Genomic DNA, 227,444 nt, shown 5'->3' with positions numbered 1-227,444 from the left:
TTTAAGCAGTTAATGAGTATGTGCTAAGTAATAGCTGGTAAACTTTCTCAGGCTAATATTAAAGTACATTTCACTAACCTTTGCAACTGGAAATACCTCAGGTCTGTTGAGTCCCTCATGTCTAGTTGTCAAACAATGCATTTTCTCAGCACTAGCTATAGCCTGATGTACCTGTTGGCACTAATAAACAGCAGTAAAATGCCGTAACTAAATTCCTGTTGAACAAACAAACCACCTTAATTTATGGAACATAAAGTAAATGCAATGATATCCTCAGTAGTTTGAGGTCAACATTTACTGAGATACCAACTTAAACCTAAGGGTGCATTTTGAATTATATGATGCCTAACCTTTTCCTGCTGAAAGAGTCAGCTTTGGATCCCAGTCTGGCCCAGATTCAGATTTCTCTTAATTTACAGTTGATCAGTGAATATTCATTTTCTAAGTGGAACCTAATCTCTAGCTAGGCATCTTGATAGATGTGTTCTTACTTTTTTAAGTGCAGCTGGACCAGTTAGGCTCAGGAAGGATAGATTCTATTTAAATGAATACCAACTGCTTAAAAAGCAAGTCTCAAGGTCAGGCCACAGCTATTTTTATTCTTATGTGTGCTAATCTGCAGCTATCTTCTCTGGAACTCTATCCCTGAAGACCAAAATGAGCAGAAAATGAAACAAATTAGGTGGCTGAGCAGGCTACTGAAGCAACAATCTTACTTATCTTTTATAAGCTAGTGTAAGGGTTAGCAATCCATAACAGGTTTTGGGAGGCATGGCCACTTCAGCACACATGAGGTGGTATCCTGCTACTGTGTTACAGCAATTTTGAAAACTGCTCTCAGCAGCAACTGCGGGGAAAGTTGTGCTTGCCTCTAGGCTGTCACATACATAACCACCACAGAAGAAATTTTGGGGAAATATAATTGCCAAAACAACAGAAATGTGTGAAACAGTTTTTCCCAGTGACTTATTACTGTTTAGTCAAGCTTTTATACAAGCAACAGAAGTTTTCTGCTACCATCTAAAACAATCCTTAAAGCTTTTGTTTGGTAAGTTGCCCATCTTAATATGATTCAAGTGACAATCTTCCTTAGCTGCCTCCAGGAAGTCAAGAGAACTCTTCTGCCTGAAGTCTCCTGGAACAGCTGGACCGAAAGCAGATATCAAGCATACATGAGTTAGTCCAAATTTTTAAACTTTGACAATGTTATAGCAAGTGACAACATGTCTTAGAAGTGGAAGCAGTTAGCATCTCCATGAAGAGGCAGTGTATAGTAACTTGGTTAATTTTTCTTTTGAACAAATGACACATGAAGTTTTTAGTGCGTTCTCAGCCTGTGCTGCTTTATTGCTAAAAAAAAATTGTATACAGGTGCAGAGTTTCCAAGTTCATTTTTAAACAGTTCCTCTTTACAGTGTCAAAAGAATAAAATCTTATCTTGAAATCCCCAAAGATGCATAGATATAAAAGCAAGCTGCCTTTTGGAAAAACTTCAGAATTCACAGGGAGACATTCTTTTACTGTTACCATGTAAAATGTGTGTGCAATGGGAGTACATAGTTCATAATGATACCAATAATTTCTTCCACTAACCCATGTGAGCATGCCATCAGAACCTCCGTATAAGAAGTGTTCTCTAACCTGGTTTTTAAGTATTAATATAACTTTTAAGAATCTGCTACAACTGTCTAATACTTCTCCTCTGCTGCTACATCATACTTTTCAAAAGAAGGATAGCTTCACTGAAGTCCTAAAGTATCTTATTTCCCCTGGTTTTGTATTAAAGGGAATAAGCATAAAGAGTGGATACAACTACTTACTGTTCACATCAAAGAAAATGTATTTAACAGGGTTTAAGACCATGTGAAACATTCTGCAGAATATCGAGTAGGTTTTAGATGGCCATGGTTAACCACTGGGCTAAACTGGTTTTACAAATTCCCTTTTTGCTTGAAGTTGGCTCAAAGGATTTCATTTAATCTAGTTTCTGATACCACAAAATAGTTATCATCTTCTCATATTCCTATCTTCATTTGGCAATTCTTGTGTATCGATAGAAAGAGCATTCATGAGGAAAACATGGTCCCCATTCTAAACCCAAATCATGGTGCTTTGTGGATGGTTGGCTAAGAAGTGTGAATGGGAGTTAACTTGACAAACAATTTCTTCCTCTAAGACCCTTACTCTTTCTATTTAAGAAAGAAGGCTGAGCCTCAAGTACATGGAGTAATGTTTGCACAAGTTAAGCCCACCTGTAAAATTAAGCTAAGCTGTAAGTATGGAATCCTGCAGTAAACAAACTAGTATTTTACTTGTTTGAATACTTCAGACTAGGAAAAGCATTAGTGGTATAGGCTATGCCACAGGTTTTATGTTATTTTCATACTGCCAGCAGAAATTCACTGCATCACCCACTAAAAGACTTGGGAAATAATACAGAGAACACACTAAAAGTTTACAGAAAAATGGCACCCAATTTCCCTTTTATTTAATAAGTGAAATAAAGAAAAAAATACTATATTGCAACCTGTGTTGCAGAAGATAAAGACCTCCAGTGATCAAATCTCATTTTCTGTTTTTAAAAATCTCTTTGTCAAAGAACTTAAAAAATATACAAGATAACCAGTATTTTCAGGTTCATTCCTGCAGATGCCATTATTGCTGGCTGATACCAGTATGCTTCAGTACAGCTGCCTATGTGGCTAGAGAGTTACCTGAAAATACTGTCTATTAAAAAGCTATTCAACACCTGAAATATATGTACTGTGCTTATTGATTTCAGTCTTCTCCAAGTAATTTCTCTCACCACACCCAAGCCTTTTACCTACTGTCTGGCAAATAACCACTCAATTTGAATCTGTTGTTTCTGTTACTGTGTTTTTTTTGTTTTGTTTTGTTTTTTCCACAAGTTGCTTCCCCCCTGCACCTTGTGAGAAACTCTGCACCCTTTTCCTTGCTACAGCTGCAGCAGGTGAGAAACCTCATCTTGCCCCTAAACATGCTTAGTTCATGCCCTGCTTTTTACATGCCCAGGGCACTAATATGAACCAGACAAGAGGTTATAAAGGCAAGTTCTGCTGATCCTGGTTCCTGATTTGCTGTTTTGGTGCCATGCTTCTGTCCCTATCTGTACATTCTGCCCCTTTCTCTACAGGGGCAGCACATTCTCTAAAACAAAATTTGAGAATCAAAGCAGGAAGTTCAAGCTATTGGTATATTAATTCCTATTGCTTCATTATGTATAAATGCATATCTCAGTTTACTGGTAATAACTACATTACACTAGACATTTTGAATCATGCATAATTAGAATACTAGCTCTAAGATTTGGTTTGTGGGCCTGTGCTACTTTCCTTCAATTTTTCCATGCAGTTCTTCCTTCCAAGGCATCACAAAGTAGCCTTCTTTTACTGGACTTGCAAACATGCTCATTTGGAAGGGAAGAGAAGCAACCAGGATTTACACAGGACACACTAGATAGATAGTAAGTTACCTTTTATCTTTAATAGTAAATGCTGTAAAGTCTTAGGGAGTCCGTATTATAACCTGGTACATAGGCTCAGTGACAGAAACACATTCTTTCTCTAAAACTATTGCTCAGTAGAAAGTGCAGAGCAGACTGAAAGAGTTCAGAAATCCATGGTTAGTGTTCTGCACTAATAAATGAGACACCCTGGTTCCTTTGCTGGCTTTTGTGTGCTAGTTCAAGTGCTGTAGGGGCAATATGCTGGATCATTCACTAGAAGAAATCCAAAGGTATCTAACTTGAGCTGCCATTATGCAGCTCTATACCTGAACAGCAAGTAGGATTATTAAGTTTTGAAGGAAGACCAGACAGTTTCTTAGAGAAGTGGGGAAGCAGATATTTCAAAGATTGGTTGTTCATCAAAAACTGTTCTGCTCTTCCATAATTTTCTCTGCCCAGAAACACACTGCTAGCTCTTGTCAATGTACTCCTTGTGTAAAGTGTTAGTGTCCCGGAGCTTGATATAATTTCTTCTCTCAATATTTAGGAGTCTTTGCAAGACTTTTTTGTTTTAAGTCCTGAATTAACAGTTATCTTCAGAAGAAGTTGCAGTTCCCAACATAACTACTGACTAGGCCTTCTGCAGCAGCACCACTGGGTAAGGAAACAGTATATACATGCATCATCTAAGTTTAGTACTGCTAAAGGAGTGATGTCTTTAGTGGGCACTACATGTTTGATATCCCACAGTGAAATGTGGTAGCATCTGACACTTCTGCTTAGTTTTAGAAGCAGTGAAATTAAGGGCTTGGGGGCCAAGTCACACAATAGTTCAGCAGCTGTAAGGCAATGGGATTTCTGTTGCTGCTGTGACGAGTAATTTCTAGTCCAGTAGCCAATGGAGTACAGATCATTATAAAGTCTGAACTGGGATGAATACATGGACAGCTTGCCTGGCTACTGCAGTGTTATTTATTTCCCCCTTCTCTAAATGAATAAAGCTTTGAAGAATTCTATTCAGTCACAAAATTTATACTTCTGAAGTGTGAACATGACCATGTTTTCATTATTATGCAAGTGTACTTGATAACCACTGACCAGAATAAATTTATAATTTATCTAATACTATCTAATAATCAAATTAAGGTTTCCTATGGCCAGCTTCCAGTTTTATCAATAATCCAGTAGCTGAAATTTAAGCTGATTACAACCTTCCAGATAAATTAGCTTTTCATATGCATATTACATATTAGCTAACACCTAATTTAGTCATCCTCATGTTTATCTTGGTTACTTTAGACTGCAAAAATGCTCACAGCCCTCACTGTCTCATTATCAACTTATGAAGAGCCAAAGGATTTCACTTAAGTAATTTTAGAACTAATAGTAGCCTCCCTTCAGCTATAAGTTATGGTTCAAATTGCTTCACCTTTCTAGAAGAAATCCAACCAGATAGAGCTACATCTCTGATGAAATAGTTCTGTTCACAAGAGTATTATATATTGGGCCCTACTGTCTCTACAGACTACATATCTACACTGAAAACAAAGTGTCAAATATAGACTACTTTTTTTTTTTTTTTTTTAAACAGAGGCTACAGCTGTAGATCAATACCCCCTTGTGTTACTAGAGGCTTCACAGCGCTTGCCTCTCCAAAACTTCAGACAGCAACAGAAATCAACCATGGTCTAAAACAGACTGTTTAGAAAGTCCAAAATTATTTTTGCTGTAAAGTAATATTTTTAGAATCCTACAATTCTGTTTGGGAAGTACAAATGTTTCGAGTGTCAAGTGTTCTCCAATAAACTTTTTTTTTTTTTTTTTAAAGACCTGTCACCATCTCAAACTAGTCTTTTTAAACAAAACAAAAAACAAAAAAAAGCACTTCCTGCAATAAAATGCCTTCTAACAACAGAACCAGGTTCTCTTCACAGTTCAGTACTTGGAAAGGTTCAGTTTTACCTCAGAGAAACAGAGCAAGTACTAGACTACAAAAAAAGAAAAACAAAATAGGGTAACTTCACCCATACTTTCAGAAAGAACTGCCTGCCCTTCCCCAGCACACATTGATTCAGACATGTAACAAAACTAATCAATGTTTTTCATACCAGGTTCATTAACAAAGTATTCAAGTGCCAAGTTCCCTCCAGCGAGAGGAACATTAAGAGGAATTCACCCATCTTCTTAGGAAGAGACTTATCGTGCAGCTCCCTGCAGCACAGAACACCACAAACTTATTTGGTTATTACCCACTTATTCTACTGTACAGTCTTGCTAATGCAAGTTATTTACTATCACATGCAAAACAGTTATTGCTACTAAAGTTCTATTTTTTCTTATTAAATCATCGTATGGCTTTGTTTGCATCAGGGATTCTTCCCCCTACATACTGTGCTATTTTGCATTCCAGTTTCAGAGGTATTTTTCAATTGATTCTCCCAAGCACTAAACTACTTTATTCAATGGAACAGCTACACAGCTACTTTTGTTCAGAACTGAACCTAACTCCAACGACAGGTCCCCCAGAGCTCTGCTGTAAATGGCCCACTTGCCCAATATTCTTGGGGATGTAGTAAATGCAGAAGGGTTTTTTGTTTGGTTTGTTTTTTGTTACATACATTAACTCTGCAAGTATTACTGGCTTTGCACCCAAGTATATGCTGCTTAATTACTTTATACTTATATTAAAATTACAAAACCAAGCTACTCATTCCCTCCCTCCCCCTAATGGCCATTTACAGGCAGGTCTCAGGAAAAAAAGATGCAGTATCCTCTCTAAGCTGACAGAGAATTCTTATAAGTTCTTATAAGAGAGAGAAATGGGCGAAAAGAAACACTGGCACCGAATAAAACACTTTTTCCTAGGAAATCAAGAGGATGCCATCCACAGAGCATTGCAAATCTTAAGGATCATAACAGTTTCTTATTTGACCAGTCCAAGCTGCCATTTGAGTGCTAAATCATTTGGACTTCCTGTAGTCTAAAATTTCCTTCTCAAAAAGCAGAGGGAGAGACAGAAACTATTAAAATTGAGATTAGGGATGGAAAGCAATACTGGAAGTTATCCAAAATACAGGATATTGATTTCTCAATAATACAGGGATGGGGAATCTATGATCCATAGGCTAGATACAGCCTACTGAACAGCTACAGTCTGCAACACTGACTTTTAACAGCCCTTGACCTTATTATATTCTCCCATGTTATTACTAAGATGCGTGTAAATGCAGGATCCACCAAAGGTGTTAAGAGATTCAATAGGACTTCAGCAAAAAAGGTTCCCGATTCCTGCAATAATGGATAAAAGTTTTCTATGTAAAATTAGCAGATAGCATTTTGCAACCATTAATTTATAAGATTATGAGGCTAACGTTTAACTTGTTATAACAATTATATAGTCAGATCTGAAAAATTGTTTTGAACTAATTAACAGAGTTTGTAAATGATAATCTTAAGGTAGCAGAGATGTGTACAAAATGCACACTAGCTCTTTAGCATATTCATATTTTCTGAGTATATTATAGGATGGGTAATAATAAAACTGAAAATGCTGCTCATGGAAGAAATCACCTTCACTAAAGACTAAAAAAACCCACCACTGGTAAAGAGATGAGAATTCTGGACGCTTACGTACAATAGTTTACTATTGCAGTTGGACAGATTTACTAAAAACAAAAGTCAACTATGATTCTATGAAGCCCATTAAGTGAATACATTCCATTTCTAAAGATAGCATTACCATTGCCAAAGGGAGGATACTGCATATTTAGACCATGTTTGTGACATTTTTACTGTATCCTTTCTATTGTTAATTACATTATCACTGTTTATTAATAAATTTGTCACTCTGAAATTGTAAAAATACTACTAGGCTCATGCACTGATCCTAACATGGCACTACAGTTTGCTACAAAGCACTAATGCTTATGGAACTATACACATCTCAAAATGGAAGACATTGGTGATTTTGTTGTTTTCAAACAACTTGTAACGTCATTTTGTCCACAAGTATTAAAATATATATATGTATATATATATGATCTATTGCACATGCCCCTTATTTTTGTAATCTTTCACATGGGAAGATTTCCAACCAATGCAGAGAAACAAAGTGGAGCAAGAAAAAGTAAGAATGCTGAGGCAGCATTTCCTAACACAGAAGTTTTATATAGAAGCTGGCTGGAAAGATATGTTAGTGGGGGTCTCTTGGGCATGCACTATTGGAGTACTATTTCTGTGAAAGCCACAGACCTGTAGCTTTGCTAAAAAATGTTATGTTCTAAAATTAAATTTAAAAACTAACATTGTCACATCATCATGGATAGGAGAAGTCAGGAAAAATCAATGGTTCTATTTCTTTGTTAGAATGCAGGGTTACAAAATGTTGAGTTATTCCTATGGACATGGCATCAAAGAGCTTAAGGTGTGTCTACTCTCTAATTAGAGTTTTGTACATACCCACAGAAAACAAAAACACATTCCTGTCCCCCATGTATTTTGTCACCAAGCTGTGCTAGAAACAGCTGCTAGCTCTAATGTCTGAAGGATAATGAGTATAGGTAGAAGGAAGAAAAAGAAATTCCCAGATTTAGGAACAGATGTTTCTTATGCCAGATACCTTCCAACCTCATATAATCCTATGATATTGACAGTATTTTCCATCACTTAGAGATGGATCCTGCTTCTACAGACATCTACATTAAATCCCATTGATTTCAACATAAGGAGGACCTAAAAGGAATTGCGTTTCTAATTGCTTCTAAAAACAGTAAAATTCAGACTGTATTCAGCAAAGAAATCCTACATTCTTAAAAGAAGTCAGGCCAAGTTTGTGGCTGCCTTGCCACAATTAACGTGACTCTTACACAGCTCATCAGAATGTTACCCACAATGTTAGTGTACCTCTACTCATTACAATTGGCTTTGTTTTGACATGCAGTGTCTTGTCCACCACTCCTTAACTTATGAGCCTGACCTTTTCTTCATGGAAACAAAACATGGGTAAAGCTGTCATTAAATCTTGTTGTTACAATGCACATCTAAATGTGGATCTAACTGAACTCTATTATAAAGACCAAAATCAAAATCAATATTTGTCCTCATTCTACTATGGAACTTGTTCCCCATTAAGTTTCACTACATTTTAAATATCAGAATGCCGCCCTTGCAATCTATCATTAAGATTTATGAAGAATTTCAGCTGTTGCTTTTTTTTCCAGCCATTTGCAGGCTGTTTGGCTCTCTCCAGCAGTTTTCTAAAAGAAAAAATAAAATGACCCCCCTCCCCAAAATGTCCCCCAGCCCTGCTACTATCCCCCCAAACCCTATTAACAGAACCTATATACCTTTATTTGATCTAGATTTGAAAATATTATTTTAAGCTAGTAAGTCACATTTTCTAAATCACAAGCTTGGAATAAGGTGCACTAAGAAGAGCTCCAGGTTAAAGTGGAATAGAATACATTTCCTATTTCTGTTCTGGCTCTTTTGCCAAGAAATCATACTTGTCATATACAATACCACAGCAGGGAGCATGTGAGCATTATAGGCTTGCATCTCAGAATGACAGAAAACATCCCAAATAATCACAAATGATGGAGACAAAGAATGCTATGTAAACATAAAAACAACAGATTGCTCCTTAGTTTGTGAACGAAATTCAGGAGGAAACAGAAAAAAAGCCCATCCTATGTATTTCTGCTCTCTCTCAACACATCACTCTTAAGTGGCTAAGAGTTCATTCTATTGGGCCTATTTCTATCTATATGATGGAAACATGTAGGTCATCTCAGTTCTCCATCAGCCACAGAAGAATCAAAAAGCCAATTCCATCAGCAGTATAAAAAGCTGAAACTGTGCCAAGGAAGTTGAGTGGATAAACTGGAGCTTTACACCTCTGGGCTCTTCCATCACACCAGAAAAGAATTCCTTTAATAAATAAAAAAGTTCCGCCCCATCTATTTGATGGCAGAATGTTTTTGTTCTTGTTGCTGTTTAGGATTCTTAAAAAGCCACGGAGAGGGAATGATTTAACATAAACCCAACCATCATCCTGTAACTCTAGAGGTCTTTAAAGCTTCTTTTTTTTTTTTGCAAAAAATGAAATGTGCAGAGTAATTTCTCCTTCTGGTCAAAGCTCATCATATCCAGCACTTACGTGGATTTACACATGCAAATATATATTTTGATCACAAATTGGGATGATGCATTTACACACTATAGACAAGATGACTCTGCATTTGTTCCTTTGCATTAGCTGCTTTATGCGAGCTGACATCAAGACATCTATCTACAGAGTCAAGCCTGGGTCCTGGACTAGAAAATATGTGCTATGGGGCTTCCCCAATTGTTTGGTAAGCTTCTTCCTCATTTCAGAGTGGAAAGTATATTCTGGTCTTCCTGTTGTAACCTCTCATACACATCAAGACAGCCTGGGATAGCAAAGCACACAGACACTTTATCTGATAGGAGCTCCAGTATGATACAGTGAAGAATTTATCCCTCCTAAAATGAAGGAGGAGGTATCAGTGAAGAACACCAGCTTCTCCATACATCTGATTACAAAGTATTTCTCATTTTAAAACAGAATGCAGAAAGCTGAATGAAAAGCTGGCATAGGAGACACTTCTTCGGGGAAGCAAATGCTCACTTCTGTTACTCTGCTTTTGAGTTTTGGTAAGATGGTGTGGTGCTTCTGTGGGAGAAGCCATCTGGTGACTCAACTGTTGGGTGAAATGGTGGTAACAGGAAGTGGAGAGGTCTTTGTTCCTTCAGCTCCATGGAAATAAAGGCCAGGCTTTCTCTTGCTAGAAGAGGAAGATCTGCATCTCACAGCCTATGAGCAGTCACCAAGAAAAAGCAACAGGATCACCTTCTCAAATGTCAAGAGAAGATCTGGAATCCCAAAACAAAAAACAGGAAAGGTAGTTTAGGAAACAGAATAAAATATATTCAACACCAAAATAACCACAAGTTAATTTATTTAAAAGTTTGATTCTAATGAGTAAAATTAGCTGGCTTCACAAACTGCAAGAATCCCTTGTTCTGTAAAATTTTAAATCGCAGATGTTTGTAGGCTGACTAAGAAAATACTATGGAAATGTTGAGTTAACTTATATGCTTACTCAGAAGCAATGCATTCAAAAATATACAGGTGTTAATTAGCTATGAGGCTTCTTAACTGTGACTCTAAAAATAACATGACAGTGTTGAGGTAGCACCAGAATACATACTGCAAATAGAGTGTGTATTCTGCTTTAAGGTCACAATTCAAAGAGATGCTGTAAATTATCACCTGATTAACTACAAAGTTGTCAATGCTGTATGAAAATAAAAAGCACTTATGACAGTTGTAAGATCACAGAGATTAGACATTTTCTTTTACTCATTTCTCCCCACTTGTCCACAATGTAGATATACTTTAACAACTGTCATCATGTCACTGATCTCCTGGCATTTCATCAGTGATACTCACCTAGTATGACTTAGTCCTGTACTGCAAAGAGAGAAGTGTTTTTTCTTTTCTCTCTTTTGCTCTCTCTCTCTCTCACGCATACAAGAACACGGGCATACACAGTATTTTCTACCCCTTTCCTCTCTTCTCCCTGACCTTTCTTTGCCTGTATTTCTCAACTTATTCCAATTACCTTAACCCTTTCGTTGATCAAGTTCTGAAATAATCTTCCAGTGATAATTTTCAGCTCCAATATTAGGAGTAGTTTAGTAGATGATGAAAATGGATATACAGCACACATCACCACTTTCTCTCGGAGGCACTCAAATACTTCAGCTGATCCGTGCCCACACTGTTGGGAAAGTCTTGTTCTTGTTATGAAGCTGGGGAAAACCAGAGGCTTGGAGAGCTGCAACAAAACATGCCAAAGATTTGTGGCAAAGCTGAGAACAGAATCTAGCATTTCCTAATTCTATTAGGAATCTTAACTACCAGAATACCTTTACTTATTCACTGGACAAAAACTAAATCAAAGCTCCAGAAGCTGACTGTCATCCTTTGAAATTTTGAATTTACTTTTTGCTACTTGATAACTCATATTTTGACTGTTACTGTTCTTCCTATGCTACTGTTTAACAAATATAAAATTTAAGATGACTGTTCTAAGCTAAATTTATACAATAAGTGTCTTTTAGCAGACTAAAATGACAGCATGAGACAAGTATTTCATAACTTTAAAAGCAATAATTCTTTTTTAGAATACACAGTTAAATCAGTCTTTCTTTCACAAGAAGCCCAACCCAAAAGCTGCCAGTGTGGTAAAACTCCAGTGCTCTGAAAGTACCCTAAGAAAAATTAAAATCTCAATGACCGATTTAAGTGGTCAGAAAAAAAGGGGTGTGGGGGGAAACAAACCAAATATCTGAGAACTTTAGCACTTATCAATATCCTGATGGTTTTACTCACCATTATTTGTCACCAACCAACATTCTCTTCAGTGAACCTAGACAGAAAGAGATGAACAAATAAGATTAAATTTGCAGCTAACAAGCTATTCAGATGATAGAATACCTGCATAAGACACAGTAGATTAGTCATACTTTCCAGAAATTAGTTAAGATTTTTTAGACATTCTATATAAACCATGCTGATCTTACTTTCAAATTATCATAGATGCCCTCTTCCTTGAGTTTAAGGGAAAAGATGGTCAAGCATGTCAGGCCTAACTCTGGAAGACTCAGGACAGACAGCTTTCTCTAACTAAGAACAGGGTGGGGAAGGGGAGCACATGCCCAAAACATGCTCGAAAGGCCTTTGTTCGAAAGCCATTCTGTTTCCTAGAGTAAAACCATGCATGTCATTCCACAGAATATAGCCTACAAAGTAATGAATTCCCTTCTTTCCTAGAATTCGTTAATTCTTACTTCACTGAGAGCAGCCAGTAGTCCATGCTCAACTGACTACACCTGCAGACTTAAGTATACATTGCTACCCAAACTACTTTTTAATTGAGCATATTTTGAAAATAAACAGTCCTTTTTATGGTAAGCTATCATCAACAGACACATGTTGCAATTCCATAGGAACAGAGATGGACAAAACAACTGCAGGCTCCAATTAGGCAAGGAACTGTTTCATGCTTGCACAGACCCGCTACAGCAAGGAGGTGTAATACCTGTTTCTCAAGGACACTGAGCCAACAACCTAACTGCAATATGGGATTGTTATAAGCAGGACTATCTCATTATACAAGACTTACACGATCAAAAGCTCCCAATATCCTCTTTGCAGTATTCCTAATTTCCATTTTCCTGCACCACCGAGCATTTTTGCAAACAGTAGAGGACCCCCACTTTCACAAAATTGCGGTCAGCAGGCAATCCTTAACCCGGTGTTTCAGGCTAGTTGTTCCATTCTTATGTTGTCAGGTTCTGACCCCTCCAACTCAAATCCTCCCCAAGAACCTGACAAGCGCTATGTGACCTTGAGAGGCTGGCGAATCAATGGCAAGTCATTCACAAAACAATTAATTTGATAAAGAAAAGTTATCAGGAACTCTCACATGCTTACTTATCATGATAGTGGAAACAAGAGACAATCCCCAATGTCAGTCTTTGAAACGCTGGGTTTTCTTTTACTCATTCAAAACCTATGAATTACTCAACTATTACATTAACGCTCATTATAAAAAGGCAGCAAGTGGCACTTAAAGCAACTCATGCAAAGGAAATGCTTCAACCAATACTGAAATTCAGTTTGCTTTAATCCATTTTTTGACAAGTTATTTGATTTTGGATGCTCCAGTTTTTATCTACTCTGCTTGATACACTTTCTAGCCAACTTTCATAGATGATGTGCGAGCAGAGTTCACGCTAGTATCAACAGAACTTGAAAATGCAACCAAGGCTCTTTAAAATTAGCAGGGACTGAAACTGACAGTGACAGTATCCACTCCATAATTAAAATCTAGTGGAAGCCTTGGCTTATAAAAAAAAAAAAGACTATTTTTTTTCATAACTGACTGCATACATAATCAACTCATCTGGGACAAGAAATTGGTTGTGAAAATTCTACATTATATTTATTAACCTTTTTGTTAAAATACTTTAAAATATATTTTTATGAAGTTTTTACTATCTTCCACTCATATTTCTTTTGCTCTGCTACATGAACTTTAAATCTCACATTCATATAGACATTTTTTTGAATACAGACAACTTCAGGAACTTCAAAGCCAAAAAGACATGAAGAAACATCTCATTAAAAAAAATTGTAGCATTTGTCCTCTCATTTAGATCAATTTATCCTATTACCAGTGGATCAACTGGGGGAAAAAAAAAAAGGCAGTCTTCTAACATAATCAGCACGCTGGAAATGGAAGCTATACTGAAGTGAATAGTGGTATAACCATGCTACTAAGCTTCACCACATTCCTCACCTTCAAATTTAAGGTATCCTGAGTTTTAAATAGATTAATCAGCAAGAACTCTGATCCATCAGATGCGACTTTCCAAAATAACACTTGTAAGTTGTACTTACAGATATAATACACACACGCTCAAGGAGATAAGCAGAAGAATTAGAACAGGAACATAGAAGATAGATAGGTTCTAGGAACAAGAAGATGAATAAGAAGCATATGAGGAAAGAGAGAGCTAGAAATAGGTTTATGGAGAAAGGCCAAGATATGAACGTTTGAAGGTTATGTGATGGAGGTATGTGAGGATACAGAAAGCAAAATGAGTGCTATAGGTTGCAAGTCCACTGAGATCTTTTTAATGGCTTTACAAGGTATGCCTTGGAAAAGCAATTGACACACACAACAGTTCTTTTTTAAATAAGCAAACTAGAAGAATAGTTACTTTAAAATGTAGTTAAACACAGTTCAAGTTACTATACATAATTACACTAAACACTAACTGCTTTGTAACTCGAAGTCCTCAATTTTTGTCTTCCCTGTAGGTCTGTCCTTCTCAATCACTAGTATTTTTTAAAATACAGATATGGCCAGAACAGTGAGCATATGTGGGAGCCTGTAACTTGATTCTTTTTTTCTATTTAACTTCTAGTAATTTCTTCTAGCTTCCTGAATTAAAAGAAAATGCACTTTTTCTCTAGCAGATTCAGTTAGATTCCATTCTGCCTTCTATATGATAGATTTTTCAATGATATGTCAATGGAAGATTTTTTTCTGGAAGCTGGTATTTACATAAAGTCAAAACTGAAATAATGTGTTCATTAAGACCAGTAGGAAATTTACAGAACTTGTAGGTAAGAAATAGTTTTGATGGGTACAATAAGGAAGCTAATGCATGTGGAACTGGTTTATCATTTTATAGCCCCTCACTATCTTAACCAAGTTCCAAATTTACACTGTAAAGCTGATGACAAAAGCTTAAATCATAGACACAGTGTATAATAGAATAGCTTAGTCTTGCAAAAATTGACATCCTTTCATGCTCTTTTCACTTTCGAGGCAACTTTTTAAAAAAGTATCTAAACCCAACCAATCTATGCAGCAGTGTAGAGAATTGTAACAGAAAGGCTAAGATTGCTGTGAATGGAGAATGAATGGGAACGCCTTGGTGTGGAGTCACCAAAAGGGGGACACAGTAGGGAGCATGGCCTCTGTTGATGGCACCCAGGTTAGCAAGTCATCAAGATCCTAGCACATTCCCTGCACTTCAGGCCTGCAGACAAAGAACAGCGATGACTTCTAGAAGGTGGGGCAGGATTGAGACACTGGTCACTGTCAGTTCCAAAAGCGTACACAAAAGCTTAACTGAAACCTACACATGGTTGCCAACCTAAGAAGAACCCAGGAGATACAAGGAGAACTTGAGAGCTGATGTCCCTTGTCCTCCGTGTCATTGCAAAGGAACCATGGACCTAAGATCTGGTCACAAGCAACACAGTGCCAACTGCTGGGCAGACAGCATGAACACCCCTGTTGTGATGTTCAGCTGCTGCATAGACTTCTTGGACACTGCACATATTCTGGTGCTTGTAGGAGACTCAGAGTGCAAGTGCCAAGTCTTTGTTTCACTTTCTATTTTAAATAAAAACATCCTCCCCTTCTATGAGGTTTCCAAATGGATATGGGCTACATTGTTGATACAATGTTGCAATAGTATTTCCCAGAACAACTGAGAAAATAGAGTAGACTATTTTACAGTTGAGTTTTCTATTTCATGATACATATATATCGAAGCAAAGTGTTACTCGAGTACTGTCTAAGGAACAAAACATCCCTTCCTTCCCATTTCGGGAAAAAACTTTTTTCTTTTAAACCTTCAAGGACTGCATGGACTTTACATCTTGCGTTCATGTAACCTCCAGCATGCCTCAGGGCTGGTCTCAAACACCGTTCCTTTCCTGCTTTTAACAACAGAGGTGGAAATTGTTCAAGAGGTACTCTAGACTCTTCGCAAATTCAGTCAGAGTTTTTAGCTTTAGTTGGCCCAGGATGTTTGAAATACCTGAATGGCAGGTCACCACTGTAAGGTGCCTGGCTCAGTCATGCAAATCTCCATATTGCACATAGGCACAGCATTGTGTGCAAGACTGTAAAGCAGTGCACAAAGTTAATTTGACATATATTGGTGTATCAGAAAACTCTTGGATTTTTTTTTTTAAAAGATATTACTTCTCATAGTTCTTGAGCATTCAGTGTAATTAAGAATAAATGCTAATCCAAGTGACATTTACATACTGCTAAAGTAGTGTACTACTTTATGTGAAAGAAAATTGATTGCTTATTATTCTTTTAATTCTACTATAAAGCAGAATTCTCTTTATATGTAATATGCCAGCAGTAAATCCACTTCTTTCAAAGATCAGTTTAAATCCTCCCTAAAGGAAGTTCTTACATTCTGTTTCTTAAAAAAAAAAAGTCTTCTCACTATCAACTGCGTGTCAAACTGAGCGCATTCTTCCTGCACGTTCAGACAAATTAAAAATCATGCTTCTCAAAAAGATGGTCAGACGAGCCTATTATGACAAATTTTTGGAGACATGTATAAGTAGATATTCATCAGTAGCAGCATATTGTGCCTTGGTGTTATGTTGCTCATAAACTGCTATTACTGTTATTAAGTGAATAATACACAAGTGGAATGCTTAAAACATTCCCAAGCAAATTTTTCACATAAGCAGATACTGCTTTCTGAAGTAGTTGCTGCAAACACACTTATCATATTTCTTTTGAGTTACTTCAGTTATATGCAACTTCTTCGTTATCAGATCATGTAAGATAACATGCCATGTCTTCACAGGATCTAAAGCTAGGCTTCTCACTTAGCCGCCGCAACTTTTAAATTTCACCTGACAAGAATGTTGACAATGCAGTCACTTATAATAAACCAAAGATTTAAGACAGTGTTATAAAATAGACAACATAGAGAATTTCCTGCTAGTGACAATAATCATTTTGGGTGTAGTAAGTGACAATTTTTTTAAACATAGTACCTTTCTATAGTACAAAAAAAATTCAAAGAATCTTTGCTGAAAAGTTTAATGCAAAACCGATCTGCACGTTGCTAACCTGGAAAGGAAAGAAAGTGGTTTTACTAATACTCTTTCACATGTTTCATTATACATAAGGTCCTTTTCACCTTGTTTTTGCCAATAATCACATGAACTCGTAAGCCTACAACCAATTGCACTATCAACATCTCCTCTTCACTCTCTGTAAAACTTACTTTCCACTGGGAGATTACTCATACACTGTGATGCTGTTTGTCAGATGGCTCGGAAGTCATCCCCTGTGCGCACTCCAAAGTCAGGATGACACACAGGCGTCAAAAAAGGACACAGCTATTCAGACCATCAAATTAATGAGTGCCTTCTAAGACACAGGCTCCATGAGTAAGGGAGAGAGAAGAGTAACTAAGAAGTGGGCTATTTCGGTAGCCCGAGATGAGAAGCCCAGCTTCCGATTGCACGCTTTGATCTCTCCCCGACGCGTCGGCGGCCAGCTGCAGCTCCTCGCCGCAAACGCGCTCCCGGCCGCGGGCGCTCGAGGCGCGCTGTGTCGCTACGCAGGAAACCCGCTCCCGCAGCCATCTGCGGCGGCCGCGCCAGCCGCCCGCCGCCGCACTCCCTCGCCGCCCGCTCCGAAGTTGTTCCGACTTGCCCGGGGCGGCCCGGAGCGCTGCCCGGCGCGGCTCCCGCCTCGCCACCCGCGGCCCGGCCGCGGTCCGGGGCAACGGCCGCCGCCCCCCGGCGCTGCGGCTCCCGCCCCTCGGGGCCGCCGCGGCGGGGAGGCCGCGCTGCCCCGGCGCCGCGGCACGCGCAGCCCGGCCCGGGCGGGAAGGAAGGAGGGAGGGAGCGCCGGGCCGGGCCGGGCCGGGGGGCGGCGGCGCCCGCGGAGCGCGCCTCAGGCAGCCGGGGAGGGTGAACGTGCCCGGGCCCAGCCCAATCAGGGAGCGGCTAGAGGAGGCGGTGCGCGGCGCCCGGGCCCAGCCCAATCAGGGAGCGGGGCAGCTGGCGCCAGCCTGGGTGCGGCCTCGCGCCGGGGCCGTTGTTCCCGCCGCACTCACCTGCGCGCGGCCGAGGCCGCCGGGCCGCGGCCGGCCCCGGCCCCGGCCCCGGCCCCTCCGCCTCTTCCTCTCACTCCGCCATCTTCCCCTCCTTACCTCGGCCACCCGGCGGGGGGCCCGCAGCGCCCGGCGACGCCGGGCCCGCCCACTCGAGCGCAAGCGCAAGCCTATTGGGTGCCGCTCCTATGCATCTGCCATCCGCCCTCGGCGGTGACTGGTCGTCGTCGGCATCCATCAGAGGGGCCTGACTCCCGCCTCCGAGGTTCTCCTTCCTGATTGGCCCCTTGGAGGACACACGCCTGAGAAAGGATTGGCTAAAGCCGCGCGAGCAGGGCTGGCCTGGGGCTAATCCTCCGGTGACCTCGACGAGAATTTAAAGGGGCCGCCAGCGCCAGCACCGCAAGCACGGGGGGGGGGGGCGCACCAGGGGGTGAGGCAGCCCTAGGCGCCACTGGTCTGCCGGCTCCGGCCCGGCTTGGTGGCCTTCGAACTCTGCCCGTCCCAGGCTCCGCCGGCGCCGGAGCGAGGAGAGCAAAGCCCGGTCGCGCGTGCCCGTTCCGGGGCTCCCTGCCACCCCTCCCCCTCCCGTGCCCTCACGGCGCCACCCCGCCGGCTGGGGGCTAGTTAACGGCCGACGGGACCGTTAGTGGCCGTTAGCGACCAGAGCCTTCGCGGCCAGGTCCTGCTCCCCGTCCTCCATCTCACTGCGCAGCACCGCAGCCTCCTCCGCGGGGGGCGGCGAGGTGGTGGCCGAAGCCGCAGCCCCTGCGCGAGCGGACCGCGCTGTCAAGCGATCCTGACTGCGCTGTCAGGTTTCCTGTCATCTGCAAAAACATTTTTTTAGCAGCAGTAATTTTACACTTCAAGATGACTGATGAATACGTTGAATAGTGTGAAGAGGAGTACTTACCCATTCAGAAAACTCTCGAGAAACACCCCCATTTAACAGTGATTCACCACAGACAACTACTACAAGCCATTTCAGTTGGAAACTTAATCCATTTAATGCACGCTTTTCTACTATGCAGTGCTTTTTAATTCAGACTGTCACATTAAATGAAGCACTTTAGCTAACTTAAATATTACATCCACACATTATTTACAACCAAAGTTGTAATTTCAAAGAATTGAAAGCAGACCTTTAAAGTAATTTTTCATTCAGAAGCTATAGAAACTAAAATTTTTATTCCTATTCTTTACGATTCAAAACCTGTATTCAGATTCTGTTATTTTACCCAGACCTGACGCCAAGTTAACAAGCCTACAGCTCTTCAAGTCATCTGCCCCCTTTCAGCACTGATTAGCTATTAATCTTCTTCCGGCTTTCTGTAGTCTTTATAGTATTCCAACAGTTAATGAAAACTATTTGTAACCACAAATTTTTGCAGCCAATCATTTCAGAGATACTTAGTGCAAGAAATGGGGGTCTGCTGATTTGAAAATAGATTTTAATTTCCATATACCATTAGACTGGAAAATAGTTCAGCCCTTTTTTAATACCTATCCCTCGTACTGCTTTTTCAAAAGACAGAGCAGAAACATTCAATAGTTTTGCCTTTAAGCTGATATTCTTACCTCCCTTCCAGATTTTAACCTTCACAGATCACCTTCATTGCCAAGAACAAAGATAACTTCTACAAGTAAGCAGGTACACTATAAATATGGCTTTTGTGGAGATCTGCTTACATCTGTAGGGATTAGTTTTGTATGATCTTCAATCTAACATAAACGTAAGATCTCAGCTCTTTAAAACATCTCTTACTGTCATACATGCCTAATACGTAAATTTCAGGTAATCAAATGTGATACTCAGTTGCAGACAGCAGGAGCTGTGAAACTAGAGCACTATGCTTTTCTTTGTATTTTCATCTCACTTTATCCTTAGATGGCTAGTAATGGGCAAATTCTTGTTAAAGCTTTTTCCTCAGAAAGGGGAATAACAATATTTCTTAATCAGATCCTTTTCATAAAGCAAGGTAAGCACTTAGCATCTTGAATACTTACCTATCTTTGAAACTGGTGTGTAGATTTAAAAAACAAACAAACAAAAAAAACCTGTGAACAGGCATAAACACATACGGTTTTCTACAAGCTTATATTTGTCCTTCTATAGCTTTTCATCCCATGTGTCTTCCAGGCAATTACACAGCTAACAGTAAAGTTAAATTCTGCTGGTTTAGTGTCTTTTGTTGTTGTTGCTGTGCACATACTAATAGTATTTGGGTTCACCTTAAAGTATGTTAGCCAGAGTATCTGTCCTTATAAACCCCTAGCTTAGAAATCAGACTTCTTCTCAAAGTAGCACTGGTATTGCACACTTCAAATAGAACAGCACTGTGAAGGGGGAAAAGAATTTAGTTTGGAACCACGGAGAAGTGTAAAGCTCATGTTGTTATAGGCTCCATATTGCAGTACTAGGACTGCACTGTCCTCTTCCAGATCTTATGTTTTGCACTAGCTTCCTCCACTCCTCCAGTGGAATGACGGATTTTTGTTAGCTTGTTTTCAGAGTATTAAGTGATAAAAATCAAACTATAAGGCCTACTAGTAGTAGTATCCCGGTATTTAACTTCTCCAGTCATTAGAAGATAGTCAATTACCAGACAGGAATAGTTTTTACAGTGGAGGGTTTATTTATAGATTAATACAATATCCAGTCTCACCATGACAATAAGGCACAACTGTGGGTTACAACTATATAGCCGGAAAGGAAAAGACCACCTACTTTTAATAAGCAGATCACAATGCCTACAAAAACTTGTGTATTTTTAAATTTAACATTGTTACATTCCTATTTTACATGACACGGTCATAAAACCAGAATGTTTCTTTCTCATACACAGTAAAAGTTTTTAATTTACATTTTGTTCTGGACTTGTTATGCTGCAGTCTGCAAAACAAAGTGCAATATTTCACTTTGCAATTCCTTAATTTGAAACAAAACAAAAATCCTCCAGAGACTTGCACATTATTCTTTATCACAGGTGAGGATTAAAGGAACTGAGAAGAAAGGAAATGCACATTTGAGAGTACAGTTTGAGACTGGTAAGTATTTATAGAAATGTTAACATGTGACATAGAGAAGCAATTATAACACTGATTCTTCAGTAAAGAATCTCCCAGTGTTTTTTGGTTTGGACTTCCCAGAAAATAGGACGCTCCAGTTGATCTGGATGAGATCATCTGTCAATCTAACTACAGAAAGTTTTGTCACTGTTGAACCTGAAGGTTCACAGTCAGTTATATTCAATACTTTTGCTGTCTTTAATTTATCAGCAAGATATATCAATTGTATTTACCTTATACTTGCAAAGATATTTGTGTACAAATATTCTGAAATACCACTATTAGTTTAAGTTGGGATAACATGTATGTCCCCAAAAAGTATTTTTGTGTCTGAGCTTTCATAAATACAGCTATCGCCCTCAACACAACTCTAACAGTCCAGGACTTCCATACCTGATAATACAAATTTATGTCCAGATCACTACCAAAGGGAAAAAAAAAAAAAAAAAGTACAATGTTTCATGACACTATTACTGCGGGCAGTGACAGAACTACAAATCCAGATTTTGACATGACTAGTGTTCTTGCATTAAGTATGCTGGTAAACAAGTTTACACCTTCAGAGGCAAAACCACCCCGATGGGAGGAGGGATCCTGGAGTAAAGCAACCTGGAGCGGGCACTTTGTGGTCCACTGGCTGTCAAACCTGCATCTGCTACTGAACACTTAATGCAGCATTCATCTTTCCTTTCAGGACACCACAGCTTGTCTCCACCACAGATTCCTATTGTCCCTGTGGATTAATCCCACAAAGAATAAAATCTATTCACAGTACTTTAAATTACTCTGGACTATCATCATGCATTCAATCCTAGTCTTACAGTGAAGACACAGAAACCGAGAAGTCCTCAAGTAAAAGGCAGATTTAGAAGTAGGGAAGAAAAATCTGCATGTAAAGAGCCAACTGGGGAAGAAAAAAAAAATAGGCAGCTGCACCTAGTATTTGAGCAGATGCTTGTCTCCAGAAAGCATTTTGGAGGGTGCTCCCCTTTTTCCATTCAGATTCAGAGCTCAGAAGAATCAGCTTGTAGATTAAACAACAGTACATAGAAAGAAGAGGCTTTTTTACTCACACAGTAATACAGAAGGAGAGAGGGGAGAAAGGGTAGAAATTGAAAACGGAAGGAAAAGATTTTTTTTTTTAAATGCTCCTTTCCAAGTTGCACTGCAGCTATTTCCCTTTGTTCCTGATGCATGGGGAATGTTCACATTGGTAGAACAAACCAGGGAGGGTTTGGAGATGTATTTTACATGCACCAGTAGCAATGGTCTGGGGAAAGGTGGTAGGGAGAAAATGAAGTTCTATTCCTTATATATTAGGGGTAGAAAGGAATAGGTTCTTCATCCATCAGTGAAGAAATCGAATACTCATTTTCTGCTCTACATCCACCTTCTCCAAAACCTGCAATAAAATCCAGAAACAGGTATTTAAGTTAACGTACACGAGGTATTTCTGTCCCAAAAGATTTTTTACCCTGGTAAAGAAAGGAAATGGGCAGGAACATGGATGGTTTCAGTTTGGCATGCCATTCTTTCATCTAGACACTGCTATTTTTTTGCCGTAGACTAAGATCTCCTTTCCAAGGAAGCAATCCTCAGCCATTATAGCATGAAGAAAGCTGTCAACCAAAATGAAACCAACATGGTTTCAGCCTGCCAACAGCCCACATAGGTTTGGACTATTCCCAGGAAGTTATTCCACAAGAGCAAAAATTTGTGCTCGTGTGAATTGGTTTGTGTAAGAACATATGGCCAGGAGACAGAAGGGAGAATGGAGGAGAGGAAGGGGCATGAACAGTCAGTGAAGACCTAAGAGCAAGACCACAGCATCACTAACTTAGATCATTTTTAAACTCGGGTGGCAGCCTCATTCACTGAATTGCTGTTAACACTGAGGTAAGATGGTAACAGTCTGCTTCAAGCGGTTTTAGGCACTAAATTTTGGTATTCCAAGCTCAGAGTAATTTAGGTTTGAAGAGACCTCTGGAGATCTTTTAATCCAACTTCCCACAGCCATTCAAAGCAGGGCCTTGTCCAGCTGAGTTTTAAATATCTCAAGGGAAGGAGGTTCTACAACATCTTCAGCAACCTGTTCCTGTGTTTGACCATCCTTGTGGTCAAAGATTTTTCCTTACATCTAATCAGAATTTCTCATGTTGTAACTCGTGTCTCTTGCCTCTTGTCCTATCTCTGTCCACCTGGAAGAGTCTGATTCCAGCCCGCACATTAAGTAGTTAAAGTTGTCCGGCTACAGGACAACTTTCTCTACTGGCTATATAAGGACTGCTTACTGCTATTTCTCTAGTCCTGACAACTAACAAAAGATGCAATTCAAAGAACTAGAGCTACGAACTTGCACACTGGTATTAGCTGTGTCACTAGTGGATAAAATCTACAAGCAAAAACCAATTGGCAGAATTATAGCATAGGAGTTACTGTGTCACTATGCTAGTTGGGTTACTTATGTAGAAAGAAGTGGCTGCAAAAGAAAAGTAGCAGTGTTTACTGCAATACAAATCTCACTCCATCATCTCATTGCAAGAAGGCTTTGGAAGAGTACCACGATCTCCCTATAACTCTCTTAAGCTCATGTCACTGTTCATTTAACAATCTCCTCTATTAGAAGGTACCTTTCAGGATCTGATGTCTGAAGTCTTCCTACCATGGTGTGAAAAGTCTGCAATATATTCAGCAGCGTAGCTTAACAAGAGTATGAAAGAAACATAAGAACTAATTATTAATATCCTGACAGTATAGCCTTTTTTAAAAAAAGCTGTCCTGATATAGAAGGGATGGAGAAGAACTAGCGGAAGGCTTGCTTTGCCAAATGCAGGCAGACAGGAGTGTTTGAACAACTTCCTTTCCCTATTTCCACCTGCATTTTCAAGTCTGAATGACCTGCCCATTACTGAGCAATTTCATTTCCTCTTGTTAAAAATTCATTTTACCAACCTTTACAAACTCTGCAAAGGAGATGGCACTGTCCCCATCTTGATCAGCTTCTTGGATTGTCCTGTCAGCAATGCTGCCCAGCTGCTCATCTGAAATGTTTACACCAACCATCATCCGTAACACCTATAACATACAGAAGTCCCCAGATGCCTTTTATTTATTTTTTTAAGAAAGCAAAATAACCATTATTGACATAGGAACAGAAGTGTTCTTAGTGTTGTTTTTTTCATGGATTCTGTTCAGGTAACCACTCTATACAAGAACAACTCAGAAGGATTTCCATGGAAGTCACTTCTAGAGAGACTTCCATTTGTTCTTGTGCATCAGCTCTTTCAGACAGAACAACTTCCTTCTGTACCTGTCTTTGAGGAAAAAAAACACTCTTCTGCTTCTTCACTAGGCAATGGAAGAGGTAGGAGAATTTAGAAAGCATTTGGAACTGCAAATGAATCATATGTTTTGTTCTGATGCTTTTGTCTCTCTCACAGAACTTACTGACATTTGAATATCTACCGTTCGAGATTGCTGCCTATAGGAATCTTGTAAGCATATAGTCAAATGATAACTGTCATCACTCTCTACATTTAGTAAAGTATTTTTTGTGCAGCAGATAGAAGAGGGCATTTGCAGCTGAAAGCAAATCCTTGTCCTACATCAGAAACCACAAACTGCTGTGCCTACTTCCCAGGATTAGTAGTATGTAATTACTCCTAGCTCAAGCCTAGTTTCATACATATGCAGCACTGATGAACTTTGATTACCTTTGCTGCAGTTTCAAGAAGTTTTAATCTACTAAGAGGACAAAGAGAGAACCGGTCAAATGACCTCATCCACCTCAAGCAGTGGTCCCTCTGAAGTCTTGTTAGAAGAAGCTCGAAAAGTTATAGAAGGTACTTCTTAAGGGGCTTGGTATATTTGCTGGATATTTATGCATCATTTGGAAAAGTTCTGTTTAGCCCAATGCTCTGGCTTAAGTCTGAATCTAGCACCCAGTCTGATAAAGCAATCTGAGCTACCAAACGTTAAGGTCTCATAGCATATCTAAAGCTTTAAATCAGAGATGAGCAATTAGCCACCAATTTCTTTCAGGAATTCTTTTGAGAAGATGACTGCAACTTCCCTCTTCCTTCTACATGGGTGTGAAGTGACAAAGAAGGTCATGATAGAGTTGTTCAAAGCAGGCCCATGCTATTTACCTGAAGAAGCTCATCCCTGGAAATCTTGTCATCTTTGTCTAGATCATATAATCGAAAAGCAACTACAGGGAAGAAAAGAATGAGCAGTTGAATTCGAATGACATTATTTTTCTTCATAACCACATATTTATATATTAAAAAAATAACAGCAGCTATTCAAACCATTTTAAAAGAATTACCTTAGAAATGACTCAAAATAAAATTCACGTTCAGTTCCATAAAGTGAGATTACCATATACAGAAATAACATTATTGTCAAGGTGTGAAAATCTTACTTGAGTACTCACTATGAGTACTTACAGAAGCAAACTGCTTGTGGAAGAATTTCTTCAAAGCCCTGAGCTATGGAAGTGTAGTTACCACTAAGATATATTCAATCCTTTAACTTCAGATCCAGACATTTTTATATTATTGTTTATTCTCCCTTGATTATATTCTGGATGAGATATAGGATAGACAATTTCAGTGCTCAGAGGACTCTTACCAACTCAGTTTAGCGTGCAAGAGCATTCTGCTCTTACACTGTAGGCAGAGCACAGAATTGTCAAAGAGAGCACTCAGCTGAAGGTGAGAAAATCAGCAATACTGTATTACATGAAAGACAGGGGAAAGAAACCGAAAAGCCCATTCACATCAGGAACATGACTTTTTAATCTGAAATAGCTCTTAGAATACAAATTATTTTCAAACACTTGTGTCAGGAGACATTCAGAGAAGGATTCAAGATTCAATCAACTCTATAGTTTTAAACAATTCCACCAATTTCCAATACAAGTATGAGATGATTCATATGTTTTGCATTGTTGACATTCTGAACAGGTCAGCTTGTAAGTTCATAAAAAAATATATAAAATTACAGTATATCACTCCACAGGGAAAGACTGCGCAGAAAACCTTCACTTCCAAGCTCTTTCATTCCCTTCCCAGAAAGGAAACAAAAATGTGAAAAATCTACAAACAAACAGAAAAAAGAAAGTGCTTATATAGGAAGGTTCACAGTTCTTACAGTGGAGCTTGTTACTTCGGCTGTTCAGTGGTTCTGGTCCATTCTGGTCTTTGCTCTTTTCATTATCTTCTATGGGTCGGAAGTGGGCCAGAGTCCTCATGAATCCACGGAAATTCACTTGGTCCTCTCTGCATAAGCATTTCAACAGGTCAGTTAGTTTCAGCTTAGCTTATACGGGTTCTTTACTTCAATAACGAACAATGAATGCCTAGTCTCAATGCCGGACAAATTCTTTGTGTGCCATCAGTCAATAATGACAAATGTGTCCAAGAGCAGTAGCAGGCTCCATAGAGCAATCTAGATTAGCAGTAAATATAAGGAAGAAAGACAGTAACTCCAATTTTGATTGTCTCTTTGTATTTGTGTTAGAAGTGTCATAGGACACAGGCTGTGAATAATTTGAAGTTTAAGTATGATCCAAACTAAAAAACAAAAACTGATCTAATAACGAAGGTACGCTTAGAGGCCAAAAGGCCTCTAATCAAGAATTGATTGAAAATCAAGATTGAATTAGTTAATTGTAATGTTAGTTAGCAAAAGATAGCATTGCTACAAGTTTACTCGAAGAATGAAAGTCCATAGACGGATGCACTGGACTTTCCTCAAAGATGTTTTAGCACCCTGGCAAGAAAGCTGGGAAACAAAGCGATACACAGCCAGAGCTTGTCACTGAATAAAGCTCACAAAACTCTCAACAACTCAGGTTGGCAAATATCTCTTACTACAGAAGGAAAACACGCAGAGAAAACAAATGACCTACAAAGCTCATGACAAGGCGAGCGAAATTCAAGTTCTGTGGATTAATTACGAGCATTTCACTCTTATTAGAGCTTCTCATGAACTACAAATTTTGTGACTGTTCGCTAATTCAGTCAGCGGGAACTCACCCCTCTGGAAAAAAGGCATTGATAATCCTGTCTCCCAGTGGATTGATGGCAAGCTCTGGAATCCGTTGGAAGTCTTCGCGGCTAAAAAAAGCAAGAACATAAGAAGTTTGCATGAAGTTAAAGTCAAAGGAGATAACATTGCTTAAAAAGAAGCCACAGTAAAACATCTCTGTTTGGTTTTATTTCTGCAGCAAGACAACTGGTGGTTTTCAAAACATAACTCCTTAAATGATGTTTTCTCTATTACTAATGGCATAAAGCTAACTAGAAGGTGATACCAAGCCTGAATTACATTGCAGACTAGCAGTGTTCATTTATCATGTTAACAGCACTGTTCAGTTGCAAAAATTATTTGTCTGTGCTAGTAACCTTCCTAAAATGATGCTGATAGTTTGCAAATTAAGGAAAGGAAACTTCTGAAATGGCTTTGAAACAAAGATAAATGAATTATTTTTGATAGGTATTTTGGAGGCAAATCATTTGAATTAGAATGATTTTTCCAGACTAGCTCATTCCAGATTCTGTGACAATGTCACATGCCTCCAAACATACTGCAGTTGACTTGCATATTTCAATTTAGATTTTTGGTCTATGTAAGAACTTTATATATTATTATGAATGCTAAATTTCAGATTACTTTAGCTTCAGTCAAGAAATGCTGTTACTTTTAAACAGTAAGTTTAGTCTTTTCTTTGACAGGGGCCTGTATGCTAGATGCAACTTCACCAGTTCACTGCAAACACTGCTCTCGCTAGCCATTCTCTTTTCCTGTCCACTCATGGTTATATGTGCACAGCTAGTATAAGCATAACTATGTTTACATAATTATAGTCTTTCCTAATCTGGAAGACATCGTGGGTTGTACTGACGTAAACACATTTCAGATCAGCGTGATCACAGGGTTTCTTCTATTATTACAGTTACACTAATAGTTTTTCTTTTCTTTCAACTTAACAGAATCTCACTGACAGAAGTGGCATAGTCTTGGTGTCCCCAGGGCAGAGCTATAGGGTAGGTGATAGATTATTCTTAGTGAAGGCTTCAGGAAACAGGGCTTTTTTTGTAGTACAGAGCATAGCAATTTACCAGTTATTATAAGACTCACTCCGTACTCATGAGCAAAGATAACAGTGACAGAGTAAGGCTGTAGAAGTCTATACTGTCTATATGCATTATTTGACATTTCCTGTCTGATTTTCAGAAATATCTGCAATTCCCTTCAAGTCAAATGCAGTCCTGCTGTTTCTGAAATTTGGGTCACAAAGTCTCAAGCTTGGTTGCTAAAGGCTCACTACTTTTGACACCTGTGCTCACTAAATGAATCAGCAACAAGGTTGATATGTTGTCCTTAAGCAGAAAAAAAAAAATGGCGGAGAAAAATAAACAGGAACACACTTTGAGATTATTTAAGTATACTGGCCTTTTACAGTACCGAGACCTTGAAGACAGAAAAAGCCTTAAGGAATCAGCTAACCCCCTTCTTACTACTAGTCTAGCCTGAGAAAGACAGAAGCGATATGTTCAAACTTTAGATGCATTCTAAAGCACTCCTTGCACCCTGTTACACCACAGCACTGTTAAGAGTCCCAATTATAGTGTATCTGTTGCAAAATGGTTGAAAATATATGGTCTTCTAATATAGAGGGACCTGACCATACTTTTAAGCTATCTCAGAGACAGAATCACTGCTCTAACCATGACTGAATCATTTTTAATAGGCAAAGTTACCATCTGTATAACACGATCAGCTTGTTACCAGACCCTTCAGGACTGCTGCGTTTTAAGCCACAGCTGAAGGGCACAGCATACGTTAGAGATTTAGGCAGGAGATGCAGTGATGTGGAAACCTATGTCCTGGTAACAATATTTTAACAACAGGACCTCTGTGTCAATGCTAACATTTACAGGCTAAAAGCAGCAACTGCTCTCGGATTCCATTTAGAACAAAATCCTAATGCTTAAACATTTTCTACTTATATATCACTATTTCTTAATATTGAGTCTCAAACAATTTACATTTAGCATTTCAGCCTCTAGTTGTTCTGTTTCATAGCAGGAGATTAACAATTAACCACAAATAACTCCCCAGGTCTCAAATCTATTTGTCCTGTCATTATCAGGATTGCAGTAGGCCATTCTTGCTTGTTAAGAGCACATTACTGAGTGAGTGTTATAATTGAAATAGCTGAAACAGCCATAAAAGCAAATGAATGCAGGATGTAAGTTATTCTCCACTTTATAAACCAAGGCTTCCGAGAGTCATTAGGGACCAACTTCACCTGGCTGAGGCTGGAGCTTACAGGAAATCTGATGCCCTCTACTTCTTCCTTGTTCGTGTGCCATAGCAACATGGCTCTTCTAATGAGATCCTTCCTGGAGGCTGGCTTCCATTAAATCCTTGCTTAAAGATAACATGCAAAGCAGTCTTTAACTGCGTGTTTCATATCTATGCCAGAGCATTCATACTTAGACTTCCTTTTGCAGCAAGGAATTCATAGATTCTAAGACAAGTATTTCTAAGCATGAGGATATCCTCTGAGGCACACAGCAGACCACTAAATGGGACTCTGCCTTATCCCAAATGCTTCAAGGGACTTATTGGCCCCTCTTTTTATTCCATTATTTCTGGTTGTGTATGCTGCTTCTTCTAGAAAGTAATAGAGGAACACTGTTCACTAAACAGGGATGAAGAGAGTAGGGCTATGTAGAACTGAAGGAAAGCAGAACAATGGAGAGAAAATAAAAAACATGCATAACAAAAAGTGCAGGAAGGGAAGACTTGAAGTAGTTCAAAAATTGATCTGACAGCACCACAGCTGACAAAAATAAAAAAAAAAAAAATGCTGGGACTCTGGAAAAATTACAGTGAAAGAGGATGGTCATCCTCCTTTTTCACAGCTGTGTCCACCATCTCATCTAACTTCACCCTCACACATGGTCTATACAAATTCAAAAGTTTGTCTTAATAAACAGGAGACTAACTGTTTAATAAACATTAGGAAAGGAAGGAGTATGCCAGAAGTAAAAAGTGATAATTAGAAGAAAAGCAATAGAAAAAAAAATCAGTATGAATAAAGGAAAGCATGGTCAAGGAAGGAAGTGTAGACTGATATACTACTCTATCATTCACTGATCCAAACCCATATCCTGCCTGTCTAGTCTATTTTAGGTAAAGCTTAAAATAAAAAAAATCACTTTTTTAAGCAAAGAAAGAATTCCACATTCAGAGAAAGCTAGCTTGTATGCTTTACTTGGAAAGCCTGCAGTGCTGTTTGAACTATTAAGAACAAGCTTAATACTTGTTCAAACTGAAATAAATCAGCGCACTGACAAAGATTAACAGCTAGCTCAGCTAGCTCTCTTGTTACCGTCTCTCAGGAGCAGGGGCTTTCAGAAGTTCTCCAGAAGACATTGTCCTGTGAACAGCTTTCCTAAGTGTGAGATAGCCAGAAACAGCTCAGTCTGCCTATTGTCCTTATGTATCATCTTTCAGAATATTTGCCTGCCTTCTTCCACACTCAATCTAAACCAACTGCTGTACAGTACAAAAAAAAAAAAAAAAAAGACCTTTTGAATTGCTTAACATTTCATTTCTTCAGTGTGGAAGAAGCCATCGTAAGTGGGAGGCTCTATGCAGAAGTTGCACAGTAGCAGTTTAAGCAAGTATCTCCTTTTTATAGCTCAATCCATGACTGTCTAGCACTACATCCTTACAGGAAGTGTCTAAATTTTGGAGCAGATGCATTATGTGGTGTACATTACAGTACTGGTCTTCCAACAAGCCAGACAAGAGGACTCCTTGGGGCATGCATATACTTATCCTGCTTACATGCTCCAATTTCCTCATATTGGAAATCAGAATGCAAAGGAGAAAAGGTGCACACTGCTCTCCTCCTGATGAAAAGTTAGGATTTAGTCTAACTGATGTCTCAGATTCCACAATTTAGCTGTATCCATGGACATTCAAGAGCATCAACATTGGTTTGGCAGTTCAGCATGGCACAATATTGAAATCTAAAGCGTTGAGAAAATTTTCAATGCAACAGTTTCATCCTGGCTTTTACAACCTGGTTTCAGTCAGATGGTGCAAGTCTAAGGTTCATTTAGGAAAGCTGAAGAAAAATATAAAGTTTTTCTACCCCTTTAAAGAATTGGTAGCAGTTCCGTAGCAGTTCCTACTGCAGGACAGGAGAGGGGAAGAAAATAAATAAATAAATAAATAAAGCGCCCAAACAAGGCACACGAAGTTCCGCCTCCATCAATACCCTTCTCTTACATCTCATTTATGTAGCTCTATAGTATTGCACAGGCTATCATGCAGGCACAAAAAGCTGTAAAGATGGTACCCTGGAATTACATACAGGTAAACTGAATACAAACCTCTGACTAGGAAAGATTTCAACTTTGGATTATATTTCCAGAATAAATTACCTGACCTCTCTAACCCCCAGGATCTTCTGTACTAGGTGCTCTTCACTTTGCCCTTTTTTAATACAGAGGTAAGAACAGCACAGCCTTTCCTCTTCTTTGAAGCAGTGGTCCATATTTAAAGATGTACTTCATGCCATAAGGAATTGCATAACAGACACTTTAAATCATGGTCACATGAGTGATTTTTGTCATTTATAAGTCAATCATGTAACCACCCTTATGGAAACAATCATTCTTGCTCACAAGAAACAAAGAGAAGACATTCCTTCTAAATTGTTTGATGATAAAAAGCAGGTGGTAATTGAGAACAGGAAGAATCCCTCCCTCCCTCCCCATCTCTCCATCTTGCTTATCTCAAACCAGCAAGTTTTCTTTGATCAGCATTTCAGAAACCACCATTTACCAGCTTCCGATCTGTAATTCTCCCTCCTCTCCCCTGCATTGTTTTATCAGGAAGGAGTTTTCCATTACTTAGAAACGTAATGATTGTTTCCACATCTTGTGGGAGCCAGGACAGGTTTCAGAATCTGAATACCACTCTTAAGTCAGCCACATTTGGGAGCAGGCTATGCTTACAATGCTGCAAGTTAATGGATCACAGGTTGCTGGGATTTTCCACACAAAGTTTGTTTCCTTTCCAAGGTACCAAGCGATTATCAACAATGAAAGTCAAACTCCTCCTGATACGTAACACTATGAAACTAAATATTGTGCAACAGACATTCATATCATATTTAACTAATTATTCCCCTTCTTAAGTAAATTGAGCACAATCAGTTCAAACTTTAAATTCACCCATTGGATCCATAAAAGTTGTGTAAAGTTGGAGGGAGGAGGTGAGGAACAGCATGTACCTGAGAAATAAGGTTCAAATGGAACTAGTCTAGTCTGGCAGTCATCATCTTTATTCATCAGCAAACACTAAACCCACATGCAAAGTTTCAAGAGGCTGTTAGTGTTCTTCTGTCAAGTAATTTAATGTTGAGACATAAGTAGTAGTAAAAAAGTTACTAGCCATTCTAGCACCATTGTTGGCTTGAAATAAAACTAGTCAGCTACCTTCGTATTACTTGGCTATAAAAGTAAGTTTTCCTAAAGAAAACTCACTTTCGTTAACAACTTTCTTTGACAAAGCAAGGACTAACTTTTAGTGCAATTTTCACTGAACAGACTGCCTTTAAAAAAAAAAAAAAAAAAGGCTTTAATCATTTGTTTGAAATCAAGCCAGCTGTCCTACCACATTCATTTTCATTTCATTTATTAACTGAACATGCCTTTACGAATTACACTACACTCTTCCTCAAACCTCAAGCATGCTTCAACACTCCAGCTGGATGCAAATTGAATCCTGTCACAGATATATCTAATCTTTGGAAGACCCTCCCAGGAAAACTCCAACTATTTTCTTTAATGTCAGATAAGTGGTCTAAAATTGAACTGGTCAACAGAACATTATGTAGAATCAGTGACTAGATTTTGCCAAATCTAATCCAGCTTTTAATTTCCAGGCAATAGCCCCTTGCCTATATATCATCAAGTGACCTGTATGTCACAATAGCCAATGCTATAATTTAAATGATACATTGGCTTCCGTGGCAGAGCTGGCTTAAGAAGTTCCTGCCCATCCCATCTGAAGTCACTTGTTTCCACACCCACAATCCAGTTTGTCATCCATTCAGCTATGCCAGGCCAGACATTTACAGTACAGCCACGCAGTCTGAATCAATGGAGTCAATCAGTTAAAAAAATACCTACACACACAAAGCGGGGTGGGGAGCAGGGATTTTGTTTTTTTAGGTTAAAAGAAAAAAAAAAAAAGAAAAATCACTCTGCAGTCCAGTACAATTCCACAACCAATTAGTTAAATATAACTGAGAAGTCAGCAATCTGTGGCACCACGAGGATCTGCACACAAGTCAGAGAAGGAAGCTGCAGTAAGCCAGCTGTACTGTCAAAGATAGTGCATCTTACAACTGCACCTTCATCTTCTAAGCAGTGATTCTAGCTGTTTGGGTTATAATGCATTCTGGGATCACATTTTACAAGGTCTGATTATACAAAACTCAAGCCATTCCTGAATCTATGTTATAACAAGATCCCTTTTCCCTCCCCACTGTGTTCTACATTCTTCCAGCTTCCCTATACACTGGTGCTGGCATATGTGGCCATATAGTGAATGTGAAAAAAAATGGCTCAAAACTAATCAGGTTCCTTTTTGCTTGCTTTGCTGGGCAAATTTTCAACCAGGTTAGTTTTCAAAGATGAGCCTTGATCACTAGCATCAACACAAGGAAGCAACAGACTTTCAGTGGCAAAATGGTCTTAGATCAGCTTATATTGGTCATAAAATTGTACCCTAAACTAATCATGGGTAACTCTTATTTGCCATGTTTCCATATTATTAATTCATTTACTGTAATCTGTAGGCTCTAACAAAAGAGAGGATTAATACACAACTGAATACAATCAGAATTCATAATAAATTCAGTAAATAAAGAGCAAACCAATACCAACATGCAATACAATAACCAGAGTGGGGAAGGCTAGAGAAGAGAGAGCAAGGGTACATATTTTAACAGGCAATCATCCCACTACAGTTTCCATTTCACTTGAGAATACCTTCCAGCAGGCTCAGTGTATCAAAGGGAAAAATCTTTTGCAGATGAAGAGTTTAAGCCTCATTTTTATTTACCTCACTGTTTAAGCTGTAACTAACCAGTTCATTTTTGCAGTTTTCAAACTGTTGTTAGAAGACAAACAGATTAAGGGACTCAATGTCAAATTGTAAATTCAAATTGCAGATAGAAGACAAACACATTAAGGGACTTGGAATATCCTGCACCTTTTCAATGTGAACGACTACTTTAAAGAATAGAATGTGCGTTTGTTTAGTCACAGTGACTTGGTTCCAGCTCTTTTTTTTTTTGAGCATATTAATAGACATATTAATGGATGTTCACCAAGAGGTACAAAGTTGGACTAGGAAAGGATCTGTAGATCAAAGTAGTGTTAAAAGACACCGAGCCTCAGAAACAATTAAAAGCCTATGACCCCAACAGGATGAATGACCTTTTTGTTAGGAAAGTCAGGATGAAGAAGACATAGTGGAGCAGTGTCCAGTACGGAGTGGAGCAATGAAGAGTATTAGTGGAGAACTAATATGCATTTATAAATTAGAAGTAACATAGAAGAAGTATGAGATAAAAATCTAAAAAATATGGTTTAAAATTTCTGAATGTTTGTTTTAAAACCTTGAATAACAACTCTGACCTTTCTTGTATTAACTGCTACAAACCTTTAGCACTACAGTAAAGATAATTGGTATTTAGGGCACCTTTATTCAGTTCAACAATCAGATTTCTCCTTCATAAAAGGGAACAAATTTGAATTTCCGTGTAGACAACAGGTATGAGAGAACCTGTTATAACAGCCTCACTGATTCACCATGTGAGGAAAACATCTGCAGGCACACTACAACAGCAAGTCACTGTTACAGATATGGGTCAGTGCAAGGACAGCCAAATTAACAATGGTACCTACCTAAGAGTGCCATTTTCTCCTTTGTCTAGGCTGGTGAAGCGACTGTACAAACGAGTGATTTGACTGTGGGAGACTGGAGGAGGAAAAAACACAAAACAAAAAACACAAATTAGCATGTCCATAATCCTTCCTAGGACTGGATCTCATTACACTGAACTACTCAGTTGCAAGTAGACATGTTATAAGACTGCCAGATTTCAAGTTGTCAGGAGTGTAGGAAGCAATTCTCCTCTCCTTCACAAAAGAGAAAAACTGATGTTCTCTTGATAAAGAAGCAGAAGCAAACAGTACTGGGACAGAATAGCTTCTCTTGGAGAGATCTTGTGATGAACTTTCAATTTTGATAGTCATCTTAACCTGAAGAAGGTAAAAATAAGTTACAGTAGCTTATGTGAAAGCCAGGGTCACCTTTAGCCTCTAGCATGCATCTTCCCAAAATCTTCAACTACCTGTTTACTGCATGATTTCTGTTAAGATTAAAATTGTTCACACGCAAAAGTTCTCTGCAAAGCACTCATAGAGAGTGCATCTGTTAGTTCCACATTCTGTATTATAAATAACCATCTCTCTTCTACATTTCTAATTATCAAAGCAAATTTGAAGTTCAGATTGTTACTAAGTTACTTTTCCCTTTAAAAGCCTAGTCATAGCAGGAAGGGAAGCAAAACCAAAGGTCCATCTAGTCTAGTATCAAACATATTCAAAAAAGATTACACAAGACAAATTACATTAGACGCACATAGCAATGAGCAGTTTAGGGACTTTGACACATAAATTGCCTCTAAATGTTCAAGAATCCATTAATGAGCCTGTTCTTCATGAATTTGTCTAACCATGTTTTCCATCCTTTTATATTTTTAGTCCCTAACATTCTTTAGTGATCTGATCCACAATTTAATAAAAGGCAATTAAAAAAAAAAGAGTTTGATTCACTATTTCACCGAGTTTTCCTTAATTCTTTCATGGTGAGAAATAATCTGGATGCAACCTCCATTGACCTTCTGCACATCATTTATGACACTGCAGACCTCTGCTGAATTATCCTTCCGTTTTGCCTGTCTCCACTCCTATTGTCTTTCTCCAGAAGTCAAAGTGCACTCTGCATCTGGAAAGTGGTCACAGAGCCTTTATGCCTGATCATGTTTCTTTCCCTAAAGGACTGTCAGAATCTAAACGTGGTTTGTTCATTTCAGGGTTCACTAATTTGCAGGCTTCTAGGACCTTCAAGTTAAAAAGCCCCTGTCTAAAGAGGCTTAGGAGGGATTTTGGACACCACATAAGATGAGAAAAGAAAATTATTGCAGACTTCATAAGTATGCAATTTGCAACAGAAATTCCAAAGCCAGCTGTTAACTTTAGTATAATGGTGTCAATTTTACCAAGATATTAGATACCCAAGATACTAGACATCTAGATCTTTAGAAGAGTCCATGGTGGGAGTGGATGAATCTATCTAGAATCACAATCCCTTTAACACTGAAAGTATGTCTTACAGAAAATCTTGGCTTTTCTGAGCCTCTTCAGATAGCATTAAGTTAATAAATACATTAAATAAGGCCAAATTGAATCTTAATGTTTATTCAGTAAAGGTGTGATTTTTGAAAGTGACACTAAGTACTAATTCAACACTGTACAAATTCAATTGTTTCAACAGCAAGGGTTTTTGTTAGTTCCTAAAACTTGGGAACAGGTTGCACAGCAGTTGTCTGATCTGTGACAACCAAGGCAAAATTATTTTATCAGGTTTGTTCTTTCTCCAGCCTATTTGTTTAGGTTCAACTGTTCCCTCCTTCAGGATGACCTGCCAGCAACTGTTTTTTCATGTCTCCTTGGCAACCTTCATTCTTTGCATTGGGTTGGGCAATTTGCTCAGTTCCACATAAGGCAGCTTCTCTATGATCAGATTGGGCAGCTTGCTCAATTTCAAGTTAAGCAATATAGATAGAAAGCAGGCAGCAGTATTTTGAAGACTTCTTCTGTCTGCACTTCTGATTTAGTGTTTTAAATATGATATGCAAATACAAGTGATGGTGAAAGAGGAATAGCTGAGTGTCACAACTCAGATAAGAAGCCTTGCACACCCACCCCTCTCTGGAAATACAGTCATAATATTTCTACTCATCTACCATTTCTAAACTACCAGCAACTCCATTTTTGGAACAGCTCCATAATAGTACATGATAAATATGAAGCCACTGACAGGAGAAGAGATGTTTTTGGTAACACCATACTAGACTTAGAAATGACTTAGAAAATATCCTTAGAGAAAGGATATACGATTCAGGTCCACCAATATATTCTTTCACAATTTCCTTTTTGTCTCTCATCCTGCATGAAAGCTGCGGCATTGAACTCCACTTTTCAGAGCCCTCATGCAACATAGAGTCTTGATCTTCCCTGCTAATGAAAGGAGAACCAGAAACAAGATCTGCAACTTATTACTGCTCCTTAAAGCCAAAAGCTGAGGCTTAAATCTAACTGAAACATGATTTTTATCTACTTTGTCATCCCTACCCATGAAGGCCCTTCTAAAAATTTAAATCAAGCTCCTCTGTTTTGCATGAAACCATACTTCTGCAAAATATTTAGCAAGTTCATTGTAATCACTTTGAAACTTTTGTCCAAGTTAAACCTACAAAATACAATCATACGTTCATAAATCTGCACTTCAGAAAATCCATTACCCGTTACCACTAAAATGATATTTTGTGATGAATGACTTTATCGTAAGTTCTGATATGAGCAGATAGTTTATTATTCATCCTGAGGTAAATTGCTTCAAGCACAGGAATAAGAGGTGTGAACCAAATAGTTTAAATACTGTTACATTCTTATGCTTTTCCAAAAGCTTCCAGCAGAATGCTGACAAGCAACATCTAGGAACTCTCATCTATTTCTTTTAGTGGTTACTAAAATTTAGGACTACTTGAATGTTTTTCCAAATCCTAATCTCAAAATGTTGATATGCAAAGCAAACAAATTCTGCAAAACATCATATAAGATTTAGGTCTGTCAACTTCATGCTTAACTCCCGTTAGTGAGAACCTACTGGAGATTATCTGCCACTAAGCAGAGGTTTTATGGGGAAATACATTACTTTTCAGTTCTTGGAAACATCAGCTTTATAGATGTCTCTAAACTTACTATGCTAAAAAGTGTCAGTTTTTCACCACAATTAAGAAGATAAGCAATTTAGAACCTGAATCAAAATTCAGATTTCATCCAAGGTATTTCTAAGTGTCATTGTATGGTTTGTGAAAGATTGTGCCAAATTCCCTCAAAGATCTTTTTTATCTGCTCAGCTAAAGAACATTAACATATGATTTATCACTCCTATTAGTGTCATTAGCTGTTCAGTTTTGTGCTATTCAAAAATGAAGGAAGAGAGGAGTTATATACTTCCATAGTTGAACACCTTCCAATAGGTTAAACGTTCTGTTCATGCCTTTGCACTTATCCCATATGAACTGGAAGAGTTGTTTCACAGTAAGGAGCCTCCCAAAAAGAAAGAATCCTTAGGAGTGCTTATCAGAACATCAGTTCAAGATGGACATTCAGTCCTGCCAAATAGTTTTGCTTTTACTAAGTCCCTTTCTCAAACTCTTTAGTAGGTGAAGTATCACCAGCATCAAGTTTCTAACAAATTGTAGGATACTCTATTCAGTGATACTAGCTTAGCATTCGTCCAGTGAACTTCATTCCAAATAATCCAGAGTCTTGTTTTTCCCCTGTCTTGCACCTTGCATAGATATTTGCACCTATGCAAAGTGTATGACAGTACTAAGAACTTGGTGGAATTTTCCATCTACCTAGAGAACTACAAAAGGTAGAGGAGAATCACATTCCTAGACTGCGGTTACAGGCTGGGAAAAAAAAAAGAAAGATTGATAAAGCTAGAAAAGAGACATTCTATAACCACTTACAAACAGCCATGAGAAGATTAGCAGTGCTTGATTAATAAAATTGTATTTTACAACCCCACACATAAATGTGAACAGTAAAAACACAGGCAGATTAATCAGATTCAGGTCACAAAGCTTAAACCTGCTGGCCGCAGTCAAGTTTCACATTTTAAAGATATAAATAAAGCATTTAGAGGCTAACTAGAGCAGGATCTCTACTGGCTCCAGGTGGGTTTATCACTTAGATCATCTACATAGCCACCCTACAGGTATTTATTTAACCTCCAATCATCTAAAATTCTAGGAATGAAACACCACTGATAAATCAAACACTGGAGCAGAGGATACAAAAAAGTGAAGTCTTTTGGAGAAGTATTCAAGATTTGGGGGTTGTTTTTTAAAACATCTTTAACAGGAGGTTACCTTCACTTTTATTTTTATTTTTTTAAAAGATCACAAAGATCACAGAGTAAGTTCTTGCTGGATAAGCAGACTCTTAAACTCCTGCTTGTTTATCATGACACTCCTGTAGAAAGTTCCCTTGACAGATGGAAAAAGGATCATGGAAAGTATGCCACCTCAGCTGCCTGTCATGCTGGCCAATACTGTCTTAATTTTCTCATACTCCCTCTCTGTATCCACTTGTTTCGCTGGCACAAATAAACTATCATCTAAAGTGAATACATGACAACATTTCCACTGAAGATGTAAAAGTATTTTCAGATAACAAGGGCAGATCAGCAAGGGCAAGTAGGAAATAAGTGTAATCTGGGAAGACCCTGTTTCCCTAGAGGAAGAAAAAAACAACAACAAAAAAACAAGAAAAAAAACAGCAAGGTGATACCTAGGATGTCATGACCTCTTCTCTCCTGCTAAGCGTGTCCTACATTTGCCATCATTCACCATTTACCAGAATGCTCAGATTGGCAACCCTTCTATTCAGCCAAATTAACAAAAAAAATGAATAAGTTTTACCTTGTCTTTCTATTTATAGAAAACAACTCAATATAATACTACAGGGTAAAGTAGCTATATACCCTAGTCCAGGCAGGACAATGCTCTCCCGTTTCTTGACTAATACAGGAATTTTCATGCTTTTCTTAGGTTAACCATACCCAGCTCCCACAGGTTACATTACTTCCTATATGCTTTAAACGTCGCTCAGCATTCATTCAGAATAACCTTACGGCAGCTTTAGCGATAGCTATACAGTAAACGACGCTCGGAAAAAACGCACTATACAAGGAGAGCTTTTCCAGAGCGGCTTACCGGCCTGAAACAGCTCCTCGAGAGAAACTCTAGAGCCAGAAGCACAGACAGACAACTCTCCGAGACCCACCCGAGCAACAGAGCAGAGATCAAGGCAGGCACCGAGCGCACTGCCTTCCCTCCTTTCGCCCGCCCGCAGCCCCTCTTGGTCCTGCGCGGCCCCGGGGCCCGCAGCCCCGCGCGGCCGGGGCCGGGAGGGGGGGGGGGCGCAGCCCCGCGGATTTTGCCTTCCTGTGCGCCAAGCGAAGCGCGGCTCCCGCCGCCTGCCCCGAGCGCGCCTAGGCCGCCCGCGGAGCGCCCCGGCCAGCGGCGGCCGGCCGGCGGCCGCCGCCAGCCCGCGGGGCCCCGGCAGGGCGCTGCGCACGGCAGGACAAGGCGCCGCCGAGGGCGCCGCTGCGAGGCGACCGCCGCTGCGAGGCGACCGCGGCGGGACCGGACCGAGAGGCATCTCCCCGCGGCCCGGGGCCTGGTGGGACGGGGCACGGCCCCGCCGGCAGCGCAGGGGCCGCGCTCGCCGCCCCCCACGGGCAGCGCTGCGCCTGCCCGGGCACGGCGCAGACCGCGCGGCGGCCGGCCGAGGCACCCTCGCCCCCGGCCGGGGCGACGGGGCGCTGCGCTGCTGCGCTGCCCCGCTCCGCCCGCCCGCCCGCCCCGCCGCGCCCCGCGCTCACAGCCCGTCTCCTTCTTGATCTCTTCGATCTCCTCGTCCCGCAGCAGCGTGGACGCCCGGGAGCCCATGGCCGCCGCGCCGCACTCCGCTCGCTCCGCTCCGCGCCGGGCTGAGCCGGGCAGAGGCGCGCACCCGTCCGCGGCGGCGGCGCAGAGAACGACGAGCCCGCCCCCCGCTCCGCTCCGCCCCCGAGAGCCAACGGCCGCCCCCCGCGAGCGCACGCGCGTAGCAGCGCCACGCCAACGAGCAGGCACGCGCCGGCCTCTGACGTCATCGAGGGCGGCTGCTAAAAGTGAGCGGCCGGCAGCCTACCACTCCTAGTATGCACTGCGTGGGGCAGCTTTAGCTTCCCCCTTCCCCGTAACGTCATGGCGGTAGGTTGCGCGCGGTCGGTGCTTCCCGGTGAATGGGTAGGGGCTATGCTGGCCCTGCCCCGCGGGGCGGGGCCCTCGTTCGGCTCTGCGCGGCCGCGGCTGTGGTTGACTCAGCCCGTCCGCTGTTCCGTGCCGCAGGTGCCCCGCGAGGAGCCCGGCTGGCCGCGCCGGGGGACCTCGTCCGAGCCGCCGCCTGTCTCCGCCCCGGGCTGCCGCATGGCCCTCAGCAGCGAGCACTTCGGTGCCATCCTGGGCAGAAACGTCAAAATCACCTTAAAATGCGGCGTCTTCCAAGGGGTGCTGCAGCACGTGAACCCCGACCGGAGTCTCCTCCTGCGGACAGGTCGGGGCCGGGCCCGCAGGCAGCCCCGCAGCGCCGTCCGCGCGCCCCGAGCGGGTGGCGGGGGCGCCCTGCGGCCGTTGGGGGCGTTGCGGCCGTTGGGCCGTTAGCCGGCCCCCTGCTTCTTGTGGGGTTTGCTGAGGCCGAGAGTTGCTTGTCCCTTTTCAGAGTGTCATGCGTTAAAGTCTCAGCTCCCGCTTATTTAGAAGCACTGCGACCTCCCCTCACTCCCTCCCCCCGCGCCTTGCGAGGCAGCTTTATGGGGGAAGGGCACTGGTGTATTGGCGTCTTGCTCAGCCATTAAAAAAATGTCTTAACTAGAATCTGCGCCACTCCAGTTACTGTGTGGCTGAACTCTCACAGTCTTAAAAATAACCATGCTAAAGCCATGCAGGAACCATTTAGAGCCGGCATGTGCAGTCTCCCATGCAGAGTGTGCCCACTGCTAGCTGAACACGGCATGGTATCAGTATGTGCTTTCTGAGAGCCAAGCACAGTCATTGGGTTAAATAAAGCATCTGCTGAAAATGAAGGTAAAACTAGGTGCATCTGATTAAGCTCTCAGCTGTTTAGATCATGTGGGTGTAACAGATCAGAACTTTGTTCTACTAGGTGTATACAGCCACTTTATGGAAGTGCTCTTCTGCAGCACAAAAAAACTGTCATCATTGAAATAACCTGATTTGTTCCTTTTTTTTCAGGTGACATTAGTAGAGCTAATCAGTCTTAAGGTCTTGCTTTGTTTTGCAAAGGATAAGTTCTTACCCCTAACAGTGAAACATGATGGATTGTTTTTCTTTTTCATTTCAGTGAAGAACTTGGAAACTGGTAGAAGTGCCCCTGGAGCAAAGATGTTTTTTGGCCATGAAATAGTCAATGGTGAAGCCTTTCTTACTGCATATTAAGGCATGGGGATCATGGCTGATCTTAGTAGCACTTTTCAATCTAATTGTGGACACTCTGCTGAATTCTTCAGTTGCACAGCTTTCCCCCAAAATCAATAGGAATCAGAACATTGTATAAGTCACAGAACTTCTCTATGTCCCAGTTATCTTCTATAAAATAATAGTAATTCCCTGCTTTGTGATGGTCTTGTGACTGTACTGTGTTAAAGCTTGTTAGCTGATGAATAAAGTCCAGTAAGGCCAGTTGAAATAAGCATGCATCCTGTGTAGTACTTAAAGGCAGGTTACATTTGATGTAGATGTTCTTATATGTGGAAGACTCTCAGTAAAGGACTCTGCTAGGAGGTTAAATCCCTGAAAACAGATTCTGGTTAACTTTTTTTTGCATTCACTTGCACAGATAAAAAGAATCTCTGTTAAGCGTTCTGTTTTTATCTGAGCCTCTTTGTGATTCACTAGTGCTAAAAATATAGAATTAATTAAGAAAAATGTTTCTAGTATATGATGGTCCTGTGCATTTCTACTGCAGATACGAGCTTTGCTTTGGGGACAAAGAGCAAAGTGGTATGGTGGGAAACAGCTAGCAGGCAGCTATCAGATTTAACAAGTGCTTAACTCTGTCAATTCTGCCTTTTCCCATGTAGCTGTTTTGTTGTATCTGTAATAGTCTGTAAAGTAATAAGTTGGAGTTTGATATTGACTTTGTGTTTTTGAAAGGATGCTAAACCAAGAATTAGTTTTGTTTAAACACTACAGTTCAGAAATATGTCTAATCTAGGCTAGTGATATAAGTTAACTTACATAGAATTGTACATCAGAGAGAATTCTTTTTACTTAAGCTATGTTTTGAGTCCTTTTTCTTTCCTGCATGTCTGTGCTGATTAGTATCAGTTTTTACTCTTTGTTTTGGGGGGAAATAGCAAGTGTCCAGAAGTTGCTTGTCAGTGCTAAACTGTTTTTGTATTACAGTGGAATTGCTGGATGAACCAGGTTCAGGGAAGGGAACAGCAACACTCTCGGAGTATGTTGAAATTTTTTATTTGTTTATTTCCTTCATGGTAGGAGAAAGGGTGAGAATGTGCTTGCTAGGCCAGCCAGCACTTGCATTTCATATCTTATCAATGTTCTGACTCAACTATGCCAAGATTGTGTTTCTGTGCTCTAAAGAAGGTGATGAATGGAAGGCCTCCACTGTTCAAAAGATTCTTTCAAGCTATTACTTACTATTCCTCATCCTTTCCCCTGCTCCCATTAATTTTCTAGGTAGAATAATTTGCTTAGTTTGTGTGGGTTTTTTTTTTGTTGTCAGCTTGTGGTTTCAAGGGGGGTTTCCCATGAGCATTTCTTTGTGGCTGAACAGTTCCTGGACAATTGCACAGGGAGTTTAGGTTTATGCAAAAGCTTTCAAATGTATAGAAATGTGACTTTGGGAAGCTGGTAAAAGTATGTTTCTCTGCTTTGAACTCCTGCAGACCCCTGCTGTTAGATGGCTTTGCTTTGAGTCTTTTCACAAGACCTCATTTCATTAGTTTATTTTTTCTGTTAAGAGAAGCAGGAATGAAGTGGTGTCTACTGAACATTCTTTAAAATACAGTTAGACAGCACATATAATTGTTAAAAGCAGCAGTCTTCTCCCTGGCTGCTGTCTTGACTCCTTACTCCATGAATATATACACTTCAATATGCTCATTTTGGTAGCAGATTTATTTCTGTATTAATCTATTAAATAGAAAATTTTAGATACAAGATTCTTCAACTATATCTAAGGGCTGGTTGGGAAGTTATTTATGTTTTGCTATATTGGCATAGGGACATACATGATTAGATCTGTATAATAATAGGATGTTTTTATGTCAGCATAAAGGAATTTATACTAATGGGGCATCCTTCCCTGTAAAGTATGCATGAGTCACTGTCCTATTGTAAAAATGAAGCATCTTATATGTGGCATGTTTCAGTAAGGTGAATGTTTGTTACTAACTCAATTTTATCTTTTTTAGTTGTGATATGCTGCTGTTTCTGTACTTATTAAATAGCTTCCATTTGATAATAGAAAAGTTTCAATGGATATGACTGTTTTATGCATTTATGAACTTGTTGTAAAATCAGCCACCTAATCATAAGATTTAAATAGTTGATTTAATATTTTTGATTCAGCATGAAGATTTAAAAATATTTAAATTGTGTGGTGCCCGGGCTCGAATCAGATACTTCATTCTTTAAGTTGTTTGTACTTTGTGCTCTTTCTTCTCTTGAAAACTTTACTGCTGACCTCTGCAGCAAACATCTTTTCAGGTTCTGCTCTCACCTTCTGCCTTTTTCAGAAATAAATCTGAAGTTTTATCTGAAATAAATGCCCAATTAGCAAAATAAACTTTTATTGTTGGGTAGCTTCAAGATCTCCCTTAAACATGTACATTGGACCAGGAAGTTGCTTCATATGCAGCAGTTCATTGTCTGGCAGCAGGTAGACAGTGCTGGGTGAAAAATATATCTTTATTGGAATATTCATGCTGGCAAAATGATGTGTAATGTGTGGCTTTCTGTACTATGTATGGTCTTCTCCTTGCCTCTGCAGGTGCACTTCAGCTGTTGAAGGGAACACAGAAGCAGACACAGATGGATGGGCCGATTGTGGCTCAAGGAGTTCTCCTTGCATTTCCCTAGAGAGCCAGCTGAGAGCCTGGAATAGCTTAAAAAAACATCTTTCAGGTAATGTGGCTGTTAGTCAAGCAATGTATTTTGTCTTTGTCAGACAACACCTTTCCGAGAGGCAGTCATCCCTTCATCCTTCTGGGGCTTGCCTGTATCCGGGCAGGCGTTGTTCTGAAAGAACAATGGTCACAGGTTGGCCCAGAGCTCACTGGGCTGCAGACACACTGCTCTTTGCCTGCAAATATGTCCACAATGTCAGAAGAAAACTCACCTGCTCTCCAGAATGTTTATCCTGTAGCCCTCATCAACTATAAAAGTGACTGAGCAGTGTAACTTATCTTTTGAAGAAGTCAGAGTACTTCAGTCAGTGTTCTTCTGTGGTGATTTAGTCTTGTATTTGTTGCTCGCATGTATGTAGTGTGACAGATAACCCGAAGTTCATTTAGACTATGGCTCTTTGGTCTTGTGTTAGCTGTTACGCTTTGAAGGTGCTTGCACTGATTTGGTTCTCTGGCTCCTGCTGTATGTACTTATGTAGTTTCAGATCCAAAGTCTGGTTGGATCCCTTGGTGTTTACACAGAGCCATGACAAGAATGCAAGACCTGTGTAGGCTAAAGGGAAGATTAGCAGCATTTACCTGGAAAGTAGGGGAGAAAATGGGCAAAGGTTGATGTGATCTGGGAGAGCCTTATAAAATTATTCTTATGATTTTTTGATTTGATACTATTTTAGAGTTTAAAAGGCTGTTGCTCTTTGTGTTTTTATGGAGTATATGATTAACATTGGCATCTTACCTGAAAGAAAAGGAAGGAAAAGGAAAATCTTTAACAGCTATTCCTTCTCTAGCTGTTAATTAGATGTTGTTAAACAGGTGTTCAAAAAATATTATTAAAATAGCCTGCCTTAAATTCCCTTTCCCTTTTTGATCACTTAGCTGTCAGGTTTTTGTAGTGTCATTGTCTGTTAGTTCTGCCTTCATTATCTTTTTCTTGGGCAAGCTAGGGAATCGTGTCTTTTTTTTTTTTAAATCAGATTTTTTTTTTTTGCCATAACCTTACTGTTTCCTTTATGTATCATAAAGACTAAAAAAAAGCACTGTAACTCACTCTTAAGTGGTCAGTTTCTCTGAAAAATCAGAATTTTGGCTCATGCTCAATGCTTGCTGTGCATGCTTAAAGCAGGCAGTTCAGTTCTTCCCTTTCTACTTCCTGAACACACAGATTACTGAATAGCTAAACCAGAAAAGTAGAGTGATGAACTGTATAATATGTAGTTTATGCAGAGTTTATCTATGCAGAGGAGGTTTCTAATAGTGTGGGGATTTTTTTCTTTACTCTAGGGAAGGAGGAAGAAGAGAATGTGGAGTACACAGTGGTTGATTGTTTCCAGCAGAAATTTGGCTCAGCAGTAAGTATAAACTAAAGTTCTATGCAGCATGTTGACTTCTAACCCTCTTCAGTCTGTCACTAGATCCATTCGGTGCAAGATTGTGAACTCTGCTTGTCTTGGAAAATGAAAACACTTTTGCAGACCGCAATGAAACTTGTATTTTATATATGTGTGTGTGTGTATGTGTGTATATATATATACACACGCTTTTTTTTTTGTCAAGTAGAAATGGTATCCCTGGTGGTGTCAAAACATATTCAAAGTGGCCATCCATGCAGGGGAAGAGAATGCAGTGCACAAGTCTGCCGTGGTTGTTAGTCTGCACCAGCGTGTGTTGGTTGCTCTTTTGGAAATTTGTGTCAACTATAAACTGGGGTGAAGGGTTTATATTACTAGTTAATGAATAATTTATTCATTGAAGAAAGCAGGAACATCAGGGTTTGTTGATGTTTAGAAAGGGAGTTGATTGCACTGTTTTTGTAGGTGTTTTGAACTCCAGAAATGCCCAGACCTTAGCTTTTCTCTTAAATCATGTACAGTAACATCAGCAGACTTGGTAGGGGAAGGCTTTGTTTCAGAACTCAGAACCAATGGTAGATTTATTAAACCTAATAGCATTATTAGGTCCTGAATTAAACCAGCAATCCTGTGCATCCTCTGTGCCACTTTGACTTGCTGTAGCATCTATTGGGTTTGGACTCCTATAATGGTAAATCTAGTGCAATATAGGGGGAAAAAGAATCTCCTCCCAAAGGAGGAGGTTTCCTTGCTTTCGGAAGAATCTAACTATATTGCTCGAAAAAGAAGCTTTTTTTTTAATTTCTAATTATGCCTTCTGCTCTTGTGTTGCGTGTGCTCTATGATTTGCTATATCTTAATTGTCCGAAAACAATTGATCTTTCTGCTGAATCTACCATCAATGTTTCTAGTTGTGGAGTGTCCAGCTGTCATATCTGTAGCTGTCTTGTCTGTTTCTGTCAGATCGCTATATATCTGTGAGATTCATTGTGTTGCTGATCCATATTTACCTTTCTTAAATATGGATCATGACCAGAAAAAAGTTTACTCTTAGTCTTCATCCCCCCCACCTATCAATCTCTGGCAGTATTTTTGTCTCTATTGTTTGGTTAGGTGCTGCACCTAAAACAGCAGTGTGTTGTCAGTGTAGCAGCAGAAGGGGTTAATTTGTGTCGTCATGGAAAACTTTCTTGGCTTCAGGTAAGAGGCAAATATTTCCCAAGATGTGCCACTAAACAGAGGCATAATTGGAAAATATTTGGGGATTAGCCTGAGTTTAAGATTTGCTGGCATAACTTTTTTGGTAAGAGATGTGATTTTCTTAATGTCAAATCAGGTATTTCATAAATGGCCTATTATAGAAAGAATGATACCAGTATAGGGTGTCTAAGTAAACTCATTCATCCATTTTTAGTTCATTTAACTTATGCAATATATTTATATATATAACAATATAACTTACTTTGCTTTGCCTTCTTTATATACTTTTATACCGTTAGAGGTCTTTTGCTAGTACAGCTGGTATCTATTAAAAACTGCAAGACCTGATCATGGTATTAGTTTAATTAAAGGAGTAAAATCCATCTAAAGATGCAATATCTTGTCTAGCTGTGAAATTATCAATATCTGAAAAGGAAGAGAGAGAATGAAGAAAAGCTTCATGTATTGGTTCAAAGTGGTCTTGATTTATTTTTAAATAGGTTGAAAAGCAAGTGTGTTAATCTCGAGCAAAAACTCATGTGAATGTTCATAGTTCAAACTTGAAACTCCTTATACAGAAGCAAGTGTCTGTAGAATGTTTGCTTTGGTATGGCTAAATTCTTTATTAATAACAGCTTTAGTTAATCTATTATGCATTAGAACATAGGCAAAGCCTAAATTTTATATCCTGTCCTGCATGCTAGGATAGAAAACAATGTTCTGTAGTTCTTCTGTAGTAGGTTTTGACAATGATAGGAATGTCAGTGACAAGAGAATTTTCTTGAATGGGGTTCTTTGTAAAAATGTCCCTATAATAGAGGTAAGAATTTATTTTAACGATTGTGGATAGGATTTGCTCTTTATATGTCTCAAAATGTCTTATTTAACTGTATACTGTAGATACGAGCTGTGATTCTTTTTAATTATTGTGACCTTCTCTGAGCATCTTTCTGAAAAAAGCAAGATTTGTTTATGGGTTATTAAGAAAACTAAAGTGCACTCCTCAATATAAGTCTATACATGGAAGATTAGGCTTGTGAGAAACGGTGCACTCTCCCAATTTCAAATCCTTTGTTTTTCTCTCCCTCACTCATCTCTGCAACTGAATTTGTTTTAGATAGCGACAAAGAGACGAATTTTCCTATTTGATATTTTCCTTCTGGGACCTCAGGCTTTCAAAAATGGATTACAAATGGTGCTAGAAGATAGAAGCATCTTGAAGGTAAGGATAGAGGGTGTGTGAGCAAAGGATGCCTATGTGTGCAATGATCCAGCTGCACCAAAAAAGTTTCAGTCGGGCAAAGGCTTGTCTGACAGCTCTTTCCTGCTTCAGGTCATGCACGACTGCCGTTGGATCTCAGACTGTCTGTCTCACCAGTACGGAGTCCTTCTCTCCAATGTCTTTGATACACAGGTACTCTCCAGATATTGTGGTTGGGTGGAAAAAAATTTCAACAAGAGAAACTTCAGCCTTGTCCAGGGCATCTTCTCAGGAAAGATTTACCAGTGCTAGAATGTGATGGTTACTGAGCATTCTAAATGTAGCACTTCTATTTTAGCTAAAAAGAATTGTTAGGCAAAGCTGATAGCATTAATTAGAGCTTGTCTTGTGTAGACTAGAAAACATTAAATATGATGGTTACTCTTAGAAGGAGTTCTTTTATCTTAGTCAAGAGAAACGGCCATGAGAAATAGTTGGGTGTCTTCAAGTCCCCATGTTAAAGATCATTAATAATCTAATATTAACAGGAAGTTTAGTATTTTTTAAAATGTGATAACAGGTGTTGGTCAAACTTGGCACAACCTGAAGCTATTGTGACTTACAGAAAGCACAAGCCTACCTGGCTCCTGTGTTCCTTGTAACCCTTTCTGGCCCTCTAACAAGTGTAGAAGCAGTAGGCTACAGGTATTCAGCACTGGTGAGTATCTGCTAATGCATGCAATGGTGGAAGTGGAAGTGAAAGAACAGAACAGGTAACCATGATAATTTTCTCTTCTGCTGGTGTTGGCCTTGGTAGCTGTGCTACTCAAGATGCATGATTAGTAGGAGCATTAGAGCCTTTCAGAGAGAAGAAAATAACATGATGACTATGACCTTTGAGAGTGGGCATGGATACTTTATGCTTAGTCACACATGACTTGTTCTTGCCTATTCTCTGACTTTTCATAGTATAGACATGACTGTCTGTAGTCATAGCATGACTGACTCTTCAAAGTCCTAGTCTGGGTTATGTGGTAAGCTTTCTACAGCAAAGGTTTCTCTTTGTCCTTCCCTGATCTTAGTTTGGCCTTCTGCCCATAAGTTATAATATTGTTATTCCATAACAGGTCAAATAGCAATCAATGTTAAGTCTTTACTGCTTGCAGGAGAGTTGAGAGAAAATTCCTACCAGTGTTGCCAACTGTATTGACTAGCCTGAGGGAAGAGCTCCAGATTGTGTAACTGATACAGTGGAAATAACTACCAGAACTGTCCACACTAGAGCCTGAGGTGCACACAATTGCACTAGTTGCTCTGTTGTCTTGTTATGAGCCGGCATATACTCTTCTCTTTCATTGATAGGCCTCTAGGCTTAGATTCAATTACTCTGATTCATGATTCACCTGAATCTTCCTGAATAATTGGCCTGAATCCTACTGCTAATATACCTTAATTTGTGGAACAGTCTGGTTTTGGGTGCCCTACAGTATACCTGATATTGCAGAATTAACCTGTCTCTCTTCTGCTCTGTACTGCTCTAGAGTCAATAACTGGGAGACACCACTGAGCAAACTTGTAGATCCTCTTTGTGAAACACTCCTGTTGCAATTTGTTAGCACTTCTTAGAGACAGCTTCTCAGACTTGTTAAAATTGGAGTAGGCCATGTGCACTTATACGAGGATTTGTACAAGTGAGACTTGGTGAGTTTAAAAAGAGCAATGAAATGAAGAACTCTGGTTTAGACAGGATCTTTTGAGAAAAGTGTTATTTATCCCTGTTTTGGGGCAGTTGCTGCAACTGTCTGTTGCTTGCAGTAAGTAACCTAATATACTTACTGCAACATGCAGCGTACGGCAGTGAGAGGCTTTTGATGTTCATTGACTGTCTTGACTTCTGTACCTTTGATGCTTTTATACTACTTGAGTATCAACTGTTAATGGAAGTCTGATATTGCATTTCACATTTGGCTGCCTTGGTGTGTGTGTGTGTGTGTTCCCATTGCAATTCTGGGCTGTAGGAGCATAAGCAGCTCCACAACGAGTAAGCAACCAAACATTGTCAGTGCTTATATCCATCATGAAATTAAAGCATTTTCATGCTGTGGAATCCCTGCCTATTGTAAAATGCTGTTGGTTGTGTGTTTGTTTACTACCACACAAAATAATAGAATTTTTCCTAGAGATGTGTGTTGAAAGAATAAAAGAAAACTTGTCTGAAACTTAGCTTGAGGCTGTCCATAAGACAGCGATCCAGGCTAGGTTTTATCACAAAATGCACAAGTGAAGAAGTCTCTGTTGCTGTCTGGTTCTGCAGATCAATACACATCCACTCCTCTTGAGCCTGTAGCAGTCTTTCTGCTCTTGAGTCCAAGCTATTAGCATGCAATGACTTTTAGTCTAAGACTTTCAGAATGAAAACCAAAACATCATGTTTTCATTGTTGGTAAGTTTATTTATAACTTTGTTCATTCAAATTACTTTTTTATGAATATTAATTGCAGGTATTCTTTCATTTTGTTTGAATATTTGTCTTTTCTCTGTTTGGAAAACATTGAATTCTTTTATTAGAAAGTATGTGTGACCTTCTAGGTCCTTCCTGGGTAGGGACAAGAGTTGGGGCCTGCCCCTGCTCTTCCTGCAAGTGTAGGAGCGATGAAACCAGGACAGAGTTGGAGGGAAACTCCCTAAAGTTTGTGACTTTGCTTTTTATGGGGGTGGAGGCAACAGCTGCTGCTGGAAGGCTTCTCTTACCAACACACCACTTCTTCCAGCTCTAAAGGGGCTGGATAAATACAACTCGAGGATCAGCTATTCAGACTGGAATACACTATCTGTGTTGTCTCAGACACAGATAAGAAGCAAATGCCATGCAGTCACTGCTGGAGGTGGTTGTCTGCATCTCTGCTGGCTCTGTATGCTGTCATAGGACAAGTCTGGCGGGCAAAATCAATTCCTAGGCAAAAGGTTTTACACAACTTACATATTCTTTACATCATGTTCTCCTTACTCTTTCGTCACTATTTCATGTAACAAATGACAAAAACATAAGTATTCTGGGGAAGTATCATTACATATTTACCCTCTTCTGATACTGTTCCTAACTGCCTGCTGTCTGGATACAAGAGTACTGGGCTAGATGGAGCCTTAGGCTGATACAATATGGTCATTCTTATAACTTAATTTACACCTCTGTGTATATTAGCAATATATTTTACTTTTAACTTCCCCACTATCAAATCTCCACATTCTCTTCCTTGGCTTAGTGGACAGCAGTCATGGCATACCAATCCCTTCCATCACAGGTTGCTGATGTTCTGCAGTTCTCAATGACAACAGGTGGCTTTCTTCCACACCGCATCTGTACCTTACAGGAGTGTTTGATGCAGCACTTGAAGATATCTTCCAGATCAGTTGCCCTCATGAAGTGCAGGCAGCAGATGGCTTGGGTGAGTGATTCAATGAGACACCTTCTGAAGATTCAACTGACTTGTGCTTTGCCCCCTTCAGATGTGTTTTTACAGACACACAGGTATGTAAAAGAGCTTGATGCTGTTCAGTGGTCAGACTGTTGTAGATAAGGACATCTTGTTATATTAACATGGGAGACAGATGGAAGCTTTAGCTGGCATCAGTTCTTATGCTAGTATTTCCTAATAGTTCATTGGAAATTGAGGTATTAAGAACCACAAAGCTCTTACAACAGAGGACATGTCTAACTAGGGTAAAAAGTGTTCTGGATATCTCCAATATATTTGACTGATTCTGAAACCTAGTGCTAACAAAACAAGTTGGTTAAAACCAACCCTGAGTCAAGTAGGGAAAGGGGAAACTTCGGATTGTGGGGGTTTTTTGTTTTTTTTGTTGTGTGTGGTTTTTGTGTTTGTTCTTTGTGCAGATCAGCAGTATTTGGCATGTCATTAGTCTCTACTGTCCTTGTTCTTGTTAATCTTTCATATGAAGAGAAGCAAGGGAAAACCTAATGGGCCAAAGGCTCCCAAGATCTGGGGAATGTAAGCTTGCATATAAAAAAATCATATTAAACATGATAAAGTAAATAGTATATAAATATGCTAAGCATGGCATCTTTTTGTGGCATTTTTAATCACCTGTCCTCTTTTTTATGGTGAGGAGGACTTCCAAAGAAGCTGGTAAATGTGGGATCTAGATACAGTGAGACCCCACCATATAGGCAGGATTTCTTTACCTAGTGAGAAAACATTCCTTCCTATCGGAGTGTTTTTTTTAGTTCCTTCATACTAGTCTTTCCTGTAACTTCCAGAATAAATTTGAATATTTTGTACTGTCTATTCATTGACTTTAAAATCTTTCTTGATAGCCTGGGTTAAATGTTATTTGATAGTGCTATAATTTCTTGGGGGCAGTTGTTCTTATCTGATAGTTACCTCAGTGAAGTCCATAATGTGGATGCAGCTTCACTTTATGTAAGTTTCTGAATCCTAGTAGTGTGTCCCAAACTTTCAATTTAGAGAATCCTGTATAGCAAATCTAAGACAAATGACAACACACTTGCCTTCCATAGTTAACTTTCTCAAACTATCCTATTGGTTTGCCAACTAAAAATTGAAAATAACTGTTATGTATATAGCAAGCATGCCAGTATAAGCCACTTCATATTGACAGTTTTGCCCACAGTATCATGGTCATGCTGCTTAACTGGGACTTATTTACATGTTCTGCTGGTTGCAGTTGTGCTGGCTGAAGATGTTACTATCCTCAGCTGCTTCCACTGCTTCTGTGATGGGAGATTTTTTTCCTCCTAGATCTTTCAGTTCACGTCTTCTAAAGAATCCAACCAAGATTCAGACAAAATGAGATGGATGAGAGAGAATCTAACATTAAATACAGGAATAATTAAAAAAAAAAAAAAAACACAGAAGCAATCTACCCTCTAAGCTTTCCTTTCCTAACATCCACAGACTTGTACACAGATGGCCTTAGAAGCTGCAAACTTCAGTAGCACTGAAAATAGAGACCAGCATCTGTAAATACTGTGAGAATAGAGGAAAAGTGTGATCAAAAGTTTTTTGTTGTTGTTGTTTTTAATCATTCTGGTTACTTAAATAACTTTTCATTTGCATTGGGATACACAGGAGAATCCTGATATATGGTTCTTGAGACCCTTTCCACCTTCTCTGCTTAAAACACTTGCTCTGAAGGCCATGTACCTTCTGCCACTCCGCTCATCTCTAATGGATAAGTTGATGTCTGACCTAACAGCCCTGGTGGACAATTACGTAAATGCTTTTCGGGACAGGTCAGGAGATCGCCTTGGGAGCACAAAGGTAGGCATGTCTCTGCTGGTTTCTCCGAGTAGTGATATGATCTAATGCTCTGATGGATGAACTCTGGAGAACCTAGCTATAGTAGCTTCCTCCTTTGCAACTGTCCACCCTACTTTATGCCACATACTCCTGATGCCTGTGCACAGCAGCAGAGGCAATCATGTCTATCTACATAGCTGCAGTTCAGATTGGTCTATTTGCACAAACCTACCCCGGGTTAATATTGTGGATGATGAGCTGCAGCTTTTGAGGCATAGGCACATGTGCCTTCTGTTGACTCTGACTTGAGACTAAGAACTTCTGGGCTCAGCAGGGGCTGTGTGAGAGGGTATGGAGAGGGGCAGGCAGCTGTGAAATGTTAGTATCTGAAGCTGCTGGAGTTGCTTTGTTTTGGTATGAGCCCCTAGTCTCCAAATGTTGTATAACTTTGTCTTACCATGTCATCTTTAGTGATGTTTTGCATATATTGGCTGTTTGAGAAATACATTGTCTTTTGCTGGCCAATTTTTGTTTGGGGGGGGGGGTAAAAGCATCTCTAGAGTTATCTTGTCTTCCTAATTTGTTCTCTCCTGAGTTGTCATTAAAAAAAAAAAAAAATCCTTGCTTACATAGAACCAATAGTCCTATCTCACAAATGCATATCCAGATGTCTTGGAGTAGCTGTTGTATGGTGAATACTGCTATACTTCCCTGTTCCCTTTTTAAAAGGGGGATGGGATTTTTGGTAAAGGAACTTGACTTCCTGCCCTGATGGAAAGAACAGTTCCATGCCAACCAGAACAGGCAGTGGTATTGGTGTGGTCTTTCTGTCTCTTGTTCAGTGAAGAAACTTAGCAAGGGCTTGTAATAACTTTAAAGTATTGCTGGTACTAAAGTTGAGTGGAAGGTGGATGATCAGACATCCTCATTCACTGTAAGACTGAACAAATTTTGCTTGGATCATGTCACTGCTTCATGTTTATGCAATTGTAAATATCCTGAAATATATTAGAAAAGTGAACACAAGTCTATCTTCAAGAAAAACTATTTCCTTGCCCCAGTTTAACAAAGTACTCAAGCACAGACTGAATCCTTTGGGAATTACAGGCAGTAAATCACAGCATTGAGAATTTAAGAGGAGATTAATTTAGATAGCCACAAGAGGTCATTGTTGCTTCACAGATGGAAGAGATGGTATCTGAAAACCTTTTCATTTAATAGGAGAGCTGCCAAGAAGGAAGACTAGCAATTCAGATGTCAGGCTCATTTTTTCCACAAACTATGAATAACAATGTAAAATGTATGCAAAAGTAGGAGGACACAATGGAAAAGGACAGTCTGTTAAAGAAGTAGAAAGAGTATAAAATAATTCTCTGCTTTGCATTAAACTGTTTGTTTGTAGAAGACTTTTTTAAGTAATCTCAGGCTAATAGTTGCTGAAGCCAATCCTTGTGCAAATCCATTTACTCTGTAAGATTAGCCAAGGAATTAATCTGACCCTGAGCATTGTCAAACTGACTGACTTCCACTACTCCAGGTAAGGAGAAGCCTCTTTAGGGCCCTTCTCTGTTCGGTTTTTGTTTTTGGATTGTGCTCTCTGATCAGAGCAGCAGGTTTCAACCCTTTGCCAAAGGGAAGTTTAGTTATGTAGACATGTCTTGTGCTGTGCTGCTGGCCTGCAGAGGTGTTTGAGCTCATGATACCAGATTAGAACAACGAGCAGAATGAGACCTCCCAGGCCTGCCCTGGTTCTGCCTCCTGTGACCCCTGCTGATCTTACTGAGTGACATCATGTCACACAGCAATGTGCTCTTTTCCTTTTCCCCTTCTCCCAAACTTATGACACTCCTACAGAAACCATTCTTGCAAGATAAGTATACAGATGCAGTTTCAATCATGCGACTTCATTAAAATGAAGTACAGAGGCTAGGTGGAATACACATCCATACACCTCATCTCCAACTATCACGTGTTGAACCTCAGCTGCTGGGTCAGGGGTTACAACATTGATCTTCGGCTTGGAATAGCACAGTAGCATCCCCCTGTTCTTTCCTGGGTCACTGTCCCATCCAAAGTTCATCATGTCAACAGCTGTTGTGTGTAGCAATTGTATCAGGATATACTTGGTGGAAAAAAGATGCTTTGGCTGGCCTGCTGTGGTGAAACAGTGTCATCTTTTCCAGTCTGAGGTTGCCTGTGAATTGCATAATGTTAGGTAATGACTGCTAATGACCAGTAATGTAGAATAATGACTACTGGGGCAGCTACCTACTCCCTTTTCCTGTCTAACTGTGGGTTTCTGCCTCCAGGAGAAGATCTGGCCAGTCCCACTGTTATTCCTATTTTCAGAAATAGCAGCAAGGAAAAGTGAATGTGCATAATTGTGGAAGAGCCAGGTGTGCTCAGTTGCCCTTATAGACCTCATGGGCACCTGCATCCAGTAAGAGTTGCAGGAAGACAGGTGTGAATGAAGTTGATGAATGTAATTGTCACCACCATTCCTTGGGCTCTGTATGCCCAGTCTCTACAGTTTGTTTTCCACATGCATCTCTTGTTCCCCAGCCAGAAGCTGCTGTATGCTCCAGCAGCCTTCTGTAAGTGGCAGAATGCAAGTAGCACTTTCTGGCTCAACGCAGAGCTCTTGCTGGGGTTCATTGCAGTGGCCTTAGGTTGTATTCTGGAGCACTTGATTTCAGACTTCTACCTAGTTTTAGGTACCTATGTCTAGTTCTGTCTCCCTTCTTGAAAAGGCATAAGTAGTGAATGGGGGGGGGGGCAGTATTTTGTTTTAGCTTATTTCACCAAAGGACCTGCATTGCTCTTATCAAAAACGCTCAGTTTCCTTCTGCATCTTTCTGAAACTAATAATCTTCCTCATGACTGGGGAAGGGAACTCAGCAGAGCCTCAGGGTGGGAAGTCTGTGCTGTCTCCTGCATTTTCAGCATGACACTCTGCCAGGAATAGTTGCTGCTCTTGTGGATGCAGACATGAAGTAAAACAGGCTTTTGTGCCTCTGCATCTCTGTCAGTAGAAAAGAGCTAGCAAAGGAGCTGTATATACTAAACTTCCAATTCTTCTTGTAGATTCATGTTGTGTATGGCTTGTGGTTAGGTGCTTGAAAATGCAGCTGCGTTCTAATGTGTACGACTTAGATTCAAAGATGCAAAAATGGCCTGGGAATCTCTCAGTGTAAAGGAGCAAATAATCTCCTAGAAATGCAGTGTTTTCTTGTTAAAGTGGTAACAGTTCACAAGCAGACCCCTGGTACCATAGGGGAGCTGCTCATAGGCATTACCCTGTGCAGCAGAGCGGACCTACCAACACGCTTCAGGTAGGGTTGCAATGGACAAGCTGCAGTGCAGTCTAGGATACCAGTAACACGTTCATGGCATGTGATGGCATAAATTCCATTTTCTGGCTAAATATGCTTGCATGCCTGAGACAGATTATTCTAATTGACAAGTGATTTGGCACAGCACATAATGCCTATTAATTGATATGAATGAACATAAATGAAACTTAGCTTTAAATGCTTTAGGGCACGGCTTACCTCTCACTGTAGGATATACTATGACAATTAGGAAGCTAAATGTAAATTCTCCTGGTTAAACAGAAGCGAAGGTGAGACATTTTCAAGTAAGTTCTTCCTTGTGTGTGGTTCCCCCTCCCCACCCTGGTAATCCTCTGAACTATTTAGCCTTCCTCTGGATCTGTGCAAACTTCCAGACGTAGGTTTTGTGAGGCATGGCTTGCTTTTGAGACCCATGATAACTTTTTCAGGGCATCATGTCTGTATTTTCACTAATTCTGTTCTTAGTGTTTCTACCACTATACCCATACACACGTCTGACTTACCAGCTTGTAGCTTCCTGTATCTTCCCCGAGCCTTCTTTAAATGCTTAACATCTTCCAATCCTTGCCTATCAAGGCAGGCTCTAAGCAAGAAGCTGCACAGTTATTCACCTCTTCTGTTCCTTTGGGGAATTTGAGGCGGAATCCACCTTGTTTGTGTTTGAAGTATCAGTATAAGTATTTATGGGATAATCTGAGACATATTCTGCATATGTAATGTTTTTGGTATGTGAATCTCCAGATTTTTTCATGGTGAATGCAGAATAGAATTTTGTGCCCCTTTTATATTCTGATCATCAGTTGGCCCTGCAGGCTGGCTGACATCTTCTATTTCCATTGTGTTTGAAGAAAATGTTTTTTATTTTCTCATATTTTGTTAAATATTGATAAAATTCTGATATATTTTGTTAGATGTTAATAAAATTCTTCTGGCCTGCCTTTTGTTCTGCAACTTCATCCTTACTATTTACTGTATATGAATGTGGCTTTACTTTTCTGAATGATACTTAATAGTCTCCCTTCCCCTACTCTGTAGGCCTGCAAGTTTCCTTTTGTCCTCTCTGGTATCCTTTGCTATTAAGTAGTGATTACTCTGTGCTGCGAAGGTATTGTCTTGAAGCTGTCTCCATGCTACCTGCTTAGGGTTTAATTTGCCTGACTGACTCTTGCTACTTTTTGCAAGCTTCCTCATTTATAAGTAATTCCCCTTTCTACCATTGAATGCAACTGTGGATTTTTTTATTGTTCCTACAAAGGTGATGAACAAAGCAGTCCTTTTTACAAAGTAGATTCTTGAATGTAAAGTTTTGAACAGTGTCCCATGCACTGCTCAGGAGCATTTCTCCTTTCATGAACTTCCTAAGCAGCTGTTCCATTGATTTAGGCAGTTAACTGTGGTGGCTTTTTCCACATGAGGGTTTTTTTTACCCATAGCATAGAAATAACATGGCTTAAAAGAAAAATCAGGAAAGCTTTGTCTTTGCAGTGGCTCCTACAAGGAAATATGAACTGGTCATGGCTCTTGTGGGGATTACAACAAATTCATAGTGCAAAAGGTCTCTCCGGAGAAAGCTAAACCCTATATGCAAAGTATTAGGTAACTCTTATAGATCTTCATTATAAAGTAGCAAACAATAAATGCAAGTTTGATTATTTTTCACTTTGGATTGCCTTTAAGATAAAGGGGGGGGAGGGGCAGCTCTTTCCTCCTCAAGACAGTGTTTGTATAAACAGGTAGTTGCTATATTCCACAGATCGAGCGGAATCACAGGTCGTTATTCTGTTCCACGGGCTAATTAGAGGGAGCTCTTATCTGGTACCAACAAAAGTAGAATATGTGTAAGTATTGTTTGGATTTCTTTTCTTTCTCCTTATTAGCCCACTTGCATGGAACTACCAGAGGAGCTGCATCAGCTGGCAGACTTTCAGAAGCTACGAAGGAAGAAAGCAGTGGAAGACTACAAGATGAATGAGAATGGTCTTTTGATCAGACCAGCCGTGGAATTAAAAGAGAAAAAAGATGGAAACCAGAGATGATAGGGACTACCTTCCCACAAATAGTCATCTCAAATTACATCCTTCTACAATCAGGATCAACTTTGTCAAGAAAAGCATGAAAATCAAAATCAAGAGGTAAATCTGTGGGAGAACCTCAACCAACCTCAAACTGGCTGTAAAAATCTTTCTGATACAGTGACATGGTGAGCTCAGATTGTACATCTTTGGACATCCAAATGAATGAAAAGAGACTGTGGCCCATGCAGAAGCCTCAGACCAAAGCTTCTGTCCTTACAAGGACAGGTAAACCTATTGTTGAAGGGAAATAATTATGGTCTCTCTAATTCTAAGCCAATTTCTGCTGTGTCTGGCTGTTCTTTTCAAGATCTATTTCTGGTTCAGAGGCTACCCTTTTGTTCTCTCTTGCCACCTTGCCAAGGCTTGGAGACCACTAGCTTGCAGCAGAAGCAGTCATTGAAGGTGTCTTGGAGTTGGACTTCCCAATTCCCCAAAAAACATGAGCAAAGATGCTTCAGCATTTAGCTCCATTTCTGCTTCCATCTTCTATCAGGTGCCTGCAACAGTTCTTCCAAGCAAATTAGAGCTATTTTTGCTATTAAAACAGGGACTTTTGTTTTCCTTACTGTTGTTATCAGACCAACATCTTAAGTGCATTGGTTCTTTTGTTGTCACCTGTTGCAGGTATATAAAGCTCTCACCCAGTCCAAATACGCAGATGGGGAGCTTGCAAGAGGCCTGTTCATTGAGATTAGAAAGGGTTTACTTGGAAAAATTAAGTGTCTGGTCAGCCCCTGTGGGCTTGGTTTATACACAGATACATTTCTCTGCAAGACCCTTGGATAGCTATGACATAAGAGAGCAAAAAAAGATCGCACTGTATTGAAGAGCTATGCTTGCAAAAAGAAAGACATACTAATAAAAAGGACCCATCTGCTGAGTCAGAGTTATCTTAGGCCATACTGAAGAAAGTTTTCTGCTCAAAGTTGCACCTCCATCATTGTTTGCCAGGACTGCTGTATCAACCTAATGTAGATAAGGCTGTAACATTAGTGTGGTGTGTACATATACATATCCATTTACCTCCTCTAACTGATAGTACTATACTGCAATGGCAAATTCAGGCAGGCCATGCCTGAGTCTTGGAACCTTTTTAACATGTTACTGCATCTTGACTTAGGAGTACAGGACTGGTGAAGAATCTTGGTCTTTGAAATTCTGAATCTATATACATATGTTTAAATAAGTTTTAAAAACTGGGTGTTTTGCAGTTCAAATGCTTCAGAAAGAGTGGAGAACACCTTATTCATGTGTAAGGAAGGTTCTCAGGGTTATGGTTAAGAGTATCAGTGAGCACTAATGAAGTATGTGAAATAGGGAAGAATAGAACAGGTAATGGTCAGATTACCTGTTAACAGATTGCAGGCTAAGAACAATTTGGACATCAGGCTGCAAGTGTAAACTAATGATAATGAAGCCAGGTTGCAAGTGGAATGTGAGGTCTGTGTATCTGAGTATGTGCCAATACCTGTCTGAGCTGTTATTTGAATGCAGACTGGTGTGCCTAGAAGCTCCTGATGTATCTGTGTATTTTGTCTTTTTAGTATTGCTAGGGGAAGAGTAACTTTTTTCCAGAGTATTAAACCAGCAGTATTTAAGTAGATTTCTTTCTTTGAAACTATAGGTAAAACTTGCTCACTTCTGGGAGTGGCAGAAAAAATTTCCAAGGCTGTTCTTTGTCCATGCACTTTTTTTGAAACCCTCACAGTATTCTGTAATTAAACTGTAGAGTTTTTGTCTCATTTTACTTTAGAAAAATAAAATAGGTTTGAAACAAGTTCGTCTTGCAACTTTTTACTTAGCAGACCAATGAAACACAGACTAGGAGATGCTGGAAGTGGATTGGGCCTTTTCTTAGTGCTAATACTCATGTTCATCTGGAGCAGGATTTCTGTAACCAGTGATGTGTTATCATGAACCAGTGAGGTACAATATAGAAATTTCAGGCCCTTCTGAAGCAGAGCCAGCTCAGGAGTTCTGCATTGTATTTCCACAACTAAAATATGAGTCCAGCCAGTCTTACAGTAGAAGAAGGGGGAAAATGGCAGTGCATCAGATACTTCCTCTTTCCCTCTCCTTCCAGTAAGATGTCAAGACATCACATGTGGGATGTAAAACAGTCATCCGGAGTGTCTGTGTGCAGGCCACAAACCGAACACCAGAGGCATCTTTCTGGATGAGAAATGGAGTTGGGGATTCTCAGCCTCTTTCAAGAGAGGAAGTGGAACCATATTATAATGGAATAAGGATTGCCAGATAGGAACCTGAGGGTATAGCTGCATTTGTGCCACTGTATTGCTTGAAGTAGTAAAACCTTCCTGTGTAAACAGCACTGCAGTTTTCCCCTATTCTTTTGAGAATGGCATAAAGAAAAAGGAAGTAGATTAGAACTGAGTCGTCATTCATTGATATATGTAAGCAAAAGTGGAAATGACAAACTGTTACAGGAAGAAATTGTCTTTTAAAATATATCTCAAAGGATCCCTAAAACCTTGTAATGCTGCCCAGTGCTAGTATTCATCACTACTAAGCTTAGAAAGTGATCTGTACTATGCTGCCAAATGTTGTATTTCATAGGTGTTTTTATTAACATAATTACTGGTTATAGTTAAGTGTATAGGGACACTGCTGTAGTGAAGCTTCTCTGGGGAGGCAGAAACGGCCTTATTTATATTTTCTAGACATTGCAGTGCCCCCTGTGCGATGAAGTGAAGTAGAGCCTCTTGATGAAGAACAAATTCTTAGACGACAGCAAGTCATCACTGTAAGGGTTAAGGCCCCTCCATGGAGCCTGGAAGCCAGTGGTGGGCTCGGCCCGGTCGAGCCCTTCGCTGTTGACGCCGCACAACGCCCCCGCCGCGGGCTCCCAGGCCTCCGGCGCCGCGTGTGGGGTCACCGCCTCCGAGGACAACGCTTGTGGCCGGGTCACGGCTGGCTCCCGGCAGCGCCCGTGCCTCAACGCCGGGGCTGGGCCCGGGCCTGGGGGCCGCTGCTGCGTCGCTTGTTCTGAGGGCGGCCGGGCCCGGGGCACCGGCGCGGGGGGGGGGGGGGCGTCCCTGCGGCCGCCCTTCGCCGCGGGCCCAGGCCTCTTCTCACCGCCCTTCCGGCGGGCCAAGGCCGACCGTGCGTCACTTCCGGCACGCACGCGCCTGCACTGGCACCCGCCATCGCGAGAGTTTCCTCCTACCTCACGCGAGACTTGCTGGCTCACCCGGCCACTTCGGCCGAGTCCCTTCGGCAATTTCCGTCACTGCCAGACTCTACCAATCGGCCGCAGGAGCGCATCGATGGGCGCGGGCCACGCGCGGGCTGCGTGTGGGGATGGCACCCGCGGTGCGGGCGCGGGGGCCGTGCGGCGGCGGCGGCGGCGCGAGCAGGGCGGCGGCGGTGAGGTGCGGTACCGGGGCGGCGGGAGGGTATGCGGGGCTCGATTGTTCAGGCCTGGCCATGGCGCCTCTCCTCCCCCCCGCCATGGCTCCCCGTGTCCCTGCTCCTCTCCTCTCAGTGAGCGAAAGTGGCCGCCGCCGCCGTCCCAGCGCCCGCAGCCGCCGCCTCCTCCTCAGCAGCAGCGCGGGCGCCATCTTGGCGAGGCAGGAGTCGAGAGGGCCCCGCGGCAGGAGACAGGCAGCGCCGGCCCCGGCAGCGCCGGGCGAGAGGCCGGGCGGAGCGAGCGGGGGAGCGAGCCCCGGAGACACCCCCAGCCCCCCGCCGCCGCCGCCGCCGCGCCGCGGCCGGGCCCGCCACCCAGGTGAGCCCCCGCGGCGACCGGGCAAGGGCACGCCGGGCCGGGGCGAAGCGAGGCGGCGGCGGGCCCCGCCGGGGCAGGCCGCGGCTTCGCCCCCCCGCCGAGCAGCGGCCGCAGCAGCCGGGCCTCTTCTTAAAGGGACAGGCCCCTTCCCCGCCCTGCCCGCCGGAGGCGCCCCGATACTGGCGCAGAGGCGCCCCTCCCCCACGGCCCCCTCCCCCGCCGGCGCGGCGCGGAGCGGAGCGGAGCGGGCTCCGGGGCCTGGGGGGCGCGCAGCGCGCGGGCGGCGCCAGGCGGCGGCGCGCGGGCGGGGGGGGGAGGAAGGGGGCGCCGCGGCGGGCGCGCGCGGGCGGGGCCGCCGCCGGCGCTGGCGCCGACGCGGGGGGGGCGGCGGGGGCGCCCGGGCCCCGGCGGCGGGGGCGCCCGGCGGCTGCACGGCCCCGCGCCGTCACATGGCGGCGCGGCCCCGCGGAGCCACCGGGGCGGCGCGCAGCCGTTGGTAACTTTCCGCGTCGTGGCGCCTGGCGGCGCGGGGGGCGGCGGCGCCCGGCCCGGCGTGGCGCGTGGTGGGGCGCGGCCGCGGGCGGCGGCGGCCGCGGGGAGGGGCGCGGCGCGGCCGCCCCCGGTAGCGCCGCGAGGTCCGCCCGGCTCCTGCCGCGGAGCCGGTGCTGAGGGCTGCGGTGGTTGCGCCTGTCGCTGGGGAGCGGCGCGGGAGGGTCCGCGCGGCGCGGCGGCGCCCCGGGGACGGGTTTTGCCGTCGGCAGGTCCGGAGGTGTCGGGCTCGAACTTGCGAGTAATTCCGGCGTGCCCAGGGAGGCCGGGCCCTGGCGCCCCGTTCCGGCCTCGGCAGCGGACTTTGCTTGCTCGCTGTGTGGTGCAACGCGGCTGTTAAACCCCGACCCTCTTCCTGTCCGTCCCCCGGGCTGTCAAGTCACGGTCTTGCAGCGAGCTCTGTCCGAACGGTCACGGGCGTCCGCCAGCAAGGCGTGGAGTTGCTGTCGTTGGTTCACAAGTACCGTGCTAGGTATACATAAAACACAGCTCAGTGTCATTTTCGCACTGGTAAATACTTACATTAGGAAAAGCCACGTTAATGCTGTGGTATAAAGTCTAAACCTGTTTCGCTGCAAACACAGTATCAGTGCAATTTCTGTTTTAATTACTATGTTATTTAACATTATACGTTCTTTTTTTACCCTATTGCTGATCCCGTTTGGAAAATTTCAATCTCAGCAGTGTTGTGGTATATGATAATAATCAACTTTTTTAGATTATGTTGTTGTATATGGTAGCAATCAATTTCTTTAGACTGTTTTTTCCTTTGTACATACAAGACAGTGCAAGTAAAGTTCTTTCATCCTGTAGTGAAACATCTTTATATGCATTATTAGATTTTTATTCTTCCATCATACAAATAATTGTATTATTGGGATTTACACAGCACACCTAATATGCCTGTACATCACCAAAACTCAATTTGATGTTATTCAGAAATGATGTATTTGTGTTGTCATTCCTTTAATATGTAAGTATAAGAGTATGTTGTGATACCCTGGGATTGATGAGGTAGTGAGCAGACAGGGAAGAGAACAAGAAGTAGAGCTATAAGTTGAATCTTTCCCCAACTTTTATGAATGATTGCTTTAATTCTGGACTTCTAGTCCATCTCTTGCATTTATATCTTGAGGTTGCTTAAAATACTGCCTTGCGTTTCATGACTATTTAAATTAGCAAGTTTTGTTCCATTTGAGTATAATGTAATAAGCTGTAAATTCTGCAACAAGCATGTTACTTGACAAGCTAAATTATGTGCTAGGGATTGGTCTAGACGGCAAGAACAAAAATGGTCCTCGTAGGGTTCCCTTGGACATGGTTCCCTTTTTGTGAACTGGGGTAGAGGAAGGGAAAAAACTAAAAACAAATCACCTGTGCAGTTTGTATTCCACACATACAGAGAGAGAAGGAGGAGCAAAGGCAGTGGCAGTATATCAGGGTAACTGTTGATGCTCTTGTATGACTTGTAATGCAGAAAGTATGGATGCATCGTCAGAGATCTCCAAAAACGCTCTTCACAGCTCTTCTGGGACAAGACTTACCCTAACTGAACAGTTAGACTGGTTGGTTCTTCCTGGTCATTTTTGTATTAGTTTAAACATGGCAACAGAGCTGTGACTTGCCAACTTTTGTGTTTGGTAGCTTTCTACATATCTTCTAAGGTATTCTGTGATTCATTTACATATATGCTTCTAATAAAATTTATGTAGAGCTGTGTAGCTTTTTTTATAATAAATTGGGCCCCATCTGTGACTGCTATTTCTGCAATTAGAGAATCCAAAGCTGGTGTCTACTGGCTCTGCATCTCTGTATTTAAAAGCTATTAAAAGGTGGAACTGAGATCAGTGAAATGCTATCTCATTCCTTGGAAAACAATATGAAACATTGCCACAAAAGTAAAATAGCAAAATAGAATAGTATCTAATTTTAACTGGATTTCATTAGAATTACAATTGTAATGTAGTTTTCATTACATACAATTAAAATAACTTCTTTTTTCATTTCAAATTGAAAAGGTGGAAACTCGCTCTTCAGTTTATATACACATCTTTTATTCATTCGACTTGAATTTAATGGAAACCGAGAGCTTTAAGTTCATATGAAATATCTTCCTGTCTTTTTTTTTCCTTTTTTTAAACAGTATCTCTTGTATATCAAAGTTTTGTTTAAAAGACTTCCTGCCGTAAAAAAAAGACGATATGGCAATTACACTTGGATTTAAGACCTGGCATATAGTGCACTCTAGAAGAGAGTTGTCAGTGTAACTATATGTTTATCAAGACAAGCTACAAGGCAGGTGAGAGAGGGAAGACGAGCATATAGTTCTCCAAGCGAAATGCCAGTTCAAACTCTTCAGTGCCCCCACGGTTGTCTGTTAGAGACTTTGCCTGTAAAGAAATTGACAAAAGCTGTACCCCGGGACCGGTGCGGCTGCGCTGCGCTAACCTAAGCTTTCCGTATAAATCTTGACTTAGGCTGCTGTGTAGGTGTGTATGTCGGTATGTCAGGGGTTATCTTGGAAATGTTACTACTGCTGAGGCAAATTCTTGCACTATTCTACTATTCTGATGAGAGTTGTGTGTCTCAGTTTTGAATTTCTTCAACAGAGAAAAGCATCTTGGGTGTTCGTATTAGTTTGGAAAATCTCTCTTTATAAGCTGGTGTCAAAATATAAAGCATGAAAAGACCAGGGGAAAAAAAACCAGAAAACTGCTAAAATAGAGAGGGAACTTAAAAGTGTGGAGAAGGTTATGTTCTCACTCTCCTGGCTTCAGTTTTTAATTCTGCTGTATGTATAAGACTTTCAGTGATGGAAATAGGCATATGAGAGATACATATTTTCCTGGTGTACACTGGATTTCAACTTTTTGTCCACTTAAATGTTTTGTCAGGTCTTTACAAGAGTTAAAAGGAGGAGACATGAGAAATTGTGCTTTTGTTTGCTGAAATACTTGGACAAGTAACTGTGCTCCCCTGCTAGCTGATAACACTGGGTATATATGCTGCTAGCATGTAGTGAGTGAAACCATTTGAATTAGTTTTACCTTGTTGATTTGTCTTGCATTTGCCGTAGCCTAAGAGCAGGTACTGTGGATTAGCTGATATGTTGCACCTTATACCTCCCTGGTAGCTTGCTTTTTTTGTATGTGCGCTTGGTTAGTAATGTGGTTATTATTATTTACTGTAATGTTTGTTGTCATTGTTAGGTGTAAAGAGGAGAAAAAGTAATCCTCTGGGCCTTGCCTGAGACGTGGTAACGCCACTGAGTGAAGAGGGAGTGGGGCAGCAAAAGAATCTTGGAGAAAAAGTAGTGGTTAAACTGGCCGTACCAAGCTCACAGCTAGGCCGAAAGTCTGACTTGTGTGCCTGCTGCTGGGGGCTGCTGTTTCAGATTGATACTGGTTGCAAAAGCTTGTTGGACTTCCATTCAGAAGTAGACAGTAGATATTTGTTTAAACTAGGAAAGTCTACTTTTAAAGCTCAATTGCCTCATGAAAGCAGTATATTTACTGTTTGGTTGCTGCAGGTCAGTGGGCATAAAACTTGGAAACCTTGTTAGAAAACATAACTCTGCTTTCTGAAGATGTCCTTGGAGGATTCTTCCCCAAAGCTGAGTGTTTATTTACTGGCTAGACATTGTAATGGACTGGCTTGAAAAACTAACAAAAACCCCCTCACACCTACATTAACGTTGAACTAAGCAGTGTGATTTAAAACAGAATGAGGAAGACTTCATTAAAAATGAGCCTAGAGCTTTAAAAAACATATCATTTTGAAGGTCTGAAGGTCATTTACATGAAGCTGATAGCTGATTTCAAAACCCACTGGCAGTATTTTACTTGTTCCTTTAATAATTTAAAGGGCCACATGATGCAATTAGTTTCTGTGTGAGCTTACGGTTAAGTAAGAATGTTAAAGCATTCAAGGTGCCAGCCTGCCAGCTAGTACCCCAGCTATTTAGATCCTAATGCTAATTTCCTAAACTGTTACTATTTTGGGGAGAGGAAAGGAGGAGAGAGAAGGCAAACAACTCTACTAAATTTGATGCTGAAACTTAATATAATATTGAAGTATGTTAGTAAGGAAATCATGATAGCAGAACCATTACTCAGCAGTATCCAACCATTTTACCACCTGTAACACAGTTATCTAAACATTACAACCAGTAATTAAAAACATTTTGAAAATCAGTATTTCTGTAGTCCTCCTTAAACTGAGTAGGCAAGACGGTAGGTTTGTATCAAAAATGGCAAAGAAAAGTGGAACGAATGTCATCCCCATTGAAATCCACTGAAACAACGTCTTTGGTTTCCTGGACCCTTTTACCTACTTTAGTGGATAAGGCTGTTGCGTGCGTCTCGTTTGTTTTTTCCCGTCGTCTTTCACTTCAGTGTTCAAGCAATTTTAGCCATTGGAAATCTTTGTTTCTTAAAACTTATAATGGGAAGAAAAGAGTAGAGAATAAAGAGGTAGCTGTCAGTTAGCTTCCTTTATTATTACTTTGATCAGCAGAGAAGCACTGTGCGTATAAATAAACGAAAGGCTGAATTAAGGGGCTGAACTATTTTCTATGGCTATATAACACTTGTTTTGGTCATTGTTATTACATTTAAGACTATCATTAAGCTCTCTTGTTTTTCTTTGGTTATTCAGTAGGTGAGAGACAGGTGAGTAACTTTTTTGAGGAGAATACTAATTAACATTGTATATACAGGAGCCTCTTGGGAAAATTAAAGTGGAAAACAGACAGAAGTTTCCATCTTTTTCTTTGGGTAGAATACAGATTACTTTTACTATGCAAGCATAAGGAGGACTTTGTTAAATGTGGAAATGTGAGGTTTCCTGATCTGAGAAGTAATACTTAAGAACGCAATTATTTGCCAAAAGTATGGATGAGTCAGGTATTTAGCACATCTTATAGTACACCAAAAAGGGAAGTTTAATGTATTAGAATACTGAATGAAAACTCATTTTTTGCCATTACCACAGTCATTGCAGATAGAGGATATTATTGCTGGCTTTCACAGATGTCTGGGACCTCTGTGCAGTATGAATGAGATGCTCTGGAGGAAATGCCTCATAGGTTTCTAATTAGCAAACACATCTGATATTGTCATCTTTTCATAGGTTCATTTTATCTTGCAAATAAGGAAATAGTATTCTCTGGGTTATCTCCCTAAGCTGTCTGCCTGTAGAGCCAGACGAGCACCGGTGCCTGTGCAGAGGAGCAGCAATGATGCAGGCTGGTGGCAGCACTGACTTAGAGCAGCTCGTAGGCAAGCACATCTGAGCAGCTAGAAAAGCACCCAGTTAATCAGTTTAGACCAGGAATATGACTGTGTTTGTTCTGCCTCTAACCTGTTTGCTGTCTTGTAATTAAAAACTTGATGTTAAATTGATTTTTTTTTTTTTTTCTGTTAGCTTGTACAGTTTTGCAGGCAAGTATGGTCTGGGTGAAAAAGAGCCTGGCAAACCGGTTAGTTTTCCTGGCAGCAGTGAAGCCAAATAAGGCCCTGTGTGCTTAGTGCCCCTTCCGGCAGGTTTCTTTCCTGCCATGCCTCAAGGACAAGCAGTGTTACCAAATGTTGACTTTTAGGAAGGAGGTTTTCTGCAAAGGGCAGACAGCTGAAAGATGCCTTATGGTTCTGAGCAAAACCATAAAGCATCATACTTACACATGACATTTCGGTTGGGAGACTAATATGATAGTCATGTAACGCATGCTAGTTCTTGTTTACAGATATTCTTGGAAATGCAGTAATAAAAGGGGTCACCGTATTTTGTTTCTGGTGTGATATGAGGGATTGTATGAGGCCTCTTTATCATTTTTATTGGTGATCTGAAAGAAAACCACTTTCACCTTCTTGGTGTCCTTTACTATCCGCTCCTATAATGATTTCTTCTGTCAGAGGCACAAGGTTAATCCTTCTTCTCTTTTCCTAACCTCTTTACTTTCCTCATGGTCCTGTGTGTTGGAAGGCAGTCTTTGGGTTTATTTTTTTTTCAGATGGGTGTTAAGGAATAAGACACACACAAGGTGAAAGCTTCAGAAATAAATAAAGGCTTGGAAAACATGAATCTTAATCCCCTTTTCACAGGGAAGGCTTTCAGGTGCTTTGTTCTGGCTGTTAACCTCTGCTGGAAACAGATATTTCATGACAGAGGTCATTCATTCTATTTTTGTCAGGTGTAAGAAGATCTAGCATATAGAAAATTGAACCTAGATAGCTCAGTCTGAAATTCGTTTTCAAATGATGGTTGCTATCCTGTCTAAAATTTCAGGGCTGCTGTTGCTTCTTCTGTATGCCTAAAGACTTCAAACTGAGGCTAGGTATTTTTTCTATTAAAAAAAAGAATGTGCTCCCATTCAACCACAGCTGTTAGGCTCAAGGCAGTAATCAGTTAATCATGGCTTTTTGTAACTTCAGGAATTCTGAAACTGATTTGTAGTTTTCAAGGATAAGAGACTTGGAAAAAGTTAGTCACTGATTTTTGGACTGTATACATAGAGAGAGCAATTTGAAGACTTTAAAGCTTAGTTTATGTTTTCACATGTATAAGCTTAAAACAGTTTAATAATTGAACATATATAAAATGTTTTGGAGTAAATGAGAGTGTGAAGTTTGTTTCAGGCTTTGTAGTATTTTAAAAATGAGATACAAACCAGAAGAATACTTTAGAAGAAGAGGTAATCTAATAAATCTTTCAAAAGCTGATGGTTTTTATTTTTGTCCTCCACCAGAGACAAAAGCTTAAGCTAAAGGCCTTCATTTATTAGTAAATATTATCCTACTTAGGGCATTGACAGCACTTTCATTTTTACAGTAACAGTTTTGAATTTGGAAATAAATGTGTTTTAAATTTATCTTTCTCACTATTACTGTAACAATCATTAAGACATCTTTTGTAATCGAAGAAAAAGAAAAGTGCAGTTGACAGAGCAATAAAATGTTTTGGTAACTTTGTCCAAATGTGATGCAAATGTGGTGGGTTATTTTTTCTTTTTTTGAGAATCAAATCCCAAGGCAAGTGAAAGTAAAAACCAGGAAGGCGATTTTTATCAGTTAAAAAACAGAAAGCTAGAGTCATGTGTTTTAAATTTGTAATTAGAAAAAACATAAAATAAATTGCAAAATATGTATTACTTTTTTCTTTAATATTGATAGTTGAATTTTAGATTGGAAGCTTTTTTGGTCAAGTATTCGTAGCTTGTTTGTGCAACAGGTAGCTGTTCCTGAGTGCCTTGAGAGAAGCACTGCTTTTGAATAAAGGAAGGGTCTTAGAAGTATTCTGTAGACTAAGCTGTGGATTGAATTGTAAAAACATAAGATATTTTCAGTGTTCTTATTTGGAGTAACTTTATATATATGATTCAACTTAGAAATAATCACTTACATGCATTTGTTTTATACGATACATGGCTGCCCTCACTATTCAAAATGTTATCTTTAACAGTGATAAAAGTTTACTTTAGATGTCCAAGGACTGGATTCATTGTACTTTGTGTTTCTATGTCATTGTTTGCTAAAGCATTTTGACTGTCATACTAGATCAGTGCAATGCTCATTCCAATCAAAATCCATCTCAAATTCATAACAGAGAAGACTAAGAATCTGATTTTTGGCTATGTTAATATTGTGGTGGAAATCTTAGTGTGAATTTCCGTTTGTTTAATACACCTGTTAACTGCAAACCAAAGCTTGTTAACAGAAACTTCTTTGGTTATGTGTTCTGTGAAGTACTTGGCACTTGAACCGTTTAAAATAATAGGCAGTAGGTACTGTCTGCTCATCTAGTCCTTTCTTTTCAAAGGTGCTGATGATAATGATATTTCTTCTCAACAGTTGTGTGTTTGGAGGCATCTGTGCATGAGGAGAAGTTTGTTCTATGGCCTCAGAGCTGGGTGCCAGGGAGGATGGCAGCTGCTCAGAGCTGGCAAAACCCCTTTATCTACAATATCTGGAGAAAGCTCTGCAGTTGGATCAGTTTCTACGACAGACTTCTGCCATCTTTAACAGGAATATATCCAGGTGCCAAAAGCTTTTCTGTTTTCATTTGGGAATAACGAGGAAAGACAAGCATATTTTTAGCATTGATCAAAGGCAACACCATAGTAAGGGTTTAGTAGTGACTTGTTCAGTATAAACTGTATTCCTGTAAAGATTTTGCACTGTTCCTTCTCTTACCTCACATTGATAACTCTGCATGTTGCCAGCCTGGATGCGAATTAGCATGATCTTCTAAAGCTGTTTTTCATAGCTGAGCGGCCAAAAATTTCTTCATCTGCAGAATGGAGGCTGAACAAGCACTGAGTTGATATTTCAGGGAACTGGCCTGTAACCATAAGTGAAATGCAAACACTGTTGTCAGATGCAGAATTTATGTGGAAGAAAGTAAGTTCTGCCATTGAGAAATGAGTCATCAAGATGAAGTTTCTATCCCAAAACAATTTACTTTCAGTTTCATTAGTGTTTTGAAATGGTAGAGTTGTGGAACTGAAAACTGGGTGGTAATAGATAATGGGTATATTACAGGCACATAATAAGATAAATATAAGGAGCAGAAAAAGTAGCTGCTGTATATTTTGTATATACAGTAGTGTTGAGCCTGGCAATACTGTGCTTTGGTTTGACTCAACACTGCAGTTTATTGCTTAGTTCAGACTTCTCAAATTAAGTACCTAGTTAGAGACCAAGGGTGCAGATTGATAGCATAGCCAGGCTGGCCTGATGATTAACTGCTACTGAAAGGACTTAACAGGAAATTATTAACAGCAGTATTTCTAATGCATGTAATTATGTCTGAGACCTTCTTAATTCTCAAACCTTAGAAAAATGGCCATATATAAGAAAATGTCATAGGGATCTTCTCTTTTGAATAATTTCCTCTCATTTTGACCATATTATGTATCTTATTGCAGTGATGAAAGTGAAGATGGATTGGATGACAATCCTTTGCTGCCTCAGTCTGGGGATCCCCTGATGCAAGTCAAGGAAGAGCCTCCAAACTCTTTGCTTGGGGAATCTTCTGGAACAGGAAATTCCGGGATGTTGAACACACATTCCCTGAATGGAGTACTGCAGCCAGGTAGGCATGCACCAGGTTGAATCTCTGCTTACTTTGGGATAAGGTGGGAAAAGCATTATTTCTTAAGAAATTTGGTTTTATTTTTTTTCTCTGAACAGAACCAAAGTCTGAAAAGGGGAGCTTTTATAACTTCTCCAAACTGAAGAAAAGCAGAAAGTGGCTGAAGGTAAGAATATTGGGAGGAAATGTAGCTGTTATTAAATATGTGAGTAGAGCCCCAGTAACACCCTGCAGACAGTGGTAAATGAGTAGTTCCATGTTGTCATCCCCTGTGGATTGTGAAGATTCAAACGTTTAAGCAAGCAGACAGCAACAAGAAAATGCATTGAGCTCTGGTCAGAGTATTATCACAAATGTAATTTCCAAACACAAGTAAGTTTTTGTGGTCATCTCAATAGTCCTTTAATTTTACTTTACATTTACCACTGAGAGCTTAGGAAACTAGACTTATGTGTTTAAGAGCTGCTTTAAGATTATGTGGTGTCATCTTAACTGATGCAAAATCTCACGTTGAAAAAATGTATGAGCAGCTATAGAGATGTGGTAGTATTTTGTAGGTCACTGAAAAGAGGGCTCCAAAGGACTTCTTTTCTCCTGCGCTGTGTTGGACTCTATACTGCACTAATTTTTGCTGTAAATGGAGCTAGTGTCCCTTGCTAAGAAGAAAGGAATGCTTTTATATACATTAAAAACACCTACCAAAAAAAGCATTCTACAGAGGCCTTCTCATCTTGGAAAGGGAAAGAAAGAGTACTTGACAGTGGATTATAAATATTGTATTAGGTCTTGTGTAGAACAAGATAAAATTATAGTCTCTGTAGATTTGAGGCTTTCATTTCCGTTGTGTAACAAAATGGACAGTAGTCTTTTCTGTTTTGGTGAGCAGCTGCATTCTAGTTAAATTTCACAATGAATATACATTCAGAAATTTGAAGTAGTTTTAGTACACTGTACAAATTAAAATGAGCTATTATGAAATATATTAAATGGACATATGGGATTCAATTGAATATTTGTTTCTAAGCTGAACTCAGTACAAGGTCCAATGAGGACGGAAGGACAGGATGGAATGGTGGCTTTATGCCATCTTTGCATCTTCATTGTAATGTAGCATCCTCTAGTGAAAATTAAGTCATTTTAAGAAACCATTTTGGCTGCTTGTGGTCCCCCAAGGCTCTTTGCAGCAATGAAAAAAGCCAGGGTACAAAGAAGGGAATTTTGTGATGTATGCGCTTTCCTACCCCCTTTGTATTATTTGTCCAGTTATTCTCCCACTTCCAGCTGCAGGCCTTGCATCAGGTCTGGCTCTTGTCTGACCTCTTGGCAATCTGATTTAGCACACTAAACTGACAGAAAAGTACGTCCCGAACCATCAGAAAATACCTATATTAGATTAGCTGCTATACAGTACTGTACCTCAGAAAGCTGCTTGCTATTTGAGGCGTTTCAGATGGGAGATACTTTGTAAATGCCAAGGCCTGCGGCCCTTAATTAGGTAAAGGCTCAAGAGTATTCTGCTTAAATAAACAATTTGGTATAGAGACTTGTGATTGTTAAATTAGTCTCTGTTTATTCTTTTCAGAGCATCCTTCTGAGTGATGACTCCAGTGATACAGATTCACCAAGTGATGAGGATGGAGAGGAGGAAGAAGAATTTTCTCTTTCAAGGGAGGAGCTTCACAATATGCTGCGATTACACAAATATAAGAAACTTCATCAAAGTAAATATAGCAAAGACAAAGAGGTAAATATCCAGATTTTTTGTATTTCCTTGATTTCCTTTATAAGTGCTTTTTTTTGACTGCTCTTGCATTTTTTCTGAAAAAGTTATAATATTTTGTGGACTGGACAATATCCTGGTTTTTGGTAGTCTAGAAGAATCTAGCATCAGTTTAAGGCAAGGGTAATGTAATTAATTACACACAGATTAGAAAGTTGCTGATCCCTTACACCAAGAATCTCTCAAGTTATGTAGACAGTACTGATACATGTGTGTATATAGCTTTCACAGTGCTCTGCCCATTCACTGGAGCAAGAATGCAAGAAATGGGTAATATATATGAAAACTGAGGTGCTGTGGGATAAATGTTAATACAGATAGTAGCTGCACTATTCAAGACTAAAATTGTGTATTTAAACCTAAAGCAATACACTTGCATAATCATTGGGGGGAGCAGTAAGGTGATGTTTACCTTATTGAAAGGGAGTTCCTAGTTTTCTTCCTACTATTTTCTCTGAATCTTTTGGGTTTTCCATGCCTTTCTATTTTTCTTTCTTACCTCTCTTTTCTGTTTTAGATTTTCTTCTCGTATTCTCATTTTTTTCCTCTTCCTTACAAGAAAACTTCTGCTGATGCAATTCTGCATTTTTCTTAATATCAGGCCACGTTTCTGTGACTGTTCTAATAATATATTCCTTCCTATTGTAAGGGATTTTGCAAACATTTTTGTTGCTATTTTGAATTTCACCAGAAATTGAGACTCAGATGAAGGAAGTCATCATCCTATTTGGCTATCAGAGGATGTGTCTGAAATAAATATTTGTGTTCTTATCTCATATTCCTTGGAAATTTCACCAGAAGAGTGAAGAAATAGAGATTTCCCACCCAAGCTGTTGCTTCTGTCCACATCATTTTCTTGTTTACTCATTAAGTTGTAAACCCAGATTGTGTTAGCTTCTTGAAATATTACATAATTACAAAAATATTCATATACCCAATTTTCACACAGGTTACAGCTTTTGTTAGATTTTACATCATTATTTATTTCCAGACTTCTGAGAAATAATATCTAGTGGAAATAACCAGAGTATTTTCAGATTAGCAGTACACATTTAAAAGAGAAGGGGTGGAAAAAATCCACATCTATCTAAAAATTTTTTTTATTAATAATTTACTTTCTGTGCTGATCTTTTCACTTTTCAGTAATCTTTGATTAACTTGGTAGTATGCTCAGGTGTAAAAAGTTAATTAAAGAGACTACAGTTCAAAATTTTTCCTGTTATATGTAACTTGTATATGGTTCTTTAATATTTTAGTTGAATAACACCTTTTTTTTTTTTTAACAATTGCAAAAAAATATTGGGGTGACTATACTTTTGCTTGATAATCTGAATGTTAAAGTTGTTTGTTCCCCTGGAAATGCTTTAAATGCCTTTCATTTAACCCAATCCTCTGACATCCTCTGATATAATAAATAGAGCAGATAGGTAATAGGGGAATGCAAGCAAAACAAATAGGAAGCTCTCAGTTGGACCACTACATGTACTGTGCTTCTTGCTGGGCAGCACCCACATGTGAAAGGATAGAGCAGTATGATTTGAAACTGTAAGACTCACTGCCCGCTCTTCCCGTTCTATGCAACTAGGTGGGTTTGGTTCCCTCTGGAGAACTTTTGGGGGGTACCTCTGGATCAGTGGGTTCACTTTGGGCACTTCATGATCCTTGATAACAATGCTAAGTACAGAGAAGTACATGGTTTTTGATTTCTTATTTATGATCAAGATCTGAACTTGTTTACTTGCTGTCTCTGTTATCTGCTATATCTGTTTTCCATTATCATGCTTATTTATATCCACCTCAGTTGCAGCAGTATCAATACTACAGTGCAGGACTGCTCTCCACACATGATCCTTACTATGAGCAGCAGCGCCACCTGCTAGGGCCCAAGAAAAAGAAGTTTAAAGAAGAGAAAAAAATAAAAGGTAAAGTCACTAATCTTGTGTTTTTAACTGTTTTTACCTGATTCTTTCTACAGGATTTCCTTCCAATAAACATAAGTATTCAAAATCTTTGGGTGACAGATGGAAAGCTAATGTCCAGCCTGTCAAAAGAAAAATCATCAGAAAACACTGTGCTTTATCTTCTGGCTTCCAGAAAGCTAGGGTGAAAAAAAGAGTGTGACTTGAGAGTTCATGACTTTAGATTTTATTTGTGGACCTCTGGATCTAGAATGAAAACATGATAACATTATCATTTTATAGCCTGCTTCATTGCTTGGCAATGTTTTGGAATCCACAGATGCTGTTGCATATCATGATCCATTTACTCAGAGTTTTTAAAACATGATAGCTTCTTGAAAAGCATAAGAAATTACCCAGTACCTGATACACTTGTTCTTGGATGCATGATTCTAGTGAACAAGAAATGATAGGGAGTAAGACTGTTTTCTGGAAATGAGAGGGAACTGGAAATTGATGTCCAATGTGAATTAAAATAGAATTACTTCTGTAACCTCTCAGCTGGAGTTTCTCAGATGCATGTTTGCCAGGAAGTAGAATTTCCTTTCTTGATCAAGCTGGCAGCAGCTGTAAATCTGTAAGGAAGGAGGAAGAGAAGGCTGTGAACTGTCAATATAAAGTGAATTCTCTCTAGTGTAACTACTTAAAGTTTGAGCTGTGTTTTAAGGAGGCTATTTTGAGTTTCCTTCCTTCCTTCCTATCTTCCTGCAACTTCCTTTAACCGTGTATGTTTTTCTCCACTAATCTTGTAGCATCCGTGGTTTTGCATACTCTCAAAGAGTATTTTTAATATCTGATATCAGTATCTGGTAGTTCCTTCTGAAAGTGGGTATCTGTAGTAAGTGATAACATGGAGCACTCTCTCAACTGATGATGAGTTTGGTTTCAGACTTACCTACTGAATGCTGATCTTGTAGTAGAATGTTACCACAGAACAAGAAACATTATACCAGATTACAGATGTTTTAACTTTTAAGGCATGTTTCCTTGCGTGAAAGATTTGCATTTCACCACTCTATTTATTAAACAGGAAAATCATTCAATTACAAAGTAATGAGGAAATATCTGGTGTGATGAATGAATGGTGCCAGAATTGGTGGACATGGATAAGTTTGGGTTTTTTTGTTGGTTCCACATGTAAGTTAGCTAGGATAGCTTAATCAGGAAGGATAGCTGACTAAATGTGGAAAAAATTTAGAAAAGAAAGCTTCCAAAAGTTGGAAAAGAAACTAATTTTGTGGTCATTGTTCCCATGCAGGCAAATTGAAAAAAGTAAAGAAAAAGAGGAGACGAGATGAAGAGCTCTCTTCAGAGGAATCACCACGCCGCCATCATCACCAGACCAAAGTTTTTGCCAAGTTTTCTCATGATACACCACCACCAGGGTCCAAGAAAAAACATTTGACCATTGAGCAACTTAATGCCCGTCGACGGAAAGTGTGGCTTAGCATAGTTAAAAAGGAGTTGCCGAAGGTGAGCTTGGCTAGTGGCACTGGATCAGTGATGTTGAAAAGAAAGTGAAATAGAAGATTAACTTAGTGGGGTATTAACATGTGGAGAAACACAGTAAAGTGAGACATGATTTTCTGTTGGACATCAGTAGCCAAACTGATGCTCTGTAATCAATAAGCAAAGTGTGGTTCTGATTACTTGTCACCAATGATGTGTAAGTGGGTCATGCAGTGCTTCGCCACTGCTTTCATTTGGTTGTCCAAACATTTTCTCTGAACAGAGCAGTAAACTCCATTAGATACTTGTACTAACCTTGCAGCATAGCAATGTAGAGCAACCCAATATCTAGGTCTTGCCTCAAGTTCGGGAGAGGAGTGTTTCAGTCACTACAGTATGAGTATTTTTGAAACTTCCCATTTCAGAAGCAGTCTAGGGAAAACAGTATTTGGATCATTTACAGAAGGACCTTCAGGCACATTTGAAATAGGAAGCTGTTTTCACTGTCATTAGTTCTCTGAGAGGTGATCAGAGTGGATCTTATAACCTGCTTTTTGAAGTCTGCAGTAACAGACTTTGAATTTTAGGAAGCTGAATATGAGTGATGGCTTTACCATCCTTATAAACTTGTAAACCAGGTAAAGGGTATGCCCAGTGTGATAGACCTTCCTTTTTCAAAGACTAATTTCGATCACATGAGGAACGTAAGATCTACATTTACTCTTAACTTCTTTGGAATACATCAGAAATACCTTTTCTTTTTTTCTTTTTTTTCTTTTTCATTGATAACAGCAGAATAGGAGAACCCTGCTTTGCAAAAGTAGTAATTAAAGAAATCATCCTGAAAAAGGAAGCGTTTAACATACTTCCTTTAGAAGTTGAAATACATTTAGGTCTGTCTTCAGTAATGAAAGATGAAAGCTGTTTCAGTTGAGATCGAAAATACAGTACATGTACCCAGTTATACAGTGGTGTATATGGCTGAGGTTGGCACATATAGCTGCTGAAGACTGGATAATCTTTTAAAATATTTTGAAGCCATTATTCTTTGAGTGATTTTAAGGTGGTATTCTTTTATAGGCATACAAGCAAAAAGCCTCAGCACGCAACCTTTTCCTAACCAACAGCAAAAAGGTAAGCACTGTTTAGCTTTATGCTGTTATTTGTATGGGATATAATAAGTCAACTGTAACCTCTTCATGTTTCTTTTGTTTCTTACTGTACTGATTACACTGGCAGGGCAATATGGGAGAAAGCACTATATAGAACTAATTTGTCATTTAGTTAAGGTTTTTCATTTTTTAGATGCATCATTGCAGCATGTTTCATAAGCAGTAGATGAAATGGGAAACATGAGCTTCTTTCATGAGATCTTTTGGGCTTTCAGAAGATTTAGTTCGTATGTTTTTAATTTACTGATCTTTGATACAGTAAATCAATGAGTACAAGCTTCAGTGCACTAGCTTTTGACACTTTTTGGCCACTTCTAGTGGCATCTGTCCACTAGCTAGAATTTGCTGTTTTGAGCACTCTTGTTTAAAGCAAAGGGGCTCTTGAAAGTATTAAATGTATTAATTTACGTAACTATATATAGGAGCAGAGATTAAAAATAGAACAATTTTCTGCTTAAGTTATTGTAAAGAAATTTATCTCCTCATTGAAGTCTTCTCTGAGATGTGTCATTGTTTATACCTAGAAGGCTTTACTTTAGGAACATTCAGTAATGGCTTTCTGAGCATTTTTGAAGTGTTACACTCAAGTGTCTGACTCATTTATATGGCTAATGAAAAAGTAATGAAGTATATGGGTGAGAATCATCAGAGACAAGAAGATGTAGGAAACTTTCATTCTGTATATACATTATTAAGAAAGGGAGCATTTTCTGTGAAAGGGATGCAGAAAATAGGACATGCATGAACATATCAGAAACTTTGCTCTGCGTAGGTTCTCTCCTACAGTCCTCCATAGCTAGCTGAGACGAGATTTCTTTGTGATGTCTGGGCAAATAGTCTGTGATTATTGTATTTGTAGGTATCATAAATTGCACTTTAGCAAGTGAGTGAAGCAGCAGACTTAGAAGCTGTGAAATTCCTCTGTTTTTTCCTTAATTTCATTATGTTTGATGATTTGAAATTTTTGTGTGACAGAATTATTGATGTGCAAATTTTACTGGTGAAAAAAGACTGTCAAAAACAGATATTTATTGGACCATTATGACAATGGCATTAATTTATTTATCCTAGAATGAAAAATTACACTGTATTATGCTTTGTTAAGAGATAGTAGGAAAATTACGGGATACTCCCACGTTTTTCAGTGTATTAGCATGTGAATAGGATTGTGTTCCACCAATATTGCCACTGCTGCAGCCTTATTAAAACAGTGAGAAAGTATAGTTGCTACAGAAAAATATCTAAAATAGATGAGTCAAGAGCTGGAGGCAGGGCTTGAACTCTGGTCTCCTGAGTACTTTCAAGGACCTACCCACCAATGAATACTTGGAGTACCACGCCACTGAAACTGTTTTTAGTTTTTGTCTTCTGCATGCATTTCAGGAGGGTTTTGGAAGTTCATGTTCTCTCACCTCATTTCAAAGGCATTAGAGCTGAGGAAAGTATTGCAGGTTTTATCTTTTGAAGGATCAGATTTGGCTATTATTAAATGATGGCTTTAAATGGTGGATTTCTTTAAATCTTCCCATTTTTCCTCTGTATCTGAACCTTATTTCTCCCTAGCTTGCCCATCAGTGCATGAGGGAGGTACGTCGAGCTGCTATCCAGGCCCAGAAAAATTGTAAGGAAACTCTACCACGGGCACGTCGTCTGACCAAGGAGATGCTTCTCTATTGGAAAAAGTATGAAAAGGTCGAAAAAGAACATCGCAAACGAGCTGAGAAAGAGGCTCTGGAGCAACGCAAGCTGGATGAGGAGATGAGAGAGGTACAGCAAAAGTACAAATTATGGATAATTGATCTATTGAGAAGACACATGATTGACCAAATAATTTCTAAATTTGGTTTATGAGCTTTGGATTTTTGTTTTGTTTCAGTGGTTTTCCAGCTTTATTTTCTGCTATCTTAAAATTCTTTACATAATTCTTTTAATGTAAGCTAGATGTAATAAAAAGCCTTCAAGCTGCGTAAGTTCTTTATAAATGAATGGAAATGGAAGAACAAGTTAGCCAAACAGCACGTGTCTCGCTGACATACATAACTCAATGTTAGCGAGGGCCAGCCTTTTGCGATGATTTGTACATCCTTCTGGATTCAGAAGGCAAGCCACATTTTAAATCACACTGATTTTATATACAGCATTGAAAAGATAAACATGACTTAATAATTTGTATATACCTTCTGTATGAAAGTTACAGAGAACGTTAGAAAAAGTGTTGGGGAATAGAGAGTTGAATATTTTTCTGTAATCACTTTTGTGTTGGCCATTTAAAGGGCAAACTGACTGCTTTGTGGACTCTCTTTAAGGATTAATAAGTGTTGAATTTAAGAAAAAAACCTGTTTCTTGCCAGAGTTCTCTGGTGGATTTATGGTTGTTACCTTACGTTTGCAGTGATGAGCTGAGATTGAGCTTCAGAATACCTTCTGTTTAGTTCTGTGATTAAATCAGGCCTTTGTTTACTGTGTCCTCTCATTCTTACCAGCTCATAAGCATTTTCTGAAGATTTTAACTGGCTTAAATTAATGCACAGCTTTTACTGTAGCATTTTCAGACAGTTTCTACAACATCTTGCTGAACACTGAACCTTCTACTCTGTTCATAATATCTGAACTGAGTGCTGTTTTACTTGGTCTCACATTTCACGTGTTCTATCAAAATTCTCTTTCCTAAGTAAATAATAGAATGTTGGAGTTAGCTACTGTGAGTGTCATGGGAGGTTTGGGTTTTTTAACTGTTCAGGTCTTTAACCACAGACATCTGTACTCCTGTATTTTTTTGTCTATTTTTTATTTTTTCATTGTAAGCAAAACTTAAACTTCCTTTTAGTAGATGACAGTGTTCTTTGCCATAATTACAGAGTTAAAAAGAAAAACTTTTAGTGTACTACAACTTTATATTTCAATGTAGGTGATACAGGTGGTTTTGGTGGTAGTTGATGTTTTATGAGCAACCAATAATTTAGCATTCTGATATCATAGTAACATGCATAATACAATCTACACAGATTAGTTTTTAGTACATTTTCTTTAATTATAGTTTATTAAACCTTTATCTTGTTTTTTTCCCCTTCATGTGTTTTTTTAAATGCTGCTCTTTTAGGCTAAGAGGCAGCAGCGAAAACTTAACTTCCTGATCACACAGACTGAATTATATGCTCATTTTATGAGTCGTAAACGCGATATTGGACATGATGGAATACAGGAGGAAATCCTACGCAAACTGGAAGACAGCTCTACTCAAAGGCAGATTGATATTGGTGGAGGAGTAGTGGTCAATATCACCCAGGAAGATTACGGTAAGCAATTTATCTATGATGCTTCTGTGCCCTCTTCTGAAGTTTGCTGTACTCTACATATTATTATGCAAGCTTACAATTTCAAGCACAAAAATCCTTCTGTGTAAGAAGCCCTACTGTTATTACTGGCATTTATCTGTGTGTTAATTTTCGTGGTTACTACTGCGGAGCTCTAACATGGACCTACTGTTTTCAGATAGTAACTACTACAAGGCCCAAGCTCTGAAGAATGCTGAAGATGCTTACCAGATTCACCAGGCCAGGGTATGTGTTTTTTGGATCTGTGAAACAAAAGGGAAGGCAGAGTAATTAGTAGGGGCCTAAACCCAGGATTTTTCATAGTAGCCAATTCAAGTCACTATATATTATATTGGGAGCCAGACTTGTATTCGATTGCATTGCCCCTTTGTGACAAACAGCTAGAAAAACAGAAGATAAAGATTTGGGCTGTGGGAATAGGCTTATTTTGCATTGGTTTATCCTGTGTTTTAATGTGAAGTGGTCATGTGAATGTGTAAGACCTTTTGTTACAGAGTTTCTTGATAAGTTAGTATGTTCATCATCTTATGCATACTTTTTTCTCCTTGTTTAGACCAGATCATTTGATGAAGATGCAAAGGAGAGTCGGGCAGCTGCTTTACGGGCTGCTAACAAGTCTGGTACTGGTTTTGGAGAGAGCTACAGTTTAGCAAATCCATCTATCCGGGCAGGAGAAGACATTCCCCAGCCTACCATTTTCAATGGTAAACTGAAAGGTTACCAACTAAAAGGCATGAATTGGCTGGCCAACCTATATGAACAGGTATCTTAGTACATCTTGCAAATATTTAAAACTTCTAGGATAATTTAAGTCATCAGAATAATCTTGGTCAAAAATAATTTGCTAGTTTTAAAATTAGACCACATACACTTCATTTATAATGTCTTTCTATAGAAGAGAAAATATGCAAACCAGCTATCAGTATTCTTGACTTATTTGGGAAATAACTTTGAATGGTGCAGTAATCACAGAATTCTTTATGTGAAGTTTATGCAACCATTTACTAGTTAGATGATACACTGAGGAGACTTTGGCTGCTCAGAGTCGCATGCTATTTCAGGCTTTGGTCAGCCTCTAACTGCAGGCAGCCTTGCCCTTAAGCAGTTTGCAGTGTGATTGCAAAGTGCAGACAGGCCAAGGGGAAAAAATCAGGCCTAGAAATGAAAGTGCAGTTTGGGAAAATTACCTCTTAATAGAACACCTATAAGGTGTTTCAGACTTGTTATGGTGGGGCCACTTCCCCTAAATTTGGTGGCAACTGTTCTGCTAGTCCTGTATGGACGAAAAAGTAGCAGGGTAAAGGTATTCATTTGTGGATCTTTTGCAGGGCATCAATGGAATCCTGGCAGATGAAATGGGTCTGGGTAAAACAGTACAAAGTATTGCTCTCCTTGCACATCTGGCTGAGGTAAGTGGTTTATGGCTTTGTCTTGGTCAGCATGCTTGATAGAACATGCATATTTTTTATGTGTTTGAATGAATTACAGATTATAAAGCTTGACTATCTTAAGATGGTTTTTATTTGTGGTATTTCCTTTTGTTTTAAAGCTGCGTCTCTAAAAGGATGTGTTTGTGTATCTGTATATATCTATATATATCTCTATATATGTAGCTATATATAAATATAAAATTATTTATTCAGAGCAGCACCTTTTCATTCACACTGAATGCGAAAGCCTGATGAGAGAACAGATTGCAGACTTTATGGTTCAGAGTTTTATAGCTCAGAGATGCTTGTAGAAGTGAACCCAATTTCTGAACTTCATGGCAATCTGTGTGGACTTCCACATTTCAGTAGGTTTTTCTTAGATAGCATAGTGATTCTTCTGTGCCAGGGTAGACAGACAAAGCAAAAGAAGTAAGGTGAGCTTCTTTATGCAGATATATTTAAAAAAAAAAAAAAAAAAAGCAAGTCTTGGCATCCAGTCGCTTGCCTTGAATAAAGGACATTGCTCAGTTGGACTGAGAAGAGAACTATATGTAGTAGTGACTGAATGACAGTTATCTGCATCTGTTTATGTTATTTTTGATACCAGTTCAATGCCACTATCAACCAGAATATGAAAAGGGTGTGCAGAGCCCAAGGTTGTTGAGCTCACCTGTGTGGAAGAGAGAACTGATAGGCTTGTCTCCTTGTTGCACTGCAATTTGAGATTTTGGAAGCCTACACAGGGCTTTTACTTTAGCTTGCTCTCTTTTATGCAGGATCAGCTCATGACCACCAATATGCTAATGACTCAATTTTGTTATTCCTATCTAATGTGATGTGATGGAGCTAAGGTTTCCAGTGCTACCTGAAGTCTTTTCCTTCCCATAGTGACAGGGGCTGTTAGTAATGTGAAAGTAGCAACTTCCAGAAACAAAGGGGTGAGCCAGTTTGAAACAGTGATTGTTCTGGGAACAACTTTGCTCCTGTGAAAGAAGTCTTAGTTAAACATTAAATCTACTCCAAGTGATTCTGTATCACCCTGTTGGTAGAAGTTTTCGTATGTTGTGCATATGCAGCCATTTAGTAAATTGTCATTTAGTAGTTGTAATGCTGTATACACCAGTCTCTTTGTCCTTTGCCCCAATTAATTTGTGTGTGTGTGTTCTAATCTATACATTTCAGAGAGAGAACATCTGGGGACCTTTTTTAATAATTTCACCTGCCTCTACTCTTAACAACTGGCATCAGGAGTTTGCCAGATTTGTTCCTAAATTTAAGGTAATGAGCACGTACAGGAAAGTTATTTCTATTGTCTCAAAAGCAAACTGTTTTGTTCTCTTGACCTCTTTGCCACATCTTAGTGAACTAATTAGCTTGAAATTTGAAGCTCTATAGCTTCATGCTCTGATTCTGCAATTTCTTCTGTGATTCTGTTTTTCTGGAGCATTCAGTTATCCAAGGCTCAAAAATGTTCTTACTTATGTCACATGGTGTCATTTTAGAACAGCTTAAAGACACCTTCTTAGTGAGGAATTGAAGTTGGTCAGGGAGTAGGTGTTCAGTTCTAATGTGAGGGCCTGGAAGCAGACACAAGAATAGTATTTCAGTTTTACATGCTTCAGGGTTAGAGCAGTGTTTTTAGTTTTTCATAGCAATCTGAGTTTATCTGAGGATGTTTTATGGAAACAAAAACAGAACTCCAAAAAGATTAGAGAAGATATAGTTGTTATTAAGGAAAGATAGAAGAACCATAAGCATACAACCAGTAATCAAGAAAAAGTGAGGCACAAAGAGATAAGGACAAAAAGATAGGAGGAGGAGGGAAAAAAAAAAAGAAGAGATCTTCAGGTACATTGTGAATGGGGAAAAATAGTAAGGTTAAAGCAAGGAATGATCAGTTACTGAAAAAAGAACTGCTTACATATTCTCCAGTGGATAATATTGGATTGTTGCAAAGGATGATTTGAAAGAAATGTGTATTACCAAAACAGTGCCAAAACTTTTGAATTAAAGATAGACAAAAGTGTCAGATGCTTTCAGTTAAACATCTGCAAATGATAAGAGATTGTAGTTACTATGTCAACAACTCAAATATTTAAACCTTTGATACAAAGAGGTTTTGGTCAGTTGTTAAACAAATTGAATTTTAATTAGAACATACATGAAAAAAAAATAAAAGACGTCTAGTTATATCTGTAAGTACCAGTTACATCTAGGCTAATTTTTTGAATGTCTTGGTTAGTTAATGAGATGGAGAAAAAGACTTGGAAATATTACAATAAGTAATATTTAATTTCTTAATCTGGAGTAGAGCAGTATTAAGGGATTTAACTTCTATCAAATAACTTGTACAAATCAATGATGAGACCACATGTTGGTTATGGTGTATAGTTGAGGTATCTATTTGAGGAAGGTTTGTGCTAGAATGTAGTTCAGTAATGGGCAACTTGAGTGGTTTGTGTTTTGGATTAAATTGGGATTACTGAGATTTAAGGAAACTGATTGGGAAATAGAAATATTTAAATTAGTGTGGATTTACCTTAAAAACAAAACAAAACACTGATATATTTGTATAGCCAAAAACAATGGGGACCTGTGTTTAAACCCCGGAGGAGAAAACATTAGAGCAGTTGGCCATTCTGCCTGTTTACTTTCTGTAACTTCATCTAACCAGTTCATGATGTAGAATAGATGAGCATTATTTTGTGCTTTCTTCTTTTCATGAATGAAGTATGGAAGACATTTCAAAGTATGCAGTCAGGATGCTTTTGAAAAGAGGATTTTTCACTTTTTTTGATTTAAAAAATAATTGTCTTTGTTTCTCTTATTATGTAGCTGTTTTGGGGCTAGGGGGTTGTTTTCATTATGTTTGTTTAATTCCTAGAACCGAATTTTGTATAAAAAAAAAAAAAAAAAAGATAAATTCTATATCTGTAAACATATAAAAAATTAATCATATGTTTTATTGTATTTTTTTGGAACCAGTTTTGTTCCTTCTTCCATTCATACAGAGTTACGTGTATATTATGCTTATAGTAAATCACAGTGAATTCATTTCTTCCAGTCCGTGGCAAAATATGTAAAATAAAAGGCAAATTACATTTTGATTAATTTGGTATTTCTTTACTAGCATCTTTCTGTCAGAATGGTTGAAAGAACATTCAACCAAAGGCACTTAATAATGTGTGGCCTGTATAGAGCTCATCAGTTGCAGGATGGAAGCATTTAGACCTTTCATGGCTTCAGAAACCAGCATTCAGTACTTTCAGTCCTGCTTCCATGTAGTTCTTTCATTAGACAAAAGATGGCGATACAATGTTACTAACTAGTAACTGACCTATTTTAGTTCACCGCATCCCTGTTCTGAGTAACAGGACCCATAAAATTCTAAGCTATAAATTGATTAATGAAATTCTCTGGCAGTAGTGCTTTTATTTTTATTCTTTTATAAAATATGTCCAGAGCAGATGCTTTATCTCAGACTTTAGGGACAATTTTGATGTATAAAACCAACTGAGTCAGTATGATTGGGAACAACACAGAAGGTTAAACAACAGGAGAACAAGTCCTGGGTGAACTTTTTTCTGTGATAAACAAAGTATCAGTTGTAATTTCTAGAAAAGCCTGACTGGAAAGGGTAATGGATGCTTCTGGACATTTTGAGATTCTTAGTATAGAATGATCTACTTTTTATACTAGGCATAAGTTGCTTGACACTTTTGTTTGGAACGCTCTGTTTCTAAGTGTTTTTAAGTCCTTTCTGATTTTTCTCTATGTTAAAGAAGATCATTCATTTCCCTTTTGGTTCATTTGGAGAAAGCTGTCTTGTTCATTTTGTTGAATATAAAATTCTGGTAGAGGTATGTATTTATTTGAATATAATGTCTTTGTACTTTTGGGCTGTTCCAGGTGCTACCTTACTGGGGAAATCCCCATGATAGAAAGGTGATCAGGAAATTCTGGAGTCAGGTAATATTGACATCCACATGTGCTTTGACCATCTTTGTGATTTGTGCAGAGTAGAGCAGAAACTGCTGATATACCCTACCAAACTAAAGAATAGAGCTAAAGTAGAGTTCTCTTTCTTTGTCCATGTAGTAGTGTTTTCATTAAGATAAGCGGAAGGATTCTCCTGTACAGGGCAATTTAGGACAGTACAGAATTCGGCTGAAGAAACGACAGCACTGCAAATAAAGCAGGCAATTTCAATGTCTAGAACTGTTTATTTTATCTGAGTAACCTAACTAGGGATGCACAAGTCTTGTATCCATGTAGGCCTGTCAGAATGTTCCTGATTTATGTGGCTAAAAAGCATTTTATAGGGTTCAATGCCTGGCTCTGGTCAGGCACGTTAAGAAGCATCTGAAATTGTTCAGGGGCAGGTGGGCTGAAGTTCAGATCCACTAGTTGAACAGTCTTTTGTAATTAGTTAAAAAGCCAGGTAGAGAAAAAATGCAGTAGGAATGAGAAAAGATTATGAAATAGAATCTGAAATCACATTATACACAAGTGAACTGTTCACAATGTGTTTACATCATGTGTACATTTGTCTCTTATTTTGTGGTTATAGAAGACGTTGTATACTCAGGATGCTCCTTTCCACGTGGTGATTACCAGTTATCAGCTAGTAGTGCAGGATGTGAAATATTTCCAGCGAGTGAAGTGGCAATATATGGTGCTGGATGAAGCGCAAGCACTCAAAAGTAGCTCCAGGTAATAAATGAACTGGAAACAATATCTTACCTCATCCATCAACCTTTCAAAGAAATACTAAGAAAACGTCAAGATTGCGCAAGTAGCTAGAAGTTAAAATTAACACGCATGAGAGCCTTTAAGGATCAAACCTAGTTAAATACCTATACGACTCCAACTCCATGATGGTAGAATGATCCAGTAGTTTTTGTGTTTAGGCTTTCCTCCTCCAAGTATGTGAAGCGTAATTAAAAAATAGTTTGTGACAGAAATATGCATAGAGTGGAGGACAGTGGAAAAAAAAAAAGGTGTGAAATGCTGTTTACCTTCTTCTTTCCTAATCACTCTCAGAATTCTCCTAGTGAACAACCTGTAGCCTTTAACAGATGTGTAAAATCTGTTGCCTCCATTAAATACATTATTTTGATTCCTTCTTCAGTGGCATCTACAGATACCAATATAGGGCAGAACCCTGTGAATACTGTAAGCTGCAGTAAAGCCCCATCTTTGTCTTAGAACTTTGTGCCAGGAAGTTTTCAGTTTTTTTCCAAGTAACAGATTTGTCCATCTTTACTTCTCTGGTGCTTTGTCATACCCTTTCCTACAATTGCCACTGTACACATCAAATCTCCATTTTCATGAGAACTGTTTTAGAGGGAGATTAATTCAGACCTAAGTCTGCCTCCTCAGCATTCTTTGGAAGCTGCCGCGTACAGCTCGGCACTCCTCCTGCAGCGGCCTATGCACTTAGTGTCTTAAAGTCTGAAAAAAAACCCACCATGAAATGATTGATTCATAACAATGGTTTCATTTGGAAAGCTAAGTATTCTGCTGATGACATTTTATTAGTATCTAAGCATTTGTGTTAAAAAAGTGAATAAAAAAGATACTTAGAAAAAATAAAATAAATGATTTCTTTGTGATTTGTAAACAGCAACCTTTTCCTGTAATGGTCTTTTGGAAGATGGGGGAGCAATTATACTCATGGTAGTTTTATCCAGTGACCTCAAAAGTCACTTGGGAAGATCACTGGAAGTGCTTGCTCTCAAAATTACTTTTGTTTCGCATTCCTTGTACAAATTCAGTTTTAATGATTTTCTTGATTTTTATTTATCAGTGTCCGTTGGAAGATCCTACTACAGTTCCAGTGTCGAAATAGACTGTTATTGACTGGGACCCCAATCCAGAACACGATGGCTGAGGTATTCAGGAGCTCACAAGAGCTACCTTTTCAATAATATATCCCATATGTTAGTGAGCAGTTGAGAAATCCACTTTATTTGCATGGTTGTGGGATCGTGTTTGTAGCAGACCATTGGCAAATATATATCGGATCAGCTTTGGGAGGGAAAATTTGGGTATGTGCCATGCATTTGAATAACAATAAGAAGATACCTGATGGTTAGTCTTACCTAGATTATAGAATAAAATATAACCCTGGTGGCTGCTTCTTCTGTTGGCCAAAATCATTGCCCTGTATACATCATTGCTTTCTGATGGTGTTTTGATAAGTTGATATATCTGGCATTTGTCCAGCATAAAATGGAAAAAAAAACTTTTTTGTTTGCCATGCCTTATGATCTTTTAAAGTGACTTTGCACATAAAGAGCTGCAAAAAGATTGGGATCCCCAATTACTTTGTCCGCGGTAGGATGACTTTTGCTGAGTCGCTGTCTTTTTCCTCTCCTTTTTAGCTCTGGGCCCTGCTGCACTTTATCATGCCGACGTTGTTTGATTCCCATGAAGAGTTCAATGAGTGGTTTTCTAAGGACATAGAGAGCCATGCGGAGAACAAATCCGCCATTGATGAGAGTGAGTGCCATGTGTAATAGCAACAGATTTTTAATATAAAAATTACTGTCTTTTTAGACAATCAATGGATAAACCTCATCTATCATTTTATATATGAAGAATGTCATGTAAAGCAAAGAGTGCATTGGGTTGGAACATTATGGACTATGTAGTTTATTTGGAATTTTGTGTTTCTGACTATAATGCAGCATGCTTTATGAGTGGAAAAATATACAGTGAAGACGTGTTGGAAAAATACATGTATATATTATAAATATATGTTTCATATATGTAAATATATGTAAAACATGCATGTATTATAAATGTGTATATTATATATAAAAATATATACATATATATTTTTTTCAATTTTCAATTCAGTTTTTTCAATACAGAAACACCGACCCTGTGCTGTAAGTATTCATATGAGCAGAAATGGCTGAGCAGTAAGAGGCTTAATTTGTAGAACACAATATACTTTTCCTGAAGTAATTGTTCCTCTTCCCCTTATTCTACATTTCAGACCAGCTGTCCCGCTTGCACATGATCCTGAAGCCTTTCATGTTGAGAAGAATCAAGAAAGATGTGGAAAATGAGTTGTCAGATAAGGTGAGGAAAAAGTATTTATTTGAAATGAGTATTTCATATAAGTTCATTGTCATAGTTTAGTGCTGTTTTCTACAAATTAATTTGTTAGTCTGCATACCTGAAGTTTGATCGTAGACCTTTCACAGACCTTCTATTTTTGGCACCAAATTTCATCAGTCTCTTCAGATGTGAATGCAATTGAAGAACCTCTAATTAACAAACTCTTATTCTAGGGAAAAACATTTTATTAAGAGCTATAAATAAATAATAAAAAAAACAACCTTAAGCCTGAACAGGATGACAGAAATATTACTAAGTAAAGTGAAGGACAAGTGATTGGGTTATAAAGGTCTCCAGTGGATGTTGAGAAGGGTTCAGCACGGATTTAGTGTTGGTTTTGCTTGCTTGTACTGTGCACGAAGCGCATAGTGGGCAACATTATACTCATTTCTTGTGGATGTTAGCAATACTGAATGATCTTGTGGTCAGCATGTCCCCTGGCTTTGGGACCACTGGTTAAGAAGCTTCCTCCTTCTTTGTTCTGACATGCTTCTAAATTCCAAAACTGGAACTCTTCCCACAAACTCTGTTGTTATGTGATACATCTGTGATTATCATGGGCTCCTGACAACTTTTTAAGAAGACTCCAAGTTGGTAGCATGTTAATAGTAGAATTTGGGCCAGATTTTTAAAGCTGTTCAGCTGTAGATGTGAAGTTTTCAGAGCTTCTTAAGAATCTATCTGTTTACTTAGCTGTGCTTAATGTTCAAAGGTCTGTCTCCTACATCATCACCTAAGCCTTCCAAAACACATTGGTTAGGAAGTCCCTCCGAGGTTGGATCCTGAATTACATATATGATTGCAGCTGCCTATGTGTATTCTTTGAGAAAATTATATATGTTTTCCTGAAGATACATTTGTCTCTGGCTTATGTGTACTGATGTGGTCTTGCTCCCTTTCAAAGCAGAAAAAGGCTAAAACTTCATTACTGTTTTGCAGATTGAAATTCTTATGTACTGCCAGCAGACAAGTCGACAGAAGCTGTTGTACCAAGCTCTGAAGAACAAAATCTCTATTGATGACCTGTTGCAGTCCTCAATGGGCACTACTCAGCAAGCACAGAACACCACTAGTAGTCTCATGAATCTAGTCATGCAGTTCAGGAAGGTAAGACTATTTTGTGTTTGGGTTTTTTTTTTTTTTTTTTCGCAAGTATAATCAGTCATTAGCTCAGAGCTAAAATATGACTTCTGGAAAACACCGTATGAAAAAAATTTCTGACATAGGCAAGCAAACGTGCATGCGGTTTAGCTGTGTTTCTGATGCAGTATAATGTGATGTTTGAGTAGAAGAGCTTCTGCCAAATGCTTCTGCTAACGGGGTTAGTTCCAAATTGATTGCTGAAGAAAACATTCACCTCTGAATAAGAGCACAATAGAGGTGATGTGAATAGGAAAAGATAACGATGTGGTATTCAAATTTGAATAGATATACTAAAATAGCTGTGAAATGCTAATCAATATTAGAGTTTGAGTGATCAATAGTCTTAGCTGATTTGGGATGTAAATGCAGCATTGGGCTAGATTTGTTCCTCCCTTGTGTTTTACATGCTCTCTTTCTTATAGGTGTGTAATCACCCAGAGCTGTTTGAACGACAAGAAACTTGGTCTCCATTTCACATCTCCCTAAAGCCATATCAGATTTCAAAGTTCATCTACCGTCATGGACTGATCAGGGTCTTTAACCACTCACGGGACAGGCAAGCCAACTCAACTTCCTCTCCAGCTTAGCATTTTTAGTAGTATTACTTAGACTTATTTTAGCTTTGTAAGTGCTAATTAACCTCCTTACTTGATGTTCTTAAATAGCATGGGTCTAGCAATGCATTCCTAGTTTCCTTTCATTTATTCAGCTGTTAAACATCTGATATCTGATGCTCTTTCTTAGTGGAATCATGGTCATCAAATATCCCTTTTGTTGAAAGGGAAAGTCAGGAAGAGGAAAAGGAATTTAGATTTGTTGCTGATGATGTGTAATAGGATTAAGCTTTAGTAGAATTCTTTAAAAAAAAAAAAAAAAAAAAAAAAGTTTCCCTTGAGTGGTTTTTCATGTTTAAGGAAGCTATCAGTATGTCTTCGTTGTGACATGAATGCTGTGAGCATCTACTGGTGCCCTGGCAGCTCGTAATGCTTACCTTGGATGAGTAAAAGCAGCCTGAGTGCAGTCTGCTGTTTCCCTTGTCTCTGGCAGTTCCTGATTAATCTTTTTTGCCCTCAGTTATGAGAAATTCTATTGGCAGAGATGAGAAAACCATTTTTGAAGATAAGACTAACTGTTTTACAACATAAAATGCAATTCTAGAACAATGGTGTGTTCCAGTGTCAAATTAATAATAGTGCATCTGGACTGGTGCTTTTCATTAACTATTATCCAGATACCTGGAAAGTTGAGTTGCTTATCATGAAGAACTGGACTGTTGTTCTGCTTTGGGGACATCACATTGTTTTTTCTGTCTATGTGATTGAACGTTGTCTTCATTAGTGTTTTCTTAATGGTTTTGTTTGTTCTGTTGTTTTCATTTTCAGGTGGTTACGGGTTTTACTTTCGCCATTTGCACCAGACCACATCCAGCAGTCTCTCTTCCATAGGAAGGGTAGGTTTACAGTCCTGGGAAACCACTTGGGTTGCACACTTGCATATAATACTGTCCCGTGTTGATGGGAAGTCAGCACATACATTTCATCTGCCCAGTGTGGAAAGGATGGAAGAAGATAGAAGAATAGTCTACAGAAGACTTGTTTAGTCACTGCTTAATTCTATTTCAGTCTCCTGTTCCATTCCTCCTACCTTGTTTTAACTTGCTTCAAAGAATTAATGCTGCTTTTATATTCTAATGTGAATTTTTCACAGATTTAATTTATGGAAATCTTGGATTCGTTTTAGTACAATCTGTATTGCATGCTAAACTCCTGGTTTCTCTTTCAAGTAAGTAGTTGGGGAATGAAAATGACCCTGGATCTAATTAATGAGGAAAAAAAACAAATAATCTGCTTATATTGATAAGTACAATTTAACATTATAGATGATAGAATTTGTTTGCTAAAAGAGAGAATCAGATTGCTCAGCTGCTAGGGTAGGGAAAATTTGGGGAGAAAAAGCACGAGCATATAATGGCTGCATTGTTATGCTGAAATCTGTTAGCCTGGACTTGTTCACCTACACAAAACTCTTGTCAAGAAGAACCAGCGTGCAGCAGCAGGAGTCTGCACTTGGCTGTAATGCTCTTGGGTGTGTCTTGTTGATTACTGTGGTCTTCATTTGGTTCGGTATTTGTAATGGGCTTTTTCTAGGGGAACTCGTTCTGACATACCATAAAGGGAAAATATTTGGGGAAGTCATTAATTTGGGGTGTTGTAATTTTTCTGTACAGATGTTAAACATAAAAAGACATGAATGGTATTGGGGATGCACAGTGCATGTGGGTGGGCTTGAAAGGCTCTCTTGATTAACAGTGAAACATATCTTTGCTGCTCCCCTACTTCACTGCAGTGTTTCCATAACCCTTGCCATGTTTCTTGTATCTTTATCCCCTCTTGCAATGTTCCCATTCCCCTCCCAATCCCAGTATCTCCTAGACCATTTGACTCACTGGCTGGGTGAGAGGGAGCCTGGTCGGCAGGCCGTTCTGATGTATGGGTGTCCTACCCGGCTGTCTGGGAGATGCATGTTCTGATTGCCAAACAGGCACGCTGCCTGTTGGTTCCTAGCAGGCCAAATAAACTGCGTGTTTTTTCTGGCCTAGAGCACGTCCATTTCTCTTTGTAAATGTCCTTCTCTTGCCCGGACTGGAAATTGAACTGAAACTTGGAGTCAGGGAACAGCAATTAAGATGAAATTTTCAGTATTTCTAAAAAGTCTAGGTTAAATTAGGATCTCCAGTTTATTCCCTTAGATTTGTTTTATGTTAGAGGATGTGTGCATTTTGAATAGAATTTACCACAGTTGGTGAAGTACACTCATTGTTTTCAGGTATGAGTGTCTGAAATGTGTCAGCCTTAACTTTAGTATTTCTGTGACATAGGCATCAATGAAGAAAGCTGTTTTTCTTTCCTCCGGTTTATTGATGTCTCTCCAGCAGAAATGGCAAACCTCATGCATCAGGGACATTTAGCCAGGTGAGGACCTTTCTTTTTTTTTTTTTTTCCTCTCTCCCCCCGCTCCTTTTTTAGTAATTAAAAGAAAAGTACTAGTGATATTAGATTAGAAGTATCTCTGTAAACCTGCATTTTCTGTCTCTCTTAATATTTATTACTTATCTATCATTATTTAATGTTATAGTAATTTCTAGAGTGTTCTTCCAGGTATAGGACTGGGTTACACAAGGTAGTTTTTATGCCTCTGTCAAGAGCAAAACTCTATTACAAAGATTTTACATCATTATAAATACACAGGATGATCAAAAGGTGAGAGAAGAGTTTACTCTGGAACACATTGTAGGTTGCTGGTATTGTCAAACGCAAAATCCCGACTTTGGGCTGCCGGTTTATTGTAATGCTTACCAGTTGTACTTGGGTGCATGTTTTGATACACATGGCCTTCACACCTTGCGCTGTGATAGCTGCTGTTCAGCTCCAAGCCATATTGTCTCATTTCCACCTGTGCCATTTGCAATGTGGAATGGAATTCCAAGGCATGGGCTTAGGATGGTGGAAGATTTAATGCTGTAAACTGCCTTATCTTGGAAAGGGAAGTGATCTATTTAAGTAAAGTACTCTGCAACTGATGTTACATAGTAACTGTAAGAAACTTAAGATTAAAAGGAAGCCTTATTAATAAATAAGTGTGTTCTGCTTAGGGCTTTTTAAGTGTCATATTCTTTCATGATTACAGTTACTTTTGGTGCAGGACTGTTTGTTTCTCTTTGTTTCACTAACATAATACAATTTTTTTTTCTTGATCTCTCTGAATGATACTTGTGATATATTCTGCATTCATACTGCAGGTTATAGTGAATAATTTATATATGGAGCAACTGACAGAGAAGTCAGAGTACAGTGTTAAGTAGTAGTGGCTAACTCAGGCTTGATCCTGAAGTGCTTCACCCTTGAAGTGAAGTGAATCCTGCACCTCTGAAGTGCTTCGAAGTGTATTCTTATTTCATCATTAAGATTCAATTAAGCCACCTTAGAAAAAATAAAAATAAGAACAATATAATTGGAAAATGTCTGGCAAAAATGACTTCCCTCAAGTCAGGGCACTGTAAGCTAGAAATTCTGAAAAAAAATTGTGTCAAATGGAACTGTGTTGTTAAATATATTAAAGCCTTTTTTTCACAAAACAGTGAAAAAATATGTCTAATATGCTTTGTTTCAGATGGTTAGCTCTTTTCCTGTCTCTGAAAGCATCCTACAGGCTCCATCACTTGCGCTCCTGGGTGGAGACAGAAGGGGAGAACCAGCAGGGGTCACATTGTTTGAGAAACAAAGATTTCTTGCTTGATGTAAATTTTCCGCTCTCTTTCCCCAACTTGCACAGCTGCACTTTGCTGCAGGTAAGCAAAATTTCAGTGATGTGCAGACATTAGCAAATCCTCACGAGGGAGAAAACAGAAGAAAACATAAACTTGGAAACAGGGTGGCTCTATCAGTGTGCTCTCTTGCCTGCTATATTAGAAACACAAAGTTCAGATTACTAAGCAGAAAAATAGGCCTACTATATAATGGTTCATTCAAAAACTTGCTGTACAACAAATAAGTTAGTTGGATTAGAAATCTTAAAAATATTTCTGGTACAACAGAACTAGACTTATGATTTGTCAGGGATGGGTTCTGCATATTAGCTTAAGATATGTAGAAAAAATTAGGAGAACTATGGTGCTGGTTTTCTGATTGTTTGAAACCACCTCTTATTTCTAACTTCAATATTGTTGCAGCAACTGGGATAAGCAGACTTCAGCTTGGCAGTATTTCAGGGTTGGTAGATGAGCATTGTCAGTGGTGTCTTTCTACTCTGAAATTTGCTTCTGCTGCTGGCAGATAGATTCCAAATATGTTCATCTTACTGTGTAATGCAAGGTCATTTTCTCTAAGCTTTTCTGTGTGTGTATGTGAGTGAGAATGTTTTGTCTTTTCATGACTAAATTGCTGTTAATTTCCTGTGCTGCACCATAGCTCCTTCAGTTTGTTCCATTGGAAGGTAAAAGTTCACAAAATTGCAAGCACAGAATGAGGAAAGCATCTAGAGTACAGCTGAAACTGTTCTTTAAGTGATGGTTAACATATATGCAGTGAAAAAAACTTTTCTGAAGCAGTGAGATCTTGCTTGGGTAAGCCAAATTTCTCTAGAGATCATTGCTTCTGTTCATGACTCTGGAATGGGAAAGGAGATAGCCAGAATTCAATTGAGTAGCGTGTAGAGGAAGTTGAAATTGAAGATGCATAAGCAGTAGGAAACCAACCTTGGGCTTGGTGTCATGTTTTGCAGCGTCAACAGTAAAGCCAACAAAGTGAGTCCTCTTAGTTATCAAACAAAGAGCAAGCCAACTGAGAGTGTTAACTCTGTTAGGCCGGTTAACTCTGGCTGTGCTGGTGTAAGTACTGCGTGACTCCATATGTAGCTTGGTAAAATGTCTACCATACATTGATTTGCTTGCAGTAATTTTTCTGAGATTATGTTCAGCCATTTGTGTACTGACTGTGTAATGCTTATCCCTGAAACTATGTTGTAGCTCTGTCCTCTCATTTGTATGGCCAAGGAAAACTTTTGTGTTCTCATAAATGTTGCAGCCTAGCAGTAAAGGAATAGAAGACAGTGTAATTGTGAGCACAGTTGTATGTATTTAGAAGGTAGAATTCATGTTTGCATATGTAGAAAGGAAATCTACATATGCAAATCTTCTGGATTAGTCTGTATAAATAATGAAATGAAAATTGATATTTTTTCTTAAAGAACAGAAGACGAATTTGCCTTATAGATGCTACATGTGAGATGTAGAATATGCATGTCTAGCTTTTAATAGTATTAGTGGAATGAAAAGTTTATGGAAAGACTATAATCCCACCTATACCACAACCTGGGAAGACTTGAATATATAATTTGGTTTCTCCAAATTATCTCTGTTTTTCAGGAAGCCATTACTTGACTCTCAGGGGGCCCCAGTGCTGTGACTGTTTTAACTTGTGTAACTAGTGACTCTTGCATAGAAAACAGCCAGCTAAGGAGCAGAGTTCAACAGTGTATGCAATACAGCATGCTTGTGATAACCCTAGTAAGTCTAAAAGAAGTTTAGGATTATGAAGGATTCTTAAGAACTTTTTTCTAACCTCCATGATAGACAAAGTTACCACTTGAAGTCACTTCAAAATAAGTTATGTTTGCAGAATTTTGTCTACGTATAGAACATCTTAACAAAAATGCAAAACAAAAAGAACAGTTGAAAATGAGATGCCCTTCAAATGTCTTACTTTTAACAGCACCTATCATCCTGAGTTAAAATAAGGTCACTTTCTTATAAAGGCCCAAATTTGAGAATTTTTTCATGTAAAATTCCCTGAGGCTTCATCTAGAGTTTTGTAAGATAGTAACATATAGGGATTGGGGAGGGGAAAAAACAGAGGAAAAAGGAAATGGTATAAATCTGGAAAGGTTTTTCTTAACTGTTCAGACCAGCATTTCCGATGTGAGACACAAACTATAAAAATAGGTCAGTAAACAAAAAAAAAGATTTATTTTTAATGCATCTTTCAAAATTAAGGTAACATCTGTCTGAAGGTACCATGAGTTTTTTCATGTCAACACAGAAATTTCTTGCAGTGTGAATTCCCTTCCTCTCCCTTATTCAGCACCTCCACAGCATGTGTGTTAATTTGTATGCATCCATTTAATATAAAATCTGATCTGTTAAGATCAGATTTCACCTGTTCTCTCCTTCGCTTTCCGCATTTTCTATTTATAAAAAATAAGGGGTGTTAATGAACTTCAGACAGTGCTGGTAGCCATTACCTGTATGTATTTGCAGCCCTGTTTGCAATATGGCAGTCTCTTTCAATGCTTATTTTGATTGCATCTTTGCAATAAATGTGTACATTATTATTTTTTAACAGTCCTCTTCTTGTGTTCTTGTCTTTGTTGTACTAAAGTATATGATCCATTTTAGAGCTGTGGCTGTGTTCTGTTCTGTAACCTTACCCAGTCTTTTCCGTGTAGGTGACTGATGGGCAGCCAGTCTCTGCTGTCCCTGTTATATCTATTGTCTGCTCCATTCATGAATTTTTAATGGTTGTATATTTCGTGGATTTCAGAGAGGGATGTTTCTCATGTGACTTGCTCATGATTTGTGCACAGGAAGCCTGGAGCTGAGAACTAGACTAACGTCCATGTACAAGAACTGCTTCTAATACTGTGTGTATACAAAAATAATATATTTTCTCTTATTTTGAATGCCTTCTTAGAAGTTTTCTCTGTGTGTCTTCTATTTGGGCTGAAGCCATCTTTGATGACTCTTTGATATTGGCTTCCAAAAGAGAGTTAAATAGCAAAATTACATTCCTTTGATAGATTTGGAAATACAGTTTGTTAGCTAATTGTTTCTGAATAATAGTCTATGAGAAAGTGGAATTCCTTTCCTATCTATCTCCTATGGCCTCACTTTCTAGGAAATAAAGTTAACAAACCTCTCTAACAACCAGGGCCACAATCAGTATGCCAGCACTTGCTGTCATAAGACTTAACTGGAAACCTCATGTCACTGCACACAACACTGATTGCTCACCATAAAATCAACTATATCCTCAGGTTACAGGCCTTGGGGAGGTCCTTTAAGCTAAAACAGTTGTTCTGGGTCAGTCTAACAGCTTGCTGTTGCTGAGAGAAGTCACAATTCCTCTCTGGTCCTCACTTTCCCTTCTTTCCTCCCAGCCACTGAATCCTTCCCCCTCTGATGTGGGTTTTTATGTTCTCAGATCCCTCCATGAGAAACTGCAGAATATCTTCTATTCTGGTGTCTATTGAATGTGTTCTCTGGTTATATGTTAGCTAAATTTGCTTGTGGAGGGATATGAGGGTGATAAAGCTAGCACAAGAAATGGCACAGAAATGTGGTGGGGAAGGGACTACTCATCCTTTTTGGCAGCAGTGAGCTATTAATTCAGCTCCTAGTGTTTTGTGGAACCATACTCTATGAGAGACTTTAGGATTCCTTAGCTAATTTAAGAATGTCTTGCTGGTGCTGGAAGAGTTGGTCCACCTTTCAGTTGCATGTTCCTGGTGCTTCACTGCCATCATTTCTGGTACTCAGGTGAGTAAGCCAGTGTTAGCATCCCAGCCCTGCATTGCCCACTGTGCTGTTTCCACACAGCTAGTCTGTTCTGCCAAGTGGTGAAGATCCTAGAACTAACCTGGGGTGGAGGGGCAAGGGTTTGTTTTCATCTTGATCAGCTTTTTAATATGTGCAGATGGCTATGGCAACAATAAAAAGGGGCTCTGCAGGGACAGCAATGAACAAGTGGAAGCAGTTGTTGCTTAAGCCAGCGTTACTGATGAAGTAGTGGCCAAGTAAGCATCAATTTTGAGATCACTTCGCGTTGCCCAGCGTAGCCCAAGCTTTGACCTGTGCTTTAGCCTTGCTAGGAAACAGAGAAAACCTTTTGTCAGCTTCTTTCTGCCCACTGAAGAGCAGACGTTCAGTCAGAGAGTATGATTTTTTTTTTGCCAGCTCCAGACCACAAGTCCTACTGGTAGTGGCTGGAGGACCCACTTACCTGCTGGACTGACTGAATGTATTGCATAGGTGGTGCCAGCACTTATGTACAGTAGGTCTATTTAGTTCTGTCTGTAGGTTCCAAATTATTGGACCATGAGTACTTGTCTCTCTTGCATATAATGTAATTCTCATTATATTGTTCTCCTTTTGTGATTGGGGTGGGGGGCAGACAGGAGAACTGTGAACTAACCGTATCAGTTAGAGGTCTGTTGATGGCATGTGAATTTCAGCTGGTGGCCTCATCTATGTGTTAGCCATCTGCATCTTGCCCAGTGCATCTACATCTGGAAGCAGAAGTGACCAAGGATGCATGATCCATCTTAGCAGCCTACTGCTGTGGATGTTTTCTAGCATTTTCCTATCACACATGCATGAATGTGTGCATCCAGTGTGTGACATCTACAGCTTGTCTGCTTCTGTCTTGTGGCCTGATGTTTAGAACCTCAAACGCTGGGATTTTAAAAAATTGGGAGGCTGTGTAAATCAGCAATAGCATGCAGTTAATTTGGATGCATTAGGAACTGGGACAGAACTAAGCTGAAGTTTTGGATTCTGTTTACTTTGTACTTAGCTAAATGAACTGCTAGAAATGCCAGTAGGGCATGTCCTGTGACCCTATGGCAGCAAGAGGTATATCTCTTAGCATTTCTTTCCTTGTGGCTTGTTTCCTATACTATTCAGAATAATGGTCTCATGTTCCTGTTATCGTAATTATATTCATAGCAACAGATTGCTATGTTCTATGTAGAAGAGGCAGTCAGAATAAAAAATAACAAGAATGGCTTAATCTATAAGCAGTTTACTTCATTATTTGCAGATATTTACAATGAAAAAGAAAATATAGTAACTGATGTAATTGAAGAAAACAATTTTCTGTTATTTTTCTGCATGGAGCTGAGCACCTTCAAAGAGCTCTTATTTATTTGAACTGAAGTGTCATCTTAATATCCCTGATTTTGAGTCAGTATATATATATATTTTTTTAATGTCAGAAGGACATTGACATATATGTGGCAAATTCCAGATTTTGTACATGTGTGTGTTCGTGAATGTCAGTCATCATGCCAGCACCTTGAGAGCCTTTAGGATAAAATTCAGAGCCCTTTTGCATGGGAAGGGAAGAAAAGGTTGAAAAAGATGAAAATACAAAGATACCAATAAAGTTTTCTTTAGTGTCTTGCTCTTTTCCCTTCCAGATTTCTTTTTACCCATGCAGACTAGATGAAGGAGTATCTTGAAAACAGTGTGAGAGTAGACCTACTACCCACACTACAGTGTGAGTAGACCTACTAGAATATTCCTGTATTTCCTTCATCATAAAAGCTAAGGTCAAAAGGTTTGAAGAAGGAAAAACTTGTTTCCAACTGAACATAAAGGCTAAAGATGACTGGTGGCTGTTCTGTTTTCAACCATTTCAAGACTTAAATATTCTGATAATAAGATGAAGATCCTGTACACTGTCACTGCAGGAGATGTATAGAGTTTCCTCTTTTCAGGGGAAATATTTGGTGAATGTTCATTGTCATTTTTTCTTGTGAATGGTTGTATGATTTCAGAGGATTTTCTCTTTATAGGCATAGTAATTTCTTAATTTTAATTTTGTTTTTAGAACCTCGTGTTCAGTAGCTACTGTAAAGCAGTTACTGGCTATTCAGATCATGTCATACATCGAAGGAGATCAGCTACCTCATGTACACGGTGCTGCCAGGTGACTGAGCTGCCATCCTTCCTGTGCATAGCCAGTCCGCGGGTAAGTCCAAGTTAAGTTGTAAATTATGTATTTTCTATTGTGTTCTAAATCTTCTGTTAGAATTGTGTCTAAGGAACAGAATGTTCTATTACTTTCTTTTGGTTGGGTAAAACTCTTGTAAGGATATCCTTTTGCCTACTGTATTCTATAGAGCTTTTTTCATAGGGGAAATAACTGTGATGTGTACTGATGGGAAAAGGGCAGTTGTAATAAGATGCTACAAACAGGAGTAATTCAGAGATATCTAGATTTCACTTTCTCTCCTAATACCAAAAGCTGTAAAATTATAGAACAGATTGCCAAACAGATTATTCCCATGTAATCTGAAGAGGATGTAGGTATGGTATATAAATAGGATGGGAGATTTTTTGGCAGCTGTGTTGACAAAAAGGGGCTGAGGAGGAATGCTTTTTTGAAGAGTGTTCAGTCTCTGTCATTGTGTCAGCTTATGCTCCAAAAAGGAAACATCAGGTTCCAGTATGTGAGGATTACTTGAGCTGGCATTTTCTAAATCTTCTTGGTATTAAGTGGCACTGCTTTGGGTTGTCTATTCACTAGTAACTGAATTTTGAAATTACTAGCTGAAGTTTGCTGGACTGACTCAAGGCACCTTCATAAGTGTATGGCTGTTGTTTTCATTCTGTTTTACTGTATCTTGGTGAAGTTGGGCAAAATGTACTCATGGTTCAAATCTGGGCTTGAATCTGCCATTTCTGACCTTGTAATAGATAAGCATGTCTATGGAGAGTTTCCATCTGCAGAATAACCTTTTGTAAAGAGGAGGTTCTGACCCAGGCTTTTGGCAAAAGGTGAACTATAGAATATTGTTTCTCCTAGTTGCCTGGATGAACTTCAGTTTTGAGGAAACAGCTAAAAATTAAGATAAACATGCAGTTTCTGTAGGATGCTGGGTGAAATACAGAGGTAAGGTTTGCAAAAATATCTCTGACTGCTAGGCACATCCTTGTTCCTGTTAAGTATGAGAAAGCTGAAGCTGTGCATCACCAAGTAGGCAGTGCATAGTCAATTTGAGAGACAGTCGTCTTGAATTATTTTCTGTTTTTTTTTCTTTGCTGTGTAGTTCTTTGTTGTTCTCAGCTTAGTAAATGGGAGATGAAGGAATCTAAATGAGAAACTGCAAATCTACAAACAATAACTAATACAATAGACTTGTCTTGCATTGCTTTATGGTCCAATAAAATATGAAAAGCTTTCACTCTCTTGCAAGGAATAATTAATTTTATAGTTATGAAAATTTCCATATATTATCACATACCCAGGAGTCTCAGTTGGTCACCTGCTCTTGGGGAAAAATCCTACCTGAGATATAGTGAAAACTTGGCGTCAGTGGGCTAAGAATGAGGACATCTGCTTCCAATTACTTTGAAGCATTAGCAGGCCAATAAAATCCCCATTATTTAAAGAGGAATCTTAATAGTAATAATGATACAAAAATAGGCTAATAGTAGACTTTTATTATCAGGCCACCCAGATGTTCTATTCTTTAATCAGTGTTGATGTTACTTCTGTAGGCTTGATCAGATGTGGCTGTGTAGGTGATGATACATTGGCCTCTGGAGAAGGGAGGCTGGCAGATAGTACTTAGCACCTGTCTGCCGCTCCTTGCATGGAATTCGTCCCTGCCTTCGGCTCCGGGGGCAGGAATCCAGCCCAGCTTCATCACCTCCCAGGCTCGACATACTACCTGCTCAGGAGCAAGCAGTAATTCTGAAAGTAAATGTGAAGCCCGTGCTCCTTCAGATTCCTTCAAGCTGTGGCGCTCTCTACCTGGAGTAGTATTACTTACGAAGAGACATCAGCTACTTCCTGTAGATTAGAAAGACAGAAGGGGGGTTGAGCTAAAAGACTAGGGTGGTAGTGAGGGGGAGGGAAAGGAGAAGAGAGGTCATATCTGACTTATTCTAGTAAATGAAAGTTATTTGTTTTGGCTTGACTGATGTATAAAAATGATTAAGTGGAGGCATGGCTTTTTGTTTCTAGGAATACAAATACTTAATTTTATGCTTGTTAGAAACTTTTGGCAGGAAGGTATAAGACCTGAAGCAGCAGAAAGAGCACATAAGTTTCCAGTGTTCCCAGAAAATATAACTTTCTGTTGTTGTTTGACCTGTGATGAAGTTTGGGAAGTTAATGGAGCGAATGATGGCAATAGGAGTACGTTTCTATGTGTCAGCTCTTGGAAAATGGAGGGGGGGGGATTGGGGGGTGAGGAGGGTTTTCAGTGCTGCGGTTTTCTTTGTATCTGTTTGCAGGCAATTTTTCTGAATAGAGATAGGTTCAGTCACAAACAAGTAACTTGGAAGATGGATCTTGTATTTCCATTAGAAAGCTGATTAATTCAGTCCAGTGTATTATTGTTCATTTTAGTTTAGCAGTTTAATAGATCGCAGTGTCATGGGTACTGCAGTGCAAAGTGCCTCTGGACATCTTAGAATGTCTAGAGGGTTAATGTTGCATGGACCTAAATGCAGGGAACGTTTTTAAATTACCCTAAACTAAGTCATTGAATTTAGGGAGAGAGGGATATGTGAATGTATTACCACCTTAATATTTTTTTAATGTATTTCTGAACTGTGAGTCTTACATTCAGTCTATTTGAAAAGAATACATTGATATACACGAGGGTCCAGCACTCAGGACTATATTACCTTTTGTTATGAGTAAAACCACATAAAAAAGCCTGACAAAAACAACTGCTCCATGTGAAAAAGAGAGTAAAAGCATAAACAAGCTTGAATGGGAAATTTTTGTCTGTTACGGTTATGTTGGTTTTTCCTGTAAGATGGTATAAAAGATGTAGAGCTTTACCTTAAAAGTGTGTGTATGCATTTAAAAAAAAAAAAAAAAAAAAAAAGCTGACAATAAAGATAGTCTAATGTTCTCAGATGTTAGTCGCTGTTACACAGGCATACTTCCTATGTGGGAAGATTTGTTCCTGTTAATATAGAGGCTACTCTGAAGCACACACACAGTTCATCTCAAGCTTGTCTCCTGATAGCTCCTCCTTTAGGTAAAGCATTACTGAAACATAGCTTGTAGAATTTTACAATGTGATTTTATTTTTCTTATAAAAATCTTGGTATACAAATCTCGGTGTTTATTTGCTTAGATGGGCCACATTTCTGTATTAGATATTAGCTTGCTCTGTTTTGTGTGTAGTGGCTATCACTCCTAGGTGTCCCGGAAGTAAATATGACAGATTTGCCCATGTTTGAAAATGTATTTGTTCCAGTCTGTCCAGTATAGAAATGTGAACAGAAGTCTGAGAGTTAATAGTGTCCCTTAAAAGAAACAATGTAAGTCTCTACCATGGTTTGCATTGGACATCAGTCCTTCAGGCAACAAGATTTGAATTTTGAATTGTGAGAAGCTTTATCTGCTTGCACAAAAGAGAGTCCTATGCTTTGACTGCAGGTGGCAGTACAAGATAGCATTAACTCTAACATGGAGTAAGTTAGTGTAAGTAGTGGAAATGTATACAAAATCTTATTTAACCCAGTCCCTTTCACTTTGCAGTATTCCACGTGACACTGCATGTAAACCTATAAGCCAGTCTGGCTTAAAAATAACTCTTTGCATCTTGCAAAACAAATAATTTCTCATAACTGCTAAGATTTTTCATGCTTTTTTGTTTTTGCTTCAATATGTACTATAATTATGCTCAAGAATTGGTTTAAACAAGAGATTGGACCTTGCAAAGATAGCTAACTGTGAGATGAATTCATTCCTATAAGGAGAAGAGCTCCTTTAGAAAAGGGATAGGCTACAGTCTTTTCCATTAAGATGATCTTGGTTAATACCTTTTACTTTGAGTTAACTGGTAAAAGTTGAGAGGAGTAACCAGCATCTAAGATGTCAGGCAGTCTGTTCTGAGGTATGAGTTGTTACCTTCATCTTACATTTCTAAAGTACAATAAGAATCTTCAAAATTGTTGACATTTAAATTATATTACTGCTTATCATTTAGCTAAGCTATTAAAATCCTGTCTTTTCATTTGCTTGATATAACATTATACACACACACACACACACACACATATGTGTGTGTGTATATATATAGATAGATATATAAATAAAAATATATATATATATATAAAAATTCTCAGTATGTAGGAGTCAATTATGTCATACCAGAGTAAGCTAGAACAAGAAATTTGTCCCCCTTCAAAAACATAAAAACTTTTCAGCTGCAATACAAAGATAATGTTTTCACTGTCTTTAATGTTTCAACTATCCCATTATCAAACGAATTCCCACACCTTTCTAATTCTCCAGAAACTCAGCTGTTTACTGTTCACCATCAAAGCCTACAGACTTCCCTAGTATTTCTTGCTGTGCAGCTCTGCATCCTTTTTTAAAATGTGAAAACTTTAACAAGTTGTTTTCATTTGTGTTCCTATTTTATTCATTGCATTATTTCTCATAGTCCTTTAGTTAATGTGTTTGTTCGTTCTCCAGACTGTTAGGATTCATGATAATGCTCTAACATACATGAATCTACATGGATAATAATCTTTTTAATTCTACTTCTGAAATACAGAAACTGTGGCTTCTAAAGTAGTGATATATTTGCTTCCTATATTAGTGAATAAACCTATAAACAAAGCATTGCAAATTCCTAACTTTTCTCTGTTTTAAGTACATACTGTAAAGTTAATTATCTAATACTAAATTTTAGTTTTGATTTTTAATTTAAGGGAGTTTACAACACATTTCTAGGTCTCTTGATAGTATGTGAAAGTTTCTACTATCTTTCTTTTGCAAACTGGGTTATAAATAGCTTATGTAAACGCCTACCCAGAACTCTGGCCCCAAGCAGACCTATATTCAGAAAAGATAGGAAGAAGTTGGCAGTCTGCCTTTTATTGTAAAGAATTTTGTGTTAGATGGTGAATTGTGTATTTGCGTGTGAGTGAAAGTGTTGTAATTGTTCCATTGCTTTGAATTGTATGGTTTAACTCCTGGTGAAGGATCTTAAGAAGAACCCAGGAGAATAGACTGTCCTGATAGGTGTCAGAGCTTTTGTCTGTTACTCTTTTTGGTTTTCATTACGCCAGTGGGTTGGAGAGAATGGAAGAAATTCACAATTCATTGTGTCTACAGATCTGTTATTAAAGCTCCAATCCTCTGCTCCATCTAGTAAAAGAAGAGCACACATCAGATTATGTAGTGCAGCATTCCTTGCCTCTCTTGAGGAGATGCATCCTTGATGAGAGACTTCCTACATTCATCTTGATTCTTTGCTCTTCATTGGCCAGTAGTCAAAATCTGTGTGCTCATTGCAGTTATCTGTAGCCCAGGATGGCATCTCGAGGTTGTCCATTACCCTGGTAAGGGAGAGATAAGAGAAAACTATATAGTGTGCAAAGGGCAGCCTTGTCGGCTGGAACAGACTCTTTACTCAGGGACTTTACAGCTATCTGGGCATACAGCAGTTTGGCTAACATGTGCCTTCTACTCTCTGTCCAGGTTTGGGAGGGGTGGGGGGTGGGAGTGATGGAAATGTTCCAAGATAACTCATATAGCATAAAATCAGAGTTCCTGTGTTTGCAACACTAGCCTGTGTAGTTGGGTTGTATATGATGAAGTAGGTAATGGGGTGAGGAATTTGTAGGATGGTTGTAAGAAACAGAAGATCATCCTGTGCTCACTGGCTCTGTTCCTGTGGCCCACTTCTGTTCAGGTCAGCTGTCAGTCCTGAGAAGTGTGCTCCTCCAGAATGTGGCTGTTTCTCCATCTTTTTTTCCCTTCCTAACTTATGTGTCTTCCTAATTTTAAATTTATACCATGAGTTTCTGCTGAGGACAATTTGTAAATCTCATTTCTGCTAGGTAAAGACTTGATTGTGAAGGGCAAAAATTAAAAAACAAATCTAGACAAAATGACATGTGCAGCAAAGATAGCATTCTTTACTCTCAGCTTTGCCATCAGTTGCATAGCAGTTGACACAAGGCGCTGTTTATCAAAACGAAAGTAGTCTACAACTGGTCATTCATAGGGCTTTTTTGTGGGGTGTTACAGCTTTTCTTATTTTAAGTCAGTCTATGATTGTTTTCCATTTGTACATGTCAGTAATGATTTAGCTTTTAAAATTTGAACCTTTGGGAAGGTAACTGAACTGGGAATTTGGGGAATAAGGATGAAGGAGAATTTGTGAACAAGAATATTATTATTTTACTTGTAGGTAACTGCTGTGCCGCTGGAATTCTATTGCAATGATCAAAGTGCAGAATATGAGCGCAGGGCACTAAAGGAAGGAGGCAGTCTAGAAGCCAAGCAGTGTGTCCTCAATGGAGCCCCCGAACTAGCAGCTGACTGGCTGAAGCAGTGCTCCCAGTTCTTCCCAGAATATCCAGGAGGGCTGTTGGGAATCAGACCTCAGAATGGCTGGTCTTTTATCAGGATACCAGGTAAGCTTCTAGTTTGTCATGGAATAGCTTAGAGATGAGATAAATAAGGACATCCGTTCTTTGGTGATCATGGTGTTTGTGGGGGTTTTCTTCTTCCTCATGAGTGAAAATTAACCCTGTCATCTTAAAATACACTCTGACTTCATATCCTTTGTTGCCTGGGGTAAAGCTGTCAATGAAGACTGAACAAGTCTGATAAAAACTTTTCTAATGCTTACCACCTTCTCTTTGTAGCTGTCATTCCTCAAAATGACTGTAAAGAGATGGTCTTGCTTACTAAAGCACAGACTAATCTCACAACTGGATACTACTATGAGGCTGGAGATGGGAGGATTGCAGGAAAAATAGCAATCTTCTCTTTCCTGCTAGTGTGCTGAAAGACCTTGGTAGTGACCTAAGAGATCTTTTGTTGCCCTTCCTAGTGGAAGGGTAAACACTACTTGTGGCAGTCTGTCCTGAGAAAGAAGGGTTTGGGGACCAAGATCAGAGGAAATTGGCCTGGAAAACAAGGCATAAGGGATTTACTGAATTTCAGCTGGAATAAAGAAGACTTGTCCATATTTCTTGGTAAAGTAGTAAAAGATACCAGTGTAATAATAAAGAAAACACCCTTCATTTTTTTTCTTTGGAGTTAGACAAAAGTAATCCAAGATCAGTTAGAATTTGATTACCAATACCGCAGTGACTTTTGTGGGCCGAACACGCTCTAGTTTTGTCGGAAGATGGTCCTAAATAGGGAACAGAGTTCGGCATAAAGCACTAGAGATCTGAGAGATAGCCAAGAGGAAAAACCGCTTACACTGCCAAATATTAAGTTATTCCCAGACCCTTTTGGGTCAAGGATGTTTGGCGGGGGAAGTGAACACAGTAAAAGGAAAATGGCCTTTTGCTTGCTACAGTCCAGTTTAAGAAGATACTTCATAAGTATTTGGAGTCATTTGAAGAGAAACTGTTTTTGCTGAGTTTGTGCTAGATTAATGTTTAATGATATTTGATGATTTTATATAGTTTCCTTTCTTCAGGAATGCATTGGATCATTTATCAATTATTTGGAAACAGAAGACAAATCACTACAGGGAAATAGTGAAGGGATAAAATAAGGTAGAAGGCATGGATGGAGAAATGAGGAAAAGTGGAAGTATTTATGGCTGACGCAGAATAGAGAGAGGGCTGAATTCTCCTCAAACACATTTCAGTTTTAGGCTGATGACTGTTATCAGCAAAAATTTATAAAGGAATAAAGATGGGTTACAAGAAACTTACAGGAATGAGTGAATAGGTGCAAGGTAAGACAAATTGTTAGAGCTCAATACAGAAGTTGATTGAAAACATGGCTGGGCTGAGTGCTGTATGTAAAGCTGGTGGAATTTGGGGTGTATTGGAATTAAAAGCAGATGCAAAAGTAGATTGATGCAGCTGTGTTTTAATTAGGTGGGAAATAGCATTCAAACCTAAACCTGTTCTAAGGGGAGAGGACAGATACCACAACAGCACAGCTGTGTTTGTACACGTAGAAGCAGGCACAGTGCATTATAGAAAGTGACTGATACGCCGAAGAAGCCATTGACAAGGCTGAAGTCTAGCAAGCGTAAGATGAAGCTGTAGGTGTGAAGGTGTGTGGTGAATAGGTGACAAGGACAAAGGGGAAACCTCTCTCTCTTAACCCCGATCTATCCTTTCTCAGACTCGGCATTCCCAGTACCCTGGCAGTAGGCTTGGTTGCGATCACTGTGGGAATCTCTTGAGGCTTTTCCTGTTCTTTGAAAGAAAAATGGTCCTGGATTAAATGGCAGGAAGTGTCTGAGTCCTTTTAGCATCGATAAAAAGCACTGGCCTCACTGGCTGTTTACTGTGAGAGCCAGTTAGCTCCTCACTGACCCCATTGTGCTGTGCAGCCTGCCGGGAGGGGAACCAGGGCTGTCAGCTGCAACCCAGACTTTATCTCTCTTCCCTCTGCGTTTTGCATGTCCAGAGGCACTTTTCTGCATTCTCCAGAGAACTGTGAGCCCAGCCACAGTCATCAGCCAGAGCTCCTGGCTGGGGTTATTTTGAGTCATAATCATTTGTGACTATTCTTCCCAGGCCATAGTATCCCGTAGTATCCCCTTGTAGGTAATTTATGTCTGTATCCCTGCGTGCCTGGAGGCAGGACTGTTCTGTTTTTTTCCCTCCAGACTGAAGCAATACAATGTGATTCTACAGTTACTGGCTCTTTGCTCTGGTTGTCTCACCTTCATTGCATGCTGTGCTGAAGAAGAACCCGAAGACTGCATCCTAGGGAGATTGTTTGCTGCAGTCCAGGATCTGTATCTCATGGCTGGTTGAAAATTTTTGATTAAAAACGGCATTCCTTTGATGATGCTATTAAAATAAGATCAAAAGACATTGTCATTGGAATTGTTCAGTGGTAATTAAAAACCAAAAATGTAGAATTGCAAATTTTGGAAGTCCCATTTAAAAATCAAGTAAACAGCTCTTTTTTCTCCCAGGGTAAAAGGGGATGAGAAATAGCAGTGAGAGAAACTGGAGATGGAAGACACTTCTCTCTCTCTCTCTCTCTCTCTCTCTCTCTCTCTCTCTCTCTCTCTCTCTCCTAATTGTCATGTTTTCTGAAGACAGCATAAATAAAGAGGTATATTTTCTGTAAGGGTTTTACCAAATTTGTCATTTTTAAGCACTAGGTGGCAGGCTTTAAGCATACAAAAGCTTTTGAGCTTGGAAAACACAATGGTATCAAGAGCATGCTTAAAGATGCCAAGCTAAAGTCAAATGTTTTTCTCTTCCAGGAATGATAAATCTTTTTTGTTAGTTCTGTTTTGTTTTCCTCAAAAATTTTGTCAGCAGTGCTCTGATGCCAAGATACTCAACAAACTGAATTGTTAACAAGCTGCTAACTTTCAGGACTGTAAGACTGCAAAGTTGTCCTTTGGTTGTAATTTGCGTTATACTGCTATTTAAAAATAGTTACTTATACAATGGAGACCAGCAGCAAAGGACACATCATTTCCAGTTACCAAACTTTCATTTTACCTATTCATGCTTATAAAAAGAGTATGTGAGAAAAGCGGAAGGATTTTGCTTTTGGAAACTTACTAGTATGTTTATCTGAGTCAGTCTAGATTGACTTTTGAACAGACCCTGCTTGTTGTCTCTGTTTCCTTCCATTCAGATGGCTTTTGGTTAATAACCATGTTAGATTGTTATTTATATCTAGACTTTTCATGTTGCATTGCTCCTTTTATTTAATTCATTCTGAAATAGCAAGCTCACAAATTAGAATAAAAGAAAAATGTGATGGCTTATCATTTAAAGAAAAAAAATCACATTTAATGAAGAAAATAAAATTCCTGTTGTGCAGACTTTTTGATGTAACATAAATGTATTTTAAAACCAAATAACCCTATGCCATTTCTGTTGTCATTTAACTGTGTAAGTTCAAAGTTCTGTTTTCCGTAGAAGAATGCTTGAAATTGTTAAAAATGTCTGTGTAATTGAGACTGTATTCCGTTTTAGAGGTTAGTGTGCCATTATACATTATGTTGCATCTAAAACAAATGCCCGCCTGAACTGTGATCCTGAGTTTGCCTTACAGAATGTACTTGGCTTGGCTCTGTGCTTGATGGATTCCCTGAGGTAGTTGCTAATGATTCAAGTAATGATGTGGTGCTCACTCCTGGCAAGGCAGCAACGTTACCATCAGATGAGATCTGTGTGGAAAAGGGAGAGCAAAACACTGAATGTCTAGATAGGCTGACCAGCAAAAAAGAGCAGAGCTCTTTTGTCTGGGTTTTTTAATTGATGAATTCCAGGAACATTGCTCTAAATTTACCAAAGGAGAAAACATTCACAACATTAGCTTATAGTGCAAATATAATCTCTAATAATTTCAAGCAGTACTGACAGCTCACAGTTTTGAAGTTCAGAAAGCAGTACTGTGGCTGCATCTTCTGATGTCCTAACACAGATCCCAATAATTTCAGAATTAAGGCCATATTTTATATGTAAGCTAAAGAATATAATTTTGAGAGCGATCTTAATTGAAATACTCAATGGATGAAGAATTCACCACATTTTGGGGTAAAAGTTTTGTGGGGCTAGTTTTTTTGCACAATTGGAAGGATAAGGGGGATGTGTGCCTTGTTTTTACAGATCTAGTTTTAACTAAGTCGCTGGATGCTATGCCTTTTTCTGTTAGTATAAAGATATTTTCTATTGTTAGAAACCTTTGTCCCATGGGGGAACCTTGACTGTTGGAAATTGCTGTTTGAAAAATTGAAATGGATTGAGTTTCTTAAATCCCTCACTGCAGGAAATTTTTTTATGACACTGAGATCTTGGAACCTTTTTCCTGAACACCTCACCTTTTTTTACAACCTTTCTGAAAGCAGGTACTAAATCTAGACATGTTATTTTAAAATGATCTGTTGAAAGAAGTATAGAAGAAGAGCTACCTTGCTGCTTTTTCTCAGTAAACCCCTGCTTGTACATGCAAGAATCAAACTTACCCTCTGTGCCACATCACTGCACTTGGACACTCACGGACTTGGTTGCCTGCCCTGTTCATAGGTCCTTCTTAGAAGCACTGTTTTTCAAGTGTGATCTGTAGATCTCTTTTCCACTAGTATGATCTTGTTTTTAGCTATATTAAAATACATGCTGCTCAGATCAACTAAGTAATTTTGATATATACCATTTTTTTAAATCAGAATATGGTACAATACTGTGTTAAGTGCCCTACAGAAAACTGGATTTTCTTTAGCCCATCAGTTAGTTCATTCTGTGCAATAAAAAGTGTGCAGCAATGTTACCTCCTAGACGTTAGAGAATGGTACCTGCTAGACATGTTGAAAATGTTTGGATTCTGTACTAGCCTACACCATCTGCAGTTGTCAACTTTCCGTTTTGGCTGTAAACCTAAATTCAGGCATCCCAAAGAATAAAGAATCATCAGAGGCCTTTCCAACAGATAATTTTTTGGAAGAAAATTTCTCTTCATCCTCTTTCAACAGTATTGTATTGTTTACTGAAGTTTATGTACAGAACGTACAAACAGGAAGCTTTCCTTCCTGAAAAATACTTCATGAGCAGTGCTGAAATAGAGAGGACATGAAATACAAGATCTGAAATGACTTAAAAAGTTGCCATTGGGAAACATTTCTTAAAACAAATAGAAAACCAAAAATGGAGGACAGGAAAGAAAAAGAAGAGTTAAGGCAGCACTGTCAAGGGGCTGTTACCTTACAGTGACCTAGAAAATTGTTTTCACTCTCTGTGTTGGTGGCAGGTTTGTTCTTGAAAATAAATCTGTGAAGAATAGGTCTAAAGCTCAGCAACATGTAACAGGAAACATCTAAAAGACAAAATTCCATGTTTAAAGTGGGGGAAAAAAAAAAACCTTTAACTGCCAAATTATAATATGAAGGCATGTTGTGGTTGTTGACGTGGTCAGGATGAACCCTTAAAAGGAGGAAATAGCTGAAAAATGGACTAAGCTCATACACATGACAAGATCAACCTGTGATGAGATTTTGCCAAGCAGGTATATTCATATGTTCCCATTCCAGCTAACAAAAGTTACTGTCAGCAGCGTGATTATAAATGTCAGTGAGAAGGGATCTTTTAGCTTCTTTTGTCACAGCTCATCACCTTAGGGATTATGATGCAGTGAAATGCTACTAAACTTAGAAGTTAATTTGTTATATGCTGCTGTTTGGGCTTTTTTAGTTACATGCCTTTTTTCCATTTCTTCATAGACAAAGAGAGTTTGATCACTGATAGTGGGAAACTTCATGCTCTTGATCTTCTGTTGACACGTCTGAAATCTCAAGGACATAGAGTTCTTATCTACTCTCAGATGACGCGGATGATTGACTTACTGGAGGTAGGAGAGCTGTAGCCTATGGGATGCAAATTCTGAAGCTGGAGATTTAGCAACAATGTTTTGGAGAAAATGCTGTACAAAAGCAGATGGTTAAGGGAAGATGTGTAAGAATAGTGATACTTCCTGATTATTCCCTCAGCCTCCAGCAATTTGCAGCTCAAGGACTTTGTGAGCCAGCTGTGGTTTCTGTATAGTCAGTAATCCTAAATGGATTCCTCTTCTATGAAAGTGTCCAGTTGCCTCTTGAATTTTTGTAAATTTTTGTAATTTGTGCTACCCTGTGGCAAGGGGTCTCACAGCTTAATCACACCCCTTTTCGCTGGTTTTGAACTGCTTCCTTCTAGTTTTGTTCGATATGAAACTAGATACGATATGTGTTCTTGTATTGGAAGGAAGGTGGAGAACAGTGATTAATTTTACACTGTTCATGCTGCTTGTAATTTTACAGACTTCTGCTGTTTCCTTGTGTCATTTTATTCCCATGCAAAAGATTGGTAGACATTAGTAAAGAGGTTCTCTGGCATATTAAATAGGAAAATAATTAAGAATTAAGTTACTACTCATTGTTTATATATACTGAGTGTGCCTCAGAAGAAAAAAGTCTCTATTTGGTTAGCAACCATGCCACTGAAGAGCTAGTCTGAAAAGAAGTTAGTGGGAGGATTATTAATTTGGTTTTCTGCTGGTAATACTTACAATGCTTTGAAAGAAATAAATTTCTTTCTGAGGCTTTCTGTTGAATATAGCAAAGTTTGAGGTTTCTGCTGGTTCTGAAAACAGGAATCCCTTGTGTCACAATGCCTCCATCCCTTGTCAGTGAAGGATTAGTAGTAGTAACTTCTGTGACTGTGTAATTCTGAGTAAGAGAACAGGAGACTTGATGGACGTTAGTTTCAAAGAGGCAGTCGTGATAAAGTTTTCTGACTGTGGATTCCTAGCAGGTAGGGAAATACTTGCATTTGGCAGTGTAGTTTCAGTACTGCTGGAACATCAAGATCCTGTGATCCTTCAGCGGATAGTTGTAGGTGGGCTCACTAAGTAGTGTTTTGCATGGGATACTCTCTTCTCCACAATAAAATGAAGAGAGAAGGGGAAAAGCCTGAATCAATAGCTACCTAAATCACAAGCCCTGGATGAGCATTTTGAGGCCAGCAGTTTATATGAGCTCAGTAACAAATTGGAAACTGCTTTTTTTTTTTTTTTTTTTCCTGCCATGAGGAAAAGCAGAGAACTTGCATGGCTGCCATTCTGTATCTTGGTTCTTTCCCTAGCATTGCTTCCTATGCCTCTTTTTTGGCAAATGCTGGACATGTTGCAGTTTGTTGACACCCTGCATTACACGATGAAGCTCATAAGGCTGAGTGTTTAGTGCTTCTGTCTTTTCTGTTAGCATTCCATTTTAAAAGCTTGGGAGCAAACATTTTTCCTATAGTATCTCCTAAATGCTCAACTTTACTTGCTGAGTTTTATTACCCAAATAAGTCACCTACCAAGTTCTCTGTGTTTACTTCCTCCCCCCACCATGTCCCAGATGCTTGAACCAAGCCAGCTAAAAGTCAAGTAAGGACTCGGGTTGTAAGAAAATCTTTGCAAAAGTTGTATAGCAACAGATTTCTTTTCCTGTCCAAAGGTATCAAAATTCATCCCCTCAACCTACTTAAATATGAAAGAATATAAGATGTCCTATTTCTTTTAACTATATTTTGACTGTGTCAGTGTAACAGCTACTATATCATATTAGCCTAATCCATGCAGGGCAGAGAGCACAAAACACGTTGCTTACAAAGTCATAAAACTATGTTTGTTTGATTTAGCTTTAGCTGAAGAACAGCTTCTTAATTCAGCCATTATAGCATGGCAGATATATATACAAAGAGGAAAATGATTTTGTTTCAACAAAGTATAATTTCAGTATTATTATTTCATGCAGCCCTGTATTTCATACTTTTTAGGTTAATGTCACATTTATTTTTCAGGATCTGATTGTTTTCTCCTATATGTAAGAGTAATTGTCAGTGATTTCAGCAGGGTTAACATTGCATTCGTCTGATGAGGAGTCAAATTATATTCTACATTCAGTAAAAGGTCTTAGTTATATGCTACCAAAATACGTGGAATTTTGTTTGTGTTAAAATACACAGAACTTGATTTGGACTGTGAAATAAGGGAGAAAGGAAGGGGGAAAAGACATTTTATGGTTTTTGAGAAAATATCAGTGTCTAAGCCCAGAAGAGCACTTACTTTAATGGCGCTGCATTCTTCACCACCATGGAGTCATTCTTCCACGTTAGGTTCCTCTGCTGGTGCTCTGCAGCCAGGGTCGAGTTCATTATTTTTCCTATATTAATACTTCTGGTGTCTTGCTGACCCCTCTGACTAATTAAGATGAGCAGGTGGATTTTCAAGCAAGTCTAGTGTAAGTGTCCCCATAAGATTAATCATTGGCTTTTTTTAAACTATTAAAATAATTACAATGGTTGCCTGATTTTGGCTATGGGCTAGGAGGTTTTTATCAGCTTGTACCTCTTGATGTGGTTACTGTCAGTTCTTCGTTTTGTCTCAACTGTGAAATCTGCATGATCTGGTTCAGTAGTGGCGTGACCTCAATCCTTCCAGATGGTCAAGGATTAGATGGTGCTTTACCTCATCTTGTTCTGTGTTTTCTTGATTCTCCACAGTTTGGGGAGACTAGAAAGTTAAGCAGTCATCAAGTACCTCCCACAACTAAAGTTAGGGAGCAAGTATGTTAGTTCTTGAATAGTTTCTTTGTTCTCAGAGTGCGCTCACTTTTTTTTAAAACTGAAAGCATGTCATTTCTGGGAGTGATCAAAACACCAAACTACTGAGACGTGTAGTATAAGTTGTAATGTTTCTTTTTCAGAACTGAAAGTGTACTGTTAATATTTGAAAAAATTAAAGTTATTGAATAAACATATTTTGCAAAAAAAAGTGTTTCATAGGAGCACTGTTAAAATACTGTGAGGCTTTCTTTTTGATCATAGGAAGGTGGATAGAGTCAGAGTCTAGAACCTGTCTAGAACCTACTAAGCTAGTTTTATGGAAAAAACGTGCATTCCAGTATTGAAGGTATAGAATAGTTAATTCCTTTGTAAATTGCGTCTTAGTGAATTATATAAGGTCTGGGGTAAGGATACAAGCACTTGACAGAATGAAAGAAATTGTTTTCTGTTTATGCTGAAGTTTGGTTAGGAGACTTGCTAATGAAGAGATGGTTAGTAGTGAAATGAGGGAAGACTGAATCAAGATGTTAAAAAATTGAATCAAAATAAAGGCAGATAGAGACCATAGGAAAGAAATGGAAAGAAAAGGCCCTCCTGATATTGTAAAGAGGATCAATCAAATCTGGGGAAAAGGTCACATAGTGCCTAATTGACAACTATATCCTTGTGCAGAAATGGAATAAATGAATAGTAAATGAGGGCCTAAGTGTCTGGTTAAGCAGCTCTTCTCTGCTTTAAAATTCTATCACTCTGTGCTAATGTCCTATCAGCCATGAGCTGTATTTCACAGAGGTAGACCAAGTGTGACTTTTGACCTTTTCCACATTGTTAATTTTATTTATCTATCTTTCCCTCCTTCATCTGTCTTATACTGAAGCTTCTTTTCAGTTAAGCAGTCTTTTTCCCCAGGTTCCTTATAGTGTGGCAGCACTTTTTACCTCTCCTGCAGTAGTGAAGCAGAACAAAAAGGAACAAGAACGCTGAGGGGTAACTGAAAAGGATAACTGAGCATAGTATTGTCAGAAGGTTCATCAGAGTGCAAACACCACCATGTCTTCTCACAGCACCTCAGTTCTTGATCTGCCGAACATTGAAGCTTGGAGCAAGATGAATCTAATAGTTCTTACTGCTAAAGCACCATCTGTTCCCTTTCTGTCTTTCATGTGCAGTCACAGCTTCTCAAAAAGAGACACATATACCAATAGGATTTACATCTAGCTAATGTAACCAATCGAAGTTATAGCAGCAAAGGATCTCAGTGAAAATACGTTAGAAGGTATTGTTTCAAAGAAACTCTAAGGATATTGACGTAGCCTGGAGATCCTTCTCTGTATTTCAGAATTTGTTGATCTGTTGCACAGTTACCAGAAAGTGCTAGGCACTTCAGAGCATGAAAAACGTCTCTCACTGAAGAAAGCCTTTGCCTACAGCATTCCTGTTTGGTGCCATTTGATTTGCGTCCCAGGCAATGGTTTCAGTTCTGCTGCTTGGCATGAGCTGTGCATTAACACACCAATGTTTCAAAGTGTTCTTGTACACAGTGAGATTCACAGGCTCTTTACTAGTGAGATAAAGCCTGGGCAGACATTAGTGTGCAGTGCAGGTGTTTTAAAGTCACTAATCAAGTTGTTTAAAGTCAGAAGAGAGCAGACACAATGGGTATCTTGTTTTGTGAGAAAGTGGCCGTTTTGGATTTGGTCAGAATTTTGATTTTTGAAAGCAAACCTTTAAAGAAGTAAGTTACTGGTTTTATTTACCTATTTATTTACTTATATAAAAAAGGCATGTACCTTAACACTGTCTCCAGCCCAACACATACATCCCCAACTCTGAAACCCTGAAAGGAAAATTGTAAATGAATAAAGGCTGAACTGACATCATTATTTATTCCTTAGCTTATGTGAAATGCAAAAAGTAATTGACAGATGATTAAAAGTAGCTTTAATTTCTAAACTTTTATTATTACAAAGTATTGCTTACATATACTTATAGCGTATTTAGTGATGACATTTCAAGTTTTTTTTTCCCCTCAGGGTCAATTCCATTTTATAGCTTTTTCCTGGAGAATCAAGACTGAACAATTTCAAGAGCAAATATATTTTTCTGACTTGTATTTTTTGCAGGAGTACATGGTTTATAGGAAACACACTTACATGAGGTTGGATGGTTCTTCAAAGATTTCTGAGCGAAGGGATATGGTAGCAGATTTTCAGAACAGGTAATGCATTTAATAAGGCATTTCTGTGCTAAATTATATATACATACAGATTTCGTATAAAATGTAATGGAAATCAACTAAATGATGTTTGCGCTTAAGTTATGATATCGAATGGACTTTGCTTATCTCAAATGTTCAAGGTGCTGGTGGTTTGCTGACCAGGATTTGCTTCTGTTGAATCCAGTTGCATTTAGAAATTTGTCATCTGTGGAAGAGTATCAGAAGCAAATTTCAGTGAACTCGGAATTCTGTTTCTTTACCATTCCAGATACACTATTGCTTGTAGACACTTTAGTAGAAAGGGAGCAGATGTTCATTGGTTACTATGTGCTCTGAGAACTGACACTCTGAAGATAAAATAGAAAACTGTGGCTATGCTAGAGCTTTTGAAACTGACCTAGATTCCAGTTAAACAAGCCATATCATTTAAGCATGATTTCATGGAATGGCAGTATAATTAATTAATTTTATCTTTAATGCAGCAAGATTTATTAAGAAATCTAAAACTAATATACTAATGATAAAATGGATTTTTTATTAAATAGTAAGATACACTGAGTAGTTCAATTTAGTAGAACAAAATGGTTTCTTGCAACTTTTACTAGCATATCAGGAAAGGAAGAGTTATGTATTCATTATAAATTCATATATTTTAGTATAACTTTGCTTCCACTGAGATACATTATTTATAATGATTGAATTTATGGCTATTAAGTTTCCTTTTGATCGTTAGATATGGCTCGATAGGATGTTGTTTTGGTGTAGTAGTTCAGTCAGAGATGGTATGACAGTTTAGTAAGGTTACCCTTCCTGAATGATGATGTGACCTTTAAAAACACGGACACTTTGTTTTCAGACAAGTAAGGATCATAGATTGTTACTTACTGCAGGATGAAAGCACGTATTCTAGAACAGAGAATAGTCCTTGCCTTAACAGTCCCAAGGTATCATAGTTGAAGATTGGAGGGGAAGTAATATCTAGTCTTTCAGGCCACTAGTTCATATGAGGCTTAAAGACCTGAGGGACTGTGTGCAATGAAGAGCCTTTTATTAAGCTCCTCTGAGCAATAAAACTTGAAAAGAATGTGTGCCAGATACCTGAACCGAGAGTACTGTGCAGAACCTTTCTGCCTGTTTCCAGTTGTCAGAAATAGGTTCCTGGCTGGTTAGGATGTCCTCCTGAAATCCTGATGCTTCTTCCTGTAAGACCCTTTAACCAGAAGAAGTCAAAAATTTGTTTTTACTCATGAACAGAATTTATTTTTATTAATGAATGGAACAGCTAAAGAAAAATAATCATTTCAACAGGAAATCCCTTTGAGATATAGGTCAGCCAGTCTAAACAAGAATTCCTATTAAAATGTTATTTGAGTTCCTCTTATACATGATTTACTTAGGAGAAATGTTTCCAGGAAAAAAAAGCATGACTGAGACTGAACTATCCTGCAGGATGCCCTAGCAGGATGCTGAAAATATATAACCATGGAATATATAGTCTGTGGCACTATCCTATTTCTTTCCTTTCCATATGGCATTTCCAGAAGCATTTCAAAGCTGGATGTTCAGGTGACTGTCTATATGCATGTTCCACTACTGTTGCAACAGTGAAAAGACTTCCTGGCCAGGGGTTGCCTTCCTTGTGAACGTGTCCTTACACTCCTTTGGCTTTGTACCTGGTAGACAAAGTCTAGAGTTTGACAGCTCTGCTTCAGTTCCTCCTAACTATCCATAGCTCAAGATGGATTTTCATATTATTAGATTTCAGACTGCCAGAACATTTCTGTTCTAGTTTCAGACTTCCTGGCTTTTTTGTGTTAATTCCTAGTTCTAATAATTATTTTTGTTGTCTATTGGCAGTTTCTTGGGGGTGCGGTGAGGGAAGTGTAACTTGGACCAGAATGAGTTCTTTGAGAGTCCATTTTTTATGATACAACTTTGCCAGATAAAGATTGATACTTGTAATGTCTTGAATCTTGAGTCATGAGAAAATAAGCAGTTCTGCTTGGTCTGCAGGTATATGGATTCCAAAACCCTTAGTTTTTTTATGTTTGAGTTATACTAACACAGGCCTGATAGTATGCAGTATACCTGCAGGAAGGACAAGAAAGATGCTCTGGATTAAATGGTTGGACTTTCAGGGATGAACTACCTGCAGATAGTTACTCCAGACGGAGATGTCCCATGCTGCTCATTCAGCAAGAGTTTCTGGTCCCTGGTTACTAATCTTACATGCGTTAGAGTGCTGACAGTATGGTACTGAAGAGATGTGGCATTGTGGTGTCTTCTCTGAAGCAGAGGACCTGGCTCTGTCACTGTCAAAGTACACTACATCAACCTCTCTGGTGTTCTTAGTACTGCTGTGTGCTTTGTACCAGCCTGTGCCCAGACCCATAGGGTGTTAAATGCAGTTACATACTGCTGACTGAGCAGTGGCGTCAGTGAGGTTCACAACCTCAGCAGAAACCCTGACTTCGCTGTTGTCACTAGAGTTTCCATCAGTACTTGGGCATCCAATATGTATAGACCTGTCTCCTTTGTTTTTGTCTTCTGTGTGCTAAGTTTTAAAACTGCCATTGAATCTCAACAGTAGTTGTCCATTTTGTCAGACTCCTCAGACTGTAGCTAGGCCCAGAAGGACTTTTAGAGGCACTTGTCTGGTGTCCCTCACCTTCCTCAGTTACCTAAAGGATTTACTAGGTGTAGAGGATTATTAAAAATTAGGTATTGGGATGCCTCATGTCTATATCAATGGCCAACATCCCTAACACTCGGGCCAGCAAGTGTAACCATCAGGGCTGGTATGACTGTTAGGATGTGTGGGTCTCCCAAGGAGGTACTCAGAGATGGCTTTCCCAAACTGTGTTTTGGAATGATGTTCTATACTCACTCCACTGTGACATTTTGTCTAGGGAGCCTTATTCACCTCAGGTAACTGAGCTGTAATTGACTTTAATGCCCTCTGAGGAAGCCCAAGAAATGCAGATGTCATACAGCTAGTGCAAACTGAAAGGGCTCCAAGGTGGGACAGGGCATGTGCACTAACAGTAGAATTCACTTCCAGGCAACAAATCTCCAAGAGCTTGGGTTAGAGCAACATGAGTGACTTTTCCTTTTGTGCAGTGTCTGATTGTTAGTACCGTCTACATAATTCATCCTTGAAACAATTCACAGTCAATCGCAACTGAATCCTTACATTACCGTCTTGCGATGAATCATTTTATCTTCTTTTTACAAATAAGGAAACTGAACAAAAGAGATCAGAATTATTAATTTAAATCAGCAACAGAATTAGAACTACAGTTCAGAAATTTTCATGTCTGTGGGCCCTGGCCCTTTTCTAATGTACCTCTATATTTGACAGTTTGTTTTTATTACTAATAAGATTTTTTTTCCTCAAGGAGTTTTGTTCTGTGCAAAGCACAGAATTTAGAACAAAACTTGCATCCACATAGTTTCAACATTTATTTTTCTTTATCAATTGAGCATTGTTAGGGCAAGATTTTTTTTAACGTTGATTGGTTCTGTGAAACTATAAATTGTTCTTTGTCCAAATGAAATCTTAATTTCCAATGTAGGCAAAATAAGCAAACCCTGGTTTGTTTTGATAGAGAATAAGGAGCTGCTGTTGCAAACTGAATGTTTGTGTTTACAGATCAGGGCTGCTGTAATATTAACTTCTCTCACTCCTTTTCATGTTTTGGTTTTTTTTTCTTGTCCGTGATTGGCACAAAACGTTCTGAAGTGTTCAAGAGAGAGAAATAACTATGATCACTTTATACGGGTCAAAAAATTAACTTCTGTGGTTACTTCTTGTTTTTCTATTCTCCTTCCTTTTCAGGAATGATATTTTTGTGTTTCTGTTGAGCACAAGAGCTGGAGGCTTGGGCATTAACCTTACAGCTGCAGATACGGTAGGTGAAGCTTGGCAGAGCTTACAAAGCTTTATACAGAATAGAACTGGCTTATTAATGTTTAATTTTCAGTTTAAGTCTTTCCTTTCTTCTTCTGCCTCATATGCCCCCTACAACCAATTTTCCCAAGGTGCTCATCTCCTGCTTCCCATCCCCACGATTTATGTAGCAAAATTGGTATTTCTATGTGAAAGTCTTTCAGCTGTGTTGATTGATTTTTTTTTTCCTTAGTACTGCCATTCACATCATGAAATTGCATAACCTTGTTTACTTTGCTCATATTTGTAATACAGTATTATATCGGTAATAAAGTTGTAGAATGTCGCACACTGGGTACACAGTTTTCAGTTGCATTTGGAGACACCTTCCTTCTCCCCACGTACTTCAGTAAGATAATCTAGAAAGAAGTTGGATGGCTGAAGGGGTCTACAGATGCAGATGACACTTTCATGCAATGAGTGGCATTTCATGAATGAACTTTTTGCTCTTAAGGTCTGGTAACAAAGGAATAATGGCACAGGTATCAACAAGCCTTTTTTTCTGTACAGTAAAGCAATGTCGTTAAAAATACAGAGTCAGTTGTGGTTGAATGTGCTTGTGCTTCAAAGCACTAAATGAATATCAGGTATTCAGGAAGGATAAATTTTTACCCTCCCACTCATTTTCATGATATAAATGCATACTGATTTAGGTGAACTGCTCAAATTTGCACTCTAGAGCATCTGGCACTAATCACTAGGGGAAGTGATACTGAACTACATGAGCCATTCATCTTCTGAGTAACAGCTATTCTGGTGCTGCCAACCTTGTGTGCCTGCAGATTTGACCCCAAGACAAACTGTTGTCCTTAGCCACACAAAACCAAAGATCTCTGAATCAAAAATATTACTACATAATTCTTTTTAATATCCCATCATATCTTGCTATCACCTAAAGAAATTGGAAGAAAGCAAGTATCTGTAGGATCATCAGAACTGGAAAGCTCTCATGACTGAAGTTGTTTCAACAGAGGAAATAGATGGAAATACATGTATACTCCTGCAGGCTCCTGGCATGACCAGTCTTAGTTCTCAGCTGTGGTGACTTTCTGAATGCTTCACTTTGCTGCCTTAAATTTCTTTTAACATCTGTGCTTTGTATGGTTACTGTACATGCTGTTAGAATGACTGGGCAGTATAAATTTAATTTGGTATTTCGGTTGTTTGTAGTAAGAACACTAGAAGATGAGATTTTAATCAGGCTTGAAAGAAAACATTATACTTGGACTGTTGCTGTTCACATGAAATTCCAATTTGGTGGAGTTTTCTTTTTAATGTAAATAACACTCTAAAATGGATTCATGATGGAATTAGTCATAGGCCATTTGCATGACAGTGATTTAATACGGTGATTAACTTCAGAATTTTGTGCCTCCAAAGCAGACCTCTTAGAAGAGGTAAGATTCGAAAACATTCTATAGAAATTGAAACATTCATAGTGTTGAGGAGTTTGAATGCATCTGAAATTCAATGAAAAATACTTTAAAGTGCTGTGCAAGGCTAAGTGAATTCAGCTTGCAGTGAGCAGGTAGTTCTATGGGTTATATAGAGGAACTTTCATTTTTCTCAGTATGGTTTTTTTTTTTTTTTTTTTTTTTTAATCGCCATGCTCTTTAAATGTGTGGTTTTATTTAATCCCTTCTGTTCTGGTGTACTTTTCCAGGTAATTTTCTATGACAGTGATTGGAACCCAACAGTTGACCAGCAAGCCATGGACCGGGCCCACAGGCTGGGTCAAACAAAACAAGTCACTGTGTATCGGTTGATATGTAAAGGCACCATTGAGGAGCGCATCTTACAAAGGGCCAAGGAAAAGAGTGAGGTAGGAACAAAGAAATCATCTGGAGTAAGTACGTGTAGAAATGGTATCAGGAAACGTGTATCAAAATGAATGAAGAAACAAGAAAAGTCTCTGCCAGGAGCTGGAAGGGAACCCAAAAGTGAATATCTTTGTTCAAAAGAAAAAAAAATCTGTGTCCGTACCACGGCAGCACTACAGCTGCATTATATAAAGTAGGAAGAAGCTAATTGTTTACACCATGATGTCATGAAAACTATTTCTTATGACACACTGAAACTACTCAGGCCTCTTTAAGACTAGAGCTTCCACCTTTGCAGTGTTAGGGCTACTGGTTCCTTTAATATTATACTGTTATATGACAGCTAAACTTTTTTAAGGAAATCTGGAAGGTATCAAGTGATATTTATTTAAGGTGCAAAGGTTCCCAGGAACGCTCAGTGTCTTGCAGCATTAAGCAGTAAACGTATTAGAAACTTTAATCCTCACAACACCTTATTGCTCAGAAAAAATAAAGCAATTTCTCTTTCTTTGGCGGCAGTACCTATAATGTATACAAGATTCAGATGTTGTGGGTGTTCAGGGATTCTTTTAGCTTTCTTCTTACTTAGGCACTGCTTGGCCTTTCTTTACTTAGCATTTACGTTGCTTTGTAGCAACTGAAGCACCTCCAGTTGAATGCATTCACATTTCTCCTGCTGAATCTCATCCATTTTGCTCCAGGATACTGCACTAGAGTCACCTGGCATTAACCTGAAAACAGAGTGTAGTCTTTGCTGCTGATGCAAATCATTGAAACTGACTTACACTAAAGCTTCCAGTCTTGAATTGTATATTCTCTTTTCATACTTTGCACCTATCTTTCTTTTTTTTTATTTTGGGGATTTTTTTCTTTAGTATGGTTGAAGCTGTAGAAATTGAGTGAATTGCTTAAATTGAGACATAGATTCAATATGGAGATTTAAGTTTTCAGTCAAGGAGACTGAAAATTTTGTGCCCTTTAAGAATGTGATTTACATGAACCTCTGTGCAAATTACTTGAAAAAATAGGACTGGTAATATTTATCTTGCAGGAGGTACTGCTTTATCTTTACTTAATGTTCAACAATATATTAATACTGTTAATTATTTTTGTTGTTTATTACATGTTGCTTTAGAAGAAGTGTGGAGCATTGCACAAGGGATGGCAATTTTTTGCTTTCTAGATCAGTTGCTGCCTTTTAATAATTATACTGTCAATAAAATCTCTTAAGTTTTGCTACTCACTTTAGTATGATAAAGAAGTTGAGACTATTCTGACTTTCACACGCTTGCACTTGCATCTTTTTCTGGTTGGTTTTCAGTGAAGAAAAGCTTATTGCTTCTTTGTGTGATGTCTTTCTTTTCTTTTCTTCTTTTTTCTTTTCTTCTTTTTTCTTTTCTTCTTTTTTCTTTTCTTCTTTTTTCTTTTCTTCTTTTTTCTTTTCTTCTTTTTTCTTTTCTTCTTTTTTCTTTTCTTCTTTTTTCTTTTCTTCTTTTTTCTTTTCTTCTTTTTTCTTTTCTTCTTTTTTCTTTTCTTCTTTTTTCTTTTCTTCTTTTTTCTTTTCTTCTTTTTTCTTTTCTTCTTTTTTCTTTTCTTCTTTTTTCTTTTCTTCTTTTTTCTTTTCTTCTTTTTTCTTTTCTTCTTTTTTCTTTTCTTCTTTCCTTCCTTCCTCTCTTTCCTTCCTTCCTCTCTTTCCTTCCTTCCTCTCTTTCCTTCCTTCCTCTCTTTCCTTCCTTCCTCTCTCTCCTTCCTTCCTCTCTTTCCTTCCTTCCTCTCTCTCCTTCCTTCCTCTCTCTCCTTCCTTCCTCTCTCTCCTTCCTTCCTCTCTCTCCTTCCTTCCCCTCTCTCCTTCCTTCCCCTCTCTCCTTCCTTCCCCTCTCTCCTTCCTTCCTCTCTCTCCTTCCTTCCTCTCTCTCCTTCCTTCCTCTCTCTCCTTCCTTCCTCTCTCTCCTTCCTTCCCCTCTCTCCTTCCTTCCCCTCTCTCCTTCCTTCCCCTCTCTCCTTCCTTCCCCTCTCTCCTTCCTTCCCCTCTCTCCTTCCTTCCCCTCTCTCCTTCCTTCCCCTCTCTCCTTCCTTCCCCTCTCTCCTTCCTTCCCCTCTCTCCTTCCTTCCCCTCTTTTTTTTTTCTTCTAGATCCAGCGAATGGTGATTTCGGGTGGCAATTTCAAACCTGACACCTTGAAACCAAAAGAGGTGGTTAGCCTTCTACTGGATGATGAAGAACTAGAAAAGAAATGTATGTGAAATTCATGTTGCAGCATTCACCCCATCTTCTAGTTCATTAGCTCATGAAATTTGTTTTTTATCTCTACAAACACATGTATTGCTGATAACCACTTCTGTTTCCTGGCTTGTTTTGTACTGCCAGCTCTTGTTAGTACAAGCTGGTTTCATATCACTGCAGAGTTGAGAGGATACGTTGTGTAAAAGAGACATAATGATGTGATAGTTTTTATTGGCACTTGTTCAGGATCATTACATTGTTCCTGAATGGCAAAATTTTGACAAGAATTATGTAGATTGTAACAAACAAGTATTAATAAAGAACGCTGTTTTTCATTATAGTTTTGAAGTTAGGCATACATTTTTATATTGCTTCAAAGAAGAATTTCCCAGGAAGACTTTTTAGTAATTTGGATACAAAGAGTTTTAATATAATAGCTCTCCTTTGAGCCTTTCAGTGTGTTTTAGTAATATGGCTGGCTTTTCTTCACAGCTCTATTAGAACTAAAGTTTCTCATAATATTCACAAAGAGATATGAAATAACTTTCCAGTGATGACAGCTTTGTATTTCTGTTCTGACAGTGCGTCAGCGTCAAGAAGAGAAGCGACAGCAGGAAGAGACAAATCGTGTGAAGGAGCGTAAACGTAAAAGGGAAAAATATGCTGAAAAGGTACTTTGATACAGAGAGGGTGCCTGTTTCAGTGATAGAGAGAGACTGAAAAGCTTCAGGCACACTGTCATGTACTGTGGAAACATCTTGTGCAAAGGCAATCTGATGAATAAGTCCTACTTCCCTTCACCATTAAGCATCAATCGGTGACAGTTCCTTACACAGAAGAGGGATATTACAAAATATGTACTGCATTTTTATTTGTCTTTTAATATGATTTGGAAAATAAGCTTGGAAAATAAGGAGGTACTGCATACCAAAACAACTTTGTAGATTCATCAGTAGTCTACAGACAACAGCTTGGAGACTTGAAAAAATTAAACAGTCAAATGATCATTTTGTGGCATATAAAATGAAGACTTAATTACGATTTCTGGGATTATTGACAAGGGAATGTAAATGTAGCTATTTGGGTTTTATCTGTGTTTTGTGGTTCATGGCTTGTGTGGAATGAGGAAAAGTTAGTGTCACTCTATGAAGGTTTGATAGTAACAACTGAGCTCATCAGTTAGTTTGTTTAAAAAATGATCATTAAAACTAGTTCAGGAAAATTCTGGATTTTTGGAATGGGGAGCTTTGCATTAATTAATTGGAATTCAATATAATGGTAAAGAATTTCAAGCTCACTTAAAAAGGTAATGGAAATCAAAGTAATTCTATAAGAGTGATTCTACAGCATTCCAGCTCTTTTGGGGGGGGGGGGGGGGACAAAAAACTTTGATCTAAAGAGCAGCCCCTAAGGGATCTGTTACTCTGTCCTTCAGAAGCTTATTCTGGTTAATTCTGGACAGGATGATCCTTGAGTTGTATTGCATTAGTTGTTGAGATTTCAGTTAGCTTGTTCCCTTTCTTCCTGTTTTATAGTATTTTTTATTCCCTGTATTGTTTTATTTATTTCAGAAGAAGAAGGAAGATGAGATGGATGGGAAGAGAAAGAAAGAGGGCATGAACCTGGTGATCCCATTTGTTCCCTCAGCTGATAACTCCAACCTGTCTGCTGATGGCGACGACTCCTTCATTAGTGTAGACTCTGCTATGCCCAGCCCTTTCAGTGAGGTGAGACTTGCTGCTTCTTTGAACTATACCCTATTTCAACGGTGGTTTTCAAGTCTGTAGGATTCTTCCTTTCTGTGTCTTTTTAGCTAGTATGGAACTTCAAGTATGCAGGGAAGTGAGATGTCCTAAAGGTGAACCATGAAAATGAAAACAGTTTATTGAAAATATAACAACAGAAATAATCCGCTACTGCAGCTCCTCTGTGTTATTTGTCATGCCATCATCCCTCTCTTCACTTGCTGCCTGCCTGCCTCTTTTTACAGCAGGTGTGTGCCCTGACTCCCCCTCCCTTTCAGCCTCCAGAATTATTCCATTCCTGCCTGCAATCCCGCTTACTTTCTTCTTGCTTTCCTCTCCCTTTTTCTTGCCTTTATGTTCTGCTCACATCTATAACTACATGCCTTTCTCCATACAAATACCTTCCAGGAATGGTCTCTTTCTATTCACAAACCAAACAGTATTCCTCAAATAACTCCTCAAAGTTCAGTTCATTTGTAAGTACTCCTCACTAGTCTCTTCTGCATTTCCTTCTCTGCTTCATTCCTTGCTTCTGATTCTGAACTAGTGCGGTTTTTTTGCCTCTGGAATTTAGATTGTAAATTCCCACTGTCATGCATCTTATTTTCCTTCATCTTCTTATGAAGAGCTGCAGACTGTTTTTGTCAGCAAATACATTTTATTCTATGCCATGCTGATTAAAACTCCTATATTGTGTCATTCTCTTATTGATAAAGGTTTTCATTAGCAGTATTGTTAGTTTAAGAATCCTGTTGTTTTCTGTCTTAGTGGAGGCGGTGTTCTCATGGGAGCAGTCTGAGAAAGATACATAGCTGAACAGAAGCTTTCTTAAATCTCTGTTGAGCCCACTAATCTCCTACTTCTTAACATATATTTTAATCAATTGAAATTAAAGAGTACCTAGAGGTCTTTACTGCTGCTCAACTTGTAAATAGGTGTGATATGATTAGGCAGGATGTGAAACTGGGCAGTGTGATACACAGAGAAAGACAGATCAGAACAATTACCAATTAATTACTTGTAAGCGTACGTCTTTTAAAGGTCCTGTTATGTTTGTACCCTTCATTCCCCTTTCCTAACCTGAGAAGCTGACATCTTTGTTCTCTGTCATGTTTAGATATCCATCAGCAGTGAATTACATATGGGCTCTATCCCTCCTGATGAAAGCAGTAGTGATATGCTTGTGATTGTGGATGATCCAGCTTCTTCAGCACCTCAGTCAAGGGCAACAAACTCTCCTGCTTCCATTACTGGTTCAGTTTCAGATACCATGAATGGTCAGTACTGCTGCCTTGACTTACTACTAACGTATAGTTAAACCTTGATTTTTGTATGCCTAGGTGATACACTTTCTGCATTTTAATCACAGTGTGGGTGATTGGCAAGATTTGGGAAGAGGTGAAAAGTTTAGAAAAATGTGCCTTTTCACTGTGATATTACTTCAGATTTGATAGGAAATCTGCCTTTTTGTAGTCTGTCATCCATCACACTTCTCTGTTCCCCATGTTACTTGCTCTTTGTAAGAATTTTCTTCTTTCTTCTTATGTTATAGAGGGCTCTCCTTGTAGTACATGCATATCACCAAATTATAGACATCCACAGAAATATTCATCTTGGAGCTTTTCCTTGAATTTGCCATAGAGCTGATAATCAGCTCTCTTTTTCTACTGGATGATTGAAGCAGCTGTAATTTTATATAATGGGAAATGTTTTTAACAACCATAGTTTTAGACACTGAAATAAATAGAGCCGTAATTCTTGATGAATTTCTTTACAGATAGCAACTGAAAAAAAATGGTATCTTCAAGTATGAAAGTACTTCATCCTGAACTAATTAAAACCTGGAATCCTTCATTTATCTGTGGATTGGATTCATAATAATAACAACTAGTTGTAGTTAATGAGATGTGATTAATGAAGGGAGAAGAGTTTTGTATGCATAATTTCTTTCCATGGGATCAATGCTTGCTAACAGCTTAATGTAAATGGCAGGTGGTTATGACACTGTGTTCAGTTGTGAGTCATCTTACGTACTACTTACAAGTTATTGTTTTAACGTTCTCTTTTTGTTAAGGTGTTTCAGTGCAAGATACACCTCTCACTGGGAGAGGCCAGTCAGGTAGAAGCCGGGGTCGTCCTAAAGGTTCAGGCAGCGGATCAAAAGGCACTGGGAAAGGCAGAAGCCGGAAATCAACAGTAGGAAGCGCGGCTGCAATGGCAGGTGCCAAAGCAGGGGCAGCAGCAGCCTCTGCAGCGGCATATGCAGCTTATGGGTACAATGTCTCTAAAGGTATGTGGGGAAGGGGAGGCAGCAGACTACCTGGAGCAGAGCCAGCCACATGAATTTGGGTGGATTATTTGTTTACAGCCTGTCAAAAACAGATTAAAGCGTTGTATTGCTGGTAGTCCTTGCTCAGTCTCTTCTGAGGTCCAGGCAATTGACAGTGCGACATGGTAACAATGTGACAGGGTAGCCAATTTCACTGCAGCTGACCATGAGAGGCTGGTCCAGTGAAAGTCTCATCTGCCCTTTGAATTATCTCCTACAATTTTTCTTCTGGTGTCCAGGCAAACTGGATAGTGTTGTTTGTCCCAGGGGTATGGCTATGGCTTTTCTATATTGCTGTCATGTTGATGTTACAACACCAGGTCCCAAAATGTTCTAAACTGGCAGTGATGGAGTTTCAGCTTTATACCATCTGAAGGTTGCCCAGGGTATAAACACAAGATGAGTTGTACAGTAAGGACATCCGTCTTTGTTAAACTGTCAGAATTCATGAACACAGGGTGGTGTTAGAAGTAATTGTTAGTATATTGACACTATTAAAGTTGGTTTTATTTGCTGCTGAAGAGCAACAAGTGGAATAATATGCTCACATGGAATTTGATTCTCTTTTCCATTGCTAGGCATGTCTGCAAGTAGCCCTCTACAAACAGCAATTATCCGGCCTTCTGGACTTGCAGATTTTGGACCTTCAAGCGCCTCTTCTCCCTTGAGCTCCCCTTTGAGCAAAGGAAACAGTGTTTGTGGGACCCCCAAAAGCTTAAACCTGACCAGCAGTCTCATATCAGAAACTCCAATTCGGAAGCAAAGCAAAGGTGCCCACACCTCAGGCGGTCGGTAGTAATTTTGAACCCCCAAAGCTTCTCTGAACTGTTGGCTTTCAAAGTAGACCACCCTGCCAGCTGAAGGCATGCAGATGAATGCCTTGTTGCTGTCCAGCGTGTGTGTGAAAAGAAAATCAAAGCACAATGGGAATGGGTGGTTTATGTGAGCACTTTGATTATGTGTATCCCAAAAAATTATCTTTGCAGACACTGCGAGAAGGAGGGAAGGTGGTTTGGGGTGACTGAGAGTGTGTCAGATTCATTTTTTTTGTGTTTTATTCACGTCTGACAAAGATTGCTGAGAAGGCATCCAGCTACTCTATGCATGTGTGCTTGAGGTCACACCAGTGTGCTTTCTCTCTTGTAGCCTGAGGTGGAACCCAGCTTTCGTTTTATTCTATGAAAGCAGCATCTGAACCCCAGGGGTATCCTGCAGAGTCGGAAGACATTTCTGTACTGGGAACTGGATAGTGTGCATGTGGGGTAAATTGTGTGCTAAGCTGAGGATGTTGGGTGATCAGAGAATCTCAGATTCTTCTAGAGTGGTCCTCTGGGTTCTTTGAAGGTCTGAAATTCAAAGGAATGTGTCTCAGATGGTTTCCAGGGAGTGGACTCTCTTCAGCATCACTTGCCAAGAACAGGTTCAGAGACACAGAGTAATGAGAACTCGAGCAGGCTTAGTGAGAATAGTAGTACAGCCTCCGCTTCATAGAATGGCAGGAGCTACAAGCCAGCGGTTTACATTTCAAAGTTTGTCTGTCAGCATGAATATCCACTGTGTTAAGAATGATTTATCTCATTTTTTGAGGTGTGCTGAACTCTTAAAGGCTTAGAAACAAAATCAGGCTCTACTTCTACAAATCTCAAGAAGAGGGAAAGCTGAAGTGCTGAGGAAGAGTTTGCTGCTGTTCCTCTCACTGTGCCATAACAGAGTGTGGTCCTGCAGCTTGCAGTGCTGTGAGGGGAGCAATGAAAAACAGTACTGAGAAATAGGATTGTGCCGTTCCCCTTTCCAGGCAGATCGTGGGAAAAATTTAAGTCTCATCCCAACCATCCATTGACTGTTCTTACAGTGTGTTTTCCCTTCATCTTTGTGATTGTCACACACACTAAGCTTTGAGTTCACTGCAGTGTGCAAGTACTGATAGCCAAGTCCCGTAGGACTGACCGGAGGCAGTGCTGCCAGTGCCTGTCTGCGTTCTCATTCTCTGGTTGCTCCTTCCCCATTCTCAATGTGCAAGACCCCTCTGTAGCCCCTTGCTTTGCTGTAAGCGTTGTCTGCATTGCACTGAGATTTAGATGTGGGGCAGTTCTTCTGTCTGACACATTGAATTAAATGGCTGTTCTGCCGGGGCACTTTCATCCCTCAAGAGAGAAGCAAGTTATGAGTTACAGGTCTGGGCTGTGACAGCAGAAGATGACTTTTTTATTATTATAATTTTTTTCCAACCCCAAATCCTTTGCCTGGCGTCCTACAGTGTGGAGCGAGTGCTTCCTGTTGGCTCTGCCTCTAATTTGCACACCTGAAAATAGCAGAACTGAGCTTAGTTAGATTGATTTTTAAACAGATTTGCAGGGGATAATTGAGGGGGAGGTGGTGTTTAATTAACTCATGAAGACTTCCCCCTTCCCCTCATATTCACATGTATATATGATATTTAGAGGGAATCAGACAAATGCCAAGCCTTTTTTTCTCTTTGAATGTGCTGTCTATTTTTATAACTGAACTTGTACATATGTATAAAGAGAGACACATCTTTCTTTTACTAACTGGAGAAGAAAATCTTAAATAAAAATGGAGTGAGATAATTTTATGTAAATCAGTGTCTTTGTGTTTTTTATGCATATAACTGTATGAATGAGAGGATTAGTGCTGAGAGCATGGAGGGTGTGCATCTGGAAATGCATCTATGGACATATGTTCCTCAAAGCAATGCTCTCGAGTATTTACCCTCTTTGGAATATCACGTTCTGTAACTTTTTCAGTTGCAACTGTGCAGTTATCATATGTCTGTATTCATTAGTTATCTGGTGTTCTACTTTGGAGTACATATGCAGTAGATCACAAGGAAATATATGCAAGTAAAATATGGATGATTACATAAGTGTCTGAACTATGGTAGTTGAATTCAAAACAGTTGATTTCTTTTGGGGACATCGTTCCCCATAGTTTCTTTTTTTGTGTGTGTGTGTTTTTTTTTCAGTAGAATTTGAAAGGACTCTCTTCTATGCAGTCTTGATTTTCAGACTGCTAGAAAGTTACATCAGAATTTGGTATAATGCAAAGTGGAGAGAAAAAATGGTTTGTAATCTGAAAAGACTGGAAAAATACAATATGTACTGTTGCCTGCTGCAGTTTTGGAAGATTAAGTGAATTCAATGATATTGTAAAAACTTTAATAACAATTTTTTTAATATTAAAAATCATTTAATCTTCAAAAGAAATACAGAGTGACATGATAAGTTGTGACAAAAGTAGTGATAGCCTAACTGCTTGTGAAACTTAAGGCAGACTAGCAAGTTCTGGAAGACCTAATGTAGCAGTGAAATAAAGAAATGGGCTGCTAGAACGTATCCATCTCCATTTCTGTAAATAGTTAAACTGATCTATTTTTTGTATTATGTATGATAGAAGAACTGAGATTCCTTGATATTAATCAAGGAATCGGGAAGAATTGGTCTGAAGGCTGTTCTATTCTCATTTCTTGATTTGTGGAATTCACTGGTGCTGGAAAGGCAAACATGGTTGTGGGACTTTTTAAGGAGGTGGAGGGAAGTTTTGTGATTGACAATACGGAAACACTGCTATTTAAGTGAGTAAAATGGACATGCACACTGAAACTTTCTTCTTTGAAGTTTTACTCTGGGCATCTTTTTGCTCAGACTGCACTGCGCAATTCTCTCATGCATTAATTAACTGAGCTATTTGTTAGTGCCAGAAACAAAATATTGGATTAACTGAGGTTGTGAGGTAAGCTGGGATGGTGAAATAGATGTTAATGTTTTGTGGGATGTTGGGAGTTTTGTGTTTATAGTATTTATATCTTTACTCACCACTTACCGTAAAACTATTAAATACAGACCACTGATTAATATTACTATTGAAGCTATTTAAATGTGATAATTTTCTTAGGTCATCTGGGAAGTTAGGTCTAAAAGGGGTTCCGTGTGCCATCGTGTCCCCCCCCCCCCCATTTCTCAGTTTACCCTATAAGGGATGTGTAGTTTGGGAGAATCCCCAGAACACCCCTTCTTCCCATTGCCACACATCATGATCAGCAAAATCTTCCTAACCAGTGACAAAATTAAGTTCTAAAGACCAAACAGTGCAACTGTAATGTGCCTTTAGAAGAAAGGAAGAATGATTGAAATTGCCTTTTCTCAAAAAATAGGTGGGGTAGCTGTTGAGAGGAGGAAGTCTAATGATGACTTAAACCTTCTGAATGTGGGCAGAACATACCAGCCAGGCCCCTGATAAAATGCAGCATTACGAGTACCAATGCAGTCTGCCCTACATCTTGTCTCTGGCTGTGGTTAATCTTCAGCATTACAGAAGATGGTAAAAACAAGCAAGCAACCCAGAAAAAAAAAACCCTACAAAAGCCAAGAAGCCAAATTATGCATCAAGGGAGTGAGAGAAGAATTTCTCGTTGCTCACCACAGACAAGCTGTGAAAGCCAACATGTAGAATTAATACATTATAAAAATAGAGCACTCTAGTCTCCTTTCAACTCCTCTTCAAAACCACATGTCAGATAGCCAGGCACTTGTATCATGTTGTCTTCAGAAATTCTCCTGTTTAGCTATACAGTCCCTTCCACACAACCTTGTGCTTTTCTTTAAAAGTGGTGTGGTTCCTTGATTGCATATCTTCAGAATTCTAGTTTCTGATTTTAATTATTTTGTAATTAACTGAGGTTCATTTAATCTAAATTAATGGTAGATTAATTAGCCTGCAAGGCATTTTCTCTCTTTATCCTAGATCGAGTCTGTTCTCATCATCTAGTCGGCCAGTAGGTCTCCTCTTTCTATTTGTAAAGGGTTAAACAGGTTACTGTAGGAGGGTTTTCACCTAGAACTGCTATAATTCTTAACTTCAGAGTATGTATACTGCATTGCCCAAATGGCTTCTGGTGTTATTTCCATGCCTTCTTCCCTTTCTGTTGCATGCTTTCCCCACCACAGTGTAACTGCTGTTGTTGTCTCATGTTTTGTTTGTGGAATGCCTTATGCCTGCCTAGGGCTATGTTTTGCTTCACGCCCGTTTTCCTGAAATATTTCCATTAGCAGCATTTTCCAGTGGAGGCGGCACGCAAAGCACTCAGTGGGAAAAGATCTGGGCAGAGGGAGTAGGAACATTACTTCCATTGTAACTGAGGAACAGGCAGCTGAGCTGCAGCTGGGAGGAGGAAGAGCCCAAATGATACAATCACTTGGGGGCAGGATGTGGATCAACATAATTTGGGAAATGCTGCTCTGTGACCACGGCACTGCCAATCCTGATCTCCCGCTGTCCACAGAGCCAGCTGGCCTGCTTCTGCTCTCAGATATACTTACAGGCTCTTCCTCTCACTTCTGCCTCTATCATTCATTTTGTTGAATTCAATCTGAAATGCACATTCTACCTATGAAGGAGCTTTATAGAGATGTCTTGTGCTCCCGCCCCTGCTCAGCAAGTGGTGGTTACGCACTACATGCTGTCCTTTTGAAATTTTTGCTTGATTGGATTGAAAACAATTCATAGCTCTGTACCCAAAGAGATGCTGCTTGTATGCTGGGCATAACTGAGACATACACATTAAAATAAAGGCAATCACATCTTTGCTGCTAGGCATAAGCACCCACTGGAAGGAATTTTTTGATTTGCGGCATGAACCAGGTGCATAGTGGTGAATGAGGGAGAAGAAGGGGAGATTCATTATTTCTTACAGGAGCATCGTTATTAGGATGATACAGGTGGCCCAGCTCTCAGATTCAACCAGCGGGTCTATATTGTAAACAACAGTTTTTCTTGTAGCATTCAGATTAGCATTTGCTGCTCTGAAAAGCCTGCAATAAATACCTTATGAAATAGAGAAATGTGTGATAAGTAAGCTGGGTTTCCTCCAGCTTTACACTTCTTTTAGGTCCTGCCTCTTCCATAAGGAAGGTAAAGTTACTCCAAAACTAATGGATCTTCCAGACATTTTATACCAAACTCTATTTACACAATGCTCTTCTGGTGGCATATGAGGCTATTAGTTTGCATCCAGGCATGAGGAAGTGTTTCAATGCTCAGGTATGAAATGACAACTCCTTCCTGCCTTAGCTGATGAGCATCATTGATAGAATGAGGTAGGGGAGGAAAATATTTAAACAACACTTTCATGCCCTCTTGAGTTTCCCTGTGGACTCTCCCTTCCTTCTTCTAGAGCATCACTGATTGTGTTAAATCCTCTGTACTATAGTACGAGAGTAGCAAAGTGTGATGGGAGCTTCAAAGCATCCAGGGAGCACAATATCCCTTGTCTTTATGACATTTGTTTGTAAGCACCTGTTTTTTCCTCCTTAGCCTTATCTAACTCATTTCAAGACCCTTGTGTTGTCTTCAGGACTTTTTGTTGACAGGAGAAGTGCTTCTGTTTAAAGGTATTAACTTTTAAACAAAAGACCTTCATAGCCTTGCATCTCAAGGTTATGGAAACTGAATTCAAATAAAGCTAAGTGTATATATAGCTTGCAGCATTGTTATCTTGAATATCTTCACCAACCTTTACAAAAATGGGAAGTTTTGTTGTTGCTCTGAAATTAGCAGAATCTATTTGAAAGTTTAATCCTGTTTTGGACTGTCACACAAAACTGATGTTAAATTAATTCAAATTTCCTTATTCACAGCTAGAAATAGTGACTTTTGTATTTAGCAAAATCACATCTTCCTTTAATTCAAGTCACTTTTCTCAGCAGATAAACCTAAGCTCATATCAAAGGAGCCCTAAAAGCCATCTAACCTTATCACAGAGATGCAGATGGAGCAAGTGCGGTTTGCATTGGTTCACAGTGATCTGACTTCTTCAAACTAGTACCACCTTTTGTAATCCTGATCCTTCCTGTGTTGGTCTTAAATTGCAATGCACAGATTGCATTTCTGTATTTCATTGAGCCTATAAACAGTTGTGTCTGTTTTTTTTAAGAATGGATGGTCAGCAAATTTCAGGCTTGGTTCGCTGAATATTGCTTTCTATTATGTTCTTTTTAAAAAACACACTAAGCTTTTGCTGTGTGATTGCACTTATCTACTTGCCGATTGGTGGAGTGTGTTGCTAACTAGTAAATAAAATGGAATGCAGCTGGACACACCCTTGAGTGCCACTTCATTGCCTGTGACAAAGCTCCATGGTTTTCCTTTGCAAGCAGGGGAAACACAAGAGATCTTCAGCCTTAGAAAACTCTCTAGCTAGAATACATGAAATCATGCAGAATCTTGAAAACTAATGTCCCAAAAAACCCTTTTTTGGTCACCCCATGCGTTTTGCAGGTGCTGGTGTTGGTGTGAAGGTTCTTCTGTGTCTTGTTTCTTCTTGTTACTCTTGCCTCCTTCCGTAGAGTTCGAATGAATACTTCCTTAGACAACCTCTGCATCCCTACAGACCTCTTTTCTTGACATTTAATCTAGATTTTGCTTTGATTTCATCTCATTTATAGCCACAGTACTATGGTATTTCTTTGAAAAGATAATATTTTATATAGATATAGAGATAGAGAATGGTACCATTTCAATATCTGGATTTCAAGTGCTTCTGAAACAGCAATTCAGTTTCATAATATCTGTTTGTCCCAGGTGATTGCTATCTTTCATCATTCTCTTTGATACTTAGAGGCTGGAGAAAGTTACTGTGTCTACTCATAGTCATAATTTTACCATGATATATACTGAATTTGTTTAACCTGGAAAAGTAACTGCTGTCTATTTTTTTTAATTATTTGATGCTCAGTTCATATCAACAAGTTGAAAACTTACAGATATTGTGATGCTGGATCTGTAAAATACAAGTAGGTGTTTAAATGCGGTGTTGACTTGGGACTAGAAGGCATGATGATTTCTTGTACGGGCTGTTATAACCCCAAGTGACTTATGTGTTTTTGAAAAATATCGTCATGAACTTTTCAGAAGGAGACTTGCTTACCTGGCCTTGATAGCTTGCTGTTGGCATATATGATCAGAAGTATATATTGTATAATTAATGTAATTCAGTTACAGTGCAGTTTGATGTCCTTAGCTATATATGATTGTGTCTATCTGGAATCAAATAGCTAAATGTTAGCAGTGAGAGTTAGTTTAGTAGAATATTCACAGACAGATTAGAGAAGCCCAGCTCTTCCTTGCAGTGATATAACTGATAACAAATGAGAGAAGTAATGTTTAAATTTTAAATTTAAAACAGAGCTAATGTCTGAGATGGTGCAGGAATAAACACATGTGAGCAGTTTGGAACTGCCAGCAACTGTGCGCCTAAGCCATTAGCTAATGAAGCTTGAGGGCTTACAACTAATTTGAAGGATATGTAAAAAAAACAAAATAAAAACAAAACACAACTATTTAAAAATGTTTCTTTGCCAAAGTTAATTTTATGTTGGCAAATAAATATTTTGTAAAGTTAATTATATGAAGTTTTAAGAATACTAAGAGCAAATTACTGAAATTGCGAAAACATGGATTCTAATTAGACAGTGGCAAACATAAGGGTATCCATGAAAACTTGAAATGATTCTTGTACATATGCATCATGATACAGTCCTGATTACATGAACACACAGTAATTTTTTTCTGCAGGCGTATCTGAATACCTGCTATAACATATGGTTCCAAATGCTTTGAAAAACATCATCTCTTAATGTTTCACACTGTGCAAAGTCGGTGTACACTTTTGAACTTACACTCTTGATCCGACACTTCTCCATCTGTAAAATCAAAATTATACTTCTTCACAAAGGTGCTGCGAAGGTGAATTAAAGTTTGCAAAGGGCTTGGTTGCTACAGTGATTTGCCAGAGAAAAGTCAATATGGGAAACCCCATATGGGGACCCCCTTGCACTCAGAGCAAGGTACATAAATGAATGTGGGACCACATATTAAACAAGGAGGCAACAAGGAATGAACTGCTGCTTGTTTATTAACATCCTTCATGAAGTGAAATGAGACAAGAATCCTCTGGAAAAAATAGTGGATATTTATTCTGACTGAGAGTGGTCCCACTGTCATTTATTATCTTCAGTCCAGGATTGATCTGTCCTCAAGTTATCAAATGTATTTCCAGGAATAGATGCAATATATATGTGGTTTAGAGATGCAAATACTTCCAAAAGTGACTGTGCTATGCAGCAACAAGAGAGACAATTTCATCTGGCTCCTGCCCTAACAGATCCAGAGGTAATGGAGTGTCTGAGATTGAATGTCAAAGGGAAAATAAAAAGCAGTAACCATCATAGCTGCAGGGAGCTGGGTATTCCTGCTCTTTTCCCTCTCTAAAAATGAGATCGTGTGTTGGAGGAAGATTAAAGTCTTGGAGAAAAACATACTGTTATAAAGCAGACGGAAGAATGAATAAATGTATAGTCTAAAAACTAGCTAGCTGTTTGAAATGTACTTTGGGATCAATTTTCTGAAGGAAATGGGCACCTCACTGAAAAAAAAACAAAGGGAGAGCTTCCAGCTCATGATGTCTGTCGGAGTGGCCTGCGGACAAGGCTGTTGACCCCGGCTCTCTGTAACAGTATCTGCCGCCGGCGAGCGCCAGCAGCCTCTCACAACATTTCGGTTGCAGTCCCCAGAGGTCAATTACTTACAGCACTAGCTGCTCGGATGGACTTGGAAAGCGTATATATCAACAGTGCCCTGGCACACGGTGTGTGCAGGGTGAGGGGAGGTAACGTAAGCACATCCATGAGCAGCCTCTGTGTTTCTATTAACAATGGAGCTGCCTCGCTACTCCCTGGAAGCAGGACAGCGCATGCTCCCTCCCTCACCATCACATGCCACATTTCTGCTGACCTGGAATTTGCAGCCACTGGTGTCTCGTCTAGACAAGGAGGAAAAGAGGCTCCTTTTTTGCTTGTTCTCCTGAATGTTTTCAAATGTCACATTTGCTTTGTGTAGATGGAGTTTAATATCAGTGAGTTGGTTATGGTTGCCCCCGAGGCTGTTTGTAGGCTGTTCCTAATTGCTGTAAGAGGGTTGGATGTGAGTCTGTGAAGTTATTTCAATATTGTCTGTACTGATGGTGTTGCTAGGTCCATGACTTCAGTTCAAGGCAGAGTAGCAAAACAGATTACTGAGGCCATAAGCTAATGAATTCCAGTGCTGGTGTTTGCTTGGACCATTCTTTAGCCTCTCCCTTTACCTGTGAATGAAGATATTTGGGGCAGGTGCATTGCTGTGCAAGTCTGAGAGGGGAACATACCTGGCCTCAAGCATGCTGCCTCGTGTGTGTGTGTGTGCTTATGAACACCCTGGTCTGCAGAAACCCTCAGCCAGAAATACGAGCAAAGGCTTCATGCAGAACGCGTGGTGAGTCTGGTAGGTCAGAGGCCATCTGTGGCTGCTCTGCGCAGTATCTGATTTGCACGGTACAGCTGACCTGCATGTACCCACCATGTGAGCTCAGGCGTGCATTAGTCATGTTTCTGCAGGACAAACTTTCTCAGCAGCAAGGTTTTACAGGCTGAATGAAACCTCGTCTGTATAAAATTCATCCTGAGACTTCTCTTTCTGTGAGTGAAGCACTTACCGATTTCTGGGTGCTGCTAAGTGCTGCAATACCTGCTATCCCCTTGTGGACAAAGCAGGGATCTGGCATTCACTTTTGCTACCTGAGCTACCACGGCTTGAATGGTTTGGATAAAAACTTCCCCTTTCCCGATTCTCTTGGTGATAGGAGCTTTTAAGACCATTAGCTATCAGGTGTCTCCTAAATTGTGAGACTTGGGCCAAACTGATGCTTGGTGATTTTAATTTAAGATTCATGGAAATGCATCCCATGAAAATAATGAGGAGAGGCAAAAAGCAGCATAAACAGGAGGACAGAAGAGAGAAGTCTTTGTTCTTGTGTCCCCAGAAAAGCTCAGTGTGGTCTGGGAACTGTTTGGTGTCCCCAGCTAGGAAAACAGCACCTCTCTGTCTTTGAACTTGCCTGACCTTTTACATTATTTCAGTCTCATTCTCTAGAGTTCAAGGTACTGGCTGTGCTTCAGGAATGCAAAAGCATAAACACTCATCAGTTTGGCTGGCACTACACATGAGATGAAAAGGGAGCTGGGAAAGAATAAAACACATCCAAAAGCCAAACAAAAAGTGTACAGGGTTTGTAAACAACGAATGTAGCGCTTCCACAGCATTGTCCCGTATGCCCACTTCCTTCCTGCCTCCCTTTCCTCCCTGCTGCCTCCTGGTCCTAACACCACTACGAAACCATACAGGGATTCTCTAATAACTTCAATACTGCAGAGTTAAACTGGAGAGTCTTTTGCTTAAGCCAAGGCAACTAGTTAGTAGGAAATCCCCAAATCTGCTGCATGGTTGCTACTTTTGCTGCAAGTGTAGTTTTTCCATAACCTGGCGGCAAATCTATTTTTTATTCCCTTCCTGTGGCCAGGAAACCATGCAGTGCTGAGCTGGGCTGTGTGTTAGTGGTACATCACTGCCCTCTCACATGCTGGGATTGCGCTGTCTTATGCTGTATCTGTCTGTGAATTACAGTAAAAAACTTCAAATTTGATGCTACTAAAGTATATGGCATTTCATGAGAACTGACAGCACCAAAGTGAGAAGTCCAGCTCAGGAGAAACCTCCCATCCAAACTCTGCTTGTTCATTTTTCCCTCTGCCATTGGGACTAGGCTGGAGAACTGAAAGCGATATAAACCGATTCAAAGTTCCACTAAGGACTTTCAGGCCTAGACTGACTCATGGTACTAGGTTTTGGCATCTGCTGGCCACAGGCAGTACTACTATTCTGGTACTGAACTAGATGAAAAGTGTTATATGGAGAAGCTCCAAAGTATGCAGGTGACCACATCTCCCTGTTTTGTGCTGAATGGTTCAAGCCATATTGTGCAAAGTCAATTATCTCATTTGTTTCGTTGCAGCCACACATCCATTAGACCCTTGTTCTTTTCCCTTCTTCACTCTTCTGTCCTTTTAGGTGGCAGGAGCAGAAAAACAGGTTGTTACAAAACCAGATGTTGTTTCTTGACAGATCAGCTCTGTAGTGTGTATGAAGTGCTGTTCAGCCTCTACTGCAGATGGAAGAGCTTGATAGAGTGCAGCCTTTGCAGATGCTATAACAAAGAAGAAAAAAAAAAAAGACAGGCTGCTTTCTGCATGTGCCAGCCAGACTGTATCACTGCAGAGATTGTGTCTGACCAGTGCAAAAGCCAGTAGCTGTGATAAGCGTTCTTTGCTTTTGGCTTTTACTTTTCCTCTGCTTGTGAAGCATCTGTAAGTGATAAAATTCACATTTCAGTCTGTCTCTTGTGTGGCAAACAGACACATACAGAATAACACATGTGCTACAAACAACCAGCTGCAGCTCCTGTAACAGCTGCTAAATTCAGTGTGTGCCATTTTCTCTAACTTGCATGCTCACTGTGAGTTCGCCTCTCCCAGCTGTGCACGGCAGACCCGTGGGGCCCCTCGGATGCCGTGGGCGAGTCCCCGTAGCGGCGTCCCTCCCCTTCAGCGCCTCGCTCCTCCTGGGACTGACAGCCTGCTCTGGCTCTTCCATAGGCTTAAGAGTCTGTGCTGGCCCCACTTTCTGGAGGCTCAAATGTATGTTCTCCTCAAGGAGACCTGACCAAACTGTTTGCTGCTTGTGTACCCCAACAAGGAATACTGGTGTGCTCCCTACCCCTCTCCCAGGTCACTGTCCTCTCCTATGTCCTCCCTCCTTCTCTGAACTGTGTCCCTGTACTGTAACCAACTACAACTAAGAGTGCGGGCCTTCTTCATGTTTTCCTCCATCCCAGTGAGAGGCAATCTATCATCTCATTGATTTTTGAATCCCGAGTCTCATCTAGGAAAGGGCATGGAGCACAGGTTAGGTAAGATCACAGTTTGGTGATACTATATTTAAACTACAGTAGCTATATTTGCATGACAGAATCTCATTTTTACCAAAGGTGGAATCATCCTAATGGTGATATACTGTGTGAGGTCTCCTTGATTTTCAACACTACACCTTGGAAATAACATGATAGGGTAGCATCTAAAAACCAGAGCCACCTTCCATTTTTATCTTCTCCGAATCTTTTTAACGTTCCCAAGTATCTTTTTCCTTTCTGCTGTCCTACTAAGGACCACATGCACTTGGGAGTGCTTTATACACATGAAGGCCAGGGTTTGATTAACTGTTGCCATCTACTTTATTTAGCTGGGTGAGCCATCACAAAGTAGCTGGGTAGGCCCTTACCTAATATACTGTAGGAAATGGTGAGTCAGGCCTACATTCCCAGGGGTACATGGGAACTGTTGGGTGGGGAAATGGGAAAGGGTGAAGAAGGGAGGGACTGAAATCATTTGAATTGTGCTGTTTTAAAACTTGGGAAGTATGTGAGAGCTTGTAAACATGTTTATACTAGAAGCTGGAAAGCTGGTTTCTATTGTGAGGTGACCCAATAGGAGTGAGCTTGTCACAGGGAGCTCAGAGGAAAAGAGAAAGTTGCAAATGAAAGAGGAAGTCACTAGATACGAAAGCATCCCCAGAGATATCTAGCAGTATTTTGCACATTAACTCCCAAAGTACCAATTTAGTAATAAAAATGCCCATCAACTATGGGTACTGCTTTCTCTCATAGGAGGCTTGTAACAACAGGACATTTCTAAGTATCTCCAGAATTGCCTATGAGTTACCCTGAAGATGTTTTATGATCCCATATAGAGGACAAGTTCCTGCTCAGAGCAGCATCAGCAGAACTGTATATAGAAGCAGCACTACTGTCAGCAGAAGAGGGTGAAAAGAAGCTTTCTGCTGAGTACTCTCCCTTAGAAGGGCTGAGTCTTTGATTTCCTGTAACTGAACCCCAGACTGACAGCCCCTATGGGGAAATGCAGCTACTCAGTTGAAGCAAGAGTCTCCAAGCAACAGAAAGAGTTCAGTTTTCTCTAACATTCACCACCTTTCATTAGCACTAAATTAATTGTTTCAATTAGTTGTCACTCCTTTATCACTCAGGAGTCCCAAGACAAGTAATACTGGTAAGTAACATGATTTACCAGTACTGAGGCAACTGGTGACTAGAGTCCAGTAGAGGGGCAGCCACATATTACCCCTGAACACACCATATTGTGCACAAGACAAGGGAAAGGGAAATAATCTGTGACTAGAGCAGAGGAGAAAGTTGAGCTGCAGGTGGTACTTTCTTGTCCTTTTGCCATTACTTCTTGGAAACAGTGATGGTAAATTACACTTAAATAGAAAGCCTTTGACCTGCCAAGGGAGAACTACACTTCTGTGCCTGACCAGCGCTAGGAGGGCTGGTTTATATTTATTGTCAGCACTTGTACTCCAGGATCAACAAGAGCTTAAAGCTGGAAAAACAAAGTCATTTAACTCCTTTTTCAAAAGGAAAAGGTCAGTTGGTCTCTTCTAATAGATCTGGCAGAAGGAAGCTGCTCAGCAGTGAGATATTTATATATAGGAATTACAGTAGCATTGCTTTATTTTTTAAACCTATTAAAAAAGGGTCAGTTTGAACATGAAATCACTAACAAGAGACCAAAATACAGAAGACTTAAAACTCTGTCATTTTGTTTTATTACTGGGCACAGTACAGTATAGCTTTATATACACACAAGCCACAGTAATACAAACACTTCCTAACCCCCCCCTTTTTATTAAAAAAACCCACCACATTTGGGAGGAGTCAATATGTCACAGGAGTCTGCTCCCAAAAGCTGTTTTGCCACAGTTGCAGTAGCAGCAGTTTTATTAATAAGTCCTATGAATTTTGTTGCTATTAATATGTGAAGCTGAAGAGCCTGAGCTTGCAGCATTGCCTCTGCTCAACATGATGAAAGCAGGCTTCTTGATAACTCAAAAGCTTGCCAATATGCTCAGTCATGGCCCTTTGCAGTCAAGGAAACTGTACTAGACAGGTGGGATTGCTCAGACACTGAGTATGAAACTAGAACCCTCAAATGCTTTCTAGAGAAACTCTCATTATCCTGAAGCATAATAGGTGTATCCAGTACAGGATTAAAGTGTTGCTGCATCCAGACAGCTTTCCTGCAGACAGTACAGACTTTCCACACAGGTAGGACCACTTCTTACCAAATCAGTTAGATCTGTAGCAGCACTGGGTCAGAGAAACTTGGAGAAAAGCTTGTCTTTAAAGCAGGCTTAGCTCCTCAGAAAACTTATCTAAAACTAGAAGGCACAAATGCAAGATTGAGTATGAACCACATGCCAGTGTGGTATGCAAGTAAACAGTTCAGATACCCCTCCTAAGGGTACATACAATACATAATAAATACAACATGACATTTTAGAAAATAAGTGCATTCATCTGATCCTTTGCAAGGTAAGGAAGTAGGACCCACAGGAGCCTACAGAGGCAAGTTCACTTAATATTGCACAGAAGTTCTGACATTTACTGTCAGGTCATTGTAGTAGAGATGGGACAGGGGAAAATAGGAAATCTTGTTTGGCAGAGCCTGCCCAAGCCTCCACCACCACACAAGCAGCTTTGCCAGTCCGAGGTAGAATTACATATATACTGCTTAAGCCCAGTCAAGTCCTGCTCAACTGGTCTTCAGAGGGAGAAGAGAAAGAAAAGAGGAGAAAAAAAGAAAGGAAGTACACAGAAGAGACAAGCCTGTTTTCCTCTAAAGAGTGAATGCTTCAGGTTTGACCCCCATAAGCAGCTCTTACAGAGCAAAATTGTCTACCAGCCAAGATCCCTGCTCCCCACCAGGAAAGCAGCAATAGCTGTCTTAGTGTTACAGGTAAGGAGTGTAACAGACATACAAATTGCAAGTCCCATAGCAAGCATGCTTTACAGCTCCTCCTCTTCCTCCTCCCCTACTATTTGCTAAGGTTCCCTTTATTCACCCAGTCCAGTATATTTTGTTGGAATTAAGGCTGTCCTATTTTCTTTCTCCCTTATGTCCATTTTACTGGTCCCCTGCAAGTTTTCTGCTTCAGCCCTTAGACTTCTGAGGGACACTGGCAGTTTCTCCTAGGGATTCCTCTGTGTGGTACAGGCTGGGAAGAATAGAAATAAGAGCCTCTTCAATGGAGAAGAGATGTTCATCCTCTGCTTGAGGACAGAAGTAGCGCATAAAGTCTGCCAGTCTCAGCAAGTACTCTATGTTATGGCCAGCACAACCACTTGAGACAATGATTTGAGCTGCAATGTCTTCTTCAGAGGCTGGGCCAAGGTAAGAAGGGTTCTGTGGTGTGGCAATGTAAACAAGAGCCAGGATGGGTTCACCTGCATCCTTATCCTGAGGGTGGAACTTCACCAGCTTGGAGTCATAGCCTCCCAGGACAGCTTCTCGCACATTCAGATACTGCAGTGATGCAGCAATTTGTTCTCCACAGACTTCATAGGCTACACCCCAGGTGCATGCCTGAAGTAAGAGCAAGGTAGTTATGTGATGCTGTAACTTCAGCAAACAAGTCCATTTACATCTCTAAGCAAACCCATCTAGTTTTTTCCAGGTATTCCTTTCTGCACCAGCTAGCTAACAGAAATCTGCTCGGACTGAGCTGCACAACTGATGACAGAGAGGAGCAGCAGGAGACAACCCTCCCCTCACCCCTGGGAGGGGGGGACAAGCACTCGGCCGCCGACACCAACAAGGTCCAGCTGCAGGCACCGCCACCCGGGGAGACCCGGCCCCCCCCGGGCCCCAGAAGAGCCGCGCCGTGACAGCGCCCCGCCGCCCGCCCAGCCGCACTCACCCCGCAGTCCTCCAGCAGCGTCACCACCCGGCCGGGCTGTGGGGAGAGACAGAGCCGTTAGAAGCGGGGCCGCCGCCGCCCCCCCGCCCAACGGCCGCCAGCGGCGCCCCGCCCTTACCGCCTTCGCGCTGCCGCGGTGGAAGGTGTCGCCCTGCCAGAAGCGGCGGCTGTAGCCGCGGATGAAGCCCACCTTGCGCGACGTGAACTCGAAGCCCGGCCGCCACACCAGCGAGCCGTACCCGAAGATCCACACCGGCGGCTCCGGCTCCGCGCCGTCCGCCTCGCCCGGGGGCGGCGGCGGCTCCTGCCGGCCCAGGGGCTCCTGGTCGCGCTTCATGACGGGAGGTGCGAGGAGAACCCGCACAAGACGCTCGTGGCACAGCGTGTCCCGCCGCCGCCGCCCTTTAAAGGCCGGGCCGCCGCGGGCCCCGCCCCCTCCGGGGCACAGCCCAGGGGCGGGCGCCGCCGGCCCGCGCCCGGCCCTCATTGGCGGCGGAGGCCACCGCCGCTCGCTGATTGGCAGCGGCGCGGGGTGATGCAACGCGGCCGCGGTGTTTCGCGGAGCCGCGCATGGGGCAAAGAGGGGCGCGGGTTGCGTCAGGCGCGGGGAGGCGGCGGCGGCGGCTGGTCTCCCCCCGCCCGGTGCCCGGTGCCGCGCCGCCCGTGGGAGGGAGCGGTCGGCTGCTCCCCACGGAGCCTGACGCCGGCGGCGGGGCTTGGCTTGCGTCTCTGCCCGCGGCGCGGCGGGCGAGGGGGCTGCGCGTGCGGGTGCGCGAGGCGCCGGGGCCGTTGGCGCCGGGGGAGGGGCCGCCCCTCCTCCCCCCTCATGGCCGAGGAGGAGCCGGGGGCTTCCAGGCCGCGGCGCCCGGAGCCTCGCGCTGGCTGGGTGCCTGGCTGTCCCGGCTGCAGGTCGCCCTGCTGCCCGGGCCCAGCCGGGCCCAGGCACAGCTTGCTCCCAGGTGGTCCCTGATCGGTCACCCCTCAGGTCTCATTAAGAAATGAAGTTGCTCTCTCAGGCTGGGGAAGGAAAAAACCTCATTTTACAGTTAGCCATCTGAATGTTTGTACCGATGCTTTTCCATTGGGTTTCTGAAGACTGCAGGGCATGCATAGTCTGCCTGAGGTCAAGGGCTGCCTTGCGTGTGTCATACTGGTATTTCCATGCCACCGTGCCAAACATCTCCCATGTGTCTTAAGCCAGGGTGGACTCCCCAGGGTCTGGATGGGGCGTATCCAAAATACTTCTGGCTCCACAGCAGGCCTGGGTGCTGACCCAGCCCAAAGCATGGCAGTGGTCTTGGAGGAGAAGTTGCATTTCTCACAATCCACAGCTGTGAGGTCCAGAGTGGGATTTCGCTGATGAGGTTCTTGTCCTGTAGTCAAATATTCTGCAATCTAATAATGTTGGAAATATCACTTGGCAGAATTCAGAAGGATCCTAATTCTGGTGGACGTTAAAGAAATCAGCCTTTTCTGTGATGTCTCAGTAAAAAAGCCTTCAGGTGGAGACGTGGTGGTTTTAGTGACATTCCAATCTGGTGATCACAGTGGATCATCAGCTACCAGACCCTTACTCACAGTGATGACCAACTATTCATTTCTAGTGAAGATATTCATGTAGGTACTGCTCATCACTTGATGGGGTTTTCTATTTTCTCTTTGTACGGTCTTAGCGCTTGTCCGAGGGCTGACAAAGTATATTGTCTTCAGAAGGAACTTAAAATACGTATAAGGAAAAACTAGACATTGGATGATGGAAGCGGGAATTATCATGTGTTTCCTCATTCTCTAGCCTGGCCACGCACATACACACTCACTGGACTGCAAAACCCAACAGTGGTTTTTGCAGCGGAGGCTACGTATTCAAGTAGGTAGGTCACAGGCCAAGGAACATATTGGTTCTGCAGGAAAGCTTTCCGTTCAGAGAGGCTCTGACACTGTAGCCAGCCCTCTTTGCTGCCCTCCTTGCAAATGGCTGTGCAGAGGACCACCATGCTGGGGCAATGGGAAAATGAGAGAAATTCAGGTTGAATTAACTGACAAGTCCTCCTCAGGATTCTGCATCCCACAGTTAGTCTGACTTCATCTGAGGCTGTTAACTGGCCATATTAGAAGACCAAGCAGTTAATATTAAACTGAGTGAAGCAAAAGCTCCTGATGTCAGCAGAGCTGAGAAGTAAGGTGTATAAGTGAGACTAAGAGAGTAATAAAATCCACATGAATGCAAGGAAATGGTGCTGAATCAAGCAAATTGAGTGCTCTTTTCCTTGTGCTGTATCCAAGCTGAAGGGTGGGCTTGTAATACATCACATTTGTTATGTAGATGGGTCTGAGAACTGTTGGTGTTTGAGATCTCTGTTTGGATTGTATCCTGGAGACCTGCCTGTAAATCAGCTTTAACCAGGCTGTGATGACTAAGGTACCCCAGCTAAAGAGGTGGGTGAAAATTAGCTGGCTATTGGCTATTCGGGGGAGCGAGGGGGGGGAGAGAATGAGAAGCAAAACCGCTGAACTATTTTTATATAAATATTTCTCATTGCTGTTCTTTTGCATCTAATCACTCTGAACAGGCTAATTTTCTTGAGTTTCATGTTGGATCCCCTGCAACCAACACCCACCTTTCCATTCCACTTAACAGGGGTTTCTAGTTATATATTTCTTGGCAGATCTAGGCCTTTACTCTGCCCTTGTCCTCTTTGAGCTTCCCCAGTCTTCAGTCTCTCCCACCTGATCCCTTGCTCTCTCTGGCCTTTCATGGCAAGTGCTGTGAGGGCTTTCTTTCTTCCTCAGTCTGTTCCCTTTCTCAGCTTATCACCCAAGGGTTTCTACAAATATGTGTACATACTATGGTGGGTGTTCCCTGTACCTTGGCACACTCATCATGGGTGACATCAACAGTCTGCATGGCCGTCATGTCTGTCCTGTGGTGCTGTATACAGGATGCCCTCTCCTACTCTGTGATTTACTCTCAGGTTGTCACCTTGGATGATCCATCACCAGCTGAGTCTTAAGAGAGCCCACAGTAAGCTGCTTAATTTTCTTCTCCCACTCTCTCCACTTCTGCTTTTCTCAGTTACCTTCTCTGTCTTACTCAGGCTCATGGGCACAGGGTCAACTGAGTCCTCCCAGCCCTTTGCACCACGCACACATGCTGTTGCAGGCTTGCAGCTTCTTCCTCTGTGGCACTCTTATTCCTTCCCCACCTGTTTCTTTCCATAGCCAGAATGTGAGTCCATCATCTATTTGTACAACTGCAGTACTCAGAGGCCCTAGTCACAGACAGGAAAGTGATCTTCTTAGCAGCTCTCTCTGCTATTAAGGCTTTGGCAAGACAAGAAAAAATCTCTAATCTCACTTTTTTTCATCTAGCAGATACTGGCTCCTAAAATACATAACTCCTGCCTTGACCATACAGTTTGTCAAGGCTAAAATAATGTGACCTTTCAATCAAACAAAGCCAGGTTCATCTGGAAAATCACTGCTTCCTCTGTGCCCCATTGCAACTAGTCTATATTTTTCATATTCTGCTCTGGAATTTTTTCCTGCTAAGATCAAGGACATTTGAGCAAAACCCAAAAATGTAGTTAATAAAAGCATTAAAACATTTGACTGTAACTGCATTATCCTCATCAAGCAAGGGCACAAACAGTGACAGATAAATCAGCATCTAAAAGAAAACTGAAGAAACTTTTGTTAGGTTCTGGTCTTAGTGACACTAGTAAAAAACATCCAGCCTCTTTCCACTGAATGTGAGTTTGATCTGAGTGGATTGTGCATCAGTCTCGCAAATGAAGCAATAGATATCTGTTACGGCAAGCTAAGGAAAATAGGATAAAGAAATAAAAAATACACTACTGGGAAGCAACCACATGCTCAATGACGGAGGGAGAAAAATAGCTCCTTTCCATTGCAGAGCTTTCTTAGCTGTATGTTTTATATTGCCAGGAGACTCTGCAATATAGCTAGGCCAGATTTGCAGTCAAGAGCCAATGCCTAAGGCAAAACCCTTAGGGGACTGGATTCAGATCTCACACCAGTATAACAATAGAGGTCTCTGGTCCCTGCAGTGCTATTACACCCAGGTCAATTAGGTGTGAGGTTAGAAACTCCTTTTGAAGTCAAGTTCCTGATTTTCTTGTGTAAAAACATTGGGATATTGCTCTATCATTAGGAGCACAGCCTGGGGAAAGACTATTATAGAAGTTGTGGCATATACAGCAAGGGTTTAAAAATTTTTCTTTGTTTGTTTCAAGCTTTCATTAATCCATTTCTTGTTGCAGACTATGCCTTCATTTCACTTTGGTTAAATAAATCAAAGGGTGTGGGGGGAAGAGGGGTGAAGAAGGTGAGTGGAGGAGGTACCTTGCAGCAGATGTGACCATGCAAGTAAAGCACATAGGTACTAAGGAGAGGAGCATGTGCAGAAACAGAGCAGGTGGGTACTAAGGGGCCCCAGGAGAGGATTTAATGTCTGTTAGCGCTGTTGGTGCTTGCATCCATAAGGCAAGGAGAACAGCCTGCCAAACTAAACCACAGGAATGCTCAAATAGGTGTGAGGGAGGATGTGGAGCAGCAATGGTGTTAACTGTTAAGGAACTAGGTGTAGATTCAAGGACACAACAAAAGCAGATGGGAAAAAAACCATAGCACTTCACAGTTTACAACTGGCTAAGAGAAAAATGAACAGAAGATGATGGCCGTAATCTGTTACCATAAAAACATGCAACCTTCCCCTTTTGTGTGTTTTGCTTTTTATTTCAGCCTGGTGACCTTTAGGAAGGAAAAAAAGCCAATTGTAGCTTTACACGTTGCAGCCTGAATGTGGTTTTCCTGGGTTTCAGGAAAAGGAAGACCTAATTTCTACTTAGCAGTAAATCTTCTGCTTGCCCAGAGTGAGCATTCTCCATGTTAGTGCCAGGTGACTAACAAAGTGCCAGTGTTGCCTGTTCTACAGGATAGTGGTAAATCACCACAGAGCCAGAGGAACCAGCAACAGGGCTGGCATGACACATAGTGGTGGATCAAACCATCATTAACTTCATCTTGTATTCCAGGTCTCTTATTTGTTTCAATAAGCTGAAGGCACACACTGGGTTTTACCAAAACTTGTTCTATTCAGAAAATACTGACTGGGAACAGGAGGATTGCTGGCTCATTTCGAGGCACCATATCTTCCTCCATCAGATTTCTGCTTGGCACTGTATTCCTCTCTCTGTAGAGGACAGGCAAAAATCTTTAGAAAACAAACTTGCCCCTTTTCCCTAAGGCTTTGGCAAAGATCAGAGATACTGAGATTGGAGGTGAGGTTCAAACAATGCCACAAACATTTTCAAGTGGTGTAAATCAGCACTGTTCCCTTGATATCCATGGTGTTGTATTCATGTGCACCACCAAAGGTCTTATGCACTTCTGTTTGTTGAATCCAAGTCTTATGGCATTTACAGATCTCCTCCAGATCTGAACACACACCAGATAAATACACAGTCCTCCTTGTTTCAAACACATGCAAATGCAGAAGTGGCATTGTCAAAGCTTCCAGGTAAAAGCTTGGTGATCTGGTATGATGTATGGAAGAGTAGGCAGTGGTTTATTTGGATTTGTTTGCTACATCCAAAGGGAATGCACTTTTATTGTTGGATGCTTTAACTCACGGGGGTAAATAGTCCTGAGCAGAGAGAAGAAAAAGATGGCCAAGTCCATACCAGTAGTTTAAAGAGAACATCCCTAAACTCTAACAAATACAGCACTAAGCTGAAAAATAAAAGTCCATGTATCTACGACAACAAAGAAAACTCGTGTACAAGGCACCTACTCAAGTGGAAATACAAGGTGGTGAAACAAACCTCCACATTTAGGTGGCTTGTATATCAGCAATAATAATAGGACTAGTTGGAGGATTCTTCTACATGACAAGACTTAGGCTGTTGATCCACTCCATGTTCAGTCTGTTCACCCCTGTGGCTGCTACAGCTCTGGCAGTTGCCAGTTGTGTTGGTAGCTTTTGCAGTGTGCCCAACTCATATCCCAAAGACTACTGAATGCTCACAGGCAGGACTGGGTTTTAAGTCATGACAAACTTGATTTGTATTTGAACTAGCAATGTGGAAAAGAGAAACTCCATAGATCCAAACAGCATTCTTACCTGCCATCAGTTCCCAGTGGCCTGGTAGTTTACTAAGTAGTCCTTTGAAGAAAACCCAGCATTATCTTTTTGGCTTTTGAGTCTTGTACACAAAAGTGTTCTGATGCCTTATGCTTTTTTACTGACTTCCCCTCCCATTCTCACATCAAGCATGGGGGCAGTTTTGGCCGTGCTGGTGGGAGCTGGCCTCCGTTGCTATGATCACCTTGCCTCTCAGTCAGACTCCACATTGCTGACTGTTTACTGAGGTCCCCCTAGCACTGATCCATAAAGAATTTCTTCATAAAGAATCAGAAATTTAATTTCAGGCTAGCTTTTATCTTGGTTAAAAGCATACATACAGACTAGAGGTTAACAAGACAGAGTGGAGGATCGTATCAGGAGTTTGGGGAATTTTGTCTTTTCTTCCTTTAGGCTAGGAAAGAAACTCAAGTACTGGCTAACAGTGCAGTTTGAAGGATGAACAAAGAGGAGACTGAACATAAAAGCTGAGTCCAGACCTGCTGGAAACCCTTTTACCTGAGCCTTTAGCATCCCAAGCCTAGGAGCCTGAGTGCCAGCTGTGAGCCATACACTAGACTGGCTCACCCTCTGTTGTGTTGTAACCCGTTGCTCTTTGCACCCCGCTGCATGTCTCTGCTGCCCAGAGAGTGCTGACAGACACCGCACTGACACCTAGAAGGGCACTGCTGAGGAGTCGAGGATTAACATGTGGATGTCCGTGATGGCACCTCTAAGTTAAGGCAGGGATGGAGGATGCGTGGCTCATATGGTTTGGGCTGGAAGCCTCAGACTTGACTGTAAATGTCAGCACCTTATCAGAGCTAATTACAGAAGATAATCCTGAGCCAGGAGGTAATTTAGTTTCAATTCAAGTATAAAGAGAAGAAAAACAGGTTTATAGCTAAAATTGTATTTTAAAAAGGCAGATTTGAATAAAAAATGAAGGAATTTATTGATAAAATCAGATAGACTGAAGAGTCCAAAGACCGAAATGTGGAGGAGCCTCAGAATTTTAAGTCAGAGGTAGGAAAGCAATCTTAGATTCGCATCCCAATCAGAGAAGGAAAAGTATTTAGGGAAGTAACCAGCCAATTTCAAAAAGAGCACAAGGAGTAACAGGGAGCTCACACAGGATGGAAAAGGGATTATGCAACAGAGAAAGTTGTGTTTTGGCACACTGGTATGGAATGAAGCAAGAACTGCAGAAGTTAGAGGTAAGTTACACATTGCAAAGGGAGGTTAGAGACTCAGTAAGAAAACTTCTAGCCAAATAAAAAGAGGGATCAAGAAAGAAGTGAGCCACATGAGTGTCAAGACTAAAGATAGCTTAGGTGCAAACCAATAAAAGAGAGGATGGTGATTGTCACAAGTGTTTAAAAAAAATTACCGCATCTGAAGCAAAAGCAGTTTTAAGAGCTCCTGGTGCTTATGTCAAGGGAGGTGAAAGAACAGACACAAACCAAGAGTTTATAAGCAAGGAATGTAAATATATCTAAGTGGGGCAGATACCACATGACTGTAAAATAGCAAGCACTGTCCATATTTGAGACATGGGGAAAAAAATGCGATGTAGATAATTGAAGACCTGTTAGGCTGAGCTTGATAACATAAAAAAAAACAACTTTCTACTACATGCTTTGACGGAAAGAATAACTCAGGATGCAAATATAATTGAAATACAACATGATCTTAGCAGAAACAATTCACTGCTAACTACTAACTTCACAGCTTTCTTTGGTGATTGACTTTTCTAGAAAGAACATGCAGTAGATTCAGTTTATCTAGGCTTCAGTAAAGTATTTAATACAATATTGCATGACAGGTTATTAGCTGAGATGCAGACAGGAATTAAGACAAGAATTTCCCAGGGAAAATTTTCAAACTGTTAAAGGTGCAATGACAGCACTGGATGAAGAGGAGAAAATTGGGGTGCACTGACTGGGTACTGTTGTTCTGAGACACACCAGTGTGGTTCCAGGATATGTAAGGGGAGCATTCGCCAAATGGGCAAAGAAGAGTTAATGCTGTTGCACTATACACTCCTGAAGCTTCATCTGAAAGACTGTTTACAGTTCAAAAGAAAGATGAAAGTACGGACAGAACAGGGAAGAGCTACTAGGATGATCGAGGGGATGAAGAACTGTCCCTCCCAGAGGAGGCTGGATGTGCCTAACTCACTCAGTCTAGCTATATGTAAGCAGGGGAATAGGACTGCTTTACCTCATGTGGTATGTACTGGTGGCTGGGGGGTGTAGGGGGAAAAGAGGGCTGTTACTCAAACTGAATAACAGCATTGGCACAAAAGCACATGAACATTAGCTGGACGCAAGTGGCCTAGCCTAGAGATCCAAAAGAATATCCTAACAGGTAAAGCAGCATGTTTTTGAAATAGCTCCTCCAAATGAAGAACCAGCGACGGTAAAGGAACCACTTTACATAGATTTAACTGCCACAGGGATTACATGATGTCACGTCATCTATTACCTACAGTACTTTTCCATCTGATGCTCTGGTTTGAAGAGCAGAAAGCTTCTATTCCAGAAACATCACAAGAAATAGCCTAAGTGAAGTTTCAGTCAGTCAGAGTCTATAACTTTATGGTGTCAGAAAAGCTTCATCCCTTTACACTGATAAGGTCTTGATCTGACTTGCCTGCAGCTATTCCTGCCTGCATAGTGACAGACATTCATAACAAACACTATTTCTCTGTGGCCTAGATGTTTTAATCCATTTTCTACTAAATTCAAGACACTGCTAGCAAGAGGATGACCACAAAACCCAGACCAGGCACAAACTGAGATGCCTGAAGCATCTGATTGATGCACTAACAGCAAAGCAGGAGTTGCAGAACAAATGCCAACACTGAAGCACCATCTTACTGCTTGACTACTGACAAACCTCTAATAAGGTGATATGAGAGCATTATTTGGGATTTTGAAGGGCAGGGCAAGAAGCAGCCTGAAATTCATGTTCTACTTGCCAGCAGAGAAGTGAGCTACAACAAGGTCTGTAACCAAGCTTTAAGAAAGGACTGGAACTGGCTGGCACACATCCCAAAGACAGGAAGCAGCAGGTACCCAAGTGTAATACCAACGCAGGAGACTTCTCTTTGGGAACAAAGCCCATAAGCCATGCAGCTAAAGAGATGTGAGAAAGGCCTGTAACAAAGGAGTAAAGGTGAAGTCTGGAACAAGACTAAGCAGCACAGATAGCAACCAAATCTTTCCTGTACCAGTCAGCTGAAGAGCCCAGCAGGCACTACTGTAAGGAGAGCAGCCAGTCCCCCAGCAGCCTTGCTCCTCCTTGCTATAGCCAAGTAGAAGGATTTGCTCCTGCAGCAATTACTGATAGTCTTCATCTGAGGGGAAAAAGGAACCCCACCTGCCACCCATTCAGCCAAATCTTTGACAAGGCAAAAGGGTGTGTACAAGCAACCCAAGAAAAAGTGGTACCAGCATGGCTCAGTGATGAGAATTACTGCTTTTTTAATCCTGAGTAATGAGAGGATATAGCATCCTCCATTCCAGAAAAGGAAAATCTCTCAGGTACAGAAAGCAGGCTGTAGTTCGGAGCAAGATGTGGCAGAAACCCCTGTCAGGAGGACAGTAGCATTGTTTATATTTAAACTCTTGATTGTTCCAGGGCAGGAAGATATGCGTGTTGACCTTCCAATCAAAGCAATAAATCAGCTGACACTGCATGAGATTTGTGGATCAGTGTAGAGAAAGAGGGACAAGTAGCCATCCAGATAGGTAAGCTGCTCCTTCACTGGGTTCTTTCTCTTTTTTTCTTTCCTTTTTTTTTTTTTTTTTTACGGTCTGTGTAAATATGTCTCATTTACATCACATCTCACTGTTTCAAACATTTGAATGTTGCTGTGAGCAATTAAGCTAGCTGACATGATACTTAATGCAACTTCTTGCTAGAGAAGAAGACAAATTGTGTTTGATGTTACATTGTCACTAAATTTGGTTTGCTTATTTCTGTAATTACTAAAGAGTCTGGTTAGCATGATGTAAAAACCTGGAGACCCTAAAAGATCCTTAAGCTGTGGATCCTACTAAGTAGATTTTTGTTAGTGACAAATAATGAAAGACTTTGCTTTAAATGTGCACACTGGTCTGAATTTTGTGTTCTGATTGTAAGACTATGTTCTAATACAACTTGTGTTCCTATAGAGAATTCATCTGATAATCAGTTGAAAATCAGTGTCTTTATATTTTAGTAACTCAGGCACCTATGTTGAGAACTGTCTTGAGATTTGAGGTGTGTTGTATGTGAGTCAGTGTGTTTGCTTTTGTGGCAGATTCTGGGCAGATTTGGGTTTAACAGGAGGGCAGTAGAGCAATAGGGCAGATTCTGGCTTAACAATAACTCCATTCCTTTTGTGATTTCCTAAGTAGTGTCCACTTAGGTTTTGGGCCCTTAGATCTCAACCATGCCAAAGTAAAACAGTGCATTCTTCTTTGGATTGGGAATCTAGGTCCGCAGTTTTCCTTGCTGAAAGTTTTTCCATGATTAGCCCAGCAGATCTGAATATCTGTCATTACTAATTATAGATACTGTTCCCAAAGACAAGGCACAGCATACACCAATGATCACCACCTTCCATAAAGCACCATGCTATTTATTTAAAACAAAATGTTATGGAAAAAAACACTTAATAAGCCAAGAAATGACTTGCACACCTGCTAAGCATTGCCCATCTTCCTTGTGGTGCCCTGGCAAATATGAGATGCAAATTCTGCCAGCTCTTCAATTCTGAGAGAGCATCTGTGTGTTAGATCAGGCTGTCTCTCTATGTCAGGCCCCAGAAGATGAAGCTGAGTGCCAGAATAACAGGCACAGAGGACTTGCATGAATACACACAGGTTCCATAGAAGCGCTTTCATTCTGCCTGGAACCCAGATGCAGGAGTAACACATGTTGCGCAGCAGTCTGTCCAGTCTCTCCTTTCCGTGCTGTGGGCCAGAGGTCAGCTCTTGAGCATCTCTCCAAGTCACATACACTCCATTCTGTGCCTGTAAACCTGGCATCAGTCGTGCTGCTCTGTGGAGTCTCGTGCCTGCCACCTTATCACACGTGGGGAGAGCAAGAATTTGCAGGGCTGGATAGCTGAGAGTACTCAAAAGTATTCAGTAGCTGTTGAACTTTACCTATTGCCAGTAATGGGCATTGCCTTCCTACTCTCAACCACATGCAAGATCACAGTAGGAAAAATGGCTGGCTGGCCAGAACTATTGTGTGCACTGGCTGTGACCCATTATGGATGGTCCTGGTGTATGTCATAACCTTTGTGGTATTTCACTGTAGCAGCATTTGAAAGCTCCATGTTATCATCTTCATCATGGGGATGTCATGACTCTCAAATATTTAACAACTCTTTAGGATAATGAAGATAAATCATTTCAAAATTAATCTCCTTCAGTTCCGTTTAGGAGAAATGATGCTCCCAAGCCCTCTGGCATGGGAGGTTCGAAGGTGCCTATTCCCATCCGCAGCTGTAGCCCATGTGAGATCAGAATTTTTCTAGGGAAATAAAATGGATTCCCTTTTTAAGAGAAGTAACAATTTTTGTGGTCTGTCTCCAGATTGGCAGCGGCTTTGGTTGCAGCCTCTTTGCAGTCTGGGTTTGGCTTTAAAAAGAGAAACAGACATATGTCTGTTTTACTGTGTTCTTTCTGTGGAAAAAAAATGTTTCCTTTCTGCCTGATATGTAAAATCGGAGTGTGTAGCAGAATGGTTGTGCTGTCCTGTACTAAGACAGAAGCAGAAGGCTTATTAGGCTATATTGTGTCAAGTTGCAGACTGTGGTGGTAATAGAAGGTAGGGTAGGAAAAACAACAGTGGCCAGGCTTTAGGCACTGGCTGCCTGACCAAAACTGCTGTTGTACTGGCTACAGAGAGAGAGGCTGATCACTGGAGTGAGTCAGAGCATTAGAATGAAAGGGGGTGGATTCCATCTGGTGGCACTTTGCTAGGGGGTGTGATTCAGGGAAGCTGACTCCAGGCACGTACAAAGATCAGGAGCCACTGGGCTACTCCACCTGTACTGCTCATGATTCATGCCATCGCCTGCGTAAAGGGTTGCCCTGGACTGTGTGATTGTATCAGCTGGGCTTACAGTGATCGTTGGCATTCCTGCCCTAGCTTTGTGTCATCTAGACAGGCCTGTAACTGGAGGCACCAGCTTCTCCTTCCCTCTCCAGGGAGAAACAACAAGAAGTCAGACCCAGGCAGTGTCCTTTGTCTCCGTTTCCTGGGCATAATGAGGCAGGGGTGGGTTTTGAGTGAAATTCTAGCTACGTTGCTGTGCTGTGTCTGAATGTCTAAGTAAGTAGGGTTCTTGCAGCACTGAACAGCCAGTTCATTGATTCAGTTATAACTTCCCTGCTTCCAGTGCAAATGTGAGGTGGGAAGGCTGCTGCCAGCCTACAGGGAGGAAGTGTAACTCAATGACTTTGCTGGGTGCAGAGAAGATGTTCTTGCTGTGCTTCCTAGCACCGTAACTTGTGTATGGGAAGTGTTGATGGTGCAGTTTTGTGGTCCTTGGTCCAAATTGGGAGGCAACAGGAAGGTGACTCATGTGACACTGAATTCCCTTCTGAGAAGGTGACATGGTGACTTGGGAGACAGGCACTGGGCCACACAGTAGCTGTGGGATTGACTGCAAAACGATGCAGGCTGGCAGTGACCAAGCTCTTGGCTGGTTGAAGATCACTAGTAAAGACATTTGAGCTCCACTTAGGAGTTTCTCAGCTGTCAGTGACCTATGGGCACCAGCAAATAAAGTTTTGCTTCAGCAAGAGCTGTGCCATACTTTACCTGTGTTTTAATTTCTGTGGCCAAAAGGAACATCCAGTACTGACAGCACATGATTTTGACTGCTAACCTCTTCTCACCTCTGCTTGGGTAACTCCTCCATGCCTGTCTCTGCAGTGGCACAGTCTGTACTCTTCCTTACACTCACTGACAATATCCTGATGTTGCTCCTCTTTTGGCTGACTGCAGTGTCACTATTTCCTACAAGATTATGTTTCTTTCTCCATCTGCTCAAGTTCAGCTATCGATCCTGACCTGGCACTAACCTTTCCCTTTCCCAGCTCTGCCATGACGTTACTCCACTGCAGACTTTAATTTGGCTACGTTTCTAACTTTGTCCTATCTCAGACCCTGTTACATGCTGAACTTCTGGGAACTGGCCTGAGAGCACAAGCTAAATCTAGCCATGTTGATTTAGTAGTTCAATCTGTTTATACCAAGGCCAGAGTTTCCCTTGCCATTCTTCACCCTCTAACGTCAGCTCTCAGCAGCCCTTGAAATGCTATGGGATCTTCCCAATGCCTAACACTGTCTAGTTATGTCTGTCTGTGCAGGGTGACAGTGAAAATGCCACCAGATCAGAATGGAAGTGCAGGATGTCTGTTTTGGCTGGAGTAAAGGGCAATGTGGGCACAGGGCTGCAGTCATCTGGGCCTATTGGGCTCCTGAAAAATAATGGGATTGGCGGGGGGGAGGAGAGAGGAGGGAGGAAGAAGTGAGGTTGATTTGGTTTATGTGCTTTTTACAGATAGTCTACTCAAATTCATCCAACCTAAATTCGACCTACATCCATGCACCTCATGTTTCCTATTGGCTAGCACTCATCTGCCAGAGACACCAGACAGTAATAACAACACAGGGTAAAGTGAAATGTAATTTGGGTGAATCTGCATCCAGATTTTACCATGGCACCCTCCCTGTTAGTGGCTGGTGTGAGATCTGGCAGTGAGCTGTACAGTATTGACTACAGGGAATTTTTTCACTGAAGCAAACTAAAGCTGTGGGCACTTTGGTTGCACGATCACTGGAAGCTGATGACCAGTGTGTCAGTGGAATATCAAAGTCATAACCTGAGTGTTGGTACATGATGTAATGATTAGACAGGAATGCTGTACACGAGTAGAGGCATCGTCACCAGCTGTTTACTAATTCAGGTGTTACACATAGCCTGAGGTTACATCAGGTTAAGGAGAGCACAGCCAGATTTTTTTGTGAAGTGGGAACACTGGACATGTGCCAGGACAACAGCTGATCAAGTTAGCTTTTTGATAAATATTTGTCTCCTTTTACTTCAGGGAAAAGTCCTGAAACCTTCCCTTGATGGTATCCTTGGTATAAGATTTCACAACTCTCAGCTAACACTTGTATTTAAAGCCCTCAAAAGTGTGTGAAACCTAGCTTCATACAATTGTTCTGCTGAGGAAAGACTCTCTGTCCTATTACCTGTGTGTATTGAATAGAAAGCAGTCCCTTGACTCCATCTTAGCTGTAAGAAAATAAATTAACTCTTCCTCTAGTGCCTCCAAACAATTATAACAAAGTAGTTGTACAACCACTTGCTTTCCACCCTCGTATGAATATGAATTTGCTTGCTGCAGTGGTGTGAGGTGCACAGCCCATTCTTAATGTTGAGGGGTCTACACACATGTCATCGTGCAGTACACTGGGGGCTTTCCACTGTATTTCAGTCTGGTCTCCAGTAGAATTCTCTTTTTAGGAAATCTGCAGCAGCTCAAATAGGAAGGCTGTTGCCTTCCAACCCTCTAAGAGGCTAATGATTCTTTAGGATAATCATTTTCTCTTTTTAAACCACTCTCTAATCTCATGAAGTCCGGTCTTGGCAGGTTGCTACTGAGTACTATGAGACCCAGCAGCTAGCTTGCAATGTCAGCTGGAGCTCCTGGGCACTGTTTGGGGGAGAGGTGCTTAATGCAGATGTGGATGCAGGGTCAGGGTAAGAAGGCAGTAGTATCTTGCTCTCTAGGGGGTTGGTTGGTGGAGGCTTATTCCTAAAGGCTGGCACTGGGGGCTAAGGCCAAAATCTTCAGCTTTATTCTGAATTCCACTGCTTCAGACAGGAGTGTGCACTCATGGTACTGCCCATCCATGGACTGACATCTGTGTGTATAATGTTATGATCAGACCCTGTAACATTTTCAAAGCTTACAGAAGAAAATAAGGATTTTACCAAAGCAAGACTGGATCAAAATTGTCAGAGGTTCCTCTGTGCAGACCATTTAGGAATATGCATAAATTCCTTGAAGCTGAACTCAATCACATGCTTAAGATTAAGCCCTTAGTGATTCCTTTAATTCGGGTCTGAATCTACGCATAATAGACACCTTCAGAGACAGAGTATGAAAAATCTCTCCAAATCCACTAGGCCTTTTCTCTCTAATCCTGGAGATGGCTGAGGTGACCAGATTGTTGTCCAAGGACCATTTAATTCCCCATCTCTGAATCGTTGACCACCCACTCCTCTTCCCCACTTCATTACCTCCTCTGTTGAAACTGGAGCCTATAATATGAAATCTCCTTGAAGTAAGGTGGTGGACAACTGTCCTCTTCTAGATCAAACTGGTGGTAAACTTCACCACACTTAGTCTGTCCCAGCTTTTTCTTACTGCCCCTTCTGATCTGCTGCCAGGGCTATGTGTATACATTTTAGCCTAAGCGAGCTGGGCAACCAAACTGCTATTCAACAGGTTAAGCTAACATGTGCTGGCACAGCAGTTTATAGAGTGCACGTCCACCTCCAAGCATTCCTCTTTCCCTCAGCTAACTCATTAAACTGTCTTTCCAAGTTTCATTGCCGTACGATGCAAAGCAGCACAGTAGAGCTGTGCACTTAGCTCTCGGATTTCTGTGGATGAAAGGACAGAGGGGTGGGGAGCGGAGAGCCATTGCATGTGGAGGACTTGGCCATGAATGAGTAAATTGTGGATGGATATGTGGGTAGGCAGGTTAAGTGCAAGGGCAGGGAGAATTTAAATAGATTTCACAGCGAGGTGATGGAGTGGCCTAAAGTGGTGATGGATGAGCTGAAGAGGGCTCTATTTATCTGATACAAAGCCTATGCACAGCACCTGTTACAGTCAAACAGTACGCATATGAGAAAGCAAATCTAAGCCAAGAAGTGGCTTTCTTTTCTCTTCCTCTCTTGAAGTCTGGGTGACTTGGTGTATGTTGAACATAAATATAGTTCTGCCATGCATCTTCTTTCAAACACCAGTGGGTGTGAGGTCTTCTAGTTCTCTCATGATGAGTTCTGCACCACAGAAGAGTCAAAACTAGACTTGTTAGCAACCTCTGAGAAACCTTAATTCTGAGAAGTAAAGCCCCTGTCAAACTTCAGCCACTTTCCCATAACAGAATTTGCTCATTTCCCTTGAGCTATTTCTGGCTGTTCTTTGGATGTATGTGTGGTGGAAGATTATGACAACAATTAAAAAGGAACTGCAAGATGTTGTGCTGGTGGTAATGGAAGAAAGGTGTCATAGTATGGATGTGTAATAGCCATAATGTTTTGCATATTGCTCATGCTGGAATGCGCTACAAGGCAAAAGAACCCAGTACCTGAGTAGCTCATCGTGGGATGTCACAGTATTAGTGATATATGTAGCAAAGGTTGCATCACATTGCTGAGTATTAGCAGTATGAACATTTAAAGAGCCCTAAGGTGGGAGAAGTCCTAGGGGAGGGCTACCCTGTGGCTAGGCGTGCCTTTTCCCAGAAGAAATTGGACCAGATAAACTACAAGCTGAACTTCCCAGCTTTCTTGTTGTGTTTGCAGAGTACCTAATACACTGGATTGGGAAACAAAAATTTCATATTCGGCAACCAGGCTAGTTAAAAAGCAACGATGGCAGGATAGAAAACAGCATTCAGCTCCCAGCCTGAGGCTTGAAATGGAAAAAGCAAGAAATGTCTTGTGCTGATTCCATAAGTGATGGACTTGGGAAACATCACAGTTTAAGAGAGCATCATTGCTTACTGTCATACTTTTATAGACAAGTCTCTTTCCTGGGAAGCTGCCTCTGTATGAGGGAAATTAAAGCAACTGTTTAGATACTGCACCTATGGAGCCCCTAAGAAAACTCAGCAGGCAAGCTGCTCCTATTTCCATGCAGGGTTCTTTCTTATTATCAGTTTCCTGATCATTTCCTCTGCTGATCTCTCATTCTTCTCATTCCTTTCTGAGGTCCCTAAACAGCAGAACCATTCCCCTCTCAGCAAGCTCTAATCAATGTGTGGAGAGATGGTGTGAAAGATGGTGCTGATAACCAGGAAACCTGAAATAATTTTATGACTTCAGTAGGCCACAAGTACCATGGGACCACAGCACTGACCTTGCTGTATTTATTGCCTCTAGCCTATGCATGCTTCTAGCCTGAGCAGGCTCAGCCATTACATCAGTATCTTCTAGTAATGCGCAGAACTCTTCTTAGGCTGGCTAATTGAGTCTAACGATCTGTCTCAGAGGCAGATGAATAAGTATTAGCCCCACTTTACACCTGGGAGGAGAGGCGGAGGGAAAGTGGTTTGCCCAAGTTTACAGTGGGAAATGGTGTCAGTGAGGTCAGAGAACCCTATTTGCCTGGGCCCAGGCCACATGCACACAAGGGCTGAAGGCTTACCTCCAGCACCTGCCTTCCTTCCTGTCTGCTGCATTAGAAGGGAACAGGAGGTCACGAGCTATTTAGGTTCACTTCTCCTACTGCTTAGACCTTCACTTACACTGGCAGGGTTGGGAGGAGGAAAAAACATGGCTGTTATATGCCAGGTCCCACTAAACCACCCATTTCCTCAGGCTGCATATATGCCCTGTTCTAGAAGTAAAGCTCCAAGTGAACTTTTCAAGAGAGAGCACTGTTCTTATTTTGAAGATGTCAGTGTACTTAATATATATATGTCCCAGAAGATGTACCAAAGGTGTTTAATAATGGAGAGATAATGAAGAAACTGCAATGTTCCTTGTGGAACATGGGAGATAGAGAAGGGATATCCCATGCTTAATTTATTAGATATTGTATTGCTTGCTGGCTGCTAGCTACTACAGTGGGCAAAGAAAGGCATGGGGGGTGGCAGGCCCAGAGACACAAGTCAATGCCAAGCAGAATAACAGTATTAGTGACATGGTGGCAACAGGCTTGCATTGGCCTGCTGAGTGCTGGCAGGAGGACAGCCTGGGTAGTCCGAAGGCAAAAGGATGCTGGACTGGTTCCAATTGCTCAGTCTGGCTGCATCAATGCCCTGGTTGGTATTTCCTTCCTTCTCTAGAGAAAAGACAAGATAATTTGAAACACAAAGCCAAGACTTTGCCCTCTGGAGGGATTCCAGGGTTGCAGATGGACTGAGCTCTTTGCAGTGCTGCCGGAGAGCGATTACATTAGCAATTCAGGGAAAGGGAAGAGGAGGAGGGAGAGTCACTGAACTGACAGCAGGGATAAGAAAGTAGCTCATTAGCACATCATCTTTTCTGCGCCCTTCTGTGTAGGAGCAGATCTCCATATGATGACATTCAGAATCTGGCAGGAGTGTCATCCTCCGCTAGTAGGAATTTTTCTGTAAGAGAGCATGAGCGTGTAGGTTTTAAAGAGATCAAAAGTGAGCTCCTCTGTGGTCCAAAGAGCATGAGGTTGCATTTTTCATCCTTTACAGTCCTTCTCAATCTTGACCGCAGCTGCTGACCTGGAATATGAAGAGGAAACAAGGCACAATGAGGTAGTCATCTTGAAGAAAAAAAAAAAAAAAAAAAAAAAAAAAAAAAAGGCATCTCTGCTGCAGATCTCATCTATTTTACTTGCTCCAGCCTTGTTACCATTTAGTGCACTGGCTAAAGGAAGTCATAGCTGAGAAAGACGGTGTCTCCCCTTACCATGAAAACTTCCTCTACTACAGCTGAATTGTTTTAGCTGATTATTAGAAGGCTGATTCTGTACAGAGCAGTGACTTGTGCTTGAAGAATTCTAGTAGGAGACCTTAGTGCTTCTCCATGCAGGAGAACTTAGTGCTTCAGTATGGCATTTGTAACAATTCAGAGAGCATGAGTCCTGTGGCAGTGATGATGGCCTGATGGAAATCCCATTGTACATCGTTAATACAGCTATAACACACTTAATTATGAGCTGAAAGGTGAATTTCTCACAGACTTATTGAAGAGACTGTTGTGTGATTGTTTAACAGCACTAAAATGTTCTCTCCCATCCACTGAGAAGCCTCCGCTGCCCCAAGGCAAGATGTTGGTGAAAGCATAGCTTCATCTTTTCCTAAAGAAGGTTGTCACAGATGGGAAATGTGTGTTTCTCCCACTTGCCAGGTAACTATAAATGACTATGCATGGGAACAGTCCTACATGGCCCAACTCTTGTCTTCTTTGTGTAGATGTCTCTCTGTTACATGTGGAGGATCGCAAATCTTTTCATTGAGATGGGGTGGGGGTTAAGGGTAAAAAAAATGAACCCACCCTGAAATCTTTTGAACCCCATGGACTACGAGGTAAAGACTGACCCTCCTTATTTTCTCTTAATTCTTCTATTCCTTCAGCGAGGATAGGACATAGATGTTTTTCAGCTCAGACTGGGGGAACTGGAATTCCCACAGGTTCCACAGTGCCAGGGTGAGGTAACACAGCCGTAAAGGAATCAGCTCTATCAGTCTGCTTGTAGACAAAAGGAGGCTCTTTAGCGCTGCCTTCAGCTTGCATCAGTATAGTAACTGTACCATTAACTCAGGCATGTCCTGCAATGCGACAATGACAGCAAGGTGGAGGGCGTAACAGAAAACAGAGAGGTGCTTGCATTTGACAATAACACAGTCTCCACTGACAGAGGATCTCAAAGCACTGTACAAAAACCTGGTGCAATCTGTAGTGGATAACAATACCCGACAGAGAATCTGAGGGATGGAGAAAGGGAGTGAATTTCACACAGAATAGCTGTAGAGCCTGAACAGCAGGAGCTGGGAAAAGAGAGAGGGACTAGATGTCTCCCTCTGAATTCCTGTGATCCTGATTTACACCCATGTAACACTGGCGGAGTCAGTGTAATTAAACCAGTATGAATCACAGAATAGTTGAGGTTGGAAGGGACCTCTGGAGATTGCCTGGTACAGCCTCCCTGCTCAAGCAGCATCAGCTACAGCAGGTTGCTCAGGGCCGTGTCCAATCGGGTTTTGAGTATCTCCAGGAATGGAAATTCCACAACCTCTCTGGGCAACCTGTTCCAGTGTTCAACCACTCTCACGCTGAAGAAGTGTTTTCTTATGTTCAGATGGAATTTCCAGCATTTCACTCTGTGCCAATTGCCTCTTGTCCTGTCGCTGGGCATCACTGAGAAGAGTCTGGCCCTGTCCTCTTTATGCTCTCCCAGCAGATATTTATAAACATTGATAAGATACCCACCGAGGGTATCTCTCCAGGCTAAACAGTCCCAGCGCTCTCAGCCTCTCCTCGTATGAGAGATGCTTTCATATGAAAGCTGGCTGAGAGACCAAAAATGAGCTTCAGATCTCTTGAGCAGTTGCTCTTTGTACTAATAGCACAAGCTTTCTTTGTACTCCAGAGTGCACTCCATCCAGGTTATAGGAAAATAGATGCTGGAACTGTTCAGCAACGCTTTTTTATACCATAAGAAAGCAGAGAGCAAGAGGAAGACACAAGATGTGTGTATCAAATACTGCACAGGTTAATGCAAAGGTGTTTGTGACCTAGTCATCCAGCTCTAGAATGTGAGACCTAGAGCTATTCAGCCGCCTCGAGGCAGCCATGCCTGCATGAAGAAGGGTTTCCTTTAATCTGGCAACAACAGCCCCGTGGAATTAACCACCACAGGACATCAGCGGGGCAGCTGGACTAATGGGATTAAAATGGAGGTAGTGTTCATGGAAATGAACAACTAGGTTAGAAAGTGATGAAGGATGGCATCCACCGTTCTTCTGGGCAAATGCTGATCTCTGAGGATCTAAAAGAGGTTTCTCTCCTGTGGTATCCTGTGTGGGTGCACAGTTGTGCCTTGAATGCCTCATGGAGCCACAAGGCACTAAGTCACTGAATGCCTAGGGCTATAAATTCCCCAATACCTGATGTGATCTGGGCAGAGGTTGTCTCTGTGGGTTTCTGAAGGAGGAGAGTTTGTTCCATCTTTTACAGATTCGGAGGAGTGTTGGCTTTAGGTCCCACTGAAAATGCCCAAGTTGCCTCCCCTCTGTTCCGGGGTCTGTACTTGCACCGTGGCTATACCGTAGCACGGGTCCCAAGGCCGCGCACCCTCTTTCCATGACTACAACCAGCAGACCTGGCAAGTGTCCTTGCAGACAGCACTTTGCAACATCTCAGGGCATTCCCTGTGGCAATACAGACTTATTTACATCATTCCTTGTGACCTTGCCTCTGTAGTCCCAGAGCTGTGCAAAACCTTCTAACTTTGTAAAGCAGTACTTTGTCCAGAGATCTTCTACCTATGATTACACCATAGTACATCTGTACTCCCAATATTAGTAAGCTAGCCCTGCGATCACAAAACTTACTTACATGCCCTGCGGCCATGCGGCAGCGTGGCTCTATTCCCCATCAGCCAGAACGCACATTGCCAGAGCACTGCTGTGTCTTCAGTTACAAGAGGCCCCACAGCTCTACTCAGTTATGGTGCCTCTTGTGACAGACATACTCTGCCACCTACCTGAGCCTTTGCCATGTCAGAGCTCTAGTCTCAGGCTGTGACTACTCTACTGACTTCTACCGGCTCTACACTGTTGGTCGGAGACACTGTTTTTCTGGCTCCTGAGGGACTGCAAGACTGTGGGTGTGTGTGGGAGCTTATGGAAGTGGTGAAAATACTTCCTCTCCTTTCCCACCCCTCTCTCTGCCCTCCAGCACAGATAAACATACTTGGCTTTCCAAAGATAAAATATGAGTGTGATAGCTGGTGTATGATGAAGAGCTCCTTCAACACCAGAGCTCTCACCCACTCCCACATGCTGCCAGGTTGGAATTGCATGCTATGATCTGTTCCTCTCCCGCCTGTTTCTGGCAACACACTACATAGTTACTTGTGGTGGGACAGTCTGCAGTAAAGTTGATGCACAGGTAATGCCCTGCTGCTATTCCCTGCTCACACTTCTGACAGCAACAGGCTCAAATGGAATAGCCATGAGGATTTATACTGTAGTGGGGCCACTAACAGTAGTACGGTCTTATTTGCAGATGTTTTATTAAGAAAACAGCTAGTTAAAAGCATGCACGTCATGTTCATTTAGGGTCAGCTAGGAAAATAAGCTTTCACTTTTTGCTGTAGACCAATTATTGCCACTTTGATTGCTTTTTTTCTGCAGTTCAGAATGCTCAGGGTCCTTCCTGTGCTGTGTCTCAGAAGCACCCAAATACTGTCAAAGCCATAGCAAGAGACGGTTCCTTCCTCGAGTAGTTTACAGTCTAAACAGACGAGGCTCACAAAAGGTGAAGGAGCAGAGGCACACTTTTTTTTGCCTGCTGTAGGTGACGCAGGAGGAAATTAAGTGCCAGCTCACCAACAAATTGGCATGCTGCTAAGCATAAATTGGATCTGGCTCTGGCCACAGAACTGTTCAGAGGTCTCTGATGTGAGATCCATATGGCCTTGTAGAACCTTAAGCTTTGACAGCACCAAGCTCGCTCGTGCCCTATGTGCCCTTTCTGCCAATCAATATGCAAGGAACAGTTACAGATATGTTTGTACTGAGCCAGCAAATGCAGACATGAAGTTGCAGAAGCAGAAGCACTGTGTCTCTCAGCCTCCCACTTCCATTGCCATCCCGTAACATTCTTTTCCAAACCACACTGTTAGAGCATCTCTCTGATATTCCCTGCCAGATCCTCTCCTGATTCATGCTCTGCTTCATGTGTGGCTCACCCTTCACTGTGGTCACTCAAAACACCATCTCTGACTAGCAGTATACAGTTTGCCTTCTTTATTAATGCATTTTTATAAACAGGAAACTTAAGGCTAATAATTATTGGCAGTAAATACCACATGATTTTCTACTTATAAGGCACTTATGCCAAAGGACTTAAAAAGAAATCACTGCAAACCACAAGAAATGAAAATGCAGTAGCATTGATGGAATGTCCAAACTGGCCTGTGAAATGAGTCACTGGGTAGGACACAAACCTACCCTACAGAATGGGCTTTAGATAGCATTTTCCTCCCAAGTGACTCAGAGCACTTTGAAAACATAGGACGCAGGCCTTCTAGTGCTTCAGGTGCCTCCTCCGTGGCAGAGTACTCACTGTGGAACGGCCTGAATAGGCCTGTTCTTCTTCCTCTTCCCTATGAGAGGGCTACTTAACCTAGGGAAGGTGGCAGGATCTGCCCCACACATAGCAAAGGCAGCCATGGGGCTGGCTGCTGGCCTCCAAAGCAGGTTGTTTCACAGCTGCTGCGGAAACTGCATTTGTGCAGGCTGATCTGGGCACCAGCCTCTGGCATTCATCTGCAGTAGCTATTTATTTATTTTTTCATATTTGAAAGGTGGTGACCCGACACACGGTAAGAAACCACTAATATATATTAGCTGGGTCAGGCCCTGAACTAGGTACTGTACCATAAAGAGGATTCGCTTAATCTAGCATGTCATTGCTGCTGGTGTGACCTGTGACCACAGGAGAGCAGGTAAAGGCACAGACTGGAGTTACATAATAGTTCCTAGAAATCTCCTGGGTGTTTTAGTATGAACTGGTGTTAAAGTCAGATTATTTTCCTGTGTGTCCCTGTTCCCCAGTGCCTTAAAAATCAGAACTGCAGAGTGTTTGCTTTCTACCAGCCTGCAGACTCCTCCCTGTCTGTGAGAGATCTCAAAGTCCTGCCAGGACTTTGGAGACGTCATCAAGCGATTGGCAAGAATACAGCAGTCACCCAGTGGCCTGGGAAAGGGACCTCTTCTGGGGTCCAGGCAGTCCTCAGGTGCATAAACAAGGATGTAATGAGGAGGAGGAGGAAGGTGTTCTTACCTCTGTGGCACTGAAAAGCCAGATACAAGAATACTCTGTGGGGTCTTCAGGTCTTGATGCAAAAGAAGATGCTGAAAAACCTGGAGAGGGTGGAGAAAAGAGCCACAGAAATGACTTCAGATGTTCAGGGAGAGACTGAAAGGGCCCTGCTGGTTCAGCTACTGATACAGAACTCGGGACACGATTTGATTACAGGTACAGGGAGAAAACACCACATGCTTAAAGGTCCTAAACATAGTGGAGGAAGCCACAACCAGGAGAAGTAGCTGGATGCTGAAATAAGAAAAATTCAGCTAAGACAGTCAAAACATTTGTACCGTTGGGTGATAAGCTACTGAGACTAGCTACCGGGGACCACATTAATCCTCTGTGCTTTGCTGCCTTAATGTGCTCTCCTGCAATATGTGCTTTAGCCAGCTCAGTACAAGGCTGCTGAGTAAATGGAAAGCCCCATGACCTATAGGATATCAGGTGGGATGAGCCCTATGAATCCCTCAGATTACTGCCTGCTATGTCCAGCTGATTCAGATACATTTCAGGGAGTGTTGCTTTCTTGTACTTCCTCACCATAAAATACTGGGGGTTATCCACACAGTGTTTTCTTTCTCTCTCACTTTAAAGGCCCTGTAAGATTAGCTCCATTAGAATCAGAATGAAAGCCAAAATGGGCAGGGTAAGGGGTGCAGACCTGAAGATCCAGGAAAGATTCAGTGTCCCTCCAGGGCAGACTGCTCCTTTTGCAGTCCCAGCATTATCTGGTGCCTTTGGAGGGAGAGGACTGTGCTTCACACCGAGGGCAAAAGGACCCTCACCATCCCCATGTAGCTAAGCTGAGGGAGGTGGACGCAGCCTGTAGGCCCTGATTCAGGAAGGCACTGGGACAAGAGCCGTGCAACGTACTTGGCTGTAGCCCTGTAGATACTGAAGGGAGCTGTGCCCTGGTTGCACTCGGTGCAGGAAGCTGTATTCCTGGCTCTTTCAGGCCCTTTTCCAGCCTTTTTGACCTGTCTCCCTTCTTCCCTATCCCTCTCACCTCCTCTTGACTCAGTTTTGGTTATGCAGCTGTGGTCGCCTTCTCCCTCTCGGCATCTGTCCTCTGTCCTGAGCAAAACATGAACAGGGGAAAAAATGTAATCTTTTTCCATAAGAAGTGGACAAAAGCGAAAAAGCCAGATTGCAAAGCCATAGGTTTTCTTGGGGGGGGGGGAATACTTGATGAAAACAGTGGTGCCCAAATCCGTTTTTTGTCCCCGGAGGAGGAGCCAGCCCCCACCTGCACCTTCAGCACTGCGGCTGGGAAACCCCGGCAGCGGTCCCCCCCGGGTGCCGCAGCGCCGGTCCCCGCCGGGCGGGAGGAGCGCGGCCCCGCCCCGCCGCGCCCCGCTCCGCCCCGCCGCGCCGCGCCGCGCTCCGCCCCGCCCCGCCGCGCTCCGCCCCGCCCCGCCCCGCCCCGCTCCGCCCCGCCCCGCCCCGCTCCGCCGCGCGCTGCGGGGGCGCCCCCTGCCGCCCGCCCGCCGCGCCGGGGCGCGGGGAGCCCGCGTGGCCCCGCCTCGGGCGCCGGGTCGCGCTCGCAGCCTGCCCGCGGCATTTCTGTTCGGAAGGACGAGGCGGGGGGGGAGCTGGTCAAACGCCTGAGGAAAAGCAGCTGGCGAGGCTGTGCTCGGGCAGGAAGCAGGAAATGATGCCAGGAGGCAGCAGCAGGAAGCGGGGCTGCAGCACGAGGAGGGGCCTGGCTCCGCGCTGGAGAAAGTCTCTTCCGGCGTGAGGAAAGGAGGCGGCAACAGTTTCTGTCTCCGTGCATTTGAATGCAGCTGTTTTGCTTTCCCAGATGCTGTTTGCATTGCGCTGTTATTTAAACAATCAGATGAGAATAGTAAATAATTATTTGTGCTTCTGTAGCATCTTTTCCCAAAGAATCTGAAAGATATGAATGAACCCTCACAAGCTCCTTCTGAGTCCCGTGAACATTATTAACGCCATCTTACATTTGAGGAAAGTGGACTATATAGTCATTAAAAGGCCAGTTCTCAAAAACACACATGGGGGTAAGTGCCCAGTTCCTGCTCAGTACAGAGGAAAACTATGTGCTCAGTTGCCAAAGTTCCCATGAAAATCCATGGGTAAGGATGCACCTCGCACTATCTGACCTGTCTTAAAGTTAGTTGTCAGGTTTTAGTTAATGGTACAGGCTCTTTCAAGGGTCAGCCTCCAGAAAGCAGTTCATTCCCAGTTATTTCCGATGCCTTTTTCAGGGGGGGAAGCTGGAAGTGTCTGTCTTTCTCCGGGAACCGCAGATAAATGCTGCATGGTTGGCCTGAACTAGACGCTTCACATTTGGATGCCTAAAGTGAGGTAAGATGAATCCTGCTCCAAATTAATCTGCATTTACTGACAATAATTGAGAGCAGATTGTGGAACAACTGCCAGGACTGCTGAGAAATTCTTCCTCTCCATGTGCACAAAACGTGTCTGACAGAAGGTCTTCTTAACCATGCTAACTGTCTCAATGAAAAGGTGCTTTTCATAATTACAAATACATGGACATTTCCACCTATTCCTGCAGTGTAAGTGAACTCTGTTTCTGGGAATTTTTCCCTGTATTATAATTGTATTCAGAGTTTTGGAGAACTTCAAAAAACTCCTCCTAAACAACTTATGACAAAACAAATACCATTAACAGAGTGAAAATCAGTGTAACCATCTTCATGAAGGGAGCAGGTCTGAAGGAAGAAAAGAGCCTTTGTGGAATAAGGAGACATGAGAGTAGGAGGAGTTATTAATGAAGAAGCAAAGCCAGCATGGGGAGCTGGTGGGCTGAATTGAGAGGGGTGATTAGAGCCAGGTCATATCTTTCATAATTATCACACTTTTATTCTGTTTTTTTCATATTACATTTTGTTCAGATTCTCTTGTGTTTCTTTGCTGACAGTCTTCCAGAGAACAAGTTTATGGGCAGGAACAAAAATGCCTTGGCAATACTTTGGCACTTTCTGCCAAAGCAGAAAATGTAAGGCAAATATCAAACAGTGTTAATAGAAAATAAATTTCAAATACACAGTGATTCGCATTTGCACCAGAAATTTGATTGCAGCAACCCTGCTTGCATACATGTTGTGGGAACTGCATGTCCAGGCACAGGGATCATCAGAGCTTTTGCACAGTGCCAGGAATGGTCAGGTCCTGTTCTGGCTAGTAACAGCTGCTCTAGCCATAAACCTAATTCTCAACAAATTTGTTTGGATGTTAAATATGAGTTGGTTTAATTCAGTTTATGAAAACAAACATGGTGCTTCTGTGACCTTCTAGGCAGTTAGTTAAAAATGTAATCAATAAAACCTTAGTAAAACCAGCAACAACTCAACAAATACATCATAAAGCACAGATAAAAGATGCCATCCCCAAACAGCCACTCCTCAAACTGCATGTTTTCCTCAGTTATCTGTATATTTGCAAAACATGACCGTGAACAAGGTGCTGTTCTGCACCTTGGGACTCTTCCTGGGAGTGAATGATCTGGGCCTCATCCAGAGCACAGTTTGCTTGAGCAGAGCAGCCTGCAGGATGGGTCAGCGGCCAGGGATAGATGGGAACCTGAGCACTGTCCCCCTCTTGGCTGGTGGAAGGAAAGACCGGATGCTCTCGGAGGAAATTGAGTAGGATTTAGCCCTCCTATGGTAGTTATGTACCAAAGTTACAGGCAGCTCCATCGCTAACCATGTGTTACAGAGTATACGGAAGAGACAGCTGTTTGGGGAGGGTTTATCAGCTGAATTGACAAACCTTCATCTACAAACCAAGGGTGATAGGCCCTTGCTAAGCATTTATAAGGCCTTTGCTGGGCTTTTTCCACTTCTGCCCAAAGCAACCAAGAAGAGTGGATGCTCACATGGTTTGTGTCAGCAGGGAGAAAGCCGCTCCTGTTGCTTTCTGCCCCAAAGATGGTGACTCTGCTCTTTCTGAGCCAGAACCCATCTTCTCCACGCAAGCAAGCAGCCAGGAGATTTGCCTATTGTCTCCAGTGGAAGGAGGCTCAGGTGTCTTCTCCTGTCTCTCCCTGTCTGCCCTTCCAGGTAGGCAGGAGGAAGCTGTCACCGGAAAGGAGAATCAGTCCCCATAGCATGCTGGCTCAATGGATTTGGCATGAACAGACTTCCTAGCTAAGCTTGAAAATAGATATTGCCTGAGAACTGGCAGGATATTGGCTGAGGCAAAAAGAGGACCTTTAGCTGCTTGGCTGCAATATATGAGGGTAACAGCTCTTGGGACAGCAGAGCAGGATAAATGGGTTCAGCTCTGGTGAAGCCAATAGAGCTACAGCAAGCAAGTGCATGCGATAATGCGAAACTATTAGGCCTGGTGCATTTGGCTAGATAAAGCCATCCAGGGATCATGTGTGCTGTGCAGGTCACATAACATCCAGGGTTATGTTATCTCCAGGTGTGGACCACTCTATTGCCTTCTATCTCTGGTTCCACTCTCAGACTGCAAACATTGCTGACATGTTAGTCAGGAGCCCTGCGTGACCCAGTCGGAGAGGAGGACAATGAGATGGAGACTCAGGAAGCAGGAATTATTTTTCAGCCCACTTCGCTCCCTGCACTTTTAAAATTTATTTTTAATTCTTCCTGCCTGGGGGTGCACTCCCACAGCTTGGAGAGCCCGCACAAAGCCTGTCACCACTGAGTCCCGCTGGGAATTGCAAGGCTGGTTGCTGGAAGGCAGTGAAGACTTCTGGGTGTGAGTTATTACTGAATGAGCCTTGTAAGCACATAGACTTTCTGTCTCTGTTCCCCTTTGCATCTCACAAGAGCTGAATGGCAAATTGGAGGAGAGGGCTGAGCTATCTGTAGAGGGAGGGGGTGACAGTTTGCTATCAAGGTGTAAAAGGGAAGGGGAGAAAGGACATGCTGGTCCCCTGAATTGAACGCTGTGCATTGAACGCTGTGCATGGATCTAGCACCTGGAATTATTGCTCTATATGCAGTGCTTTACACAGTAAATCGGACAAGAGTCCAGTGCTAACTGCAGCGTGATGGACCTCAGAGCTGCAGAAATATACCACACAGCTGCATACAGGCAAAGGAGCGAGGGTGACAGGGGTGGTAAGAACAGCAGAGGGAGGAGAAAGAGAAAGGGTAGTTTTATGGAGCTGACTCACAGTGCTGTCCAGACAAGGTTTGAAAGCAGAGTGGGCAGGATTAGAGCAGGCAGGAGAGTGATCAGGGAGAAATCTCACTGCTTTGGGCGTCACCAGCTATCAGAATATCAGGTCACTACCAGCAAGCTCTGGGAGCTGAGTTAGCAAAACTGAAACAGAGACGCTGGGGTGGGGGGGGGAAATATCTTGATGTTGACTCTCCAGATAGGCTGTAAAATTGAAGTTATGAAAATAGTGAAGCATGGCAGAGGGCCACTGAGTTATGTCACATCTCCACAACTGGAGTTTGAATTGTGACTCTCGCTCTCCTGCCTGCTCTAGTACGCTGGGAGCGTCTTATCTCCTGTGTAAAATCAATATGTATTTATGGATCAGGTATGTGAGATAAGGGAAGAAGGATGACAGCCAAACATAGATGCATAACTGTTGCTTAAGCCACTGTAGCACAGGTGTTAGTGGCTTGCTATGCCTTCCTCATTTTAGCATGAGCTAATAAAAAAAGACTGAGGAGTAACCAAAGTATATACAATGTATTTTTACAGAGATGGTTTCATCTATTAGATGGTTGCAATTGCACAAGCTAACTTAATCTATCTCAACAGCTCCTTGAAGGCTGAGTGCTGCTGCTGGTGAAGTACTGTGTTGTCCAGACATTTTGCATTTTATCCCATTTAAGGCATGTTTTGAATCAGGGATAATTTTTACGAGCATCCCTCTTCTACACCTATCTAACTGAATTCCGTGCCCTGTGATGTGTCTGAATAAACGCAGTCCTGCTGCATGTTGTCTCAGCACCAGTGGGTGCTATAGTTATGGGTATATGCCAGCATCTGTTTCCCCTAATAAGCAGACCGTTTAAGAGGTAAATGATGAAGGTCTGGATCCTGAAACTGGAACAATGTAAGCCAAGTGCTGCCCTGAGTGGGTCCCCTCTCAGTCAGTCCTGCTTTGAATTTGCTTAGAATGAAGGGCTCTCTGTGGCTGTGAAATAGTTTCTATTGAGTTCTAATAAGACAAAACATGAAAGAGGTTTGCGGGATCAGGAGCCCATTCTTGTAATTGTTGTTAAGTTAGATTGTTTTTACGCAAATTGATCTGTGCAGTCTTTTAAAACTGAAAGGCAAGTTTAGGTGCAGCCCTTTAGCCAAATCTGTAACCTTGCCATAGCTGGCTGCAAAATACACTAACAGAAGTTAGTCCCAGTCCACAACTGAGTCTTAGACTCTACAAGTTTTTTTAATGACAAGGCATTATCCACATGCATCAGGCAAGCTAAATTAGTTTACTGGTGCACTTACAGTCCTGGCATCACCTGTGGTTGTCATGGGGAATGTTTGAAATTCAGGCGAGCCCTTACGACTCTGAAGGAGCTCAGAGCTCTTCTCAGGGAGTTTATGCTGTGGCTCTGAGATGCACTCACTGGGGAGACAGGCTGGTGAACAGACAGTGCACAGCAGTCCTTGGTGAGGAAATTTTTGGCCAAAGATGTGGGTTAAATCCGGGTCATATTATGTATTCAGCTAATTTGCTTGTAATTTCTTTGGCAAGGACTTGGGGATGTGCACACGTGCATAGATTCACATGTGCTTTCCATCTCCTGTGTGGAAGCAGGCACCACTCCTGTTTCTCCTGTGTAGGATCTGTGATCTATTCTGGTAGCTGCATAGTGTAGTACTGCCTACAGCAAATATTCACAGATTTCCTTGTGAGCTGATGCATGCTGGGTTTTTGGTTTTTGGGTTTTTTTTTTTCCCCCTCTCTCCTGTGTGGATACACAAAGGCATGTGTTGTACCTGATTTACCCCGTGGGAGCTACATAATCAGGTCCATGGGTTTTAATGGATTTCAACTCCCTTCTGTCTACAGATACGGTTTCCTGTCTTGTTTTGAGCAGGAAGAGCTGAGTCTTTTTTGGTCTTAGCATTCCTGCTTGCCTAGGCTTTGAGAAGAGTTCTCTGGCTATTTTCCTGTTTGATTTTTGTGTGTGTTTTGTTTTAAGCAGGACAGAGTGCATGTGTGTATGTAATCCATGTGCTCAATTAAGAGAGGCATCTGTTGGGTTTATTTCACATTGCCGAGGAAGGACTGCAAGCAGGGAGCATCTGCTCGGCTTTTTGTCAATGGCTTGTTTTTCATAATTTGCTCTACAGGGTGAATGTTTGGGGAGGGGGAGGAGGCTTTTATTTCTGAGTTTCATCTTAAATTTATTTTAATGGTAGCCAGGGAAATTGATTGGGATTTGAAAGTTAATTTTACTAAGAAAAGAACTGAAGAGGGAGAAACAAAACCACCCAAAGTAAACAGCATTTATGTAACCTTAATAATACACTCAGGAGGACCCTTACTAACCATTATTTGCAGTGCTTTAAAGACAAAGTCAAAATGTATTAATTATAGTGCTTTTATAATGTTTGTGCTTTTTACATAAAAACTAGCAAGTTTTGGTTAGATTTTATTTTGGGGAGATAGATAGGAAAGACATCCAAAACTAAGGTGCTTTTTTGGCATTTTGTCAACAAGAAAAAGCCTGGTTTTAAAGTAGAGCAGCAGTGGTTTCCGGTTCTTATAGTTTTTGCTTTTGTGCATTCGGATGTTGGCTGTATTGCATCTAGTTGATCTAGTGAGAGATTTAATTGTCTGTAAATGCATGCATTTCAAGGGCTATGAAACCTGTTGGGAGTATTTTATGTAAGTTTGTTTTTTCCACTTGTGGAAACTTCCTCCAGAAGGGCTGTGGAGCATAATAACTTTGTTATACCTTGGGAGGACAGTGCTGCTAGTGGAGCATAGGGAACTCTGGAGGAGAAGGCCTCAAACTCCCCCTTGTACTGTGAAGGAGGGCCAAATCATACCCACTCCGATCGAAGAAGCAGGAATACAATTTTGCAAGTGTAGATGTAGATGCTGTGCAAGAATAACGCAAGTAGGGAAAATTTGAGTCTTCCTAAAAGCACTTAAAGAAATGGGATTAAAAAAATTAAAAATCATATCTTGTCCTATAAGTGAACCCCAAGCCAAGACATTTATTAAGCCACTTTGAAAAGATATTAAATCTGTATCTTCCATGCCACAAGTTGTCATGGAAGAAAAAGAGTGAAGGATGAATTAATAAAAATAACTTTTCTGACAGTTCAATCCCACTCCATACTGAGAGAGTATGTATCTATATATTATTTAAATATTATATAACACAAAATAAATATGTATAACTTTTCTGTCAGATGAATGTCACTCAGCTGAACAACTTTGTTGACATGAATTAATGGTTATAAAAGCAGCCTAAAGCAGGTTGGTTTGCAAAATGCAAATGTAGGGCTGCTAACAGTGAGCAGACAAGCTCACGTCTGAAGTTTCAGGTAACCCAGGCTGTCACAGAATCATGGAACCTGAACTGTAAAAGGACAAACCACAATAAACTTCATAGTAGCAGGAAAGTATTTTCATTGTTTGGAAAAAAAAAATAAAATTCAAACTTTGTCATCACATTAAAAACATTACATGAGAAGTAATAAACATATTTACACTTCTGTTTTGATTATAAATATACATTATATACAAAATAATGTTATAAAACGTAGAAAGTTCAGTGCTTCTGATTTTTTTAAATTACTGAAATACTAGACTTCAAAATAAACTACAGACAGACAAACTAAAACCCATATTATTGATTTCTGAAGGTCATCTTCAAAATGGTCCGACATGGTCAGAGCAGAAGGTCAGTAGTGGACATTATGAAAGGGCCTTGTCTGCACAGTCCAAAGCAGTAGATGGGCTAGTCCAATGACAGGATTTACAAGGGCAGGACTATCGCTGTCCGAGAGATAGCACGGTCCAGGTTTCTTTGAAGCAATCTTGTTTCCTCCCTCCTCATTCTGCCACACCCCAAAGTCTCATCTTTTTACAGTGTCACAGCACTTTCCATGGGGGTGTCAATATTATTGCTGTAAATATGTATATAAGAAAATAGTTTAGGTATGCCTCTGGTTTCCAGGGGCAGGCTTCCCCCTTTCCCTGTAGCAGTGGGCAGGTAGGTATGAAAGAACTGGGACAAGCCTAGAACCTTCTCACTCTAATCTCCACTTGTGGTGGCAGAGGGCTTCTCCATGGATGCTTCTCTATTGGGCATTTGGAACAACAGAAGTGGGAGTTCTGCAACCAGACAAATAGGGGGATGACAGTATTTCTTCTCCTTCAGAAAGTAACAGCTGTGACTTTGAGACTATTTGCAGTAGAAGGTGGCACCTAATTCAGAAACACAACATAAACCCCCAAATTTGTGTAAGAAATAAGGGAGGGAGAGAGAACGAGGGAGGAGAAGAAAAACATAATTTCTATTCACAATCACTGGTAGTGCAAAGGACATGAAAACAGCTGAGACAGCTCAGCCCATATAGGTTCTAGAAGCTGATTGATTTTAAACGCATTTGTAAGGCTGGGATTATGTCTCTCCTCATAACAGGGAAGAGGCAGTAGACATTCCTTATCACACCTTTCCCTTCTCAGGGGTTTAAATCCATGAAAATCCTGTCCCATATCATGGCTTGGGTCAATCAGTTCTCCAAAGCATCACCAAATGAGATGAAATGTAAATTCTGTATCCCTCTTTCCTTCCTCCTCTCACCCATTGAACTGTCTCCAATACATGCAGCAGGAGAGAGGAGATGCAAATAGATGTATAGCAGGAAGTGTCAATCACTCCTGCCCAATACTGTTCAGGTAACTGCAAATAGAGCAGTCAAGTCTCTGTTTGGGCTCCTTAAGATGCTCTTGACACATTTTAGGCACTTTTAAACCCGGAAAAAATGGAGATCTCATTTATTCTGTATTCATTATCTGCATAGCAATGTGTCTTTCTTCACACCTTCCGTTGCAACATCTGTGACAGTTCAGTGCCTCCTCATCTACTGGCACCTCCCATAATCAGAGTTCTGGAAAGCCACGGGTCTGTCCATGAGGAACTGGCCTCAGTATCTTTAAAAAATGTATCAAAACAACAACATTTTTAACCCCTTTCTCTTCCCTCTGCCTCCCCTCTTCTATAACCAATGAGATTTCTGGTATCAAACTTCAAACAAGGGCAGTAAGAACAAAAAGGTGTATTGCATCTTTCGGTAAATTCACAGTCTGTCCAGTTCACCCAGTTCCATCCTCCGCCTGAGAGCAGCAAGTTGCATGTAATAAAAAACAGTCCAATCCAGTTCTGAATTGTAAACAATGCAGCAGGAACGTCCATCTACTGGCATTACCAAATCTGAGGTGCAAATGGACTGATCTTCAGTCTTATACCTGTCGGGATGTAAAATAATACAAGAAATGGGAAGGAAGCACAGTGTACAGAGTACTGCAGAGTTAACAAATTATAAATCAAGTATGTCAAATCAAAGTAACTTAAGCCAAACATTCCTGCAGCTTAACTATCAGTATTCAAAGTTTTTGGTGGGGTCCAGAGAGAGAGAATGGCTAGCAAACTACTCTTCTGTATGACAAGTAGCCTCTTGACCTGGTGTGAGGGGAAAGAGTATTTAGGCTAAAACTTACAAATCTGGGTGCTTAACATGAGGTCTCCATAACAGGCATACGATATAGTTAAATAGCTTGTGTTCAAAAGCATCAAACCTGACTGATGTTGGAAGAAGTAATCCTGAAAGTAAGAATACTTCTTGAGGTGCCTGATGTAAACCTGGGAGTCTGGCTTTGGTCAGTAAGATCTTCAAAGAAACATACGGTATTTAGGTCAGTTAGTGGGAATTAAGTGTCTAACTGTCATTTGTATCTTTGAAAAATCCTTTCAGTTAGTCTTAAACTGTTAATATTGCTGGTTGTATTCCAGCTTGCCTTTAAGCAGAAATATGATATCCACACTGGCAAGGGAGACAGATTCCTGCAGAGCTGTGTTCACAGATCACTGCTATAGGTTACAGCAAGCTCCTCTTTCCTGGAGCCTGAAACTACCTGAAACTTGTCCTAAAGATGGCTACACTGGAAGAGACAGTCAAAAAAAGAGCAAACCCAGGTCTTTCTTAGGATCAGAGGGTATTAGCTGATGTTAAATTGAATTTAAATTCACATTGAGCTTTTTCCAGCAGGTCAGTAATTCTTCAGGAAGTCCTCAGTTCCTCAGAAGCTGCTTTTAGAAGTCTTAGGATTGTTCAATGCTAGGCCCTGTCTAAAAAATCTGTTTTTCTGTATTGTCCCCTAACCTTTCAAAATACCATCAAAATCTTGACATGTTTATCAGTACCACAAAAAGTAGTGGTAATTTCTGTTGGAGCCATGAACACACATCTGGAGCTTAAAGGCCAAGAGGCTGAACTTCCTTCCATGTCTTCTTATGAACTCCCTAAATGGTTGTAATGCTTATCCATTAGCATATGCAGTTACCTTCCATCTTCTGCTGGAAATTTACAGATTTACCTCTTTCTACAGAACACAGATTATCTGTTGTAGTCATGGGGAAAACTCTGGCTTTAAATCTACGAGTCTATAGACTCTTACTACTCCCATTTTTGCTGACTACCTATTTAAGAGGAAATAATCCTACACTGCACTGAATTTTTATGGGCTGATGTTCAGTGCTTTAATCTCCCACTGATTTATCTAAACTCAAAACCCCTAGATTAATAAAATCAGAGCTGCTAATTTATTTTCCCTGCTGTATTTTCTGTTTGCTTTGGCACTCTTGTGCACCACAGAAGAGGAGAGGTGAATGCTGGGAAGTATCTGTGATCCCTGGAAATAGAGTTACCTTCTCAGATGTAACTCTAAATGATAATTTGCCCCCTTTACTTTGTGAATTCATGTCTGCCCACGTATGTTTTTAGGGAGCTGTGTACTTACCTCTGTGGCTATGATGCACTCATTCCTTTCTTCTGTTATCACGAAGACAGACTGGTACATTGAATCCCTTGGAGAGCATATCGCTGATATCCTACACTCTGGCTTTTCACTAAGACAGGGCAGAGAGAAAAGAATGTTATTTGTCTTCAAACATGCCTGGCTCTAGAAATCTTCTGTGAACATAGAAGGGTGAAATGAGAGAGCCATGAAGGTGTGGGAGGGGAGGCCAGAGGATGAAGTTTCACGTATTCTATATGATGGGCAGGACATTACACTAGAAAAGTGGAAGTAAGGAATAGGTACTGTCTTACTATGCTTCTGACATGTCCAGTCTAATAAATCTACTCCTCAGATCCCTCAGTATAACAGAGTCACAAGCAGAACTCAGACAAGACTTTCAGTACACAGATCAGAAGATTGAGGAGCCAGTGGATACCTGCCTTTTTCCTTTTTGACAACAGTAGTTATTTTTATTCAATCCCTCTCTCAGTAAGTAGCTCACTTTGCCTTCTTAATAACTGAAATACTTATTTTTAATGCCTGTATGGCTTACTGTTGTTTTCTCTCCATGATGTACTGGGGGAAGGAAAGACACTTCTTAGTTTCACCACTGGGCCAGCCACCCTCATTCACCCATACTAGCAACACCCTGCACAAACTCTCAGTTCAATTGTTTGACTTAGCTTGGAATACCACTCGGCCATGGCATGCATGTGCCTACTCCAGTATGAAGATTCCTAGCTTTGTTCTTGTTTGTTTTGTATTTTATCTTCCTGAATCAATCCTTTTTTTGTATTTTCTCATTTGTTTCTAGACATGTAGGAAGATGGGGAGGCTTACAAAAGACTACAAAGAAGATTGCATTCTCACCTGTTTAGTCGGAGGGGAGATTTTTCTCCTAGACACTTTTCACTTTTGTAATATTTATCCTCCTGTGTCCCTCTACTTGTCAGGTCTTTTACCAGATTATAGTCCAGTTTATGATTCTTGGGTTTGTAGTTTGATTTTTCCAGCCCACAGTCCACTTCGAGGTCTTTATTTTTATTGGTGTTTTTGAGCTGTGAAGCTGGAATGAGATTGTCCTTCTGGAAGTCAGACAGGTTGTTCATTGTCTCCAAGTCCTGCTCTGGGTGCATCCTCATCTGCCTGATGACCATTGCTATCATGCAGAACAATATGAGCAAAGCCACCAGCCCCACCCCCATGGATATAGCAATCCAGGGGACTGGTTTAGGAGGAAGTGTAACAGGCACTGTATAAACTGGTAACTCGCAACGGTTCCCCATGAAGCCAGAAGGACAGTAGCAGACAAAGTTGGCACTATAAAGTCCGCTGTAGCATGTGCCTCCATTCTCACATGGCCCAGAAGCACATTCATCTCTGGTTTTGATGTCACAGTTCCTGCCACTATAGCCTGGCAAGCACGTGCAGGTATAGTCGTTGATTAGGTCATGGCAAGTTCCCCCATTGGAACATGGGTTCCTGGCACAATCATTGATGTTTATCTCACATTTCTGACCAGAGAAACCAGCCCGACAACGACACACACGAATCTGACCCAGGTAAAAGCAATTGCCGCCTGGGGAAAAAAAGTAAAAAAAAGGGAAAAAAAATCAGTCTGCGATGCACTTCACTCTGAAACCTAAACCTCTCCCTGGTAAGCATATTTTACTGCCTCAAGAAGAGGGAGATTATTTTACAAAACAACCAAATGCACCTGCAAGTTCTTTCCAGCTTGCCTAATTTTATCACTGTGGCTTAAAAAGATGCCCCTTCCAAATATGTAATAAAGTTAATTTAATCTACATAATTCTGCCATCTCTTCCATCCCATGATAAACCTTGTGCATTTTTTTTACTGCCTAGAAAATGCCAATGAAAGCCTCCTAAGAGAGCAAAATTGGGGTAGATATGGAATACAGTGGGGGAGAGGGACTAATATATTATAGCAATAGTCGAGGTCAGATTGGATTTCTGTCACTTCTTCACTGAAAAGCATGAACAAGTCAAAAAGGCATGAGATTTTTGGATAAAAGACTTACTGTTTGCACACGGGTTGCTTGTGCACCTGTCTACCTTTTTTTCACAGTTTGACCCTGTGAAGCCCAAAGGACAAAGGCAAGTGTAGCTGGCCCCTTGTTCTTTTTCCAAGCATGTGCCACCATTAAAACATGGAGAATCTATACATGTCAAAGCACTGTGCTCACAGTGAGTTCCATAGTATCCAGGTGGGCACAGGCAGTGATAACCATTCTCCATATCCTGTAAAACACAACATGAGACTACTGTTATTTGCTGTCACCAAATAATAGCTGCTTGCATGTTTCTTTTTGGCCAGTGAGTGCTGTTCTACCCCTTCTCATTCAGACTCAGATGTGGCCAAAGCAACATTTGCAGAGTAAATATCTGAATGCTTGACTGTGAGGGATGGAGCCATGAATGGACCATATTCAGCACGTAAGAGTAATCGTGTACCTACATAACAGAGCAGATGCAGTACAGCCAAGTAGGCAAAACATTAGTAACACCACCACTGTCTAATGGGACCCCCCAGGTCCCCCTAGAGCAGAATAGCTTGTATCACCCTACACAGCTGTAATCTGGCCATTTGTCTTCTGCATGACAGCCCATTTCTTACAAGAGCTGATTTTGCTTTGCCATGGAAAAGTCCCACCACTTAGAGCACAACAAAACCCTCTGTTCTTTCCAGGTACAGTATGTCCAAAGCCTTGGGAGAAGAGAGCTAGGGTCTTGCATCATTAGCTTTAATCAAAACGTGCATCATATTACATTTGATGTCTATAATCTACCAATCTTTATCAACAGATAGAGTTAATCACTGAATGGGTCTGAAAAATACACTGAAACACTAGACTGCAGAAAACTAAAAATGCAGAACCCTGTTTCACAGAAAATGTTTCAGCTCATTGCCCTCATATTGTCTGATGATATGTTCCCAGAGTAGAAAGCAGATGCTTTCTTTTATTTATTCTTAAAATGTGAATTTAGTGCATTTCTGTAGGCACCTCAGTTTGGGAAGCTTATTTTTTTACAGCTCTGCTCCCTCACCAACCTTAGATCTTGCCAAGATCTCATAATGGCTGCCACAGAAACCTAAGGATCAGTTGACTAGTTCCGATCTAGATGATACATCTCCTCCTGTAACAGGCTTCCTCCACTGACACCTCTAGGGAAGGGTTCAGTATGATAGTTGTGAGCGTCAGTAATGAACCTGTGTACTATCAAATTCCCATTACGTTGTTACAAAACCATTTCTGAAAAAGTATACTTGGGCTTGCTTCTCACAAAGACTTTACATTTAAAATGCCCTTACCGTGCAACTACCACCATTCCTGCAAGGGTTGCTGTCACACTCGCTGATCTCATGTTCGCAGTCAACACCAGTAAAGCCAGGTTTGCATGAACATGTGTAACTGCCCTGGCCAGTGTTCATGCAAGTTGCTCCATTTTTGCATGGTCTGTGGTGAGTGCAATAGTTCAGATCTGCAAAGATATGAAAATGTTAGAGAAAAGTCTTTGACAGCTGGGAAAAGACATTCATTTCTTCAAGGCTTGAACAGCACAGAAAGTAGAAACAGAAATGCTTTAGTCAGCAAAAAGGACAGAATTTTCAATAAGAAGTCTTTCTTTTTACTGTCAATAGGAATACCGGAGATTATTATTCAGATTACCAATAACAATCAGATGCTTCAGTGTATTATCAATTTTAGTTATTCCTCTATGTCCACCAGAGCAACACAGTAAACTCTGAATTGTGGGAGACCTGGCAAACTTTTAAGTCTATTAGTGCTTTAGTATACTCTCCCTTTTTGTGTGCATAAATCCATTAGCTGTAATGGGATTTAGATGCCCACCTATCAAGTTGGAAAATGTACTTCATACGTGTACATTCTCTGAAAGGTACTCTGTGGCCTTAGACACACTTAGTGCATAGCATGTCACGTATTAAAAGAGTAAACCCCATCTTTAAAAGTGTGCTCCAAGGCATGTTCTGGGAAGTGGGGAGGAAATAAAAGAAAACTGTTTAGGCTTGGAGATTTAAACAAACATTAGAAACTTTTTATTGTTTATTTATGATGCTCTCTTGTTATGAATGTTAGTAAACTGTCTAAATGCTCTGCCAAGCTTGATGGTGCTTTTTCCTTTCCTTTCTATTTGACACAGAGGTTAAGCACACAAGTTCATAGGACATAGCAGAAAATCTTTATAAGCACTATAAATACCACAGTAATTGGAATACAACTGGTTAATAGATAACTACAAGCAGAAAAAAATCTGCAACTTTACTTTTCCTGCTTATTCAGACTTCCCCATCTTAATCCTTAACTGTCTTGAAAACACTTGGTTTGAGTACTTAATGCTCTCAGTGCCAGCAGTGCATATATGGCCTTGAGGACATGACTGCTCAGCTGGCTACAGTTCAGTGATTCAGTGGGTTGAATAGGTGGAAGTGGTCTGGTGTACCTTAAAATGGAACCTGTACTTTTCATTCTTGCTTACATGATTTTTCTCTCATGCTCCAGACTTATCAAATGAGTTAACTTCCTTGTATGCAAAATAAGGAAGGCCCGAATGATGGTGTTTACTGCTGCTGGAAACTGTTTGGTAAACTGTTATAGTTGTACAGGGAATAAATTAAACTTAGCTTGAGCAGGCAGAAAACTTGCCTGTTCAACACTTCATCCATTTTTTTCCAATTAAAAAAAAAGTAACTACCAAAAAGGTTTGCTTGTTTTCAGCTAAAATTGCTAAAAATATAAGAATTATTATCTAAGAAAGCCTTGGTACAAACTGATGCCTATAAACATGTACCTTGAGGAGATTTAGTTCTAGATCCTATGGGACAGATTCCTTAGTCCAATACCAAGGAATACCCCAATCTAGAGCCGTAAGCATAACCTTTGGAACTAACCTTGATCACAGAAGAGGCCACCCCATCCTTCATCACATATGCACTGCCATTGTGTTTTACAAGTCCCGTGGCGGCAGCCTATATGTGGAATGCATTCATCACAGTAGCGGCCTTGCCAACCAGGACGACAGCTAAAAGAAAAGTCAAATTAAAACATTAATGACACAGAAAAGAGCTGAAGTTTCTATTACAAGGTGACATTTTAACTGAAGTTCAGATTGCAATTGCCATCTACTCACATGCACTCTCCAGGCTTGTTACAGTATCCATTCTGTTCAGTACATCCAGACAGACAGATGGCTGTAAAGAGAACATAAAAAAGCAGAAATGTTTAGATAAATACATGTGGCAGTATAGACTACAATTTTAAAAAGGGAAATGCCTGCATTTTAAAAAGTACTTTGAAAACCTGTTTTGCACTTTCAAAGCTTTGTTTTAAAAATTCTCAGTATGGGGAGTTCTGGAGCAGGAGGAAGTGAACAGGGAGAGCCAACATTTGACAAGTTGTCCTTTAGTTTTTGCTGTTTACACAACAAACATGAACTCTTGCAATTCTTGCTAGAAAAGGAGCAAGACAAGGCGGCTGTGCCTGTGCTAACGAAAGCCTGAAAAAAAACAACAGGAGGAGCCTGAGCCTATGCTAAAAATTCCCACTACTACATTGCAACACCTGTCCATCTCCTCTGGCAGTAGAAATGGTGGAAGTATTTGTGTGGGCAAGCTGCTAACATTTTAACTTGGAATAGATACCACTGATTCAGGGATATCAGCCAAGACCCTTTGTCTGCTAGCTCTCCCTTCACTGCTGTCGCTCACGAAGGTGAGGCACAAAAGCAAGGCATTAGTATTTGCAGCAGAAAGGGCCAAAGTCCTCAGAGTGCGACTTTCCTTCCTTCTCCAGGCTCAGAGGAGAAAGGTCAGGAGGAAAACATGGTCCCAGTGGCTACCATGTGACTGTACAACGCACCTTACCAGTGTTGTTGCAGCCACAGTATTTTAAGGACAGACAGCAAAGACAGCTAAAACCAGCCTCAGGCCTGCTGATATAACTGGAAAAGGGGGCAAGCTTTCAGGTTCTGAGTGCTTTCATCAAACAGCTCCCTGATGTTTTGGGGGCATGCATTTCCTCAAAGACCTGATGAGTTGTATTCCTACCTCAAACTGACTAACACTTGAATTAGCACAGGGAAGGACCTAAAGAAACCAAAGCAGGTGATGGTTTTTAATATGCTGGGGCAGTGGTTAGTTTTTAGGCCTAACATATGCGACAGAAGGAGGCGCAGACTCTCTCCCAGGGAGTTCCTCATGGCCTCAGTCGGGGCCAGACGCCCGTGTTTTGCCCCTCGAGGCCGGCCGGCCCACGGGTGAGGGGGCACCCGGCCGGCCTGCTGGCCCTGCTTGCCCACGCTGTGAGGAGGCTGGAGGGGACCTGCGACCGGGGGGGGGGCGCCACCGGGAGGGCCCTCGGCAGCGCGAGGGGGTCCTGCTGCCCTCAGCCCCGACATGGCGCGCAGCAGCCGTTGGCGCCCCCCCGCCCCGCCTCGCGCCCAACGGCTCCCGCCCCGCGCGGCCCCTGCGAGGCGGCGCGAGGCGGTGGCAGCGGCCCCGGGCCGAGCGCGGCGCGGCACTTACGCTCGGTGCAGTACTCGCCAGTCCAGCCGAGGAGGCAGGAGAGGCTGCCGTCCGGCTCGCAGACATAATGGCCGAAGCGGTCGTCGCGGCGCTTGCAGAGGCGGGAGCAGCTCTCGCCGTAGTAGTTCTCGCTGCAGATCACCCGGTAGGAGTAGCGCAGCTGGGTCTGCGCGCTGCTCTGCACGTCCTGCGACCAGTCCTCGCCCACCGCCAGCGACCGCTGGATCGCCATCTGGCTGATGAGCCAGTCCTCCGACGGCGGCCGGGAGCCTGCAGCCAGAGAGCGGCGTGAGAGGCGGCAGCGCGGCCCGCGCCGCCCGCCCGCGACATCCCCCACCCCCAAAAATGTGCGCGCACCACAGCAAATATATATATATATATATGTATGTGTGTGTGTATATATATATATATATATATATATATGTATGTATGTATGTATGTATGTATGTTCTTTGGAAAGGAAGCGATCCCGCCACCAGCGCCACCGAAAATCAGGCGCCCCATCGCCAGAAATTAGGAACAGGATCCGGCTCCCCCAAACGGTGCCGTTCTTGCCTATATATATATACAAACACACACACACACACACAATGCACATATATGTAAAAACAGTGAGCGACGCTGTCTTGTGAGCATCAAAAAGGAAAATTGGGAGGAAAACTGGAGATGGGCTGCCTTGTGCCACTCGCTGGCACGCAGTTGGGGGTGGAGAGGCACAAGTGTGCTGCTGGTGCGAGTGAAACCCGCCAGTGCCGAGGTCCCACATCGCCCCGGCGGTCCCCAGTATCAGTGACTATTAACGTGGCCTTAAGAGGCTTTGCAGAGAGCTTTTCAAAGTGAGAACTGTTTTGCTGTTGAAATATCCTTTTCCTCTATGTCAGAAAAACATCCCAAAGCCATTATTTCTTTCCAAAGGGCGGAATTTGAAAAAGGTGTAAAATACAGGAAAAGGCAGTCAGGACTTTTTGGCAGCCTTGTAGTTTTCTCACCAAAGAGCTCCTTTCTTTCCCACGCCAAAAATAAACCGGAGGAAACGCAATTGTGTTGGAGATTAGGTAGGGGACAGAATCAAAGCGGCCCTGATGGATATCGTTTAGGGACTAGCTCCTGATGGGAGGATAAAGCTAGCCCTGAAATTATAGTATAAACATGTGAGCGCGGTGAGGTCAGCGCGGCGGCCGCGCGGCGGCCGCGCGGCGGCGGCGGCCGTTAACCGTTTCGGGTGGGCGGTTGGGGGGGGGGGCGCGGCGCTCCCGGGGCGCGGCCGCCCCCTAGGGGCAGCGCGGAGCCGTATTCACCTTCCGGCAGGTAGTTGGCGGGCGCGTGCCAGGCCTGGATGATCAGCGAGAAGGTCCCCTGCGGGCGGAAAAACCAGCGTGAGGCCCGGCCCGGGCTGCGGCCGCGACCCCCGGCCCCGAGCCCCGGCCCCCGGCCCGCCGGCGGCGCCCGGCAGCGCGGCGGCCTCAGGAAACCACCCCCTAGCAGGGCTGCCCGCGCCTCGGCGCACGTTTTAATTAACCTAATTGCGGATCGCGTTACTCTGTCTGCGGCACCGAAACGGAGCTTCCCATCCCCTGGGAAAGCGTTTTTCTCTCGCCGCGCAAGGAGCGGGGGGAGGAAGGAGAGATTTCGTTTCTGTTTTTAATGGCACTTCCCCCTCTCTCTACACAAGTTTTATAGAGTGCAGGTTTTCCCAGCTTACTTTTTTTCCCCTCTCTGTTTAACTAACATTTATTCTCCTAAGTGCTCCTGGACTTGATGCACTTTTCGTTGCTTTTTTTTTTCAAAAGGAAGTTCTGGAAATAAGTCTAAAGACGAAAGTAGTTTGTTTACATTACAGATTAACAGCGCGCTGTGATTAGCCTTCCCTGCCGCCCTCCTGCCCCACAATTGCAATCAGGTTTAAAGTGGAATCTCACCGGCCACGTGAAGTTAAAGGGTAACTTAATGGGGCTGTCAAATCTCTCTGTATCCTTGATGCTGAAGGAGTTTATTCCCAGAACTGGGGTGATGATGCTGCCGAAAGTGCAGGAGCCCGGGGAGACCACTGCCTGAAAATGCTTCAAGCAAACGCGAAAGAAGGTCCTGCAGTGGGGGGAGCAGGGCTTCCCGCTGGCCAGAGCCCCGTGGCTATTCACGAACTCGTGCAGCTCCAGTTGGAAGACGCCAGAGCCGGACACCCTCTGCACAAAGGGGAGACATACAAAATAGCCAAATCAGAGCTTACCCAGGCTTTGCCATGCAAACTTGCTTCCATCACCCACTTTACATTTAGCGACCTTTTTTTTTTTTTTTTTTTTTGGCAATGCGTGATTACCTGCTGCAAAATCATTAACAGAAACGACAAGCCAAAGATGCGCAAGGCTGTCATCCTTGTGTTATTCAAGGCTTCCAGTTCCTAGTGGGTTTAGTTTTCCTCCTGTATTCCTCAAATGGTCCAAGTAAGCGCTTCTCGCTTGATGGAGAAAAGAGAGGCGTCACGGCGATTCTCCTAGAGCAACCTGCTCTTCCAAATATTCCCCGAGCACCAGCAGAAATTGGAAGGTAAAATCCAGGTGTTAAAACGTCCCCTTCTGGGAATTAATCCTGCAGCCAACGACCAAACTCTGATTGCTTTAGTCGCCTTTATAAACTCCAAAGCCGGGTGGATTTGGTGAGAGACGCAAAGGGGAGTGCTTAGTGTTGAACTGCTCCTCCTTTAACTGGTGCTAACAGCGCTCAGTAAATGGAAAACTTGCTTCCCTTCGAGCTGTTTATATAGTTGCCTCGCATCCTCGCAAGCTCATTATGTAAACTGTCAGTCAGACTCACGGGCGATCCCTCCCCTTTTCCATCTTTCCTTTCTGGAAAAAAGAACCAAATGTTGTGGAGAGCCCTCATATCCAGAATTAATACCCTGCTGCCGCTGCTGCTGCTGCACTGACCACCAAGGAGCCGAGCTGATTATGAACAAGCCAAGCATCTGTTGAGATATTTACAGCACTCACACTGGGAGAGTTCCCTCGAAAATCAGACGCCTCTCCAAAGAGCAGCTTTCCAGAGCGGCCGAACAATAGAGGATGAAATGTTTAAAAACATGTTTGTTTGCTCGCTCGCTCGTTCGCTCGTTTCCCCCTTAGCGCCGCGTCCCCGCCCACGCTCACCCCGCTTTTTCCCCGGAGCCGGGCGGGCGACGCGGGGCAGCGCGGCGCTGCTCCCTGCGGCGCCTCGGCCGGCCCTCGGACGCCCCGCGGGACCTGCCCTGCCCTGCCCGGCGGGGGCTGACGGCAGGTAGAAAGTAAAAGCGAAATGGAGTTTGCACGGGAGGCGAGAGAGCAGCCGGGACGGCCCCGCCGCCGCCTCCGGGGCGCGGCAGCCGGCCGTGGGGCGCCCGCAGGCCCAGCGCCCCGGAGCCCTCCTCGGGGCCGCTTTCGGTGCCGGCCGACGGCGACCAGGCAGCACCCAGGGACGGCGGCGGGCCGGGGCCAGGGCGCCGACGGGACCCTCGCTCGGCGGCTCCCTGACCGAGCCCCGAGGGGAGGTGGCCGCGCCGGGCTACCTGGCGAGGGGCTGGCGGCCGGCGGCGTGGCCGCCTCCGCCCGGCCCCGCTCGCAGCGCCGAGCGGGAGCCCCGGGCGCGGGGCGGCGGCGGCGCCGGGGGGCTCCGTGCCGCCGCGAGGGGCAAACGCCGCAGGTCGCGTCAAGCCGCTTGGCAGGGGTCAGCGCTGGGCTGCAGCCTGGCTGCGATGTGGCGTGTGCCAGTAAAGTCCTTGGCCTGATTGCAGCGTGCGCTCATTGTTGGGTCGCGTGTCCCTCATTAAAGCCAAGCACAGAGAAGGCCTTTCATGTGGCTTTTTATTTCAGCTTGTTAAATAGATGGGAGACCGGAGGGGGGGAGGGAGAGATAAACCTTCAGCTGTATGATAATGAGGTCTTGCCACCTTTATGCCAGTGCCTGGCTTGCAAGGCTGCAAACCTTTCCGGAGTGGATCACCTGGGAGCAGCGCGGAGGCGCAGCGCGCTGAAAGTCGCCCTTGAGCTTCCGTGCTCTCCTAAAAGGTGTTTTCGTGTGGCGTTAATTCTCCAGTCCAGGCTCGGAGAAGGAAAAAAATAATAAAAAAATAAAAATAATAAAAAAAGGAAAGCCTGGGATCTGGTCTGGCTTTCTGGCTCGTCTGGAGACGAGGCAACATGCCGAGCATCGCATCCCCGCTAAACTTCCCCGACCAGTCCTCCCCGTTCTTACACTTCCAACAATAAGCGACCGCTTTTCTTAGAAATCAACTTTGGTCCAGGATGCGGTTAGAGCGTATGCGCGGCCCGGCGCCCGGGGTCGGCCGCGGAGGAGGAAAGGGCAAGGCACAACTTTTGAGCTCTCCAAGGGAGATATTTGAGCTGTCCAAGAGAGAAAGCTACGATGCGGCCGCGACCGGCAGCCGCCGTGAGCGGTGCAATTGCATCAGTGTGTGTGTGTGTGTGTGTTTGGGGAGGGGGGCAGGCCTGGAGTTGGGGTCTCCCTGAAAAGGGGATTACAACTTCTCCTGGTCCCCGCCGCGCTAGGGCAAGCCAGACCCGGGGAGCACAAGCCCTGACAATATCGGGGGCTGCGCCCAGGGCCGGGCGCGCTTGGTTTAGCTCCTGACCAGAGCAGCCCGGCTGTCGCCTCTGTGTGTCTGTCTGCCTGCGTGTCTGTCTGTCTGCGTCCCTCCCCGGGCACGGACGGGAGCAGTGCTTGTGATGGAGATAAACCACAAGGCAGAGGCACAAGAGAGGAGCTCTTTTGTCTCGTCCTCGTAAACAAGTCGGAAGGAGGAATGTGTCGCCGCTGATGAACTCGGAATTTTGCAGCGATCCGCCCGGCCAGATCCCGGCTTTACCAGCAGCAGCGTCAACTGTCAAAATCAAATCTGATGCTAATAGCTTCGGTACTAAATAAAATGAGAGGCCAGATAACATCAGTGCTTGATAAATGGTAATGAGTGTCTAACCTAGGGGAACAGAAGGGCTGTGGGGCTCTTTAATTCAGTATTGAAAGGCTAGCTGGGTACTGCAGGCTCTAGCAGATGTTAGTATGTGCGTGTTTTGATTTTTGACTTGTATTGGACGTTTATTAGGCTAACCAGAGCCACCCCACGCATGGCCACTTGGTCCAGGCACCATCTGGCACAAGCAGGGCGGCGTGCAAGAATAGGGCCTCGCTTTGGTGCTGAGGATCCACAGGCAGCATCTACCATATGGACCTGGAGCTAATGTAGGTTAAAGCAAGGCAAGCTGATCTCCGCTTTTCACAGCTCCGCCAAACCTCGCTGAAATCCTGCCGGCGTGCACCTTCGGGGCTCGGAGAGCGCGCTGCAGCCCGGCCCGCCGGGTGAGAGCCGGCCCTGGCCCCCGGCCCTGCGAGCCCTCGCAGCCCGGCCCGCCGCCCCCCAGCTCGCCGCTGTGTTTCGATTCGCACCTTGCGCCTCGCTTTGCTCAAGTTGCTACAGCTCCCGCGTGTCCCTCACAAAGCAAATGTTTTCAGAAGCTCGAGCGCATGGTGCAAAACCGACCTAAAATCCTCCTCGAAACTCCAGTGTGATTGCAGCTATAAAAAGAACCGGTAATAAAATAATAACCAGGGGATATAGTAAACCACCTGCTGCACGTTGACACACAAGCACGCAGAATTTAGATAAAAAGCTCGCATTAATAACATCAAACAGCTGAGCCTGAAACTCGACAGAGAGCAGATTAGAAGCGCAACACTTGCAAGCTCCTCTCTGTCTAACGCGCCTTCCTGGGTCATTTTGGGGAGCGCCATCGGAACAACCTCCTTCCACTTTCTTAAGAAACCCGGCTCATTTCGAGGGGCGCGTTTCCCGGGGCGGGGAGCCGGGGCAGAGCAGGGGGCCGGGGCAGATGCGCCCCCCGGGCCCCCGCAGCCCCGCCGCCCCGGCGCGGCTGGGCCAGGACCCCCTGGTAGTCGCTGGAGATGCCCGGGGCGAGGCAGCGCGGCCGAAGCGGCTCGTTTTAGGGCTGCCGCCCCCCTTGCGATCACCGCCTGACCGGCGGGGTCTCTGCCCTCTTTCAGGGCTGACTACCCAACCCGCCCCGTCTTTACACCCTGCTCCCCATCTCCCAAGCTCGCTTACTCGAGCTTGGGGCGCTTTTCCACTCCCTTTCGCACCTCATTTTCTGCCGTTTGATCCCCAAGCTAGCTCGGCTCGGCAGATGCGCGGCCAGGTCAAACGCACCTCGCTAACGAGACAACGTTAATTAATTCCGGACGGGTGAAAGTTGCCAGCCTGCCCGGGTCTTCCCTGCCTGCCCCCAGCCTCCGCGTCCCGCTCCGTCCTGGCGCCAGGCCCCTCTCCGCGGCTGGCGCTGTGCGCCCCGCACAAGTCAGCCGTGCCCGGCGGGACACCCCGTGCTGCACGGGCTCGCTGCTGCAGACAGCCCCAGCGTGGCCCGCACGGCCGCGGCCAGGTGCGTCTGACCGGGCCGTGCCGCGCCGCCACCGCGGCGCTTTTCTCCTGTTCCCCGCCGGCTGCGCGGCCCCCGGACCCGGAGCCCGGCGGCAGCTGCCCGCGGCCGCGCCGGGCCGCGCCGGGGGGGCAGGTAACGCCGCCAGCCCCGGGCTGCCCGGCCAGGCTGCTCGCAAGCCCCTGCCAGTAAAGACCAGGAAGGCAGCGAGAAGCAGGGAAAGAGAAGGGAGTGCGAGCAAGGAAGAAGTCGGAAGGGTTGGTTGAAAGCAGAACCTGCGCACGGCCAGACACTGCTTACTGACCTTCCCACCCTAAGGTTTTCTCACTGAAGATTAGCGGGCCACCAAAATGTGTATTGCACGGCCACAACCTGCTTTATGCTGTACGAGGGACCGCAAAGCTGTGGATTAATCACGCCATCTCGCGTGGGAGGGTTGCAGGGCCGGAGGCTGGGCGAGCCCGGCGGTGGCTCCCCGGTGCCGGAGGGGGGAAGGGAGCTGGGTCCCGTGGCGGGGGGGGTCCCGTCCCGTCCCCTCCCGAGCGGTGTCCCCCGGCGCTGCGGCCCGGCCGGGGGGCGCCGCGCCCGTCTCCCCTTTCCCGCTGATCCTGCCCCAAAGGCGGCCGCGCGCGGGGTCCCGACCCCGGCCGAAGTATTTGGGGAAGAGCTCCGCGCCCCCGTCCGCCCCCCCCCCCCCCTTTTTTGGAGCGGATCTGGTGTTACAGAGGCGCGGAACAGAGCGCGGGAGATGTCCGTGCCCCGCTTCCTCGCCGCAGCCCCGTTCCCGTTGCCCACTGGGCTCCTCTCCGCAGAGGCGGCGGTCGCGGGGGATGAGGGGGGGCGGCGGCGGGCTCCCCCCCAAAGCGGCCGCCGAAAGCCAAAGCCCGGCCGCTTCCTCCGCGCTTCGCCTGGGGAGCTCCAGGGAGGTGCGAAACGCGCTTCTATATTAAATACTTTGTGTGTGTCATTTTTCAGTTTCCGACGGAATGTATCAAATCCGAGGGGGTCCTTAAAATCCAGGGGAGGGATGGGGGGATTTCTTTTTAAAGCAGTGCTTACTCAAATTTGTCATAACGATCTTGTTCAATACAGCCAGCCCAGCGTCTACACAACAAGATATTTTGTTGTGCACCTTGTGCGTCTTTCTGGTAGCATATCTGCCTCTGTCGCGCACAGGCTGCGTTTCGCGGGCTGCCTCTCCTGGTCCCCTTTTTGATTCCCGAGTTAGAAACTTGCCCATTTATTCCGTGCTCGCCGGCCCTTCCATGTGCACAGCCCCACTTTGTGAGCCGGATTCCCTGATGGCTTTTAAACCCCTTAGCTAGAAAGTTGCACATCGATTCAGCGCTGACACACACTGAGGGTCTAAAAAAAAAAAAGAGAAAAGACAAAAAAAAATCCCACTTGCTTGTTTTGTTTTTGCCTAAATGTGCATAGCACAGAGCATCTCTCCAGGGAGAGCCGCTCCGAGGGGTGTTAATGTGGTCGATTTGGGGTACAAATGTTTGGAAATGTTTCCCGATTCGCACAGAAGGAGGGGGGATTTGCAAACTGTTGCTGCCACATGGCTCCTCCAGCCTGTCCATTCTCATTGTAATGAGGCCGGCGCGTGCCTCATCTGCCGCGGGGGCGCTGCCACGGGCCGGCCGGCCGCGCCGCGTGCCAACTGGGACAGCCCGGCCCGGCCCGCCCGGCCCGGCTTGGCTCGGCTCGGCTCGGCTCGGCTCCGCGCGGTCCGGCCCGGCGCGGCTCTGCGCGTCCCGGTTCGGCTCGGCCCAGCGCCAGGACGCAGCGCCGAGACCCAGCGCGGGCGAGGCCGGCGTCGGCGGCCGGGTCGGGCCGGGCCGGGCCCCGTGGCAGCACGCCGCTGTGCCCGCGCGCCCTTTTCTTGCTCCGCGCTGAGCCCATAAAAATAAGAACATTTCTGTTAAAGGATATAACGATCACTGTTGAGTCTCTTGCTACAAATCGATGGCTTCTTTTCCATACAAATGCCTGCTTATGCCTTTATGTTCTCCATCTGTTTGTAGCTAACACCTGCCATTCAATAAATCGATTTGGCCATTTAATGTAACAGCTTCCCGGGACATTTTTTCATGCCAGATGCCACAGCAGCTCCAAACCTCTACCCCAGCCCAGCGCCCCACCATTACAGCCACCCAGCCGGGCTTCAGCTCGGCAGAGACCCTCAGGGGTACAGATCAGAGCTGAAAAGCAAATAAAAAAGCAAAAAGTGTCCTTTTCTTTTTGTTTTGTTTTGAGACTAATCCCCCCGATCTCACCTTCTCCTTTAGCACAGTGGTTTCTGAGTGCTTGGGGGGCGATCTCCCCCGCCGAGGGATAACAGCTCGCCAGCACGGGTGCACTCAGGTGCTGTGTTTCCTGCAGGTCGCAATCTTCGGGGCAGTCGGTGACATTTTGGCTTCCCTTTTATTTTACTAGCCAGCAGCTACTTCTTGTCTTTTAAGGAACTGGCCCAGACACAAAGACATGCCGCGACCCAGGCGAGCGGCTGCCCCATGGCGCGGGGCAAGGCTGGCGTGGACCTCCCTTACCGGGACCTCATGGGCACAGGGGCCCATCCTGCTCCCTGGCGGTGCTGGGGGTAGCCCTCCCTGGGCACCAGGCCCCCAGGCCTCCGCGCCGCGGATGCTGCGGTCCCCCGGCAGCAAGAGCGACGGGGGGCAGGTGCTTGCCCGTGTGCTTGTTTGCCCCAGGCAGGGACGACCCTTGGCTAGGCTTTCCCTGTGATCACCCCGGGCCCGGGGGGGGAGGATTGCCCCCACGTCCCCCCTTTCCTACCCCACGGTGTGTTAAGATAAGCCCAGCCGAGGGAGGAAGGGGGATCTCTCTTTATAGGTGCCTCTTGGCAGGTCCCAGGGCAGGGAAAACACCGCTGCTGGGCTATGAGCAAGCGAAGTCGGTAACACCGCACGGGGAAGTTACAGGGCAGTTTCCTCATGGAGGAAGGGAGCAGCGCGGGGCTGGCCGAGTTCCCCTGGAAGAGGCAATCCCAGTGCCGCTGCGGTTTTGTCTGACTGTGTTTATCGTGTTATTAATTATGCTATGAGTGCCTAGAGCCATTGAAAGGCACCTTTATTGGTTTAAATCTGAATAAATGCATAAAATGAAATGCATAACACAAGGAAGTAGTTACAGATATGTACGTATTTCAGCTCTGTGGGTCTGTTTCTTTCTTAATTAATTCAGTGCAGATCATGGATACTATTTTCAAATGCACCTGGCTGTAAAAGCCTAATTTCCTTTGAAAATCTGCAAGAAAGTCATGCAGTCATTTGGCATTTTTACCTGAGACGGCTGGACAAAATTGGGATTTCTCACAGAAAGCAGTCCTGGAAGCTATGGCTGGAACTGAGAGCAGGTACCCGGGAGATGAGCAAATCTTAGTCTTTCTTTTGAACCTCAGTGTTGTGAGTGAGATTAACAAGGGAGAGCTGGAGAGGAGAGAAATAGCTCACTTGCACCAGAGAGTCCCAAGTTTTTGTTCATACAAAATCATGTATGGGGCAGTGTTCAGGGATGGGACACTGGCCTGAGGCAGCACCACAACAAGTACAGGTTGGCTTCAGTCAAAGGGAAAAAATCCTTTTGCGGGCTTCATAGCAAATGTCCCATGGGCCAGACTTTGGGAACTCCTGCATCAGAAGGTCAGTGTCTTCAAGCAGATGGCAGCCCTTGGCTACTTCGAATATGTTTGGGGCTATACTATATAGCGCTGAGTGAAGAGATCTGTCACTGAAAAACAGTAAAAGGCAGTTTTAATCCTTCCCCCAGGGAGTGGCGTGGATCCACGCTCTGACTGTGTGCCCAGCACCTCCTCTCCAGTCCCCCGCACCAAACCCACGGGATGTTTGGTACAGACCCAGCATTGTGGCGCTCGCATTCAGACAGTAGGATCAGGAAGCCTCAAACCTCTGGCATTTGAGATTTGGCAGAGCACGTCCCCAAGTAAGACGCACGCGGTGCTGGCACAGCAACTGCACAGGCTGCTCAAGGGGGCAGGATCGAGAGCAGGAGGGGGCTCATAGGGGAAAGCCCCTCTTGGGGCAGCCTGGGCTGTGTGACCTCCGGCTCCACATGCTGCGAAGGCAGACGCCATGCCGTCACCCAGAGAGTATTTGCCTTCTGCAGGCTGATACGCCGAACTCGCAGGAGGCATGTTGGCCAGCATCAGGCATGGTGGTTATGCTGTTTTTTTTCTGTGCTCTTCTCCTCTCCCCTTCTGTTGGTAGACCAGCAGTAGGCAGCAGCTGTTGAACACCCAGGACCGAATTTCTGGTCGAATTTGGAAGCCAGTGCTGGCATAATAGCAGAAGGCCTGCAGGACTCGGTGGAGTTGCACCTGCTTGTGCACCAGGATAATCTGGATCAAGGCAGTTGTAACTTCTCAGAGCTGCACCCTGGTAAAAGTTAAAGGTATCTAAAACATAGCTGGACACATAAATGAGAAAATCCTTTTTCAAATCTCTGCACTGGAGGTAAAACTCACTAATGACTGAAGAAAGAGAAAGACCATTTTGGCTTTTTATCCATAGCATTTATATTTATTTGTAGTAAAAAAGATTTTAACCAGGAGCAGCTGCTTCCACAGCCCATCAAAAGCAATCCTAGATTGTCCAGATGGAGTCACTCAAGACAGAGACATGAACGAGGGCTGCCACCAGCTCCAGGATTTCTGGGTTTGTCCTATTTTAAGAAGATCTCACATCCTGCAAACACTGCTTATGGGAAATGATTGGATGCAGAAATCCTAGTGGGGGCCCATGAGGCAGCCTCATGTGGAGATGGGGCGATGTGGCATTCTGACATTTTGACATAACGTGGTGATGATTTTATGCTAGCATCAGCCCTCCAAGAGGAAAGTAAATATGTGACATATTGTTCAGGGAAACAAAACAAACCAAACAATGAGGTCCTGTGCCCAGTGACTGATGTAGCCTCTGCAGGCCCATGCAAAACCTCTTTTCCTTTGTGATCTGGGGATGCTGGGAAAATGAGTGCATCAGGGTATCCAATACCCATCCCTGGCCCAAGCAGCCCTCCTTGCTTTTTGTCTTTGTGTGCGGCCATGCAGGGAGCAAAGACAGAGCACCCGCTGTGTTTCTATTGTTTCTCCTGTCTAATGGCCCTACTTAGCCATGGAGGAGTGGGATGGATTTGCGCCTTGTGCACATTGTTCTTAGGGTTCAAAAGAATACTTAAACTAGAGCAGTAGTTAGTATGACAATGGAATAGAAATGAACATTCACTCCAGTGACTGTGGATGGCACAGGGGCTTAGATAATAGGACAAGAGAGAAGAAAATTAATGAATCTGTCTGTCTGTCTGCTGACCCATCAGCATAAATATCTTGTCAGTCACATGTGACAGTAGATCTATTTGGATGGTAAAAGCTACGGCAATCCAGGCTCCCAGTTGTATTCCTTAAATCAAAAGTTTCATCAGGTAATTTAGTCGACTAAAGAAAGCTGTTACTTGACCACATAGTGAGCCCTAGATGGATAAGCAATAAAAACTTAATCTGTAAGTGTTAAATGATGCAAAACAATGGTATATGGAGGGCAGGGGGTACCAGGCTCCTGCCTCCCGCTCCCGGGCCTGTAGCACTGCCATCTCCAGCCCGTGGATTGGCATGGAGATGCTCATAGTGTCAGCCTGCACGGGAGCCTCTCTTGGGCTGAATAACTGTGAGGACTCCCTGTTAGGCTCTTTTCCACGCTTTGGTAGAGCTGTGCTGTCCTTGCTTAACCAGCAGGGTGGGAGCAGGAGTCTCTGGGTGACCTCAGAAGTTGGAGACTGCTTAAGGAGGTGACTGCTAACATCTCCCCAGGTGACTAAATCACCTGCAGGAGGACAGAGGGCAGAGGCTGGTCCTGTCCTGGAGGGGATGTAGCTGTCATGACGGAGGAATTTAGCAGTAGGGTGAGGCTGACTTACTATTTTGTTTACAATTCTCTTAAAAGCCTTGGGTGAGGCATGGAGCCCAGCCTGTGTGGTTTTGTGCATGCCTACACAACCCCCCAGTGGGAACCTGTCCTTCTAGGAGCTTAGGACAGGATTTGTCTCATCTTACTTTAGCTGTCTAATAGGCATATAGGCTACATTAAATGTCTAAATTTCCTCTTGATTCAATGTTGAGAGATGGGATGTTATCTCCCATGCTAGGAGGGGAATCTGTGCTAGATTAACGTCTTCTAGAGATGCTCTTCTCTCTCCACTGACTCCAGAGGAACCTGAATGACTAGGTCAAGTGGGAGAGCTGATTTTCAGAAAGCTAAAGCGAGGTGAGATTAATCCCTTGTTTGGTGTCTGAGTAGAAAAACGGTCGCATGATGGGAGATGAAAATGAGCAGGGATGCTGTGGTTTGCCCGAAGGTGTGCAGTAGGCCTGCAGCAGAGCTGGGGACAAAGTGGGGCTTTGCTGGGCATCAGCCGTCAGTCAGAGCTGGGAGGATCCAGCTGTATGTTGGAGCAGGGGTGGCTTGGGTCTGCGGAAAGCACAGTCCTTACGGCAAATTTTGCAGAACATGTTACGAAGTATGAAGAAATACAGCCTCACAGTTCAGCTCTTGCATTTTGACTCTCCTTCCACTGAAGCCCTACCTCTTTGTGGGTTACAAAGCATTTCCATCATATTGCTTATGCATTCAGAATGCCCCCAAATGATTGGTGATGAGTCAATAGCTTTTTAAATATCTCTGGGTTTTATTCATTTATTAGGGGAATCTCATAGTTAACCCTTGAATAATCAGCTTAAAGGCCAAAGGCAGATTTATTGGGATATGGTTTTACATGGATGTTTTGCTGGTCAAATGCCAAGACATATAACAATTTAGATATTCGGTATGTTTATTACCTAGGATCTAGCGGAGGCTTTAGCTTTCAGTCTTGAGATTTACACAGTGGCAGCTGAAGTCTTTGGAGAATATCACCAAACTGGGATGCTTTATCTCAGCTACTGGGAAATGTTTTATTCCGTTAACGACGAATTGTCCAGTGAAGGCACTTTACACAACATATTGTACAACTGCTTATTTTGGTGCCTGCTTGTTTTGCTGTTTAAGAGCTTTGGCCACATTTTCACGTTCTGTTTCATTTCATGCCTGCCACAGCCCCCCTGCGGATGAGTGCTGCTTCTTGTCTCATTTTAGAAAAAATTCACAGCTGATTAATTTTTGCTAAATCTTCAAATCAGGGAAAACAGTGAACATTCATTTACAAGGACTAATTCCAGCTTTAAAATACTCCTAGCTGTAGCTTTATATTTGACAGTTTTGGCAAGGCCTTTATGAGACCTTTTTCCTGGTTGTTTCCCATTCCTTCTACCATCAGCCATGGTAGCAGGAGTTGGGGTGGGAGGGTTGCCCATGTCCTGTCGGCTTGAATTTTAACCACCGTGATACCTGCTCTTTCTCAGAGCAAGCATAGATGACGCGGCAGGAAAATCGCCAGGACCAGTTTCCCAGTGTTAGCTCTCGCACGGTGACCACCACCAGCGGAGCTCTAGCAGGGGAGCAGGGACAGAAGATGCTCAGAGATAAAAGTATGGCACAGCTATGACTGCTAGTGCAAATCCTGCTTGCTCCCCGCTGCCTGCTCCTCTTGCTGGGGGAACCCAGTTCGCTGAAACACTTCAAGTCAACCTCAAATGAGCCCTGCAATCCCACTAAATATGCTTTACAATGAGCCTGTTTTGAAATACCTCTTTGTTCTGCAAACAGTGGGAAAATGGTTATGAGTAGGAAATACATCTACCTGTCAAGGTACTTCTCTGATTCCCATGACCCTCTTTTCCAAGATCGTCACCCCTTAACAGGTGCAGCATCACTACGCTCACCTGAGGCTGGGCAGCCCCACTGAGAAGCTCCTTGTTAATGCTGGTGTAGGTGTTCCTTGTGATATAATGCACTGCGCTGCTCAGAGTCATGCTGGTAGCCAGTGCTGTGACAGGGTGAGACTGGTGAGCTGGAGAGGCAACTGGTGTGAGGAGAAGAGCTCATACTGCTTGTCTGTTGTTTGTACAGCTGCTTAAAGCTTGCAGCTCAGGTCAGAGACTGTGGTGTGTGCTGGGTGTTTAAGGGAGCACTATGCCCTGGATATGCAGGGGGTGATGTTGCCTACAAAGATATCAGCATGGAGGATGAAGGAAAGCTGAAAAATGACATGAGAATAGAGGTAAAGGAGCAAGAGTGTATAATGAGGTATGCAGGAGGAGGTGAGACTTGGGGAAGGGGGTTGGATCTAAAGAGATGATCAGGGAACCTGCTTTAATGCACAGATGTACAGTACCCCAAATATGGGGCATTGCTCCTAAGGCAACAGTTTGGGGGGGGGGGGAAGAAAGTACATGCCTTTTTGTTGTGCATCAGTTCTCAGAACAGGTTCTTAGCTCTGGCTCTTGTTTCTCTTCTGTTTACTTGCCTGATATGCAAATCAGTGAAATGAGGCTGAAAAATTGATATTTGTATTAATCATTCAAATTACTTCTAACTGAGCAATCATTTGGAGGTGATCAGCACAGGTGATTAGAAGAATGATTCATATAAAAACTATGCTTGAGCTGATTGCAATCTGAAAGAGGCAATACCCCCCAAAGCCCCTGAATCAATAGGATACTTAAAGATCTTAGCAAAAGATATTGATGATCTCAGTATAGTTGAGGTTTGGGGCATATGAACACCAAAGTGATTGTCAGTTCACTCCTAAAATAACAGGTATTGTTAAGTTTTGTTATTTAGAAATCTGCTGAAAAGCTCAAGTCTCTGATTGTTGCAGACTCTGAAGCCCTCTAACTACAGCCAAGCTCAGTACAGACATACTTTTTTGTGGTTCTTCATGTAGACCTCAGTTAGCCTGGACCTGGACTGTCCATGATCCTATAAGATACTTTGTGGGCAGGCACCATATGAATCTTTCTAAGTTAAACCAATGAAAGGGGTCACTTAATTCTGTATCAGTGGGTCATAATTCAAATGAGGTTCCTGTGACACTCCAAACCATTCTCCCTGAATTTAGTCTTTCCAGGAGGTTTTGGACATGTAGCTTTATGGGCTAATATGTTCTCTTACTAATATGTATCTTACTAGTATCCACACTGCTTCAACATAAAGTTTAGTAAATCACTGAAGTCATTGCTGTACGACAAATCCTTGAACTTCAGTGTGCACAGTTTGTATTTATGCTTATACCTGGTAAAGTTATGTAAGGCTGGTCTGAGGGGACCTGACACCCCCCCCTTTTTTTTTTTTCCCTTTTTCCCCCTTCTCTCTGTGAGTTGTTCCCTCTATCCTGTCCTAATGCAGTGCCACGGCAATGGGAAGATTGCACTTGGGCTGAGCTCAGACCAGCATTCTCCATTAGGATTTTCCCTGTTAGATCCTATCACTTCCCTCCACTCCATCCCAGTGAGATCTTACAGACTTTGGGCTGCTATGGTTTGCTATGGGATATCTGCACAGGTAGGGTGTTTGGGCAATAGGGAGCAGAACAGCACCAGGCTGGGTACACAAGCCTAATTCAAACATGCACATCAGGATTAATGTTTCGCATTGATCAGAGTATTTTTTCCAGGTTGGCAAGAAAAGTCTCCCTTAGAGCCCCAGCTCTTCCACCTGCTGAGTAAATGTTGAAAGCTAGTCTGGCAAAGGAAGCTATTTCTGTGGAGATGAGATAACAGTTGGTTGCTTGTTCCAGCTCTTTATCAGGAGAGCAGCTTGCAAATTGGAGAAAACCTAAGTATGAAAGCTCTGGGAGCAATGGTCTTTTCACTGTAGCTGTCTCCCTGGAAATGGGGAGTGTGGACACATGGGAGTGTGTGTGTTACTGTTCGGATGAGGCTTCTTGATTTGATGCATTTTTAGTGTATGTTTTCTTTCTCTCCAAAGCAGAAAATTGCATTAATAAGTTGTCTCAAGTTCATTGATGTGTGAAGATTTCTGTTGAGTTTGGTTGTGAACTGCTGGTAATAACGCTGAATATTTGTCCATTCCTGATGCTGCCTCAATCCAAACATGTACAGAAACCTGCACTGCATGAATGCCATATACAAATCCACGCTGAAGACATACTGCTTTTCCAGGGCCTATCAGCCTCCAAGGAAGTCAGAACTGCTCATCAAAGCACTTTAACGGGGAGAAAGAGGGAAAGGTGGGGAGTGGAACTTCTGCTGTCATGAACCTGCTGTGGCAACACACAACTCGTCTGGCTTCGGGAGCAGGACATGAGGAAGGGAGGTAGGATGTGTGACTGGTGTGTATCGGGGCTACTGGCTGAAAGAGTCGCTCCCTGGCCCTGTGCATGGCAGGGCCTGAATCCCAGGTGATGTTTGATAGCCCCGTGTGATGCAGGAGGTGGTCACTTCTGCCTACCAGATTTGTCACTCTTGATATGCCAAGTTTTCTCATGTTTGCCATCAATTTTCATGGCTCCCTTTGTGACTGGGCAGGCAGAACACTAGACATTTTTTAGGGCAGGAACTGGGGAGAAAACTGGCTGCAGTTCAGGTCTGCAGTGTTGCCATGTCTGGAACTGCACACAGTCCTGATCCCACCATCCCTAGAAAAGTGATAGGAAAGAGCCACAGAAATGCTAAGGGACATGGCATGGTGTCTGTTACGAGGAGTGATAAAACAGACTAGGAAAGCAGGTGACAGAGGGTGGTTATGAGAGAGTTTCCTAAAATGGAGAAAGTGGAATAGGGAACAATTGTTACTATTTCTTGTAGCTCATGAGTTTGGAAGCACCAAATGAGACTATCAGCCTGTGATTTCAAAACAAAGAACTACTTCCCCCTCCCCCCCCCCCCCCCCCAAAAAAAGAGTATGTTTAAATTGTGGAACTCATTACTATAAGATGTTGCAGGTTCAAACACAACCTTCTATGGATTCAGAAATGACCCTGCACAGCCACCCTTATGTTCACCGCATTCTTCACCTCCTCTGTCCCATGTCTGTGCTCTCCTTGCCAATTTCGTAGTCACAGTTTGACTGCTGACGCAGCGCATGAGATCTCCTCTGGGGCTTCTCCAGGCCTTTCCTGAACACGGCAAGCGTGTTGCCCTCGTCATAGGTCAAGACTATTTTGTCTATCTTACAAGTGGAAACTGAGGTGTGGGAAGGTACCCAAAGTCACCAGCACATAAAGTGTCAGCAAAGCTGTGAACAAGAATCCCAGTCTCCCGAGGCCCAGAGCAGTGGTTAGTTTGCGTGGTGTCTGGGGTCCCTGGCATGGCCTTACTGCCTTGATTCTCCTCATCTGTCATCCTAGGTATTTTAGATTTTCATCTGTTTTCTCTATGGCCAAATGTTGGCTGCACTCTGCAGGGGACTTATGCTCAACTCCATATGTGAGAGGCCACATATTCCTCCCAGCTTTCCCCTTCGCCCCTTTGCTGCTGCTGCCCCCCTTCCCTGTCTCCTCTGCCTTGCTCCTTGCTGCCACAGTGATTCAGGGAGGAGTCCAAGCAGACACCCTGCAAAACAGACACCTTGTCAACCAGTGGTTTTGATTTTGGAGAACTCTGCTACTGGGAACATCAGACTCTGGCATGATGTGAGTCTCCATATCAAGAGAAGAGATACCTCTATATATCTGGATGTTGCAATGCACAGATTTGCTTTGGATTTTGTCATGCATGTCAAGCTGGCAAGTTGGCTCTGTCCCTCCACGTCTGCAGGGCCTTCTGGTGTTCCACCCCACCCCCTGTCCTGGCTGAATAGAACTTTTTCCAGAGAAATGCAGGAAGGGAGATAAATGTGTAAAAGCAATGGCCCTAACCCCAGAGCTGGCATTGCGTTTAGACTGTTTTTCCTTTCACTTTTTTGTTCTAGTCCAGTCTCCTTCCTCAGTGTTTGACTTTACTTTCTGGTCTCATTTAACTTCTGTCTCCTTCCATGTGCTGATCTGCTTGCTGTGTTCCTGAATCCCTTATTTCTCCCACTAGAAAATGATCACTTCATAGGAGAATCCAGCAGAGCAGCATCCCTCCCCTGTTCACAGTATCCATCTTTCTGCTGTTGTCCCTTCCTCTTTGCTTTCTCTGTTGGTGATTTTTATCCCTCTTTCCTGTGGTGTTTTTGTACCCTTTTCAGTACTATTAATCTCTTTTCTCTTCATGCTCTTCTTTCCTGCCTTTTAGGATGCTCCTACTCCTTGCTCTTTTTTGGATAGCTCTTTTTGCTGTTTCTGCACTGTTCTATCTTCTTTCCCCATCCCTATTCCTGACTTTTCCTTTCTGCTGTCTTGCTGCTACTCACTTGCTGTCTCCCCATCCCATTTACTACAGCGTTTGGGTTAGGCAACTGCAAGAACATGCACTCTAGCGTAGCAAAAGACAAGACTTGAGAAAAATGCACTTAGTGGGAATATATGACTTTGGACTGATACAATGGAAGAAGGGACTATTAGGTTAGCTCAGTGGCATGTTTTCTAAGTAGAGAGTAAATAAATGTTTAACCTGAATTACATCTTTATTGCTTTTCTCCATCCAGCCATTAAAAATCAAGGAAACCACTGCAGTAAATGAGAGCTGCCCATGTCTTCAGTGCCTCCACCCACGCATCTTCACACCCTCGTGCAGTCACAGGCTGTTCATCTCTCCAGCAAGTTCCCTTTCTCTCCCCACCTCTCAGTCCAGCAGCCTGATTTCTTTGAATGATGCTCATGGCATGAAAATAGCTGTAGCTGCAGAGAGCTGGTATTTCCACAAGATTATGGACACGTTCTTGTCTGGTGAGCCAGAGGCAGGGTTAAACTGGAGTGTGTTTTAGAGGAACTGAAAGTGTGCTGTAGGCACTTGTTTATGGTAAGTGAGACATTTGCTAAAAAAGGTGGATAGTCTGTGAGTCAACACCTTTACGTTGCATCCTGGTTCCTGGAGCGGCTGGTGCGTCAGGAGCTGGTAGCTGCCAGGCTGCGCAGGAAGGGCTGCCCTGTCGCTTCTCTCGTGATGAAGAACAAACTGCTTTTCACACAGATAGTCTTAGTAGTATTGAAACACGTATTCTGTCCCTCAAGTGGTTGTGGTGCTTGACAGTGTGCTTGCACATGGCTCCTGTGCCTTGAGCTCTTCTACTTCACCTCAGGTCGGGAGCGTTTGCCTGGAGCCACCTTCCTGGAAATAGTCTAGGGAAACGTCACATCCCCCAGGCTGGAAAGCCTGAATGCCGCTGCCCAGCCAGCCCTCAGCAAGAGCTTGGGCGCGAGGTGGAGCTTTTGGGGGTCACACGCAGTTGCATGCCAGCTGTGCCAAGAGGGTTATGCTGACATGGCTTTGCTGCGGGTGGGAGCACACATGCACAGGTACGCACAGTGGCTCGCCTGATGCACACTAACTGCTGAAGTGTCTGAGCTCTGCCTCCGAGGAGAAAGCTTGTGCTTTCCTTTTCACAAGCAGGGTTGCAAAAATGCAGCTGGCTCAACCAGGGGCCATCAGAATACAATTTTTTTGACTCAAGATTATTCATTTGGCAGATTTCCTTTGGAGCTGCTTGCAAATGTGGGAATTGCTGGGTTAATCTTCATAAAAGATAGAAAAATTGGCAGCAGAAGGAATTTTTGAAAAAGCAAATTAAAGTAAAGGAAAGAAGCGGGTGTGAAGTAAATTATTTGCACTGGAGTGTTTTCCTTTCTGAACTAGCAGAGAATGTAAGGGTATTTCCTGGGGAGAAGAATGTCACATTTAGAGGTGTCCTTCCTTTGCTAATATAGAGGTGAAAATCCCTAACAGTTAAACATTTCCAGCTCAAACATGCCTATTACTGGAAGAAGAAACTCTATGATTAGAGTTCGCTGGCCCTTTGGGCCTCCAGTTCAGTTCCCACATAGATTTAATTTGCCGCAAAGAACAAAGTTGCAGTACAAATGATCAAGGAAGCTTTTACGAATCATGTTATTGTTTCACATGCGCCTGAGTAATTCCTGCAAAGAAGGAAACATGAACTAATATAACATATTTATCACACAGCTCAGAGAATGCTGGGGTGGTTGCCAGAGGAGATTTCTGTTCATAAAGCGGCCTATTGGATTTTTCACATGAGAAAAGATTTTCTAGATGGCAACTCATTCACCACCCTGCTGGTGCGGAACTGCTTTGGGACCAGCCAGAGCTCCCATGAACCCTGGTGAGCAGAGTGCGCTGCACTGCTCTTGAGACACTCCGGGTATCTTCATGCTACAGCAGGAGTTTTGGATCCTAAAGGATAAAGCTAATGCAAAATCTCTGCAGGAAAAAGTCAACAATGTACGAAATGAAAACAGATCAGCGGATCTTTGTCATAGCCTCCTGAATCTGAAAAAACAGATCAGGGCATAGCCTTTATAGTAGACTCTTAGTCCGGTAGACCCCTAGCTCTTTGCTACGCATCTTCATCTCCTATAACCTTTTTTTCCTCTCATTATAACAACATTCAGCTCAGGACTAGCTTAAGGGCATGGGGGAAGAGATGCAGGGAGATTGAGTGTCTCACATGTAGCTGATACACTTATTTGAAGAGAGCATACGTGTGTCTGAAGAGAGCTTTTTGGTCTTTTGACCTTCACACCTGGAGCTGGTTGCTGTTCTTGTGGTGGGCTTATACAAGTCTACTCTTCAGCTTAGTTTCAAGGCTGATTTGCGAAGAAAAGGCAAGACACTTACTGTTTTCCTTAACAGCAAGGTTCCTCATATTTCAAGGTCCTTCATGTTTTGTAGTGAGGCAGAGGGCCTGGCTTTGTTCGTATCAAGAAGCTTGAGAGATGGCCCCAAACAACGTAAAATGGCACTGCTCGAGAAATGTCCCCTACATGCGGTCTCCAGTATTTCTGACACCCCTTTGGGTGAAAAGCGTAATGAGAGCAGTTTTTCCTTCATGTCTAGAAAACGTAGACTGTGGTGGGAGTCTTACGTTCATGAGTGCAACTGTGTATGCCTGCATGCATGCAGAGGAGCAGTGGGTATTTGACACTCAAAACTCCAAAAGTTGAAGTTTGTGTTGAGTCTATTGAGGTTCCTTATTGAAAACCATTCTTGTAGTTTAATGTGTTCAACAGAGCACTGCACAAATGCAAAGCTTCTGTCTGAGTCTAAGCATCCTTTTGATGAGGTGTTTTGAGATCTGAGCTTATGATTCTGCCCATTACAGAAAGAGGATCAGCCGAGTAGTCAGGTCCTCAGCTGAACTGTCACAGTGTGAGCAATGTTGGTGTTTGGAGGTGGGTTTAATCCAGTGTGCAGACAGGACCATTTGCAAAAGTCAGACTCCAGTGCAGGCAGTAAGCACTTCAGAGCGGGAAGGTGATGCAAACGTTGGGTATGGAATATGCAGGACAGTTTTTAATCAGCCTTCATTCCATTGTATTTCTTTCATTAATCCTCCAGTGCAATTAACCTTTGCAGTAGGTGAACTTTTTCCTTTTCTCCTTGTCCTACATCTGAGTTATACTTTGTGCCCTTTCTAATTATTTGTGAAATACGGCATCTTTATGATGCCCCGGTAGTCCAGAGACTCCAGTCTGGGGCAGGAAATTCCCATCATTAATGGTTTTCTGAGCTCTCTCTCTCCAGAAAATGACATTTACTAATTACATCATTTTGATGTATATGATACCCAAACCAAACATGTTATAAATTAGCAAAAGCTCATTTGTTTCACGAAAAGTATTGTTCTTCTTTTATTCAATGACCTTTTTGTTCCTCTACATCCTGGACCAATCAAGTGCTGGTGCAGTAGCTGACTTCTGAGCACAGACAATAGCTTATTCCGTCTATTCTGTTCAGATGACTGTAGGAATAGGCAGTCACTTTGTCATGTGGAGACTGGAGGTTGTATAAAACCCTTTTTCCCACCATTTAGAGAGACTCTGAATCCTGAGAGGAAAACCCTGTCATAATAATAATAATAATAATAATCCAGAAGCTAGTGCCCATTGAAGTTTTCTCAGCTTTATGATTTGGGTGGGGTTGGAATGCAGCCCTCCCTGGCTGAGGCACAGCTTAATTTTTGGAGCTATAGCATAGACTGGCTTTCTCTATGTTTCTAGCAGCAGGTTGTTTTTTTTTCAATGAACTTTAAATGCAGTCTTCACAGCAAAACTCCAGTGCTCACTAATGTAACCCATTCAGGGGCTGATCGATGTAACCCCACTGATTTAGCCTCCAAACCTTCTGGGATGGGGAGTGCTTCTCTCTTGTGCGCTAGTGGAGCGGCCCAGCATGATGGGCCCTGCGGCCGGACTGGGTCCCCTCCGAACTGCTGTCATTCACACACACTGTGATGGTGGGTTACCTTGGCAGGGCCAAGGGACTCTGCCCTAGAGGAAGCATCTGGGGAAGGCTCTGGGCTGCAGAACTGTAGGAGAGTCCTTAGGTGCCTCCTGCAAGCTGCTGAAACGAAAGCCACCCTGAGACCGAGGGTGAGCAACTCCATGCTGGGTGCCGAGGACAGAGTGGGTGCTGGGGGAATCGGGATGACCCCCTGCGTGGAGCAGCGATGGAGGCACGCTGCAAGGAGTAGGGGGAGAGCAGAAGAAGGAGGAGGGCTGAGAAGACTGTAAATCCCAGGACCTGCGGCCGATCTCCAGTGCCTCCAGATCCCCAGGGGCAGCCCTGAAACGCGGGCTGAGAGGCGTCACATGCACTTGGTGGGATTAGGAGAGGGCCGAAAGACCTCGTTAGTATCATTCATGTATTTCTAAGCAGTCATTTAATACCCTTGTGCTTCCTACCAGCCCTTTTGGAAGCCGGTGTGTACCATTCACAACAAGTGTTTATCTTCCAGCTTTAAAGACAGACGTCAGAATATTTCCCTCCTTATTCATGCTCCATCTTTTCTCACAGCCCAGTTATTCATGACATCATCACCTTTTCCTCCTCAGCCCCAGACACAGTGTTTCTTTGGCTACAATTTCCTGGACAAGAATTTCCAGTTTGCATTGTTGGGGGGGGAAACAAAACAAAACAAAAAGGTTATTTCATATGGAAATATTAAATGAGAAATACAGCCATGGAAAACTCAGACACACACACACAGAGCAGCAGTAGCAACAACAACCACCACCAAGGTTATTATAATTAATTTAAAATCTGTTTAGAAAAGGATTCCTTTTATGTTGGACTGGCTCTTTAAGTGGCTCAAGAAGTATGAAAAACAGGAAATCAAACTGCCTCATTAGGAATTGACTCTGCTCAGTAATTAGAGGCTAGAAAACAAAACAAGGAAAAGCAGGTGGCAAGTGAGCTCCAAGCAGGCAGCTATTGTATCATTTCAATGTTCTGTGGGGTAACAACATTATTTTTTTGGAGAAGTGTTACTTCCATGGAAAAATAATTACAAGAATCATCCCGAGTTTAATAGTAAAGTGCTGCTTTCTCCAAACTGGATACCAAGATTGTTAGGTTGCCTTGGTCTGGAGTTTAATTTATAATTGGGCAGTATTTTGCTGTATTTAAAAAGAGAACTCTGTTCTCCAGCATCGACTGCTCTCCTGCTAGAATCATGTTAAAAGTAATTAGATACCCTATTTTGCTGATACAATCAGATGAGATAACCCTAGACATTAATATCAATTATATTTTCTAACAATAACCTCTGCCGAGCAAATAGTGCCAGTGATTTCCAGCAAATACCTATTTATATTTTAGTCATGATAGAGCTGCTTTAAGAGTTTGCTGTCTGTCCGCATTTACTCCATCAGTTTTACAGGAATGCCTTTTTTTGCAAAAAGCTCTTTTCCAAATTCTGTGCATGATTATTCGCCAAAAATGAATTTGAATTGTGTGAGCAGCAGTCATGCTGGAGGAGGATGCTGGCTCCTCCAGCTGTTGGTGGTAGTGGGACTCTCTGACTCATTTCACCACGTGCAGGTAAGGCACACGTTGCAAGGGGCAAATGTTTGTGGAGAACGGGGACAGTGCTTTATCGACCTGCAAGATACACTTGTAAATAAATCAAACCTTTTTCCAAGAATTAAGTAAATAGATGCAAAAAATCTAAAAAATCACACAAACATCATCAATTTTTTCTGTGTGCAGAATAATAATGAAGGAAATGGCTTTCCTTACATGGCTCTCCTGTGGATAGAAAACAGAAGTTATGTTTGTTGTATGCATTTTTTCACTGGGAATTTTAGTGCAGATCTCTCAAAACCAACAAATCCTAACTGATGATAAAGTGTCAGTATTTGCCTACTGTGTGCTGTTGTTATCCAGTCAGGATACGGTGCCATTTGGTGAGTAAGTTTTGACTCACGATGGGCCTGGTGACTTTTGCACGATGGAGTAAAAACCTGAAGATCTGTTTCAGGAATATCGAACGAATGCAGGCTGGTAGCAGAGCTAAGCTATACATCTCCCTGCTGGCCAGACTCCTCGCTGTTGTGTGGCAGCTTGTCCCTGCCGGCAGCCAGGAGGCTGCAGCAGTGGGCGAGGGTGGTGTTTCCCCCATGAGCTGAACTGAACCATTAGGTGATGCAAAGTCTTGCGGAGATAAGCAGAAAGCCAGCTGCAGGCAACGCAGTTTTGCTGGTGTAAACACGGTGTCACACTAAGATTAAAAATCAACCTTCCTGTGGGCAAGGCAGGCTGTGCTTACATCGCCTGGGAAGAGTGACAAGCAGCCCAGGGCCGGTTGGTCGGAAAGCGGCGTTGTTATTAATAGTGGCTCCTTAAGATCGTTCCTTCCTTCAGGCAAAGGCTTGTGGAGGCCGGGGGCACATCCCCAAGCTCCCGCGGCTGACGTGGGAGCTCCCTGCCGCTCGCTGCTTTGCTTCAGAAGTGCCCATGGGGCCCTTTCCCGCACCCCGGTGCCGAGGCTCAGACTGCTCCAGGCTGCGCATGGTGTCCGGCAGCTGGCAGTGCCCGGCGCAGGGAGTGGGAGAAGGGGTGAGAGCAGAGGGCAGGGACTGGAAGAGAAGAACGAAAGGGAGGGAGAGGATCATTGGTGGAGAAGAGGCGCAGCGGAGAGCGGGCTGTGCTCTGGGCAGGTGCCAGGAGATGCCGGTCAGCTGTAGGGCTTGTGGTTTAACCACAGCTGCTGAAGCGTGAGCACTGCTCGCGGCGCTGTAGTGGGCCACGGAGAGGCGAAACGGGACGGAGCGGCTCGCAGTCGGCCAAACGCTGCCCTCGGCAAAGCCGACTGTCGCTGCTGTGGCCTGTGTCCAGGGGGGCAGTGCGCCTTGACCACACCAGGAGGCTCTTGAAACCAAGCCCTGGGCTTCTCGGGGTGCCTGAATACAGGCAGTTTGCCTGTGAAAGGCAGTAAGAGCAAATCCCCCGGTCTGCATGCATGGAGGCCTCCAGAGCACAGCATTTGCACTGCATACGGTGCAAACATGCTACACCTCCAGCCCCCGTGTGGGATTCACCCATTAAAGAGTTTCTTGCCCCTCCAGGTCCCAGCCAGCAGCCCGACGTGACGGGTCCGCATGTTGGGGGAACGCGGCAGGTGCTGCTTCTGGCAGAGGAGGGGAGGTGGGAGAGCATTGCCCGGCCGAAGGGCGCAGGGGAGCATTAAACACGTCCCCAGCACCCACGCGCTGCACACTCAGACGGGAGAGGCGCCCCTTTCCCTCCGAGGCTGGCGGCTGCCTTCGGGGCTGGCTTCTGGGTGCAGGAACCACCTGCTGAGCAAAGGGACCTTGTGCTGGCAAAGATGGGATATGCAGAAAGCACCACAAATTGCCACCCTCCCCTCAGTGGAATGGCTTCAGAAAAGGTGTTCTGGGGTTTCCCTTCGCTTAATAGATTTGCATTTCTTTCCCGTTGTGTCATGTACCCTTGCTGCAAGTCTAGAGGTTTCCTTACTGGCACCCTGAACCCTACTCCTAGATCTATTGACATTCACTATAAGTGCTTGCGCTGAGCAAATAATCCATGAATATATGTTGACATTTCTAAATCAATTTGCTTTGGCTAGTACTACACCTGCCTAGGGATTACACTTTGCAAACATTCAATGGCCTGACTTCCACTGCCTTAAATATTCACAGAAAGTGTGTTTCAGCATTTCAGAGGGCACATGTGAAACTGGGTCAGAAGCGTATCAGGGTGGACCTGCTTCCGTGTGTACTTATTAGGGAGCAGATACAGTTCCATGCAACTTAATTGTCTGATTACAACCAACTGGCATTACCTAAAAATGGGTAACTGTAATGCGGGAGGCTTTCGAGCCTTACCTTGATATGATTAATCCGCATAACCAAACATTAGAAACTACATAAATCAACACAGAAGCAAACCTGTGGAAACTGTAAATGCCATTAAACGAAAAAGCTCTGAATTCATCAAATGGGAACAATTTGTTGGGATCCCGAAGTGGCAGGCGCAGCTAATGATTTCCTGTGGTTTCCACAGTTCAGTAGCTGAAAGAGAGAAGCGGGGGAGCATGCCGCGCTGCCTCCATTATTGTTGTAATTGGGCTTTTGTAGGTGGAATTTGTGAACTCATGAGAACGAAAGTTTCCTAGCACTGGCGGGGATCCAAGCCGCGCTTGGGCAGACATTGTGCGAACTTCCCCGCACATCTCCTGGGGCTGATTTACGGCAGGATGAGCGGGGTCCCGCCCCCCCACCCCAGCACGGCCCAGTATCGCCCCTGGCCCCCAGTCGCACGATGGGCGAGTGGCAGAGGTGCCCATCTCCGCGGTGGCAGCGGCACCTGCGGGCAGCAGCTCGCTCGGTCGCTCCCGCACGCAGCTGGAGGGAGCACCGCGTCTTGCAAATCAGCCTCCGTTCTGCTTTGCATCGGCCTTGTTATTTCAGTCTTGGGAACCCCAGAGTTGCCAGATTAGGTCCTTTCGTTGTTTTTACAAATGATCCTCAGGGGCTGAGCTGAGCTGTTAAAAATAAGGCCCTAGAAAGGCAAATGGTTTCCGGGGAGGGGGAGGGGAGAAGGGAAGAGGGTTAGGACAGCTGTAAAATGCTGCAAGGTTAAATAAAACATTCAACTACTTGTGTATTTCTTCCTCGTGTTCCTGAAACCAAGAACGACCTGAAGAAACTGGAGGAATCATTCTGCTTGCTGTGTATGTTTTTTTTTTAAACTTGTTACACAAAACATTGTTTTTTTTCAATTTCAGGAAGTCTCTTGATGCCCTTTGGTTGATTTTGTTTTGCTTGTTATCTGGACAACTAATATTTTTTCCTGTTACAGGGAAAAAAAGATTTTCCCAAGCAGATTAAAGATGTTTTTTAAGTGTATGAATGGTGACATGGTTCACTTTCATTGCTTTGTTTATTTTTAATAACGAAAACCACCTTAATTTATCGTAGCAAGACGTCCATCCTGGAGTAAACCTTGAATTGAGTTTTCGCTTGTTGTTTCTGAATTGTTTGTGGCTTCTTATCTAAGAGAACGCTGTGAGTGTTTTCTCGTGCTTTTATGAAACTGTGGCACATGATGGAGTTTTCTCCATGGCATATTGATGTCTGCAGAACAAGGAGAGCAATGACATTTGTGAGAAGGGCCTACTTTACTTGGTGTTTTTGAAACAGCGGGTTGATTCAAAAGAAATTGTAGTTAGCTTTAAGAAGGTAGACTCATCCAATACTGACATTAGAGTGACTGTTTGAGATGACCTCTGTTCTTCTTTGAGGAGCATAAGGAAAGAAGTAAGCTCTCTAAGTGAAGAGCAGGTCTGCAGAAGAGCACCTGAGATGTCGTCTGCCAGGCATGCCGTTGGGCACGAGGGCCCCAGGGACTCCGTCCCCTTCTCTTCTGCTACTTAGGTTGTTATTCACTCTTGGGGAAGGCAGTCAGGCTGTGCCTTCAGGCTGGTGGTGTATTTTACAGCTATATTGATGCCAGCAAGACAGTGGAAAATCAGGGTGCTGGGCTTTATTTCTCTCTGTGCTACCTAAGAAACATAAACCAGCCTGTTTGCAAAAAGGGAATTTGGTATGAAATTTACAGCTCAAATTACTGCCTACTAAACTGTTGGCCAGGTAAGAAGGAGGTGCCTGGGACATTTTTTCCTGAGGTTGCAGTGCATTAATGGAGGGAGGACAGAGGGCAGCCCAGGAACGACGAAATTTCCATGCCGCTGATCCTTGCGGGCGCCAAGGTGGCTGGCAGGCCGGGGTGCGTCTGATGGTGTCCCCTTCCTCCACGTTCATGGCAGAGCCTCCTTCACCCAGTATTCGAGACATTTCTCTGCCATGCTCTGAAGCCATGAATAAATCAATGTGACACAGCAAAGTCCCTGAGGGCATTGTCCCCCGCCATGCCCGGAGGCATCCCAGTGCCCTTAGGGTGCAGCCCCACCATAGTGGCCTCCTGCCCTTGCTCCCCGTGACAGCCTCCTCCCCGCTCACTTACCACCTTGGGGCTCCTTCAGTGAAATGGGGACAATACTTCCTTTTTCTCATGTTCTTTGTCATTCCCTGTGGAAAACACTTCAGGGGCTGGGTGGTCTCACTGCTGTGTGTATGCAGAGTGGCAAACAGCAATGGGCCAAAACACTTCGTTGCCACTATTGCTGCCCCTGACAAAAAATGAATCAGGTCTTTTGTGAAAAATGAAGCATTTCTTGCTCTTTCTTTGGATCAGTGTCAGTTCCTGGCTGATCATTATTTAAAAAACCTCATCACTTACTTACTCCTCAGTTTTAAACTAGGGTTTTAAAGAATAAAGGCCAAAATTGTGGAAGAGATATGAGGAAAAAATAGTCATAACTGGTTATAAAAACAAGAAATGGTATTATTTGGCCACCAGTGAGTATGGGGCAGGTACTGGTAGGTGCCAAATGAGGTGCAGCTTGCTGGTGTGTGAAATATCAGCGCATATGGACCCCTCCTCACTTTGCATAATGTGGCAGAGACGGACGCGATCTGCCTCAGAGGAAGGTCTCAGTCACGCATTTGCCCATTCTCCATGTTTCCCAGGTCCTAAATGCTTTACTTTCTGCAGTAGGTTTCCCTCGCTCTGACTGATGCCCTCCATGCTCACGTCATTGGCCTTGGTTACGGTGATTCCCCATAGTCATGGGGTGCTCCTAGGACCTTTCTGTTTTATGACATTTTTTCTTCTCTCACCGGTCTCCCCACCATGCTGGTGTGGGGTCCTGCTTTCGAAGTGCCAGGTGTCATCTTCTTCATCTTCCAAGACCAGGCTGGCCCTGGGTACGAGAGGGAGCTGAAGTGAGCAGATGTCGCTGATGTTGCTTGTCCAGTGCAGGGTCCCAAGCGCATGCAGGGGTGCAGCAGGGCACCTCCAAAGCCAGAAACAAGCCACAGCCTGCGTGGTCTTTGCTGTAGGGAGGGCACCGGCTTTGGCATGAACTGAGGAACCGTTGGCAGAGCAATTTCCACCGCTCAGCAAACCGCTGCAGAGATTCACACTGTCACTCAGATATCTTTTTATAGATGGATCTGAGACTGGATCCAAGCACAACAAACATTCTTATTTGTCCATTTGCCTACCAATCTGGAGGAAACAACTCAGGCTGTCCTGCTCACTGACAACACGGAGGAAGCACAGCTAAGATATTTTTCTTGGCACTGAGATCTCTAACGTTACAGGCCTGCACGTGCCACCTGACCCCAGTTAACAGCCTCCATCAGGGAATGTAACTCGTTTCCTCTTTCTTTGAAGAAAAGGCTGTGTTGGTTGGACTTCTGGGACAACCAGGCTGCTGGCTCCTTGTTTGCAACAGTGATGTGCTCATGTCGTTCACATTTTCTCCTCCCTTTTCTCAGCCAGGCAAGGCAGCGCTGGGAGCGGAAATGCCCGCTGATGGCATGCACCATCTCCCACTCAGGGGGCCTTCAGGAGGGAGGTGCTTTCAAAAGTCGGCTGCTTCTGGTGGCAACCCTGGAGTGCCCAAATGCTGGTGCCCTTCACCCTCAGATGGATCTGGACCATCACAGTTTGCCTAGAGCAAGACATATCTCTGCTGCAAAGGGGGAACTACCTCTGCTGAGCCTAGAACTCATTCCTTGGCTGATTACCAGAAACAGCAGTGCATACTCCCTCATACACACCTCTGTTCAGTCCTGTCTATAGTATTAAGATCATACGTTGCATGTACATGGGTCTTTTTCACCTGAATAACAGCCTTATTCTTCCTAAATTCCACTAGGCTCAGCCTACCCTGTCTCTGGTAGCCACTAGTTTTACCTCCTTCACACATTGTTTTTTAACAGCCTGTGCAAATAATAATAGTAAGCTCGAAACTAATCCTAAGGATAAAAAGCACAGAGAAGATGAGGAAATCTCTTTTTCTGGAGTGAAAAAAACATTCTCTCCCTCTCTGATTTATCTGAGTTATCTGCCTGAGCTCCTATAAATATTTATATCATGTTCACTGTTGTAGTCTTTTGAATTTTCTTAATCCAGCCTCCATGCACAAGGCAGGTTAATTCATGAAGTCTATTTCAAATGTCCTGTAGGCAGAAGGCAAGTTTGTCTGAGGAGCAGACGTAGATGAATTTCTTTGCAGAGCTTACAAGAGAGAGGCTTCCAAAATGAGAGATCGCCTCACTCAACGAAGTGCCTGTGAGCAGAATTCAACATTTGCCTTTCCTGGATATCTAATAACAACCCTCCCCAGTGCATTCTGAGCAGGCACTTTCAAAGAAGAAAAACAAAATCTGTAAGCAGGAATATGGCACAATTTCAGCTGTAACTACAAGGATCTGGATCTGGTGGTGAGAACAGCTGCACCTTGAGACCTCTTGGATAAACAGCTGGACCAGACCCAAAGAAGAGCTATTATTACTTCTTTATTACGTTAGCAACCGAAACACGCAAGGTGCTGCACACAATCTCTTTTCCAAATGATGGTGGTACTGCTACTACTATTTATATAAGCTCTTATTGTGGCAATGATGGAAAAGTCCTGGTCAAGCCTGGAATCGTGGGGTATTAATTTCTGCTCAAGGACGGGGGGGAATGTTAACCCAAGGCAGTTAAGAAAAATGGGGGAAGAGGGGCAAATGTCAAAATCGTGTTGTTTGTGTGTGCACATCCCATGGTGCCCTTGCATAATGTATGACTGTGTGTCATGTTTCCAACACATCAGACACGTATGCTTGCAGTGTTTTGGACATGACCTGCAGGACTTCTTCACTTCTGTTTAGGCAGCTGGGGACAGCACACTGAGCAAGTGTGCAGGATAGTGATTGACACATTGTGACCACTTCTGAAATTGTAAATATTAGGTAGGATGGATCCCAGCAGCTGATATCTGGCTGTCAGTAAGCAGTGCCACAGGTCTGGCATGCACTGTTGTCTTAACCTCTTTGCCAAGCTCATTTGGAGGCTCATTGCCCTATTTTCTACCGCTGACTCATGCAGCCTTTAGTTTATTTGGTCCTGTAGCAAGTGTGGGAGGAAGCTGAGAAGAGAGAATTGAACTTGGACAGGTGGAGGCTGGATGTGGGGAGAGGAATGGAGAGGATGTGAAGGACATCTCCCAAACAGCAAACATCTCACCAGGGTCTCACTCCTAACACAAGCAGTTAACTGATGGATTTGTCCTACTCATCCTCAGGCAAATAGACAACTCATTTAATAACAGGAGAACAAAGGTTGGGAGAGGAATAGCCAACACTCCAGGCACATAAAAATATGAAAGGAAACCTAAAAGTTTTTGATGAGGTTTTAGTGTGGGCCTTGTAACAGTGCTGGGAAATGATGAAACATCCTAGGCATCCATCATTACCCTGATTTCAAAACAATAGGTCTGAGGGGCTGCTTGGTGTCGGGTTAGGTCAGCCTTTCCTGCCAACCTTGCAGTTGCAGTGAGCGTCCACATCCCAGGGAGCCCCTTACCAGGAGGCACAAGAGGAGAAGCTGGGCTGATGTGGAGGGATGTATGGATCACAGCTAAGTTGGTAATACACAAACAAGGGCTTTGAAGTGCAGGTCCTGGCTTCTTCTCTTCTCGGTCTGCAGCCACGGTGCTTGGAGGAGTGGCTGTGCCCAGGGGAAGGGGCTGTTGTGGCCACTTTGCTGGGCCAGCCTCGAGCAGGCTGCTCTGGACACCGTGCAGAGGCTCGCTGTGCAGCGCCTGGCGCTACTGTAGCTGCACTTGGCCTGCCTCAGGTCCCTTGTTTATTAAATAAAGGTGAGTGATTACTCTTGCCCTCCTCACAGGACTAGCGGGCTATTGGTGATTTGTAGTTAGGAGTGCCTATAACCTCTTTTAGCCAGCACCCTGTCACTTTGTGCAGACAGCAGGCTTTGGGGAGACACTCACCCTGGCCAGCGTTTCCTCATCCCCTTGTTAAAGGAAAACCCTGCTCCTTGATTCCTCTAGTTCCCTCAATACAACCATACGTGATGTTACACAGTGAGCCTTGGCTTTGCAGTGCCATGTTCCTAAAGGACTGTGGCGGGCTGCGTGCCCCGGAGCGTGGCTCGGCTTCTCCCTAGGAAAAGTGCAGGGGACACGTCCGAGACCAGCACTGCGTTTCCTCTGTGTGAGGCAGGCAGAGCAAGAGCAGCTTTAGCCAAAATTGCCTCATCCATGAAAACCACCCACAGGGCTTCACAGAGCTGTGAGGGCCAGTGTGTGTGTCTAGAGACACAGGACGCGTGTTCCCACTTTAGCCGTTCAAGAGCAGCAGTATAAAGGGCTCCCCTGGGAGCCCTCACTGCCTCTCTGCTGGAAGAGACACAGCTGCAAAGCATCACTCAGGAGGAGAAGCCTAACATGGGGGAAATGGAGGGTGTCTCAGATGCCTTTAAAAAGCTGGTAGTGCTGAAGTCGGAGATGCTATTTTCAGCCCATAGGCACCTATTTTTTGTGGCAAAATCATATGGCTGAGGTCATTGATCACAGCTGTACAACAATGTAGTTTTTAGGGATGCAGAACTATGACTTATGATCCTACAAGATCAAGTAGAAAGAAAATCTTGACTGTGACAGGGGAAAACCCCCCTAAACTGTCAGACCAGATAACCTCAAAAATAGTCAAGAGAATTAGTGAAAAACTGCCCAAATATATTTCAGTATGCATGAATAGTCTCTCTTTTCTCCCAATGTTCTTCACTATGAAAGGAAATGTCATGTTGAGTCAACTTGTGACCCAAATGAAATGACATGTATTTGTTTATTTTACTTACGCTCCTATTTACAATATGTTGCACTTAGTGGACATATTTTTGTGCATGCTGTTGCATTCCAGCATCGAAATGTATTTTCATATTTGCTGCCCAAACTCTGGCTGAGGAATTGTGTTGCTGGGTATCAGTCACAAATGAACAAGCTGTGTGTGTGTGTGTGTGTGTGTGCGTGCGCACTTGCTAACTAAGTGCTCATTGCTCTGCAAATTAAACCTAATTATGCATACAGAATAGTGATGGAAGCCTCTCTGCTTTTTATCATCTACATGATTTTAAGAAGGAGGAGGAGATGGGTTTGCCACCCGGACCAATTCCAGGAAAGTGGAATACTTATACTTACTGATGGACCCTAGGCAGGCATTTTTAACCCTTTGGTTTAGGGTTTATTATGTATGAGGCACTGTAAGATACTAATCCAAGGAACATTTGGGAGGCTCCTTTTCACCCTCTGAGTGTGCTTTTGTTGATTTGTTCCTGTCTTCCAAATAGTGAGTGCAAACACTGGTTGATGGGTGGATTTTATGTCGGCCATGGAGAATATTTGCCACATTATGCCAAATCCTGCAGCATGCTTGTTATGTGGCATTGTTTCTAACTCCTGTTTGGATGAGGTATGCTTCACAGATGGAGAAGGGGATGCCTTCTGACTGTTTGCAAATCATCAGTAGCTGTTTGTAATGCATAACCTTATTGGATAAGAAGCTATTTTCTTACTAGCCACCTGGATGCTTCCTATACAAACTGCACATGCAAGGTCTATTCATGTTGACCTACACAATGGATTTCCTTTCCATGAGCATTCTTGGAAATAAAGGTTTGCTCCCTGAATCTCTGTGAATAACAAGGTTTATGGATTCCACCTAAACGAACCAGTGGTTTTAGTAGCAAGAGCATTTGTCGATATCATTGTGTTGCATTTTCCTGGCTCCAGGTTATTTCAGCAGCTCACCGGTTTCTCCAGCTTCTGTTTGAGTGTTAGCACATATTTACAGAAGGGTTGGCTCCGGAGAATGTGGCAGGACGGAGACCAGAGCCCTGGATTGTTTTATTGCAGGAATCGGATTAACTCATATGAGCTCATTCTCTGCTCTTCATTGCATTGTGTTTGGCAGTTCCTGCAGTATGATTGCATCTAGGTTAAGTGGCATTGTTTTGGGGTCCGGCAGGGAACAATCCTGTATTGACTAAGCGTGGGGGAGGGACAAGATGATCTCACTGGTTTTCACCATTTTTGGTACCTGTGCTTCACTTGTATGACCATTGTTCTAACTTTCATCTCTGCCTGAAGGTGATTATTCTCCCTAAACAACAGATGGGATTGCTCCGTGAAGCAGAGGTTGTCGTTTGGAGTCTGTGTGATGCCAGTCAAGCCAGTGCATTAGGCAGAATGGCTTGCCTGCCTCTAGCATGGGCTAGGAGACACAGACTTCCTGTCAGGCACTGGATTAAAGGGCCTGCTTTGAACAAGTGAAGGACCTCATTTGCCTAGTCATCAGTGCTTGTGCTTGTCGGCATTAACTCTCCCACTTCCCACCTCCTCCACCGAGTGCTGTTCTCCCGGTGGGATGTTCTGGGAATAGCTGCAATGCACCAGTGTGGAGAAGCCCCCGTGACACTCCCAAGTACCATGCAGAGCTTGGAGGAGCACATTGTTCAAGCTTAATGAGGTCTGCAAGAGTGTCTGCTGAGCATGCTATATGCTGTACAAACAGCTCTAGGGGTGAGCTTGGAGCACAACTCATACGGACGTGGACTTTCCAGGAGAAAACAGGGGACTGCTCCAGACCTGCAAAGGTATTTGGACAGTTAAAGTCAAAGAAAATCAATTTCAGCACTTTGAAAATCTGAGCCTTGCTATCAACACCTAAGCAGTCTCATTTAAAAGCTGTCATTGTTTAACAGTAAAATGCAGCTCACATTTGAACATGTTGACCCTGCATCATAGATCTGAGTGCAGATCAGCTGAAAAGACTTGGTTAAAAGCCAGGAAAAATCTGCCTTGAACAGGAAAGGTTGTAGGAACATTATTTTTCACATGGAGCTGAAAGGAACTAAAAGATCTTTCCTCTTCTCCCTGGAGATGCTTCCTAACACCACTGGTGAGATTACTGAAGGAGCACAAGAACGTGAGGAAGTAAGAGAGACCTTCACACATCACTTTCCAAAAGCAGTGGTTGGTTTCCCCAGAAGATCTGGAGGAGCTTCCCTGGATTAGTTGTTGCTGGTGCTGTTTCTCCTCCTGGCTGCCCCTTTATGGACTGACTGGGAACATCAGTAGCTCTTGCAGGGCAGATGTTATAGAGGAGCTTATATTCAATAGTCCTTGGGAAATGAGAAATGGGAAAAGGGGGGTTGAGCACAGGGTGTGGAGTCACTGCATAAGTGCTGGAGCTGCTTGTTTGTGCCCAAGGACTGTTCAAGCTGCAGGAGGGGAGAGCTATCCCCAGGTTTGTCAGCGATGAGAGAGACTCTGATCCTCTGCCCATTACGGTGACCCGGAAAACCTTCTGTGAGCTGCACCTGCCACCCCGGAGCTGCAGCACTTGGGCCTCTGTCCCTTCAAAGCACATAAACTTACCTCTGAATGTCTGGTCACAAAAAGTATGAAATAAAGAG

General features: G+C 42.2%; 5 protein-coding genes and 1 long non-coding RNA gene across 18 annotated transcripts; 2 read left to right on the top strand and 4 right to left on the bottom strand.

Annotated features, from left to right (window-relative positions):
• Window positions 1–8,794: 8,794 nt before the first annotated feature.
• Window positions 8,795–41,035, bottom strand: CHP1 (calcineurin like EF-hand protein 1). Of its 3 annotated transcripts, XR_010884152.1 has the most exons (9): window positions 40,880–41,035; window positions 35,038–35,110; window positions 27,067–27,147; window positions 26,180–26,307; window positions 25,174–25,235; window positions 23,978–24,100; window positions 11,886–11,922; window positions 11,113–11,328; window positions 8,795–10,360 (listed from the first exon to the last, which is right to left on the bottom strand). XR_010884152.1 is itself a non-coding variant. In XM_067296447.1 (7 exons), the coding sequence occupies exons 1-7, from the start codon at window positions 40,944–40,946 to the stop codon at window positions 22,374–22,376; spliced, it is 588 nt and encodes a 195-aa protein (XP_067152548.1). In that variant the 5' UTR covers window positions 40,947–41,035; the 3' UTR covers window positions 20,570–22,373. The 3 variants fall into 3 exon arrangements, 2 of the variants coding, with proteins under 2 accessions (XP_067152548.1, XP_067152549.1); XM_067296447.1 differs by lacking the exons at window positions 8,795–10,360; window positions 11,113–11,328; window positions 11,886–11,922 and adding an exon at window positions 20,570–22,427; XM_067296448.1 differs by lacking the exons at window positions 8,795–10,360; window positions 11,113–11,328; window positions 11,886–11,922 and adding an exon at window positions 23,309–23,725.
• Window positions 41,036–41,213: 178 nt separating this feature from the next.
• EXD1 (exonuclease 3'-5' domain containing 1) lies at window positions 41,214–61,448 on the top strand. 9 transcript variants are annotated; one of them, XM_067296438.1, is made up of 13 exons: window positions 41,223–41,252; window positions 41,391–41,595; window positions 42,403–42,471; window positions 43,467–43,518; window positions 45,076–45,209; window positions 46,493–46,560; window positions 47,674–47,760; window positions 48,878–48,982; window positions 49,094–49,174; window positions 49,587–49,679; window positions 52,264–52,407; window positions 54,073–54,264; window positions 59,474–61,448. In XM_067296438.1, exons 1-13 carry the CDS (start codon window positions 41,247–41,249, stop codon window positions 59,630–59,632), a joined length of 1,395 nt encoding a protein of 464 aa, XP_067152539.1. In that variant the 5' UTR covers window positions 41,223–41,246; the 3' UTR covers window positions 59,633–61,448. The 9 variants fall into 9 exon arrangements, with proteins under 9 accessions (XP_067152546.1, XP_067152539.1, XP_067152544.1 ...); XM_067296443.1 differs by lacking the exon at window positions 59,474–61,448 and adding an exon at window positions 52,922–52,971 and having other exon boundaries at window positions 52,264–52,490; window positions 54,073–54,151; XM_067296442.1 differs by lacking the exon at window positions 59,474–61,448 and adding an exon at window positions 52,857–52,971 and having other exon boundaries at window positions 52,264–52,490; window positions 54,073–54,151.
• Window positions 61,449–62,179: 731 nt separating this feature from the next.
• Window positions 62,180–134,694, top strand: INO80 (INO80 complex ATPase subunit). Its single transcript, XM_067296437.1, has 36 exons — window positions 62,180–63,419; window positions 71,816–72,001; window positions 72,892–73,058; window positions 73,157–73,224; window positions 74,641–74,802; window positions 76,640–76,760; window positions 78,055–78,269; window positions 79,326–79,379; window positions 80,981–81,184; window positions 82,518–82,713; window positions 82,910–82,977; window positions 83,306–83,515; window positions 84,081–84,161; window positions 85,365–85,460; window positions 88,092–88,151; window positions 88,753–88,895; window positions 89,992–90,076; window positions 90,569–90,686; window positions 91,189–91,274; window positions 92,253–92,420; window positions 92,879–93,012; window positions 93,839–93,906; window positions 95,335–95,428; window positions 96,627–96,804; window positions 102,623–102,763; window positions 108,969–109,194; window positions 114,948–115,075; window positions 119,940–120,034; window positions 123,873–123,945; window positions 125,647–125,805; window positions 127,937–128,039; window positions 128,610–128,698; window positions 129,599–129,754; window positions 130,890–131,049; window positions 131,847–132,062; window positions 132,680–134,694. The coding sequence occupies exons 2-36, from the start codon at window positions 71,859–71,861 to the stop codon at window positions 132,895–132,897; spliced, it is 4,683 nt and encodes a 1,560-aa protein (XP_067152538.1). The 5' UTR covers window positions 62,180–63,419; window positions 71,816–71,858; the 3' UTR covers window positions 132,898–134,694.
• Window positions 134,695–143,070: 8,376 nt separating this feature from the next.
• CHAC1 (ChaC glutathione specific gamma-glutamylcyclotransferase 1) lies at window positions 143,071–149,208 on the bottom strand. 2 transcript variants are annotated; one of them, XM_067296436.1, is made up of 4 exons: window positions 148,936–149,208; window positions 148,818–148,853; window positions 148,345–148,483; window positions 143,071–144,192 (listed from the first exon to the last, which is right to left on the bottom strand). In XM_067296436.1, the coding sequence occupies exons 1-4, from the start codon at window positions 149,152–149,154 to the stop codon at window positions 144,053–144,055; spliced, it is 534 nt and encodes a 177-aa protein (XP_067152537.1). In that variant the 5' UTR covers window positions 149,155–149,208; the 3' UTR covers window positions 143,071–144,052. The 2 variants fall into 2 exon arrangements, with proteins under 2 accessions (XP_067152537.1, XP_067152535.1); XM_067296434.1 differs by lacking the exon at window positions 143,071–144,192 and having other exon boundaries at window positions 146,656–148,483.
• A 17,546-nt stretch (window positions 149,209–166,754) lies between these two features.
• LOC106498176 (uncharacterized) lies at window positions 166,755–174,119 on the bottom strand. Of its 2 annotated transcripts, XR_010884018.1 has the most exons (4): window positions 174,042–174,119; window positions 173,802–173,869; window positions 172,769–172,848; window positions 166,755–167,475 (listed from the first exon to the last, which is right to left on the bottom strand). It is a non-coding gene; the product is annotated as an uncharacterized lncRNA (long non-coding RNA). The 2 variants fall into 2 exon arrangements; XR_001294905.2 differs by lacking the exon at window positions 174,042–174,119 and having other exon boundaries at window positions 173,802–173,974.
• Window positions 174,120–181,364: 7,245 nt separating this feature from the next.
• Window positions 181,365–193,716, bottom strand: DLL4 (delta like canonical Notch ligand 4). Its single transcript, XM_067295558.1, has 11 exons — window positions 193,645–193,716; window positions 193,247–193,510; window positions 192,626–192,683; window positions 191,328–191,597; window positions 189,935–189,995; window positions 189,696–189,826; window positions 188,097–188,266; window positions 186,805–187,024; window positions 185,634–186,342; window positions 184,764–184,872; window positions 181,365–183,212 (listed from the first exon to the last, which is right to left on the bottom strand). The coding sequence occupies exons 1-11, from the start codon at window positions 193,696–193,698 to the stop codon at window positions 183,207–183,209; spliced, it is 2,052 nt and encodes a 683-aa protein (XP_067151659.1). The 5' UTR covers window positions 193,699–193,716; the 3' UTR covers window positions 181,365–183,206.
• Window positions 193,717–227,444: the final 33,728 nt, after the last annotated feature.

The sequence above is a fragment of the Apteryx mantelli genome, chromosome 4 (assembly GCF_036417845.1).
Source record: "Apteryx mantelli isolate bAptMan1 chromosome 4, bAptMan1.hap1, whole genome shotgun sequence".
NCBI lineage: Eukaryota > Metazoa > Chordata > Aves > Apterygiformes > Apterygidae > Apteryx > Apteryx mantelli.
Note: the sequence above shows the minus strand (reverse complement) of the source record. Positions and strands in the feature narration are given on the sequence as shown.

Excerpts from the sequence above, each read along its gene's own strand:
- CHP1 (XM_067296447.1), bottom strand. The coding sequence starts at position 40,946 with ATGGGCTCCCGGGCGTCCACGCTGCTGCGGGACGAGGAGATCGAAGAG. Across the intron at positions 27,148-35,037 it reads GGAGAAAATGGCACTCTTAG|CCGCGAAGACTTCCAACGGA; the intron begins GTAGGTACCATT and ends TGCTTTTTTTAG. Across the intron at positions 26,308-27,066 it reads AATGCCTTTTTTCCAGAGGG|AGAGGACCAAGTGAATTTCC; the intron begins GTGAGTTCCCGC and ends ATGCTTATGCAG.
- EXD1 (XM_067296438.1), top strand. Across the intron at positions 42,472-43,466 it reads TGGCCATGAAATAGTCAATG|TGGAATTGCTGGATGAACCA; the intron begins GTGAAGCCTTTC and ends TTTGTATTACAG. Across the intron at positions 52,408-54,072 it reads GCAGGCAGCAGATGGCTTGG|GAGAATCCTGATATATGGTT; the intron begins GTGAGTGATTCA and ends TGGGATACACAG.
- INO80 (XM_067296437.1), top strand. The coding sequence starts at position 71,859 with ATGGCCTCAGAGCTGGGTGCCAGGGAGGATGGCAGCTGCTCAGAGCTG. Across the intron at positions 73,225-74,640 it reads AAAGCAGAAAGTGGCTGAAG|AGCATCCTTCTGAGTGATGA; the intron begins GTAAGAATATTG and ends TATTCTTTTCAG. Across the intron at positions 79,380-80,980 it reads TCCTAACCAACAGCAAAAAG|CTTGCCCATCAGTGCATGAG; the intron begins GTAAGCACTGTT and ends ATTTCTCCCTAG.
- CHAC1 (XM_067296434.1), bottom strand. The coding sequence starts at position 149,154 with ATGAAGCGCGACCAGGAGCCCCTGGGCCGGCAGGAGCCGCCGCCGCCC. Across the intron at positions 148,854-148,935 it reads ACCGCGGCAGCGCGAAGGCG|CCCGGCCGGGTGGTGACGCT; the intron begins GTAAGGGCGGGG and ends CTCTCCCCACAG. Across the intron at positions 148,484-148,817 it reads CGCTGCTGGAGGACTGCGGG|GCATGCACCTGGGGTGTAGC; the intron begins GTGAGTGCGGCT and ends CTCTTACTTCAG.
- DLL4 (XM_067295558.1), bottom strand. The coding sequence starts at position 193,698 with ATGACAGCCTTGCGCATCTTTGGCTTGTCGTTTCTGTTAATGATTTTG. Across the intron at positions 187,025-188,096 it reads GGAATGGTGGTAGTTGCACG|GATATGGAGAATGGTTATCA; the intron begins GTAAGGGCATTT and ends TGTGTTTTACAG. Across the intron at positions 186,343-186,804 it reads AAGCAACCCGTGTGCAAACA|GCGGCAATTGCTTTTACCTG; the intron begins GTAAGTCTTTTA and ends TTTTTTCCCCAG.